Raw genomic sequence first — 288,358 nt, forward strand, 5'->3', positions numbered from 1 at the left:
TGATACTAATAATTGTTTCATCTTATTCGAATAATTTATCTTTATAAAATAAATTGTTATGATTAGATAGAATAATCAAATTGAATCATTTTATTATTATTACATTGATAATTAGAATAATCGGATAAATCATTTTAAAAAAATCTCTTATTGTATTGGAACCTAATATTGCAGTTGTAGAAAACATTTGTATGTAATTCGAGCAATAAAGTCACGTTTTACGGTCTTAATACATAAATAACTATTATTGTCTAAGTTACAGATAACTCAACTATTTTAGTTATAGACAATATTTAACATCATAAACGTTTATTTAATCTTCAACTTCTTTTATTCAGAATTATCAGTTATTTTTTAACTGAATTTTCAGTTTATCAATTACAATAATTGTTATTAGCCTATTCAAATTGTAAAAGACTCATTTATTCAAGAGAGAAAGCATGAAAATGCCCTACACACACATTAGTGCATCAGTTTAGGAATGCAGAATGAATGCAAAATTCTGAGGTGTATAGTGTGGTCCACGATATAATGGCAATGGATAAAGATAGAAGTATAGCGATGCCAATTCTCTGCATTAATTAATTATATTTCTACACCATCAAAAACATAATTGTCATCGTTGTGAACCTAGAAAAGGATAGTACCACCGGCTTTGTCGAATGATAGACAAGGATAGCAAAACCGAAGTTGATCAAATAATAACGTGGAACGCACTATAGTAGTCTCGCTCGAATTCGCGCTGTATCTATAAGACCATAAGACAGCTCATGAAAGAGACTATGAAGTACGATTGAATACAAAGCTCATGCGCCATTAAAACGGTTCATTCTTTTGTCGCTCTCCAGTGCCAAGTCTTTTTCAGCCCAGCGTAGCGTAGCTATATAAGCGTGAAGTGACCCTATAGTTTGTCGTGACTCCACTTTTGGCCGTCCGACTCTCAAAAAGTTTTGCTCAGAAGCGCATTCTTCTGTTAAGGTTCAATCACAGGTTCAGTAGTCTATTATTCTACTTCTTCTATAGCAAACAGCAAAGCAAAACGCAACACGAACGAAAAATTGTTGTGATTTGTGAGAAAAGTGAAGAAGTGAACAAATTGCCCAATAATAATAATGATAATATTGTCGTTTTATACCTGAGTGCATCACATAACTTATCTTTTGAAGTTTAAAGTTGTGAATTCACAGCTTTTTGTGAAGCTCTTGAAAATGGCACCTCGAAAAAAGCGAAAGGTTTGTATATTTTAAGCTGTAGTTTTGTACCTAGCTTCTAAACTTTGCCGGCAATGCTTTAGCATTATAATTATTATTATAGAGCATAGTTTCAGTTAAAAATACTTGTTCAAAAATGTAAAATTATAGCATTTAATATATCTTCAATAAATTCTAATCAGGTTGTACTAAAATTGGAAAAAGTGAATCTCAATTCTACTACCCCTAACCTCAATATCAGTGGCATGTGGCTCCATCATAAATATATATTATTAGCATTGTTATGAACCTAGTTATTTACGCTTTTACATTTATTTATTGTCAATTTGAAATCATATTCCGATGAATTATTGTCATTTATAAATGATGCAGCCACAAAATATTTCCGGGTGATAGTTATATGAATTGTATTGGCCTGAGTGTATAGGCTATAGTGAGTTCCACGTTATAGGCTAATGACAGTATTTGATCAACTTTGGTTCTGTTATCCTTATCTATCATTCGACAAAGCCGGTGGTACTATCCTTTTCTAGGTCCACAACGATGCCAATTATGTTTTTGACAGTGTAGAAATATAATTAATCAATGCAGAGAATCGGCATCGCTATTCTCCTATTTTTATCTACTGCCATTATAACGTGGACCTCACTATATACATGATGATAGCCTGGGGTCACTTTAATATATGGGACGATCACTAAAGTGTGTATTACTGATGTTGTCAGGAGTGGCGAAAATAGTTATTTGTGCAACTAGTGCGCATAGTAGCACTTTTCTGCACCGAATGAGAGGTTTAACACGATCCGTTGGCGAGTAGCCTACAGAATGTTTTCTTGAGTTCAGCAAAGGAACTTTGCGTGCTTTGGTAATACGTCCTATATCCCAAAGTTGAATCGAAGCTACGAATCTGTCCCGTTTACATCAGCGTAGCTTAGCTTTCAATACTTGTTTATTTTATTTCATAAACAATTACACCATAGGAGATGTATTGGGTAATAGGACGCCTAGCAATGTGTGAAGAGACCTTCAATAAGGTAAAAGTAAATTCTAATGGCTTTTGCTGGTGGGAAGTCCCACCTTGTCTGAATATAATTTCAATCCGTCAATGGGCCTTACGACTGTCAGGACCGACAGTGTTCATCAGTTAACATGGGAGTGATCTGGCCAAAAACATTTTGTAGTAAGCGGGTTTGAACCCGGGATCTCTAGGCTGCTACGCAAGCACTCTATCCACTAGACCAAGGATTACTCCCTCAATAAATATAACCTAACTGTATGATAATGATAATTTCTGTGGATGTTGGACGACACATCTAGAGGAGTTTATTCATAAATTCAGAATCATTACATATAATTTTTTCATACATTTTAAATAATATAACAGTCAAGGTTTACAAAATGATACCTCATTATATATTATTATGTCGAGGTTATCATCAAATAAATACAAATTTATGCTACAACAAATACAAAAATTACAAAAAAATCTAAAACTATATCTATTATCCTAAGCATTACCTAGCACAACGATACTAAACCGAGGTACTATTTTCTACCTTAAATTACCTTATTTAAAAAGAATACTACTTAAATTTAAATCCTACTCACTATTAGTTCCTCACTTCTTTGTATCCCAATACTGAATAACCAATGTCTAATTTTTCTTTTGAAGCTATTGAAATTTTTCTCTCCTTTGATTTCTAATGGTATTCTATTAGATACTGTAGGCCCTAAATATCCTAGTGATCTTTGCCCAAATGCTGTATTCATTCTTGGTACTTCTTGGTTGTAACGTTCTCTTATTCTAGTATTATGGCTATGATTTATGATATGGTTCCTATTTTGATGTTTTTTCATATACCCTAATAACAGCAATATATATAATTGCCCAACGCTGAGTACTCTATTTTCTATAAATAATTATACAGTTGGAAACCGCATTTCCTTGTTTCCCATTATTTTTAAAATGCGTTTTTGAGTTTTAAATAATGGATCTATAAAACTGAAGTTAGTTGCACCCGAAACTAACAGACCGTACCTTAAAAGAGATTCAACTAATGTTAAGTAGGTATACAGTTTTTAACATTTATTTGTCTATGATACGCCTTAATTGATAGAATTTGTATATAAGCTTCCTTTTTTTAGCAGTTATGTTATGTGCTTGTTCCATTTCAATGAATCGTCTACTATTTTATGATTTTTCTTGAGAAACTCAAGGTTCACGAGATAAAATGGGAAAATTGAAAAAAGTCAGAAATTTTGGGGGGTTTTGGGGGTGAAGCCGCCCTCTGGCGTGTCAGCAAATTTCAGATTCGAATTCAGCGCCCCAAAATACATATAGAACCGTTGAGAAAAATTATTTCGGGGCTGTTTCCTGAAAAATGACCATTTGACTGGACTAAAGCTCAGACTGAAATTATGAGTTAAAGGTTTAGAAATTACATCTTTTATTCCTTTCAAGGTCCTGTTATCCAATCCATCTAGGCCTGGTGCACTATTGCTGTGTAAAGAATCAATAATTGTGTTTATTATTTCCTTTTCATCTATGGGGAAAAGAAACATATTATTTGGTACATGCAATTCTGCTATAATTTTGTTAATATTGTCTATTCAGACTCTCAGATACTTTGTTAGCCATACTCTCTCTAATATTAACAAAGAAATTATTTACATGACTCAATAGTTCTCTAGGATTATCTTTCAGTGTGACTATGTCACCATTAATTTTCAAAGCATTCAGTGTTGTATATCCTTTTTCTGATTTGAATCTGTAGCATCCTTGATTATTTTCCATGTCTTCCTTACATTATTGTTCGCTTCATTTAGTTACATCTTGAAATAATTTTCTTTTGTAGTTTGGATGAGTGACGTCAGTGTATTTCTGTATCTTCGGTAGTAGTTAGCAAGTTCTCCGTTCTCTGGGTCCAGCTTCCTTCTTCTATTCAGAGAATACCTTGTTCTTATAGCTGAGATAAGTCCTCGTGCTATTCATGGTTTTATGCTCTTGATCATCTTCTTTTGTCTATAATGATGTGCATTGCTCTCCATATATACTTTAGTAGAATTTCTAGGAACTTTTCGTAAGCTGAGTCTGTGTTATTTGACTCAAAAACCTCCGTCCATTGTTCCACTCGCAGTCCTCTCCTCAAGCCGTTCAAGTTAACAGATTTACAGTTAGTTGAGAGTTGACAGTTAGTTGAGCTCTGTTCATCCCCATTTGTTCTGTCTAACTGATGTTCTTCCAGTCCAAGAATTATTGTAATGAAGTGGTCTGTGATACTCGAGTAATATACGATTGGATGGATTTTACTTTTACAGTTGGTCAACATATGATCCAAACAAGAAGATGTTCCCGCTGTTACCCTGGTAGCCTTTTTAATGAAGTTCTTCAAACCGTGTTCCCTCATTAAGTTGTAACAGTCATCAAGTGGATAATGGTGATGTGGCTGTAGCGTATTAATGTTGAAGTATCCTGCGCAAATAATAAGTTAACCTCTCAGTCTACCAAGCACTGTTTCAAAGTCCTCTAAAAACTCTGTTATGCTGGCGTAGGAAGGTGATCTGTACACTGCTAATATATTATATTTCTCCTTTGATGTTTGAAGTTGTAGATGAAGAACGTTGGCCTGTCTGATATTTAGTTCTACCGATTGTACGTTGAGATTTTCCTTTGCATATACAATTACTCCATCATTTTGAGTACGATTTTTCAAAGAGTGGAAAATATTGTAGTCCTTCAGTTGCTTCTGTTTATAATCTCTTTTGTTCCAGCATTCTGTTAGTATTATTATATCGAAATCATAGGACATATCCTGTAGTTGAATCATCAGGTCATCGAAGTTCTTCCTAATACTCGTGATATTGAGAGAAAATACAGTTATATTAGAGTGTTGAAGAGCAGCGTGGAGTTGTTGTTTCTCAATCACACTGGCCTCTATCTCATCCACGAAATCAAGTTCATTTGCCACATCCAGCACCTTATTATTACTCATCATCATGCTTATTCAGACGCACCCCTCCATGCTTGTTCTCCTCTATTTTTCTCTGCCATCTCATTATATATTTATCATCAAAGCTTAAGAGTGCTGGTCATCTACCACCATATTGGATTGAATGTCCCATAAGATCAATGTTATCTTTTGGAACGTTTAGCGTCGTTATTTATGGACGAAAATTTACGTATTATACATCATTGGAAACAGAATAAAATTCTTCAAAGCATGTATTTGTTACTTTTTTTATATTAAAACTACTTCCTATAATTAAATCAAAAATAAACTTTTCAGAGTTAAAAATTTTTTCTAGAGTTTTGAAAGGAATATTTGAAATTTGAAAACACACATGCCTTGCTCAATTAAATTCTTTATCCAATGCAATTTCAACCCCTAACGATTTCAACCCTCAGCAACCATTGAAAAAAATTATAAATTTTTATCTATTACCACTATCTACCATTCCAAAAAAAAATTGCCTCAAACAGAGAATTCCGAAAAAAAACTACCCTTATTTTGTTAACCACCCCCTAACCATTAATCATAAAATGAAAAAATCCTGTCAAAGAGTAGAATTGAATGACAAAAAGAATTTTTCTGATATCTAAACAACAAAGGATTTCATTTTTTCACCCCTAAATTTCAACCCCAAAAATGAGAAAAATCGTGAATAGTCCATTCCACTGTTTACAGCATCCTTTCTACTACAAAAATTAATAATAAAAAAAATACAAAAATTTTCCAAAACACTACCCCAAGATTTCGCGGTTTACTAAAAATAGGGGATGCTTTTCGTTTTTTCATATTGTCAGATGGTTTGGGGTATAATAAAATCTAACTCAAACCCTCACTAATCTTCCTAATCCCCTTCATCATAATATCTACTATGGAGCTGGGTATGCTTGGAGTTGTAAATACTGGCCAGCCTGCAAGAAATGTAGAAACTGTTTTGATGAGACAGAGGCTGAAATTTGGCAACACCGCGACAGCTGCTTCAATGTGGCAACATAGGATCTATTTCTAGATACGGCGATGGCTGAATGACCTCGAGTTGACGCTACTGTAGCGCCAGTTAGCGCGTGGTGGAAGGTTGGTGAACCCAGAGTAGCCAGCTAGCGCTAGAGCGGCGGTTGTTTGGTGAACTACCCCGGGCTGGTTTCAGATCCAATGACGTCATTTAATGGGCGGCGCACTTAATGTGTTATTTATAAGCAATGATATGAGATCATTCTCCGCTGCTGATAGATAGTTGAAACTATGAGTGTGCCTACTGAGTGCTACAATCACATGACTTTCACTGTTATAGATCTCTAGATCCTTTGAATTTGTCCTCACTAGAATAACATTTCTATAAGTAAGACCTTGTGCTTCGTGTGAATTTTTATTGTTTTATCAATCCTGTCACCTAGTAACTCTTGAATAATTGTTTTCTCATTCTGCGTGTATGTTAATACGAGTGTTTCTGGATCAAGCTGTGGAATACCGCCGTTAACCTAGCGCCGCAGTGCAGGATGGTTTCTCACAGCTTAGCGTTGTTGTCATTTGAGATGGGTGTCTGGCTTGGAAGTGTTTCGACCGCATTGCAGGATGACTGTTAACGGTTGCCGGAAGATCAACAGCTGGATTTTTTTCGTTATTTTTCGTGATAGAGAAATTCTGATTACAGATTCGTTCTCAGCGACCCCAAGTTTAGCCTGAAGGCTCAGAATGTCAACAATGTTTTTAAATAATTGAAAATCATCATGAAAAGTCATTAATATGGGAGTACACCACGTTTCTGGAAACTTTTTACTGGTGACTGGAGTTATTATTGATTATAGGTAGCACAAAAATCAAAATAATCGTGAGAAAGAAAACTGCTGATGAACGCGAATAAGACCGTCACACCATTGTTCTATTGTCTCGGCTGCTTGGCTGAGCCTGGCTGGAGGGATCAAATAACCGACTGGATTGATCTTTCGTCTGTCCACCAGGCGGAACTACGCCGACCATTGCTGGGTGGAAGATGTTACTGCGGCCGCTCGCATTCTCACCAACGCTGCTATTATTTGTTGTCTCAGCGCCGAGTCCGATTCAGCCAAGCATCCAGCCTGCACTGCGGAGCTAGGTTTAAAGATAGTCTTCCTAATTGAGCGAAGAGTTCCACTACTTGTTTCAATTTTACCATAGAATTTGGATAGTGCGCAGCATACATCGATCGGACATCTTCTAGTTAATGTCACTTTCCGTGTGGGCTCACAAAAAACTGAAGGATGAGACCATCTAACTTTTAGTCCACTTCTTTCTATGTAAGGAATCTGTTTAGTATCACCAAGTAAAAAAACTTCGGAGCATCCTGATAGTTTCGCAATGAAACCAATGTAGCCAGCATGCATCAGTACAGCCTCATCTATAAAAACACATCTATAAAGATTATATTCCCGATAAATTACCATTTTCTTATAGCCTCTATATTCAACCAAAAAAAAAAAAAAAATGATGTAGGCCTATTCCACTACTAGTTAGTTAAACAAAAACTTGCTTGTAGTTTGTAATTACAATATATATATTCTGCTGACAACACTATGTGATTTGAGTGCTATTGGAAGAAAATCTCCAATCAATTTCCTTGAACTATAATATTATTACAAAAGCTGCTTGGTACATTCTACTGAGTGTGTTTTACATACTTTAAATTTAAATGACTTCAACTGCATACATTTCTATGTATTTTTACCTGTTTTGACAATGCTTAAATGATGTAAAAATTGTACTTGTGTGAAATATTTCTAGCCTACTCTTAATCTGATGTTAGTTTCATTTTAATTTCATGCTATGTACTGTGATTCTGATAGTTTTATTTTAATTTCATGTTATGTACTGTAATTCTGATAGTTTTATTTCAATTTCATGTTATGTACTGTAATTCTGATTTCTGTTCCAGCCGTCTCAAGCCGAAAACATAAAAATACTTGAACAGTTGATAATTGATAAGGATAAAATAATAATTGATAAGGATGAATCTATCGCTAACCTAGATAGAAAGTTGAAGAAGAAGGACAGTCTAATATCTGACTACAAAAAACTATGCGTTCTTACCGAGTAAGTCAATTTTTTCTCTAAATCTACATTTGAATATTTCTTGTGGTATTGTTACTCACACACGACCGAGTGCTGATGATGTAAGCGCGAGGTGTACTAAAAAACTATTATAATAAGGTCCACGTTTAAATGGCAGTGACAGGTAAGGAGAACAGCGTTACCGATTCTCTGCATTGCCACTGCCTTCTATAGACGCATTCCCTCCGTCATCGCTCCTTATCTCCCGTCCTCCTCTCGCAAGCCTCTGCATTCCATCTCTTTTCGAACATTGTCCTTCCTTATTTTCCTTGGCCTACCTCTCTTTTGATGCTGGTTTGGAGTCCATTCAAAGACTTAATGGTATTCTCTGTGTATTCATTCGGCGTAGGTGGATGGATACACTTTTATCTGGTGCTTACCAATGCTACTTAGGCCCGGTTGCAGAAAAGCCGGTCAAATTTTAACCATGATTAATTTCACAAGAACAAATCTGAGAAAGCGTTTTTGAAAAGACGGCTTGAACAACAGCCGGTTGAATTTTAACATTTGATTAATTTCACGTGAACCAATCAGAGAAGGCGTTTTTGAAAAGACGGCTTCTCTGATTGGTGCTCGTGGAATTAATCATGGTTAAAATTTAACCGCTTGTTGTGCAACCGGCACATAGTTTATCTTCTTTTACATTCATCCGTTCTCTTATATATTTTCTATTGGTTGAATAATAAATTATCATAAGATTGAGATTAGATATTTTGTTAAAAATATTTCTATATTGTTTAAAACAATCTGGGAACGTTGCGGAGCTAGAAAGAGATAGCGCTATCCGCTTTGTTGAATGATAGACAAGGATAGCGATACCATTGCTAATCAAACACTGCCATTATAACGTGGACCTCACTATAGTTCACCCGTCCAAATATTAACCCTAGCAATAGTAATTAATTTCAGCCCAGTTAATTGGGATTTGAAAAGGGAGATTGTGCTACAATTTTATTGAAGTCCTTTATTCTTTATTATTTTTTACAATGAAGCACAGATCGGGAGAGAAAAACTAAGAATACTTTGTACTATTTCTCTCCCAAATTTAGGTAACAGGTTAAAAAACTCATGGTATTTTCATGAAACTCCTGTTTTCCATATAAAAGTTGTAAATTGAACTCATTGGATTTCCAAGTTGTATGAACGTTATGGCGGCAAATGAATTAGAAGTGTTGGCTACTACTATATTGTTTTTACGATTCATGTCTAATGAATCATTACATTTACATTTATTACATTCCTTAATCACAACATCAAATTAATGATTGGGAGAGAATCAACAGGATAAACCCAAAACTGTTCCTCTCCCTAATTTTGATAAAAATAGTTCAAATGAGGTTATGAGAACACTTTTATAAAGATCACAAAAATTTACAGTCCAAATATACATTATACTAAAAAAAATTGTATCTCGGTTGATCAGAAAGATGAAACAAATTATTATTACACTTGAAAATGCATTAATAAATTGAAAAATATTAAAAAACTTGATAAATTTGAAGCCAGAAAAATCACAAAAACATTCACTATCAGCATATGATAGCATATCATCGAATCTAATGAGTTTATATATTATGTGTTCAAGCCGCGGCGGCTCTACAGTGAGGTTCACGTTATAACGGCAGTGTTTGATTAGCAATGGTATTGCTATCCTTGTCTATCATTCAACAAAGCAAATAGCGCTACCTCTTTCTTGCTTTGCTCTGTTGCCAGATCGTCTATTAACAATGCAGAATTATTAATTAATGAACAAAATATGTCATCTTTGATTATGGAATTCCATTATTAAATTATTATTGAAATATATTTTTTCTTGCTCGATAAAATATAACTGAATATTTTAAACGAGAATTAACATTTAATATTACATCAATAAACCTGTATCAGCTTCCGTCTATAGAAGGCATTGACAAGACTGAGGATCGACAACGTTGTTTTCCTTTCTCCACTGCCATTATAACGTGGACCTCACTATAGAGTCGTCGCTAAGGAATTGCACCTTGTTATCTCCACGAATATTTTTCATGCGATAATCAAATTGCTAATGTTTATAGTTGAATTGAAAGAACCAGTTAAGCCAATCAGAGTAATGAATAGAATTATAAGAACAAGCGCGGTTGTCAAGTTGACAAAACAGGCTCTGTCGATGCAGTGATTTTAAAGAGGAAGATAGGTATGCGTATCAGGAGCTTCTGAACTCTCACTAAAGACTACAGAACGCTGTCCGCTCTACTGCGGCAACATGGCGGCCGCTATATCCCTACTTTTCTCTGCTCCGGATATCCCTCCAAGTCGGAGGATCTTTTAATTCAACTATAGCTCTTGGACATGCCGAAAAGCTTAAGGCCCGGTTTCACAAAAGCCGGTTAAATTTCAACCGTGATTAGTTTCTCGAGAACCAATCAGAGAAGCCAATGTATTAAAAAACCCTTCTCAGATTGGTATTAATCACGGTTAAAATTTAACCGGCTTTTGTGCAACCGGCACTAAACTTTTGCCCAACAGCGCTGTCGGCAGTGCCATGCTTGCTAGTCAACATTTTAGGTTATGTCAAGTAAGAAATTTGATTTCCAATATTTATAAATAATAATGTAGATGGAGGAAAAATGTTGTGTAAATCACAGGTAAAAACTGCTTTTTCTCCCTCGGGGAAATTGTTTTACTCGAGGCGAAACGTTTCCCCTCAGAAAAGCTGTATTTTTCAATCTTTAATTCAAAGTGTGTACTTCTCACTCTATAATTCATCGGAGAAAAAGCTGTATTTTTCACTCTAGATTTACAAATGACAGTTTTCAGGGTGACACAGAATAACGGGAACTTTTGAAAACGCTATAAAACATTAGTGGGAAGGGCAAAAATGATTTTATTCAAACTAATGTAAAGTTCAAGACTTGTCATTTGAGAACTATCAATAACATCTATCACTTTTTGACAATTACTTCTTTAAGATGGCTTCCTCCTGAACGATTACATTGTTCAAATGTGAGTTGTCGATTCCTCATTGAACGCTGCAAAATCTCATCTGGGATATTGCGGATTTCATTTTGAATTCTGTTTTAATTTTTGATTAATTCAAAATTATTGATGAAATTGTGCGCGAAATCCACTCTGCACGGCATTCAATGGCAACTGTGCGAGTGAGAATTGTTTAGTAACCGTGTAATCTCACGATTAGGTTGCGTTTCCTGGTCCCATGGATCTGTTCACCTGAGATTCTCTGTCTGTGGAGCTATCTCAGATCTAAAGTGTTCACAACATGACCAATAACTGTGGTTGAATTATAACAGACAATTCAGAATGAAATTAACAATATCCTAGCTGAAATGTTGCACCAATCGTTCAGGAATCTCAACACAGATTTCAAAAGTGTATTCGTGCAGGAGGAAGTCATCTTAACAAAGTAATTGTCAAAAAGTGATAGATGTTATCAATAATTCTCAAATGGCAAGTCTTGAACTTTACATTAGTTTGAATAAAATCATTTTTGCCCTTCCCACTAATGTTTTATGGCGTTTTTTAAAGTTCCCGTTACTCTGTGTCACTCTGTATTTGCATTCATCCAACTGGACATTTGTCTTTTATATCCACAATACAATATTGTAATATGGCTATTGAGACTATTTTCTATTGTTAATTTGAAAAATTGTCTTTCAACAGTTACAATTTAAATCGGTCTGTGTCGGACTTTGATGGGGCCCAGAGAATGGTAAATTTTGCACAGCATGTGACGTACTTGAAAAATACCCTGGAAGCTGTAAGTAAAATCCATCATTTATGCTAGTGAATTATGATAACCTTGTACCATGATATATTCATTTTCTATGTAATCAACTGGCTTGAAATGATCAATTAATCCAAATGTTTTTGGTTTTCACATAATTTTATGAGCCGATTTCCAGTTTCCAATTAAAGGACTTATTAATTCAATTATTATCCAAAATTTAGTTTTGTTCTGTATATGTTGCCTGTATTTATGATTATGTCAATGCATGTTTTAATTATTATTAAACGAAAATCCCAATTATTTATTATTATTAATTATTCATTAATTAGCATTTGAACAAATGCAACTTCCAATTTATTTTCATCTGTAGCATGTTTTAAACTGGTATGTTGGTTTGGATATTGCTGTCGAGTGGTAGCTTCATGGCAGCTTCGTTTTCAACCTAAGAGAATCATTCGTTTGTTGAAAATTATTTTAAAAAGACCGAAATTTCTGGGGGTTTTGGGGATGAAGCCGCCATCTGGCGTGTCAGCAAATTTCAGATTCGATTTCAGCACCCCAAAATTCATATAGAGCCGTCGAGAAAAATTCTTTCGGGGCTGTTTACTGAAAAACGACCATTTGACTGGACTATAATAAATAAATAAATAATTTTATTTCCATCATAAATTTCACTTGACATTCATTTTAAGTTTAGGAAATTATATGACCACTTTGACAAGTTGCGTGGTCATTGTTAGTAATGTATTTAGTTGTAATTACTAAATTGTTGAGACATAGATTATTTTTTTATTTTTGGAGTTCAGTTAATCACTTTACAGACATTTTAGCGCACGACGTCTGTAGCATCCTGTAAACTTAAATCTCTATTCCCAACAAGCCAAGATAACAAGCAAGAAGCAAAAAATCAAAATATAACAAGACAACATACATGAGTAGAACTCCGTACAGCACATTGATATACAAACATACAATTAACAAAATATCAAATACTTTTTGTCATAGTCATTCAACCTCAGCTGTTTTCCATGCATGAAATGAAGCCGGTAAACATCTGTTTGCACAACAAATAAACATATGATTCTCATTACAGCATACTCTACTGTAATGAAACCATATGTTTTCTTTACAGTCGAGTATGTTTTCTAGTTCCGAAATAGGAACAGCAAAACTGCTACAAAAAAAACACCTTCAGCGCTCCAGGTGGAAGTTTTGTCAACTTCCACAAAATTCATGATTCGTATTTGTAAACTAGGTTAATATGTTTATAGAATGCATGTAGTAAGTTCAGCTCAAGCAGGTAATGTTTTCTATTTCTCAATTATTCTTCTTTAGATTATTATGACAAAAAATAGTGTAAATTACTTGGACGTGAATGTCTTTTGCAGTGCTCGAATAAAATTCTAGTCGAGGCTAACGCCTCAACTAGAAAAATCATTCTTGCCTGCAAAAGGACCATTCCTGTCCTTGTGATGTAAGATATTATTACAGAATAGGAAAATGCCTCAAAGAAGTGATCTATTTCTTTGTTGAAATTTGGTCCCAGACAACACTTACCAGTCTTAAAAACGAATCACTGAACGTTGATCTTGTTTCGTTTTGAAAACAACTACCGTGATTAACACTAAAATTATCACATTAGTTTGTAAATTGCATAGACATAATTAGACCTAAAAATTAACAAAGCAATCGACTGTAAATATAACAGTAGATAAGTAAATACTATACTGTAAAATATAATATAAATAATACTAGAATGTAAAATATAACTAGATAAATAAGTGTCAAAATTATTTCTACTTTCATCTTCTACATATACCTTTTTATTTTCTGTTCAAATAATAACATATGTATTGATCTTTTGCATCGAGCATAGTAGGTATCGAATTCTCAATAAAATTAATATTCTTCTTTTTCAGAGATGTGATTCTTTGAATGAGAAGGTCAACGCGTTGGAGAGTGAACTCGCATACAAAGAACGCGTAATTGAAAAGTGTGAATTGGAAATCAAGCAGTATACTGCGATGAATGATGAATTCAAAATTACTGTGGAAGATCTGAAAAGTAAGTTGAAGAAACTACTATAACTTGAATCATAATTTTTATATCTTTTAACTCCTGATAAAAAAACTAGATTTTGTGCAGAGTGTTGCAGATATATCGGTGGTTTTGAAATACTTGTCAAACTGTCAATTATTTATTCAATATCGGGGTACTGAGCTTCGCTCGTTATTCATTTATTGATAAACAAAACACAATTCTTTGAAATGATTGGGGAAGGACTAATATGCAAAGCCCAAAACTGTTTCTTCCCCGAATTTTTATTTATACACTATAATTAGTTCAAGAAGTAGGTTATGTTCCATACACTTGAATTCAGGTCCAATTTCCAATCCAAAAATTTGAAAACAGAAAAGTTCCAATTTAGATTGTTTACAAACCAAATTGAATAAAAAATAACACTTATTTAATCACTTAAAACTGTAAAATAATGATCAATTTTGAAAATTCTGATGTACTTTAATTTAGAATGATATACCATGTTATGTTGTTCAGTTGATTCACCTTTCAAACCCTTAAGGTTTCTTCATCTTTCAGGTCATGTTTATATCTTACGTCAGTTTATGAATTTCGGGGATAAGATATTTTGATTTTCCACAGACGACGAAAATCTCAGCTTTTTTCCAAGGATGAATTATCCTTTTAAATTCCTTCAGCGAGTTTTCCCAGGGATGAGACCCAGTGCAATCGAATTTTTATATCATAAACCTACTATGTTCCAAATTTTGTGAAAATCGTTAGAGCCGTTTTCGAGATCCGTTGGACATAAATAACCATATAACCAAATAACCATATAAATAACCAATAAATTATATACAGAAATTGCTCGCTTAATATAATAGGACTTATTCACATTTTGTAATACACAAATAAAATATATAATCAGAAAAGGGCCAGCAGGCCTAGCCCAAATCTGGTCCCTTTCCGAATTGTGATTGAAGTATGAATTATAAAGGTATTGGATTGAAACGAAGCGCAAAATTTGTAGTTACAATGGAAGTTTAACAAAGGAAAATTATTCAAATTAGTTTTTTGAAAATTGCATTTATCCAATGCATCGGAATTGCATCTATTATCAGATAGAAATGCTTGAATTTGAGGAAAGCCACTCATTTTTGAAACGTTTTCAGAAACTACTTTCGGTTTTCACTCACTATCATTGGATAAAAATTCCTGAAATTGGGGAAAACTACTTATTTGTTGAAACATTTTTAAAATTAGTTTCGGTTTCTACTCACTGTCAATCTCAAGTAAACTATTTTTATTCAATGTTGATAGAGTCTGCTCAGCTCCAAAAATATACCAGTAATGATAGTTTTTTTTGCGTTTCCTCATATTTTCCAGGCTCTCTCGAGAACTTCTCAGTTGAAAAACTAGAGCGAATGTTTCGAACATTTACTATACTTCAAAACTTTCGCACTTGAAAAATACTTCTGAAATTTGTCAACTTGGAAGTGCTTGTTTCCAGTTGCTCAATACTAGGCCAAAAGTATGAATCTTTTTCACGAACTTTGATGAACCGTACATTTTTGGCCTTCTCAAGATAGGGAAGCTATCAGTAATAGTAGGTTATCAGCTCAAGAAAAGTAGATAGAAGAAATTAAGTATAAACGAAAAGGCAGGAAAGTTGATTTGTTTTGCAATTCTACAAATTAGTTTAATGGATTAAAATCTATGAATCATAATTTTGTTAAGATTTGAGATGAGTTGAGGTAGAGAAGACTTGAATGTAAGTCTTAACCTCACCTAGTCCTAATAAAAGAGTATTTCAATTTCTTTTCTTCAATTCACATTATTTTAATTTCAGATGATCAAATAAAGACAAAATCTGATTGTCAACGATTGGAGGAAAAGGTTCTGCAAGCCACTAAATGGGCCGCACGACTCGGAAAAGTTATAAAGGAACGTGAGTATCGTTTTCCATTCTATTGCGAATAAATTTTAGAATTGAAATAAAGTCCTTGTCATTTTGTTTGACTGAATATTGTGACAGATTGTTTATAGGCTATCCGAGTATTTTTGATGTTTCACTGAGAAGAAACATTCTCCCAATTCGGCCCGTCGCAGATTTTGATATTCAAAATATATAGACTTGACCTTTTGAAACTCAATGTATACTTTATTAAAACTTCAATTTCTAAATTATGTAGCACATTGACTTCGCATATTTAATACAATATTGGAGGACCGAGTACAAACTTTGACCTTTTGAAACTCAATGTATACTTTATTAAAACTTTAATTTCTAAATTTTGTAGTACATTGACTTCGCATATTTAATACAATATTTGGGGGCTCTGGAGTAGAAAAGCATCAAATATTTATTACGAAAAAGGAAATTATAATAGGCCTATATTTATAGTTCATACAGAAAGGTTTTATCTAATCACAGTGGATTGAGATTAATTCCCAGTGGAATGCAAAAATCTCTCTCACAAAGGCCTGGTCGCACAAAAGCCGGTTAAATTTTAATCCTGATTACTTTCACGTCAACCAAATCAGAGAAGACGGCTTCTCTGATTGGTTCTCCTGGAATTAATCAGGAATTTAACCGGCTTTTGTGCAACCTGCACCAAGTACCTTATTGAATGATTGCAATAGTTCAACAGCTGAGTCATAATTTTATCTCAGTCCCACACACATGCACTCGCTCACTCACTTCCATTATCGACAGACGACGAAATTATTAGCTGTTTTTCCAAGGATGAATAATTATCATTTTAATGTCCGTCAGCAAGTTTTCCCAGGGATGAGACCTAGTGCAATCGAAATTTTATATTATAAACCTACTATGCTCCAAATTTTGTGTGAATCGTTAGAGCCGTTTTCGACATCCGGTGACATATAAAAGTATAATATCGAGGAACCGATCTTCGCTCCGGAGTACAAAAGCAGAAAAGCATAGTTTATATTTATTCATTTATTGATACACAGAACACAATTCTTTCAATTGATTGGGAAGGACCAACAGGCACTGCCCACACAACTGTTTCTTCCCCGAATTTTGATGTATATACTATAAATACGGTAGACCAAAAAGTAGGATATGATCCATACACTTTTGAATTCTAATTTTCAGTCCAAAAATTTGAAAACAGAAAAGTTCGAATGTAGATTTTTCACAAACCAAATTAACACAATAACAAAATAACACTCACTAATCACTTAAAACTATAAAATAATTCTCAACTTTGAAAATTTTGATATCTAGGTACTTTAATTGAAATAAAAAAATAATGTATCTTGAATAAAATCATATCAACAAATCAGATAAGGTTGATCAAGTCGGTTTATTTATAATTGCCAGATAATACTTCTCATGAGATCCGCTGATTTATTGCAGCGATAGTTAAACAGCTTAACATTATTCTGTCTCTCTCCCACACAGGCACTCACACCTTCCGTTATCGATAGATGACGAAATTATCATCTGTTTCCTAGGATTAATAATTATTATCCTTTTTATGTCCTTCAGCGAGTTTTCCCAGGGGTGAGACCTAGTGCATTCAAATTTTTATATCATAAACCTACTAGGCCTATGTTCCAAATTTCGTGAAAATCGATATAGCCGATTTTGAGAACCGTTGGACATGAATAAATACCCAAATATATAAATATATACAGAAATTGCCCGCTTAATATAATAGGATATAAACAGAAATTTCTCGTTTAATAGTATAGGATATTGAAAAGAACATTTATAAAAATGTGTTATTTTTCAGGTGAGATTCCTCTCTGCAAGTCGGATGCTCGTCTCTTAGGTCAAATTCAAAAGCAGCTGAAACAGAAGGGTTCTGTTCTGAAGGAAAGTGACGGAGATCAATTACATGAATCAGAGATGTTGAAACACAGTGGTACTCAGACAGATGAGTCTGCTCTAAACTCCATGATTTACAAGAATTACAGAAAGGTTGCGGCCTACACAGATGGCTTAGGTAATGATATATACAATGTATATACATATGTATAGAAATTTTAGTAATTTTCATTACTAAAAAACCTCTATTGACCTCAAGACTCAGGTTCTAATACCTATCATCTTTTACTCAAGATCTTTCTATATTTCTAGAAAACTCCTCCATTAAAATTTAATTTTTCAGTTCGTTAAGGGTCGGTTTCCGAGCTCGGGATCTAGCTTAGTTCTAAACTTTAAACAGCTGGAGTCAGAAAATTGGCTTTCCGAAACTGAGCGTAGTCGTAGTTTTTATGATAAACTTCATTTTCTCATTTCTATAATTGGAAACGTTTTTCCTTGACAAAATGAAACATTTCTAAATAATTCAAAATAGCTGAAACATTGCACTATTCTCTCTTTATTTTATTTTGTGTTAGATTTTCTAGTTTTTCGAAATTTAATTTAAACGTGGACTGCGACTACGCCCCGTTTCGGAAAGCCAATTTTCTGAATCCAGCTGTTTAAAGTCTAGAACTTGGCTAAATCTCGAGCTCGGAAACCGGCCCTAATTTTATTTAGTAAATTTAAACTAGCACTACCGTAGGCTACATGCTGGGAATTTAGTTGATAGAAATCAATTTTTTCTAGTTGATAGAAGTCTGTTCATTTAACAACAAATCTATATTTACAGTAGAAGAAGACTTTAGAATAAATTGGTGGAATGACTTTTGAAGCAAATCAATCAATTTATCAATTTATTGAAATAAATGGATGATATAATATCTAAAAAAATAATATCTATGATTGTAATAAATTAAATGAACACAATGCGTTTAGATTCAATTCTCACAATCCATTACAATTGAATAAGATTTGAGAGAATTTATTTGCAAGCACATTTCATCACATGCCTTATATTGAACTACAGTAAAACCCATGAAAATCTCAAATAAGTTGTGATGCCTACAAACATTTTTGATTTAGTACTCCGCAAGGGTGTGATTTAAAACTTGACAAAACTGAAAAATTGTAATGAAGTTTGACAAACTGGAAACTTTACGTGACGTAAAACTTTGAAGAATTGAGAATAGGCCTATAACCATCCCCGGTTAATTAAGAATCTATTTATGCAAAATTTCAAGTTAATCAGTCCAGTAGTTCGGACGTGATGATGCGTAAAACATAATTTTCCTATTCCGTACGTGTATAAGCCAGTTCTTTTCTTTATTTTAGTATAGATTAGAAGGGTGGTACTTCTAACACTATAAATCGTAAATCCTTCTCCAACATGAAGCAATTCCCGTATTGGGTCTTATTGATGCTTAGTTTGAAATCCTGAAATTGGTTTGATTTATTAATATATAACATTGACAATCGCCATACATTACATACAATTCAATATACATAACAATTGAATAAGATATAAGTATATTATTATTATTATTATTATACAAATAATATTCATAATAATTTTAAAACATTAATTTAAAGATTAATCAGCCTTTAAACAGAGGCTGTGTTGACTAAATAGGCATCTCACCAGCAAACATTCTTTCACCCTAGTCCTGAATGACTCTAGTGACTAAAAATCCCTTATATTTTCAGGCAAGGCCTTGAAGATTTTTTCCAATATTAGGATTCAGCTCATAAAAGTTTGTCCTATGCTGTACGAATTTCATTTCTGAGCCTTTTGTAATGCTGGTGGATGTCAGCTCCTGTTAAGCTGCGTTTACATCAAAGTTATTAACTGTTAATAACTTAATCCTTATAGATTCTATTAGATTGAACATAACTTATCATACACATGATGAACATAATTTCGTTCAATCTAATAGAATCTATAAGGATTAAGATATTAACATTTTGTTAATAAATTTGGTGTAAACGCAGCTTTAGCCATTCGGTTTCCAATTTATATGATGCTTGTTTCAATTTACATCAATTTTATCAGTTTTTAGCAGTATGACGAACGTAGATTTACGTTGATGTACGCCATTTCTTGAATTTTCAATAGTAACGTAATTTGTTTGTTTTTGCTTTCAGGAGTACTTTCACCGTGCTTAACAGCTGATGAAGGCATAGGTCTTTCGCCTGGATTGTCTGAGATATCATTAGCAACTCCTTGTTCTAATTACAAAGACAACTTTCAAAGTTATGGACCGCTCCACAAAGAGCCAACGTCTGTTGATGATGGTTCTATTACTACGGAAATCATTGAGGACAGTCTCGATCATTCGCCAGCTACACCGGCCTTCTCTTTGTTCGATGTGCAAGTTGGCAGCACTAGAGCAACAATCTCCATCGGTCCACAACTTACAAATGATAACATCTTGAATGGCTCATCCGCAAATTGGCCCAGCATCGATACATTGAATTTGTCCAACTGCAGTGTGGAGTCTGTAAAGGATGACATCTTCACTGCCCATCTGAACGATAATGATGACATAGCCAAAAATGATAACCTAGTTACCATAGAAGAAGATCTAGATGTATCTGCCAAAAGCAAAAGTGATACCATAGTTACCATAGAAGAAGATGTTGATGAATCAGCCAAATGCAATGGTCTAGTGAGCAGTTATATTTTCCAAGAAGGTGACAAAACTTATAAAATGCTCAAATATAGAGACCATTGCAAAATTGTATTGCCTCATGAAGTTCCGAGATTGTTGGATGGACAGATTCAAAATTCTGATGGTAAAAGCGTGGAGATCTGTGATAGATTGAAGAACAATGTGGAAGCATTTAGTGGAGCAAATGGAAAATTTGAAGAATGCATAACGGGAAAAAATCTGAAGAAGACACTTGAAGAAGTGGTCCCAGTTTGTCAAGAATCCAACAAACTTGATAAAGTAACTGAGTTATTCTCACCAATGATTGATAAAAATTGGTACGTGGATCCAATTAGTGGAGAAGTGTCCCCAATTCGTGAAAAATCCGATAAACTTGTTGAATCACCACCAGTAACTGAAGTTTTCTCATCATCATCATCATTGCCATCATCACCTGCCAAACGCAATGGTTCAGTGAGCAGTTATATTTTCCAAGACGGTGACAATACTTATAAAATGCTTAAATATAAAGACCATTGCAAAATTGTATTAACTCATGAAGAGCCCCAAAATTCTGATGGGAAAAATGTCGAGATCTGTGATGGATTGAAGTTCAATGTGGAAGCATCAAATAGTACACATGAAGAATGCATAACGGAAAAAAATCGGAAGGAGACACTCGAAGAAGTTATTGATGAAGTTGCGCTAGCAACTGAAGTATTCTCAACAGCTTCACCAATGATTGATGAACATCTGAACGTAAATCCAGTGAGTGAAACAGTTGAAGAAGTGGTCCTAATTTGTGAAAAGTCCGACAAACTAGATGAAGTAATTGAAGTAATCTCTACAGAATCACCAATGATCGATAAAAAACTGGACGTAAATCCAATGAGTGAAACACTTGAAGAAGTGGTCCCAATTTGTCAAAAGTCCGACAAACTTGATGAAGTAATTGAAGTATTCTCTACAGATTCACCAATGATTGATGAAAATCTGGACGTGAATCCAGTGAGTGAAACGGTCGAAGTGGTCTCAATTTGTGAAAAGTCCAATAAACTAGATGAAGTAATTGAAGTATTCTCTCCAGAATCAGCAATGATTGATGAAAATTTGAACGTAAATCCAGTGAGTGAAACAGTCGAAGTGGTCTCAATTTGTGAAAAGTCCAACAAACTTGATGAAGCTCCACTAGTAACTGGAATGTTCTCTAATCAATCTCCAATGATTGATAAAAAACTGTACGTGAATCCAGTGAGTGGAATACTGGAAGAAGTGGCCCCAATTCGTGAAGAATCCGACAAAGTTGTTGAAGAATCACCAATGATTGATAAAAAACTGTACGTGAATCCAGTGAGTGGAATACTAGAAGAAGTGGTCCTAATTTGTGAAGAATCCGACAAACTTGATGAAGAATCACCAATGATTGATAAAAAACTGTACGTGAATCCAGTGAGTGGAATACTAGAAGAAGTTGTCCCAATTTGTGAAGAATCCGACAAACTTGATGAAATAACTGGAGAGTTCTCAGCCATGATTAAAGATAAGGTTGCAGTTAATCATGAAAATGACGAAGTTGAAGATTGTAATAAGAGAGTGGTATGTGAACAAGTGAATCTGTCGAACAATATCAATGACCATTTAGAGAATGACTGCAATGTTTCATTTATTGTAGAGGTAAATGACTCTTGCCTTGAAGAAATTAATGCACTTCAAAATGATTCGAGTATAGACAATAAATGTGCTGATCTTCAACCAGGGGATGGAGAAAATATAAGTGGAGACAATTTGATTACTGAAATGACAACAGGACTAGACAATAAATGTGCTGATCTTCAACCAGAGTATGAAGAAAATATAAGTGAACATGATTTAAAAACTGAAATGACAGTAGGAGAAGATGACATTTTTGAAGAAGGAAACAAAACTCTTCACACCATTGTCAGTTCTTATGATAAAGAACAATCATCACCATTACCTCCTCCATTAGAACATAAAGTTGGTGAAATTGCCGAAGAAGAAATTGAATCTATGTATTCAGAGGCAATGCAGCTTGAAAGCACAGAGCAATCTTCAGGTTCATCGTGTGCTTCTTTTGACCCTATTCATGATGAGGACAATGCTGCCATAGATCTTTCAATAAATGTGGAAAATGTAAATAATGCTCAAATAAACTCCGAAACACCAAAAATAGAAGAGAACCCCCTGACAAGTATTAGCTCAATTTCGATTGGTAACAACCTTCGCGAAAATGATGGATGTAAAACAAATTTTACGACTGAATCAAAAAGCATTGAAAACAATATGTCTTGTATGGAATCAAACCAAGACGCAGGTATGCCTTTGGATTTATCTTTGCGTCAAAGTAATCCTACGCTTCTTAAGACACCGACTCCGCCTCGTAAAAGTATCTTTGATAACTTGGAAAATGTTACCGATCTCAATAATCCACCTACGAATCTCAACATTCATCATAAGAGTCTCCACTTTGGAGACGAGCTCCAAGGTACGGAACAGCGCTCAATGATTTGTGGAACGAAACAATTCAAAATGCCATTGCCTGTGAAGCAAGTAGAAGACCTGGATAATGCATCAAAACATAAAGACTCTAATAGAAAAATTCCAGTTGTTGAAGATGAAGTACTGGATAAAATAATGAGGAGAATGCAAATGAAATCGATATTGAAAGGACCATTAATATCTCCAATTCCACCTTCTCCTCAAACTTTCAAACAAGGTAACAAACTGTATTTTATCTACATTCTAAACTGTTGAAGATTCTTATTTTAAATTTATCTTTTTGAAACAAAGGTTTTTGTTAACTGTACCTCTAAGGCTGGCCACTAACTACCGGACATGCATGATGTGTAGACATGTTCATCATGCATGTTTCGTCATCAGCGAAAGGCTTTGAACAAAAAAAAACAGCTGTTTGATAGCAGCTTCTAGCATGAAATAAACAAACAATAAATAAACCAATAGAAAATTATACATTATAATGATACTAAAATAATTTAACCTCAAATAGTGAAGTGAAGGAAAACTTAACAACAAAAATCGAAGATACAAAAACCTAACCTCAAAAAAGTTTGTTCGAAGCCTTTTGCTGTGATGACACAACAATACATGACTAACAACATGTGTGTATAATGTCTCCATATAAAATCTTTTATCAGTTCAATTGATTGGGAATACTGCATTTAATGAAACTTATTTTGTCAATGACGTAATCACTGTTAACAGTTTGAATAGAACATACTGAACTATTAACGCTCTTTGACTTGTCTTAGCATAGTTGCTCCAGTTACGTCTTCTATGTTAGGTTAAATAAAAAAGAAAACAAATTTAAGATAGGCTTTTTGATTTATTGAAAATCTGTTGAATTAATTTTCTGTTTGAAGTTAGTGCAATAATATTGATTACATGAAATGTATTAAAATAGGCATATTGGCGGCACTTTTCCTGTTGAACTGCGTTTGAAGTTGAAGAGACTTCTAATTATTTTGAAATTATATCTATTTATCCAATCAAAATAATATTTTATGTCCCGGCTCAAATTGAAGATTATCTAATTGTTTTTAAAATTCTGCTTTTCAGGACCAAGTATACAGATGGAACTTTCAATGCTATCATCCGCTGGAGAAAAGAGTTTTGCGGCTCCTGACCCTGTTGGAAGCTCATCTTATTCAATCCGTAAAGAAGAAATTTCAACTACAAAAAGTGACGTATCCAGAAATGCTCATCACACTAAACAGGAAACAATCATTACTCTTCCAAAATGTACTGAAGGAACTTCATTGCGCAATGTCAGTTCAAGTAATACTTCGAAATGCAACCTCAAGACAATAAGTAAACGTGATCATGTTGGAAACTCATCATATTCAATCCACAAAGAAGAAATGCCATCTACAAAAAGTGATGAATCCAGAAATGCCCATCACACCAAACAGGACAGGGAACCTGGCTTCAATGGAATTCCATCAAGAATTCGATCTCATAGGGAGGAGGAATCAAAATCATCAACTTCAGAGAAGACTGCTAATGAAGCTAGCTGTATTGATGCTGTAAGACTTGAAGATGTCAAACCCACACTGAAGTATTCATCCCCTAACGTTTCTAATGTGGCTGAGTTTGATATTGATAAATTACTTGCTGAAATTCGTAGAGACTTTGATGTGCCTGATTGCATCGACGACTTTTCAGATTCTGTTAGTATATCAGATATTCGAGATTTGGATTGTGAAGAAGTGAGTGATTTCGAGAATATGCTCGTTTCAAGTATATTGTCGGATGAACTTCCACCGGCGAATACTCAGTCTGAAATACAATTTCCTGATGTCATCATTGCAGAAAAGATACAAAGTCCGCCTTGTGAAATGGAAGAAGACATCTGTGAAGAACAGACCAGTGTCCTATCGACAACGTTAATCGATCAACATGCTAATAAATCGGAAGTAGATGAGGGTTTTTCAAAGGCAACTGAGAACGCCGCATCTTTGCTTGCTGATATTCCAAAAGCAACTGAGAACGCCGCATCTTTGCTTGCTGATATTCCAAAAGCAACTGAGAACGCCGAATCTTTGCTTGCTGATAATCCTACAGAAACATCTCCGGGATTCAGCAAGATTTGTACAAACGGAAACAAAATTCTGCCAGATTCTGCTCAATCCTGTAATGGAAGAGCACAATGCTCCGATTCAACCATCTTGTTCCAAGGAATTGAAAATCAGGAATCAAGATCATTAGAAAATAGTGATGGAAGTTTTGCAGTGCCAGACAAAGTTTCAAAGTCAGATGAATCTGATTTCAGAGGCTCACTTCCTAATGAGCCAATGATTTCTGATCCCATTTATACTGGCCATGAAGGAGAGCAAAATACAAATCAGTCAATCCTCGCCAATGAACAATCTACATTGAACTCATCCCGAGAAAATTGTGAATATTCTAAATTATCGGATGAATTAATTGGAATGGATACGGCTCAACATAGTTATGAAGGAGTATTGGGTACAAATAACGTCATCCCCGCTAATCGTCTTGAGGCTTGCTCATTGAAATCTTCAGAAACCAATTTTGAGTATCCTCCAGCTTCTAAAAATCTCTCAGAATCAGATGGATCTGATTTTAAAGGTTTTGCTACCGTGAACTCATCAGATAAACCAGTTGGAAATTCGACAGTTTCTGAAAATCTTGTAGATCCAGGTGAGTCTGTCATTGAAAATTGGACCAGCTCATCGAAATCGTTAGAAAATGCTTCAGTTCCTAAACTTCTTTCAGATCCAGATGAGTCTGACTTCAAAGGTTGGGCCAGCACATCAGACAAACGTATTGAAAATCCTCCAGTTTCAAAAAATCTCGCTGATTCAGATGAGTCCGACTTCAAAGGTTGGGCCTGTACATCAAACACATCAGACAAACGTATTGAAAATCCTCCAGTTTCAAAAAATCTCGCTGATTCAGATGAGTCCGACTTCAAAGGTTGGGCCTGTACATCAAACACATCAGACAAACGTATTGAAAATCCTCCAGTTTCAAAAAATCTCGCTGATTCAGATGAGTCCGACTTCAAAGGTTGGGCCTGTACATCAAACACATCAGACAAACGTATTGAAAATCCTCCAGTTTCTAAAATTCTCTCTGATTCAGATGAGTCTGACTTCAAAGGTTGGGACTGTACATCAAACACATCAGACAAACTTATTGAAAATCCTCCAGTTTCTAAAAATCTCTCTGATTCATATGAGTCTGACTTCAAAGGTTGGGACTGTACATCAAACACATCAGACAAACGTATTGAAAATCCTCCAGTTTCTAAAATTCTCTCTGATTCAGATGAGTCTGACTTCAAAGGTTGGGCCTGTACATCAAACACATCAGACAAACTTATTGAAAATCCTCCAGTTTCTAAAAATCTTTCAGATAAGTCCGACTTCAAAGGTTTTTCTCCACAAGTTGAAAAAATTGAAGCTGTCCAATTGGATTATGGGAGAACAACCCCTCCAGATCAGCATTGTAAGAAAGAGAAGACAACTATGATAAGTAGTAATTCTATCCTGATCCAGAAAACAAGAATTATTCAGTCTCCTACAAGAAGTTCTTTCAGACTGGAACAAATGGAAAAATGTAATAAGTTTGTATGCCGAACATGTAGTGTTGATGACAAATGTAACTTGTTAAATTATTCTAAAAAGAGAATTTGCGAGTCTCCGATCGCAGCAAATGAGCCACTTTCACCAGCCAAAGTTACGAAAACTAGAGAGACCAGTCTTACAAGACAGAACAAAACACCTTACATGAGAAGTAAAAGTGTTCCAAAAGATTTCAGTTACATGGTGACTAGAAGCGGAAAACGTATTTTGAGAGCTGGTAGTGAAGAAAAATCGTCTCCGAGTTATAAAAGAGAGATTCCAGAAGACAATCTTTCGTTAGAAAGGATACCAAATATTGATGAAGTTGATACTAATGGATATAAAAATGCTCTGAAGTCTAGAAATGTGAACCCTCGGGGAAGGCCTATTCACAGACGCAGCCATCCTTTCTACAACAGCAGAAGGACATCTTTGCAGTTTAATAACGATGAAGTGAATTCTTTAAGAGAGCACAAGGATGAAAGTGAACCACTGGTAGTGGAAAATCATAGAAATCTATCAAATTATTCAGAAAAGAGAATTTTCGAAACATCGATCGCAGAAAATGAGATACTTTCACCAGCCAAAGTAACAACAAGTAAAAAGGCCATTCTTCCAAGAAATGACGAAGCATGTTCACCTATTATCACAAGAAGTAAAAGTGTGCCAAAGGATTTCAGTTACATGCTGACTAGAAGCGGAAAACGTATTTTGAAACCTGGTAGTGGAGACGCTGATCAAATTGAAGCAAAATCGTCTCCGAGTAATAGGAAAGATGTTTCAGAAGACAATCTTGATGAAGTCGATACTATATCCAGTGAAAAGCGTGAATGTGAAGTGGCTAATGGATATAGAAACTCTTTGAAGTCGAGGAATGTGAACACTCGAGGAAGGCCTATTCGAAGAAGCAGCCATCCTTTCTACAACAGCAGAAGGAGATTTTCGCAGTTCGATGAAGTAAATACTTTGAGAGAGCACAATGATGAAAGTGAACCAATGATTGTGGAAAATGATAGAAATCTATCAGTCGGAAGGCTTCATGATGAGAATGCAGCATGTGAAAGGTCGTCAGTCATTAAAGAATGTGAGTCAGAGCATTTATCCTCTTGTTTTAGTACTGGGAAAACTAATGAAAGTGAAAAACGTCCGTGTTTGTTTGTCGATTGTGTGAATGATTCGTTACAAGACAGCCCGCTTAGTCCGATCGATGACGAGGATCTCAATGACTATGATCATTTCAAACAAAATAGTGAAGAGTTTTTGTCAACTGACTCTATTAATACGATGGAAACTAATATTACTGTCAACGTTAGTCATGATCATAGTAATTTTGGTGGTGCTTTACAAATCGACTGTCAAGAAAATGATGAAATCCCACACAAAAACTACTGCGAAGTAGAAAATGGAGGGGAATTTTCATCGAGTAATTGCTATGAAAATGATATTTCTAGTTTGAAAACATGTCAACGTCATATTCCTGTTATTAGCATTGAACATCGTAAAAGTCTAAGAAGGATTCCCAGAACAACATCCACCATTACTTCTCAAGCTCCTGCAACTGATACGGAGTCTAGTTTGGAAATAGATCTACCTGAAACATCGACCGCCCCTGAACCTTCCATCGGAAAAGTCATCACTTTCAATTTCTACTCTGAAGTCAGTGAGGCAACACAGAAGTCGTCCAACAAACGTAAGAGTGATGACTCTGAGTCGCTCAATCTTCAACCAAAAATTAGGAAAATAGAAGAAGATCTCTCATCACAGACGATATCATCACACCCAGTTGATGCGGAAAATCCAGATGCTCCAAAATGTGTTAAAGAGAAAATAAAAATGGTGAGATGTGAAAATGTGATAGTTACGGCATATGATTACCACAGAAAGGACTTATTCAAGGGCTACTCCAAACTTGATCAATCAAACCCCGAGGAAGGTGAGTCTCATAATTTCATTCAAATTAGCTTTGCCTTTGTGAATATTTGCTGCAATTTGAAAGTTACATAATACATTAACAATTTATCAGGAAGGAGTGCTTTCATTTTTATTAGATTTCAAGTCTGAAAAAACTGAAAGTTATAATTTAAAATGTATGAATTTACGGATACTTTCTTGTATTTATAAAATAGAATTATTATAGTACCCTTTGAAATTAATAAAATAATAAAACAAGAATACAAATTTTAATGTAACTACTAGTTTATTGAAAATTTATTTTTATAACCTGACGATGGTGTGATCACCAAAACTAGTAGTTACGTTACAATTTGTATTCTTGTTTTATTATTTTATTAATTTTAAAGGGTACTATAATATTCTATTTTATGAACTCAAAGATATTAATTAAGTTTGCAGCGTGAATATTAATGTTGTGGAACTTTTCCATAATATATTGAAATAAACTGGATTCTTTGACAAAAATTCAAGTATCTTCAAAGTTGTTAGTTTTTATTATTAATATAAAAAGAAAACACGTACCATTGTGAATTAATTCCTAATAAAATTTAAATGATTGGAAAGCTCTGTTGTAGAGAATTACCTAAACATCACTTCAAATATTTACAAATGTTCCGTATTTTTAATGCCTGGAAAAGTATGAACTGATTTTATTATGCTTTGTTGGTGAGTCAATGACCAGGGGATTCTTAATCTTTTGATGCGTATAAAGTGAATAATTATTTGTAATAGTCAATCAATCAATAATTTATTTCTTTCCATAACATACATGAAAAAGTCAAAAACTAAAAACTAACTAGAAGCTAAAGATAAATTAGTGACTTATAAAATTCATTTTTTTTATAGTAAACTCGTTTATACTGTAGCATGCTAAATCCATCAAATATGCTCTCAGCAATTCCTTAAATTTTAATCTATCAGGTTCATGTCTTATGCAACCTGGGAGACAACCAATACATTTTATTGGACTTGTTTATATTTTTCCTTATTGTGTTTCTTTATTGTAAAATTATTTTTATTTCTTGTGTTGTAATTATGTATATCTACTTGCCGTGGGAATCTAGATTCGTTATTTTTTATATATAATATTGTCCTATAAATGTACAGGCTGTAGTAGAATTAACTTGTTCACCGAAGTTATCTACTTATGGTGAAAATTTCCGCTGCCTTATCCATTACTTTATCTAGCTCTTCAGTCTAAACTATCCGACCATAAAGCTGCCACTTCTTGGCTAACATCCATTTTCACTTATTTACAATTTCTTACTCATTCAACTTATTGTTAAAATACAAATACAAAACTTTCTCATATTACCCTAACCTCTGTTTTGACTCAAACTGCATGCAAATTGTTGATTGTTGATCATTTTATTTTTGTTAATATTATGTAATTACATGTACAAATTTGTACAAAGAACTGATAAATTTAAATGTAGATTAAATAGAGTGAAGTAAAATTTAAAAAAATTGATCCAATATTGCCTCAAGACTATCATTAGTCTTTAAAGTTGCGTTTTCGTTTGTGCGTAAAATGCCGTCGTCGACCACGACAGGTCGAGTATCTCAGATTGAGAAGATTCAATTTGTCTAAATAACCTAAAATATTATTTCAAATTATGCTTTAATGAGGGAGGTTTATTTAGTTTATACTCGTTTATACTTTCAAATGACAATATACTATTAAAAATGTTTTGATTCTTAAATAATGAACTCAAATAATGAAAAGTTATTTGATCAGCTTTTTTAGCACACTTGAAATTTTGACAATATGAATGTCAACAATGCTTACCATTGTCGACTGCGGAAATTTACGCACAAACGAAAATGCACCTTTAGTTTAGTTTTTATTATCATAATTATTTCAATTCTAAATGGATAGACACTTTATCCACAATAATTATTGAAGAATCAACTATCCACATCTAGAATTTCTGTAGATTACTCCCTATAATTTATTAATTTTTCAGAATCTGAAGAGGATAGTGAGGTGGCTGAGTATGTATTTACAAGAGTGGCCAGGGCCGTGTTGGAAAATAACGTGGCCGATGAAACTGACACCTGTGATGACAGTGAAGACAGTGAAGAATGTGAACCCTGGACTGTTGAGGTCGTAACAGAATGTCTGGAACAACTAAGAGGGATACCAAACAACGTGATAGCAAAGTAAGTAGAACCATATTCACGATTTAAAACATAGGTCCGATTTAATAAGCATCCTAGAAGCCGGACCTTACAATAACGTAATTGATTAATTACAGTATTCGTGCATTCAATGATTTGAGCTTTTTCTTATATTAATAGTGTTATGGATATTTTTCTATTGGTGTTAGTTGAAATTATATGCTGCCGCAACGAATTGTTGGATATTTATTTATTTACTAGCTGGCCCGGCGAACTACGTACCGCCAAATAGTTCATGCATCTTATGACAAACTTTAGCTGGATTCACACCTGAGGAGGCGCGATGCAGCATTTTGCATCCAGGTGCTTCTTGTTTGTTGGTTTGAATGGAAGAACTCACACACACTGAATCGGGCATTATAACTTGGACCTCACTATATTCATATAAGCAGTATTACCACCTGTTATTAAATTGTTACTAACTCAATCCATCAAACGTATTTCATCGAACGAGTTTTGAAGGTTCTCAATGAGCCTTCATATCCTTCTCTCTCTATCTTATATTTTTTAAGCATTCTGTAGGTACTTCATTGGTGCTATTTCTTACAAAAATAAATACCAAATTATCATTTTTATTTCATTCATTGGGCTTTCTGCACTTGCAAGTTTGCATTCAAAGGTGCGTACAGATAAACGCGCCTCCAAAACGCTCCGCACTCGCTCTGTAATCGCTCCACGCACGCTCCAATCATGAACGTTACGGGAGATGTTAGCTCCTTTCGCGTTCCACTCTTGCTCCCCGGTCGATCATCAATCGATCTGCTCGAGTGACGTTCGATTGCGGAGCAGAGCGAAGGTTGTTCGCACGTTGTACGGAGGTTGTTCGCACGTTGTACGGAGGTTGTTCGCACGTTGTACGGAGGTTGTTCGCACGTTGTACGGAGGTTGTTCGCACGTTGTACGGAGGTTGTTCGCACGTTGTACGGAGGTTGTTCGCACGTTGTACGGAGGTTGTACAAGGTTGTACGGACGGTCTGTACGCACCTTTATGTAAACATATACAGTCGAACCTCTGTATAACGAATTCGATTATCCCGAAAAAAATTCGCTGCCGAGAGGTATTCGTTATTGAGAGGTTCTGTCAAGAAAACTGCCACGATCCTATGGATCTCATAATATCGTATCACGGCGGTAAATAAATGAACATGGTACATGAAACATATCATCGCGAACGTAGGTAGGGTACCTATTAGGCCAATATTAATATGGAAATTTGAAAATTCATGCTGTTGAAAAAAACATGTTTTTTTAATATTTGTAGAACGTAATAAGTAAGTAAACTCACCAATTTATTTCCAGAAAGCTTGATTTGTACTATTAGTGGAGTTTAATCAAAGTACATACTCTGTAGCAATATTTTTCAACTTTTTACACTACTATTAAGCTGCGTAGGCTACACATATACGCGCTTCCAACCCGCACCGAGCACGCTCCGCCCTCGTACCGCCCTCGTTCCTCCATCGTACCGCAGTCGCTCCGCCCCCGCTCTGCAGTCGCACCCATCATGAACGTTACGGAAGATGTTAGATCTTCTCGCGTTCCCCGGTCGAACCACTGTTGCTCCCCGGTCGATCATCAATCACTCTGCTGGAGTGACGTTCGGTTGCGGAGCAGAGCGAAAGTCTGTACGCACCTTTAGATGCAACGCAAAATACGGTTATTTTGTCAATAACTTCACTATAAATACTATAATAACTCAAAAAATTTCCCATTTTTACTTTCCTTGCCCTACTACCATAGGTAAGGAAAGTATTGCTTTCCAAAAAAAATTAAGGTACCCCAATTTCAAGTTTTCTATACGTTTCAAGGTCACCTGAGTCCAAAAACATGATTTTTGGGTATTGGTCTGTGTGTGTGTATGTGTGTATGTGTGTGTGTGTATGTGTGTGTGTGTATGTGTGTGTGTGTGTGTGTGTATGTCTGTGAACACGATAACTCCATTCCTAATTAACCGATCGACTTGAAATTTTAAACTTAAGGTCCCTATACCATGAGGACCCGACAATAAGAAATTCAATAAAATTCAATTCAAGATGGCGGAAAAAATGGCGGATAATTACTAAAAAACCATGTTTTTCACGGTTTTCTCGAAAACGGCTCCAACGATTTTCTTCAAATTTATACCATGGATAGCTATTTTTAAGCCCTATCAACTGGCATAAGTTTCATTTCTGGGAAAATTTCAGGAGCTCCGTAATATTCTTGAGAAAAATGGCGGATAGTGACTAAAAATCCATGTTTTCACAGTTTTCTCGAAAACTGCTCTAACGATTTACTTCAAATTCATACCATGGATAGATATTCATAAGCACTATCAACTGGCATGAGTCTCATTTCTGGGAAAATTCCATGAGCTCCGTAATATTCTTGAGAAAAATGGCGGATAATGACCAAAAACCAGGTTTTTCACGGTTTTCTCGAAAACGGCTCTAACGATTTTCTTCAAATTCAAGCCATGGGTAGCTATTCATAAGTCCTATCAAATGACATGAGTTTTTTCCTTGGAAAATTGCAGGAGCTCCGTAATATTCTTGAGAAAAATGGCGGATAATTACTAAAAAACCATGTTTTTCACGATTTTTTCAAAATAACTTGACCGATTTTTTTCAAATTCATACTCTGTATAGTTATTTATCAGCTCTATTAACTGGCATGAGTCTCCTTTCTGGGAAACTAATGGGGGGTCCACCCCATCCTTGAGAAATGGACTTTGTAACCTCCTTCTCGTGCATGAGGTAGGTAGGTAGAGCAGTTCATAAAAAGAACACATAGTCGAGATATTTCATCTGTAGAACAGCTGTTTTGACGACTTTAAAAAAATGACGACTAAAAAAATCATTGAATTTCACAATTTACACAAAGGAAAAAGTACTCTGAAAACAATTATATATACACATATACAAACGTCTGATCGTAGTTTCGAATATGAGCAAGGAAAGTTGTGTGAGTGTACCACACCAGATTTTTTTGGAAAGCAATACTTTCCTTACCTATGGTAGTAGGGCAAGGAAAGTAAAAATCAGCTATCGTGTGGATTATTAATCGCACGCCTCATTGAATGCAATTTTTATGCACTATTAGAATGAACTATTGATTGCATGCAATTAATAACTAAAACTAGTAGTTCTGCAAAAAGTAGACCTCGCGAAGTTAAAAACAAAAATCATAAAAAGATTACCGAGTTGAAAGCAGAGAAAAGTCGGGAGAAATTAAACAGCTACTTCGAGTAATCAGTATTGCATGCCTCATTGCTACTGTGAACAGTAGACCTCGCGCAGTTATAAACCACAGCCTCCTCTTATACTGTCCATCTGAGTAAATCCTGTCTGTATGTCGTGCCGGCGAGATATCGGTGTGAAAACGGATAATGGCCGTTTGGGGTTGGTGTATCAAAAATGCAAACATCAGAAGCTTATCTCCTTCAAGACATATTGACAATAGGTCAGCCCGAGTTCAAAGCAGAGAAAGGTCGAGAGACAATATTGTTGTTTTAGTTATTAATTATTGCATACGTTATTGAATGCAATCAATAGTTCATTTAATAGTGCATGAAAATTGCATTCAATGAGGCATACAATTAATAGTCCACACAGCAGCTGATTTTTCACCAAGTTACATTGCATGCGTCATGGCATGCAATCTATAATCCACTCGTCAGCTGATTTATGATGAATAATTATACAGTCTGATTTTTACTTTCCTTGCCCTATTACCATGGGTAAGGAGAGTATTGCTTTCCAAAAAAATTAAGGTACCCCAATTTCAAGTTTTCTATACGTTTCAAGGTCTCCTGAGTCCAAAAACATGATTTTTAGGTGTTGGTCTGTGTGTGTGTGTATGTCTGTGAACACGATAACTCCATTCCTGATTAACCGATTGACTTGAAATTTTAAACTTAAGGTCCTTATACCATGAGGAACCGACAATAAGAAATTCAATAAAATTCAATTCAAAATGGCGGATAATGACTGAAAAACCATGTTTTTCACGGTTTTCTCGAAAACGGCTTTAACTATTTTTTTCAAATTTATACACTAGATGGCTATTTATAAGCCCTATCAACTGACATGAGTCTCATTTCTGGGAAAATTGCAGGAGCTCCGTAATATTCCTGAGAAAAATGAATTTTTTTTAAATTTCTATCACGATTTTCTCAAAAATGACTTGACCGATTCTTTTCAAATTCATACCCTATATATATATATATATATATTATATATATATATATATATAATATATATATATATATATATATATATCAGTTCTATTAACTGGCATGAGTCTCCTCCCTGAGAAATTAACAGAGGGTCCACCCCATCCTTGAGAAATTTACTTTGTAACCTTCTCGTGCGTGAGGTAGGTGGGTAGAGCAGTTTATTCAAAAGAACTCACGTCGATATTTCATTTGTAGAACAGATGTTTTGACAACTTTTGAAAAGTCCACAAGTTTCATAATTCAAACAAAGGAAAATGTACTCTGAACACAATAACAATAGTATAATCGTAGTTTTAATTATTTCGCCGCCAATTGGCATAATGTTATTCCTCTAAATTATCCTCGTTAATAAGGCTTATAGATCAATGAGCAAGGAAAGTTGTGTGAGTGTACCACACCAGATTTTTTTGTTTTATATTTGAAAAAGTGAGTAATATCGGTTGAATTTTGCATTTGAATAAAACATCATGTTCGATAAACGACTCACATCTATTCAAATAGTCTGGTACACTATTTTTCAGTTTTAACCCTTGCCTGATAATTTTGAAAGCCTCTAGAACTTCTTGATCTGACGGATTCTTCTCCTCTGGTTCGTCACACTCATCATCATCATCATAGTCAGTTCAAAGAATTGAAATGTGTGTCAAAAGCAAGAATGGGAAAGTCCAGTCGTTCACCTGCCTGGTCTACAATAATGACAAGCTCTTGGAATTCAATTTCCAGTAACTTGCATTCAATTTCCGACATGTGTTTCACTCTCTATTGACTGTCAACCACTCTATCTTCTTCCTAACTGAATTGCCATTATTTTTAGTCCAATGACCTTTCTGCTGAAACTAAAGAATTCCTTGAAAATGACCGTCTGCTTCCTATACACACTACTACTTTGTATGTTGAAGTCAAGAGAAAACTTTGTTGTTGAGAGGTCCGAAATTCGTTAAATAGAGGTAAATAAGCAGCAAAAACTCTAAAATGTCATGGGACCAGGTAAAAATTGGTTGTGTATAGGATTTCGTTAAGTGGAGGTTCGTTATAGAGAGGTTCGACTGTAAATTGCCAAATCTATCATCTTTTCTCATCGGGCTTACTGCACTTGCCAGTTTGAAAATAATTTTTGTTGGAGATGTTTCTGATCATATTAATGCTTGCTTATGAATTGTATTCTACTCTGTTTTATAATCAATGCACTTTGTTGTTTACAGTTTGATAGTTGACACATTGTACAATGACGAAGGCGAGGTGGATTTGGATGGACCCGCTCCTCTCACCGATCTCCAGAAGAAAGTCTTGACAATATCGTGTAAATTGTGCGCAGACACTGTCAACCATCCACATTTTCTCCAATCTTTATTGTCAGAACTGAGAAGGTTTCTGCTCAACTATGAAGAATCTGAAACGGTAATTGATTTGTCTTTATCCAAGTATTAAATATTTTTATTAGAAATCGCTGTTAACCGACTGCTGGAATATTATTAATACTGGATAATAATTATTTCAAATATCCTATGAAAGCTTAGAAATGACGACTTCTGCTACTGCAAATATTCACCGAAGAACTATTTCCTATAGTTTTATTTATATAGCTTTCATTGGAATTTTTGTAATATAATAAAGGAAAGAACTGGCTATAGGAATAAACTGTTAACCAACTGCTGGAATATTATATAACTGGATAATAATTGTTTCCAATAAATATTCAATTAAAGTTATAGAAATAGAACTGAGGACTTCTGCTACTGCAAATATTCATCGAAGAACTTTTTCCTATAGTTTTATTTATATAGCTTTCATTGGAATTTTTGTAATATAATAAAGGAAAGAACTGGCGGGATAGGAAATTCACATCTGTCTACAGGACTGATTAACTTGAAATTTTGCATATAGATTCTGAATTTACTGAGGATGGTTATAGGCCTATTTTATATTCTTCAAGATTTCAGTTAGTCAATTTTTCAGTTTGTCAAGATTGTAATTAGACCCTTGCGAAGCACGGGTTATCTGCTAGTTTGAAATAATTATTATACAGTAATATCTCCAAGTAAATTGAAAGCTGATACTAACCATCCGTCAAGCGTTCTATAAAAATAACTCTTTTTTAACTGAATAATTGTATTATTATTAGCGTATGGCTTTGAATGGTGGGGAGACCCAAGGGTAGTTGCACCTCGCCGTATATAGTCCAAAGTTCCCTGATGGGAAACCGGACACTAAGGTTATATATAGTGCGCACAATACTTTAAATTTACACTTTTCATAATAATTGATAATAATTCTATTATAAAATATGTAAATGAGTCATCACGAATATAATCGTCCTATCATTGTTGTAAATTCTAAAGTAATTCATTTATTGTTTTATAACAATAATTAATATTGTTTAAATAATCATATTATTTTAAACTTTGTCCATTATTGGTGTTTGTAACGTTTCTTCTTATGAGTTTATGATTTTAATGTGAAATCGTGATCAATTTTCAACACTAAAAAGGTAGACCCCAACTTAAGCCCGGTCCAGACGCTCAAATTTAGCTTTAGTCTTTTGCTCAAGCAAAAGTCGGAGCATATAAGTCGTTGCGTCTGGACGGTAAAACGGATGGGTCTTCAAGCTTGAGTCGTCAAACTTGAAATGTATCGGCCGTGATTCTTTTTCCATCAAACCGTCCGTCTTTTGCCTATCCACCAAAACCTAAATCGCGTAAAAATCGAGTTAGAGAAATTGTGATTTCAGATTCGGATTCAGCGCTCTCAAATTAATAAAATGTCTTGCGAGTACTTAAAAATAAGCAAGTTTTTTTTAATCGATTGTATATTACGCCATTTAACCCTTTTTTATTTCTTGATTCTCATGATACTCTCAGAATTTGATGTTGATATTATGATTTACTATCATGATATATTAAGATGTACTATATTGTTGATAAGAATAATATCTACAAAATTTCAATCCATTTACAATCACTGAGTCTCGAGACATGACATGTAAACAAAGCCATTTAGCGATTATCAGTAATATTTCTATCATTATGTTGTTAAGTATAGCATTATCCAGTTGAATCAGCGAAAAAATACGATATAATTATTACTCATCCACCGGATATATGTCAACCGTATACATTTCCGACTCAATGAACCATATGAAGCCCAATTTCCATCGGTCATTGACAGAAGTCAAACATCATTGTCAAGGTGATGACAGGCATACTAACCATGAAATTATGAAAATCATTTCACTCAATGACGAACTGAGCTTGTGAGCACAAAAATAGGAAAACGGACGACATAAGACGGATGCGTGTGGACGCAATTTTACATCCGTCTTTTGCTTGAACCAAACGATCCGTCTTTTGCTTGAGCAACTTGAGCGTCTGGACCGGGCTTCATAGTGAAAATTCAAAAATACAAAAATACAAAATTCAAAAATTCAAATATGATGTGGATCAACATTCGGAATCCTCAAACAATAATGTCTATTCATGTCCGAAATAGTTCGTTATTCATTTTAGCAATTCATTGGCAACTCATTCGAAATATTCGAGAACTTGTGTGTTGGATCCTTTGCAAAAAATAATTCTAGTTATCAAATTACAATTATACACAAATTCATGACTTTCATTGATTCTTACAAAGTTTTCATTCATCATTGTAATGTTCTAATTTGCTTGTGAACAGTTTCTCCAATTACTTACTTTCTCCTCAGATCTTCAGGTCGCTACAACCCTTGGCCTCCTTCACAAAGCCATCTCTCCATCTCTCCCGATCCACTGCCTGCCTTTTCCAGTTTCGAACTCCAAACGTTCTCAAATCCTGCTCTACATCATCTGTCCATCTATTCCTTGGCCTTCCTTTTCTTCTTCTATTGTATATAGTTTCTCCAAGTACTCAGTTATTTTGTATTCTCTTCTAGTATTCTCTACTAATTCAGTTGTATTCATTGGTTGCAGGTGACACGCTACTGTCTGTATGTAAGATTTCTAACAATTCTGTGTAGAATACACAGCGAGGTAGAAGAAATGCGGTCATTCATCTATGATGCTTTGTATCGGAAAAAGATGGCAGGAATTCCTATGGTCTACACTGCTCTGATTATGTGGCCTCCTCTCCTGCCTTTTGCTCAGCCCTTAGAAACAGGTAACTAGAACTAATTCAATTTAATAAGTTGAGAGATACGGTAAGCTAATTGATTACACAGCTGATCTCCCACACAGGCACACGCATCTTATGTTATCGACAGACGACGAAACTATCATCTGTTTTTCCAAGGATGAATTATCCTTTTCATGTCGTTCAGCGAGTTTTCCCAGGGATGAGACCTAGTGCAATCGAATTTCTATATCATAAACCTACTATGTTCCAAATTTTGTGAAAATCGTTAGAGCCGTTTTTGAGATACGTTGAACATAAATATCCAGATAACCAGATATAAATATATGGGTATACAGAAATTGCTCGCTTAATATAATAGGATTAGTGATGAGCTAAGAGATAATTTAATTGAATCAGATGAAATAAATTGAATTCAACTGCTATCTGTATTTTCGGAGATAGTCGATAAGCAATCGAACCTCTTTTCAACAAGATCGTAGGTCAATTTTGTAAAAAATCAACTTCTCAGTTCAAGATAGAAAAATCTCCAAATGTTTTTGAAACTTGCCTTATTCAACTGCTGGTTGTGACCATTAATGGCAGGCCACTTTTAAGTTTTAGACTTTTTATATTATATTATTGGCATAATGTAATCCTCGAAGTATAAGAAGAACTACGTTTTATAGATGTTAATTCACTTTTCTCTCAGGAAAATTAGAAGCTACTATATAAAAGCTATAATCTTGACCTTAATATATCGACAATAGTGGATACATGCCACTGTGAATATTGTGTATTTTCAGGTCTAAAATTACAAATTCTACTACGTTCCGAAAGAATGAATTTCAAGAAAATGTATGAAAAAATGTCCTAATGAAACATAATTCAAGGACCCAAGTTGATGAAATTGCACTTGAAGGACCACACAGATCATATCAAATCATTTATTGCCACAGACAAACACTTTACAATTTGTATCGGCCACGTCAATATTACAAACTATATTAGAGATCATACAACAATAGCAATTACCTTAAAATCTAGATAGACTCCATGTTAACATTGAAATATTCATCTACACTATAAAAATATTTTTTTTTATAAAAAAATTCTTAATTCTTAGTTTAAATTCCCTGAGCGTCAAACCTCGAAAATTTGGTAAATGGTTATAAAACTATTGAAAAGGCCTTAAAACTCATATGGCTGGATTTGTAAGAGCAGTACTCATTCCTCAGATTCGATTTATTCCTTTTGTTATAATAATGAATGTTGTCATGAGTTGAGAATAAATGTAGATTTGACTTTACAAAAAGCAGACAATTAAACATGAAAATACAAGGTAAGCTCATGACTCCCAATCTAATGAACAACGGTTTACAGTGAGTTAAAGGAGGCACATTACAAATTGTTCTAATCTAGCTCTTTTTTTTAATACAAATAAAGATTTTGAATGGCTGCCATTCGCCCATAATATAGTGCCATAAAGAAGATGAGAATGAACATAACTATAATAAACATTTAATAATATTTTCAAAGATACTATTTCCTTCAGCTTTCTTAACATTAAAATACCTTTGGTAACTTTTGGAATAGTGTACTCTCTACATGATAATTCCTCTTCAAATTACTCATAATTTGATGAGAGACAGAAATGTATTATCATTAACTGTGTTTTCTACTACGGTAATAATAATTATTGTTTTCAGATTTCTAATTCACATGTGTATTGTTTTTACACTTTTTTATTGGTTGTAGTAACTATAATTTCACCTGTATTAATTATTTCACCGTGAATTATTATTCTATGTGATAACCAAGTGTAGAAAACTTTGTGCGGTTCAATTAAATGTTAATTTTCAGATCACCTCACTCAACTTGAAAAATTAAGAGAAAACTTTGTTTGTTTCAGCATCTCCCTTGTCTTTGGGCATCACTCAAGTTATTTTGAATCATATAATGAGAGACCATAATCAAGTGTATAAAATAAGGAAGATTGAACATATTCTACGCAAATATTACGGCTATTCAAGATTGGAACCAATTGAAGTATTCAAGCATTTAATGAGAAGAATTAATACCGAAGGTAAGTTAACTTTGAGGAGTTATATGATGCAGGAGTTACTGATTTACAATAATAGTATTTTTGAAGTTAATCTTGTATTGTCCTGATGGGAAATTATTGGGGACTGTTTTTGAATCTTCCTGTACTATAGTGAGGTCCATGTTGTAATGGCAGTGGAGGAAGATGGGAAAACAGCGTTGCCGATTCTCTGCCTTGCCTGTGCAGTCTGTAGACGATAGCTGATACCGGTATATTTGATGTAATAATGACCTATATGATTCTTGTTTAAAATAATCAATTTTATTATATTCGTCAAGAAAATATATTCATCCTTGTTTAAAGTAATAAATTATATTTTATTTGCCAAGAAAATATATTCTTCAATGATGACATGATAGATAAATATTTATAATTGAGATTATATATTTTGTTAATATGTTATATTTCTACATTGTTAAGAAACGATCTGGCAACTTTGCGGAGCTAGAGAAGGATAGTGTGCTATCTGCTTTGCCGAATGATAGACAATGATATCAACACCAATGTTAATCAAATATTGACTTTATAACGTGAACCTCACTATAGCTCTGGTTAGGCTCCACAGCATTGAGAGAGAAAGATATGCTCTAAGCTCCAAACTTATTCTATTTAGCGATAATTTTCTCTTTTGAGACCAATGTTGTTATTATTTGAAGATGCTTCAATTTTATTTTTTTCATAACTTGAAAAATCTCGCTATAATGATTCAAGAAAAAACATCAATATTAACACTGTTTCCTTAATAGTCCAGTAGTAGTTATGTGCTATGATTATCTAGCAAAACAGAAAATTACAATAGTTTTCCCTTTTGTGAATTTACATGTAAGGGAACTGTGTTCGAAACAGCAATTGATGAGGAAGAAAAATATCGAGAAAACTGATTAAAACAAACTAACAACCAAAAAGAAACTAATCAAACTAATTTAACTTGTCCGTTTTGATAAGAATATCTTCTAACTTCATTTGTTTGAGAGAACGTTTTATGTTTGAATTTTCTTATTTTTGTCTTGAGGAAGGTCAAGACAAATTCAATATGAAATGAGTGTTGAGAGGTGAGAGTATTGTACATAACGCTCTCAATCCAACTGAGACTAATCACAGATCCAATTTATTATGATAGAAGATTTGTAATCTCTTCTTTCAACCCTTATTTTTTCAAGTCTATACTTTGGTAACGCATTGACTTCATTATCATATTGTACATTTAAACCTCTCTATTAAGATCAAGACAATTTCAATCTGAAATGAGTGTTGAGAGGTCAGAGAATGGTGCATTCAACCTCTTCAATCATATATCTAACTGCAAATCATTACAGATCTAATTTATTATGATAGATTTGTACTCACTTCTTACAACCCTCATTTTTTTTTAATATATACTTTGGTAAGACATTGACTCATTATCATACTTATTCCATTATTGTTTGATTAATGTGTAATGTTATTGATTTTCCAATGTGAAGCTACTTATTTATTTAAGTAGTTATTGACTCACTTCTTTCAACCCTCATTTTTGAGGGATGAGGTATACACTAGCCAAAGTGTGACTTCATTATCATACTTATTCCATTATTGTTTGATTGTGTAATGTTATTGATTTTTGTTGTTTCCTTACAAAAATAGGAGCACTTGAAGCAGTCGCCCTACTCTGTAAAAAAATTGGACCGCATTGGACCGTGAAGTTTGTGGTTGAAGGCACATTGTTACCTATATTGAATGAATACAAGCTGAACAAGAATAACAGTGCAGCTGCTATCAATGCCATGAGAGTATCAAGTAAGTAATCCTATGATATTAAGCAAGCAATTTCTGTATATATTTTTATATCTGGTTATTTTATATCTAGTTATTTATGTTCAACGGATCTCGAAAACGGCTCTGAAGATTTTCACGAAATTTGGAGAACATAGTAGGTTTATGATATAAAAATTCGATTGCACTTGGTCTCATCCTTGGGAAAACTCGCTGAACGACATTAAAAGGATAATATTCATTATTGGCTGAAACAGCTGAGACTTTCGTCGTCTGTGGATAGTATAAAGTGAGCGAGTGATTCTGTGGAAAATCGAAATATCGCATCCCCGAAATTCATAAGCTGACAAATAGCCAGCTGTAAAATATAAACACGATCATTTTAGAGAATTGTGTTCTGTTTATCAACAAATAAAAATAACGAGCGAAGCTCGATGCCCCGATGTTGTTTACATATCTGCCGTGTTAGTTTTTCATTTTTTATATATAAGTTTACTAGCGCAGTTAGCGCTAGGAAATCATACATGTTTATGACTGTAAAATAGGCAGTCAAACCGGTATTTAATCTCGTAAAAATAATGGTCAGCTTTTATTCATGACCCGTGCTCCGCAAGGGTCTAATTAAAAACTTGACAAACTGAAATCGTGAAGAATCTGAAATGGATGATTAATCATCCTCTGTAAATTGAGAATCGATAGGCAAAATTTCAAGTTAATCGGTCCAGACGTGATAAAGCGTTATTCGTGTATTTTCTATCACGTACATGTATAAGCCAAATCTGTCCTTTATTAAATTATAGATAGATTAGATTTTGCAATTGAATTATTTATTGAAAACAACGATTCTGTACCTCATGTCCATAAACAGAAATCTTTTGATAAAGTTGACCTAATACTGAGGCTGACAACCTTGTAATTAGAATGATATAACGAAAATATCATTTCCTGACTGAAAATTTACTTAATGATGATGAGTTGACGATCAAAGGGCCCCATTAAAATTTTATAATTTAACTATTTAATTGAAATATAATTCTTGTGAAAATTGTAGGCTATCACTGTCTACTTGAATAGAATGACATTCCTTTTTGAGGGGCATTGAGAGATCTCAATCAAATTAAATACTAGTTCCTTTCACTATTCTGGCTAATATTGTGCTTTTCTGTCCATAATCGTTTTTTAACTATTTACAATTGATTTCTACATTCGACAAAAATGTGTTTCATTTTCTCTATTTGTGATATTTCACTTGAAGAATTTATTGATGCTATTGATAATTTCAATTAATACAAAACTAGTCTTTCATGACTACAAGCATAGCCATTTCTAATAAAAGAAAGACCCTGGCCTACGATATTGCAACGTCGCAGTGTAGGCCTAGAATCTAATATATGATTGCTGAAAAAGATTAGCTGGTATTTTTAAAAATATTTTTCAGCAATCATATATTAGATTCTAGGCCTACACTGCGACGTTGCAATATCACAGGCCAGGGCCTTGTATTAGAGGTGGTTATGCTATAAGTCGTGGTTAAGTGGAAGATTGAACTTTACTGTCCAAACTTCGCCAATTGAACAAATAAAAATGTCATTCTATTCTAAGTTGATAAGTTCCAAACTTCGCCAATTGAACAAATAAAAATGTCATTCTATTCTAAGTTGATGGAATTTTTTGAATTAGTCTCACTGTATTCATCCCTAACTGTATTTCCGTAAACTAATCTCTGGCGATGTTTGTTTTCAGGTTATGTTCTCCGTCCATTATTACAGGGTCGGTATACCGGCAAACTGAATTTAGTAATGGGAACTATTGGCACCTTACTCACTGATCCTGAAGGTGAGTCTCCCTTATAATATTGTTTCAAACTGTCTTTTCTTTCTAGTAAAATTTAGTCGGCTGAATTTTGATCTGAATTTTCAACTTCATGGTTGAAGATGAAAATTAATTTTCATGTTGGAAGTTATTCCAAGCCAAGACTATAGTTGAATCAAGAGCCAATAATTACGAGGGTAGTCTGATAAGTAATGGACATATTGTTGTAGTGCAAAAACCAAATAACCCTCAGAAGCGATCCTGGGGGCATGTGGAAGTGCTTTTTATCCTCTACACTGCTGCATGGTTTGAAGGCGTTACGTTCATCCAGTTTGGTTTGGTTAGTGAAAGAATGGCGTCGTGTTTTGGTGTTATGTAAACGCGAATTAAACAACGCGCTGTCAAATTTTCAACTGCTGAGAAAAAAGCTGTTTCATTATTTCACTAACCAAACCAAACTGGATGAACGCAACGCCTTCAAACTACGCAGCCCTGTAGAGGATAAATAGAACTTCCATATGTCACCAGGCTCGCTTCTGGGGGTTATTTTGTTTGTGCTCTATAAGCATTACTTATCAGCTTACCCTCGTAGATTATAAATACAGTGCACATTCAGTTCTCATTTCCACTTGACACGTAATCGATGTCTGTCGAAAGAGTTGAAGCATTAAAAATTAATTTGATTTAGCGAAGTTAAAAAGATTATAAGGCCTATCCGATTGAAAGGTAACTTAATACGGTAGAGACGATTTATTCCAAGATTCCCAGTATGGCTTCATCCCTTGATTTAGAAGCCTGTAAAACAAGGTTCAATATTTCAGAAGGATCAATACAATGGGCCATATGAATAAAGTTGAGCATTTGCTTATACTTCTAAAATATGAAGCATCTGCTTCATTTTCTATGAATAAACGTGAGCAAAATCTTTTGTTCATACTCATCAAAAAAAAAAAAAGTTTGAGCATTTGCTCAAAATTAAAAGCTTATACTCAAAATTGTATGAATAAACTAGAGCATTTGCTCAACTTTTAAAGCAAATGCTTCAAAAAAGGTGAGTCTAGTCTAGAGCAGCTTTTCACCTTTTGCTCATAGTAAAATGGCTGAAGTAATTCGTATGAGGAAGAGGAAACTATACAAGATACGATCACAACCAATAGTTGAGAACTATATAACTCTTTTTAGATTCAACCATAATATTTATCACCATTATTCCTACAAAATAATAAATACATAAGATAGCTATCTGATATAAAGATAGCCATCACAAAATAGGAAATAGGCATTTAAGAAGATGAGAGTGTAGACGATTATAAGAAGGCTATTGATATAATAAGATTATGCTGAAGATTATTATAGAGAGGACATTTTTTCACGCTTTTTATTTATTTTATTTCAAAAATTCTTAACTAACCTAAAACTTAATTCATAAATAGAAAACAGAGCAGACGAGGCAAACACAAGCGGTGTCTCTTACTTGCATATTTAGCACTTACTTGAGCTATAAAAACAAAGTAAGGCAACAAAGGCGAATCAGCTGATGAAAAATCTTAAAATTACGTGAGCATTTGCTCCAGAGTTCAGGTAAGAGTATAAGGTAAAGCTTATTCATAAAAAATGAGCAAATGCTTATGCTTCTACATAATGCTCATGTGCAAAACCGTATGCTCCATGCTTTGGTTTTATTCATATGGCCCATTGAGATTTTCACGTCGCAATTATTTACAAATTCATGAAATTTCTACATTGATCTCTTACAGAGTTTTCATTCATCATTTTGGTTTTCTAATTTGGATTTTACTTGAGTACCGTAAACTAATTGATTTATTCTTACATTTCTGAAAGAATTGTTGATACACCTTTCTTCTCCAATCACTGATTGATAATTTTTGTCTGATTCACAAGGCCTGATTACCTGGTTACAAACTGGTTATAATAATGAAGCTGAGGAAATTTTTTCCAGTCTTCCTTATTCTCCTGCCTGTATTCACTTGAATCCACATCACAATCTTAGTGATCTCTATAATCAACTGCCGAATTGGCCACCTTTTTCGGACCTTTTATTAGTTTTTTTTAGCTTATCCACTAATGACAAGACACGTGTGTTGAACATGTGGGTGTACACATTTCGTCACACATTGCTCTTGCAGGGCTCGCATGAAATTCCAGTCTCGACTGGAAACATCATGCTTGGCCCTTCAATCAGTCACTTCCTGTCCTCGTGAAGTAAACAGCTATTTTGTCATAGTCATTCAATCTCAGCTGTTTTCCATGAAATCAAGCCGGTAAACAGCTGTTCGCAGAACAATTAAACATGTGACTCTCATTACAGCATACTCGACTGTAATGAAACCATATGTTATCTTTACAGTCGAGTATTTTTCCTAGTTCCGAAATAGGAACAGCAAAACTGCTACAAAAAACCACCTTCAGCGCTCCAGGTGGAAGTTTTGTCAACTTCCACAAAATTCTTGATTCGGAATTTGTAAACTAGATTATGCTTATAGAATGCATGTAGTAAGTTCAGCACAAGCAGGTAATGTTTTCTATTTCTCAATTATTCTTCTTTAGATTATTATTACAAAAAATAGTGTACGTTACTTGGACGTGAATGTCTTTTGTAGTGCTTGAATAAAATTCTACTAACGCCTCGACTAGAAACATCATTCTCGCCTGCAAAAGACCCCTTCCCGTCCTTGTGACGTAAGATACTATTACCTAATTTTAATGGAACTATTTTTTCATTTGTTGCAGCGGATGATATGATCGAGGCAGTAGCCGCTGAGAGTTTGTGCAGATTGAGCAGAGGAAACATGAAGCTATGCGCAGAACTGCTCATCAAGTGGAAGCCTCGAAATGGAAAGGTGTCATTGCAGCTGATTGAGCTGATGAAGGTTTTCATTGCACGACTAAAACCTGTCCGATGGCTCGAGTTGATGACGGAAAACAATCTAATCAAAGCTCAAGGTGAAGCATTTCAAAATTACACTAACACCTTTAATTGTACTGATTTCTACTCTCATACGATTTGAGACTTGCCATTCTATGTATTTTTCAAATTTTATATCAACTTATAGTACTTCAAGAACTTACGAGGCTAATTTATTTTTCTTTCAGTTACCTTGAAAAGTGACACCATTCCTGCACTGATTACAGAACGCAAAGAATCACTTTTCCGCTCTAGTGCGCAAAGTATTACTTTGCGTACTCTTAATACTTTGCGTATTATCTTGCAGCCATCCCAATCAACTGTTGACATTGTTTGCGTGTATTTAGAATGCGAATTTGTTCTGTATATATTTTTTCTGATTTTCAAATAAATAAAAATGAGAACTCATCAAATTATACATTTTGAATATTATTAATTATTCTTTATTTCAAATAATATTTTTTCATTCATAAATTGATTTGGTTGAAAAATTATTTAGAAATTGAGATCTACTCAAAATTATTAAAATTTTCAAATCAATTGGATTAATTTAATTTTTTAATTTGAATAAATTATTGATTATTAATTTCAATTGGACTATCAAGTTTAAAATAAATTAAAGTTGTTATTAATAACAAAATTATACAGACAAACATTTGATGGATTTCAGCCATCATTTTACCCATAATCAACCACTTCTCATATTCAATGGTAACTGTAGGAAAAATTTAATGTGAAATACGTGCGCAAAGTTCCTCTGCTGCACTCAAGAAACCATTCCGCCCTCGTCTACGACTCGTGCGTGAACGTTTCTTTCGGTGCAGCAAACTGTCACTTTACGCACTAGTTGCACAAATAACTATTTCAATCTCCTATTGGCCATAAATAAAAGAGGAATGTATATAAAAGAATAATTTTTCCTCTAGTTACTTAGTATGCGTCCTGTATCTTCGCCTTTGAAACGTCAAAATGTAGGCAAGAAATGGTTCGCGGGGTAATATTCCCGGCTTTCAATCAATCAATAATTTTATTCAAATCAATACAATAAAAGAAATAAAAGAAATCAAATCACAATCAAAAATAAATTTCTAATAAAGCTCTACTTGAAGGAAAGTTAAATTGCTCACATTTCTCGCTCCAATACGTTTAGCCTTTATAACATTCCTTTGAGTAGAGCTCAAAGAATTTTCAATAGTTGTTCGGAACACTTGGACATCTTCTTTTGATTTTCCCTTCCCAATTCCGAAGGACTTCATGTGATTTCGTCGAGTAGTATGTGGTCCAACATTTTGTAATTTGTGCTTGTAATTATCCCCATTATGTGGTAGTACATTACACAGACATTCCATTCTTTTTTCTTCAATTTACTAATTTACATCATTCTAATCTCTAGTATACTCATGCTTTCATGATGCCTTACAATAATTATTTAGAGTATTGTAAAATATTATATTCTACATAATTATATTGTTCAATAATTATTATACTCTAGGTATTATATTGTGCATTGATTTTTTAGTGTGCATCTTTCATAGTGAATTCAGTTACTGTATTTTTATTATTTTGATATATAACTGTATACTTCTTCTATTTATCATCTAGTTCATTTTCTATTATTTTATCATTAAAATAATAATTATTATCAAACGAAAGTTCAAATTAAATGCTGTAATTCACCCTGAAGACTTCTGCAACTGCAAATATTGACAACAGGGTAAACAGCTTGATGGAAATTCGATCCCAAGCTGACAAATAATTTTTGAATAGTAGCGCTCATCGAATTTCCATCTAGCAGTGTGTCACCCTGTTATCAATATTTGCAGTAGCAGAAGTCTTCGGGGTGAATTACAGCATTATTTAATTTGGATTTTCGTTTAATAATTATTAATCCATTAGCATTTGAATAATTGCAATATCTCAGTAATTTCCATCTGTAAAATAATATTATTATTTAATTTTCCAACATTTTATTTTTATTCAAATTTTCATAAGTTTCATCTTCTTCTTTTAATAGAAATTCGTATTAAGTTGAAAATTATTGTATTGTATGATGGAGGCATGATGGTACCTCCTTCTACCTGTTGTTTCATTAATAAAAAATACTTAAATTACTTGCTTGTAAAGTGTGACTTTTAATTTTTCAGGCCAAAAATCTCAGTGAAGTGACACGGAGACCACATTACTTGCCGCTATTTTGTGAACGCTAAGTTCCTCAGAAGTTCAACGTTTCGTTTTTCCTGTAAATATCTATAACTTTATTCGTAATTCAATATTTTTATTATTCTTTACGTATTGAACAGATTGTTGAAGTGTTTTCTGTTCATGAACAAGTTGGTGCAAGTGTGCTGTTATTACATTCGTACAATGTATATCCCACTACAAAGCGATCACATGATTGAAAAATCATTATGTTATAAGGTGATATTTTACTAGTTTTACATGAAGGATGATGATGATGATGAGTTTTGAATACTGCGAACAAGCTCTGTGGTAGCGACAGTTACGAATCAGTACTATAGTGTGGTCCACGTTATAATGGCAGTGGAGAAAGATGGGAGAACAGCGTTGCCGATTCTCTGCCTTGCCACTGCCTTCTATAAAATATAGCTGATATCGGTATTATCATAATATCAACTGTTCATTCCTGTTAAAAAAGTAATTGAGTTAATGATAAATTTTTATTATTGAGATTGAATACTTTGTTAATTAATTAAATTTTTACATTATTGATAAACGTTGTGGCAACGTTGCCGAGTAAGAAAATATTTTTATTTATTTATTGTTTAAAACACTATAATCATAATATAATTATGACATTGGAGGAAAAACTAGGCTGAGCCTGTACTATTTCTCTACAAAAATTTTGATAAAATTTTAATGTTGTTCAAATGTCAAGGTAAATAATAATAATAATATCGAGTGACCTGGCTGGCTCAGGTCTGGTGTCAGAGTTTTCAGGTCGCAACTGATCAATTTCAGGGCCTCTGACATGACCTAACGACTGCTTTTTAGGCAGCCGGGACCGACGGCTTAACGTGTCCATCCGAAACACGGGAGTGGCCCGCGATAAATATCTTGCCCGGGCAATATATTTAAATAAATGTCAAGGTTATGAATTCGCACACTGCTTTGTCACTTGATTTTCGGTCCAGGAATGTAAGCTTTGAATTTTGAAGGTTGACGTAATACTTCAAATGAATCACAAAGAAATATTCCATTTATTTGAAAAATTTGAATTTTTCATTTAAGTCTGTGCAAAGGCTAAAAATAAACTTTCTACTCGTGATATTTTTCTAAGTTTCTCGATTTGTATATCATCAAGCTATCAAAATGAAAAAGGTTTCTCAGGAAAACATTTTTTCTTATCATTACTTTTTGAGATAAGAGCGACTGAAGTTTGAATTTTTGGGACAGAACATTTCAAATTCGGTACGATATAAATCCATGAGATTTAGAGGTTGGATTCTTCGTGGTATTGTTGATCTAGTAAAACAAAAATTTTCTGAAAATATTAATTTTTGGAAAAGTTATTTACCAAAAATAACTCAACTAAAAGCTATTTTTGGTTATTTTTAGTAAATTGAATAACTATCTTAAAAATTAATATTTTCGGGAAGTTTTTGTTTTACTAGATCAACAATACCATGAAGAATCTATCCTCTAAATCTCATAGATTTATTTCTTACCGAATTTGGAATGTTCTGTCCCAAAAATTCAAACTTTAGGCGCTCATATCTCAAAAAGTAATGAACAGAAAAAAATGTTTTCCTAGAAAACTTTTTCATTTTGTTAGCTTGATGATATACAAATAAAAAAACTTTGAAAAATATCACGAGTAAAAAGTTAATTTTTAGCCTTTGCACAGCCTTAAAAAAAACAATGATGCAATACATGCGCTCCGCACCAATTGTAGTAGACTTGAGAAATAATCAGTGTTAAATTAATTACAACTGGTGCCACTGAGGAGCTGAGAAACATCGCCGTACATAGTCCAAGTTCCCTAATGGGGAAACCGGACACGTTTTGTCAATGATAATGAGTAAACATTCTGTAAAGTAGAGAGTTTCCCATAAGGACTTTCCCATCGTTTTATTTGGAGTTTAATTCATTACTATTAAACATTTTTGATTGTAATATAAGTCCTGTTGAAGCTCCAGAGGTTAATATGAGCGAAGAAGGCTTTCAAAGCAGACAACATTTTTCCTTTTTAGTTTCAAAAGAATACCTGAGCTGGGGGATTGTAGGCCGTGTGAAAAGCTAATCTAGTCAATACTGGAGATATTGTGAACAACATAAGATCACCTCACTAAGAAATTGAGGCATCTCCGTTAAAAGGGCTAATGCTAAGAGTCCGGCAACTGTGGGAAAACATTTATTTTCACTTGCCTGTTGGCTAGTACGATAGAGAAAAGATAGCATGTGAAGATATCCCATGGTATAGAGCGTGTTATATTCCAAATTCCTCTGTTATCTCAAGACGAAAAATATATCTTATTGAGAAATAAAATATTATTGATTATTTCAGAGAATCGGCAACGTTGTTCTTTTATCTTATTCCTCTGCCATCATAACGTGGACCTCACTATAGTGTTATTTCCTCCTAAAAATGTATGACTGACTTCCGTCATAGAGTACAAGAAGATATCCCAAGGTAAGGATATCCCAAGGGCGTTTATGTTCAAAATTTCACTGTTGTTTCAAGCCGATAGTCCTAGTAGTTCATTTTTCGTGAAGCTATGTGACGCTAGTAGTCTCTCGTACTGTGCCGTTCTTTCACTCTCACTCGGATAAAACAGTTACAATAGACAGTAGTTGACAGTAATCGGCTTGAAATTTGGAACATAAACAACCTCCATGAGCACAAACAACCATGGGATATCTTCTTATGATATATTTTCTCTATAGTGTGGTCCACCTTATAATGGCAGTGGATGAAGATAGAAGAATAGCAATGCTGATTCTCTGTATCAATTAATTATATTTCTACACTGTCAAAAACATAATTGAAATCGTTGTGGACCTAGAAATGGGTAGTACCACCGGCTTTGTCAAATGATGGACAAAGATAGCAAAACCAAAGTTGATCAAATACTGTCATTATAACGTGGACCTCACTGTATGAACAAACTCATTAAGAAGTATCAGTAAATTGTGCTGTAAATCATTTCTCCGTGTTACTAATAACCGCATTAAAAACATTGCCAGCTACTCTATTTCACTGCCACAAAATTTCGATCTCAATTATTTTGAAAATAATCTATTTGTAAAGCTGTTTCGTAGAGCTGTATATCTAACTGAATACAGCACTTATTGAAATTGCTGAGCTCCGTATAATCTCTTGTTTGAATAGCATACATTTGAATATTATTTCGAATTAAGAAGTGACGAAGGAACTAACGAGGGAAATGTTTTTATGTTGGTTATTAAAATCTTCTAAATCAAAATGATATATTTAATAAAATAAAGCAAGCAAACATGTAAATTTCGACAGCTAGAACCTTTTTGTTTTAAGAGATGAGTTTTCTTAAGGTGCATTTTCGTTTGTGCGTAAACTTCCGCAGTCGACGACGACAAGCATTGTTGACATTCATATTGTCCAAATTTCAAGTGTGCTAAAACAGCTGATCAAATAACTTTTCATTTATTTGTCTTTATTATTAAAGAATTAAACATTTCTAATAATATCAACATATTGACATTATTTAAAAGTATAAGCTCAACCTGCCCCACCGTCATGATAATTGAACATAATCTTTCAGGTTATGTAGACAAATCAAAATCTACCCAATCTGAGATTCTCTCTGTCAACGACGGCATTTACGCACAAACGAAAACTCAGCTTTACTTCTAGTTAAAAAGTGTACTATAGTGTCAGTGTGTAGTGTGTTTCTAATCTTCCATACCTCCCTGCCCACTGTGCATTAAAACTTATTCTATTCAAAGCGATATTTCAGTTTATTTGAAGTTTATTTTATGTTATTTGAATAATTTTTCATAATGAAACTAGTAAGATAAGCTACTAGTGATGTTTTTCTTTCCATTGAGTTATACTACATATGATATTAACTATTTTTGGCATCGGCATTTTATAAATAACTTGATTGATTCAATATGCAGTGATGAATAAGTGTTATATTTAAATATAGTTTGGTATTTTAATTCTTTTAAATTCAAAGTTTCTAACTTAGGCCTATTTATATTTTTGGATGAAAATTGATCTAGGACGTTTTACAATAGAAAAATAACCTATTTTTTGGAGATATTATATTATTATCAAAATTTGGGAATGGAATAGTTCAAGGCCCGCCGCGAAGTAGGCCCACGCTAATCTACGAAAAGCAACCCACGCTGTGGGATGTTTTGTAAACCATTGCTATAGAATTATTCATAATCAATCAGCTGACAAGTGCATTCATTGCATGTATTACACAGATGTCTGGAGAAGCCTAGCAATGGTTTAAGGGCAGGTCACACCGAGCTCGCGTCCGCGGCGGTAGCGAAGTCAAAAAACTCGTCTTCCATGTTATTAAGTTGTGCAGGTCACACCGAGCTCGCTACCGCGGAGGTAGTACCTCGGCGGTAGTTTCACTTCACGAGCCAGGCGAACTTTTGAAACGTCTCCTAGTGGGAGTACCGCTAGCGGTAGTGAGCTCGGCCTGACGTGGCCATTACAGAACATCCCACGGCGTGGGTTGCTTTTCGTTGATTAGCGTGGGTCTACTTTGTGGCGGTCCTTAGTTGTTCCTTCCTTATCATATTTTTATAATTTGAAATTATATCCATGAATAAATATTATAATTATAGTAGTCAAAACACCCTGCATCCAACTTGTTTGTAGAAATTTCTCTTGTTGATTTTTTTCAAATATGGACTTTATTTTATTTTTATTGCTTTGTAAAGGTCGACAGTTGGTTCTCGAAATGAACTATTAGGAAACATAGGCCTGATTGCACAAAAGCCGATTAAATTTTAATAGTAATTAATTTCACGAAAACCAATCAGAGAAGGCTTTTTTCGACAAGGAGGCTTCTCTGATTGGTTCTCGGGAAATGAATCACGATTCAACTGATTTCTGTGTAAACGGCACATAGAGAAGTATGATTGGTTGGAAATGTCTGATGAATAAGTAGGTTCAAAACATTGTCTTTTATTGGGTTGACTTAGCCAACTCGAACTGTGTAATGTATTTTTATAATGTAACTTTGGATTCTGTATTCGGATATAGCTGGTATTCAATGATATTTTCCAAATTAATTATTGAGTTTATTCTTTAGCATACATTCAAATCAAATAATGTTTGTTGTATATACACTTAAGGAACTGTCAACATTTAATTTTAAATTCACATAATTCATCTGAATGGATGGAACGTTGCCATTTTTTATTACATTTATTAATAATGAACATTATTGTGAGTACATTATAATAATTTTTGAAAGTGTGATATTCTGTGTAGTATTTAGTGGTACCTATGTAATAACAATAATTAAGATTATAATTAGTCGTAATTATTTGCTCGTTATCTTTTTGAGTTATTAGATTAGAATGTTGTAACTTTAATTTCTTCTCAAAGACCTTATTGTCTAATTGTGTCGTAGTTTTATCATAGAATTTCTCGTTCATTATTTCCAACCAAAATACTCTTTTACTGTCCACTTTTTAATGAAATGCATGCTATTTATTCCAATTTATTGGGAATAAGTAATTTATCTTTGGTTTTTGTTCAATCTTCAATATAAAAACACTGTCTTGTATTGAAAAGTGTATATTGTAAGTTGTATATTGTGTGTATATTGAGAGATATGAACGTAATCTATGGATGTTTCATTACTATTTCCACCGATCAGCTACCTAATAGCTACTTATAAAAAAAAACAAATCTTTAGATGTACTTTTTCATTTTCTGAAAAAATGCTATTTGTAATTAAAAAGATGTTCGAAAAACATTTCCTTGTATCCTTGTATTATTTGATTCAGTGTTCTAACCCCCTCCCCCCCAGACCTCTGAGTAATTGAGCCCACCCGAAGGTTTTGTTTGTTAAGTCGGCGCACGTGTGTAGCTTCACATTTTTTTCCACTTGCCGATAATATTTTATTCATGATGAAGAGAGAGCTCTCAAAAAATATTACTGCTTTTGATCTATTCTTTGTAAGTAATCCATGCTCTGACACGTGGTCATAAGCCATAAATGAGTGGAGATGCTAACTTCATAATTCATTTGAATCCCGGCCCAGGCAAGATATTTTTCTTGAACCTCTGCCATGGATGGACATGACAGGTCTTCGGTCCCGGCTGCCTAATAACTGCTGATAGATCATGTCAAAGGCCCTGATATTGAATCAGGTGTGACCTGAAAACTTTGGCACCATACCTATCAGCCAACTAAGTCACTTGATATTATTATCTATGCTCCACATCAATAATACTGATGGGCTTCTCATATTCATCAGACAAACCTAAACTCAATCTTAAGCCCGGTTGTACAACAGCCGGTTAAATTTTAACCGTGATCAATTTCACGAGAACCAATCAGAGAAGGCGTTTTTGAAAAGAACATGGAGTTAATCACGGTTAAAGTTTAATCGGCACTTAGCCTCACAAATCTAACCTTAAAATTGTTCACCTGCAGTTCTTTATCTCTAAATGTGAACATTCAGATATATTGCAAGACCGTAAAATTTTACAATGGAGAATTCAACGATTCTCTTCTATTGCATTGAGATAGGTTGCTCTGAAAAAGATTCTGATAGCTGTCTGTCAGCTATCTTTTTATTCAATCACAACACATATTTACTTCTATACAATATCATTTATCACAATGATCTTCATAATCATGGATATTTATGATCAGTATGAGTTTGAGAAGTTGAAAAGTATTATTATTTCTGAAGGGCGTTTCCAATTGTTCTGTTGGTAGACTTGAAAGTGTAGAGCAAGTTGTTGCAGTTGTCGCTTCCTTGCTTTGCTATTCCTATTGTTGCTTTGCGTTTGCCGATTGGCAGTTCTGTTCTTGTAGTGGTTTGTCGTTTCAAGTTGAGCTTTCTAGAATCCCAATCAATGTTTTGTGTTTAATTAATGAACTTTAGCTTCATTTTACATTGCTAATGATCTAAACAACGCAATAATGGCGGAAATAAGATACACAAGAAATCTCTTTTTGAGATGTATGAATATTATTTACCTATTCGCCTTTACATCGTTGTACGTGCAGATTCCCGGTAAGTGACTTTTTATGTACTTTTTAAGTTATTCCATAAATTAATTTAGGCTACTATACCTAGTTTGAATTTAGTTATTAAACAATTCTATTTTGAAGTATAACAGGTAAAAATAAAATATAAGTTATTTAATTTTATGTCAGCACCTTAATTGGTTTGTACAATGACCCATGTTTAATGCAGGAATCACAAATCAGTTCCTCCTGATAATTATTAACCTTTTTTTCAAAATTGATGAATGTAATTTTGGAAATGAATATTCCGATATGAAATTTTGTGTATACCAGGTAGATAAAAAGCAACCGCTAGCTATTGTTTTTACATCAATGAATCAACCTAACTACGCTCAAAACTTCGCTAACTTATTTATATTTTTAAATTTAATCTAAAAACTGCTTAGTAAGCAGTTGTTATCATCGTAACATAATAATTCAAATTAACTATAATTATGTTTGAATTTAATTCTAAACTTTTTTGGATTAATAATATACAAGCTTTAAATTTTAATTAGCAGGTGATGTGTCATCTATGTTGAGAAAGCGGCCCACCGGTCTCTGTGCCGGTTGCACAAAAGCCGGTTAAATTCTAATCGTGATTAGTTCCACGAAAACCAATCAATTACCATTTTTTGTGTTATTTAGGACTTTATGGAAATAACGGAATTCTGCCAGCTCGCACTCAGCTGCTGGCCAAAGATGGAACCACCCTTGCTGCCAAGATGCACACCAAACCAACATTACTGTGGCTGGCACCCTACATAGGACTCGACACTGAGTATATGATGGATGTGCTTTCTCTTGTTGGCATATTTTTGTCTTTCACTGGGTAAGTGAAATATTTAGATTCATATAAGAAATATTTAGTAAGTAGATTCATATTTGTCTCTTTCAATCCCATCTCTCATTTTTAGTAGTAGCTATCATTTTCACAGTAGAAACATTTAGATTCTGGAACATTTTCCAGAGTAATTTATTATAAATATAGGCTACAGGGTGTCCCACAAAAGCAGTTACAGCCGAAGACCATGAATTCTAGGCTACTTGAAAATTGAAAAAAATGTCAAGTAAAATTCTCTTGTATCAACCTTGATTTCCGAGATATATAGCCTAGATCTTTAGATATTTTTGAAAAACGTCAATAACTAGAAAATAATACTTTTTGTGTAGTTGAGAAGTTGATATTGTGGTAATTATTCATATTGAATGAAAAAGACTAAGAAATTGTCAAAAATCACAGATTTATTGATACTTAGACAGATCGGTTTCGGTTATTACACCATTGTCAATCTCTGATAACCATTGTTTATCTAGAAATAATAGTCAAAATCCAATTCTGAGAATATGGTTGGAAAGATGAGGGAGAAATTCACAATAAGATTAATATAGGTAATTTGCCTGTTTGACGTTGATCAGCGTTCAAACTGTTTGAAATTTGGCTTTGAACGGGACGTACGGTATGTACTTTTTTCATGAGCGCTCATAAAAAGTTCAAAAAAGTCGAACAAATTAAAAAATTATTATTAAGAATCCAATTCTGAAAATATGGTTGGGAAGAGGGCGAAATTTCCAATAAGATTCATTAAATTTGTCCATTTGTTTGACTTTTCTGAACTTTTTAAGAGCGCACATGAAAAAAGTAGCCTACATACGTCCAGTTCAAAGCCAAATTTCAAACAGTTTGAATGCTGATCAACGTCAAACAGGCAAATTACCTATATTAATCTTATTGTAAATTTCTCCCTCATCTTTCCAACCATATCGTGCTAATCGTGAATCTTATTGGAAATTTCTCCCTTTTTCCATCCATGTCCTTCGAATTGGATTTTGACTGATATTTTATCGTTATTGTTGTTTTCAAAAATATCTAAATCTCTCTATATATATCGAAAACTATAAGGTCGATATGAGAAAATTTTACTGGACATATTTTGTTGCAAATCGCATGTAGAATCTATAGTTTTCGGCTGTTACACGAGTTACACCTTTCGTGAGAAACACACTCTGTCTACATTTATAGAGGATTGCTCCTTACTTAATTTCCCGTTAAACTAATGACTAGAAATTGTTTTCCAACTCATCACAAAATTTTTCCGATCATCAATATTTCCCGTTAAACTAATGACTAGAAATTATTTTCCAACTCATCACAAAATTTTTCCGATCATCAATATTTCCCGTTAAACTAATGACTAGAAATTGTTTTACCAACTCATTCAACTCATCACAAAATTTTTCCGATCATCAATTTGTCTCTAAAACTTATTTTTTTATCATATTTTAATAGTTCCTCGCTGAAATTTCAGCCATTTTCGAGTAGTATTTATTCTATAGTAGTTTGAGTAAGTTAGTGTTGGGTGTTGCGTCTAACATCATACCAAAATTTGTTCAATTCCAACTCCTTACCTACAATTCACTGGCAACTCCTTACTATACACTGGGCTTTCAACCCTGCAGAGACAGTAATTGACCTTGATTGTTATTGTTTCTTTTTTTTGTTCTGCTTCTTTCTATCTTTCTAGTTTTATGTTTAAGAATTAGAAGTATTGTTTAATGCGATGACGCATTCATGAACAATATAATATACATTGTATGTCTTGAATAAAGAGATTGATTCAAGAATCAAGAATTCTTTATTGACCATAAAACAACATTACAAAAATGTAAGCTGTAGGCTTCGTCTTTTATAAGTAAAATATCACAAATTGGACTATAAAAACTATCAAATTTACACATACACATTAAAATATCCCAGGTACTCATTAACAGAATAGAAAGCTTTAGACTTGAGTCATTTATCAGCAGCAATACAAAACGTTTTCAATGGTAACTGCTCAACATTATCCTGGTAGTAAGTTAATTATGCGAATTTTTAGGTACTTTAAAGTTTTGACTAAAACTTTTCAGAGTTTTAGTAGCCTAAATCTAACTGAATCTGATTGATTGATCAATGTTATAAATTGGCGCAAAAACTCAAATTATTTGCGCTTGAACTGCATCAACGCAGTTGGAATTCAACAAGTCTTGGTCTAATAAATACGGACATTCAAAAATTAGCTATTAAAATATTACCAAAAAGATACATCAGATCTTGTTAACGAGAGTTATGATTATCATGGTTAGGTCGAAAACTTATCAAACTGCTTTCTATGTTTGAGACATTTTAAAACTTCTATTTTGTACGCATTTCTGATTTCTGAGGACAGTATTCCGAAAGATTAATTTATATGTTTACAGATAATTATTGTATTGCTTTGAAAAAACTCAACGTTCACAGTATTTATATTTCAAGTATGAATTTTGTATAGGAATCAAAAATAATCTATTTGGGATCGATGAGTAATTCAGTGGAAGGTTTGATTGTATGTCAATGCATTGAGTTGAGTCAGATGACGCATAGTAGTGATACATTGAATAAATGAATACACTTAATTGCCTAGACTCAGATAACATAAATAGTCTGCAGTTTGCCAGCAGAATAAAAGTGTAGGTAGAACTGTTTTCCATTCGGAGATCATTAGCATAAGTAGTGGGAAAAAAATTATGAGGACTATGTTCTATTGTTGAAAAACTATAACACATGGTAGCCTATCAAAAACACAAATTCTCAACTACACAAAAAGTGAATGTTAATTCTCTAAAAACATTAATGTAACGAATAAATGGGAGGATCCCTGGGTATAGATTGTATTCATTTGTATTGATTTATTGATATTAATTATTAAACTTACCTTACCAAATTTAAATCTTAATCTGAACTGAAAGATCATGTTTGAGGAAGTTTTCCGGTATCAGTAATTATATAATTTCAATAAGTTATGCTCTTTTATTTACTCATAGTTGAGAACTTATCAGACAGTAAGTAATCAATTCAGTTAGGGCAAAAGTTTATCTAGCCTTAAATTATAAATGATAATTTTTTCAACAAATTTAAATGTTTGTTGTTGCATTCCAATTCTTATAGCTCGTCACTTTTTTCTATCGTAGTATTTTATTTATATTATAACTGAACTTGTTACTTATTTATACAATAAAACTTGTACTGTATTGCATTGAATGTTTTAAAATGTATGAATTCAGGGCTACTTTCTTGTATTTATAAAATATAATTAATTATAGTACACTTTAAAAATAATAATACAAATTTTAACGTAACTACTAGTTTCGGTGATCACACCATCGTCAGGTTATAAATATTTACTAATAAACGTTATTTATGAAAATAACAAAACTATTAGTAAACATTTATAACCTGATGGTTGTGGGATCACCGGAATTAGTAGTTGCGTTACAATTTGTCTTATTGTTTTTCAAAATTTTATTAATATTCTAAAGGGTACTATAAATCTATTTTATAAATGCATTAAATTAATATACAGGGTGATTCTTAATTATGGTAAAATAATTATTTAATACGTGATATTAGAGGTCAAAATAAGAAAAAAAGTTCTTATAAACATATTATATCTATAAACGCTTCATTAGCGAGCTATACAGGGTGAAAGATTTCGCCCGGAATTCAGTTCCTCTGGTGAAATACACCGATGCTGAATTGTTTGGGGACTAGTTTTTGAAAAACTTGTGCTGGATTCATATGGAAAAATATCTGAAAAATTGAATAAAACTAGTCTGGAAGCTGTAGTGTGAGTAGTTTTTGAGAAAAAAGTTGAAATATGCAAAAATTTCAAGTAAAAAACACAGACTTCTACGTTTGATGCCCAATAACTTTCTTTAAGTTAAAATTATTTGTTTACTGGTCATTAAAGAAAGTTATTGGGCATCAAACGTAGAAGTCTGTGTTTTTTACTTGATTTTTTTGCATATTTCAACTTTTTTCTCAAAAACTACTTACACTACAGCTTCCAGACTAGTTTTATTCAATTTTTCCATATGAATCCAGCACAAGTTTTTCAAAAACTAGTCCCCAAACAATTCAGCATCGGTGTATTTCACCAGAGGAACTGAATTCCGGGCGAAATCGTCCACTCTGTATAGCTCGCTAATGAAGCGTCTATGGATATATGTTTATAAGAACTTTTTTCTTATTTTTACCTCTACTATCACGTATTAAATTATTTTATCGTAATTATGAATCACCCTGTATATAGATAAACGGGTATTTAAAACTTTACAATGAATCATTATAGGTTTCTCTTTATTCGGTTGATAGTTGTGAGTTATCGCAGTTAATTATTTGCTCACGTAGCGATTTTCAAGATTTAAAATACACAGCTTCAAGCTCCGGCCACTAACTAGAGGACAAGTTTGTCGAACGGACTTGTCTTTGAACGAAAAAGACATTCGCGCGAAAGGCTTTTAACAAAAAAAAAAATGGTTTGAAAGCAGCTTCTGAAATAAAATGAACCACTTGAAAATTACAAATATAATGCTGCAAAAATAATCTAACCACAGACCAGCGATGAAAAAATAAACTACAAAAAGTCGAAGATACAAAACCCCCAACCTCAAAAAATGTTGTTCGCTGATGACACAACATGTATGAAGAACATGTGTGTTCACACATGTTCAACACACTTGTCCTGTCGTTAGTGGCCACCCTTAGAGGAATCAAAAATTCCGTATGCGTTGTCTATCTGATATGAAAGAAACGATTGAAAAATTACTATAGATTCTAAAGGGTTATCCAGTAGAATTCACGGAACGATTCAAATGTTATTTCTGGAGTAATATACTTACATAGGTATCCTTTATTTAACTAAAATTCCTGAAAGTGCATATTGAAAATGTATTATTATTGAAAAATACAAAATTTTAATTTAATGAATTGTTTTACAGCTAAAACATTTTTGCTACTCTTGTTTCAAAATCCTTGATTTATCATTCTTATCAATTTTTGCAGGTTCATTTCTCAAAAGTTTTGTTGTAAACCAATATTTGCGGCTCTTTGGTCTCTTTATTACTCATTGTACCAAGTTGGGCAGACATTCATGTGGTTTCAATGGTAAGTCAGGCTTTAAACTGTTCTCATCTATTTTTCATTATCTGATAACTTAAATTTATGCATTAATTTTTACTATTAGCTATAGATTATTAGAATAAGAGGTTTATTGACTCAGTTGTTGTGACTGCGAGTCTCAAGAGTATACTAGTTCTTCTGAGTATTGAGTGAGTTCTCTAGAGTGTACTATAGTCATCCGCACGAGAATAGTCCGATGGAAATTAGAACAGATCAGTCCCCCTCACCCCTATAGACGTTGCCGATTCGTCAGGTGTATCATACAAATATTAATTAATTCTCATTAATATTTAGCTGTAGACAACGTTGATCAATTCTTGTTTGGCAACGTTGCACTTATGTGTTCCTATTTCCATCGGACTATTTTCGTGCGGTTGACTATAGTTCTCCTGTTTGAACTTGGTGTCAATTTTAAAGAGGGGCGCATCTGCATGAATAAGTGTTTTCTACTGATTATACAACTTAAATAAGCCACGTGTGTAGGTGACGACTTTCAGAACTATTTATGTTGCTATTTTTAATCTAATATCAAACGGAAAAAATTAGAATGGTAAGCTAGTTGTTCATTTTAATGCTTTCCATCTTCATGACGACTGAATATTGCAGATTATGTTTTTTCCAGTGAAAAATTTCACCAAATTTATTGAAAATTGAGATATATTGGTGATGTCAAGCTTCCCTGTCATGCGATGATACTAACTTGAATGACCTGAAATCTATAAATCTGAATTGAATAATTCCATCTACAATTTCAACGTTGAAACCACACGGAAAAAGTTATTATGAATTTCTAATCATTAACCCCAAAGAGACACACTGGGGTGTTTCACACGCCAGGGATTTTTTTCTCTTCTGCAGTTGACAATATCAAACAGATGGAAATTCATGCCCAGTCTAAATTAGGTTTGTAGTATTGTCAACTACTCTCCACCACTTCCAGTCAGTAATAGCATTCTACAAGGTCACCAGCTCATCTTGTTCTTCGTTTGGGGTGTCTAACACCCCAGAGTGTCTTTTACGTAGGACTTTCATAAAACACTTTTATTACAAAGATTTACTTGTATTGTCACTACGAATGTGGTATGGGATGATGGATCAGATTGGAATAAATGCTATGATTCTCTACAATTTGAGATTCAAAACAATAAAATGAAGAGAAGTGAGTTTTTGATGAAGTTGTCATTGGCAATGATCAAGCCATCCGTTCAAACCGGATTAGGAGCTCCAACACTTAGGCGGAACATACGTACTTCTAAAATTAGTATAAATATTGATAAGCAGTGCTCTACTTTTGATTCCTGTATGCACTTGGAACAAAAATAATTAAGAAATGATGAAGTATGGTCTAAGTACTTGTTTTTTTTCATATTTTTCAAAGAAAAAAGCAAAATTAAATTGGGGTGTTCAACACCCCAGTGTGTCTACCGTGTTAGCATAAAGTAAGTGTGTCTCTGTAGGGTTAATTACTGGTTATACTTTGACGTAGTATAACTTCAAGTGGTGAAACTATGTTCTGTATAGCTAATAATGAAAACGAATGATTCATTCTTGTGAAATTTATCAATTTCATGATTCAATTCTCTTGTATCATATTCTATCTTATACTTTCCAATTTTGTTAAATAGACAACATATATTTGGGCAAGTATAGCATTTCCAAGTGGAATGCGAGTAGAACCTGAAAATACATGCTCTGAATAACTTCACTGATGCGTCTTGCCGATGAATTAAAAGACCCTTCTATTTTCATATTTCATATAAATTTCACTATTTTCATATTTCATATAAATTTCACTATTTTCATATTTCATATAAATTTCAATCGCATACAAATTAAAAAGTTCAATAAACAAACTGTGTTATTGAGATGAAATATCTTGTGTTTATATTACAATATTATTCCATTGTGGTAAACCAAAACCACCGTTCAAGGTCGTATCACGTATACTATGGTAGAGTAGAGAGTTACTCTCATTTTAAGTTATCCAGTTCGGACTTGTCAGACGAGTAGGTTGATTAAGTTTTTCTTCATCTTTGACCACATAGAAACTTGCAAGCAGATCTTATTTCATCTGCTAAATACCTGCTCTAAACTTGAATTCCAGCTTTTAGATTGACAATTTTTGTATTCTATTTTTGTTTGCAGCTTTCACCTCAAAACCAAAAATGTATCTGTAAATAATATCAAATCTGTTTTATCAATTTCAATTACCTTGAAATATTGAAAAAAATGTCAAGTTGCCTGATTTTTTTTAACACTTATCATATTAACATTAATTAATATAATATTAATTATTAACTTAACATTATCTTATCATACCTCAGTCTATAGGGGGGATGACTCATTCTCATTAGAGTGAAAATCCATTTCTCATCTGGTTATCTTACATTAATCCTTCAATACAATACTCACGTACTAACATCACAAATAATAGGTACTAAATAAATAAAAAATTTGGTTTTCAACTTTCCTAAATTCTAAATTCCTAGTTTATAAATATTTTGGACTCAAAATTGGACAAAAAACGTGAAGTGTAAACATAACCTTGTTATGTGCACGGTACCAAATAGTCTACCTCAAAAATCAGTCAAGAATAAAATTTCAACAAAAAATGACGTAGTTCTTTGTACTGGCGAGGTCTCAGGGCTTAAAACAACAAATTTTGACAGATCTTCTCCAGTTGTAAGTAATAAAAATTTCATCTTTCTAACCAGAATTGATAAAAGTGAATCTAGTGTTTCAGTTAAAAAGTTCCTATCAGATAGACATATCAATACAGTTGAATGTACTGAACTGAAAACAAAGTATGATAACTATAAATCTTTTAAAATTGAGGTGTCTGCTGATGATGTAGATGGACTACTGAGTGCCAACTTTTGGCCTTCTGGTGCTCTTGTCCGCCGATTTTTCGAGTCAAAAAACCCTGTTATGAACTCTCGTGTTTTTTTAGGGAAACAAGCTCCCCAATATCATCGCCTGTGATAACTGACTGTGATAGTAAAAATAATGACTTTACTTTAGGACATTGGAATGCACAGAGTGTCAGATCCAAGCAGGGTCTTCTTTCTATGTTTATTGAAAATCATAAGCTTGATTTTTTATGTGTGTGTGAACATTTTTTGACTGAGTGTGAGTCTGATTTCTACTCTCACATTTCTGATCTCAAAATAGCATCAATATTTTGTAGAACTTTGACCAGGTGTGGTGGCGCTGCCATTTACATACGGAATGATATTGACTTCACTGAAATTGATGTTTCGTTATTTTGTAAAGAGCTTGACTTGGAGGTGGTTGCTGTGATGGTGCCCACCTACCATATAATTGTTGTTTCTCTGTACCACTCGCCTAGTGGTAATTTTGACAGCTTCTGTGATCTTTTTGAACGTTTGTTGTTATCATTGAATAGACACTCTAATAACTACAGTTTTGTGATAGCAGGTGATTTCAATGTGAATTTTATTTGTGATGATCAAAAATCAAGGTATGTCATAGAGCTTTTGAAATCTTTTGGCCTATACATCACTTGCAACGAGCCTACCAGAGGACCTTCCTGTTTGGACAATGTTGCAGTAAGTTTTCAACAGGATGTCTGTGAGACAAAGGTGATTGACCTACATGGTGATGACCACTCTGCACTGGTGTCAAATTTTTCAATGTCTGGCTCTTCCATGGTGAGTGCTGCAACACCTACTTGGCATGCTAATTATGTTTTCAGTTCAAGGCGTGTGCATGAAACTGCTTTGATTCACTTTAAAAATGACTTGGCGAGAACATCTTGGGATGCAGTATTTCAGAACCCAGGTGACTCTGGTTTACTTGGGAACTTCTTCAAATTCTTCCAGGAGAAATTTGATAAATTTTTTCCAGAAATTCTCAAGACATACAGCTCTCGGCGACCACAGAAGAGACAGGGCCGTATGAAGAGTCATCAGGAGTGGTATAATGATGATCTTGCTGCGATCAAGGAAGTTATGTTGGCTCTAAAAAATAGGTGTGAAGGTGGTGATGATGGTGACGGGAGGAGATATAGACGTGCTAAATCCATCTACAAGAAGCAAGTTGAGTTGGCTAGGAAGGTAGCAACAGCAGCCAAAATTGACAATGCTCCAAACCGCTGTAAGGCAGCCTGGGATGTTATAAATTCTCATCGTTCCTTGCCAGTGAGAAAATTGGAGTTTGCGAGTCCGGATGCATTCAATGATTTCTTCATTGAATCAGTGAATAGCATTGTAGGTGAACTGCCCACTGCTGCTGCAGACCCTGCTGAACTACTGGCTGCACGAGTTCCAGCAGTGCATGCACGCCTCTCATTCTTCCGCCCCATCACTTCATTGGCCCTGAGGAAGATTGTCAAATCATTCAAGCCATCGAAAAGTCCTGATGTGTATGGAATGTCTGCATTCATGCTTCGTGAGGTGATTGAGGAAATTGTTGATCCACTTGCTGTGGCAGTTAATGATTGCCTGAGGACTGCCATCTTTCCAGACTTCTTGAAAACATCTAGAACCACTCCGGTTTACAAGAAGGGTGACCACCAGAGCCTAAACAGCTACAGGCCTATATCCATCACTCCAATCTTTGGTAAGGTGGTTGAAGCGGTCATCAAGCCCCAACTTGAGGACTTCTTTGAGAGGAATAACCTTTTTTCAGACATGCAATTCGGTTTTCGCAGAGGGAGGTCTACTTTTGATGCGGTAAATCGGGTTGCTGAACGGATTGGTTCAGCATTTGAGGATGGTGAATCCCTGGCACTGACTCTTTGTGACCTAAGCAGAGCATTTGACTGCGTTGACCATGGAATTTTGTCTGATAAGCTCCATTACTATGGGATTGTGGACTCAGCTTTGTCTCTATTGAATTCCTACCTGACTGGGAGGGCACAAGTGGTGTCTCTTGGAGGAGCTTCTTCCAGCCCACTTCCTGTGAATTTTGGAGTGCCACAGGGTTCAATACTGGGACCAATCCTGTTTATCATAATGATAAATGACTTGGACAACAACGGCTCGACTCTGCTATTTGCTGATGATACGTCCTTATTGTCATCTGGAGTGGACCTACAGCATGTGCTAGAACTGTCAGCAGAGCATCTCCAATCTTCAACCTCATGGTTCCAGGCAAATCGCTTTCAGTTGAATGAGAACAAGACACAAAATATAATCTGCAGTTTGTCTCGCAGCCTGCCAGCTAAACAGGACCCTGTAAAGCTGTTAGGGTTTGTCTTGGACTCAAAACTGAACTGGGCTAGCCACATCCAACAAGTGACCAGGAGGCTGTCGCGAATTTGTTTCTTGTTGCTGAAGCTGAGGGGACATGTGACAGAGGCATATCTGGTAATGACTTACCATGCACTTTTCCACTGCCATATCTCCTATGGTCTGCTCATGTGGGGTCATTCAGCAAGGGTGGTGGAAGTACTTAAGCTGCAGAAACGGGCTGCACGGATTATAACTGCTAGCGAACATCGAGCACACTGCAAGCCCCTTTTTGTAAGACTGGGTATTATGACAGTTGTCAGCCACTTCCTTCTTCTCTGCCTGCTGCATGTCAAGAAGAGTCAGCATGGTCTGTTGACCCGGAATGATGTGCACCATCACAACACTAGGCATCGAGAGCTGCTTGACATCCCGAGGGTACGTCTTCAGAGGTCGCAGGTGTGTTATGGGAGTGCAGCTTTACGCTACTTCAATAGACTGCCTGCAGGAGTGAAGCAGTTGGATTTGCGTGATTTTGAGAGAGTGGTGACCGGATTCATGAGAGTCAGAGCCTACTATGAAGTGCGTGAATACATGAGTGATGATCTGACTCAAATTTTAACTACTTAGTCACTTTCTGCCATCTTGATCTTGACTTGAGTATGAAAGTGTTGTTTTTATTGTATAATGACGCCATCGATCCCACAGATGTGGGTAATGGATGAAGAAGGAGGTATATAAGGTATAACCTATTTTTGGACAATTTCTATCTAAATTTGGAAAAGGAACAGTTTTGGGCTTTAAGCCTGTTGTTCCTTCCCAATCATTCATAGTTGAGAATGATTGTATCTATTAATGTATAAATAAATAAATAATCATGATTAGTTGCAGGTTGAGTTCAATAGAATAGACAACTTTATTGTGTTTCAAAGGAAAATCAATTGATTTTTTTCATAAATTACCGTAAATGTTTTTGATATTTTGCAGGGATGTACTGCTGTTGGAAGCTGGTTTCCTGTCGATCCTGATATCGCCGCTCCGCTACAAGCCGGGCACGCGGAAACGACCGACGCCGGTGGCTGCCAGTGAAGAGGTCTCCTTCTGGCTTGTGCGGTGGCTCGTCTTCCGCGTCCTATTCTCATCCGGCATCATCAAACTCATCAGTGGATGTCCTTCCTGGTGGGGTCTCACAGGCAAGTTCAAAACTCCGGCTAACAACAATTTTATTCCACCCGTTCAAAAACATCGAAGATTTTTGAAAATGTATCTTTCCATAAGCAACAGATGCTCTTTTGTATCTTCTCAAAAGCAATCGAAAATATACACAATGGGCTTTTTGGAATTACGTCATTTTAGCACAATACAGTTTACAGTCCGGGTCCTGTTGCTATGTAGCTATATACTAAGCTATGGTATATATAGTATCTTATATATAAAGATACTATCTTTCTATATAAATCGAAAGATACTATATATCGGCTTATGTTTGAAAATTTCAGTGGAAGCCTATCAGGTGACATTCGTTCAACATGCTCTTTCCATTGTTGATGATACGTTGCAATTCTCTCATTCATGAAGAATCTGTGTGTGTAGGGAGCTTCCTCCATCTAGGATCTCTGAAACCTGATGTTTTTGCAAAGTCGTGAATATTACCCCGCAAACCATACCTTGCCTATGTGCCGTTTCATAGTCACGGAGGAAAAGCTACGGGATGCGTACTGTACTGACAGTTAAGAAAAGATAGCATAAGAAGATATCCCATGGAGTAGGGCTTATATGTTGCAAATTATACTGTTAACTCAAGCCGATAGTTCTAGTAGTTGTTTTTAGTGAAGCTATGTGATGCTGGTAGTCTCTCATACAGTGCTGCTCTTACAATCTTCACCGTAATTGAATGTCATATATTGCAGCAAAGAAAAAAGAACAACAAAAGATCGAACAAAACCTTACCTGAGAAAATTTTCGAAACCTTTCGCCAATGAAACAACTTGTCTGTCGAACAGGTGTGTTTGGACATGTTCGACACACTTGTCCTGTCGTTAGTAGTCGGCCTTGTATTTAAAAAGGCGAAATTCAATCAGAAAATTGAAGATTGCATGCTAAATCTATCTACAGTATTTGGAATTGTGAATTTCTGAGTTATTCAAGTATCTAAAAAAAGAGTTTATTAATTAATCTTGTCAATATTTATCAAACAAAAAGCTACAAGCGAACTACTGTATTAACTAATTAGGCTGTCGAAATTTGAAAAATATAGTAAAATATAACAAACAAAACCTGAAATGATCCTTAGTTGAGACACAATTAGCAAACTGGTCATTCAACAAGTTGGTTCAGCTTTGCTTGGTGACTTTAATGTATGTACCTTTTCAACCAACGTTTTCGGCAAACTATTGCCATAGACAAAAGATAGTATACGTAGTAAGATTATGGTATCTTTTATGTTCTAAATTTCAAGCCGATTTTTTATTAACTCAAGCCGATTACTCTCGACCAAGGTCTATAAATACAGGTCATGACACTCGTGTTCCTTATGGAGCGGCCTTTTTATGGGGTCTTTATGGCGGTACATTTCAAAATTCAATCCAATTCAATTTGCTCTTAACAAAATTTTGCATTATGTATTTTAAAAACAATATTCTAGTTCAGATAATATGTGAATTCAGGTTTTCGATCTTTTGATAATAAATGCTTCAATTATTCATTTATTTATTATTAAAAATTTTTCTTATTTTTGTAACCTAAGGATTATGATTCATAAGGCATTGGGACAAGACAGAAATATGCGAGGCAAACTGCAAAGTTCATGATTAATTAAATCTAAAAATCAACAATTCAGCTTCCAGTATTTTGGTAAATACTATGATTCTGTAGAAAGAATATTTTTTACAATTCCAATTACTAATAAAACGTCATATTAATGTTCAATCTACAATGATAACAGCTAAAAATAGATTTGAAATTAGTGAACTAAAACCCCACAAAATAAATGGCGTTTTGCGATGCATCACGGGATTGTGTTATGACCTGTATTTATAGACCTTGCTCTCGGCTACTGTCATAGCCACCTCTAATATATTAGAGGTGGCTATGCTACTGTCTATATTACTGTTTGGGTTGGATGAACGGCACAGGATGAGAAACTACCAGCGTCACATAGCTTCACGAAATATAACCACTGGGCTATCGGCTTGAGTTAACAGAGAAATTTGGAACATAAACGCCCTATACCATGGGTTTATGCTATCTTTTGTCAATGGTTCAGCTCTAAAATTATTCTAAGCATTTTTGTAATTGATGATTATTTTAAAGCCCCATATTATTATGAATTTACTATTAACAGTTGTAGTGACAGAATAATTTATTGTTACAGCCATGAATGTACACTTTGAATCGATGGTCCTGCCAAGTCCATTGGCCTACTATTGCCATTATCTGCCTACCTGGTTTTTGAAATTGAATGTGGTGTTCGCAAACTACGTGGAATTGTTCCTCACTCCCCTCTTCTTCTTCCCCCTGCAATCTGTGCGTACTGTCAACTTCTACATTCAGGTGAGCTGAACTGACATCTATTCATTCTTCAATAATTCTACAGTGTGGTCCACGTTATAATTGCGAATCGAAATTTATTACATATCACACAATCAATGGTTCGAACCCGACTTTTAAACTCGATCTATAGTGAGAAAGTTATAATGGCAGGGGAGAAAGATACCGATTCTCCGTCTTGCCACCGCCTTCTATAGATGATAGCTGATACCGGTATATCTGATGTAATGTAAATGATTCATTCTTGTTGAAGATTATAAATTATATTTTATTCACAACATAAATATATTCTGTAATTATTTTATAATAAATTATTATATCTCTACATCGTTGAAAAACGATGTGGCAATGCTGCGGAGCTATAAAAGGATAGCGCTTTGTTGAATGATAGACAAGGAAGGCAACATCAATGTTAATCAAATATATAATCCATTATCTCACTATAGTTATTCACACTTCCAATCTATTTAAGATATGATTATGGGATAAGAAAATTTATTAAAACGAGACAAGTGTCGGTTTATTCTATGAAGCAAACATAATTATACAGAAAACAATAAACCGACACTTGTCTCGTTTTAATATATTTTCTTATCCCATCTTCATATATCTTAAACATGTCGTGTCTAGCATAAGAGGACTAAAAGAGTTTTAGTTAATTCATTTTTTCATTTCTTTTGTTTATACAGACTGTAGTAAACTTATAATAGGCTGTTTTGGGCTTAATGCCTGTAGTTTTTCTTATTTTTGTGATTAATAAATAGATAATGAAATATATACAATCAGCAACAGAGAACTTTCAACTATGCCTCAACCCCTTGGACAAACAGCTTATATTATATTCTGTACAGCTTATACTCTGTAGCTATTTTATTTACTTTAATTGCATTACTGATGATTTGATTGTATGGTATGAGATGTTGTGGTATTTTTCCATAATTGAAAGAATAAGACTTTGATATTGTCAATACCACTCGAATAAATAAAAGTGGTATTGACAATATCAAAGTCTTATTCTTTCAATTGCATTACTGATGTTTTCAAACACGAAACCTCAATTTACTAAAATGTATTCTCCCGTATATCGTGAGTCTTTCTCAAATGAGTATTTCCTTAGAGAAACAATAGCGTAAGTAGATATCCCATGGTATAGAGCGTTTATGTCGCAACTTTTACTGTTACTCAAGCCGATTACTGTCGATTATTGCCGACTTTTACTGTTTTGACCGGGTAAGAGTGTATGAACGGCAGAATATGAGAGACTACCAGCGTTATAAAGCTTCACAGGAAAGAACTATGTGGACTATCAGCTTGAGATAACAATGAAAGTTGCGACATGAACGCCCTATACCATGGGATATCTACTTATGCTATTGTTTCTCTATGGTATTTCTCACATTGTGTGGTCAATAATCTTGAATTATTTGATAATAAACTGTGATTTCATTAATGTACTTCAATGCAAACATGAACCATATTTTGAAATGACTTTGTATTTTTCAGCTATTTCTACAAGTATGCATCATAATTACTGGAAATTTCAACTTTTTCAATTTCCTGATAATCGCGTTGCTACTTTCTTTGTTGGATGACGGATTCTTCAACAACAGTGAGTTATCAAGAATTCTTTAACGAAATATTTTTCTTCTACTTTCATTCAATTTTATGAGTCAATCTGACCAAGTAGTTGATGGCGTCAACCCAACCCAACCTATATCCACATAAGAAAGGAATGAATACATTCTTTATTTGGCGAAGTTAGGACTTTTTAGTTATCTCTACCACTCTTAAAAATGAACGTAAGAATGTATGTTGTGTTTGGACTCACTAGATAATTTTTGTCTTATGTAAAGAAACGTTGATGATTAGAGAAAATATTCTTCTATATGTTGAATTATTAAGTTTTCAAAACATGAACGTTCATTCATTTGAAGTGAGTCATAATTTAATATTTAATTAAACAGTAGAACATGAGAGTTGCTTATCTAACAACGCGCCATCTCAAGGTGAACTAATTTTGTTGTTGTTTGGACATTATGTCCTGTTTCAGTGTCTTATTTTCGAATTAAAATGTAGTCTTATCGCATTTGAAAACTAAATCAAATCAAGTTTTTTTAATGATATCACTAAAACTATAGTTATGAACTATTCATACCAGTTATGAACAATAATTAATAATAGAATGGACAATTCTTAATATCACATACAAATGTATTTCAATATATACAATTAAGCTATTTATTATTTACATACAATTCTTATCAACACTATTCAACATTAATTCAATAGATAATCAGAGAGTAGACTGCATCTCTGTGACTCTTGTTTCGTTCGTGCATTCCAAGTTATGAAGCCAGACACAACTACTGTTCATCCTTTCTTTTCAATATTCTTCTTTACTTTGTTATGTGGAATAAGTTGGAATTAATAAACACACTTCAACAATACGATCTTCTTTATTTACAACATATCATAAAGTTATAGTTTTTAACTGGTTCATAACTAAATTAAGCTTACATAGTTTTTTTGAACAGTCTCACTAAACGAATTTCCTTCTGCTCTTTAGTTTTTTGGACAATATTTACAGTAACCAGAAGTCTTCATATAGCTTTCATTGGATATTCGAATGTCCCTTATAACATTAAGAGCCGGTTTCCGAGCTCGGGATTTAGCTAAGTTCTAGACTTCAAACAGCTGGAGTCAGAAAATTAGCTTTCCCAAACGGGGCGTAGTCACAGCTTTTATGACAGTAGTCGCAGTTTTTATATTCTCGTTTCTATTATTGAAAACGTTTTTCCTTGACGAAATTAAACATTCCTAAATAATTCAAAATAGCTGAAACTTCACACTATTTTCTCATTATTTTATTTTGTGTACAATTTTCTAGTTTATTGAAATACAATTCAAAGTGACTATGACAATGACTACGACTAGGCCCCGTTTCGGAAAGCAAATTTTCTGACTCAAGGTGTTTGAAGTCTAGAATTTAGCCAAATTCCGAGCTCGGAAACCGGCCCTAAATTATTACATTGTTCAATCTTTCTGTTACGAAAACGATGCAAACATCAGAGGGACTTTTATAGAATTTTTGCATTTCAATGGTTACAATTTATTTATAGGGATAGATAATGTATATTTTAATGGATAAAATATATATATTTATGTTTTTAAAGGATTTTGAATAATCCACGTCTAGAATTTAGCCAAATCCCGAGCTCGGAAACCGGCCCTAAATTACATTGTTCAATCTTTCTGTTACGAAAACGATGCAAACAACGAGTAACTATTATAGAATTTTTGCATTTCAATGGTTACAATTGATTTATAGGGATAGATAATTTATATTTTAATAGATAATTAATATATTTATATTTTTAAAGGATATTGAATAATACATCTCATTTGTACGTAACTTTCCAGATGTCAAACCTGGCCCATCAAGGAATAGGAAAATTCTGAATTATATCATCACAATTGCTGTGTACGCAGCCGTGTCATACGTCACCACACAGCTGTACACACTCAAACTGCAACCTGGAGGAATCATCGACTCGAAAATCGGTGAGAGAAACTGCCATAACTTGTAAATGTGTGTCAATAGTTGTTATTTGTGCAACTAGTGCGCAAAGTGACAGTTTGCTGCACCGAAAGAAACGTTCACGCACGAGTCGTAGACGAGGGCGGAATGGTTTCTTAAGTGCAGCAGAGGAACTTTGCGCACGTATTTCACATTAAATTTTTCCTACAGTTACCATTGAATATTGGAAGTGAGTTATTATGGGAAAAATGTCATGAAATCCATCAAATGTTTGTCTGTGTTATTTTGTTATTAATAACAACCTTAGTAACACCTTTTGAATACCAAAGGTGCATCAAACATTCACTTTTCCAGTCAGATTCCTTAGTTAACTGTCAGCATTGATTAAACGGGAATCACTGAAACTATTTTGTGTTGCGATGTTGCAAATCTGGAGTAAGCAAAGTATTAATTTGCGCACTAGAGCGGAAAAGTGATTCTTTGCGGCCTGCAATCAGTGCAGAAATGGTCACTTTCCAAGGTACCTGTAGGAAAGTGTTGAAATGTATTGTGACTAGTGAGGGCGCATTTATAATTAATTTTTGGAAGCGTTGTTTGTCAAGTATATCTCTCTAAGAAAGCTTGAACGAAAAAACGTAAATATGCTCAAGCTTAATTTAAATCTGTGCTTGGTTAAGCAAAAAATATAGCTTACTTGTTTAGCATAGTTCAAAATATAAACTCACTTGATAATCTACAGATGGAAATAAATTTTAAGTTGCATTTGTTTAAATGCTAATAAATGAATAATTATTATTAAACGAAAATCCCAATTAAATGTTGTAAATGTCCCCGAAGAATTCTGCTACTGCAAATTTTGACAACAGGGTAAACATCTAGATGGAAATTTGATGAGCGCTACTATACAAAAATTATTTGTCAGCCGGGAACAAACAATTTTTGTATAGTAGCGCTCATCGAATTTCCATCTAGGTGTTTACCCTGTTGTCAATATTTGCAGTAGCAGAAGTCTTCGGGGGTGATTTACAGCTGTAGTGAATAGGACGTGGGAGTCGATGCACAAACGCTCTTCCAGAGAGTAGGCGTTTAGTGACGCGTTTTCCCAAGTTAACAATTCTCTTTGTAGAGGATTTGTAGATGATCATGTTGTGGTGTAACACTGGACTTCAAGGTAATAAACACGAACTTAATTATTGCTAAAAATGTGTCTTCCTTCTAACATTTCCGAGCCCTTAAGTTCCTCCGAAGCCTCCGAAACCTATGACCCGCTCGGGCCACTACACAGCATTTAATTGGGATTTTCGTTTAATAATAATTATTCACTTGATAATAATGTGTCAGTTTTGAAATGAGTTTGATGTGTATAAGATTCATATCCTATCTCTGCACCCTATTACGGTGCCATATATCAATCTATATAACTAAAACATGTTCTGATATCCAAGCTTTCCGCTTTTCAATTATCAAAACATTTTGAATGATAACAGTATAATTATTGCCAATCAAAAGTAAAAGCCTAACTCTCTTACCTACCTTTTACGTTTCAAATCTTCAAGGTTTCATTTCGTTCTTTTTCGTGTTTTCACGTATACAGTTTGGCATGTCAGTATATAATTTGCGAGTGTAAGATATTTTGATTTCCTTTCAAAGATGATTCTTTAGAAATCGGTGTGGAAACCACGTGGAATGATCTAACTTCTATCTACATTGAAGCATTGTCATGATCAAAACACAAATTTAAATTGTCAACAAATTTTTATTATTATAAAATATTATATTATACACAGAACCTGCTGGTTTTCTGGCTTTACCAGCCACATCTTCAGCTGTGGCTTTACCAGCTAGTAATAAAGAGTGGTTGACAATTTCAATTTGTGTTTTCATTATGGAAAAGTACCACAACATCACTCACAACACAACTGTAACATTGTCATGATTGTAAAAGCTGTTGCTTATAGGTTCAGTAGTCTATTACAATATCACAGTAGTTAGAAACACGATTTTTGAAATGATATGGCCCGGTTGCAAAAAAGCTAGTTGAATTTTACCCCGTGACTAACTTTAACCAATCAGAGAAGGTCTTTTTGAAAAGTCGGCTTCTCTGATTGGTTCTCATGGAATTAACCACGGTTAAAATTTCACCGGCACTCAATCTCTGAGAAAACTCTAATTAATATTAGTAGTAATGACAGAGTCATTTGCACTGTACCAGTTCAAATGGATTTTCTGAATGCCAGGTCAAATGGCGGCATAACTTTTCTCTATGCTTGACTACCTCACTACGCTTGAACTCCTCGATCAATTTAAACAAATACTTCTATTTTTCTCACTATTTTGGACCGTTTGGAGAGTGAAAGATTTAACTGAATTGAATCAGCTGGTGGTTCATATATAACCACATGACATAACCATAAATAACAAACGAGACTTAATATGGGTTTAATCCCGTTCAAACTGGCACTGTACAGACGGTATTTTGGCAGTACAGTTGATATAAATAAGATTCAGTAAAAGATTGAACAATTAATGACAATTTAACAAATAAGATTTTAACAATATTAGTTCTTGATAATTTAACAATAATTAAAGATTAAACAATGAACAGTAAGACTAGTAAAATTCAATTGATGTAACAGTTGAAGTTGACAAAATAACGTGTTGATTGTTGCAGCATTCAATAAGTAATTCAACAATAATTAAATATTAAACAATTAACAGTGAGACTAGTGAAATTCAACTGATCAATTGATGTAATAGTTGAAGTTGACAGAATAACGTGTTGATTGTTGCAGCGTAATAGTTGAAGTAATAGTAATACATAGTGAAATTCAACTGATCAATTGATGTAATAGTTGAAGTTGACAAAATAACGTGTTGATTGTTGCAGCATTCAATAAGTAATTTAACAATAATTAAATATTAAACAATTAACAGTGAGACTAGTGAAATTCAACTGATCAATTGATGCAATAGTTGAAGTTGACAAAATAACGTGTTGATTGTTGCAGCATTCAATAAGTAATTTAACAATAATTAAATATTAAACAATAAACAGTGAGACTAGTGAAATTCAACTGATCAATATTGATGTAATAGTTGAAGTTGACAGAATAACGTGTTGATTTTTGCAGCGTTCAATAAGAAGGAGTTTGACAGTGCGTTGGGCAAAGCATTCCCGATACTGGTGTCGCTGGGTCTGGTCTCACTGGCGGTGACGTCACTGAAGGCGATTTACACTGCCCTCACCACCCCCGCCGCCTCCATCGCCAAGCTGGGCTCTCTTGTCTCAACTATGTTCTACATCACTGCCGCTTTCTTCATATTCAGCGACAGTTTGGTATGTTCTTGAATCCACACATCTATTATGCTTGTTGCATTTCTGCAATGAGTCAAAAACAACACTAGAAAAAAATGAATTTATATTTATAAGATATGTAATGTGGATCATGTTCTACATCACTGCCGCCTTCTTCGTATTAAGCGATAGTTTGGTACGTACTTGAATCAAACACATTATACAGAGTGTCCCATGATAGGGTAACAACTGAAGACCATAGTTTCCTAATAAAATTTGAAACAAAAAATGTCTATAAAAATTTTCTTTAATCGACCATAGTTTTTGAGATAAATATATCGGTTTTTTCGGTAACGTCAATAACTAGAACACGATCAGTCAAAATCTAATTCCAAGGATATGGTTGGAAAAAGGAGGACATTTTCAATAAGATTCATATAAATTGTTCCTTTGTATGACGTTTTTGGACTTTTTCTGAGTGCTAAAACTGTTTGAAATTTCATCAGTTTTCAGATTTAAATGTCAAGGAAAATTATTCATTGAAATTCGGCTTTGAACTCGACGAATTTACTTTTTTCAACTTTTAGCGCTAAGAAAACATAATTTAACAGAAGCTTTAGGTTATTTAGACATTGAAATCTAGCTGATCTGAGATCGTGGTTGACGACGACATTCACGCACAAACCAAACTCTACCTTAAGGGTGACCAATTAGAGAGCCAAACCATAGAGAAACAATAGCGTAAGTAGATATACCATGGTATAGGGCGTTTATGCCGCAACTTTTACTGTTATCTCTGAAGTCGATTATTGTCGATTTTTACTGTTTTGACTGAGTAAGAGTGTATGAACGGCACAATATGAGAGACTACCAGCGTCATAAAGCTTCACATGAAAGAACTACGTGGACTATCAGCTTGAGATAACAGTAAACGTTGCGACATAAACGCCCTATACCATGGGATATCTACTTATGCTCTTGTTTCTCTATGACATAACTCCACTAAATACCATTTATGACTTGAAAAATCCATTCTTGGTGGTTCGGAACCCACCTAAAGCTGTAGTAGGTTCACTCATCTCTCATCATCATCATCATCATCATCATCATCATCATCATCTGTATCATTACCCTCGCACAAGCCTAGAGTTCATGTGGGTATCATCCTCAGCAGAAATAATTATGATTATAATACAAATACAATATACGCTGATAAAAATATTAGCTTCAAATTTATTCATTCTCATGTTTTGCGATGCTGTGAGAATGTACAACCTGAACGTGGTCCACTTTTTTCAGTTTGTTTGAAATGAACATTAAAAATGAACATTGAATTTTGAAAATCCAAATTTTGTAAAATTACTCAAAAATTTTCCAATTAATGGTGATCTAAGTGTGATATTTCTGTTTTTTATTCTGTTTTCAACCGTCAAAATTTAAAAATCTTAGTACCGGTTGCACAAAAGCCGGTTAAATTCCAACCGTGATTATTTCAACGGGAACCAATCAGAGAAGCCGTCTTTTCAAAAACGCCTTCTCTGATTGGTTCTCGTAAAGTTAATCACGGTTAAAATTCAACCGGCTTTTGTGCAACTGGGCCTTAGTTTTCGTTGGTTTTGAGTAAAAATGGACTAAATTTTAGTAAAGTGAAATCATAACCCTATTTTGGACTTATAAAATGTTATCTAAATTTGGGAAATAGTACAAGGAGTATCCTTAGTTTTTCTCTCCAAATCAGTGCTTCTTTGTGAAAAATATAAATAAATAAATAAAAAATAAAATTGAAATGAACAGATACATTTGAACTCGTAGATCTGAGGCACTACCTTCCTTGCGATGGTGTTATTTTGCAAAATTGCGTCAATTACAAGTTTGTGTTCGACTTTATCTGTTTCGAGGAATCATTTTAAACTCACCAGTGTGATAGCTTTTGTACCGTATCTACATGTTGGCCCAATAAGCTGGCCCAGCCTGCAATGTGACCAGTACCCAATGAAGGCCAGCGTTGGCAAACCACGCATCCACACATTGGCGCTGGTCGTCATTGGCCTTCATTGGGCCAACATGTGGATGCGGCATTAAATTTTTGTACTTTATTCAAATTCTTTATTAAAAAAAATAATAAACAATCAAATACATCACAAAAAGCAAATACAGTAGCCTACAATATTTTTTCCTAATTTGTGTTCCCTATAGGCTACCCTGTGTGGGGACTTTTGAATACTGTATATATAATGGAATATTAAATTATATAAATTTAAATATTATGTAATTAAGAACATAATAATTGAATATGATATTATATTGAAGTAAATCAATATGTCAATTTATAATCATTCTTGCACACATTCACACGCACACACATACACAAAACTTAAAATTACATACGGAGTGTTTGCTGTTTTTTTTTAGTTCAATTTAAATCATAGTTTAACGTTTCGTTTTTTTTTCTTAAGTACTGATGTATTTAGAGCATAAATGAATACGCGTTTTTGAAGAAAGAGACAGTGATTGATATTTATTTATTTATTTGTTGTTATAATTACAAATCATATGAATATGATGGGGATAGAACAACAGGCATAGCCCAAAACTATTCTCTTCCCCAATTTTGATAAATAATAAAATGTCCGAAAAAATAGGTTATGTTTTTACTGAGGAAAGTTGAAGTTCAAAGTTCTGTCTAAAAATATATATGAGCTAGAAATTTTGAATTTAGAATGATTAGAATACCAAATTATAGTCGAATATTGCACTTAATATCACCGCACTTTCAATGAATTAAGTTATTCCAGAAAATTTTGAAGCCAAAAAATATACACACAACTTTCCACTAGGCACAGCTGTTCTATTCAATACTGTCTTAATGTTTAGGCATACCGGACGGAATTTGTGAGTTCAATTATCTTTAATATTGTTGCAGCGTTCATGTAGAATTTATAGTAAATTTAGACCCTTATTAATTTAGTAAATATAATCGCGTTGTCTAATTGTAATATGAATTTCTTGATTTCTTTTCTGAATAACTGACGTGACGTTATTTTCCTTGTTACTGGAAGTGAATTGAATATTTTCATAGCTATGCATTTGAAGTGACGTCTGGAATGTTCTCATCTTGGTTTTGGGAGGTTAATGTCCTGTGCATTCCTAAGGTTTATTCTTTCTTTCATCTGTTGGATATCTATATTATTTTCAGCTAAATCCAGCATTGCTTTGAATAGAAAAGAATGTCTCACTGGTAATATTGATATTTCTCTGAAGAGCACCATTGAACTATATTGATTAGGTTTATTACAAATTATTTTTATGTTTCTGACCAGTAATCACAGTTTTAATATGAACATTGTACGCACTCCCATAGCAAATTATTCCATAATTTATTCTAGAACCAATAATTGCATGGTATAATATTGTAACAATACTTCTTTTGTACATAACTGTCTGAGGTAATAGAACTACTAACTAATGAGAAGTAGACTTGTGTCATAGTATATAAATGATGGAATCTGGTGTTGCAGGTTCCGTTTTCGTCGTTGCACCCGGCTGGCAATTCGACGGTTCTACCCCAGGTGCGCCAATTTCATTCCAAGCTGTCGCATCTCCAACTGACCAACGCCTACGGACTGTTCAGACGGATGACTGGCGTCGGCGGAAGGCCGGAAGTTATCATCGAAGGCTCAGACAACTTGAATGGACCCTGGCAAGAGTATCAATTCTTGTACAAGCCTGGCAACGTTAACAATAGTCTTCCCTTTGTTGGTAAGTTGAACTGTATAAGCATTTTTATTTTATTTGGCATATTACCTTAGGTTAGAGAGAATTAATGACTTTCTGAGGAAAGTGAGATGCCTCGATTTCATGAATTATATACTTTACTAAGTTAGGGTTCGACAAGACTAATTTCAATCTGTGTTCAATAATAATAATAATAATAATTTTTTTATTGCCAAAATTAATACATGTTACAATTCATAGTAGATATATTATAAAATCATTCTATTAATTCCTTAGAAATAACTCGATAATAGAGATCAAATTTGAAGAAAACTTTAATCAAAACAATTTAAATACTCTATTGGCATCACCCTGCACAGGAAACATCCAGATATTCAGATACAAATCAAGCTAACATGAAACAATAAAGAAACCAATGGAGTTAATACTGAAAAAATAAATTACAATATATTAATGACGTCAAAGAAAAGGGTTTCAACGATCCAGTCAATAACTTCCGTTCCCATCCTTCTATATTACATTATCTTTCTTCAATGCTTGGACTTTACCATAGTATTAATTGTGTGTCAATGAAGGTGTATTCTGTATTTCTATTGTTTTCCCTTGAAATAGTGCAGGTATTTCTGCTGGACCTGTATATTTACGAGGGTCATTCTATTTTCAATCTCCGATCACATATTATAATAAGACACAGACAAGGTGAAGGAGTTTGCACTTGTACAAACACTTGTACGCGATTTTCACAGAGCTAAACAGCTCTGTGATCGTCAATTATTGTCGTGTTATAGACATTGAAACATGGCCTCTCTTGAGACTCATGCCAAGTTCTAGTTGTCTAGCGTAATTTGTTTCTGCAAGCAATAGACAATAGTTCAGCATAACTCTTAACGAAGAGCTATTCAAGTTTATACAGGGAACGTGATGGTATTGTGCGTGAATGGTGTTGGAAAATCAAAGACGTTAGTTTAAATAAATGACTTCCGGAATCGTTGTGATCCATAAAAACTCGGCCTTACAGTTCTGGTTCAGCCAAACGGCTCCTCCAACAAATCAAATGGTATAATTTCGATAATCTCCCATCGTACGAACTTACTTGACCAATAGTAACTTAAACATTTTCTCCAAACTCAAGACATGAGGGCATGATATGATATAAGAACAAAGGACAAAACTGGACAGAGCTCTCAAACTAACGAGGAGCTCCAAAACAACGTCATACGCCACTTGTTAAAAAATATTCAGATACAAGGAACAAATCATTAAAATGATAGAAGAAGGACCAACAGGCCTAGCCCAAAACTGTTCCATCCCCGAATTTTGATTAATACACTAGTCCAAAAAGTAGGTTATGTTTCATTTACTTGTGATTTTGGGTGCAATATTCAGTGCAAACACAATTTTGAATTTGTATTGCTTAAAACCAGATTTACACTCAATAAACACTTTTAAACTGTAAAATAATGAGTTACTTTAAAACATTTTGATTCAAAACTTAGAAACAAACTTATCCGTAAAAAGCACAGCTATCTATTTACTGCAAACTTGTACTCATTTGACGGCAACATTTCATTAACAGGATTATCAGGATAGTACGCTGGCCTATTGGTGTGACTAGTCCCTCAACCTCCACGGCAATTATTTTGAAGAATAATCTTAAGTGGAAAAAATATGTTTTTATACACATTCGTCTTTCATGTATGGCCAATCAGAGGAATAAAAAAATTACTCTCTTATAATTTATACTCTTGAAATAAGGCAGGTATTACTGCCGGACCTGTATAGTTACATTGGATCCTGATTTGTAGATTGGATGATTGGCTATAATATGATTTATTGTAGCTCCATACCAGCCCCGACTGAATTGACAGATGTGGTTTATCTTTCTCCACTGCCAATGTAACGAGGCCCTCAACACCGTATTAATTGTGTGTCAATGAAGGTGTATTCTGTATTATGTTCCGTTTTATAGTTACGTTTTGAAATAAGGCAGGTAATAGAGAAAAGATAGCATAAGAATATATCCCAAGGTATAGGGCATTTTTGTTTCAAATTTCACTATCAACTCAAGCCGATAATCCTAGTAGTTCTTTGTCGTGAAGCTATGTGACTCTGGTAGTCTCTGATGTTGTGCTGTTCTTAAGCCCGGTCCAGATGCTCAAGTTTAACTTCAGTCTTTTGCTCAAGCAAAAGTCGGAGCATGTAAGTCGTTGCGTCTGGACGGTAAAACGGATGGGTCTTCAAGCTTAAGTCGTCAAACTTAAAATGTATCGGCCGGCAATCTTTTTCCATCAAACCGTCCGTCTTTTGCCTGTCCACCAAAACCTAAATCGCGTAAAAATGGAGATAGATTGTGATTTCAGATTCGTATTCAGCGCCCTCAAATTAATAAAATGCCTCGCGAGTACTTGAAAGTAAGCAAGTTTTTTATCGATTGTATATAACGCTAACCATTTTTTTCTTTCTTGATTCTCATGATACTCTCAGAATTTGATGTTGATATTATGATTTACTATCATTATGTACTATATTGTTGATAAGAATACTATCTAAAATATTTCAATCCATTTACAATCACTGTGTCTCGAGATGTGACATGTAAACAAAGCCATTTAGCGATTAACAGTAAAATTTTTGTCATTATGTTGTTAAATATAGCATTATCCAGTTGAATCAGCGGAAAAATACAATATAATTATTACTCATCTACCGGATATATGGAATAATGAGCGGATAATGAGCACAATAATAGGAAAACGGACGACATAAGACGGATGCGTGTGGACGCAATTTTACATCCGTCTTTTGCTTGAACCAAACGATCCGTCTTTTGCTTGAACCAAACGATCCGTCTTTTGCTTGACCAAAAGACTGATGGTAAATTTGAGCGTCTGGACCCGGCTTTACACTCTCAACCGACCAAAACAGTAATAATAGACAGTAATCGGCTGGGACCGACAAATAATCGGCTTGAAATTTGCAACATGAACGACTTATACAGGAGTATGTTTATTACAGTAGTAATGTAATACCATGGTATATTTCCTTATTCTATCTTTTCTCGATGGTATTACTGTATAAAAACATTGGATCCTGATAGATTGGTTTGATTTGTTACAGCTCCGCACCAACCCCGCCTGGACTGGCAGATGTGGTTTGCAGCTCTGGGCACCTACCACCAGAACCCCTGGCTGATGTCGCTGGCCTACCGCCTGCTCAACAACCAGGCCGAAGTGGTGGCTCTCATGGACAAGGCCCACAACCCCTTCGCCTCCCGCCCGCCCAAGTATGTGCGCGCCAACCTCTACCACTACCACTACGTGCCCTGGGCTCAGAGGTCAGTACATTTGTTACATTGTGTTTCAGTATTGAGTCAGCTAATGGTTTTAACTAGATTGAATGAAAAAGACTAAGAAATTGTCAAAAAACGACAGATTTATTGATACTTAGAAAGACCGGTTTCGGTTATTACACCATTGTCAATCTCTGATAAACAGACTCTGTCTCTCTGTTTCGAATTGATAGACTCTGTTTATCAGAGATTGACAATGGTGTAATAACCGAAACCGGTCTTTCTAAGTATCAATAAATCTGTGGTTTTTTGACAATTTCTTAATCTTTTTCATTCAATATGAATAATCACAATATCAACTTCTCAACTAAACAAAAAGCTTTAACTAGAATTTAAGTTCAACTTCAAAGAGAAAGCGACCCTAAGGTGGGCCGTCCACTAGAACCGTTTTCGGCTGAAAACTACCGAACGCGACCGAACGATCCCCCAAGAAAGAAAAGAATAGATGCTCGTCCATTGCAGCAGGTTCATTCGGCCGTGCACGGCTGTCTTTGGCCGATCGATTTTTTCATCCGAATTGAATGTGATTTTCCGGCTCTATCCGGCCGAACTAACTAGTCGAGCTGAGACAACAAAGTGTTCCTATCCCAAAAATTTTTCACAGTCTTGTTAGTTTTTGTTTTTTGAAGTTGTTCTGTTTTATAAAGTTGTTACTTTGGACAATGAAAAGTTGATAAGTTTGGTTCAAGAGCATGTTCCATTGTGGGATATGCGAGACAAAAAGTACGGTATCATCGTTGTGATGTTCAAAGGAATCTGTGAACAAAGATTGCTTAATAATGAATAACTAATTTAGTAGATATTTGTTGAAGGTAAGATTATTATAATGAATAAACTAATTTAGTGGATATTTGTTTATTCAATTTTCAAAATCTCAATATAATCATTGTTTATGAAAAATTTTGGTGACTATGATAGTAGTTAATTCAATAATTGGCGACTAGACTGACGTAAACGGTTCCAATGGACGACCATATTCGGCCGAATTAACGGCCGGCAGATTCATCCGATCCAACGGCCGAACGGATCGGTTGAATACGGTTCCAGTGGTCGGTTACCCTAAGGCCCGTTTAGCGTTTACACAGTCTTAAGTCTATTGCTACTTCTAAATAATGGTTTTTGTTCTGTTCATTAGAGGATCGAAAACTTGGTGGACTCGTGAGAAGGTTGGAGAGTATTTCCCAGTATTCTCCAAGGATCACCCTCCTCTCTTGGACTACTTGACTAATATGAATATTCTTTCTCCGCGCAAATCGACCGTTTCACCCGTCATCAAAGGTGAGTGGCATTCATGTTTCTGAAAGGTTTGGAAAGCTTGCTTGATTTGATGAAAATTCTTGAAGTTATCAAAACTATCGCTTAACATTTCTTAAATTCAAGTTCTTTTAACATTTGAGTTGAAAGGGTGATTTTGAAAACTTGATTCAAGTTTTCATAACTTCTAAAGTACATGTATATAATTTTGAAGTAGAAAATCTAATTACTCTCGAAGTAATGGCACCTCTTCATATACCATGGTATATCTTTTTATTCTATCTTTTACTATGGTATAGTGTATTCAAACTCCTATTCTTGTAAACTTGAGTTCTTGTTTGCAAAAGACAATCACTATATACAAAACTTGACTTCAACTTAACTAATTTAACGGCCCTTAAGGAACTAAGATATTTGTGTCCTAATGCGCATGCGTAATGAGATGATTTGGTCGAATAATATGACAGCATTGCTGAGCCTATCCTATAGGGTTAATACCAAGCTGGTCAGAGGCTTAGACATGAAATGTACCACAGTTACGTTTCATCATAAAGTGCAGCCTATCATAGTGAGGTCCACGTTATAATGGCAATGAGGAAAGATAGGAGAAAAACGTTGCCAAGTCTCTCCATTTTGCCACTGATTGTACACATCTGTTACTCAATTCATCCCATTAAATTTGATCTGATAATAATTATCATTTTCTAGATAAAATAATCAATTTAATGTCAAATTAATCTAGGAGATAATTTTTTTCATAATTTGATTCAAAAATTTGCTTCCATAACTGAGATGAGATTTTATTTTCATACAAACCTGAAATGGCGGCTAATTTAAAAAGCTGTGATACACCAATCTGAATTTCAAAACAACAGAAATTAAGTGATTTGGCAGGTATTCTTTTCCAATTTCTTTAAAAAATAATATAAAAATAGAAATCCTATTGAAAATAAGTAATTTCAATGGATATAATTCTGAAATAACCTTTTAATATTATTTATACCGGTACGAGTAGGTCTAACCTATACGTGTAGGCTAACTGAAGCATGGATGAAATCTAGGATGGTTTGTTATCAACTTTTAAAATGTCATTTCAGGTATTTTGATTTGTGTTTCTCATATGGTAATGTCTAAAAATAATTTAATTGTTCTAAAAATACATTTTAAATCAATTATACGACTTGTGTAATAAAGTATTTTGATAGAATGAAGAATGAAAATGGCGGCTGAGAATTGTTTGTCTACTTTTGTACAGTCACTGTCAAAAGTGAAGATAAAATATTCTGGAAAACAGACAACATTTCAAAAGCTAGAGAGAGATAGCGCTATCTGTTTTGTTGTATAATAGAAAATGACAGCAACAGTATTGTCAATCATACTCTGCCATTATAACGTGGACCTCATTATAGATCGCAGACTTCATTAGAAGACAGTGGTAAGGCTTTTCTCCTATCTCTCTCCACTGCCATTATAACGTGGACCTCAGAGATACAGAAAATAAATATGGGATGGGGTATTCTAGGGTGAAATCACCGTTGAAGAAATCACCATAAAATGGAGAATTTGAATTTTTTATAGGTTTTTAGTGATTGTGATGCTATGATTTGCAGGTATTTTGGATCAACTGAGAGCGTTGTTCACGAAGGTGGACCCTTGCCTGTTGTTGTGGTCGATTCTGACGGCTGGCTGTGCTATCATCATTGTGCAGGGACCGGCCATCTCACCCAGTGCAAAACCCAAGAAATAGATGACCATCAAGAAGCCTTCGCCACAGATCAGTTCAGTGAAGATCATCATATTGCGGGTAGCGGGTTTTGCTTTGAATTATTCTACGGTGATGCGAGGCTCTTACATCTGGTTTTAACTATTCTCCAATACTGATCAACTCTACAAATAGTGCAATGATAATTTCATTCAAAGAATCTCAGAAGTGAGTGTAATCGATTTACTAAGGTTCACATAATTATTATCATTTTTATATTTTCATGACAATCCAACCCACTGCCAATGTTTAATCGAGTAGAGACTGTGACAAACATCGGAATAATTACTCTGTACTGTGAATTTCTACTTCAGTTGAATGATACTACAATCCCATAAAGTACTTTTTATTAGTATGTGTGGAGATGTTTGATATCAAGAGTTGAATTTGATAGTCAATATTAGAGTTGATTTCTAAAAATTACTTTTTGCTGGTGGAAAAAACGACTAGCAGTCAGATATTTTACAATAAATGAATTAATCTCTCACTTTGACAACGAGATCTTTCGGCAGGCCCGCCATCTTCTTGGTTGTACTCATAGACAAGTAAACTACTTGTGATGTGCAACAGAGTGATCTTGTTGTCACAGTGAGTGATTAATTCATTTATTGTAAAATATCTTACTGCTAGTCGTTTTTTCCAACAGCAAAAAGTAATTTAATAATAAGCAGTTCGTGATGGAAAACAACATTGAAGAAATCTAAAAAGTCTGAGAATTGGATAGCCATTGATTTATTTCGATAAAATTGTATTAATTATTGAAAATAAATTTGGTAATCAATGGAGTTGTTTTTCAAAAATCCTGAGTGTTGGATGGTCATTAATTTATTTTGATAAAATTATATTCATTATTAAGAATAATATTTCATTACTTTATGTTGAAACTCTTTATGTGTAATCTATCTCTAAGCTTTAGTTACTGATCATTGATGTTAGGTACTTATTTTAATGTTCCAATTCCATCCGTTTAACGTACATATCTTCAGATTGCTTCCATAACAATACAATCAAATCTTTATTTCCTTGAAATTTTAAAATTTATCTGCTAGTGGAGTTACAAAAAACAATAAAACCGGAATGAGTTCTTCTACGACAAAGTGAAAACGACAAAAGTCCCATTAAATCTGACTATAACCTCAAAGAATAGCTATAGCATACTAGTCATCTTCAACGCTAACGCCGTAAGGTATGCTACAGGAATGGCAAAATTTAGACAATATTAATTGATTGAATTACCAAGGGCACAAAAATAAATGAATTCTAATAGGTAATTTATGTACTTATCCTTTGATTTATGAAATCTTGTAAAATATTGTTCCCTTTTAAAACGGTTAGTGAAATGAGTTTTTTAATGCTATCGTTAATTTAGACATTCTGTGGATGATGTGATGGGAAAGACACTTTTTATTTAATACAATTCAAGGATTACATCAGTAGAGTATTTTTTTCTTGTTGAATGATTTTCTTCTCATTAATTATGTATCCGGATATTGTCACTGTAAAAGACTAGTTTGTTTTGAAAACATCCCTTAGTTTTTATGGTACCTTATAAGATAATTCTCGTTTTATCATGGTGTTATGTATTGAATGAAGATAATGAAAATTATCAGCACGTTGAACTTCATTCAATAACTAATGATAATTTATAAAATAATTACATCAATAATAAATTCATACCTACATAGTGTGTAAATGACCTATCTTTAGAAATGTGTGCGAACTAGCAATAAAGTTCTTCTAGTATAAATTTGTGTATAAAGTCCTAAGTTTGTCCTCTGCACAAATTTCAAAATTTATTAATTCGACTATGTTAACTTCGTTGAGATGGTGGTGGCTATTTCAAATAATGTCTGTGACTTTTTAGAGAAATGCACACAATCACATTGTGATAACTGCAATACACGGCTTTTAATGTCTTGAAAGATTTAGTTGTTCATAATTTGAAGTATTTCTTTGCTTTAAGAATTTTATATTTTTGTATTTTTTGTAACAATTTCGTGAATATTGTATCTAGTGATAACAGTATAATATTAGCTTTAGTAAATAATAATATAACCTGGTGAATATAAACAAATCGTTTTTAATGTTGAACAATAAGAGTGTTATCTTCTTGTAATTTTAATATCAATTTATTGCCTAATTATTTCATGTAAAATAAAATTATATGGTCATACAATCACCTCATAGCTATCCAAACAATTGAAGCCTTAAGCGAATTTATATATCTGTATAATGAAATATTATTTCTTTAATTTTTATTGTCTGATGTTTCAACTGTCATGAAATATTTTGATTTGTTCACTATCTCTGAATAGTTTATAAAATTCAAGTGGAATTGAAAATAATGCGTTCTCATTCTCTTATAACAGTTGAACATTTTCTTATTATATTGTAACAGTTTGAAGGGTGAATACTATTTATTCGATGTATTGCAAGAAATTGTTGAATCACTTAATAAAAGATTGAAACGTTAAGTAATGTTTTATTTCTTTAAATTATGCATCCTTGATGTTGAAAAACCTATCATTCATTTTCTTTAAGATAAAATATTTCTGTATTTCTTGAATTTTATATCGCAATGTAATTACTGTGTGTTGTATATATGGGGAAAGATGTGCTCATTATGAGTGTGGTTTAATCTTGTTTAACATTTTTAAGTTGATTGAATATTTTATTAATTTCCAGTATGACCAAACTATTTTGTGGACTGCAAATTACTGCAACTTTCTGTGCTGTGGAGGTGTGGTACATTAAAACAATTTAAGATACTGTTGAAGATACCAAATATTTATAATAGCAACCGAAACTAGTAACAATATTCTATATTGTTAAATACTATTGTCAATATTCTATAGTGAGGTCCACGTTATAATGATAGTAATTGATAAACTTTGATGTTGCTATCCTTGTCTATCATTCGACAAAGAAGGTATTACTATCCTTTTATAGCTCCGCAACGATGCCAAATCTGTTTTTGGCAATGTATAAATATAATTAATTAATGCAGAGGCAAGGCAACGCTGTTCTTCTATCTTTATCCACTGTCATTATAACGTGGACGTCACTATAAAATATTGACAATTATGTAATAACCGCAACAAGTATCTTATATTGTTTTAATAAACAATATCAAATGAAGGGGTCGGAACATAGCTACATCTAATACACATAAATCTAATGCATAGCCACCTGTATTGAAGGTGGCTATGGTCGGGATTAAATAGTGCCAAGCCACATTCTTTCTATTTTGAGTAAGAGGAGTTTCAAAATTCAATCAAATCCTCAAATAACTGTACGTGTTAATGCAAGTTTTGTGCTATTTATAAAGAAGTTATACATGAATGGAAAGAATTCATCAGTTAGTAGCAAATCTTTCTAGACTAGAGAAGAAGAATACTAGACTAGAGAAAGAAGAATACTAGACTAGAGAAAGAGCATAATTAATAATACAGTCCACTTCCAGTCTTCAAACCCTGTGACCCTGAGATGAGTGATCACACAATTACTCCACTTTTACTCATTTTACTTTCCTTGCCCTATTACCATTAGTAAAGAAAGTTTTGCTTTCCAAAAAAAATTAAGGTACCCCAATTTCTAATTTCTATACTATATAATATGTGGTTTTTGGTTTTTTTTTTTTTGGTCAGTATGTGTGTGTATGTGCGTCTGTGTACACGATATCTCATCTCCCAATTAACGGAATGATTTGAAATTTGGAACTTGAGGTCCTTACACTATGAGTATCCGACACGAACAATTTCAATCAAATGCAATTCAAGATGGCGGCTAAAATGGTGAAAATGTTGTCAAAAATATGGTTCTCCGCGATTATCTCAAAAACGGCTCCAACGATTTTGATCAAATTTATACCTAAAAATGTCATTGATAAGCTCTATCAAAGGCCACAATTCCCAATCTGTAAAAATATCAGGAGCTTCACCCCATTTATGCAAAGTTTGATTTTAGATTCCCAATTATCAGTCTTCTGATACAATTTAAACAAAAAAAATTAAGTGGAAAGGATTGAGCATGAAAATCTCTACAATTAATGTTCAGTAACATTTTCACCTAAGAATTGAAATAAGATCAAAATTCGAGAAAATGTGATTATTCAATTGCAAACTGTTGATTCTATAAAATCATTCACTATGAAGAGATAGCAGACCTCGTGTGTCTCCAGCGTTATAGTCCTGTCACCAGCTGGCTCAGATCTTTGAATAGTAGAATTGAGATGCGCGTGAACACTAGCGTCAGGTGATCAATTTTCATAACGGCAAGGAAAGTTGTGTGAGTGCGCCACACTAGATTTTTTGGGTATTGGTCTGTGTGTGTGAGTGTCTGTCCTACACGATATCTCATCTCCCAATTGACGGAATGACTTGAAATTTGGAACTTGAAGTCCTTACAATATAAGTATTCGACACAAACTACTTCGATCAAATTCAATTCAAGATGGCGGCAAAAATGTCAAAAACAGGGTTTTTCGCGATTTTCTCGAAAACTGCTCCAACGATTTTGATCAAATTTATACCTAGAATAGTTTAGTGATAAGCTCTATCAACTTCCACCCACAAGTCCCATATTTGTAAAAATCTCAGGACCTCCGCCCTATGCAAAGTTTGATTTCAGATTTCTAATTATCAGGCTTCAGATTCAATTTGAATGAAAAATTTCAAGTGGAAAAGATTGAGCATGAAAATCTCTACAATTATAATGTCCAGTAATATTTTCACCTAATATTGAAAATAAGCTCGAAATTCGAGAAAATGTGATTATTCAAATCAAAACAATGCAAACTTAATGAGAGAGGAAACTGTTGATTCGAATGTACCTAGAATGTATTCTAGTACCTTGGTTGATTCTATTAAATCATTCACTGGAAGAGATACGGTAGCACAATTGATCTCGTCAGCTGGTTGATTTTAAATTATAATGGAAATTTTCATAACGGCAAGGAAAATTGTGTTAGTGCGCCACACCAGATTTTTTTGGGTTGTATTGTTTTCCGGCGCCACACTCAACTGTACCGCAAAACTGTGGTTTGAGGACAGGACGGGTTGCCACCCATAGTACTCCTTTCTTTTTGAATAAAATGATTATTTATTGATTATGATATTTTATGAATTGATAATAGCCTACTATTATCAAATAGAATGACATTGCTTTTTAAGTAGTTAGTTGTTGCTCATAAACGAATTTAGTGTAAGGCTCAACTCACACTACGCGACTCAAATCTAGAAGAGACTCGACTCTAATCGAGAGCAAGTGTTTTCAAATGGTGACGTCGCGGAGACTAGAATCGACTAGTCTGAGTGTCACCAATTTTTTTTTTTTGGAACATGCTCTCGACTAGAGTTGAGTGTTGAGTCTCTTCTTGAGACTATCCTTGTTTCTGGCTTTGCTCTGTTGCCAGATCGTCTTTTAATAATGTAAAATTAGTAGTTAATTAACAGAATATTTCATCTTTATGAAATTATTGAAAAATATAACTTCTCACTTAATTAAATATAATTGATAATTTTTATCGAGAATGAACAGTTAATATTACATCAATAAACAAGTATCAGCTACCGTCTATAGAAGGCATTGGTAAAACAGAAGATCGGCAACGTTGTTCTCCTATCTCTCCCAATGCCATTATAACGTAGACCTCACTATAGTATCAGCTCCAGTCACAGTGCTACCGTGGTAACCGTCATCACATAGAACGTTACATTCAAAGAACTGACTGAATGGAACGGAGATAACCGCTACTTGCGCATGTGCATTAGGGTGCCATTTGCGACAGAGAAAGGCTTTTGTGCATGATTCATTTTTTATTCTGGATGTTGTCAACAAGTGTGCATGTTCAACTCTTTTAAGTTTTATAAGGTAAGAAACTAACTGATCCACGTTTTTTTCCTTCCATATCATAATATTATTGACTGTTTTTCATCTTCTAATTGTTTTCAAAAGTACGTTCAATTTTCAAACGTTTTCCAGGGTATTTATTAGAACTATTGGAACGGTTTTTATTCATGAATCTTACACAGTGTTTCATTGACTTTAGATTTATCCTTATTGCATTTTAGTTTATGTTATGTTTTCTTATTATTCAATAAAGAATTTTACTTAATTATTCATTATTACTCTCCAAACAAAGCCGCACTGTATATTATATTATGCTGAGAACAGAATAAGAACATTAACAAATTTGTCAGAGTTGAACAAAGTGCTTAGAAATCACACGTGAGATGCTGAGAAAGTAAACAAGTTGCCGTTTTTGTAGGTGTGGACGCGGGCTCTGTATAGCCTACACCACATAGGTCTATTATATGTTTTTAAAACGCTTCTTTGAACTTGTAGCTGTACGCTTAGGACTACAAAATCTGCGTTTTCAGAATCAGCTTGGGTTCAGAAACTTTGTATTTAAAGGTGTTTCAAATTACACTGAAATACCGGTATGTTAGTAGACGGTGTTTTTCATTGCGTTTGGAATGGGTTTTGAAGAACAACTAGAAATTTTCTAGCTTGATGCATAGGTTCAGTTGATATTGGAAGTACTGATCATTAAAGATTAGATACTTTTTAATTAGTTTTCATTGCATTACTGTAGGAAGCACTTTAGTAGGCTATGGCCTGCGGAATCCAGCATTGAGACCTATTACGGTATATTGATAGAGGAGGTCAAGACGAGTTCAAATATATGTACCTATAACATTTGATATATTGTTGTTGATTTCGAAGGATTGGCTAAAAAACATAATAGTGGAAAGTTGAAATTTTAATCTCATATTTTTTGTGGTTCTAATGAGCATTAAAATAGTCAAATCTGATGTGAAATTTGATGAGCAATCTAATGAAACCGAAATCAAGATTGTAAGTTTAATAATTATTAAAATATTTGGGAACATGTAAAAAGAAAAAGTGAAATTTTCCCTTCAAATAGATTTATTTGTTTATTTGGTGATTAACAAATATTTCAAACTATTAAGTTTTAAAGAATTTTCAATTCAAAAACTTAAATGACCAGTATAAACCACAAAATGAATAGCCCGCTGCAATCCAATCTGACCTGACCTAACCTAACCTAACCAGTTTCAAAACTAACACATCTTAATCTAATCCCATTCACCTCAACCTGACGTAAATCAATTCTATTATAACATAACCTCAATTTAACTAACACTAACCCGACCCAAACCTAAACCGTCTCAAACCTATCCTAGTCGTCCAAACATGAATTCAACCTGACTCAAACCTAACCTTTGACTCAAACTCAACCTAACCATACCCTCTCATAAGGGTATCTCATAGTAAGCACTACACTTATTTTTTTTATTTTTTTAAATATTTCAATGACTAAGAGATTTAAATCTATGAAATAACACATTTTCATCCAATTTTTGTGCTTTTCCTCGGCTTATAACTCTCCAATAAAGCATCAACATAATAAATGCTTATCATATGTCACATCCACACTCTCGCCAAGAGCGTAGAAATGGCGAGTGTGGATGACTGCTTTGCTAACACTCGCCTTCATTGGCATCCGCTTGCCATTGTTCCTATTTTTCTCCATCTCTAACCTCCAACGGTTACTGTGATATCCGCTTTTGAAAGTGAGAAATTAAAAAAAAAACAAGAGATTTTCATTCTACTTTTCCTCATTAATGGCTTATAACATTTAAACAATGTATCGAAAATAATTCAGGCAATACTCATCGTAGGGTTTCAGATCATGTGATTCACTGTCATGATATAATATAATTATCATTTTACTTATTTATTTTTTCCTTCAATTGTTATAGTACCTTTGGAGCAGAGTATGGAATTTCCAATTTTGCAACAAGTGTCAACTTAGCGGTTCCCCTTTCCCACCTCTACCACATGAATTGGTTAGAGATTTTTCACCTCTTCACAAGTCCCAAGAAATGAAAAATTGTAACATTTAAACCACCGTCATTCCTTTAGCTCTCGGCGTAGGGATAGAACGTTTAATATTTTCGCCTCCCAACTACTGTAGCTCCAACAAAGCTGCATAGTCGGAAATTGGGTTCTATACATTCCCTCAGTTGATTTATTTATTTAATGTACAACACTCTTGAATCATAATATAATTATGACCATGGAGGAAAATCTAGGCTGAGCCAGTACTATTTCTCTCCAAAAATTTGTTAAAATGTTGATGTTGTCCAGTATTATTATTATTAGGTTATGAAATCACACACTGCTTTTCCACTTTATTTATGGTACAGTAAAAATAATTGTTGCAAAACTGAAGATTTCACACTAAAACTGCAGCAACAGTTGTAGGGAAATGCGTGGAATAGTGAAATTATACATCAAATTGCAGAGAATTTAATTCTCGATAAGTCCATAATCTTTATGGATTTCTATTCTATTTTTTCTTTCCTTGCCCTATTACCATAGCTAAGGAAAGTATTAAAAATAATTATTAAAAAAGTATAAAAAAATTAAACTACCCCAATTTCTAAATTTCTATATGTTTCAAGGTCCCCTGAGTCCAAAAAAGTGGTTTTTGGGTATTGATCTGTATGTGTGTGTGTGTGTGTGTGTGTGTGTGTATGAGTGTATGTGCGTCTGTGTACACGATATCTCATCTCCCAATTAACGGAATGACTTGAGATTTGGAACTTAAGGTCCTTACAATAAAAGGATCCGACACGAACAATTTTGATCAAATGCAATTCAAGATGGCGGCTGAAATGGCAAAAATGTTGTCAAAAACAGGTTTTTTTTGGAATTTTCTCGAAAACGGCTCCAACGAATTTTATCAAATTTATACCTAAAATCCTCATTGATAAGCTCTATTAACTGCCACAAGTCTCATATCTGTAAAAATTTCAGGAGCTCCACCCCATCTATGCAAAGTTTGATTTTAGATTCCCAATTATCAGGCTTCAGATACAATTTAAACAAAAAATTCAAGTGGAAAAGATTGAGCATGAAAATCTCTACAATTAATGTACAGTAATATTTTTACCTAAAATTGAAAATAAGCTTGAAATTCGAGAAAAAGTGATTATTCAATTGCAAACTGTTGATTCTATTAAATTATTCACTATGAAGAGATAGCAGACCTCGTGTGTCTCCAGCGTTGTCCTGTCACCAGCTGACTCAGATCTTTGAATTTAGTAGACTTGAGATGCGCGTGAACACTAGTGTCAGGTGATCAATTTTCAAAACGGCAAGGACAGTTGTGTGAGTGCGCTACACCAGATTTTTATTCAATTACTACTTTATTGTGTTTTAATCTTTTTTATTTGTTTGTAGGGGAGGAGTTGCACTGTTCCCAAGCCATTAGGAAAGAAGTAATGGCAAGGCGTTAGTGAGTTTTATATCTGAGGAGCTTTGAGACTTGGCACAAGCAGCACATCTGTGATCGGTATATCGAGGTGCAAGTGATCACAGGTACCCACTTCGTCATGGATATCAAAGGTCAGTCACATTCTCATCTACATAGCAACAAGTTTTGGTTTATTTTCATAGGGTTATTTTTGATTGAATAGACTATAGTGAGGTCCACGTTATAGTGGGAGTTCAGAAAGATGAGAAAACAGTCTTTTATAGAAGATAGCTAATATATCTGATATAATATTAATAATATAATAATATTAACTGTTCATTCTTGTTTTAAATAAGCTAATCATATTTCATTAGTAAAGAAAATATATTTTTAATGATTAAATAATAATAAATACTTTTCCATGACTGAGATGAAATATTTTGTTAATTATACTTTTAGATTGTTGAAAAACGGCAACATTGCTAAGCTACAAAGGGATAGCGCTATCTGCTTTGTCGAATGATAGAAAAGGATAGCAACACAATTGTAAATAAAATACTGCTATCATAACGTGAACCTCACTATAAATGACAGAAAGAAAGGTAAGCCACTAGATTATTTTATTATAAAAAATCAACTATGATTCAATGAATTTTCCTTTTTTTAAACATACAACTTAACTTATGAACAAAATAATTATCATGAATATTCTTCGAAATTTACTAATTAAATTTCCAGTTCTTGTGGTCATTAACGTCGAGCGCTCAGTTCTAGGGACAAACTGATTCCACTCGATCGCTCCAGCTCCACTATCCGCTTGCCAAGGTCTATTAAAATACAAGTCATGACACAGTCCCGTGATGCATTGCAAAATCGCCATTTTATGGGGTTCTAGTTCACCAATTTTCAAATATATCAGCTGTTATCATTAACCGAGCGAAGTGAGGTCTAAGATTCAAGTCGACTGTTTGGCATTTCTCTTAATGTTTAAATGTTTATATTATGTTTTAATGTTGCGCATTTATGGCGAAACGCGGTAATAGATTTTCATTAAATTTGACAGGTATGTTCCTCTTTTAATTGCGCGTCAACGTATATACAAGGTTTTTGGAAATTTTGCATTTCAAGGATAATATAAAAGGAAAAAGGAGCCTCCTTCATACGCCAATATTAGAGTAAAAATCAGACTATAGAATTATTCACTATAAATCAGCTGACAAGTGATTACACAGATGTGTGTAGAAGCCAGTCTATTGCTGTATTCCCATAAGGTTCATAGTTTCAATCAGGTACTTGTGGATGAGAATACTGCGTGAGGTCTACTGTTCACAGAACTACTAGTTATAGATTGATTAACAAGATGTGTTATTTTATTATTGTTCAAGGAATTGAATTGTAAAATTGGCTTTGAATTGTAAAATAAATTCTTCCGACAGAATTATATTTAGATTCCAACTAGGAACTGAATTGGTGATTTTTAGATTCAATTGATTTGGGACTTCGAACTGTTTTTGATATTAGCCTTTTGTCCCAATGCCTTATGAATCATAACAAGTTACAAGAATAAGAACAATTTTTAACAATAAAAAAATGAATTATTGAAATTTCATTATTAAAAAATCTAAAACCTGAATTTACATATTATCTGAACCAGAATAGTGTTTTTAAAAAGCATAATGCATGATTTTGCATGAGCAAATTGGGATTTCAAATGTACCGCCAAAAATACCCCACATAATGGCCGATCCATAAGAAACGTGATTTTCATGACCTGTATTTATAGACCTTGTTCACTTGCTGCTGGGCTCTGCTGTGTTTGTAGTTAGACCAGTTATAGAATAAACACGGCCTATTGTATATAAAGTCGATGAAGCCAACATCTACTGCCATATCTCCAAATCGTGACGTCAGCATCAGATAGAAAACTTTTCTGTAGAGTTTGTTTACATTGTTTTCCATAGCAGATTGTGTCTATTTCAGCGGGAGCGCAGCTGGAGTTTATCATTTTGATGAATAATAATTTACATCCTTCTGAAATAGACACAATCTGAAATTTTTCTATCCGATGATGACGTCACGATTTGGAGATATGGCAGTAGATGTTGGCTTCAGAGGCTAGACTTCCCAGCGTGTCTATTCTATAACTGGTCTAAGGTTTGTAGTGGTGAGGTTCTCCCTCTCCAACTCTCCATGCAAAATTGCACGCTCATTCCTTCTCTGTTCTCTCTCTCTCACTCAGAACGCACAGCTTCCGGCCTTCGGAGCGGGAATTTTGAAACTCTGCAGTTGCAGAGTCAAACTCAAAAGCCGGCCGAATGACCAGCTAAATTTCTATCCGTATCGCTTCATTCCCAACATCATTTTAATAACTAAATAGAAATAGAAAAAAATGAAATTTGGTTCACTTAGAAAATAATATTTTCTGGTAGCCTACTAATGGTGCAAAGCAACAACGTATACCTGCAATCAACGTATAGCTGAAAAAGATGATCTGCACAGTTAATTTTAAATTGATAAGTACAATAAATATGAGTTTAGTATAGAGCATTATTTGTGCATTAGAACATAAGCCAATATTTATTAATTTGTTCATTCAGAATTACACAACTTACAGAAAGGTTCCACAGGCTTACCCTCAAAACGGGCGGTATTTGATTGTATTATACAGAGTGAGTCATAGGTATGGGAACCCTTCAATATGTTGAAGACTGTTGTAGATATAATACTGTAACTTTCAGGATAAGTTATTTTTTCAAATTCAAATTTTATTGATTCTCAAAAAAAATATATACAACACTTTCAAGACAAAAAAATATATATACAAGAATCTACATCTGCAAAGAAACCCTGTGCGCAGGTGTGAGTTGCAATATAAATTAATGTTTTTCAAAAATGTTTTTTAACAAAAATGATCCAAAACAAGTTATTGATCGAATACTCCACCTTTTGACGTACAATTACTGAATTTCAGCCCCTCTTAAGGAGGTGACTTGAGGGTTGAAACTCGAGTATTTCAAATGTAAACACCCATTGTGTGGTTCATCATTTTAAAGGCCGTTTTCAAACAAAAAATATTTCCAAATTATTGCGAAGGCTTCTCATACATATGACTCACTCTGTATATTATATTATTATTCAGTTTCAATAAAAGCTTTTGTAATTTTGTTAGTAACTTTTCAATATATGTGATACTGGATTTTGTTTCTCATGTTTTATGAATTTATATTAATTTGGCAATAAATTTCATTTGATTTTGATTTGCGCATAAGAAGGTTGTACGCTACTTGCTCAACTTGTCTTGAAACGAAAATTTTTGGCATGATAACAATAAGAATAAATCGTCACATTAATAAAAAGACTGATTGCCGGTTGCACAGCAGCCGGTTAAATTTTAACCGTGATTAATTCCACGAGAACCAATCAGAGAAGCCGTCTTTTCAAAAACGCCGTCTCTGATTGGTTCTCGTGAAATTAATCACGGTTAAAATTTAACCGGCTGTTGTGCAACCGGGCCTAAGAATTTGTCAAAAAACCACAGATTTTATTGATAGTTAGAAAGACCGGTTCCGGTTGTTACACCATTTTCAATCTCTGATAAACTCTGATAAATTATCACCATCCAATTATACTCATATTATATAACATGTTTTTGTGTTACAATTCTCATTCCGGACATCGAAGAATTGGTAAGTTCCAATAAAAGAATATCATGTTTCTTATCAATAGAATTTTGAAAAATAAGTTGTGTGGCTACTGAAAGTTAGTGAATCAATAAATATTATAACTATGAATACACAAAAATGAATTAGTTACAAAATCACAAATCAAATTAGTCTAATTGAAAATTATTTTAAGATAAGCCATGAATATATTCAATACAAACCATTTATTCCAACACAAAGTAAGGCAAAAATATTATGAACAAAGAATAAAGAATTAGGTACGCTTTTATGTGTAAAATAAATAATAATTTTATTTGTCAAAAGCCTTGGCTCATACAAATTGGTTGTACATTTTCAATTCAAAAGTAACAATGGAAAAGTAATACTGTAACAAACATAAATTCTCAAAATAAATAAACAAATAACAACATAGAGACAATACATCTTATATGATAAATAATATTTGATATTAAGAGGTGTAGATAGCTGGAATTTTTCAGCACACGCATCCATAAGAGAAACATAAATCCTCGAAATAAATAACAAATTACAACAATGATTCTCATAAGATGAATAATATTTAAGTTAACAGATGTAGACTAGATAGTTTGGATATTTCAACCCATACAGGGTTAATACAGAATACGTTTTTTCCACTTTTTTAAAATTTGGTGCTCGTGAAACCCGTCCACCCATGCCTTAAGCTGCGTTTACACCGGAGTTAATAACACGAGTTATTAACAAAAAGTTATTAACTGGACTGAATCGTCAAAAAATTCTCTTGACAAAAGTTAATAACTCATGTTTCTAATAGGAAATTCCTTGTTATTAACAAGATCTTGTTATCAATATAATTGACTTCCAAAAGATTTCATTTAAAGAGACTATTCATATGATATAGCAGCCGGAATAAAAAGCAAAAAATTGTCTTCAAATTTGAATTGAAACATGTGTGTGATCATTGAAATAATGATCTTCATCTGATCTAATGTAAATGAATTATAATGCGTTTACACCAGAGTTTAAAACAAAAGTTTCCAACATAATAACGTTTTCTTTTGGCTGCTACTTTTGTTATCAACAAAAGTTAATAACTTTGTCACGTATTTTGTCTGCAGCTGTAGTTATTAGGGAACAGCTGTAGTTGTAGGGTAGGGATGCTTGGCGAGCGGGTTGCGGGGAAGATAGTAAGTAACCTGTTATTAACAAAAGTTACCGACTCTCGATGGATAACATAAATCTTGTTAATAACAAGGAATTTTCTGTTGAAAACACGAGTTATCAAATTTTTTCAAGAGAATTTTTTGTCGATTCAGTCAAGTTGACAACTTTTTATTAATAACTCATGTTATCAACTCCGGTGTAAACGCAACTCAACATGATGTTATTAACTTTTGTAATTAACATCAGTTGATAACAAAAATGTTAAAAACTTGTGTTATTAACTCCGGTGTAAACGCAGCTTTACGATAACTGAAAAACTCCTTTTCACGTGGAGTGCTGAGAAGTTTCAATGTAGTTTCTAATCCAATATATTTATTTATACATTGATACATAAAATATCATTCTCAACTATGAATGATTGGGGAAGGTACAACAGGCTTAAAGCCCAAAACTGTTCCTTTTCCTATGTTTACACTTCATGATTTTTCAAATCCAAATGATTTGTTAATCCAATCATTATCATGTCCATCTCACTTCGAATTCCTCTTGTTTGGTACTGATACAGATTATTTTACAGGTTATTTTAAAGATGCACAAGCCTTCTTTGATAAGGATGCCCCGGCCATCATTCGGATGCGAGGTCTACCCTATGAATGCACTGCCGAAGATATTGTAAGTTTACATTTATTTATAATATTTTTAGTACGTTTGCGAAGTAGTTAAACACAGTTCAAATGTGTCGCCGGCCTTATCCACTTATCTATCGATTATATCCAAACAGTTCTGTCTAGAAGGCCGCCATTCATTTTACATTTTGGTTCCAAATTAGCATTATTATTAATTACTAGCCGTCAGGCTCGCCATATCCGATTAACCAGACTGGACCCCCGACTGGATCATCCAAAAATGAGATCAGCGGGCTCGCTTCGCTCGCCTGCATGTAGACCTCAGCGGAACCTCTGTACCGAATTCTGAACCCCCGACTGGATCGTCCAAAAATGAGATCAGCGGGCTCGCTTCGCTCGCCTGCATGTAAACCTCAGCGGAACCTCTGTACCGAATTTGAACGTATTATGTCAATTTGATCTCGAAAAACATATGTTACTATATCGGCGTATCTTTGGCGAACCAAATTCTCCCACCTCAGCTAAACCTGTGTACTGATTTTTTTTTAAATACATTTCCATCAATTATTGAAAAAGGTGAGGAAACGCAGAAAAGCTGAGAAAACGCTAACTGGATAAATAGGTATTTAGGAGGTCCTGGATAAATGCATTTCAATCTTCAACTTGGTGCCAACCTAAAAAAGTCAACTCACCTTGATGCCAACCTGAAAAAATTTTTAATTTAGTTACCAGAACAACTGTTTCAAAGAGGTACTCTCTCTAGATTATATTAACATATATGGTATGGACATTTCAATTATAATTTTAAGATATTGGAATAAGAAGAATATACATGCTAAAAGAACTTTAAACCCTTAAAAACTACCCTTAGAGTTAAAATATTGCCAAATTTCTTAGTGCGCCTCTAAAGGGCCAACTGAACATACATACCTACCAAATTTGAAAGTTTTTGGTCCGGTAGATTTTTAGTTCTGCGAGTGAGTGAGTGAGTGCCATTTCGCTTGATTAATTAAGTGCCATTTCTATATTATATAGATACAAAATAATAACAACGGCACATACTCGTATTACAGTAGAGGAATGCTAACTTTTTGTTTTGGTGCAATCGCATGCAAAGTTACCTAATATTATGGCCTCAGTGACTGACAATAGTCTCGTAAAAGTATCTATGCTAAGTATGAGCATGAGATATGATCAACTACAAACTCTCTTTAATGATTAATCACATAGCCTATATAATCTCAAATACCAATGGGAATTGTGTTTAGTAGTGAACTAGTTTAACGCAAAACTTTGAACTAGTTCAAATTTTGAAATGCGCCGCCTTATCTATCAGTTTATTTGAGAAAGTTATTGTAGAATATACAAACAGACGGACAACGACTTTGGTCTCCAGTAAGTCAAAAGTGAGAACTTGCTCACGCTCGTTCAGTTAAAAAAGTTGTAATATATGTTGATAGACCTATTGTAAATATGGGGACCATGTGATGGTACCTCAGTGAGAGACATTTATAAGTCCGGTGTCCCTGAAAACAACGTCAGTAACACTTTCAATGGAAAAAATAATAGATGGCATGGCTAAATCTTCACAATATAATACTGTACTTTCATAATGGCCCTTCTCATTAATTTGAAAGTTGTATTCATGAGCGAGGTCTACTGTTCGCACAACTACTAGTATCCTATTATATTAAGCGAGCAATTTCTGTATTTATATGGTTATTTATGTCAAACGGATCTCAAAAACTGCTCTAACGATTTTCATGAAATTTGGAACATAGTAGGTTTATGATATAAAGATTCGATTGCACTAGGTCTCATTCCTGGGAAATCTCGCTGAAGGACATGAAAAGAATAACAATTAATCATCTTTAGAAAAACAGATAATAATTTCGTCGTCTGTCGATAACAGAAGATGCGAGTGTCTGTGTGCAATAGAGACAGAACTATGTTCAGCTGTTGAATCAATCAGCTTATCTCACGAAAAATATTATCTAGAAATTTTAATCGGCTTGATAAAAATAATCAGATTTGTTTATATGTCATGGTACATCATTCTAAATTAGAGTAATAATTTTAAATCTAAATTATAATAATTTTCAAAGTTAATCATTATTTTACAGTTTTCAGTGATTAGTTAGTCTTATTTTGTTGTTCAATTTGGTTTGTAAACAATCAAAATTATAACTTTTCTGTTTTCAAATGTTTGGACTGAAAATTGGACCTGAATTCAAGTTTATGGAACATAACCTACTTTTTGAACCTACATTTATAGTGTATAAATCAAAATTCGGGGAAGAAACAATTCTGGGCTGTGCCTTTTAGTCCTTTCCCAATCATTTTAAAAAATTGTGTTCTGTTTATCAAATAAATAACGAGCAAAGCTCGGTGCCCCGATATTTTTTCAATTATGTGAGTTTTTCTTTTTGTGTAGCTACAGTTTTTAGAGCATGGAGAGAATTACGTGAAGGTAATGGATGGCAAGGAAGGGGTGTTTTTCGTGAAAAACCGGGACGACAAACCTACAGGTGATGCGCTGGTGCTACTCACGGAGGAAGATATGGCTTCCAAAGCTGTTAGAAAGAACAACCATCACATGGGCGGCAGATACATCGAAATTTGCAGGAAGTCATCGCCCGAAATTCAGCGTGTCAGTAAATATTTAGTAGAGTTATAGAGAAAAGATAGCATTCAATTTATTCACAGCCAAAAAAAAATGTAAACTAGGCAAAGTCAGAATATACAGTCATAAAAATTTTTGCACGAGTGGTCATTTGAATACTTGATACAAGCACATAAAAGTAACGTAGAATGATACACATAATATTGTATGTATAATTGCTTTTGATAATAATTTTCTACCCACTAATAGCAATATCCACAGTCATAGAACAAGAACTGCTAATAACTATCATTTACCTAATGTTAATTTAGTGATGGCAAAGAAAAATCCTTTTTATCAAGGAATAAGTTTTAGTTTTTACAATAGGCTCTCAAATGAAAAAAAATCTATTAAAACAAATAAAAATGTATTTATAGCCCAAGTAAAGAAATACTTATTGAATGGTGGCTTCTATTCCAAAAAGGAATACATGGTTAATTTATTTAATTAACATAAAAATTTATTTAACATGGTTATAAATTTCAATAATATTGTGTACTTATCAGTTAATAGCTGTGGTTGATAGACCAAATTATTGTACTTTGTGACATTGATCGTTTTCATGTATTACTTTCCTTGCCCTATTACCATGATAGGTAAGGAAAGTATTGCTTTCCGAAAAAATTAAGGTACCCAAATTTCTAAATTTCTATACGTTTCAAGGTCCCCGAGTCCAAAAAAGTGGTTTTTGGGTATTTGTATGTGTGTGTGTGTGTGTGTGTGTATGTCAATTATCGGAGTGACTTGAAATTTGGAAGTTAAGGTCATTACAATATAAGGATCAAATTCAATCAAATGCAATTCAAGATGGCCGCTAGAATGGCGAAAATGTTGTCAAAAAAGGGGTTTTCACAATTTTCTCGAAAACGGTTTCAACGATTTTGATTAAATTTATACCTAAAATAGTCATTGATAAGCTCTATCAACTGATACAAGTCCCATATCTGTAAAAATTTCGAAGAGCTCCGCCCCATCTATGCAAAGTTTAATTTTAGATTCCAATTATCATGCTTCAGATACAATTTAAACAAAAAATTTCAAGTGGAAAATATTGAGCATGAAAATCTCTACAATTAATGTTTAGTAACATGTTCACCTAAAATTGAAAATAAGCTCGAAATTCGAAAAAAATGTGATTATTCAATATTGCAAACTGTTGGCAAATGTTGATTCTATTAAATCATTCACTGTGAAGAGATAGCAGATCTCGTGTGTCTCCAGTAATTGTCCTGTCACCAGCTGGCTCAGGTCTTTGAATAGTAGACTTGAGATGTGCGTGAGCACTAGCGTCAGGTGATCAATTCTCATAACGGCAATGAAAGTTGTGCGAGTGCGCCACACCAGATTTTTTATATGGGTACTTAGTTTCTTCATAGTTATACAGCGTGTTCTGAAAAAAGGTGCCCATAAGTCAGGGCGTGATGCCTCATCAAAAGAAGAAAAAAGTTCTAATTAACATAGGTCCAAAAATCCTTAGTTACCAAGTTATACAGGGTGAAAGATTTCGTCTTAATTTCAGTTCCCCTGCTGAAGCGAAGCACCACGGGTATTTGTTGGCTGTTAATTGAGATGTACAATGTAGCAAACTTGATGTAAATAAACTGAAAAATTGAATAAAACTATTCCCAGACCTGTAGCTTCAGTAATTTTTAAGAGGTATATGACGAAATACACGAAACTTGGTTCCGAAAAACATGTTCCTTTACGGTTTGAAGTGGATTTACTATGTTAAATGTACAATAAACACAGGATATATTTATACAGAACTTGTAGAAAATTTAATTTTTAAGAGAAAGATGTAAAATAATTATTTAATAGACAAACGTAACCTTTAAGATAATCCTAATTACAAAATGCAAAAAGAGAGCTTGACAGACTTTGTCTATTTTTCATGCGTTCTGTATGTAATTAAGGATTTTTTTAAAGGTTGCGTTTGTCTATTATAGACTGAACTCTTTCCCACTGTCGGTCTTTGTTTAGAGTGGGTTTCGAACTCCCTCACTCTATACGGTATTTTGCCCGGCGCCAATCAATTACTATGAATTGATAGAATAATTACTTTACTATAATTTCACTCACTGTGTGGATACTTATATTTCACTCACTGAACTAATAATAGTATTGAAGAAAAAGGTAAAGATAGATAGATCAGGGTCGTGTGTAAGGGAATGTACGAAGTGAAAGGCAAAACAAAGGTTAATTATGAATTTATTATTGAACTTTAAATTTATATGAATTTATAAAAAATTGATCAAAAATATAGTAATGATTAGATATAAATACAAGATGATTAAGTTTTTGAAAGTACAACAGTTCAAGTTTAATTTTAAACAACAAAATTTAACAAACAGTTCTTATTACTTTTATCAGGTTACTTGAAAAATAAGATATAAAATCAAAGTATTGAACAACTCTAGTAAAAAATATGATTATAGTCAAAAATAAGAGAATTGATAAATTTTGAAGAATGAATATGATTAGGGGAGCCTTGCTTTAAAAAACTATTATTTGTGCTTAGAAGTGAATTTCAACTGTAAGCTTCAAGAAATTAATTAAGATTGTGTCTTTAGATATGAGTTCAAAGAGAAGTAATAATTAAGTTTGCTCTTTACTATAATGCTATGAAATTTGATATACTTATTTGGGCTTTTTAGGGTGGGGTGGTGTGGATTTTAAATGAGAAAAATTGAAAATTCTAAATACAATCTTTACCTGGCTCAGTCAATTCCCTATAGGATAATTGAAGTCTGAGACCAAAAACTCACTCCTACACTGAACACTGTCCAAAATCCAAGAGACTCACAGCAACTAACTCTCAAGACAGGGTCTGCCTGTTTATATACTAGAACCACGATTTTCCACCCCTCATCACCCTTCGCCCTCTAGCTCCGCCTACACTCAAACTCTTCAGCTAATATTCTGCTAACAAACTGGATTCAAATATCAATTTGAATTCACTATAATGTTTATTATGTTATATCATTTTAAACTATGGCTCCCCTTCATTATTAAAACAAATGATATCATACATTTTACCAATATTTAAACTCTAAAGTTTGGATACTGACAATTGAATGCATACTCCTTGAATTTGATTAATAAAGTAATCAATCTTATAATTCTGATATGGCAAATACTTCAATAATAAATACATGAAATGAACAAAATACAATGTCATACAGTACATCATTACAATCGAGTTGAATAAATCAAATTAATAAGATACCAATCAATTACTACTTAATTAATTAAGCAGGTTTCTTATACTCATTGTCAACATGTTTCAATCAAATATACCTAATTTATTCTATTTACAAATTTGTCCTTAGCCTATGAATTCGGATTCAATTAACTTAATTAGCTTATAATAATTATTGAATTATAATTTATTGTACAACATTATTTGTTGAATACTTTATACATATAGCCTAATCTACTTCACGCCCTAATTTATAAATACATTTACTCATATATCATGTTTATTGTTTTATGTGATCACCATTCAAATAACTGATCATCAAATAATTGCTTCAATAATATTCATATGCTGACCACGTGGTAAAATTGTAGCATATGCTGACCACGTGGTTACATTGAAAACTACATATCTATATTTACTTCTCTCCTAACTATATATCTATATCGCTATTCACAATCTTCATTTACCGGCCATCAACTTATGCTATAGATATATACAAGGGTTGACACAAAACACAGTGGGCCATGTGGTTTCTATTGTAAACGTGTCTGTGACTGACGTTACTGTTATCATATATTGTTAGCAAGTTTCTATGACAGAATGATTTTGTCTCAAACTAGACAGAATGATTTTTGTTTCAAACTATTTTGAAAAGAATAATGCCCCAGCGTCTGGCTAGGTAGGCTATTCAAATGCATTCTCAATAGTTTCGAGAAACGGTTCTTTTTATTATTCTAGCTCTTCGAGCGTTCATATTCTTAAATACAATATGTTCAGAGCACGTGTTACAACAAATAACAGAAATCTACAATTTTTAAATTTTAGGAGAGCATGTGGTCGCCATTTGTGGCTCAAGACTTATCTTAAATCTTTCTCTTTGAAATTAAATTTTCTAAAAGTTATGTGAAAAAATATTCTGTTTTTATTGTACATTTAGCATAGTAACTCTGCTTCAAACCTTAAAGGAACATGTTTTTCGGAATCAAGTTTCGCGTATTTCGTCACATATCATGAAAAAAACTGTAGCTACAGGTCTGGAAACGGGTTTATTCAATTTTTCAGTTCAGTTTACATACATATAGAACGCTAAATTGTACGTCTTGATTAACAGCAAAAAAATACCCGTAGTGCTTCGCTTCAGCAGGGGAACTGAAATTCATACGAAATCTTTCACTCTGTATAACTTGGTATCTAAGGATTTTCGGACCTATGTTAATTAGAGCTTTTTTCCTTCTTTTGATGTGAGGAATCACGCCTTGACTTATGGGCACTTTTTTTCAGAAAACTCTATATACGGCGCCGTCAATTCATCATATTTTTAATTGACATTAATTATAATAGACGTCATTCAGATATTAAAATGAAACTTCAGCTGCCAACATCTCAATCGAATAAAAAGCCCTATCTTTGAATAATTTAGAAATTGTGTACTTGAACGATTTAGAATTGTTATTATGGGTACTCTCAGGCAGTTTATTAAATAATTTTATTCCAGTATATTCACAGGGCCGTGGCAGGCACCCCGACTAGACCCCTAACGGACCCCTACATATTTATACAATAATTGATATAGTACTTGATCACTAAACGAAGTCCCAAATGGCCTACACAATGTTTTACAATGTTACTTAAATGATACACAAATATTCTCTCTTATAATTAGGATAATGGAATTACATAACATGATTTGGTAATAATTCTAGTATGTGTCTATTTATTACAAACATATTTATGTTTCATGTAGTAAAAATATGGCAAAAAAAACTATTTTGAAGGATTAAAAACACAGAAAAATACTAGTGAGATAGAATACCAATTTAATTCTTTGAAACAGATACCATATATTTTCAAATTAACTTTCCTTGCTTCACAACTAGCAAAATGATGAATGAAAAATTATCAATAACTTTGCTGAAGTCAAACTTTCGCGCTAGTTCACTTTCTAATGCAAGAACCCCTATCTTGAGCCATGGTGGATCGTTGAACATTTTTCACACGTGCCAGCAAGCTGAATGACCTTTCATCCTCAGCAACAGTTACTGGCAAAGTGCGGAAAATCCTCAAAGCAATCATTACACTGGGAAAAAGGCTGGAAATCTTCTGTTGAACGGGGACATTCAGGTTGTTTCTAAGGTTCCAGGTTGTCACTAAAGTTTGCTGGATGCATTTGAGATGTCCCATCTCTGAAATGAGCTCTTCTTCAACAATATCATTATTGTACAGTGAAGACCACGGTAAATAGAAGAAGACGGTAGGTGTCACGCGCATGTTTGTGCTAAATTTCCGGTGTCGCTGACGTCATTTTATATCCAATCATCTGTTTTTAACAAATAATTTTCATAAATTGTCAATAGGTGTTATAAACCTCGGTTGGTGGCGATGACGCAATCTAGCTGGCTGGCCACTGCGCACACATTTCATGATCCCTACCGTTTTTATCTAAATACCGTGGTGAAGACCATGTTTTCATCTGGTTACATAGCTCATCTGTTTGGAGCTTCGGATACATCCACAGAAAACTGAACATTTTATTGATTTTCTTAACAGCTGTAAACTGAGAAGTCTCACTTGCAATGATGGTGTCCATTAAAACATAGGAAACATGAACCTTGAACCGGTCTTCTGGAGTTTCATTCGAACCAGCTGGCCATACTGGCCACTCGGCCAGTAATGAATCAGGTGCCTATCAAATAGGGAAAGTTTCAGTAAAAATTATTATTTTAGTTAGGGTGCGTTTGCATTGCTGCTTTAGTCATTTTATCAATAGCTCATTATATAACTCTAACTTATTTGTAGTTTTTTATTTCTCACACAGTTACAAACAAAAATATTTGTTTTCACCTGGCCGCCGGGCCCCCGGATCCAGCCTTACCTGCCGTACCCTCTCTACGGTCCGGTATATACATACATCTTTTGCGTACCCGCCCGGTATTTATTTGATTACACTCTCTAGTATAGTGCTCATGTATATCGCATTGTTTAAGGTTATCTTTGATAAATGTCAGAGCCTGCAGCATGACTATACTGGGCAGAATCAAGATGCCGTTTCTTTTAAATAATGGCTTGCAGGAATCCATTTTACCCAGATTAAAAATGGTTCGCAAAGCTCTCTTCTGATACAAAAATCTGGTGTGGCGTACTCACACAACTCTACTTGCCGTTATAAAAATTGATCACCTGACGCTAGTGTTCACGCGCATCTCAAGTCTACTATTCAAAGATCTAAGCCAGCTGGTGACAGGATAACGCTGGATACACATGAGATCTGCTATCTCTTCATAGTGAATGATTTAATAGAATCAACAGTTTGCAATTAAATAATCATATTTTCTCAAATTTCAAGCTTATTTTCAACTTTAGGTTAAAATGTTACTGAACACTAGTTGTAGAGATTTTCATGCTCAATCTTTTCCACTCGAAATTTTTCGTTTAAATTATATTGGATACCTGATAATAAAAAAATTTAAAATCAAAATTTGCATAGGTGGGGTGGAGCTCCTGAATTTTTTACAGATATAGGACTTGTGGCAGTTAATATAGCTTATTAATGATTATTTTATGTAGAAATATGATCAAAATCGTTGGAGTCCTTTTCGAGAAAATCGTGAAAAACCCTGTTTTTGACAACATTTTCTCCATTTTAGCCGCCATCTTGAATTGCATTTGATCGAAATTGTTCGTGTCGGATCCTTATAGTGTAAGGACCTTAAGTTCCAATTTTCAAGTCATTACGTTAATTGGGAGATGAGATATCGTGTACACAGACGCACAAACACACACACACATACAGACCAATATCCAAAAACCACTTTTTTGGACTCAGGGGATCTTGAAACGTATATAAATTTGGAAATCGGGGTATTTTATTTTTTTCGGAAAGCAATACTTTCCTTACCTATGGTAATACTGTAGGGCAAGGAAAGTAAAAATACGTCAGTGGCATCATAATAGAGGATATCCCATGGTATTCAATGTTAACTCAAGCCGATAGTCCTAGTAGTTATTTTCGTGAAGCTATCTGACGCTGGTAATCTCTCATACTTTGGTAGAGAGTTAGTGGGAAGGATACTTCGAATATTCTTTCCGAAGAATGGACATTGATATGTCCAAAGCTCCGCCAATTTATGTAGATGCATAACAATATTATCTATTTTATCTATAGTTATTACAAATTACTTTTTTCATATCATATACAGCTCAATAATTATTTGCTTAATTTATATTTTGTAAATTCATCTATAATTTTGCTGTATTGTAAGCTATTGTATAAGCCAGTATATATTGTAATCTACATAAATAAAGTACTCAATCAATCAATCAATACTGTCCTTACACTTTCACCCCGACAATACGGTAATATTAGACAGTTGTCAACAGTAATCGGCTTAACAGAGATAACAGAAACTCAGCTTGAAATTTGGAATATAAACTACCTATTCATATGCTATCTTTTCTCTATGGTAGATTATAGTAGAGTATATAGAGTAGTCAGTAGAGCATATAATTTTTAATTACCTTAAATATCAAAGTTTGTAAATAATTGTATGTAAAGGTCGGGTCTGAATTATTGATTTCAAAGTGGGTGAAAATGGCTTTATAAAGCATATTCAACTTCAAAATCTGTTACGCAGGTAGTCTATAAACTAAACTTTTGTTTAAAGTAAACTAAACTAAACTTTATTATTCTATTTGGAGGCAAGAAGATAAGTTTGATGTTTTTCGATTGAGTGAATTCTTTTAGTTAACTCGTTGCCATTGTTAGTTAGCAAGACCACCCTCGCAGCCCATTCTTCTAAAAAACTAAACTAAAGTTTATTTTTCTATAAACTCAATTTTAAACAACATAATATGCAACTCACCAAAAGACTTGTCAAAGTAGACCTAACCTCATTTAAATCAATATCACCTCACACTAATATAGCACTTCACAATAAAATCACACCTTCAAATTCACAACCGCAATCACTACAATTGGATTATTGCTAATTAATCTATGCAAATATTAGCACAAAAATAGTTGAAAGTATTAACTTGTTAACTTTATAAAATAATGAAAAACCTGTTGTCAATTCGGATGCGATTCACATTTCACATGATGACTGGCATGTAAACAAAGCTATACTAGCGCTCAGAAGTCTGAGTGAGAATAGTGTGAATCAACGTGCAATGGGCCAGCTGAAACTGGCCCACTTGCTCCTTATATCAATGCATTGCTCCCAACCAGTCTAGCGCCGCCGGCTTGCGTTGTCTTGTCAATACGTTCTTATGAGAGCTAGAAGGGCCTGAACTCTGGGGCCCTTCAATGTGCTACGTAATGATTCGTGGCCATCGTTGAACTCGTTCGTATTCTACGATGGCCACGGATGCATTTGCATGGTATTTCAATGAGAATTTTTACCAGTTGACAGTTCAAAATTAATTTATATTGTATTTTATTCAATAATAATTAGCCACATAACCTAAAGCATTTTAATTACTGTTTTATTTGGGTTGGCCCGGCCCACTTGGCCCTTATGGAAGCGCCGCCACTGATTCTGATTGTAAGATAAATTTAATGATTCACCAGATAAAGTAAACTGTGACATGAGATACATTTACTTTTTGGCGGTGCAAAGTTTGCCGGGCCAGCTAGTTTTGAATATTTTCAATCTAAAACACAAGAGAAAAAACTTCTTATATATAAAAAACACATAAGAGACATTTAAGCTGCGTTTACACGAAAGTTATTAACATTTTGTTATATATTATATTACCTTATAGATTCTATTAGATTGAACATAACTTATCTTACACATGACGAACATATGTGTTTGTTAAGTTCCGTTCAATCTTATAGGCTCTATAAGGATCAAGTTATTAACATTTTGTTATAGATTTATATTACCTTATAGATTCTATTAGATTGAACATAACTTATCATACATATGATGAACATATGTGCTTGTTAAGTTCCGTTCAATCTTATAGGCTCTATAAGGATCAAGTTATTAACATTTTGTTAATAACTTTGGTGTAAACGTAGTTTAAGGCCCAAGTTCACTAAAAACGAAAACTAGGTTTTAGCAGCAGTTAGTTCTAAGTCAGATGATTTTAAATTGGTTTTGTAATATGATTTTTTGTTCATTTAAAATCAACTGACGCTCAAACCAAGTTTTGAGTTTGGTGAATTCGGTCCTAAAAGAAGTAATTAAAAGGTTGATCATGGAAAACAGTGTAAAAAATGAATATATTAGGAATTTTTTAAGTTGTAGTTATTTATAACCCCATGTTGTATTTAAGAGTTGCTTGTTTTGTTTTGCATTTATAGTGCTAGTGATTCGGTGCTGCTTTTATGATTTACTAGATTGTTATTTTGTGTGTAGCTTGTGAGCTGGTCAATGGTTAAGGATGCGCTCCCCTACACGCCGCCCGACCCCGACGAGCAGCTGATCACATCTGGCACTGCCAAGAATTCTCTCCGGCTGCAGGGTGTCCCTTTAAAGGTCCAGCTCCACCAAACGCCGTCCGTCCAGCAAGTGATTCCACCTGGCACTGACAAGAATTGCCTCATACTGAAGGGTCTCCCTTTTAAGGCCCAGATCGAGGAAATTATCGAATTTCTCGGCGAACATGCTAATAACATCATTCCCCACGGTCTTCATATTGTCTACAATGAAGAGGTAAGGTCTACAACCAGATCAAATATTCACAGTATTTTCCAAATTTTGAAACAGTTAAAAATGTAACTTGTGAGATAAGTAGGGCATAATAACCAGCTCAAGTAGAGCAATCATTATTTTTATCTTGGTTTCAAGTAAAATTTAAATAGAAAATTGTGTTATTGTGATAATAAGTTTCTTGTTTGGTTTTGTGTTTGGAAATAAATTTATCAGATAAATTGAAACTTTTAGTTTATACATTCTTTTGACTTGAAATTGTGTGTAAATCAAATCATGAAATCTACATAACCTTTGGACTGTTTATTTTAAATTAAAGTTGAAACCAGTTTTGGACGAATGCCTGTTATTTACACCTGCAATGTATAACTGAGCATTAGCTAAAAGAGGAGGAGTTTTATAGCGAAATTTAAATAGCGAATTTTATAGCGAAATTTTATTCCTAAATAACCGGAATCTAGCGTCCGCCTATTATAGGAAGCACCATTCAAACGGTGCTTCAGCAATATATTTGAAAAATACCCTGAAATATAAGACAATCGATGTAAATCTGTACTTGACTATATTGTCGAACGGCAAGGAAAGTTTTGTGAGTGCGCCACACCAGATTTTTACAATAGGCTCCCAAATGAAATAAAATGTATTTAAAGCCCAAGTAAAGAAATTTTTATTGAATGGTGGCTTATATTCCATAAAGGAATACATGGTTAATTAGTGGATACATTTCAATAATATTGTGTATTTATCAATATTAATAGCTGTGGTTGATAGACCAACTTATTGTACTTTGTGACATTGATCATTTTCATGTATTTTGTTTTTATAATTGACGTTTGCCATATCTGTAATTGTACAGCTTTTTATGCAATAAAATTTATCCATTCATTTTTAGGGAAAGGTCACTGGTGAAGCATTCATCCAGATGAACTCGGCTGTGTCAGCATTCATCGCGGCGCTAGAGAAGGATCTCAAATTTTTGACAATCGACAGGACGTGTCGTTACATACAAGTGAGCCAGTGCTCAGGAGACGACATTTCCAGGATTATGGCTAGCAGACAACGATTGTCGCTTACGTCAGCTGACGCCAGAATACAGAGTCCACTCGGCTCAAACAGTCCCGCAATGTCGCTTCCTCGAAGCGCCAATGCTAGCAATTCCTCAGCCGAATTCTATCCTGTCAACGCGACCGCGTCTCCACTTCCGCCTCAACAGCTCGCGACGCCGCATCAAGACAAAATTTGGTTGTTGAATTATCTGCAACAACAGCAAGCTGCCTCGCAATACCAACAACTTATGCAGGCCCTCCCAAAAAACGTACCTCCTCCACCATTGCCTCCCAACCCCTCAAATTTATGGGCCCAAAATAACCTCACCTACCCTTCGTTTCTCCCCACAGCTCCTGGGCCCTTTTTCTACATCCCTCCTGCTCAACCCCAAGCGGCGGCCGCTGCAGGCTACCCGCAATACAGTGCGGGCTACCCGCCGCAATACGTTCCCCAACCCTACTTCCCACCCTTATCTCCCCAATTCTACTTCCCATCCATACCTCCCAATCCTGTAATGAAGGCTCCCAACACTGCACTTGATCTGAAACGTAGTTGGGATCAGGCGTTCCACAGCACTGATGTTAACGGCAACCTTGTGAAGCGACCTGCAGCTACAAGCACCTCCACGGTTACTTCTCAAAACTATGCAAACAACTATATGACGGGGTACTCGAATACCCCTGGTTTCCAGGCACTTATGTAGATTGATTCCTTGGTGTTTCATAATGATGTAGCATTTACATTTTGATTATAAGATACAATAGATTATAAGATTGTATACAATAGATTATACATTTTGTATCGTGAGCTTTTTGCTTCATTCACAATTGACAGAGACAATTTACAAAAATGGTGTAGCATTTACATGTAATCATTTTACTCGAGATAATTGATTGCATTTAATCATATAGTTTGCTTTATTTACGATAGACTGAGCTAATTTACAAAAATGTTTGAAAATGGTGGAGACATGCAATTGTGTTACACGTAATAATTGATAATATCGTCTGCTGTTTGCTTTATTCACGATCGACTGAGACAATTTACAAAAATAGTTTAGCATTTACATGTAATCATTCTACTCGTGATAATTGATGCATTTAATCATATCGTCTGATGTTTTGCTTTAATCACGATCGACTGAGGCTAATTTACTGAAATGTTTGAAAATGGTGGAGCATTTACATTAACATGTAATCATTCCACTCGTGATAATTGATGCATTTAATCGATCGATTTAATGATCGACTGATATAATTTAAGTACTGTATTAAGATTGAGACAAAATAACCAGTATTAACTGGTTAACTAGTTCACAGTATTAACTGGTTAACTAGTTCACAGTATTACAGTAAAACAGTATTAAAGTATTTACAGTATATACTAGTTTTAACCAGTATTTGACTGATATAATTTACTATCATAATTGAGACAACATTAGTTGCGTATAACCAGTATTTATACCCTAACATATTTCCATTTTTTACTACATATTTCAATTTAAAAGCCATTTTCACTTTTTTATCCATTCATTTATTTTATCACAAAACAGCACAGATCGGGAGAGAAAAACAAAGGATACCTTTGTACTATTTTTTCTCAAATTCAGGTAAAAATAGAATTATGATTTTACGTTTCTAAAATTTAGTCCATTTTCAAAAACAATATTAACTAAGAAATTTTAATTTTGATGGTTGATAAACTTAATAAAAAACAAAAATACAACACTCAAATCAATATTAATTACAAAATTTTTGTGTTATTTTACTTGAATCAGTAATTTAACTTGAAAATGACTTTAAAATTGAAACATGTTGAATTATAAACCCGATTGACAGTTGATTCGAATATAGCCTTGACTAAGAAATAATTTGTAAAATGTAAGACTCGCTGTTTGATTTTTATTTGAAAGTTGAAAGGAATAGATTATTGATAACTGACTCCCTGCCATAATATAAGAGTAACTAGGTTGTTGATTGTACTTAAATTATTGTTTTATGAGATGAACGGCTCATCCAGGAATGGAAAATACTGAATTACATCGTCACAATTTATTGCTGTGTACGGAGCCGTGTCTAATGTCACCACACCCTTGTGCACTCTCAAACTGCAACGTTTCAATTTTGAATCGAAAATCGGTGAGATAAAATGCATGTGTCACTTTTATTGTGAGGGCGCTTTTAAAAGTATTTTTTGGAGTACCTATTCTTTGCTTTTTCTATTTCTTTTGGTTCCTTCTATCGGAGGTTGGAAATCATCATGGCAATTTTCACTTTATTGATTGCAGCCTTGAATAGTTCCCTTGAGTTGCAGCCATACCATTCTTTTAAATTACGCAGCCAGGATATCCTTCTTCTTCCCACAGTCCTCTTTCCCATGATCCTTCCTTGCATATAAGTCTCAACAGCTCATACTTTTCACCCCTCATTGCATGACCCAAATATTGCAATTTTCTTCTCTTTATAGTCGCAACAACTTCACATTCCTTTGCCATCATTAACATTACATCCCTATTTGTCACTTTTCTTGTCCATGGTATTCTCCACATCCTTCTATAGCACCACATTTCAAATGCCTCGATGTTTTTGAGGTTTGACTTTTTCAAAGTCCATGCTTCCATGCCGTACAGCAATGTAGAAAACACATAACAACAGCATGTGTATTCTAAGCTCTAGTTTAATATCTCGGCTACATAGAAATTTCTTCATTTTTATGAACACCTGTCGTGCTATTTCCACTCGTCCTTTGATCTCCCTGGTCTGATCGTTCACTTCAGTAATCCATGCTCTAAGATACTTATATGCTGTGACTCTCTCAAAAGGTGTATTGTCCACTACAATATTAATTGGCACTCTCTGCTTTTTCGAGACGATCATGCACTTGGTTTTCTTAAGATTCAGCTTTAACCCATAGTTATTGCTGTAGTTATTCACATTTTCCAGTAATTGCTGGAACTCTTTCTCACTTCCCGCTATCAGAAGTGTGTCATCTGCATAGCTTTTCTATAAGCAAGCTTAAACTAAAATCCGAAAATACGAGAATCTCGTATAAACGTTGCTCAAGTATAAATGTAACCTGTGATAAGTCTTGCAAAATATATAGTCAACTTGCTTATTATAGTTTGAAGCTCACTTGGAAATATCGTAGCAGTTTTGAAATTGTAGGATGTGTATATCATTACATTACCGGTATGATTACATTTCTAAAATTATGTGCTCTTGACCAAACAGATTCAGTAGTACTAGAAGTAGGTTGTAGTTGTTGTAGGCTCTGTCTGCTCTATTCTGTATGGAGACAAAGCTTTACTTCCTCCAAATTTCCTATTTCGATTTTAACGTATCTCGTTCAATAGAAGTGAGACGTAATCGTGCATTTATTTCAATTGTTGGACCTTTGTAACAAAACTGTATCACAGTATATTTTTCAACTTGTATCACTGACAAAAATTTCAATTGTTGGACCTTCATAACAAAACTGTGTATCACAGTATATTTTTGAACTTCTATCATTGACAAAAATTTCAATTGTTGGACCTTCATAACAAAACTGTATTACACTATATTTTCAACTTCTACTGTCAAAAAATCTGTCTATAAAATTTTCCACCAAAGTAGTGAACTGTATTGATGGAGAAAATTTATTGGAATCTATGGCAAATCCAACATTAAGTTTGTGTAAAATATCAAAAATTCAGAGCTATCAATAGCTGGCTGTTCAATAATACTTAAATAAATAATGATTTTGTGTTTTTTATCAATTTATTGTCAGGGAATGTTATGAAAAATGGTTTCTAATAAGTGAATCTATTCAAAGTTATTATTTTTGAAACGCTTTAGTTTAAAATTTTAAGTTTCTATTTTTGAAACAGCTTTGTATCATTACAAATTTGAGTTGAAACGCTTTATTTACGTTTCCATTTTTGAAACAGACTTTGCATCAATACATATTATATTATTTGAAACTCTCTTGTTATTACGTTTCGAGTTAAAACGCTTTATTAAGTTTCCATTTTTGAAACAGACTATGTATCAATACAAATATTATATTATTTGAAACGCTCAAGTTTTCAATTTTACATTTCTATTTTTGTATCAGTAGGTAGGCTACAATTATATGATATAATACAAGCAATAACTTACATTATAGATAGGCCAATCTTTTTGTATTTTTTCAAATAATTTGTCAAATAGTACTTTTCACATTACCGTACTTAATATTTCATCTTCAAACTTAATTGCGTATTGAATTTGTTCTATTGTAGAGTTGATTTTTGCGAAATCTTTTGTCGTTTTTATCCAAATAAGAGTATTTCATTGCCTCTATTTTTATGCATTCATTGTTACAGTGTAGGCTAGTGGAGTGTAACAATAATTAAGAAATAAGTGGACGAATAAAAGTAGTCATAATTATCTCATCTCATCTATTATGAGATGATTTACTGAAAAATTTATCAAGAATATACCTTGTCGTTAGTTAGATTAATTGAAAATTTATATAGGCCAACTTGATAATATCATAGAGCATAAAAGAAGGATTTCATTGCCTTTATTAAACAAGCAATAACTTACATTATAGATAGGCCTATCTTTTTGTATTTTTTCAAATAATTTGTAACACTACTTTTCACATTACCGTACTTAATGTTTCTTTCTCCAAACTTAATTGTGTATTGAATTTGTTTTATTGTAGAGTTGATTTTGCAATATCTTAGTTGATTTTGCGATATCTTAGTTGATTTTGCGATATCTTAGTTGATTTTGCAATTAACTATCTCATCTATTATGAAATTATTTACTGAAACATTTACCAAGAATATAGTTACTATAACTTTAGTTATCATTTACTATATCTTTAGTTAGATTAATTGAAGATTTATATGTTAGTTAATAGCATAGAGCTTGAATAATGATGAACTAACTTCATTATTCGTCTATGATAATAGTAAAAGAAGGATATTTCACTTATTAAGTATTGTATCACAAATTATTTTGTTAATGTTAGAATTTATATGTGTATCAGTATTTTCATTGTTTTGACAAATTAACTATAATGATTTTTAGTCTGAGTCTAGCTTATCTATCTAGTCTCAAGTCTAGTTATTATTATGCTTAAATCTTTATTAAGTATTATATAAATAAGGGGACGTGACCATTTCGTCCTATTTTTGTTACGGGTGCTCTTTGATCGTTATATGAATAGTCCTATTATGTATTTAATTCAATACATATTATCGACTGAAATTGAAATATGTTTGAATCTTGAATTTGAATTTCTTGTTAAATTCAATTCGACATGATGCAATATGATGTAGCCTAGACTTTGTTATTTTCATCTATTGTTCATAGTGTTCATGTTCTGTAAAACACTACATATTCAATTTTTCTCTTAAACGATAATCTAAATAAGGAACAGTTATTAATGTATTTCTATTGCACTTCCTATTCTGATAGTTATTCATATTCTATATTCTAATACAATATAGCTTGCACCAATCTTTTTGTTATCATTATCTTTACAATAAGTTACCCACCTTTGAAATTTAAGAAATAAATGCAATATTTGATATTATAATTTGTGTTCGTGTAATTACTAATACCTTTTCAGTCTTATAAAAACCCTGTCAGATTGTTTTTAAAAATTCTATCACTAACAAATACAATATTCAATTGATATTGCATTTTCTTGAGATCCTAGAATAAATCATCATGGATTTTTGCAAAAATGGTCAAACATTAAAATCTCTCATACTCTCAGGAATGATAGTACTTATGAGAGGAACTTTAATGTGTAATTACATTGGCAAAATTCACTCCCATTCTTGAGTTGTAAGCATTTGAAGATGAGTGATTTCTCTGATCTGATAGTGGAGGTAAGATTTTATGTTTGAGTGAATAACTCACCCTGTATTGTAGCGAAACGTCTCATATTATAGACGAAACTTGTTAGGCAACCTCTATCCATAGCCCGAATATCATCCAAATCTGGGAGATTTGCATTTTTCATGAAATCCATCATGGACTTTTGCAAAAATGGTCAAACATTAAATATTAAAATTGCTCAAACTCTCAGGAATGATAGTACTTGACGAAAGAAACAATAATATGTCATCACATTGGCAAAATTCACTTCCATTCTTGAGTTATAAGCATTTGAAGATGAGTGATTTTTCTGCTCTCAGAGTGAAGGAATGATTTTCTGTTTCAGTGAGTAACTCACCCTGTATTGTAGCTAAACGTCTCGTATTATAACACGACTCTTGTTAAGTCAACCTCCATCCATAGTCCGAATATCAATCTAATCTGGGAGATTTTCATGAATCCATGAATGAAACATCATGGATTCTTGCAATATTAACATCGCTCAAACTCAAGAATGATATAACTTGAGATGAACAATAATTGACCTGAGGTCTAAGATTCAAGTCGACGGTTTGGCATTTCGCTTAAAGTTTTTGACTGTAAATCTTACTGACGTTATTCAACTGTATGGAAATTTTCTGTATTATTGTTAAATAAAATGAATATTCTAATGTTTGAATGTTTATATGTTGCGCATTTACGGCGAAACGCGGTAATAGATTTTCATGAAATTTGACAGGTATGTTCCTTTTTCAATAGCGCGTCGACGTATATACAAGGTTTTTGGAAATTTTGCATTTCAAGGATAATATAAAAGGAAAAAGGAGCCTCCTTCATACGCCAATATTAGAGTAAAAATCAGACTATAGAATTATTCATCATAAATCAGCTGACAAGTGATTACACAGATGTGTGAAGAAGCCAGTCTATTGCTGTATTTCCATAAGGTCTATAGTTTCAATCAGGTACCTGCGGATGAGGATACTGCGTGAGGTCTACTGTTAACAGAACTACTAGTATAATATGTCATCACATTGGCGAAATTCACTCCTATTCTTGAGTTATAAGCATTTGAAGATGAGTGATTTTCTGCTCTCAGAGTGGGGGAAAAATTTCATGTTTCAGTCTGGCGCCCGCATAAATATGGACCAACAATCCACTAAAACAAACGTGGCAATGCAGATAGGCCTGTTAGCTGTCACGTAGAAAACTGCAGCAAAAATCCCGCCACTATATTTTTACTTTCCTTGCCCTATTACCATAGGTAAGGAAAGTATTGCTTTACAAAAAAAATTAAGGTACCCAAATTTCTAAACTTCTATACGTTTCAAGGTCCCCTGAGCCCAAAATAGTATATTTCGCACCTGGTGCAGAAAATTAGATTTTTCCGGCTGGAAATCGGTTTTCAAGTCCGAGGCCGTAGGCCGAGGACTAGAAAAGATTGAGAGCCGGAGAAACATTTTTGCCCGTGGTGCGAACGCTATTTTTCGCCACACACAAAAATAAACAATATATATTGTTTAGCAGAAGTGGAAGGTGATAGCTCTAGCAAATCTGAATATCAGGAAATTGTCCAAGTATTTTTATATTTTATTCTGATTTGTCTAAATAACCTAAAAGATGATGTTCAATTATGTGGGAGGTTGAGTTTATACTTTTTTATTCTTTCAAATGACAATAAGATGATATTATTATAAATGTTTTAATTATTGAATAATGAACACAAATAATGAAAAGTTTTTTGATCACCTTTCTTAGTTCCATGTTAGCGGCTGGAAAGGGTACTCTTCCCGGCCTAAGCCGGAAAGAAACCTGTTCTGACGTCAGACGAAAGTCGTCTGCAAACAATGTCTTTCAGATCTACGTATGTACCGTACTGGAAAACAGCTGCTTTCTGTGCAGTATGGCGAAAAAGTGGTTTTTGGGTATTGGTCTGTACGTGTGTGTGTGTGTGTGTGTATATGCGTCTGTGTACACGATATCTCATCTCCCAATAAACGGAATGACTTGACATTTGGAACTTTAGGTCCTTACAATATAAGGATCCGACACGAACAATTTCGATCACATACAATTTAAGATGGCGGCTAAAATGGCGAAAACAGGGTTTCGCCAAAAACGGCTCCAATGATTTTGATCAAATTTATACATATAAGTCATTGATAAGCTCTATCAATAGCCACAAGTCCCATATCTGTAAAAATTTCGGGAGCTTCGACTCATCTATGCAAAGTTTGATTTTAGATTCCCAATTATCAGGCTACAAATACAATTTTAACAAAAAAAATCAAGTGGAAAATATTGAGCATGAAAATCTCTACAATTAATGTTCAGTAACATTTTCACCTAAAATTGAAAATAAGCTCGAAATTCGAGAAAGTGTGATTATTCAATAATTGCAAACTGTTGGCAACTGTTGATCCTATTAAATCATTCACTATGAAGAGATAGCAGACCTCGTGTGTCTCCAGCGTTATTGTCCTGTCACCAGCTGACTCAAGTCTTTGAATAGTCGACTTGAGATGCGCGGGACAACTAGCGTCAGGTGATCAATTCTCATAACTGCAAGGAAAGTAGTGTGAGTGCGCCACACCAGATTTTTTTTATTTTAACGATTCCTTTGCCTAATGTCAGACAAGGATATTAAACCAAAGTTGATCAGGTTATGACTTCATAACGTGAATCTGAATATAGGGAAAAGGTTTCACTTTAAACGTTTCCTATTTTCAGCAAGTTATCTTTATAAAGTCAGTACCGAATAGTTGTGGTGTCTCAATTGTGTAACATTGTATAACATTTTTTTCTTATTGAAAGTAATGTTTTCAAGCATTTTTTTTTTGACAATTCTCATACTCTGTTAAGAGTCTCTGGGAAGATATTAAAAACAAAACAAAGCAAACAAAACATCTTTGTGTTGCTCGAGGTTGTTAAGTAAACTAAGAAGATAGTTTGATGATGGCATTGATAATAACAATTGGCTTGATAATCAGTCTTTCTTTGTAACTTTGAGAAAAGAAACTCAGTCAACTGGAATACATTTCTGTTGCCTTCGAAATTCAATTATTCCTCAAAATTAGTGGTTGAATAATATGCTGTTGAGTTCTATTAATTTTCATTCTCTTATTCGTGTGCAATTCAATGAATTTGAAATCGAAATAATGCTTTGAAAGAATGAACGTTTATTATTTGAAATACAGGCAGACAATATTAATATTTTATAGTTATACAGATAACACAAAATAAACATAATAAATTAATTGGGAATTTTCACGAAAATTGAACAGCTAGTTATCTAGAAAACAATTATTACAAACTAAGATGCAATCAATTTACTAATTTTACTTTTCACTCCACAGTACATGAATTTTCCTTTTCTTCGTTTTCCTATTAAATACCTAAAGCTATCCATTATTGTGTCTTTTTTCGAGCTCAATCTATTACAAAATATCATTAATCATATTAAAGCAATCAAAATAATTTTGAAAAATACTTGTAAAGGAATGAAAAAGAACAGTATCCTATTTTGATACTTTTTTGTTGTGGAGAAATAAGTCACACCTGAGATATCACAGAAATATAAACGTTTACACATTACATTGAAGTACCTAACAAACTTTAAAACATATAAGTATAGTTTGGCATACGAGCGATGCAAAATTCATGACAAATAAACAAATCTATTACTTATTTTGTTCAATTTTATGGAGACTAAAGCTGCGTTTACACAAAAGTTATCAACAAAATGTTAATAACTTAATCCTTATAGATTCTATTAGATTGAACGGAACTTGACAAACACATATGTTCATCATGTGCATGATAAAATATGTTTAATCAAAATAGAATCTATAAGGATTTGGTGTGAGCGCAGCTTTAGTTTTGGGCTACAGGATTTTATGTGAGATGCGAGAAATCTCAGAAATCTTAAGCGTAATAATATTTATGACGATTCTAATCAATAAAACGTATACCTCATTCAGTAAAGCCTATTAAATATTCACAATCACGGTTCCAGACAATAATATTAACATACAACCCTAATAGCTTCATGGAAACATTACAATGAACAGTGGAAAGTGGGCAATAAATTTGGTACAGTTGTTTATTACTTTCAATTCCCAGCACGATTAATTCGAATCACCTTTAATTTCTATTCAAACATTCTATTCTACGCTTTATTCCTGTTAAAAATACACTGATATCTCGGAGAATGTTACTATAGTGTACATTATAAATAGATGGAAATTAATAATAGTTGATCAAGAAAATCAGTCTTTTATCGTGATGTTTAAGTAAAATCAGTACCGTATTAATAAATAAATGCTCTTTTCTTCATTCTGAAATGTACTTTTTTGGGCTTATCAGTCCATCTTGAATGGGGACAAATCCTTTGAAATCAATTTCAGATGACGTTCTCTTAGGTCATGGATTACAAATCTTTCTCCATCATTTTGTCAAAGAACTGCTTCTTCTTGATTGGATCCGGGATAATCTGAAACAAATAATAGCAGATAAGATAGTGTTTAACAGCAGTTGAACATAATCATGTGAGTAAACAACATCAGTGAAAAAACTTGATCTATCTACAAAAATGAATGAATACAAGTATCACCAATATTTGAAGTTAATAATAGTATTAATATATAGAGGGAATTTCCATGAAGAAATACAGTGTCGGCATGAATGGAAAAATAATTTTTTCAAAAGAATGCCTGCTGAGAGGTTTCCTTTAAAAATTTTTAATTATTAGCCAGTAGGCAAGAGAGAGGTTGGCAGACCACGCAAAATATGGCAATAATATTCATTTCATATTGATCATAGAATAGGATATTTAAATACAATATTATTGACCGAGCGAAGTGAGGCCTAAGATTCAAGTCTACGGTCTTGCATTTATCTTTATTTATATTTTATATGTTTATATATATGTTCCGCATTTACGGCGAACCGCGGTAATGGATTTCATTAAATTTGACAGGTATGTTCCTTTTTAAATTGCGCGTCGACGTATATACAAGGATTTTGAAAATTTTGCATTTAGGATAATATAAAAAGAAAAGGAGCCTCCTTCATACGCCAATATTAGAGTGAAAATCAGACTATAGAATTATTTATTATAAATCATCTGTCGAGTGGATTATTAATTGCATGCAATGACGCATGAAATTTAATATCTCAATGTAACTTAGTAAAAAATCAGCTGTCGTGTGGACTATTAATTGCATGCAGTGATGCATGTAATTAATAACTTGGAGTAGCATAGTATTTTCTCCTGACTTTTCTCTGCTTTCAACTCGGTAAGCTTTTGATGATAGTAACAAAGCTGTTCACATCAAATTATTAGCATTGTCGATACAACAAAATTGTTGAATTGAATTGAACAACAACCCAAACAGCCATTAGTCGTTTAAACACCGATATCTGGCCAGCACGACAGGACAGGACAGAATTTACTCTGGTGAACAGTATTAGAGGAGACTGTGGTTTATAACTGCGCGAGATCTACTGTTCACAGAACTACTAGTTACACATAACAACAAATCGTAAATAGAGTCGGAACAGGCTATAGCCCAATCCTTGATGGTAAGACGAAGAAATTATATTATTACTGATGGTACTTTTGCCAAAATAGTAGCTAGAATTTCCATCACTAACCAACTTCTTGGCATCACTGCTAAGGCCCGGTTGCACAAAAGCCTGTTGAATTTTAATCGTGATTACAAAAAACGTAACCTCAAAAAATGTTGTTCGAAGCCTTTCGCTGCATGCATGACGAGCATGCTTTGTACACACATGTTCAACACACATCCTGTCGTTAGTGACCACCCTTAAGTCTGATTTACTGGCCTGGTTAAGACTCATTAGTAGAGTTGGTGGTAGAGTTCCCACTGGGAAAATACTCACAATCTTGTGAACTCTCCCAATTAAAACGTTCATGGTAGAGTACTAGTTTTTAGTAGAGTAGAGTGGTATAGAACCGTGGGATAGTACTCTACCACTTGCCTTCCCCCACCACCGCTTTTCACTCTATTCTACCACTACTACGCTACTGAAAACAGTCTCGAGCTAGAAGAGTAGTTTAATTTCATTTTCTTCTCAATAAGAGTTTTTATTGCCAAAAAATATGTTACAATTCATATAGATATAGTATAACATCATTCTATTAATTCATTTGAAATAATTCGATAATAGAAATTTGTCACTTGGAAATTTGGAAGAAAAATAGCACAAGACTACCTTATTATTTCATCTTTCAATGTTATTACATTAGTGTCATTTGCATTGTAAATAAATAAATAAAATTTAAAGAATATTTGAACAAAACAATAGTCGTAGTTATTTCTGCAAGCGAAATATCAGCCGCATATATCAATGCTTTTTGTAAAACTTTTGTGGCTTAACGGCGATAATGAATGTTCCGTATTCATTTCAATGTTAGTTCTGTTCACTACACGACACACTTTACTTATTATTCTCAAAGAAGTGGAACAGTTACTCGACCAAGTGAGTAAGGTAGAGTTAGGTTAGTATGCCAGTTACTCGACCACTAACTCAACTATAGTGGAAACCAGGCTTTATACATGAGTCTTTAGTTCAATAATGATTAGTTTTGCGATCGAGTGTTGTGAAAAATAAATTGAATGTGAGTTACTTCATAGAGAAACAATAGCGTAAGTAGATATCCCATGGTATAAGGCGTTTATGTTGCAACTTTTACTGTTATCTCAAGCCGATTACTGTCGATTATTGTCGAGTTTTTACTGTTTAGACCTTGTAAGAGTGAATGAACGGCACAATATGAGAGACTACCAGCGTCATAAAGCTTCACAGGAAAGAACTACGTGGACTATCAGCTTGAGATAACAGTAAACGTTGCGACATAAACGCCCCACACCATGAGATATCTTCTTATGCTATTGATTCTCTATGGTTACTTACAGTAGCTTGACCGGGCTTCCAACCAGCTGGACACACCTCGCCATGTGCGTCTGTATACTGAAAAGCCTGCACCAGTCTTAGAGTTTCGTCCACGCTTCTACCCACTGGCAAGTCGTTCATTGTTATCTGCCGCAATATGCCACGTTGGTCGATTATAAAAAGCCCTCTGAAAATTAATGTAGCAAATTCAGATTATCAGACATGTCAAAATTCCAAACCATAGACATACGAAATATCAGGTTACAAAACTTTCTCTTTTCTGTGATCAAACTATGAAGAGTGTGCACTGAAATTAGTATTTTATGTTAATAGGGTTGTAGGCCCTATAGAGTTTTCACATAATTTTATCATTGTACCATAAAGAAGAGATAGCATAAGTAGATATCTCTTGGTATAGCTCGTTTATGTTCCAAGTTTCAAGCCGATTCTTTGTCAACTCCAACCAACTGCTTTCGACAAATTTCTATTATCCTATTATATTAAGCGAACAATTTCTGTATATCTGTTTATATTTTTATATCTTGTTATTTATGTTCAACGGATCTCGAAAACGGCTCTAACGATTTTCACGAAATTTAAAACATAGATCTATGATATAAAAATTCGATTGCACTAGGTCTCATCCTTGGAAAAACTCGCTGAACGACATTAAAAGGATAATTCATTCTTGGCTGAAACAGCTGAGACTTTCGTCGTCTGTGGATGGTAAAAAGTGAGCGAGTGACTCTGTGGAAAATCAAAATATCGCATCCCCGAAATTCATAAGCTGACGTATAGCCAGCTGTAAAATATAAACATGATCATTTGAGAGAATTGTGTTCTGTCATGGCTAACTCTATCTATAGTAGACTATGGTTTTGTTTATCAATAAATAAAAATAACGAGCGAAGCTCGGGCCCCGATATTTACTGACTATCAGCGTCACATAGCTTCACGAAAAAGAACTACTGTTACTATCGGCTTGAGTTAACAATGAACTTTTCAAACATACCATGGGGTATCTTCTTATCCTATCTTTTCTCTACGGTTGTACCAACAAGTTCCTACTTGGTTTGGTTTGATCTTGTCTCGTTTGAGGCCCAGCCACACAGAGAGCGATCTGTGATCATATAGGTTTCTACATCAATTTCTTACAGAGCTAAGATATAAATATACCTGAAGAATTGCAGATTACTTTTTGTGTAGCCAGAACATCAAGGGAACAAGCGTCATTCAACGGCGAATGTGAGAATAACAAATTTTACGTTCATTTTCCCTAGAAAACTTCTCTTTTATTTTTAGAAGACATTCATTCATGCATTAAACTGTTGGGAACTGATAAGGAGTTATTGTCGACTCAGCAATAAATTCTTGTGGAGCCTTGAACTTTCAGTTTATCAGTTTGATCTCAATAAATCTTTCTTACATTATCAATTATGAAAATAAAAGATGACTGCAAATGCAAAGTAAGCATATCAAATTCAAATCATTTTATTACAAATTGAAACTTGAATTGAAATGCAAGAAGAATTCACAAATAAACTTTAATGCTAATTAGCTTGATAAGAATCATCAATAAGAATCATCTTTTTATAACAGAATTCAGTTTTATGATTTCCAATATCTGCATGAGATGAATCTTACTATGCATATTTTATGGTGAAAACACAAATTAAAATTGTCAACTACTTTTTTACTTTCCTTGCCCTATTACCATAGGTAAGGAAAGTATTGCTTTCCGAGAAAAATTAAGGTACCCCAATTTCTAAATTTCTATACGTTCCAAGGTCCCCTGAGTCCAAAAAAGTGGTTTTTGGGTGTTGGTCTGTATGTGTGTTTGTGTGTGTGTGTGTGTGAGTGTGTGTGTGTGTGTGTGTATGTATGAGTGTATGTGCGTCTGTGTACACGATATCTCATCTCCCAATTAACGGAATGACTTGAAATTTGGAACTTAAGGTCCTTTCACTATAAGGATCCGACACGAACAATTTCGATCAAATGCAATTAAAGATGGCGGCTAAAATGGCGAAAATGTTGCCAAAAACAGGGCTTTTCGTGATTTTCTCGGAAACGGTTCCAACGATTTTGATCAAATTCATACCTAAAATAGTCATCAATAAGCACTATCAACTGCCACAAGTCCCATATCTGTAAAAATTTCAGGAGCTCCGCCCCATCAATGCAAAGTTCGGATACAGATACAATATAAACAAAAAAAAAAAAATCAAGTGGAGTAGATTGAGCATGAAAATCTCTACAATTAATGTTCAGTAACATTTTCACCTAAAATTGAAAATAAGCTTTAAATTCGAGAAAATATGATTATTCAATTGTAAATTATCGTTGATTCTATTGAATCATTCACTATGAAGAGATAGCAGACCTCATGTGTGTCTTCAGCGTTATTGCCCTGTCACCAGCTGACTAAAATCTTTGAATAGTAGCTTTGAGATGCGCGGGAACACTAGCGTCAGGTGATCAATTTTCATAGCGGCAAGGAAAGTTGTGTGAGTGCGCCACACCAGATTTTTATTATTATAAAATACTTTTAACATAAACAGAACCTGGTTTTGTGGCTTTACCACCCACATCTTCAGGTGTTTTTCGAAACCAGGTCCTGTTTATATTATAGTATTTTATTATAATAGAAGTGGTTGACAATATTTCAATTTGTGTTTTCATTATGAAAAAGTACCACAACATCACTCACATCACAACTGTAAAGCTGCGTTTACACCAAAGTTATTAACAAAATGTTAATAACTTATTCCTTATAGATTCTATTAGATTGAATATAACTCATCATACACATGATGAACATATATATGTGTTTGTCAAGTTCCGTTCAATCTAATAGAATCTATAAGGATTAAGTTTATTTATTTATTTATTTATAAGGTTAGCAAAAAAATACAAGAATCGGAAAAGAAAAACAGGCTATTGCCTAAAACTTCTTCAATTTCCTAATTTAGTTTTAAATTGTCCAAATATTATAGGTTATATCCATTCAAATTTCTACACCAAATCACAATCTAAAATTTAGAACTATCTAACATTTCACAATCTAACATTTTGTTAATAACTTTGGTGTAAACCCAGCTTTAGGCATATTTTATGCATTCCACTTCCAAAACTAAAATTCTATTTTGAAAATCATCTTATTTTATGCATTCCACTTCCAAAACTAAAATTCTAATTTGAAAATCATCTATCTCGTGAAATCATTCATTTATATCACACGAGCAGGTGCCACCCGTGCTCCGCAAGGGTCTGTTGAAAACACAAATAGAATGATTTTAGTTTTATAGTTCCATGCTGATATTAAAAGTATTCGAGAATAAATTGAAATTCACCTCAAAGTGTGACCGAGGTCCTCCAAGTAGACACCGTAATCTTTGGATATTTTATGGGTGAGATCGGACAGGAGAGGGATTTTCAATGGTCCCAGGCCACCGTCCTTGCGAGGCGTGTTCATCCAGGCGAGGTGAGTGAAGTGCGAGTCCACTGAGCAGGCGACCACTTCGGTGTTCAGGGCTCGAAACTCCTCAATGCGATCGTTGAACGCCAGGATTTCGGTCGGGCATACGAACGTACTAGAACAACGCAGGACAGTTCATTTAAGAAAATACAGTAATGGTATCAATTCAGTGGTAATACGAATAGACAGGCGCCCCACTTTGCTTATTGCAGATCAATTGTACAGTGAGATCTACGTTAAGGTTCGTACAGATATACGCGCCGCGAATATGAGCAATTCACTTTTAATCAGCTGATGCCAAGCTTTTTATATCTGTATCTTACCGTTTCTGTAAAAATACAGATATAGTCAGCTGATTAGAAGTGAATTGCTCATGTTTGCGGCGCGTATATCTGTACGCACCTTTATAATGACAGTGGAGATAGATAGGAGAACTGTAACAAGGTCTACCCCTAGATTTCAGTAACAAGGTCTACCCCAAGATCTATGCATCATACGATTCTCGTAGCAATGGTTAAGGGTATGATCACAATGGATGTGTATATATGTACCGGTGCACGCTTGGTTACCTGTATAAATGATAGGTATAAGCCTAGCTATATTGGTAGGGTACCCTATACTATCAAACGAGCAACTTCTGTTTATATGTTGGAATGTTTGGATGTTTGTATTTCACCGGATCTCGAGAACGGCTCTAACGATTCTCACGAAAATCAGAACATAGTAGGTTTATAATAATTGACCGAGCGAAGTGAGGTCTAAGATTCAAGTCAACGGTTTGGTATTTCTCTTAATGTTTAAATGTTTATATGTTGCGCATTTACGGCGAAATGCGTTGATAGATATTCATAAAATTTGACAGGTATATTCCTTTTTAAATTGCGCGTCGACGTATATGCAAGGTTTTTAGAAACTTTGCATTTCAAGAATAATATAAAAGGAAAAAGGAGCCTCCTTCATACGCCAATATTGGACTAAAAATCAGACTATAGAATTATTCATCATAAATCAGCTGTTTAGTGGACTATAATACTACACGTTCAAAAACATCGAACATCTTGAAAATGTATCTTTCCATCAACGTTGTAGACAGTTGCAGCCGGACCTGATAACACCGCTCACACTCACATTCCGGGACGATACGTAGTACAGAAAGCTCTGTTTATTCAGGATTTTTTCTAGCCATTTAAAATTGATAAATTTTTTTTGAGAAAACATAACAACAGGTCAATATAACTTACTGAGCGCGAGGTTTATTGTTCACATAACTACTAGTTATAAAGATTCGATTGCACTAGACTGAAGGTCATTAAAAGGATAATTATTAGTCCTCTTTAGAAAAACAGCTGATAATAATTATTTCGTCGTCTGTTGGTGATGGAAGTGAGTGAGCGAGTTTATGTGTGTGGGCTGTGTCAAAATTATGACTCAGCTGTTGAACTTTTGTAATCATTTAATCAGGTACTTAGTGCCGGTTGCAAAAAGCCGGGTTATTTTCAATCCTGATTAATTCCAGTAGATCAATCTTTTTGAAATGGTCTTCTCTGATTTGGTTCACGTGAAGTTAGTCAAGATTAAAATTTAACCGGATTTTGTGCAACTGGGCCTTTGTGAGGAACAATTTTGCATTCCTCTAGGAATTAATCTCAATTTACTGTAATTAAATAGAACATTTCTGTATGAATCTTATAATTGTTATTACAATTTCTTCTTTTGTAATAATTTTTTTATGTTTTCGTACTCCAGAGCGAAGCTCGGTCCCCGATATTTTATAGTAAACTACCAAATACCTTGAAAAATCAGGAAACTGTAAAATTTGTTTGTTTGTTTCGAAATCTTGACATTCTGTGTGTATGAATACACAATATTTTCTGTTCTATATAAACTGGACAGCCTTTTTACATAGGTACATACTGCGAGTTATGCTCAAACCATTTATGTATATATAAATAACATAATTTGCATATTATATGGTATTGATTGACTTGTCTTTCACTCCATCCTGGGGTTCCCAAGACGTAATGTATAAAACAAAACAAAAAATGCATGACCGAGAGTGCAGATGAGAAACAAAATCTAGAAAGAGCAACTAGAACACTCACACTGAACGCATGCACTTGCTGGTTGTGTTCAGTGTGAGTACATACATGGAAGTCATAACGTGTTTCAAAGTCAATTTCCAGATTTTGTTTTCTCGCTCATGCATGATCTGATTCACACTTGAACATATACGTATTCAATGTGATCACATCCTATATCGGCAAATTTAAATTCAAAATAGGTACTGTATTATAATATTCGAATATTATTCCGACAGTACTAGGCAAAGTTACCTGCTATCTGCACACTAATTCCACCCTAACAATAAAGTTAACCAGCAATTTTCTACTTAATAAAAGTTTCAATTTTTAGTTTTTATATTCTTAAAACTAAAGATAAGACTACTAAAAGGGGTAATATAAACCATATTTTGAGACACTCAAGCTTACAATTTACGAAATTTCAGAACAGGTAATGCGAATAATATGAACGACAGTGAACTACTCGCTGAGAAAATTTTTATTTCAATGTGCCACAATAGCAAAAGCAACGACTCTGAGAAAAATGAGCACGAATCAAGTCCACCTCAACAATAAAGTTAACCAGCAATTCTCTACTTGATAAAAGTTTCAATTTTTAGTTTTTATATTCTTTAAACTAAAGATAATACTACTGAAAGGGGTAATATAAACCATATTTTGAGATACTTAAGCCTACAATCTACAAAAATTCAGAACAGTTTTGCGCTAAGCCTATTGTTTAACCTGATCATGATGGATTGTATAATTCATGATATGAACAAATAAATGAAATTTTACAGATGGAAATAAATTGGGAGTTGCATTTGTTCAAATGCTAATTATTATTAAACGAAAATTCCAATTAAATGCTGTAAATCACTCCGAAGACTTCTGCTACTGCAAATATTGACAACAGGGTAAACAGCTAGATGGAAATTCGATGAGCGCCACTATACAAAAATTATTTGTCAGCTCCGGAATCGAACCCAGTACCTCCTAATTGCCAGTCAGGAATGCTTACCCTTACACCAAACTGACAATTTCTGGATAGCAGCGCTCATAATCAAAATAAAATTTTGATTAGTTGAAGAGTTGAAACGGGTAGTGTTGCAAGGAAATAAGGATACTACGGTACTTGATAATTTTGTTATGTTTTAATAATTAGTAGCCTTAAAAAGAAGAGTGAATAATGTGATTGTATGGGAAATGTTTTATTATTATTTTGTCATGTGGAACTGTATAATTTGAGCAAAGCTCCAACAGTGTATGGCACGTCAATTAAATAATTAAACTGCATCTAGTTTTCCCAGCCATGAGGTCACCGGTCACAGCAATTTAAAAACAGAAACGTTATTTTAATACTGAATTGCTCCACATTACTTCATGTTGGTATTTATCTCCATCAGTAGCGGCTCGTGATCTTTTAGCTTGGGGGTTCAACCTCATGATCTAATGGGGCGAAAGGTCAAGAGGATATATATAGAGTATTGAGCATAATCAAGTGTAAAGGTAATCAATAATAATTTTAAGGAATTACCCCCCAAAGATTAAGCATATTTTCTACAAATATAGATTTTTTGTCCTGTTCATATTTTTCTTGTTTACTGTTCACTGCCACCAAATTTGAATTTATTGGTTATGTTCAAGATGGCACTGCTACTGAATCCGTATCACGAATACTCACGATTCATTCCGAGGTTTACCGAATGCTTCACTTGCCTCGGCTAGGTTCGGCTACTCTCGGATGAACTCATGGAAACGTGGTTCAGACAGGATTGTGAACCAAATCCGTGCTAGCAAACCGATTCCCCTCCTCTGTTCCACTACCTCACCCCGCCCTGTTTTTGGGTTCACATCGGGGAATGAACACTGCTTTCCACCACCACCCGTCTCGTCATGCCATTCGGTGCTGTTTCAAGCCACTCCGGCACCGGCCACAAAACATCGACGTTAAGTTTACGTAGATGAAAAATTTTGTGATGTAATTTCATGAGTATAAAATAAAAATATAAATATATGAGTAGAATTCATCATTCTATAGGAGTTGGTTCAATTCTGGGGGTTCAATGAACCACTGAACACATAGGACGAGCCGCCACTGATCTCCATTTAATAGAATATTTCGCACCTAGGGCCGAAAATGAGACTTTTCCGGCTCGAAATCGGTTTTCAAGTCCGAGGTCGTAGGCCGAGGACTAGAAAAGATTGAGAGCCGGAAAAACATTTTTGCCCATGGTAAGAACGTTATTTTTCGCCACATAGAAAAATAAACAATATAAATATGAGAATAATTGTTTATTAGGCACTTCCGAAAGCAAAACAGGAAGGTCATAGCTCTAGCAAATCTGAGGTAATCTGAATATCAGGAAATTGTCCAAGTATTTTTATTTTTTATTCTGATTTGTCTAAATAACCTAAAAGATTATGTTCAATTATGTAAGAGGTTGAGTTTATACTTTTTATTCTTCCAAATGACAATAAGATGATATTATTATAAATGTTTTGATTCTTGGATAATAAACACAAATAATGAACAGTTTTTTGATCAGCTGTTTTAGCACACTTGAAATTTGGCCAATCTGAATGTCAACGTCAACAATGCTTGTTGTCGTTGACTTCGGAAGTTTAGGTTAGAAGTACTATCCTACTCTGAAAATAGAATTCGAATAGTTTATAATAAATATCTTAATCTGTATTTTATTCATCCAAAAAATTTTTAGTATCTTATTGCAGAATACTTATTCAATTCTAGAAGCATAAACTGATTCCGTTTCATAAACCATTTTGTAAACACGTTCACATCAAATCAGAATCAGCTGACTTCAAGGTTATTTTACAGCCCTAGGGCCGTAAAACTTTTACCGGCCTGGTCAGAAAACAATCATTTTCGGCCTCCATATGACGCACGAAAACCAGCTCATTACATCCAAGTGGGACGAAAAAGATATTGTCAATACCACTATATATTTGATGGTGTTTTTCAAACAAATATAAGTTATGGTGGTATTGACAATATTAGCGTCTTTTTCTTTTTAAAATGAATAATACTACTACTGTACTTACAAATCCAATGGATAGAAAAAGAACACCAAATATTTTCCAGCATAGTCGGAGAGTTTCAGCTCTTTCAATTCTCCTTTTATGACAGCTGTTCCTTCCCAATGAGGAGCTGGCTTTGATACTGTAAAAGGAAAATTATCTGTATTTAGATGAATAATTTAGGTATTTATAATACCACTTTTGTTTACCGTACTATTAGCCACTAAACCTATACCGTAATCATTGTTGACGGCTATGTGGCCCATATTATATTAAATTTTTAACCGAACGTAGTGAGGTCTATGTTTTAACTTGGATTTTCTTTTATCTGTCTGTATGTAACGCGATTACGGCCAAACGCGTTGATAGAACTCTATGAGATTTGGCAGGAATATTCCTTTTTCAACTGCGCGTCAATGTATACACAAGGTTTTTCGAAATTTTGCATTTTAAGGATAATATGAAAAGTAAAGGAATTCCAACATACTCTGATATCACTATATATATCATCTACTTTGAAGATACTGTAGGATCAATCAGACTATAGACTTATCCATAATCAGCTGACAAGTGGATTGATTATTCATTGCATGCATTACACAGATGTCTGGCCGTGTCTATTTCTATAAGGTAGGGTTTAAATATTTTTTTATGATGCGTGCCCATCAGTATCAATATTCTCACAATTAAAAAACAAATTTAATAGGTGATTGAAAATAAAATAAAAAAATGATTAAATGAACTGAATAATTCTGAAGAAATTATAATATTCTTGATTGAAAAAAGTTGATTTTAAAATAGTTGAGAAATATTTTCATTAGATGGAAAGATTATCACGGAACTGGATAAATTATCATATGAGGGGGTCAGAATACAAGGGATCCAAGTGACATTTTTCATTTTTTTGAGTTAGGTACAGTAGAGGTATAAGCGTAAGTCTAATCAGTGCTGACATGTGTAAAATTTTATAAAAATTTTAAATTTTAGTTTTAAATTTTGAGTGTAAAGTTTTTAAACTAAATTTTCAAACAGCTGTTAATTTGATCAAACAAGGGGTCCAAGTGACTTGGTTCCCTTGTTTACAGGACAACGGTTGCTCGTATCCATCAAATTAAATTTAAGCCATGTCACCAAACAAAAGATACCTCAAGAACCAATTAGCGAATCAGATAATATTGCAATGGTGTCATTAATCATTGTTCAATTGCTGGTGAATTTGATAGATTTATGTGTAGCTAGACAATAGAGTTTTGTTTGGTAAACAAGGGGTACTTCTTATCACTATTTAGCTGATAATTGAGAAAGGAGAGCAATTTGAGACATGAAACTGCACTTTTGATTTGGTAAAAGTATACTGAATAGTTATAGGAATAGGTGAATATCATTTCTATATTCATTTCATGAATGTAGAATTAACTAATGTAAGTAAACTTTAGGCTCAATTTTCTCGAAACTAACAATATGTCACTTGGACCCCTTGTATTATAACCCCTTCATATGGGATAAAAATCCAAACGTGAACTGAGTTTATTAACATAAGTGAGTTTTTGATCTTGGAGAAAACAGAAAACAGTTTTCAAGAGTAAATCATGATTCAACTGTGAATAATTGTGATTAAACTAAATCAACTAGAATAGATCTTGATACATCCGATACTTGAGAAAACTGCGTGAGGTATACTGTTCACAGAACTACTAGTAAGAAAAAACATCTACATTATCAACTGAGATGGATGTAGATAGCTTGTTTGGTATGGTTCTTCAGCCCAAGTATCACTATTATCAAATCAAAATCTTTATTTCTGTATAAATACAATAGCAAGAAAAGCATGCATATCACAGTCGCATGGTATTAGTACCAGGACGTTTGGGTTGATCTCAAATTGTTCAAAGTGGTGACCTATTTCACCCTCACTTAGTGAGTAGAGGGGGAAATTGATTAGTTTCTCACTCAGGGCCCTTTGGAAACTCCCAATCTCCATCTCTCTGATCTTTTAAATAATAGTATCAATAGTAATCTGAATAACCAAAATTTTAAATTTAAGAAGGTTGATGAAACAATCATTAATTAGTCTTATTATAAATAGAATGAGTCACTCAAAATCTGAGGATGTGTATTGTATGTCAAATTATTTGTTGAAAAATGTAGTTGATGTTTTTATATCTGAACTGACTTATATTGTAAATTATATACTGAGTGAAGGAGTTTTTCCTGATTTTCTAAAAGTTACCAAAGTTACACCTGTTTATAAGAAGGGGGATCCTAATGAACCCCAGAACTATAGACCAATTGCAATTGTACCTATACTAAGTAGAATCATTGAGTATTGTAATTCAACTTAATGAATATTTTGTTAACAACCAGCTGTTCTATCCTTCTCAGTATGGCTTTAGACCGAATCATAGTACTATTGATGCAATTGAAAAACTTGTTGAATATGTTTTGAATGGTTTTGAACTCAAGCAACCAGTTGGATCTTTACTATTGGACTTAAGCAAGGCATTCGACTGTGTCTCTCACTCTATACTCTGCAAAAAACTTGAAAAGTATGGTATTAAAGATAAGGAGCTCATGCTGATCAAGAGTTATTTGAAAAATAGAAAACAAATGGTTAGCTTGAATAGTGCAAACTCAAATTTCCTTGATGTAACCATGGGGGTTCCTCAAGGATCAGTCCTTGGCCCTTTTCTGTTTCTGGTCTTTGTAAATGATTTTAGTAAAAATGTTTCTGTCTTTTCAATATTATATGCAGATGATACCACTCTGGTACATAAGGACGTTGATATAAAAACTGTTCAGGATACGCTTGGAAGGGCTATGGATGAGTCTAAGGTATGGTTCAATGCCAATTTACTTAAGGTAAATGAGAGCAAAACAGAACAAATAATATTTTCTATCAACAATGTAAGTACTGGTAACCTGAATCTGAATGATGATGTTTTCAAGCCTGTAAAGTTACTAGGAATGTACTTAGATAGTAAACTCAGCTGGGAGTATCACCTAGTGAATTTATGTAAAAAGCTTTCTAGAGTAACATTTCTCTTACGAAGACTGAAATATTGTGTAAACCTTGATGTAATTGAAATGATTTACTTTGGTCTCTTCCATTCACACTTGATTTATGGAGTAAAACTGTGGGGCAACTCATCTTCTTCAAAAAAAGCATTTATATGGCAAAAGAAAGCACTTAGAGTTATATTTGGTATGAAATACAATGAATCTTGTAGAGGAATTTTTGTAGAACACAAAATTATGACCTTGCCTTGTCTGTATATATATTATAATTTAATCTCAGTGAAGAAAAATCTGTCTAATTTTGATAAAAATATTTCTATACATTCACATTATACTAGACATAGGGACGATATAACTAGACCTACAGTTAGATTGACTAAACTCTAAAAAGTCATAAGTACCTACAAGTTCGAATTTTTAATTTACTACCAGATAATGTTAAGAAGTTACCATTGAAAACGTTTTGTATTTCTGTTGATAAATGGCTCAAGTCTGAAGCTTTCTATTCTGTCAATGAGTACCTGGAATATTTCAATGTATATGTGTAATTTTGTTCGTTTCTATAGTCCAACTCGTGTTATTTTACTACAATATTTCAATGTGTATTTGTAAATTTGTTCATTTTATAATCCAACTTGTGATATTTTACTTATTATTGACAAAGCCTATTGCTTACATTTTTGTAATGTTGTTTTATGGCCAATAAAATTCTTGATTCTTGATCTCACGAACATCCTGCTGTAGTAGTTTGATGACAAATTTCAAAATATGCTTGGGGTAACAATCTTGCATCCAGAGTCCAATGGTACCCCAAGTTTTCAAAAATAAAGACAGTCATTCTATTCTATTCTGCCTGGTTTTCCCAGCCAACGACGAATGATTCAAGTATCAAGTCCTCGCAAATCTGGAGTAGGGCAGGTTAAGAGAATCTCGCCTTCAAGGCACTGTTGCATGAGATAGTACAAGCTAATATTTTAGTAACTAGTAGTTCTGTGAACAGTAGACCTCACGCAGTATTCTCATCCACAAGTACCTGATTGAAACTATAGACCTTATGGAAATACAGCAATAGACTGGCTTCTCCACACATCTGTGTAATCACTTGTCAGCTGATTTATGATGAATAATTCTATAGTCTGATTTTTAATCTAATATTGACGTATGAAGGAGGCTCCTTTTTCCTTTTATATTATCCTTGAAATGCAAAATTTCAAAAAACCTTGTATATATGTCGACGCGCAAATAAAAAAGGAACATACCTGTCAAATTTCATGAAAATCTGTTACCGCGTTTCGCCGTAAATGCGCAACATATAAACATATAAACATTAAGAGAAATGCCAAACCGTCGACTTGAATCTTAGACCTCACTACGCTCGGTCAATAACCAGCTGACTACCAATTTCATAGACTACGAGTTATAACTTAACATGAGCCTCAACAATCTGTAGTAGGACAGGTTAGCAGTATCTCGCCTTCAGGGCCCAGTTGCATGAGATAGTACAAGCTAATATTTTTGTAATTTCCTAGTCTAAAAACCAGCTGACTAACAATATTAAAGGCTACAAGTTATAACTTAACATGAGCCTTAACAATCTGGAGTAGGGCAGGTTAACAGTATCTCGCCTTCAGGGCCCTGTTGCATGAAATAGTACAAGCTAATATTTTAGTAATTTTCACTACGAAAGGCTACCAATATTAAAGGCTACGAGTTATAACTTAACATGAGCCTCAGCCTCGAACGGTGAAAGAGTGGTTGACGTGGTAGGGATGTAGGGGCGAGAATGTCTCTCTCACAAAGCATCCCCTCTTACACTGCATGCAGACGGCCAGTGAAGAGAATGTTGCAAGGGATGATACCGTCTGCCGAGAACAAACTGACCTAACTTTTACCCCCACCCTGAAAAATCTGAGTTGAGTCCCATGCGGTGGGTGTTGGTGGTTCATGTTATATCTCACCGCCTATATTAGATTGTATTTTCTCATGCAATATGTGTTTTAGGTGTGCAACTGGCCTCTCTCCTGGAAAATGTTGAACTTGCTCCATAGGGATAGCAGTGAGCAGTACAAATACTGACTGAAGACCGTCTGGATTCTCTAACGTCTGAAAATGGGCCGATAATGTTCCAAGTAGGAGGGGGAATGTGGTAGTGATACGGATAACTTTTTCTGTTAACGAATCCTTCCACAGTCACCCACATGCCCCAAACTACTATTTCATAGTTCATGTGACTGTGAAACAGACCATGTTATGCTGAGATTAGGAAGCTGGTGGGCACATCACATGACTGTAATCTCCGCCGCATCAGAAATATCACCTTGGCAAGACAATCTTAATATGCAGCTCTTATGTAGAGTTGGGTTCATTATAAATGCCACCTCTCCCCGACCTTGGAGTCAGTGCATGGCTTCAAGCATTGACTGCACCAGAGAAAGGACTAATCCGTGCAGAGTTAATTATCCTTGGCTAAACCCATATTGTTATTGATTGGGTTGGAACAGTTCATTTGGTTGAATGTCAAAGTACCAGACAGTTGAGTGTACATCATTGATTCAAAGAATTTTACAAAAAATCATTCATTCCCGGAAAAATAATGCACTCATTTTAATTTTTTTACCAAATTGCTACATTGCATTGCCGTTAATTAACAAGGTGTAGCCTACGTAAAGATGATTGTCTACTTTCAAGAATAATCATGGTACCTAGGTAGACTAGGAACACTAATCTGAACGTGGTTTATCATGCCTTCTTCCAGAGCTTCCTGGGCTATGGACTGCAGCTTTATAAATAAAATTTTTAATTCTAAACAGTCTTTATTCTTAACTTTATACTTACTGACAGCTTTAGTAAATTGCAATTTATGATCTATCGTGCCGAAACTGCCGGATGTATGAGGGTAGATATTGCCCCCAGCATAAGAGTAACAATTTTCTTCTGACAAACAGGATATTTCACCAGCAAAAGCTACAAAAAGAAGAATAAACACTACTACACTCTTTCCCATTTTTGCTGAATTTAATTACATTAACATGGAGTAGAATTCACAAGCATTTTCTGCAACTCAGCACTGATAAGATTTGCCGACACGACAGGACAGATCAAAACAAGAACAAGTAGGCTAGTCAGGTTTGTTTATTTGTGAAATTAAAATTATTGATATTGCAATCTGTACCTTACATATCGCCGTAATGCGCAAGAGCAGGTAAAGTTTTTATCGGATCTGTTCCATTTTTCCGTTATAGAAACTGTATCAGCTTCAGTTACAGTCACCGGTATCAAAAATCATGGGTAAAAAACCATTACCTGCGCAAACGCATTATGGTGCTGTGTGAGACGGAGAAAGGCTACTTATTCTTCAATTTGTCAATCAATGAATCAATAAAGTGCAAACAACGACACAACGAGTTCAGTCATCAGTCATTGGAATTTTTGATTTAGGCTACTTTTGCATTATAATTTTGCGGATTGCTCCTATGTGGATTGGTTCAGTGAAAAATGGATAACAAAGTAAGTCATTGATATCAGTTTGTTTGTTTATAAAAAGATAATTCTTATAATTACATCAGACAAAGTTACGGCTGTGAACACTATAAATATTATGGTAATAGGATATAACTTAATAATTATGCTAACATAGAAGCCTGATATTTTTTTAGTAACTAATGGTAGGCTACTGTAGGCTGAAGGTACAGTAGATTCATATCTATTGAAACTTGAAATTATCTAGGTAGGCCTACCGTACCATATTAATCAGTTCTTTTAATCAATAGTATATTTAGAAGAATATAATGTTTTATTCTTAATATAGGAGCCTATTTAATCAATAAGAACAATTTATAAAATTTATAAAACTTACACGACCAGGATGGATCATTTTGTCAGTAGGACACCAGATGAGTCACCAGTGGTGACCGTGTCCAATCTGTCGTCTCACTTATGCCGAGTGTGTACAAATAGCGTTTTGGGTACAGTACTGTATTAGAAGAATATAATGTTCTATTCTAAATGTAATAGCATATCTATATAATAGAGAAAAACATTGAAGAAGACTTTATAAAACGACCACGATAAATCATTTCGTCAGTGGCTCACTTAACACGTTGCCACCAAGTTTCTATACTGGTTACGCTAACTGGTGGCTTGATGTAATACGAGCTTAAAACATAAGGTTAGACTATATAGTGGGGTCCACGTTATAATGGCAGTATTTGATTAACATTGGTGTTGCTATCCTTGTATGTCATTCGACAACGCAAATAGCACTATCCTTTTCTAGCTCCGCAATATTGTTTTTCAACAATGTAAAAATATAATTAATTGTCAAAATTTTCAATCTCAATCATGAGAATGTATCATTTAATTATTGAAAAATATATTTTCTTGGCGAATAAAATATAGGATAATTTATATTTTCAACAAGAATAAATATTAAAATTTAATGTTTTAATATTACATCAGATATACAGGTAACAGCTATCTTCTATAGAAGACGGTGGCAAGGCAGAGTATCTGCAACGCTGTTCTCCTACCTTTCTCCACTGCCATTATAACTTGGACCTCACTATATCTGCATTGATAAAAGGCTCACTTTTGAACAACTAATTACGACATAGCGACATTACGACAATTAGTTGTTCAAAAGTGATTAACAAGCAGTTCGTAATGGAATCAAACATTGAAGATAAAAGGCTGTTTTTACTTTCCTTGCCCTATTACCATAGGTAAGGAAAGTATTGCTTTCCGAAAAAAATTAAGGTACCCAAATTTCTATACGTTTCAAGGTCCCCTGAGTCCAAAAAAGTGGTTTTTGGGTATTGGTCTGTATATGTGTGTGTATGAGTGTATGTGTGTCTGTGTACACGATATCTCATCTTCCAATTAACGGAATGACTTGAAATTTGGAACTTAAGGTCCTTACACTATAAGGATCCGACACGAACATCTTCGATCAAATGCAATTCAAGATGGCGGCGAAAATGTTGTCAGAAACAGGGTTTTCGCGATTTTCTCGAAAACGTCTCCAACGATTTTGATCAAATTCATACCTAGAAAAGTCATTGATAAGCTCTATCAACTGCCACAAGTCTCATATCTGTAAAAATTTCAGGAGCACTGCACCATCTATGCAAAGTTTGGTTTTAGATTCCCAATTATCAGGCTTCAGATACAATTTAAACAAAAAAAACCGAGTGGAAAAGATTGAGCATAAAAATCTCTACAATTAATGTTCAGTAACATTTTCACCTAAAATTGAAAATAAGCTCGAAATTCGATAAAAAGTTATTATTTCAATTGCAAACTGTTGTCAACTGTTGATTCTATTAAATCATTCACTATGAAGAGATAGCGGACCTCGTGTGTCTCCAGCGTTATTGCCCTGTCACCAGTTGGCTCAGATCTTAGAAAAGTAGACTTGAGATGCGCGGGAACACTAGCGTCAGTTGATGAATTTTCATAACGGCAAGGAAAGTTGTGTGAGTGCACCACACCAGATTTTTTCATATCGATACACTCGCTGTTCCAATGTAATAGTATTTACTATTAGAGATTGTACACCTGGTAACTATGTTGAATAAAATGTAAAGTCCCTAGTCGTCTAGTGCTGTAGCGTTTCGCCCTTGGCCTGTCGGATCCTGTATAACTGAGTAATACTTTGTTAAGTGTTTTGTATGATATTGATATTATGTATGATATTGATATTATGTATGATATTGATATTATGTATGCTATTGATATTATGTATGATATGTGTTGGGTACTAGCAGGTATCACGTGCTCCGCATGGGTCTGATTGAACCTTGACAAACTGAAAACTTGACATACTGACATCTTAAAGAATTTTAAATAGGCCTATAACCATCCTCGGTAAATTAAGAATGGATGTACAAAATTTCAAGTTTATCAGTCCAGTAGTTGAGACGTGATGTGCGTCATTCGTGAATTTCCTATCCCCTACGTGTAGCCTATATCACACCGTAAGTTTCCTTCATCACATCCTAGATTATTTGATAGAGCATCAATTGATTTGTAATATTTATTATTTTCAACTAGCTAAGGCTAGCTTCACACACTTTCGGTTTCATTCGGTTCGGTTCGGTTCTTTACCGAAAACGAATGAGGCTTTCATACATGTCAGGTTTTAATTCGTACGGTTCCAATTAGGTATTTTCTTCTCAAACACAGCTGTGTTTGGATTTTCACAGTTCATGCTGGTATATTTAAATATAACAGCTCGTGTTAAATTGTGATATGTTATTTCTTGAACAACAAAATTTTAAAATTAATTAAAAATTGTGAATTATTTGAATAGTTTCTTTTTGAATATATTAATTTTGGATGTTCAGAGAGATGATTTTTTTGAATTGAAAATTTGCTCTTGTTTTGACACATGGTATATAAACTTCATCTCTTCTCTCCATTGATGAAATCATGTAATATTCGTGGAAAAAAATATAATAAATATTCTCATCAAGTTTTAATTTATATCTTTCATATTTTTATAGCAAACTATTCTTTGAAAAAAAATGTTTCTGTGAACTAAAAGAAATGAATTGACCATATGATTTTGACTTGGAAAATTTTGAAACAGATAATCACGATATATCAGGTTAAAATAAAAAAAAAGCAAGCGTGTGTAAAAGGCTTTGTTTTTTCCTGTTTCCCTAGCAACGAATTCGAATATAATGAAACCTATTCGTGTCGAGGGGGCGTTCGGTGCTATGCGGTTGCTATTCGGTACCGAATTCAAACCGAATCATCGTTTCACACTTATCGGAATTTGCCGAAAACGAAACAAACCGAACCGAAAGTGTGTGAAAGGAGCCTCTCGCTAGCAACGAATTGAATCCTGATGGAATTTATTAGAGTCAAGTGGGCGTTTGGTTCTATGCGGTTTCTATTCGGTACCGAATTCAAACCGAATTACCGCTTCACACTTATCAGAATTTGCCGAAAACGAAACGAACCGAAAGAGTGTGAAACTAGCCTAACCCGGCGAACTTTGTACCGTCAAAAAGTCAATGTATCTCATGTCACACTTGACTTTATTTGGTGAATCATGAAATTTATCTGACAGTCAATATTTTCATTTACATCTCAATACGGACTTCCTATGTGCTTAGTCATGCAGCAACTATTATTCCGACATTGCAACATATTTCATTTCATTTTGTTTATTCATAGACAATAGATACAATGCAGGTAAAAACAACAGACATTCGCCCAAAACTGCTTTAAACCTTAATTTGGAATACACAGTCTAGAGGTTAGCATCTAAAGTTCCGATTGATATTCTCGATCAATTGGTAGTAATATCTATCAGTCAAGTATTGAATTAGAAAAATAGATACCGGTAGGTTAAATCAGTGTTTCGAAGATGAATTTAATGTTTTCATAGTTGTTGATTGTCAATAGATGGTCCAGGAAATATGCGATGTACGATGAATTACACAGAATTCTATATTCTTTCCATCTTCAATTTTAGGATGAATATAAGCTAAGCTAACTTTAAAAAAAATCAATTTAGTCTGTCATTCTTCAGTAATTAATGATTGCAATATCAACAACTCTCATGAGATGAATAATTATTTTCCAGTTTCTCAATGATAGGGGAGTGATAATTATTTGTATAGGTCTTCTAAGGAACAATTATCTACAGCTGGTACCAATCAACTACGGTACTTTAACTTCAACTCCAAACCACCGTTTTAATATCAGTACACAATTGATCACAGGGTGACGTGTTTATCATACAACTGGTAACTTTAGATGCTAAATTATAAGTAGGCTACCCACTTGGCTTAACATTTCAAAAACATATGTCTTTAAAATGGATTAATAAATAATTATTATTAGTCCCCCTATTAAAATTTCTGGTCAGAAACCATCCCCAATATTCCAAAACACAAGATATTCCCAAAGTTTCATGCCGTTCTGTCAAGTAGTTTTCGAGTCTATAGGGAACAAACCAACTAAGAAACACACAAACAGACATTCATTTTTATGTATAGAGATGAAAGACTTTGCATTTTCTTTTTCATGTATTTTTGAATTATTTATATATATTTGGCAGTAAATTTTATTTGATTTGATGTCTTTTTTGCAGACGTTGACAGCTGTTGAGCAGGAGGTCGATAGCAGCCATATTATAGAACAAGAGTGCAGCATTCCAGTTGATGATTATGATAATGATGATGCTGATGATCAACAACGTTTAGGCAATTTTTGCCAAGTATTCGTCAAAGAAGAATTACATGGTGAGTTTTATTCCATTTTTATCAAATAAACTCAAATTTATTCAAAGATGCACACAAAATAAGAACTAAATACACAAAACGTCATAATATATACAAAGTATAAAAAATGCGCCGCGTTCTCCATTGGAAGGGTGACCACTTGAGATAACGCCTCTAAATAATGGATTCATGAGTTGTAAAATCGCTTTCCGGTGATTAGGAACACCTAAAACTCATTATCATCCGCCCCATTACCCACGCACAAGCCTAGAGCTCATGTGGGCATCGCCCTCAGCAAAAAAAAGTAACATGCTTCGTGGGTGTGCCAAAATAGGGAAGGACTTCTAGGATTTTCAGCTGTGGTTAACCATGTACCGTACTAGAAAATTCTTCCATCCTTGAAAGTGTATAAAAGGAATCAGTAAACTTGAAGGAAATTCAGGTATAGACCGTGAGTTATAACATGAACCTAAACCCCTCAAACGGTGAAAGAGTGGCTTGCGTGTTAAGGATTTAGGGGTGGGATTGTCTCTCTCACACATCTTCCCCTCTCACTCTGCATTCATGAGGCCAATGTAGAAAATGTTAGAAGTGAGGTTACCGGCTGTCGAGAACTGATCCAACGCTTCCCCCAACCTAGAAAGGGAGAGTTGCCTCTCATATGGTAGGGAGTCGCAGATTTATAAATCATAGCCAACGTTAGTAGACATCTGTCTACTTTGAATGATAGCCTCTTTGCGAGGATGGGGTGTGTAATTGAATGGATAAAACATACGGCCAGAGGTGTAAACTAGATTTCACTGACTCTAGGATCTAACTTGACAATCATTTTGTAAACAATATCTATCCTTACAATATTACATGGTGCAATAATAGTGGTGAAAATGAATGCGTTCCTAGTCATTGTGAATTTGAATGGAATTAATATCATTAAATTACTTTGTTATAATTATAATATTACATGGTGAAATTAATGATAGTGAGTTCGTAGTTATTGTGAATTAGAATGGATTACAAATAGTTTCAATCTTAATCAATGAATCTATTTGAGTTAATTAATTGTTATAAAATAATTTATTTATTCTATCATTCACAATTATACAACTTACAGGTAAGTACCACTGGCTAACTTACGCCAGTTCCAATTCTTAAGCTGCGTACACATTTACGCTCTTCCAACCCGCACCGAGCACGCTCCTCCCTCGTACCGCCCTCGTTCCTCCATCGAACTACAGTCGCGCCGCCCACGCACCCATCATGAACGTTACGGAAGATGTTAGATCTTCTCGCGTTCCCCGGTCGAACCATTGTTGCTCCCCGGTCGATCATCAATCGCTCTGCTGGAGTGACGTTCGGTTACGGAGCAGAGCGAAAGTCTGTACGCACCTTTATAATTGAAAAGTATAAAGCTAGTACTAGCAATTTATTGTGCAAGAGACCATCCTGTAGTTCAAAATAATTATTTTTTTGTAATAATTGATATGGATTTTCAACTCGAGGGTGTTTGCATACAGAGAGCGGTCAGATGTTCAGTGGTTATATGTTATAGTTTTTACTTTCCTTGCCCTATTACCATAGGTAAGGAAAGTAATGCTTTCCGAAAAAAATTAAGGTACCCCAATTTGTAAATTTCTATACGTTTCGAGGTCCCCTGAGTCCAAAAAAGTGTTTTTTGGGTATTTGTGTGTGTGTGTGTGTGTGTGTGTGTGTGTGTGTGTGTGTGTGTGTGTGTGTGTGTGTGTGTGTGTGTGTGTGTGTGTGCGTCTGTGTACACGATATCTCATCTCCCAATTAACGTAATGACTTGAAATTTGGAACTTAAGGTCCTTCCCCTATAAGGATCCGACACGAACAATTTCGATCAAATGCAATTCAAGATGGCGGCTAAAATGGCGAAAATGTTGTCAAAAACAGGTTTTTTCGCAATTTTCTCGAAAATGGCTCCAACGATTTTGATCAAATTCATTCCTAAAATAGTCATTGTTAAGCTCTATCAACTGCCACAAGTCCCATATCTGTAAAAAATTCAGGAGCTCCGCCCCACCTATGCAAAGTTTGATTTTAGATTCCCAAATATCAGGCTTCAGATACAATTTAAACAAAAAATGTCGAGTGGAAAAGATCCAACATGAGAATCTCTACAATTATTAATGTTCAGTAACATTTTCACCTGAAATTAAAAATAAGCTCGAAATTCGAGAAAAAGTTATTATTTCAATTGCAAACTGTTGGCAACTGTTGATTCTATTAAATCATTCACTATGAAGAGATAGCAGACCTCGTGTGTCTCCAGCGTTACAGTCCTGTCACCAGCTGGCTTAGATCTTTGAATAGTAGACTTGAGATGCGCGGGAACACTAGCGTCAGGTGATAAATTTTCATAACGGCAAGGAAAGTTGTGTGAGTGCGCCACACCAGATTTTTTCCATTTTTTCCAATCCTCTACTCCATTTCTTTCCATTTCTCTACTGTGATCTGACCAGTTTTTTATTTCTTTCTGATCTTACTACTTTTATCTGACCTTGGATGTTTTTCAATGTTTGTAGATGAGGAAAAAGCCGAGGAAGAATGTTCAGGAAACCAGGACTGCAGCTCAGTGGAAAATGAACAAGAGATGCCGACTTCCATCTGCAGCAAAGATGAGCCTTTCATCTGCAAATTCTGTGATTTTACATGTGCCCGTGCAAGTAGTTTCAAAAAACACCTTTCAAAACATACAACCAGAAATTCACACAGTTGCGAGTTTTGTGACTTTATAGGATCGACTGCCTCTCATTTGAAAGTACATATGTTCAAACATATCGGCAAAAAACCTTTAAGTTGCGAGCTCTGTGAGTTTAAAACTTGTAATTCCACTCTTTTGAAAAGACATATGAGATCTCATACTGGCGAAAAACCTTTCAGCTGTGAATTATGTGACTTCAAATGTGCTGTAAAAGGTAGTTTGAAAGTACATATGAGAACTCATACTGGCGAAAAACCTTACAGCTGTGAATTGTGTGACTTTAAATGTACTGAAAAAACTTATTTGACAGCACATATGAGAAGACATACAGGTGAAAAACCTTTTAGCTGCAAACTTTGTGACTATACATCTCGTTATGCAAATTGTTTGAAGATCCATGTAATTAAAAAACATTCAGATAAAAAGCCATTCGCCTGTGAATTGTGTGATTATGCAACGCCTTCTGCAAGTCATTTAAGGGTACATATGAGAATTCATTCTGGTGAAAAACCTTTCAGCTGTGAATTTTGTGGTTATCAATGCAGGCAAGCTGGATGTTTGAAAAAGCATATTATCACAATACACAACGGCGAAAAACCTTTCAGCTGTGAACTTTGTGGTTATAAATGTGGTTGGTTAAGTAGTTTGAAAAGACATATTAGAACGCATACAGGCGAAAAACCTTATAGCTGTGAATTTTGTGGCTTCAAGGGGTCTCAATCAAGAGATTTGAAATCTCATATGAAAAAAATCCATTCAAGAGAAACCTCGTCTATGTCAACTTCTAAATAATGTAGGAGTGTAGCCTTTTATTCTTAAAACCCAGTGTTATTCCACCTGATTGATTGATTTTCTATCAAAAATTATATTTTATATGATTAGTTTGTTATGCTAAAGAGATGCAATTAGAAATATATTATTATGGACAAGTAAGTTCATTGTAGCTTCAACACAGGACAAGGACTTTGCTTCTAAGCAGGCCCAAGAACAAGCAGATCTGCCCAGAACGTTTCGATTTTCCCCCATTGGTTTCTTTTTCATTTCATTGTTTCTGAACAATGGTTGGCTAAATAAATCGTATTTGAAAAATATTCAACGTTACTGTTTCAGAATATGGTAATAATGAAAATGTAATTCACACAAATGCGTTTACAAAATGTATTAGAAAATCTCTCATTAGTGATAAGTATATCGTAACTGTGAATATATTTATAAAATCTTTAATGACAAATCAAATGTTCAAACTTTGAATATTCATTTATTGACGAGTAATTGTTATTTAATATTTTAAATGTCGCTTTCAATAAATGAGTCACATGCTGGTAGTTGAGTCTCATCGTTTATTCCTATTCAAAACTGGATAACAATTTATTTTCTTGAAAAAAAAATTTTTTTTGAAAAAGTTCTCCAGGTCTAATGAAGAAATTTGACTTTTTCTCTGGTTATGTTTGTTAAGCTCTTAATGGGGATTTGTGCATCCTGTAGAATAAATATTGTTATATCCGGGTCCCGTTGCATGAGAAAACACAAGCTAATATCCTAGTAATTTCCTGTTTTTATAATCAAATGACTAATAATATTATAAGTTTGTATTTATTCATGCAATAGGCCCCTGGTATGGCACTGTGCAAGTACATACCTAATGTAGATAGATGCTTAAAAATTGGCTCCTAAACCAAATTACACACGGAGGTTAAAAGCAGCCAACATAACTAGTTTATCACCTTTTCATTCTGTAGCTTAGAATATTTAGCTGCCTTATATGTCCAGAGTGCGAGGAAAATTGAAACTGTATTGAAATTTGTAGTACTTATTTGAGAATTGCAACTAGATTTTAATTAAGACATGCAATTGTGAGAACGCATTTCATGATTTGGTATGTGGGAAGGTAAAGCACTTCATATTATTTATTTATTGAGAATACATTACATGAAAAAAGTACAACTCGAAGAGGTTGACAGCTAAACGCCAAAACAAACCTCATTTACACAAAAAGTATGACTCAAATGATTTAGAAATAATATCAAGAACTCAAAATTAAAAAGCAAAACAAAACTAGATGAAGAAAACAGAAAATAGTTGCTTAGAGAAAAAACTGTTTTATAAATAAGAACTTGATATTGAAAATTAAGATAAACTTGATTAAGAAAACAGAGAAAGTTGCTTAAAAGAATATAAGATAGTTAGAAAAAAGTTGATTATAAATAATAAGAACTACATTTTAAAAATTGAAAAAACTTATTGAAGAAAACGAAAAATTTGATAAAAAAAAGAACGGGGGAAAATGAGAGGAAGAATATATTGAAGGTCTGCAAAATAATGTGACAGTTAAAATTGAAGAGCTTGCATAGATTTAAAACAAAATTTGCGTAAATTATCACCAAATGGGTCAAGAATTGGGTTTAAACTATTGTAGAAGCGCAATGTTCGTTGAAGGAAACAATTTGTATGTTGCACTGCTCTAGATCTTTCTATTGCAAATAACATGTTTAAACGTGGTCTGTTTAATGGGACGAAGAAATAAATTAAATAATTGAACAAAGTTAGAACATCTATCTGAGTATTAAGAATTTTATGGAGCACAATTAGTGATAAATAGTCACGTCTTTTACCCAAAGACATTATTTGAAAAGTGCTTCTCAGATCACGCATGGACTGATCATATGGACAATAAATATAATGTTTTTTTTTTTTACTTTCCTTGCCCTATTACCATAGGTAAGGAAAGAATTGCTTCCCGAAAAAAATTAAGGTACCCCAATTTCTAAATTTCTATACGTTTCAAGGTCCCCTGAGTCCAAAAAAGTGGTTTTTGGGTATTGGTCTGTGTGTGTGTAGGTGCGTCTGTGTACACGATATCTCATTTCCCAATTAACGGAATGACTTGAAATTTGGAACATAAGGTCCTTTCACTATATGGATCCGACACGAACAATTTCGATCAAATGCAATTCAAGATGGCGGCTGAAATGGCGAAAATGTTGTCAAAAACAGGTTTTTTCGCAATTTTCTCGAAAATGGCTCCAACGATTTTGATCAAATTCATACCTAAAATATTCATTGATGAGCTCTATCAACTGCCACAAGTCCCATACCTGTAAAAATTTCAGGAGCTCCGCCCCATCAATGCAAAGTTCGATTTTAGATTACCAATTACCAGGCTTCAGATACAATTTAAACGAAAAAAATCAAGTGGAGTAGATTGAGCATGAAAATCTCTATAATTAATGTTCAGTAACATTTTCATCTAAAATTGAAAATAGACTCTAAATTCGAGAAAAAGTGATTATTCAATTGCAAATTATTGTTGATTCTATTAAATCATTCACTATGAAGAGATAGCAGACCTCATGTGTGTCTCCAGCGTTATTGCCCTGTCACCAGCTGGCTCAAATCTTTGAATAGTAGACTTGAGATGCGCGGGAACACTAGCGTCAGGTGATAAATTTTCATAACGGCAAGGAAAGTTGTGTAAGTGCGCCACACCAGATTTTTTCAATTTCTTTCCAATCCTCTACTCCATTTCTTTTTATTTCTCTACTGTGATCTGACCAGTTTCTTATTTCTTTCTGATATCACTACTTTGATCTGACCTTGGATGTTTTTCAATGTTTGCAGTTGAGGAGAAAGCCGAGGAAGAATGTTCAGGAGACCAGGAGTGCAGCACAGTAGAAACTGAACAAGAGATGCCGCCTTCCATCTGCAACAAAGATGAGCTTTTCATCTGCAAATTCTGTGATTTTGCATGTGCCCGTGCAAGTAGTTTCAAAAGACACCTTTCAAAACATACAACCAGAAATTCACACAGTTGCAAGTTTTGTGACTTTATAGGATTGACTGCCTCTCATTTGAAAGTACATATGTTCACTCATTTCGGCAAAAAACCTCTCACCTGTGAGTTCTGTGAGTATAAAACTTCTAACTCCGCTCATTTGAAATTACATAAGAGATCTCATTCTGGCGAAAAACCTTTCAGCTGTGAATTGTGTGACTTCAAATGTGCTATAAAAAGTGGTTTGAAAGTACATATGAGAACCCATTCTGGCGAAAAACCATTCAGCTGTGAACTTTGTGACTTTAAATGTACACAACAAATTAATTTGAAAACACATATGAGAACACATTCAGGTGAAAAACCTTTCAGCTGCAAACTTTGTGACTATAGATCTCGTAATGCAAGTTGTTTGAAGATCCATGTGATTACACATTCAGATAAAAAGCCATTCGCCTGTGAATTGTGTGATTATGCAACGCCTTCTGCAAGTCATTTAAGGGTACATATGAGAATTCATTCTGGTGAAAAACCTTTCAGCTGTGAATTTTGTGGTTATCAATGCAGCCAAGCTAGATGCTTAAAAATTGCACCTAAACCAAATTCACACGGAGGCTAAAAGCAGCCAACATAACTAGTTTATCACCTTTTTATTCTGTAGCTTAGAATATTTAGCTGCCTTATATGTCCAGAGTACGAGGAAAATTGAAACTATATTGAAATTTGTAGTACTTATTTGAGAATTGCAACTAGATTTTAATTATGTCATGCAATTGTGAGGAAGCATTTCATGGCATCAATGTCCAAAACATGTTGTGATTAAATAATTTTAAAAAGGGTACTGAGATTTTTATTTTTCTTTCTATTTTTATTACAAGTAGCCCTATACAGAAAAGAGATAAAAAAGCATTTCATGATTTGGTATGTAGGAAGAAAAAGCACTTCATATTATTGCCAATATTTAGTGTGAAAAACTATTATAAAACAAGCAATTCTATTAAGTTTTAAAATCTAAATTTCTAGGATTTGAATATAAATAAGAGAAAACTGAAGACTTTCCAAAAATTATAAGACAACGTCGGAACATCATCTACCAACATATTTCTCTATTTTTTATGAAATGAACATAATAGGTTTCTTGAATTAATTTTGTAGAATTTCTCCATAATTAAAAAATGTGGATGTGACAAAAATAAAACCACGTTTTTCCAATAATATATTTTGCATGAGTATAAGTACATAAATTGAATTGAATTTTCCATAAAATGAGTTAGTTCTCTAATAGGTGGTTGCTGTAAGAGAGCTTTGAAGCATGAATTTGCTAAAAATATAAGTTATGTTTCTTCTCAAAATCTAAACTTGGTAATACTTTTTGAAAGTGGGACAGTGCAGGTAGTTTATAGCTTATGATGTTTTCAATGCATAGCTATAATTTCCCTGAAAGATGTAGGCCTAATGCTACTATAATATCATGACATGCAAGTTAGATCGATAAGCATTAGCCCAAGCTTTATTCTACTGTATGTTGAAGCCAAGCGCCATTCTCTATCCCTGAATCCAGGGGTGTCACCATGGAGATAACTGGGTCTAGATCCTGTAACCTGCCAAGCATTTCCGAATCAGTTGAGCTACAATACAATTCTAGTAAAAAGAGTTTCTGACTGAATTCCAACTAAAATTCACCTTTCTCTCTCGGAGACGTCAAATTCTTATAGCCTAATAAGGTAAGAAAACAGCAAATACATTCAAAATAGTGATTCTTCAAAACAAAATATATTTATATATATATGAACTATGCAGTAATAAAATCTGGATTTACTGAAAGATAAAATATTTGTTTACTGGAAAATAATGATTCAGTTTTACACTTAGAAATGGCATGAGTGCTCGAAACTAGTTGTGTTTATATAAAAAAGAGGGTACTAGAAATTCTTTATGATTAAATATAGCCTTTATGATTAGGATTTTGCAATAATTTGATACTTTGTGGTGGGTAGCTTGCTTGGAAGCTTGGCTCTATTATGAATATCTAATTGAATGGAATAATATTTATAATAGACTCACTGGAAAATGTTGGCTATTTTAAAATACTGGAACAGAAATGATACAATTGCGATTTTTTTCATATCGAGTAAATAGTAAAAAATTATCAGTGGGAAAAATCGGTAAAAAGTAAGTTTATCTACAAGAAATGGATATTGCAATAAAATCACAACTAGTTACTGAGTACTACCATAGAGAAACAATAGCATAAGTTTCCCTATTTTACAGCTATCTTATATTATCTTACGATATTTTTCCCCTATGGTACTACATTTACTATATAAACAGTAACTGCACTGAGTAGCAATAACTTTTCTCTAATTTTGTTCATTTCAACATTATTTTCGTCGCCTTATAATAATCGTGATTCATTTTTGATCAAGACATACAATAGCTAGGTATAAGCTTAATGAGGAATAGCATTGACAAAATTTAGTTTCAATATACGATGAAACAATGAATCTAAAATTATTCAAAACAAACATGATTTACAAGAGAATAATTCAACTTCTTAATGAGAATTGAATTAATTCTACAAATAAACGTTGAGTTGAGCTATTTTTTTAAATTTTCCCTCATTTTTACTTTCCTTGTCCTATTACCATAGGTAAGGAAAGTATTGCTTTCCGAAAAAAATTAAGGTACCCCAATTTCTAAATTTCTATACGTTTCAAGATCCCCTGAGTCCAAAAAACTGGTTTTTGGGTATTGGTCTGTATGTGTGTGTGTGTATGAGTGTATGTGCGTCTGTGTACACGATATCTCATCTCCCAAATTGGGAACTTGAAATTTGGAACTTAAGGTCCTTTCACTATAAGGATCCGACACGAACAATTTCGATCAAATGCAATTCAAGATGGCGGCTAAAATGGCGAAAATGTTGTCAAAAACAGGGTTTTTCGTGATTTTATCGAAAACGGCTCCAACGATTTTGATTAAATTTATACCTTAAATAGTCATTGATAAGCTCTATCAACTGCCACAAGTTCCATTTATGTAAAAATTCCAGGAGCTCCGCTCCATCTATGCAAAGTTTGATTTTAGATTCTCAATTATCAGGCTTCAGATACAATTTAAACAAAAAATTTGGAGTGGAAAAGATTCAGCATGAGAATCTCTACAACTAATGTTTAGTAACATTTTCACCTAAAATTGAAAATAAGCTCGAAATTCGACAAAATGTGATTATCCAATTGCAAACTGTTGGCAACTGTTGATTCTATTAAATGATTCACTATGAAGAGATAGCACACCTCGTGTGCCTTCAGCGTTATTGTCTTGTCACCAGCTGGCTCAAATCTTTGAATAGTAGACTTGAGATGCGCGGGAACACTAGCGTCAGGTGATCAATTTTCATAACGGCAAGGAATGTTGTGTGAGTGCGCCACACCAGATTTTTGATCAAGACATACAATAGCTAGGTATAAGCTTAAAATGAGGAATAGCATTGACAAAATTTAGTTTCAATATACGATGGAACAATTCATGAATCTAAAATTATTCAAAACAAACAAAATCCTGATTTACAAGAGAATAATTCAACTTCTTAATGAGAATTGAATTACGTAATTCCACAAATAAATGTTGAGTTAAGCTATTGTACCTATTTTAATTTTCCTACAATCTTTTTGTAGTGAGAGTGGTCTTACTTCCTGTGCCTGAAATCCTACTAAAATATTACCTATCAAATTGAATTCACCCGATTTATTATCTTTCTCTTATTAAGGTTAGGCTACACTTGACTACTTATATGACTTGTAATGTCTTATATGACTTGGTGGAGCATCCATTCTATAGCCTGAGTGAATTTCTTGATAGTGAGATGACATTTTGAAACTTTCTTATGACATGTTTTATAAACCCTTGACACAGCCTATCCAGCAGCGCTGGTCAATGGCTTGGAATAAAACTAAAACTAAAACTTGACCGTATTGTATGAAGGCACCTTACTGTATTTATAATGCATTGAAAAGTAATTTATATTTCAGTTATTAATCTTTCTCTTATTAAGGTTACACTTGACTACTTATATGAGTTAACCTTATTGTATGAAGGCACCTTACTGCATTTATAATAAATTGAAAAGTGATTTATATTTCAGTTTGTAGCAAATATGTTTTCCATTATAACAGTAGATAGAAGTTATTAATATGTTTCCCCTAGCTATTACTGTAACGTACAGAAATAATATGTTATAAATCATTATTTTTCAGGGTTCTCATTGAGTTATAAAATTATAATGAAGGGAAAATCTCCAAAATAAATGGATGACTGAAATTATATTTTAGAAAATCACATTCAATTCCATAACTGCACCAATATGTAGGTATTTGAACAATGGTTGAGCAATTGAACACATTTGAAACACATGTCAAGCTCAAAATTGCGTCCTCAAATGAGATATACATGAACAATCTCGTCACAAAAGACCTCAACGACAAAAAAGTGACAAAATTCAATTTCGATGACAACAGACAATATCCCAAAGTTATCAAGAGAACGAATGGGCGATCAGAAGTTGAATCTCTTTTGAAGTATTCTATTGAATTGGAGAAGGAGAGGAAACCTTCATCCATTGACTTCACATCAAAAGTTGAAAAGAGAGATACTATATTGAAGAATACTATGGATTCAAAGGATTTCATCCAGGAGGCGTCAGATTGTGGCATCAAGATTTCTCATGAACATGAGTGCGATGAACTTTTGAGTGATTGCGGTTTTCTTGATGACGACCATGAAGACAACTTTATCACAAGTGAGTAGCTTACAGAAAAATGTTTTCCAAATTAAGTGATACCTAGTTATTTCATTGTTACTGTTTAGACTATCTTGAATAGAGAATGTCTATCTTTTATATTGCCCATAAAGGAAGGACTTGAACAATTTATTTCAATTGAAATAATCCTATACTATTAAACGAGCAACTTCTGTTTATATGTTCAGATGTTTGGATGTTCAGATGTTTATATGTTTGTATTTCACCGGATCTCGAAAACGGCTCTAACGATTCTCATGAAATTCAGAACATAGTAGGTTTATAATATAAAGATTCGATTGCACTAGGTCTCATCCCTTGGAAAACTCGCTGAAGGACATTAAAAGGATAATTATTATTCATCCTCGGAAAAACAGCTGATAATAATTATTTCGTCGTCTGTTGGTGATGGAAGGGAGTGAGCGAGTTCATGTGTGTGGGACTGTGTCAAAATTATGACTCAGCTGTTGAACTTTTGTAATCATTCAATCAGGTGTGTCTTAGTGCCGGTTGCAAAAAAGCCGGGTTATTCTCAATCCTGATGAATTCCAGTAGATCCATCTTTTTGAAATGGTCTCTGATTTGGTTCACGTGAAGTTAATCAATATTAAAATTTAACCGCCTTTTGGGCCTTTGTGAGGGAAATTTTCGCATTCCTCTTGGAATTAATCTCAATTTACTGTGATATGATAGAACATTTCTGTATGAATATTATTATAATTTCTTCTTTCGTAATACATTTTTATGCTTTTTTACTCCAGAGCGAAGCTCGGTCCCCGATATTTTATTATAAACTGAGTTAACACCGTCTCTTATTTTCATTCAAGTTTATTTATAAAATACACCACAGTAAGTATTGTATAAATTATTATTGTAAGCACTTGACAAAGTTACTGTTAAGGTGTGATCACATTGAATGCGTATATGTGTAAGTGCACGTCATATAATGCATGAGCCGAAAAACAAAATTTGAAAAGTGCCATATTGTAACACACGTTGTGACTTGCATGTAGCTGCTCACACTGAACGCAACCAGTAAGTTCAAGTCGTGTTCAGTGTGAGTGTTCCTATTGCTCTTCCCAGATTTTCTTTTTGCTCTTTTCTCTTTGCTTTATTTCTATTTTCTATTGCTCTTCCCAGATTTTCTTTTTGCTCTTTTCTCTTTGCTCTATTTCTATTTTCTATTGCTCTTTCCAGATTTTGTTTCTCATCTGCACGCTTGATCATGCAAAACTAATCAATCAATCATTTATTTTCAAAACATACACGAATACGTCAAAACTAAAACTAAATTAAAGCTAAAGAGAAAAAGTGACAATTCAAAATTAATTTTTTATACAGTAAACTCGCTTATATTGTAGCATGCTAACTCTATCAAATATCCTCTTAACAATCCCTTGAACTATCACGTTCATGCCTTTTGCAACCTGGTAGACAACCAATAAATTATATTCCCATGTACGTTGGACTTTGTTTATATTTTTCCTTATTGTGTTTTTTATTGCAAAATTATTTTTATTTATTTATTCATAATTCACAATCAACTTAAGAGCAAAGAAACATACTACAGTCCAAAACTTCTTTTCATCCCAATTTCATAAGAAAAATTGTACAAATAAAGGTTATGTGCGACTAATCTTTTCAATTCTTCACTAACTTTTTGTGTTGTAATTATGTATACCAGGCTTGCACTTGCACATATACGCATTCAATGTGACACACGCTTTACTTACTCCTCATACATAAAGGATTTCAAGTCACATTTTATCCCATGCTTCAAGTATTATTTCTATATGATAATGCATGTGTAATGATAGTGAATTCTAAAAAATAATAGTAATCTATTCCTAATTGTTGACAGTCAACCCTTCGGGATCTGTACTGGTTTCTTCACCAAATCCATACAACAAACTTGACAAGATCACTGAGGCGAATCTGGAGTTGACCAGGAATTTACCCATCAAGAGCTCCACCACCAGAGTTACATTCAATGACAACATCATCCTACTTGAGACGTCTGAAGGTCAGATTGACAGCCAACATACACTTTCACCTATTAAATCTTTTTGTTAGCTTTGTTTTTCGTAGAAAAATTGTTTACATGTTTTGAAATTTATGCCATTATAAAGTAAATCAAGATAAAATACACCACTCTACTTGATAATGGCAGTCGAAACGTGTCGTAAGAAAACAATTTAAAAAAACGGGTAGGCTACTTAGATTTTTACTTCTTTCTACATTCACCAAACATATTCTGCTGATTTTCAAATTATTTTTTATGTAAAAAAATGCAAGATCAAAAGCAAACAACCTTACAAAATAAGTACAGTATATCACAAATTTCATAATAGAAAAGATTATACTAAGGGTGTAGGCTAATACTACCTACTTTTGGTACCTGCGTGTTATAACTGATAATAATTTCCTCTACTATTGTAACCACTTATACAGTAAATGATACAGTTAGTCACTAAAAATAATAGCTTACGTACTGCACTACTGGTAGAATAGAATAAAGTTTATTCATTTAAAGTATACACAATATACAATAATTGGAAACGTCAACCATAACTACTTAAATTAAGATCTAAACAAATAATCATGTCAGTTTCTATGCTATATAATACAAATATTGCATTCAAGTCTAATGGCAAATACATATTTAGAAATGATTGTTAAAATATTAAAATACTCAGTTAGTGAATAAAGAGGATTTTCCGTTTGAAGCTTTTTCCCTTAGAACGCATTTATAATTTAACTTGTGCGCCAGTAAGTTCTATTATGATGAATAATCATTATTATTATTATGTTTGTTCATTATTATGATTAAGGATAATCTGATAATTTCGAATTAGTTGAGACTAAGGGCCGTTTGCACAGTGACAGTTTAAACCAAATTTCATTTTAAACTGGATTAAATCCGTATCAAGTCTCGTTTGTTTTAATGTGTTACATTTTGAGTTTAAGCCACCAGCTGATTAAATTCAGTTTAAGCTTTGACTGTGCAAACGGCCCTTAGACAGCAAAGAAGTCATGAGAATCAGAATAGTATTGTTGATACAACTAAATATTACTTTTAAATATTATTGTCCCACAAATCTGCAACTTCTCGGCAGTGACTCTTACTACATTTGGCCGCCAGTAGGTTGTCAGAGAGCAACCACTGGTGGACAATTGCTGAAATATAGGGGTAGTTTAAATCGGCATTAAATTTAATGGCGTAATGTTTCATCAATAATTATGAAATTTGTAATTTATTTTAAAAGAAATACATATTTATAATTGAGCAATTTTTATTAAGAGAGTTCAGAGAACTTTCAAGAGAAGTAGTAATTACTTCCACTTAGTAGTATGCTATCTTATAGATTTACACTAGAAAATCCATTCAATCTTGGAAGATTTTAGATCCCTTTTAATGCGCATGAATATTTTCAATTTATCATAAATTTTAGAGATAACTAATGTTAATATAAATAAAGATAGAAATATAAGTACCCTTTTAAAATTGTTTGAAAGGGTACTGTGATTTCTATTTTCATTTATATTCAAGAGTAGTCCTAAAGAAGAAAAGACAACTAATGTTATATAAAATACTTGGGCCCGGTCGCCCAAGCCTGTTAAATGTTAATCATGATTAAATTCCACGAGAACCAATCAGAGAAGGTTTTTCTGAGAAGGCTTCTCTGATTAGTTATCGTGGCATTTAATTGGGATTAAAAGTTAACAGACTTTTGTGCAACCGGGTGGCTGGAGTTCAAATATGATAGCCATTTTGTTCTATCGTGAATAGATCGTCTTGTCTTTCAATGCAGTTAATCAAACCTTTTATTCTCATCATTAATACGAGTTTGTTCCATAGAGGGTGGACATATTATATGTAATACCATGAAATCCAAGATACATCATCCTTAATAATAATAATAATAATAATAATGGAAGAGACTTTGCCAATATTTCACTTTATTTCGATAAAAATTATTATTTTATTGTAAATTTTTATTGAAATTAAGTGGAATATTGACAAAATCCCAAGTCTCTTCAATTATTATGGTAAAGTCCCAGAACATCAATATTCACTCTACAAATTTTATCCAAGATTCCAAAGTTATAGATTGGTTGAGTACTTAAACATTTATTAGAGATCTTAAACAGTAACACGTTTCTCAGTTCACCATTCACTGGGAAATGTGATAGGTTTTTCATATTCTTATTGCAGAGAATTCTTAATCTTTTCAGATTCAGAATCGGATGATGAAGATGACAATTATGATGACTCGGATGGGGATGAATCAACCACATCAGTTGACTCCAAGTTAGTGACCACTTCAAACGATTATGCCAACGAATATCCAGAGGACAATTTAAAAATTGGAGATAAATCCGACGAGCCTGTCAACTGTATCAGCTCTTTTGTAGATGGATCCTCAATTGAGTCAGTTGACGGAATTTTGGATAATAATTCAAATTCGAATAAAAGTGTTCTTCTAGTTAAAGTCCCCAACTCTTCCAGTGAAAATGAGAAAAAAAGTGCGGACATTTCATCAGAGTCGGAAAATGAGGATGTTTGTGTCGGTCACATACAACAAAAAGGATCTCCATCAATCATAAACGATTTTTCCGGTATAGAAAACATGAAAAAAGATTATTCGCTCATGAACAAACAGGTGGAGAGTCCTGATAATGAATTGACAACGAAATCAAAGGATATAGCTTCATTAGAAAAAAACTCGTTTGTAATTGCCGAGAAAATGAGTGTTGAAGGTGTAAGTCAGCAAGAATTCAATTCGCATTTTGATGAGGACTATTTGAAAATATCTGAAACACAGGCAGGGATTACAATTAAGATAACATGTCCAGATGGTACAGATTTTTCAAAAGCTGATGATATTATTTGTAAAAGTGATGAAGGATATGAAGAGATGACAAATAATCACAATACTACTTCATTACCACCTTCTAATGATAGCAAGAAGGGTTCGGAAAATGTTCGTGTGGAGACTAAGAAAAAATTAGACTCTTCCATGTCTGATGTGAAATTGAGAGATTCTGAAAATAAAACTAATCGACCTGCTACTTTCTCAACAAGAGTGCGTCGAAGAAGTGTAGTACACAGAAAAAGTATTACTGAAAATGATAAGAATACACAACAGGATGGAAGAAAGAGGGATGTAGTGAAGAACGGTAATGCGAATAGTATGAACGACAGTGAACTACTCGCAGAGAAAATTTTTATTTCACTGTGCCACAATAGCAAAAGCAATGACTCTGAGAAAAATGAGCATGAATCAAGTCCGAATAGGGTTTTGAAACAAAGGAACGGATCACTAAGGAAAAGTGCAGTGTTGAAGCTGCATTCAAAATCTGCGGATCAGCAGAGAAAAACGTCAAATGTGGACGTATGTTTCTGCAAGCAAGCGGATAAGGAGAGGCCCAAGAGCTCGGTGGATCGGAGGAAGTCGTCGGAGTGGGCCGTCGACAGTCGGCCTGTGACGGCGCCAGTGGTAGGGGTTGGAGCGGGGGTGCAGCGGAGGGGGTGTGGTTGCGCGGTCTGGGCCCAAGGCCGTCTCCCCGACTACAACGGACTCCATTCTGAATACGGGCTGTCAGCAGAACAACTGCAGCAACGCAAAAGGTACTCACACTCTGAAAGGTACTTGAGCTACTCTGGGCCAAGCCACATGAAGCGTTTTCCAGGCGTTTTGCACTGACAGCGGACGAGTCGGCAGGACAGGAAGCTCTCTGATTGGCTGATTATCAGCTGATTCCCGAACGCCAACCCAATCCTGTCCCTGCCCTTCCGCGAAAGCAACAAAATTTTATAGGACACACTAGGCTACAGTTTTGTTGCAGGAATGATTGGTGGTTTTAAAAATATCTATTGATGAAACTCTATACTCATAATTCTCTTTCTATACTAATAATTATAGTATCTCTATTATGGTGAGTTTACAGCAAAATTATAAAAAGAAAAGTTTTAGTAGCCTATCATGCAAATCACGATAATTTGTCTCTTTTAGAGCCGTTTGCAAAGTGCCAGTTTAAACTAAATTTCATTTTAAACTGGATTAAATCCGTATCAAGTCTAGTTTGTTATAATGTGTTTCATTCTGAGTTTAAGCCACCAGCTGATTAAATCGAGTTTAAGCTTTGACGGAGCAAACGGCCCTTAATGTCTTAAATTATGGAGAGAATTTTCAGATAGGCCACAATAATGCGGACTAGATACTTGAACGATTGTCATTATTATACCATCCTCAATAAACCCAATATGACATCATTATTAATACATCAATTGATTTGCTAGAAGCTAACATGACCTGAAAGTTTCAAAAATATCCGATAACGGTCCTTATAAACTCTCTTAAAGTTGAAGTAATATTATTATCTTCATTAGACTTCTCAGAGAGCACCTATATTACCTAAAGGTGCGTACAGATTTACGCGCCGCGAACATGAGCAATTCACTTTTAATCAGCTGATGCCAAGCTTTTTATATCTGTATCTTACCGTTTCTGTAAAAATACAGATATAGTCAGCTGATGAAAAGTGAATTGCTCATGTTCGCGGCGCGTATATCTGTACGCACCTTTAGAAAGCTGTGCTGTTTTTCGTTCGTAATGTGATTTTAGGAGTAAGAAATCCCAAGTTTTATGGCAATTAATAGATTAGTTTTTCATGAATTGTGATCAGTGAGTGAGTCAGTTCAGAATTAACTTGAGCTAAAGATTTGTCACATTATGGAACTGAACCGATCGCATACAATTAACCCAGTAGATCTATATATCAATGAATCTAGTTGAAAATTAACTCTCACTTTGATTGAAAATTGGTGTAATTACTGTTGCAGGTCATATAGAATATTATCAAAGAACACTGAAATACGTCTGCCGCCTGTGCAAAAACGCCTGAAAAACGCTTCATGTGGCTTGGCACTTACTACTCTCGATGCAAAGCATTGGCATTCAGACAAATTATTATTGTTACTTCCAAGCGACAACATATTTATTCATAATTTACAAAAATAAAACTCATTGAAATGATTGGAAGAAAAAAAATGCAAACTTTGATCTATCTCTCTACCAATTTATAACATCTTGTTTTTAAGTTAACTTTATAGTCAAACAGAGAGCAGCAGTAATATTGTCTCACAACTTACAACCATGTTGGGTTTAAACTTTGCCATAACAACCATTTCACTGATCTCATATTATTCTAAGTTCCAAAGCAAAATCTTCATTCTCAATTGTGATTAATATAAGAACTGTTCCCAAACAAGTTGGTATCACATGATCATTACATTTTTTACTATTCATATATTCGTTTGAAGAGAGTGCCGTATTGTAGCTAGTCTCATCAAGTATTGTTTTGGAGAATATTAATATTAATTTTGTTGTAGGGAGAAAATTGAACGGAATAAAGCAAGAAAGCAAATGAAAGAGGAAAAACGCGCTGAAGAAGAGAAAAAACGTAAAGAGAATGAAGAAAGATTTTCTGCGTGGCTGGAAAAGAAAAGAGAGCAGGAAAAAATGAAAATGATACAAACACAACTTTACTATTATCAGCCAAACCGTTTAAATTTGAAGAACTTATGTGCACCTACAGCTCATCTGTGAGTTGTGTTTTTTGAAGTAGGTTTATACTACTTGAAAACAAAAATATATGAATATTGTTTTAGTGCTTCATTAGATGCAGTATTTAATGTAAGATAATAATTGAGTTGATGACTGTGTTATTCATAGTGCGTGCGTACGGTAGTTCATATCTAAACACTATCTGTAGAATTAGTTATACAGATTGAGTCAGTTATATGAGTTTATGTATGGGAACCCTTCAATAAGTTGGATACTGTTTGTTACTGTAGCTGATTGAAGTTTTTATTACTTTACAAATAATTTCTTTAAAAATTAAAAACTTCAATCAGTCGCCATTTTGGATACAAGTATCATAGAACATTTTTATTGATGTCATTTTTCTTGTTTTGGAAAGGCCTTGAAGATGATGTACCACTCAATGGGTGTATGCATTTAAAATATTTGAGTTACAATTCCTCACTTCTTAAAAAACTAAAACTTCAATCAGCCGCCATTTTAGATACAAGTATCATAAAACATTTTTTATTGATGTCATCTTTCTTGTTTTAGAAAGGACTTTAAGTTGATGTACCAAACAATGGGTGTTTGCATTTAAAATATTTGAGTTACAACCCCTAAGTCACCCCCTTATGAGGGGTTGAAATTCAGTTGTACGTCAAAAGGTAGAGTATTCGACCAATAACTTATCCTGAAAGTTTACAGTATTTTAACTACAACAGTCTTCCACTTATTGAAGGGTTTCCATACATATGACTCACTCTGTATAATATTATTATATTATAACAAAGGGCACTTTTCCGTCTTTTTATTCATCTCTATCACAAATTCAAAAACCATGTTTGAAAAATAAAGTAGCTCTGACGCAGTCATATTAATTTTCATTGAATGAATCAAAACTGGTTGCATACCTATAATTTTCTAAAATAGAAAATATATGTAGGTAATAAATTTTAGTGAAATATCCTCTCAATTTTATCTTTCCAATAAAATCATTTTTAATACATTGCTTAAAATACTTCTTTCTAGTTACTGTACTTACTGATTATAATATTACTATTTTTTGTGTTCTTGACTGAGTTCTCCTATTTCAGGATAAACATTGGAGCTTACCGAAAAAAGCAGAGCAGAAAATTTGGCTGTAAAAAATTCTCGGTGGACAAGTTTTTGACAAACATTTCACCACAAGAAAAGAGAACTTATCGAATCTACTTGGGTCTTACACCTGATTAGTTTAGCTTTTATTATACACAGGTTAAAAAGGTCGGTTATCCCAATAGTGCTATATACTGTGTGATAGACTATAGTGAGGTCCACTTTATAATGACAGTGTTTGATTAGCAATGGTATTGCTATCCTTGTCTATCATTCAACAATGCGGATAGCGCTATTCTCGCTTTGCTTTGTTGCCAGATCGTCTTTGAACAATGTAGAATTGATCAATTATTTAAAAAAACATCTTAATTATGGAAAATCATTATAAAATTAATGAAAAATATAATTTTTGCTCAATAAAATATAATTGATTATATAATGAACATTTGATATTAAATCAACAAACCTGTATTAGCTACTGTCTATAGAAGGCATTGACAAGACAGAGGATCGGCAACGTTTTTCTCCTGTCTTTCTCCACTGCCATTATAACGTGGACCTCACTATAGTCTGTATTGAGATTGGTTTTGTAGCTGATTTGTTATATTATAGACATGCCTTTGCCTTACGCTAGTCGTTTATCACCTCCATCCATAATCTGCATTTAATAGTATTTACAAAAGCCTAGTATTAAGATCAGGTAGAACAAGATTATCCTTTGTCTACTGTTTTCTAATAATTGTATTCTGTGTGTGATTAAATTTGGGTATTGTTTTAAAATAGAAAAATGTTAAAAAATGTTTTTATTTTTATGTAATGTAAACCAAATCGAGTCGTCCCATCCAAAGTAACAGGCTATATTTTCACACCTTACTCTCAATACTGTAACAATCCCATGATTGATTATACTGCCATATATTAGATAAATGATCAATCAAAATGCTTATCATAGCCAAAGTTTATAATAGGTACAGTACCTTATTAAACTAGAAGGTAGCGAATAAAAACACTTATAATTGCTCCAAACTTATACTTGAATTTCTCTTAAAAAATACTGTTATATACCATTCATTTTTTTGAAGTTTTTTCAGTTGCGGGTAAAAAAATGATTAAATGATGAGTTAGGGTAGGCTATATCACTACTGTTGAAATAATATTATACTTTTTTATAATGCAAAAGTTTGATGCCCAGAGTCAAAATTCTCTTGAGTTTGATGCTCTTGTGTGGCTGACAAATGTCCAACAGGAGTGGCTCGCGATTGTCCTGCCATCCACAATGCAATGTGAGCAGAAGATGAGCGTCTTATCAGAATCATTGGTAGCGAACAACTCGCCTTCACTCGTCTCATCTCAAAAATCAAAGCAAAAAGGCAAGCGAAGGTGCGCAGTGTGGCATCTTCGACCATATACAAAATAAAATAGAATATTGTAGTGGCATGACATTAATAAAATCAATTAAAGATAGAGGAATACCATTTATTAACAAGGTTTGAGTTTTTACATTTTTAAAACTAAAAAATAAAATGGCCCACACATGAATGAGACAACAAAATGTCTATTTCAAAATCATCAATTAATTAATGCAAGATAAAACATATTAATGCATTTGTACATCGTATGATAATAATTATTGGCCTCCAACAAAATATTCACCTTCATCCTTACTTACTCCAGTCCCTTTCACTTTAAATTTGAAAATAGCCATTATAATTATATTTTAATCATAATACCTTATACCGTTCGATTATTTGAATTTAAGCGCCATCATAAAATCTCCATGGTTACCATCTTTAGCCTTGGATAAACAGCTGTTGAAAAGTAGTCAAGTCAGATGGTCAAGGAAAATAAAGAAGAATAACATTTTTGAGAGGTTAGGTTTGTTCTGGAAACTTCTTCAAATTTCAATTGGACTGAGTTTGGAGGTTTGAACCTGTGTTTTACTTGTACTGATTTTTACCTACTTTATAAAGTGCTAAAAGTCTATTGCTGCTAGCTAAGTTATGCCGACTGAAAATAAAGGCGATAACCTTTTACTTTGCTACAATAAAGGCTGTGCAAAGAAATTTGATCCTTCAAAAAATACCGAAGGTAAGTAACCTACTTTACTCTTCCATGTGCTGAACCTTTTGCTAAATTAATGTAAACAAAAATCTTTCAAGTCATTGATTTGCTCAACTTTACCTCGTTGTAAACAAATCCTGTAAGTTACGTACCTACTTTTAAATCCCGAGATACCTATAACGCTAGAGCTAATAGCTTATTTGAGCACCATAAAAAATAAAAAATACGTACGGTGGGTGGTTTATTTATTTATTTTATAATTTTACATAATACACATAGCAGAGCAGAGCTCTAGTGATTTATGAATTCTCACATCTACTATTCTAAATGGAATAAAATGATAACAAAACATGAATAATGAATAATTTATTCATTGAATGATAAATTTTTACCCTATAATCTATTATATAAATAGAGTACCAACATTAAACATTCTGATATTAGCAAGCTATAGAGGAGATTTTCTTGAAAAACCCTTCATCTTTATAGGGACATATGCTTGCGAAAATAGCTTTTAACTTGTTCTTAAATATAACAGGAGTAGGCAGTAGCACTCTCTTTGATAATCTGTGGTAGGGCGTTGAAAAAGTTTATGCCCATTTAAAAAGGGCCTTTCTTCAATTGAGTTAGTCTATGCTCTGGATAGCTAATCCCCTGATTCGATTGTTATATCTATGTGCAACTTGTCCCTCCATAAAACGGCCCCTGTTTCTTGATACAAAAAGATATTATTAATTTGTTATTCATGTAACATACAGTACTACATTAATGTCAGGTCTGTTATGTTTTATGTTGTACAATAATAGTTTGGTTGAGAGATAAAATAATAACGTATAGTTACTATTAAATAAAATAACATATAATTACTATTTTCATATTATAGCCTACAACTAAGTATATTGTAACATCAGTATTTATAATCTGTAGAGAACATTGAGCTACTTGAAAATGAAAGACAGGAAATTTTGTCATTTATAAAAGTTATACTAATGGTATCAGCTCTAGTGATGTCCGAAATGTGTTGTTTCCAAAAGCACTCCCAAGTTTTTAATAAGAACTATTGTTCTCATAAAGATCCTCATGTTTTAAGGAGCCTTAATACTTTTCGGACTGTGATTAGAACCATTTGATTAGAGTAAAAATAGCTTTTGTCAACTCTTGAATAAATCCTAATCACCAAACCTAAAGTAAATAATGTTACCATGTATATTTACAGATTCCTGTTCATTCCATTCGGGAGCTCCGGTTTTCCATGATGCTTACAAAGGCTGGTCTTGCTGCAAGAAAAAGTGTACGGACTTCACTGAGTTTTTAAATATCAAGGTGATTTTTCCAATAAGGATACTACTAATACTACATAAGTTGCTCAGTACATTCATCACTAAACTAGGCCTATTTTATATTTGTTTTCCATTGAAACAAATAATTTATATATTTGAAAATTCATTCCTTTTTTGGAAATCACTCTTTCTCATTCCTATTTCTCATGAAATTAGGAAATTTAACAATTTCCAAACCTTTCTATGTGCAAAATTTATTTTATGAAATTGGGATGAAAAGAAGTTTTGGACTGTAGTCTGTTTCTTTGTCCTTAAGTTGATTGTAAATTTGTAAATGATAAATAAATAAAAGGGTTTAATTAGGCGTATTTGTCGAACACTAACGACCAAGCCACTTGAGGTGTTATTCGAACGAGTCGACAAGGCAGGAAGCTCTCCGATTGACTGATTGGGTTGGCGTTCGGGAATCAGCTGATAACCAACCGGAGAGCTTTCTGCCCTGCTGACTCGTCTGAAAAACGCCCCATGTGACTTGGCTCTAATATTATTAAAACAGAATTAAAAATAAATTGTATAAATCTAACGTTATTCACGAAATCCTTTTACTAGAATACTCTTCAATCATGATTTTAGTGCTCGATGAGTTGTAATGAAGGGATCATGATCGTCGGCCAGGTTGGTCTTGTGATCTGGGCCGTTACATCCTTTAGTCTACCAGAACTGCCTTGTTGTGGGTGCGAATCCTGCCTCCAGTCCTGGACGTTTAATCAACTCGTCAATCAAACACTTAACTCATTCCATTTCCCACGCTGCCATGCATAATAATAAAGGTTGTGTGGGCATCATCATCCGTAATTGAAAAAATATTCTTCTATAATAAAAGATTGATTGAAAAAGCATGATGGAAAAATAACAAAATTAAAACTTCAAACCTATGGTATTTATCCGTTTGTATTGTTGCAGGGTTGCTGTAAATCATATCACAGTAATGTGAAACCAGTTGAACCAGAAAAGCCAGAGAAAATATCTACTCCAGAGGTGATAGAATATCGTGCACCCGAGGAAGCGAAACCCCCTGCTCTGGAGAGACCACCATTTGATACACCACTAGTGAGTACCTCACATGAGAACTACGGTTTGACATTTTCAATATTTTACTTTGGTGGCAGAGCGAACGTAGGCCAGTTTCATACCATTTTTATACATTTTTCATACCATTTTTAAATAAATAAATGGCTATAATTGTTTGGGATGCTGACTGAATGACCAAAGCATCGACACATTAGCCACTTATTCATTTAGATATGGTATGAGAAATATATGGAGCAACAATTTTAAGTACAGTGGTTCACTGTTCCAAACCTCCATAGAGGACTGATCCGTGGTCTAGTGGATAATAGTGCTTGCGTAGCAGTCTAGAGGTCCCGGGTTCAAACCCGGTTACTAACAAAAGTTTTTAGCCAGATCACTTCCATGTTATCGGATGAGCACGTTAATTTGTCCGTCCCGGCTGAATTATGGAAGTCGTAAGGCCCATTGACGGCTCAAATTTTATATTCAGGCCAGGTGGGACCTTCCCGTAAGGTACTCATCACTAAAAAAAGCCATATGAATTTACTTTTCATAGAGGAGTTGAGTGATCAAAATACAGTGATTAGAAATTATGTCGAAGCAGTGGTGATTAATTGAATTCTGTCTTACTGAGTCATACCTTGACAGAATCATCCTTCATACAGAAAGCTGAATAATAATCAATTCCTCTTTCCCTTAGAAATTCAAGTATTCTGAATAAGTCGATGATTTCGAAAACTTAAACCTTCAGCAAATTGCATTTTCAGTCAGAGCAAGCTGAAATCGTATACTAATTATAATAAATTAAAATTCAATCCAGAAAATTCCATCATAAACAGTCAGTAATGGCTAAGAAAGCTCAAAACATCTGGTTTGGTACTTGTTTTGGAACTTGATCCTTATTGCCAATAAGGATCGATGGAAACTATTATAATAGACCGCGTGTCCTATGTAAAGAAGTTTTCTTTGATTATTGCTAAAGTGAAGTCCACGTTATAATGGCAGTGAAGAAAGATAGGAGAACAGTGTTACCTTGTAACTGCCTTTTATAGAAGATAGCAGATACAGGTATATCTGATGTGATATCAACAACTGTTCATTCATGTTGGAAATAATAAATGAAGTTTTATTCGCCAAGAAAAAATATTTTTCAATGATTTAATAATACATTTTCATGTTTGAGATTAAGTCTATTTCTATATTGGTCAATCTACTACGGTCTGGTAACGTTGACGTTGGGAAGCTAGAAAAGGATGGCGCTATCTGCTTTGACGAATGATAGACAAGGATAACAACTTCAATGTTCATTTATTTATTTATTGGATGTTAATCAAATACTGGTATAACGTGGACCTCACTATAGATCTAGACAGGTGTGTCTAGAAATCGAAGTACAGTACTGCTCTAGGAGAATACTCTTAGAGAGATATTTTATAAGAGTCGATTGAAGGACCTTTACAAGACAATTAAGAGTCAATATAGACAGTTGGAGTCTATTTTACTAAAGAGGTTCCTAGATTTTGAAATATACTAATGAAATCACAAATAAGTTGCGTAAAAAAAGAAGTTTCTGCTAAAATATGATTTGGTTATTTATTCAAATCAATAATTCCAGTCAATAATCTCAATCATAAAAAATATAATTTTTAAATATTTTGTTAATTATATTTCCACATCTGGCAACGTTGCGGAGCTAGAGAAGGTTAGTGCTATCTGCTTTGTCGAATGGTAGACAAGGATAGTAACACCATTGTTGATCAAATACTGGTATTACAGCGTGGACCTTACTATTATACTTGTCTGCTGCAGGTGACATTGAAAGTAGAGGTGAGCGATGCGTTGAAACGACAATCGAGCAATCCTGTCAAGAAGAGCCAGGGAGCAGGTGCTAATCCTACCGACGACGGAACTATTGCAATCGGAACACCTTGTAAAAATAACAGCTGCAAAGTGGTTAGTCATATTTACTATCAGTGTTTCTGCATTCAATTTTTCAGGCTGTGATCACATTGGATACGTATATGTGCAAGTGCACGCTTGGGTATGCATGACCAGGAGTGCAGATGAGAAACAAAATATGGGAAGAGCAATAGAAAGAACACTCACACTGAAAGCTTGCACTTGCTGGTTGCGTACAGTGTGAGCAGTTACTTGCAAGTTTGAATGGCTCTTTCCAGATTTTGTTTTTTGGCTCATGCATGATTCGACGAGCACTTGCACATATATAAGCATTCAATATGATCACACCCATAGGTGTAAAATTCTGCACAATAATATCATCAGTTGCCTTACTTGGTCCAATATCTAAGTTTCTTCATGAATTGTAAATTTATTGAACCGAATAATTACTCTGAAGCAACTATTTTAGATCGTGGGTTCCCAATCGACCGAATCCCAAACGACCGAAAGTGATGGGATTCCCATTCAGCCGAAACATTCATTTTCCCATTTGGCCGAACGCTTTCGGTAATTTGCGACAAACTTGAGAAATTTTCGGTCGTTTGGGAATCGTATCACTTCCGGTCGTTTGAGAAACCTATCACTTTCGGTGAGTTGGGACTCTCAACACTTTTGGATCAATACAACAACAAAACAACGTTTTCTGTCGATTGGGAAAATTCTTGAAAGTTTTTGGTCATTTGATATTCGGCTGAATGAGAAGTTCCAGTTTCAATATTTCATTAATTCTGTCGAATGGGAAAAGTAGTTTTCGGCTGTTTGGGAAAATATAGCGTTTCGGTCGTTTGGGATTCGACCAATTGGCATGCCACCCATTACATTAATGCAATTTTATGTAAATTTTTCCCAAGCATTTACCGCAATTTAGAGTTAGTTGGTTACTGCAAGTTGGTAGCTGGATCACGAAGTTCTAGGCCAAGTAGTATAATTGGAATAGTCTTGGACAAGTATTAAAAAGAACTCACTTTTTTAGCGCTATTTTGAAATTGTTGAAACACAATACAATAATATAAGGTGCCCTTTGATTTTTTACAACGGAACTAGTTTCAATTCTTCAAGATCCATTTTCAAATGTAAATAAACCATCATTAACTCAATTTTGTTTATTAATGTTATTTACTTTTGAAAATTTCGCTTGAAGAGTTGAAACTACAGGGTTTTTCAGAGGAACGGGACATTTTGAAATTTGAATAATTTGAAGAATAACAAATCTTTAAATAAAGTTTTTCATATCATTCAATAGTGAAAATAATGCCATTTTATTTAGAATATATAATACCGTAACATTTATTTTTTGAAGATGACATCTTGCAGGTGTATTCCTTTTCTACGCAAACAATATAGTAGTCTCTTCATCACATTGTCCATGGTTTGACATAACATTACAACTGGAATTTGAAATCGCTTCTCGAATTTTGGCTTTCAATTCTTCCGTTGTTTTAGAATTGGAAGCCAAGATTCGAGAAGCGATTTCAAATTCCAGTTGTAATGTTACGTCAAACCATGCATGGACAATGTGATGAAGAGACTACAGGAATGTTTGCTTAGAAAAGGAACATACCTGCAAGATGTCATCTCCAAAAAATAAATGTTACGGTATTATTTAATATGAAATTATCTTTACTATTGAATGATATGAAAAACTTTATTTAAAGATTTGTTTTACTTGAAATTATTCAACTTTCAAAATTTCCCATTTCTCTGAAACACCCTGTAGCTGCGTTGTGATAAAATGAAAGGGTACCTACTTTATGTATTCTATTGTGTTCCAATATTATGTAGAACATTTTAAACGATAAAAAGAATTCATCCACTCAAAAATATTTTAAATGAACAAAAATTTAATAACACTACACTATCAACTGAAATGAATATAGCCTTCTGGATTCTAAATGTGTTTGAAAATTTCGATTTGCTTTCAATTCCGCAATGATTTGGTATTCAATATTATTCAAATATTTAGGTTTGACTTCAGTACTGATGTTGGTGAGATGTTGTGATATCTATCCATAATGAAAATACTAGGATGTTAAATTAGTGATATTTCTGACAATACCCCAAATAAGTGTTTTCATTATTTAGGTTTGCTTAAAATTTAAGAGATGTAAGCCCTATTTTGGAATTGGATGTTATACTTTGCACTGCATACAGTGTCAGTAATTATTTGTTTATATTTATACAATGAAATATACTCATTGACAGACTTACGAAGGACCCCAAACCCTGGAGACGGACTGCATCTGCCACCCAGGAGTACCAATCTTCCACGAAGGCCTGAAATACTGGTCGTGCTGTGTGCGACGCACAACTGACTTCAAGGCCTTCCTCGATCAAGCTGGTTGCGCAACCGTCACCCATCTCTGGCGAAACCCTAAGGTACCTTTTCAACAGCTACTTCATCTACATTATGTCTCATGAAAGGTGTAACAACCGAAGACCGTAGATTCTACATGACATTTGGAACAAAAATGTCCAGTAGAATTTTCTTATATCGACCTTAGTTTTCGGGATCTATCGATATTTCTGAAATCGACCCACTTACCGTCATTGAAATGTCCAGTAGAGTTTTCTTATATCGACCTTAGTTTTCGAGATCTATCGATATTTTTGAAATCGACCCACTTACCGTCATCAAAACGACAATAAAACCAGTTACACACACATCGATTTTTGAACGTACAATTTTTTGCCGTTCTTATAAATTCTATTAGATTAAACAGATGATGTCAAACACATGATGTTTGTCAAGTTACGTTCAATCTAATAGAATTTATACGGATAGCAAAAATCATACGACCAAAAATCGATGTGTGTGTAGCTAGCCTAACTAGAAAACTATCTGCCAAAATCCAATTTAAAGGATATGGTTGAAAAGAGGAAGACATTTTCAATAAGATAAATATAAATTGCTCCTTTGTTTAATGTTTTTGAACTTTTTATGAGCGCTCAAAGGTGAAAAAGTACATCTGTCGATTTGGCTTTGACCAAATTCCAAACATTTTCTGTTATTAACAATATATCATCAATAATGAAAATACTTCGCCATTTCGAATAAGTGTAAACTTGTCAGGAAAAATAAAATTGGATATTGATTCAATTCTACCGTAGAATTGTGAGTTAGTGGAGCTGCTCCATAGCTTATATTTGTTCATTACTTCTATATTTATTATATCTATCGATTTTTATTGCTGTTGTTTTGCTTTATTGAATTGGTGACTATTTTGTTGAATTATTTTGCATGAAAATTACCTTTATATTCATTATTGTATTTTTATTTGTATTCCCCCACATTATTGTACTGAAAATTGGTGTAACCGTTGGAAATCAAATAAAATAAAATAAATTGATGTAATGTTGAGTGTAGTGAATTTCCTTCGGTTTGTTTCAGAGTGTTGACAACAAAGAACTGCAATCAAAATGCAGATTGGATTGGCACCAGACGCCCACATTTGTAGTTGTATCAGTATTTTGTAAAAATTATGATCCTGATTCTTCATTGGTGCAACTTTCTCCGATACGTCTGAAATTATCTGTCTTCTTCCCCGAAGAAAATGGTGCCTACTGTCGTGATATAGAGCTTAGAGGGGTAAGCATTAGAACGAAATAGTTCACTTCTGTTTTGTTCATAGCATTATTGTTGCATTTCAATTATCTAAGGGTGGTCAATTACGACAGAACAAGTGTGTTAAACATGTGTGTACACACATGTCATCATACATTGATGTGTGATCACAGCAAAATTCTTCGAACAACATTTTTTAGGTTAGGTTCTTGTACCCTCGATTATTTATTGTTATTGGTTGTTTGTTTTATTTTAGAAGCTGCTGTCAATCAGCTGTTTTTTCGAAGCCTTTCGCTGATGACACATCAGGTATGACGAGCTTATTGTACACATAAGCTCAACACACTTGTCCTCTCGTTAGTGGCCTCCCTTAAGCCTAGTTTTCATTAGTAGACTTAGTGGTAGAGTTCCCTGGGCAAGTACTAACTATCTTTTGAACTCTCCCACTTGAAAACGTTCATGGTAGAGTAGAGTAATGGGTAGAGTAGTCGTTTTTAGTAGAGTAGAGTGGGATAGCACCGTGGGATAGTACTCTACCACTTGCCTTCCCCCACCACCGGGGGAAGCTGATGAAAAGTGAAATACGCGTGTTCGTTGCACTCAAATCTGTACGCACCTCAATATGCATGAATATTAATTGAAACAAGCGCATTACGAATTTAAATGAGGTTTTTCCCCCCAGGTAGTTGATGTTGCAAAGAGTAGTGTCGCGATGACGCCAGCCAAAGTTGAGATAAAGCTGCGGAAAGCTGAGCCCGGTTCGTGGTCGCAGCTGGAGTTTCCAAGGTCAAGTGAGCCGCCTCCCAAGAAGTCAAGTGAGGCTACCTCCACATCCACCTCCACCTCCAACCTCGCATCGCGCGTCGATGCTGTGGATCTCAGCGATTTATGAACGACACATTTCTCTCCTAATTTAGATGGCTATGACCGCTCAAATCTCTCTACTATCGACTAAACTCTTCAATTTATACTCAGAATACCTCACTATCATAGACCTAGAAATATTCTATTGCTATAGGATTGCACTGAAAGTGATCGATCAATTTCGGGATAGTTCACCATCAATGAGATTGAAAATATCTGTAATGAATAAACTTTTTCCAACGTAAATCTGTTTTTTTCCATTGCAAAACCTTCAACTTGGAAATAAGCTATATAGAATCTAAGGCTCAACTCACACTTACGCGACTCAGGTCGAGAAGAGACTCAACTCTAGCCGAGAGCATGTGTTCTCAAATTGAGACTAGAAGACTGGAATCGACTGGTCAACATTATTGTTGTATTCACATGCTCTCGACTAGAGTTGAGTTTCTTCTCGACCTGAGTCGTGTAAGTGTGAGTTGAGACTAAGAGATACTTGATGCTTTAGTGAGGTCGACGTTATAATGTCAGTGAAAATATAGAAGAACATAATTGCCGATTCTCTGCCTTGCAACTGCCTCCTATAGAGGACAGCTGATACCGGTATATTTGATATAATATGAACTGTTCATTCTTGTTTAAAATAATAGATTATTCGTAAAAACATATTTTTCAATGATTTAATAATACATTTTAATAGTTGAGATTTAATATTTTGTTTATATTTATTGTTAAAACCCGTTCTGGCAGCGTTGCAGAGCTAGAAAAGGATAACGCTATCTGCTTTGTCGAATGATAGACATGAATAGAAACACCAATGTTAACCCCGGGTCAAATGCTGTCTGTCATTCTTAAGGTGCGTACAGACTTTCGCTCTGCTCCGCAATCGAACGTCACTCGAGCAGATCGATTGATGATCGACCGGGGAGCAAGAGTGGAACGCGAGAAGAGCTAACATCTCCCGTAACGTTCATGAGCGGAGCGATCGGGGAGCGAGTGCGGAGCGTGCGTGGAGCGATTGTGCGCGGAGCGTGTTGGAGGCGCGTATATCTGTACGCACCTTAAGGTGGACCTCACTATAGTACAGTATCTCTTGAGAAAGGTGAATAAATAAGATGTATATTAACACGTCATTACAGTACAATTACTTATCTTTATTTCGATAAATCTCTTTGTATACATTATCTTACAATAAATAAAAATTGCACATGCTAAATATTGAAAACAGTGACTAGTCATACTTATAATATACATAATACACCTAATATTACAATACTTTCTTTGCCACTCATTCCAGTTTATTGCCTTCGATAATGCCTGTAAAATAAAACTGAATAGAAATACTCATTTAATAGAAAGTAGGTAGATGATTTTCAACTTTTGAGGGAAATTTAGTAAATTGAAAAGAACATACATTATTTTGAGAGATAATCAGTCAATCGTTACAAAGATTCACGGTATTTAGATGAAAATATATATCTTCTATATACCGTTCAAAGATTTATGGTGTTTGCTAGTCACAGAAATGTCGATTAGTTATTGAACAATTTCAAATCTCGATTCTGAAATTCCACTTTCCAATTATGATGATTATTGGATTATCTCATCCAATTCTATTTGAACTCATATATATATATGATATTTTTTAAAATTACTGGGTTCATTATGCATTATTATTTTAATCAGACTATCAAATTATTTTTTAGTTCAGTATTAGGTTCGGAGCATCTCTTAATATGATCATTGTTATTCAAAAAACAATTTAGAATCCTACTCAAGCCGCGTTTAAACCAAAGTTATTAACAAAATGTTTATTTTTTCGTCCTTATAGATTCTATTAGATTGAACATAACTTATCATACACATGATGAACATATGTGTTTGTCAAAACTTATCATACACATGATGAACATATGTGTTTGTCAAGTTCCGTTCAATCTAATAGAATCTATATAGACATTTTGTTGATAACTTTGGTTTAAACGCAGCTTACTAGGCCTATAGCATGATAAGAAAAACCTGATGGGAAAAATATTGCAACAAATTTAAAGCTCAGTAAACACATTTATAATTCCAAATAGTATGTGTAAAATGTACAAATCTGCAATTCAATTCGGCCATAAACTGGAAATACAGATATCCTAGTAACATTGGACAATAATGAATATGTTTACCTATAGTAAAATTACGCTATAATATCACAGATATAGTTACTTGTAAATAAATACGATCTACTCTTGAATACATTGGCACAAACTTACTTTAAAAACAACTTTGAGAATACTGATATGCACAATATTTACAAGGGAAAGAACGATGAACGAACAAGTTCTTAAAATGCTCTCTTCCAAACTATGTAATTATTTGAAAAGAAGTCCACATCCATAATTCATTATATCCATAGCTCCAGAATAAAACATCATTTTTTAGCTAAACAATGATTTTTATGAAGAGACTTGGAAAATACCTTAAATTTATGGAAAATATTGAGTGTTAAACACATGCATAAGTTACATGTGTAAGCACTATTTCTATGTGTACAACTACAAGTGTAAGTTGAGATATCTGTGGTTGATGGTGACGTCAGCACAGGTAGGGCTCCTACACCAATAAAATCACTAGCTGATATAGATCAGCTGAAATCAATGAATGTGAGTTAGTGTTTTTATTGGTGTAGGAGGTGGTGAGTAGCCCTACCTGTGCTGACGTCACACGAATGCACTATGGCTTTGTTTACAGAGGTAGTGGTACAGCCTGCTACAGATTCTAGAAATAAACATAATTTAAATTCACTTAGTGAAATTTATGCTTATAGTCAGTGGTAGTATAAGAAGTTGAACAAAATAGAATTCTCCAAGCTCAAAAATGAAATAGTTCAAAATTTACTTTGAAGCCTAACGTAATAAATTTCTCAGTATAACTTGTAAAAAAGTTATATTTAACATGTGCCAGGTTGGAAAATTCTTATTCTATTTTTTGAAATAATCAGTTAATTAAATTCATTCTCTCTATAAAAGATTCTGCATATCGAGGAAACACTTTGAAATATTAGCACAAAAATTCTATTCATTGGTGTATTAAAAATTTAGACCACTACCTGTATTTATTACTATTGGAATTTTTCCACTTATAATACAGGAATAATATTCTACACAAGGAGAAAATGTGAAACCTCTGATGAATTAACATCAAAATATCTACACTATATCAATTTGATATCATGATATAAACCATCAGCGTAATTTTGAACATTTTATACCTAGTAATAATTATTTACAATAATAGATAACTTTCTCTTGATATTCCAGGCTATGGTTTCAAGAATTTGATGAATTCTTACTTTCAGGATTATCAGAAATGATAGCGCTTTACTAGAAAACCTCTTATTCAGTAAATTAAAAATCCGAAATAAGTTATTTATAGGATCACTTTTTTTAAGTGATTCAATGATAAGCCGTTCGTAATGGAAAACAACATTGAAGAATTCTATTTATAGGGCCTATACCAATTGAAATAGATTTATAGTTTTCTTATTGAATACACTATAATCTAGTCCAAAGTATGTCGAATCTTGATTTTCTATGTGGTAACAAAATTTGTGCCATGCAAGTTTTAGTCTGAACTAAGCTGTATTCGCAGTCGCACACAATGACAGTGTGAATATAATTCTCATGAGATCTTATTGGACTATTCCCACTCAGCCCGCCCGATTGAGTATGAATAATACCATTTGAGCTTAAGGGAATTATATTTTCACTGTCACTGTTTGCGAATCCAGCTTTAAACATGTTGAGACTCAGCCCTCCCCTCGACGATACAACAACGTTACCAAATTACATAAGGTACCTATTTAAAATTAACTTTATGGGCAATGAAATTTATGTTGATGTTGTTTACCATGACGAAACACTATATAATTATAACATTGTTGTAGAAATACAGTGTCTTCAAGAAATAAAAATGTATTTTGACTATCAATTTGATTGATGAAAGTAATTGAAGAATTCAATTATTGATGAAAGTAATTGAAGAGTTTAATTTTATTGATGAAAGTAATTGAAGAATTCAATTTGATTGATGAAAGTAATTGAAGAATTCAATTTGATTGATGAAAGTAATTGAAGAATTCAATTTGATTGATGAAAGTAATTGAAGAGTTATTGATGAAAGTAATTGAAGAATTCAATTTGATTGATGAAAGTAATTGAAGAGTTATTGATGAAAGTAATTGAAGAATTCAATTTGATTGATGAAAGTAATTGAAGAAAAATTCAATTTTATTGATGAAAGTAATTGAAGAAAAATTCACGGTATTACATTATACATGTCACTATCAGGTTGGCGGATTCAATGACAGTAGTATCATTTTTAAAAATTAATATTGATTGTTTGTAGATGTTATTAAGGATATTCAGATCCCTTGATTGGATATTAAGGATATTCCTTGATGATGTATCAAGTCTTGAAAGAACAGCATGAAAATGACATTTCAAATTCAAATTTTAAATTTAACCCTCGACTTAATTTTTCAATGACTAGTAAATTTTATTTCAAGACTAGATTAGGTCTTTTCAATACTGTATTTCATTTCTAGTTCTTAAGATAATTGGACACTGCATTATACTGTGTAGCGGTCATAATATTATAACCTATGGAGTTCAATGCATTATTGTTGAATTTGGCATTGGTTTGAATTGTATTTAAATTTCAAATTAAACGACCACACTAACTTAGGGCCCGTCTTAACGAATCCCAGACTAAAAACTGAAGGAGGGATTCCCAAGCGACGTCTGTAACGACTCTAGCTACACTTCACTGCTCGGCTATACTTGGCTACCTATGGCTACACTATGGTGACTTCCATGTTATAATGACAGTGAAGATAGGAAAGCTTCCTGCTCTGCCGACTCTATAGACTGTCTTTATGAAAACGTTTTCAGAAACTGTTTTCTGTCTGATAACGGCTGAAAAAACGCTTAATATGGTCTGGCCCTAATTGTGAGAGAAAGAGCGAACAAATAGTGTAGGTCATTTTGGCAGAATCAGCAACGATGAAAACGGCAACAGTGTGCTCAAGCATTCTAGTAAGAAATAACAGTGGCCTGTAAGCCCCGTTCTGTAATCTTTTCATTTTCATTGAATAGTTAATATTGATTCTTATTATATTTTATCATGTATATTGTGAGAAAATGGAAATAAATTTGATTGATTGAAAAAATCTAAAGGTGCGTACAGATTTACGCGCCGCGAACATGAGCAATTCACTTTTAATCAGTTGATGCCAAGCTTTTTATATCTGTATCTTACCGTTTCTGTAAAAATACAGATATAGTCAGCTGATGGAAAGTGAATTGCTCATGTTCGCGGCGCGTATATCTGTACGCACCTTAAGGTTTACATGGATTTAGTCTATACAGTCGTTCTCAGCTTAGGGCCAGAACACATCAAGCGTTTTTTAAGAGTCGGCAAGGCAGGAGGCTCTCCAATTGGCTGATTGGGTTGTCGCTTGAAAAAACGATTAGCGCCAGTTGCACAAAAGCCGGTTAAATTGTAACCGTGATTAATTCCACGAGCAACAATCAGAGAAGCAGTCTCATCAAAAAGGCCTTCTCTGATTGGTTCTGGTGAAATTAATCACGGTTAAAATTCAACCGGCTTTTGTGAAACCGGGCCTAAATGTGGTCTGGCCCTCAGTTTCAATGTGAAAGCCGTTAATAAATAAGACGTTCCTAATAATGATACCGTCAATAGAGACGGCCCTAATGATGATAGTAGGCTGTTGCCACACTAGGCGTAGGAGTTCTCCATGTGATACATGTCACCCAGCAGCCGCTGGATGGGAATGTCTCCGATGGTCTCCTTGAAGAAGAGTCTTTCGACGGTGGCGGGGCGAACGGCGCGCAGACTGGGTAGCATCAGCAACAGGCGACCGAAGCGAGTTGGCTGACGTGCATATCTGCCGCGCACGTAATCGCCCAGGATGCATTGCGCTTGGTCTTGCAGCATCTCTACTGGTTGCACGTCTACCAGGCCTGATGTTTCTGCCAACACAACACCAATAACGTTTTAATAAGGCTAACTTACTTGAATTGTTCAATAAATTATTAATGAAATTACTAGTATTTTCAGAGGGTACTAGTCATATAATACTAATTTATAGGGTTGTCCACTTTTATTTCACATTTTTATATATTTCTTTGTTATTTTGTATTATGTTTGTTTGTGAAATAAATGAATTGATTGATTGAAATTTATAAAATAATTATAATAATAATTAACACAACACGTAATACTAATATTTACTTCGCCAAAATACGTACTGTAATAAAAATTACAAGAGAATGATTCCAAATTCATATTAATAATAGGCCGTAACTCAATATACACATATTTTTACTGTGGTTGATGCCCACATGAGCTCTATGTTTGTTCGTGGGTAATGAAAAGTGTGTTGGTGAATTTTTGAGATGATTATACGTCCATAGCATCGGTGGGATTCGAACCCATGATGCAGAAGCTGCTATAGCAGACCGAAGTTTGTAACGCTCCTTATACCACAAGACCCAGTCGGCTAGTCTCATAACACATTTCAAATGAAAAATAAATAAACTAGCATAGCGAGCAAGTAATAAAACATAATATTCATGTCATTAAATTAATTTATGTTATTGCATACTGTATAATATTATATACTTTAGGTACGGTAGTGTCCTGCAAAAACTTTTGCAATGCCCTTTTACGCCATTCTTACTTTTTAAAAAGTTTTCAAGTATCATGAAGTATCCTTGTGAATAATCATTGTTATTGCTCAACTTTCAAATTAATAAAACTCCAATATTAGAATGGCTGGAGTTTAGTTTTTATCCTCCACTATTAAATTATAATCACAATGAGAAGTCGCCTCTGGTGATACGCTTGTCTCTGTCCAGGGTTTCAAAAGCCACTATTTTGAATAACGTTCCACTGTAGGCCTACTCTTTACTCATTTACAAGTTGTATTCTTGGTTCATTATTTTAGATCATAGAAGTTTATTTTACATTTATTGTATACCTGCTCAGGCTACCCGGAACTCACTCCTACACACAGACATCCAGTCTTGTAGGGGAATTCCTGACATTCATAATTTGTAGTGTAGCTCACATATTAGAATTTTTGTAGAATGAAGAAGTTTTGACTTTATAAATTGGTGATGACTAACCTGGAGTGAACAGAATGACAGCCTTCATGCATCCGCACTCGCTGCCGTCAGGCGAGAGTTGTCGGAAGCGGGCGAGAATCTCTTGAATGGTCTTGAGTTCGCCGTTGACGGACGGGTCGTCGGCGGGCAGACGCTCCCGCGCCTTGTCCGAGGCGAACAGCAGCGACAAGTCCCACGGGATCGACCACTGCGCCAGGTGCAGTAGGAACAGTTCCTTCCACGACTCTTGCAATAGCAGAAGCTGCAACAATCCCAGTCAATTAATACATTACTGATTGCCATCCATATCAAACCACATTGCTGAATATGTATACTAGCCAGGGTCATAATGTCCAATCGTTTAAGGGCCGGTTTCCGAGCTCGGGATTTAGCCTAGTTCTAGACTTTGAACAGCTGGAGTCAGAAAATTTGCTTTCCGAAAGTACCTAGTAGTACTTTGCGTAGTACCTAGCAGTCCACGTTTGAATTAAATTTCGGAAAACTAGAAAATTGAACACAAAATAAAAAGAAAATAGTGTTAAGTTTGAGTGATTTTGAATTATTTAGGAATGTTTCATTTCGTCAAGGGAAAACGTTCCCAATTATAGAAATGAGAAAATAAAGATTATCATAAAAACTGCGGCCACGCCCCGTTTCGGAAAGCCAATTTTCCGACTCCAGCTGTTTAAAGTCTAGAACTTAGCTAAATCCCGAGCTCGGAAACCGGCCCTAAAAGTTTCTATGCATGATATTCGTTGAATTTCAGCCCCCCTATGCATCGTAGAGCTTTCTTCTGCCATAAAAACACTTAATTTACAGTGGCGCTGTTCCTCAATCGAGTGGGGACCATAATATGTCATTAGAAAAATGATGTCAGTGGTAACTAAGAATTTGAGTTCCCTCAAAAGAAATATGACTCTAGCCAGATCTTTACAGAGAAATTTAACGTGGTCATCCCAGCACAGTTTACTGATACTTCTTCATAAGTTTGATCATAAGTTGGAGAAAAGATAGCATAAGAAGATATCCCATGGTATAGGTCATTTATGTTCCAAATTTCAAGCCGATTTTTGTTATCGCAAGCCAATTATTGTCGACTACTGTTTACTATTACTCTTTACTGTTTTGGCCGGGTGAGAGTGTAAGAACGGCACAGTATGACAGACTACAAGCGTCACATAGCTTCACGAAAAAGAACTACTAGGACTATCGGCTTGAGAAAACAGTGGGAATTGGTACATAAAAACCCTATAACGTTGGGTATCTCTCCTTATGCTATATTTTTCCTATGGTTTGGTATAAGGTGCGTACAGATTTTCGCGCCGCGAACACGCGAATTTCACTTTCCATCAGCTGATTATATCTGTATTTGTACAGAAACGGTAAGATACAGATATAAAAAGCTTGGCATTAAAAGTGAATTGCTCGTGTTCGCGGCGCGTAAGTCTGTTCGCACCTTTAGATGAGAGAGTAGAGAGTAGATGTAAGACCACATTTTTAGAAGTAATCTATCTACTTTTCTACATACTCTTACCTGGTCACGCTTAGATAATGTTTGGAATGGGGCGAGACATCGGACCCATCGTACAGCCATGAACAACAGACGAGCAGTTGTTTCCTGCAATCAAAATGTAGTTCAATTAAAATCTTCAAACATCTATAATATGATACAGGAAAGAATTGGCTTACACACGTACGGGATAGGAAGTTCACGAATGACGCATCGGCATCATCCACTACCTCCGTAAACAGAGCCATAGTGCATGACAGGTGGTTGATGGTGACGTCAGCACAGGTAGGGCTCCTACACCAATAAAACACTAGCTGATATAGCTCAGCTGGAATCAACAAATTTTTATTGGTGTAGGAGCCGTACCTGTGCTGACGTCACCAGAATGCACTATGGCTTTGTTACGGAGGTAGTGCATCATCACATCTGAACTACTGATTTGATTAACTTGAAATTTTGCATACGATTTATCATATAGATTCTCAATTTTCCGAGGATCGTTATAGGCCTATCAATTCTTCAATATTTCAGTAGGTCATGTTTCAGTTTGTCAAGTTTTGAAATGGACCTTTGCGGAGCACGGGTTACCTGCTATCCGAAATAAAGCAATTAATATCATCAGAATAATATCTCCACGATGGATATAATTGAAAAGGTTTCCAGTTCTACTCCTGTATTTACTGATCATTTACAAAGTAGGGCTGTGCTATGAGGATGTAAGTGTTTCAGCACTCAAGTGTAGTGAGGCCCACGGTATAATGGTAGTGGAGGAAGATAGGAGAAAAGCGTTGCCGATTCTTCGCCTTGCTACTGCATTTTATAGAGGATAGCTGATACTGGAATATCTGATGTGACATTAAGTGTTCAGTCTGGGATAAAAATAATTAATTATATTTTATTCAACAAGAAAACATTTTTTCAATGATATTGATTTTCATAATTGAAATAAATATTTCGCTAATTAATTAGGTTTCTACATCGTTGAAAGACAATATGGCAACGTTGCGGAGCTAGAAAAGAATAGCCCTATCCGCTTTGTCAAACGATAGACAAGGATAGCAACACCAATGTTAATCAAATACTGTCACTCATATACACATTTCATACAGTTCTCACTACAAAGTGTTACTCTCCAAGTTGTTACACAAATGTGAATTTATTATACACGATTCAATAAAATTGTTAACCCTGTGTAAACAATATTTTCGTAACCAAAAATATATTTGGTGATTGGAAGAGTGGTAAAAGTCGACCTCGTAGTTGTTATTAGAAGGCTAAACTTTGGGCTCCACAGAAGTACTCTATTTAGTAGCACTTCACTGACTCTTTGCCATATGGAGCTCAATTCTCATTGTGAGAATCTATGACGACGGGAAAAGGAGGAAGGGAATAATGTTGAATGGAAGATTGAAACTTCGAACGTGAAATTCATGTATTGGGAGAATTATACAATCAAAGTTTGCATCTAATACTGGAGGGGAATCTGGAATAATATAGCGTCTTCATCCGAATGTCCCTTATAACTTTAAGGGCCGGTTTCTGAGCTCGGGATTAAGCTAAGTTCTAGATTTTTGTGGTTGAGAAGTTGATATTGTGGTAAATATTCATATTGAATGAAAAAGACTAAAAAATTGTCAAAAACCACAGCTTTATTGATACTTAGAAAGACCGGTTTTGGTTATTACACCATTGTCAATCTGATAAACTAAAACTAAATACAAGAGCAGCAGAATTTATACTAGTAGGCGAGTACTGCTATTGGTCAAGGGCATGAACGCCTGCCATTGGCCCAGCTGGACAGTCTCCTCCCACTCAACGGTGTGACAAAATGGCGGCTTAAGCAACAGAATCGCCATGATAACAAAATTTACTTTCAGTACAAAATAAGAACCAAGAAAACAAGTGTGAAAGATAATAAAACAAATATGTAAATGGAAAAACTATTGACTAATGTATGCTTACAATTTTATGATAAAACTGAATTCGTTGTGTTGTATTGGTTGAAATGAATCTGGTCATTTCAATTGTAGCAGTGATAAAATAAAGATTGTCATAAAAACTGCGACTACGCCCCGTTTCGGAAAGTCAATTCTCTAACTCCAGCTGTTTAAAGTCTAGAACGTAGCTACATCCCGAGCTTGGAAACCAGCCCTAATAGTTTATACTGGAATTTTGATTTATAATTTTTGTCTTATCTAGTTTTAAGAGGAATCTCGAATACTCAAAAGTTCTCGAAAACTAGGATTGTTTCTAGTGTCTTCATCCAAACATCCCTTAGGCGGGATGCACATCGGAGAAACGCGTTTCGTGAAAAAAGTCTCAGGAAACGTGAAACGAAAGTTGCTCGCAATCGACTGATAAGATTAAGCAGGGAACGTTTCTTTTGTATGCATGCGCGAGTAAAACGGATTGCATGAAACAAGTTTTATGAAAGAGGGCTTCACGAAATGCGTTTATCCGGTGTGCATCCCGCCTTAATAAATATAATATCCCTCGAAAATATAGCTTACATTCTTCATTGTAATTTCAATACTTGAGACTGAGAAATTGCTGTTCAATCTGAATGTAGAAGCCAAGTCAGTTTCAAGCCCAGCCCAAACCTCGGAGGGTGAGGCCGGCCATTTTATAAGGCGTTTCCCGATGGGGATTGGGTCGAGCGACTCAGTTCTGGCGAAACACAAGTCAGGAAGTCACTCCCCTTCAGAGCGAGTGGCAAAAAACATGCGCTTGCCAAAGTCAACTATTGACTGGCAGCTTGACAGCCAACAGCGTACAGCATAGGGCACCAGTCAGCTCCACCCCGCCATCCTATCTGACAGAGAAGTCCACTCTATCTGCTACAGAGAAGTTCACGTAAAGGTGCGTACAAATTTACGCGCCGCGAACAGGACCAATTATTCACTTTCCATCAGCTGATTATATCTGTATTTGTACAAAAACGGTAAGATACAGATATAAAAAGCTTGGCATCAGCTGATTAAAAATGAATTGCTCGATTAAAAATGAAATGTCTTCCATAGAGGATAGCTGATAGCGGTGTCTCTATCAACTACAGTAAAATCCAAGTTATGATGGCAGTGCAGAAATATAGGAGAGCAGCGTTTTCGATTCCCAGTCTTCTATAGAAGATTGCTGATAGCGGTGTAACTGATGTAATATTAACTGTTCACTCTCGTTTGAAATAATCAATTATATTTCATTAGTCAAGAATATATGTTCTCCAATGATTGAATAATGTATTTTCATAATAATTGATATTGAATATTTTGCTAATTAATTACATTTTTTATGCATTGTTGAATAACGATCCGACAACGTTGCAGAGGTAGTAAGGGATAGTGCTATCTGATTTGTCGAATGATAGACAATAGGTTACAATGATAGTAACACCAATGTTTATCAAATACTGCCAATATAATGTGGATCTTTCTATACACCCTACACCCCTCCTTGCATAATGCAGCGTACCTCGATCTCAATTGAAAGAAAAATAGCAATTACAAGAAAAATACAATCAAAAGGAAAATACAATTGAAAGGAAAATACAATTGAAAGAAAAATAAAAAACAATGAAAAGAAAAATAGCAACTACAAATCAGGTTTTATTCAAGATAAGAATATGATAGTAGTGAAATTAAATTCGACTCGATGAAATTAATTTTTATTCACACACACAAAATAAATGCAAATAAACAAAAGAACACATGCAAAACAATATAAACATACAACAATGATCACAAAATACCAGATAAAAGAAAATTGTGGTGCAAAGAAGGGGGGATGATTGGAGGGTTTTCCAATTATGGTTGAAATGAACTACCAAACATGAAATTCTAATGTGGGCCATTCACTATCCTATTTATTGTCAAACTTGATCCGATGTCGATGTCGGACCGTGTATGGGATTGTTGATGTTACTAGCCGGAAGATTTGAATAGTTGAGATCCAGCATTCAATGTTGGATTCTATGTCGGACCGTGCATAGGGTTGTTGATGTTCGGTCGAATGTTGGATGTCACTGAACTTGAAGAAAAAACCGATAGTGGTCCTTATTTTCCTATAAAATCTTAATTCTACCTTTATCAGATCAACCAGTGGTAACTTATCTCCCGAATAGGAAAATAGAGGTTTCTTCTGAAAATAAAATTTATCGATTACAGCGACGAAAGCACTTTGACATTTATCTCTTTTTACTTTCAATTTCTTCCACTCACGCCACATAACAGGTCATTTCAATTGTGTCCAATCAACAAGTGAATTCGTGAAATTCATTGAGATCTGTAATTACATGCAACATGGACATCACTCATTTGAACCGTTTGACGAAAGTTATCAGAAAGTTGATGTATGAAGCTGCCTAGAGCTGCAGCTCATTGGTCATTCCAATTTCCAATTTCCATTTCACGCGTCATTCAGAGGGGTGAGTTCAATGAGAGTGAGAGAGAACACGTTAAATTCTAATCCTGTAGTCAAACAAACATTAACAAGCGAGCGCTTATTTGACTAGTTTCGAACACTTTTGAGTGATTATTGACTGAAATATAGTGCGCATTGCGTGGGCTGAAGGGCATTTTATGGCTTATTGGGATGGATGGAAACAACAGACAGTTATCTGTGGAATAATCGTGTGCAATACTCTAGTGTTGGTAATTATATTTAAGCTATATGTGGGTGAAGTATTCAAGTGGAATGGATGAAAATCGGGTCAGGAATAAATCTCGGCCATCCGTTTTCTATTTTCTCAAAAGTAAAATATCTTCATTGCACTAAAGTTTCCAAACTGGAGTCACTGAAGTGATAATTGAATTTCATTTCCATAAGTTTTTCCTTTCACTAGATAATGTATTTTAAATGGGATTCTAAGTCCTTGAGATGGATGAATCTACAAATATTAATAAATTTGTTGATAATTGAACTGAAGGATGCCATGCTATAAAACCCAAGACGGAGGTGCTGTTACCTCCAATTGACCGCATCCTTAAGGAATGATCACATTGAATGCGTATATGTGCACGTCAGAACCGAAAAACTGAATCTTGAAGTGCCATTGGAACACGTTGTGACTTGCATGTAGCTGCTCACATTGAACGCAACCAGTAAGTGGACGCTTTCAGTGAGAGGTTCTCCTATTGAACTTTCTAGATTTTGTTTCTAATCTGCACGCTTGATCAAGCATAAGCAAGCGTGTACTTGGACATATATGCATTCAATGTGATCACAACCTTATCTCCGTTACTTGCAGTTGAGAGTGATCCTATAATGGTATATCATGTATATGGTATATGGTATATCAATCACCTATCACCTATCAATGGTATTCATTGAATTCTCTATCAGTTGGAATCGAAATTTAACTTTTTTGAAGTTGTTCAACACGCGAAACAGTCTGAGATTTTCTGACGTATTCAATTACGTAACTTTTGAGTTGTTTAACTCGTGTAACAGTATGACGTATTGAATTACGTATCAGAGAATTATTCAATGGATGAATAAAATGGAATAAAACATCTTAAAATGTGAATGTTTCCATTGGACTCACCTGTAGAACTTCCCATGTGGGCGAAAGAGCCAGCGGCATTGCTGGACTTGGTGGCATCCCTGCAGACGACAATCTTTCCGAATCACCGATCTTGCCTGTCCAAACAAATTCCTGGCAAATACAACAAAAATATCTCACTTAAAAAATTCAACCTTCATCTCATCCTATTATTGTTACGAGATTTTCCAATAAATCCGATGATTGTGACAAAATCTACAAACCAACTGACAATTCAGGAGATTTTAAATTTTCTAGTAAATCTGATGATGTTATGAATCTACCTACCAACAGAAAAACGTTTGCTATTTTCAAGCTTCACAGATTTTTTTCACAATCCAATTTATTAGAGGCCGCGAGATGTAACATGAACCTTCGACTCCCACCACAAGAGACTCACACTCACAAGATGATTAACATTTATTATTATTTTTATTTATATTCAAAGGATGAGATATAGATAAAGTAACTATCAACTCCGGTTTACGGCTTCGGCTATGCCTAAGAATTTTGGATTATTTTGAATTATTGCATTGATTGGTAATGAATGATATTGTATTTGATTTGATCTTTTTTTGTATTATTTTGAAGTGAACAATAAATTCTTTATCCATCTATCTATCTATATCCAAAAGATGGCTGAAAGAGGTAAATCCGGATCAGTGAAACTGTGCACTTAATTGTCAGTATTATCGAAACTATTCTCAAAAGGTAGAATATCTGATTGGGATGAGAATTCCATTCCATTCCTTACAATTTAGATATAAAGAGTTCATAATACATGAAGCTTTCAGGTACATGCAGTTAGATTTCTTGAAGAAGATTGAGAGTGTTTACTTATTGTTAAATGCGACTTATCTTTCTGTCATAATGCATCCAGTTATACAAGACTCTATGCCTGTCCACATTGATTATGGAGGGTCGAAGCTTTCTAGGTAGGCATGATTTTAAGTGATAGAGAATATTCTAGACCATGATGTATGAGCGTATTTTTTGGATCTAAGGATTCATGCTGGCATCGATATCGCTTTAGTTACGGTAATAGCGGTTAGAAAACAGCCCAGGTGTTATCAGCCCATTGTAGGGTTGAGTGAATTACTTTTCCATTCCCCTCTGTACGGTCTAGAGTAGGAGTTATCAAAGTCTCAGCCACTGCGCCCCTTTTTGAGGCTGAGAATTTTGATGAAGCCCCAAACTCCAATATAAGGAACAGTTTTTACAGAATTGAAGTTATGCTGATAGTTTATTCCTCAAGTTTCATTAATAGAGGAAACTAACATTCATAATTAAATAGTTGTGAATAGTGGAATACATTAAATTTATTTACATTTCATAATACGGAAATCAAATACATGATCAGAAAAGGACCAACAGGCCTAGCCCATACTTTGAACTGTCTACAACTGAACTGGAATCTTTGGATCTTTTGTACAAACTTCAAGTTTTCAAACAAAGCTTATCAAAATTTATCTTGCTATACTACTATGGTCCTGGGGGCTTCAAGAAAATGGCGAAACCAAAGTCATCAGCAATCATAAAAACAGCTATTTTTTAATAATAGTGTTTCAATTTATGTGAGCAGGTTATTAAAGATTGAAAATCACTAAGTATTCTTATAGATCAAAAATGGCTTTTGGTATGAAATGATTTCGACATCAATTCAGTTTATTCAAACACACAAAAGTACAATGAGAAAAGTAATATACAATGATAATAATAGCCTATCGAGTGACCTGCCTAGCTCAGGTCTGGTGTCAGAGTTTTCAGGTCGCAACTGATCAATTTCATTAATATACAATGAAAAATTGCAACAACAGAAACAATGAAAATAACACAATAAAAAATAAGACAATATTGCTGAATTTTTGTAAATTGACAAATTGTAATGAATTTGAGTTTTTCAGATGAGGGAATTATATTCTACATTAGCCGTCAGGCTCCCTTCGCTCGCCATATCTGTCTAGCCAGGGGGCTCCGACCCCGGCATTTTCATTTGAGCTTGCTTCATTCCATCAGAAAGTCAAAGTACTGAGAAAAGGCAGAAAAGCTGAGGAAAACGTTGAAAAAACGCTGATTTTGGGCGTATCTTTGATGAAATATTAAAGTCACCTCATCACAAAATTTTTATACCCTTGCTAGCTAAACCTCTGTACAAAATTTGACATTTTATGTCTATTTGATGAAAGAACTGAGAATACGCAATAAACCGCTAATTTTGGGCATATCTTTGGCGTTATTTCAAATTCCTTCTAACACAACATTATTACACCCTGGCTGAGCTTCTGTACTAAATTTGAACATTTTCTGTTCATTTGTTCTCGATAAAGCTGTGAAAGCAAAAAAAAAAAAAAAAAACTCTGGAAAAACGCAGATTTTGGGTGTATATTTGGCGTTATTTCAAATTCCTTCTAACACAACATTATTACACCCTAGCAGAGCTTCTGTACTGAATTTGAACATTTTCTGTCCATTTGTTCTCAGATTTTGGGTGTATCTTTGGAAATTTTTCCTAATCCGCTCTTAGTGCGCCTCTAAAGGGCCAACTGAACAAACCTACCAAATTTGAACGTTTTTGGTCCGGTAGATTTTTAGTTCTGCGAGTGAGTGAGTGAGTGAGTCAGTCAGTCAGTCAGTTAGTCAGTGAGTGAGTGCCATTTCGCTTTTATATATATATATATAATATATATAGATTCTAACCTTAATTTTTGCAAATTGACAAATTGCAATATATTGAAGTTTTTCAGATAAGGTTATATATCTAGGTATTATATTCTACATTCTAACCTGGTTCACTCAATTACATTATCATTACTATTAGAAATCATTTAAATATCAAACAGTCCCATCAACCTGAAACTGTTTGTCGTCTAAACGAATTTCTGCTTTTAATCATAATGGTTGTTGGATGACACGGTTGTCTGGCCAAACTGAGCTTTACTTGGAAATTCGATCAACAGCTAATTAAAATCATTTTCGTCAGGTCATCACCTTTTTGGCGTGACGTGGTAGAAGGGGGAGGGGTGAAAGGGAGGAGACGTGAGCCGTGATAAACACGAGATGAACACGGGGCACAACAAGTAGGGGTGGAGGGTGAGTTCTGTTTAGGGGTGAAAGAGCAGCCAGCGAAATACAATGTATTGTTCAAGGGGTGGTTTTCACAACTTGCTATCATCTGTGTTGGTGTGTGTGAGTGTGTGTGTGTGTGTTGGTGTGAGTGTGACTGGATGCGAGCCAGACTAATCCACCGTCAGGTGAGCGTTCTCACGGGCTGTGACTCATTGTGATCTCTGGCTCTCCGGTACTTCATCCCTCTGCTATGATGATGTGAGTGTTGCATGCGTGCGCGCGCTTGTTTGTGCGAGTGTGTGTGTGTGTGTGTGTGTGTGTGTGTGTGTGTAGGTGCGCGCGCGTCAGTTGATGCGATCACAACACGCTCTGACCCGAACCCAGATTAATGACCCGTATTTATGTTTCATCCGAAAATCACCTTGTCTTCATTTAACAATCGTTGTTCTGTTGTACTGCGTTCATGTGATGAGATCTTCGGACCCCAAATTAAGATATTTTGTAGATTGAGATATAAATGTTCTTCACAAATATTGAGATTATTCGCTGATCAGTTTCACAGTAGTAATGTGAAAATTGTTGATACTTGAAACCCCTTGTTTATTCAGATGCATTCTTTGTACTTATCAATTGGATTGAATTTGTATTTCCCCCTCTTTTTTCCAGCACACCACATCAATTTAGTAATATTGTCTTAATTTTCATGTGTTATTTGCATTGTTACTGTTATTGTATATTGATTCTTCTAATTGTATTTTATGTGTGCAGTGAAAATTGTTGGCACTTGAAACCCCTTGTTCAGATGCATTCTTTGCACTTATCAATTTGATTAAATTGGGGGTATTTCCCCCTCTTTTTCCAGCACACCATATCATTTTAACAATATTGTCTTATTTTTAATTTGTTATTTGCATTGTTACTGTTATTGTATATTGATTCTTCTAATTGTATTTTATGTGTGCAGTGAAAATTGTTGGCACTTGAAACCCCTTGTTCAGATGCATTCTTTGCACTTATCAATTTGATTAAATTGGGGGTATTTCCCCCTCTTTTTCCAGCACACCATATCATTTTAACAATATTGTCTTATTTTTAATTTGTTATTTGCATTGTTACTGTTATTGTATATTGCTCTTTCTAATTGTATTTTTTGTATGCAGTGAAAATTGTTGGCACTTGAAACTCTTTTCCAGATGCATTCTTCGCACTTATCAATTGGATTGAATTGGAGTATTTTCCCCCTCTTTTTTCCAGCACACCATATCATTTTAGCAATATTGTCTTATTTTTAATTTGTAATTTGCATTGTTACTGTTATTGTATATTGCTCTTTCTAATTGTATTTTTTGTATGCAGTGAAAATTGTTGGCACTTGAAACTCTTTTCCAGATGCATTCTTCGCACTTATCAATTGGATTGAATTGGAGTATTTTCCCCCTCTTTTTTCCAGCACACCACATTATCACATCAATTAGTGTCAGCTGAGCTTTAGTGTTTACGAGTTTGTGTTTCTTGAATAGTTCCAAATTTTCTTAAATAACTCAATATTATTCGTTAAAAGTGGTAATTGAGTGGAATATTTCTAATTAATTTATCAATTTAAGCCATCTAAATTCAAAATTTATAGTTTTATTGTTTATTTTGGACCAAAATTTTATAAAAATTGTACACTTGAAATTCTAACCTTATCTTGGACTTTGTCACCTATAAATTTGGAAGAAAAATAGCACAAGGACTATCTTATTATTTTATCTTTCAGTGTTATCACATTAGCGTCATTTGCATTGTAAATGAATTAATAAATAAATCTGAGCAATATTGTCTTATTTCTTATGTGATATTTGCATTGTTACTGTCATTGTATATTGCTTTTTCTAATTATTGTATGTTCTGAATAAATTGAAAATAAATTTTGAATCTCCCTCTTCAAAGTTTCTTCCCATTACGAACTGCTTGTTGATGATCACTTTCAAATGCCTAAATTACGACATAGCAGTCTGATTTTCTATGATTAAAAAAGCTATTAGCTTCTACTCATGTTTGTGGAGCGCTTTCGGACGCTGGTTCCTTTTTCAACACTCATTATCGTGAGTGGCTTTTAATCATATAAATCAGACTGCTATTTAAATCTCAATTTATTCATTCACACACTCACAAGTTACAATAACTCAATAATCTATATATATATATATATATATATATATATAAAAGCGAAATGGCACTCACTCACTGACTAACTGACTGACTGACTCACTCACTCGCAGAACTGAAAATCTACCGGACCAAAAACGTTCAAATTTGGTAGGTATGTTCAGTTGGCCCTTTAGAGGCGCACTAAGAACGGATTTGGAAAAATTTCCAAAGATACGCCCAAAATCTGCGTTTTTCCAGCGTTTTTTTAGCGTTTTCTCAGCTTTATCGAGAACAAATGAAGAGAAAATGTTCAAATTTAGTACAGAAGCTCAGCTAGGGTTTAATAATGTTGTGTTAGAAGGAATTTGCAATAACGTCAAAGATACGCCCAAAATTAGAGGGTTTTCAGCGTTTCTTTTGCTTTTTCTCAGATTTATCGAGAACAAATGAACATGAATTGTTCAAATTCAGTACAGAAGCTAAGCTGGGGTGTAATAATGTTGTGTTAGAAGGAATTTGAAATAACGCCAAAGATACGCCGAAAATCTGCGTTTTTCCGGTCTAGTTGTATTGTGATAAAATGAAGTGCACTTGATAATTTTACAGTGTTTCATTAATTTCAGTAACCCTATAGAGAAAATTGAATAATAAAATTACTATCACATTTTATCACTTGAGATTGACCTCTTAATTTTGTGCACTTGTTTGGACTTTGGAGAGTAGCCCAATAAAGAAAATTGAACCACGTAATCACATTCCCATCCCCACTCAAATTTGAGTAACTACTAATCCAAAAATACATTCAAATAACACTGACTTAAGTCTACAAGTTTCCAGTGACAAATCTACTTGATTTATTGATGATTGAGTTAATGTATTTCATTTATATTTTTGTAAATGGGTATTGAAGAGTTGTAAGCTTGATACTAAATGTATTGAGATAAGAAAAGGTTCTTTGATAGTTTTTATTATGTTTCATCAATTTCAGTAAACCTATAAAGAAAATTGAATAATGAAACTACCATTCTTTATTCTTTATCGATTCATACAATGACTACATAATGATAGGGAGAGAAGATTGATACTAGTTGCATTGAGATGAAAAAGGGTACTTGATAGCTCTTAATAGGTTTCATGAATTTCAGTAACCCTATAAAGAAAATTGAATAATGAAACTACTATTCTTTATTATTTAATGGTTCATATAATAAGTACATGATTAGAGAAAAACTATAAAAATAACTATGAAACAACTATGACTAAAAAAGACGATATAGAAAAAACTATGACTTCATTAAATTTCATCTCCACTTGAATTTGAGAGACTACTAATCCAAACATACATTCAAATAACAGTGACTCAAGTCTACAAGTTTCCAGCGACAAATCTACTTGATTTATTGATGACTGGGTTAATGGAATTCACATTACCTGACACTTTTCCGCCGACATGAGGATTTGCAGTAATCCGGGTGGAGGCGGCTGGTGTGCGAGGAAGAGTGGATGAGGGGCGGCATCGGAGGCGGCTTTGAGGCCGGGCGGGGGCGGTGGAAAGAGAGCGACCGACGTCAGTTTGAGAGGCGGCACTGAAGAGGTCTGTTCCTGGCTTGCCGCCTCCTTCTGTTGTTGCTGTTGTTGCTGGTGATGAGACTGCTGTTGTTGCATTTTCGGCAGATATACGCGCCGCGAACATGAGCAATTCACTTTTAATCAGCTGATTATATATGTTATTGTACGACAGGATTCTGGATTGGGGATAACGAGAGTGATAGTACAGGTTGACATTATCCTATTTTATTAAGCGAGCAATTTCTTTATATATATATATATAATATATATATATATATATATATATATATTATATATATATATATATATAATATATATATATATATATATATATATATATATGGTTATGTGATTATCTGGTTATCTAATTATCTTGTTATATGGGTATATGTTCAACAACTCTAACGATGTTCACGAAATTTGGAACAAAGTAGTTTTATGATATGAAGATTCGATTGCACTAGGTCTCAACCCTTGGATAGCTCGCTGAAGGACATTAAAAGGATTTATTCGTCCTTGGAAAAACAGCTGGAAATTTTGTTGTCTGTCGATACCGTAATAATGGAAGAGTGAACGAGTGCATGTGTGTGGGATCATCCAGCTGATCTCACGAGAGAAAAAATTCAGCAAGAGAAACTTATTTTCGTTAATTTATCTTTTTTTAGGAAACATGTTTATTTCAGAAAGTCCAAAATAGTAACTAGATGCTGTTAGTGATACATAGTATATTAACAAATATTGTAGCGAACATAGTAAATCATAGTTAATCGAATTCATAGTATATCTATTTGTAATTGATGATGTGTTTGTTTTTTGAAGTGTGAATAAATTGTTATTTTGATTTGAATGTAGTATAAATTTGAAAAGGGACAGTTTCGGGCATAAGCCTGTTGTGCCTCCTCATATAACTGTAAAAATGATTGTACGACTAAGAGAATGAATAAATTAATATAAACTATAGATTCAATCTTTCGTTACAAATTTTCTATGCTTTTACACTCCGGAGCAAAGCTCGGTACCCCGATATTTGGGGTGAATTGAGAAAATGTTGCAGTTTCAAATCGATAAGTTTATAAATAAGATAATTACTTTCATTCATTATGACTAAGGAGTAAATCAACTAATTTTCTAGATAATTTATACTGTTGACACATAAACAGACAGCCTAAACATTATTCCTTAACGTTTCTTTCATCATCAAGCTCTGTTATATTATATTGGATGACAGGGTTCTGGATTAGGGATAACGAGAGTTATAGCACTGGTTGTCATTATTGGGGTGACTTGGGAGAATGTTGCAGTTTTAGAACTGATCTATCAATAAAACAAATATGACACTAATTTTAATTTATTAGTAAACAAATATATCATAGTAATCTTTTTTCAATTTTCCATTTATAAACATGAAAAACACAAAAACGGTACTATGGAATTATTTCTTTATAAATCAACAATTCAATTCAACCTGAAGGCTAGCAATTTAACATACTTTATATGGATAATCCTTAAAGTAAAATTCTAGCGTTGTAGTGAGGTTCACGTTATAATGGCCGTGGAGAGAGATAGGAGAACAGCATCTATTTATTTATTTATTCATTGATACATAGATACAATATCATTCTCAACTATGAATGATTGGGGGAGGAACAACAGGCTTTAAGCCCAAAACTGTTCCTTTCCCAAATTTAGTTAGAAATTGTCCAAAAATAGGTTATGTTTACACTTCACGATTTTGTCCAATTTTGAGTCCAAAATATTTATAAACTAGGAATTCAGAATTTAGGAGAGTTGAAAACCAAAGCAAATTCTCTGCCTTGCCACTGCCTTCTATAGGTGATAGCTGATACCATTATATCTGATGTAATATTAAATCTTCAGACTTGTTCAAATAATCAATAATATTTTAATAGTCAAAAAAAAATTTTTTTTAATAATTTAATAATAAATTTTTGTAATAATTGAGATTGAAGATTTAGTTGATTAATCATATTTCTACATTGTTGTTAAACGATCTGGCAACACTGCGGAGATGGAAGTGGATAGCGCTATCTGCTTTATCGAATTGAATTGAATTGAATTCTTTATTGTCGTTAAACACATAGTGCAATAGACATAGTAATCAGGAAACAAGAATTATAGACAAGGATAGCAACACCATTGTCAATCAAATACTGTCATTATAACGTGGACCTGACTATAGTAGCGTAAACTTCTTATGCGAAGGTTTCCTTTCATTTCAAAGCTGATATTTAAATTTATATTTCATTGCTGAATATTCATTTTTCAAAGCCAATATTCCAAAGCTGAAGACCTGGAATTGGGAATTGCGAGGTTCGAATATATATATATAAACATATCATATCATATGACATATAAACATATCAATGACCTTCATCTATATCCTACACTTATGATTATTTCATGATGTATTTTTCAATGCCGAAGCAAAACATCAAGTTTTGAACCGTACTTATAGCCTACGAGATTAGGTTCCCTCTGCAAAGTATCAAGGGTAATCAAGTGGTGATACTCTCTCTCTCTCCTCGCCTGCATTTAGAATGCACAGCATGAGGGTGTGTTACACAGGAGGAGCTGAGCGGAAGAGTGAGTGATACTGCGACAAAGTGGAGCAAAGTCATTTGTAAGGGGATCTTCTTAGGCTGTTAAGTTTAAAGTACAATTTGATTTATAAATAATTGAAGCCGGCGAGGCGGAACGAGTGAGGGAAGGGTGTCAATGAAGGGTTGCCGATCTTGAGAGTTGGTTTGGGGGGCGGTAGGTTTTAGCGTGATAATGTTGCTGGGGGCGGTAGGGCGGGGGCAGTAGTATTGGCTTCGGGGGCCTCGTTGTGTCGGTCTGTCAAGTTCCCAGGCGTTGAAGCTCGCCGCTCCACTGAGTGAACTCAACACTCTAAATACGAACACTGCCATCCCAACACAGTTACCTCCTCGCATTCAAAGCTCCTCTGTCAACTGTACATCGCAACTATAATCCCTTGACTGCATGACAACTATAATTGTATATATAGTCCCTATATATAGTATTATAGTATTATATATAGTCCCTATATATTGTATATATAGTTATATATAGTCCCTTGACTGCAACTACATCTTCTATAATCCTCGACTGTACACTCTAATACCCCGAACATCTGAAGAGGGTTCTGCATTCTATTATAGGCTATTGATTACTGGATAAGGATTGCGGAGCTGTTAGTTTCATACTGGCGATTCATCGTGTGCTCCACTGTAATCTCTATGTAGAAGACGATTATGTTTGGACTCTCTGGCGACTCCTAGATGAAATGAAGATGATTATATACTATATATAGATAGTATGAGCTTTAATAGATGTGGATCTATGATTGGAGTGAGAAGATAATGATAGTGAATCTAGAAAAAAGTCAATTCACAATAATAATAATAATAATAATAATAATAATAATAATAATAATAATAATAATAATCATTATTATTGAACGAAAATCCAAATTAAATGCTGTAATTCACCCCGAAGACTTCTGCTACTGCAAATATTGACAACAGGGTAAACAGCTAGATAGAAATTTTTAATTCACAATGTTACCCAGGAACCAGGAATGAACTTCTTGGAGATGCTCCTTGAGGAATCAATCATCCTTATTTTATTTTTACAATTTTTAGTCAAACTTGATGCAATAAACCAATTTATTTTGTTATCTGTACACGAATATGTGAAGGGATGCCACTATCTACAATTTTGTACATTTGTGACGGCATCATTTCTAATCTCAAATCCATGTATTTTTACAATTTTCAGTTGAATTTGATACAATGTATCTTAATATTAATTTTGTCATTTATACATGGATAGGCTGTGTGGAAGGATAGGTACTAACTACAATCTTGCTTATTTCAAATTAAATCAATTCATTTGTCATTTGAACAGAAACAATATAGAACATTTCAATGAGAGAAGCATATAACCTAGATTTCAATTCAATCAGGTAAGATAGCCACCTCTAATACAAGGCCGCTGCCTACGATATTGCAACGTCGCAGTGTAGGCCTAGAATCTAATACATGATTGGTGAAAAAGATTTAAAAAAATACCAGCTGATCTTTTTAAACTTGTTTAAACTTGTTTCATGTTTTAGATTGTAGGCCTACACTGCGACGTTGCAATATCGTAGGCCGCGGCCTTGTATTAGAGGTGGCTATGGGTAAGATCAGAAATATTATTTGAGACATCATCTTTTCTAACCTCAATCCTACTTAATTTTTGAACGAATACAATATTGTATTGGACTACAGTAGAACTATCAAGGAAAACACAGACTTATACACCACGAATACGCGCATTTTACTTCTCATCAGCTAATGCTATTCTTATTATATCTATATGTGTACAGAAAAAGTAAGATACAGACTTGAGTGAGATGCGTACAAACCTGAGCGCCATGAACACGCGCTGATATTCATCAGCTGACGCTAAGCTTATATCATAATTATATATATTTGTACAGAAACAGTTTGAAAGAGGTATAATCAGCTGATGAAAAGCAAAATGCGCGTGCACATGGTGTATAAGTCTGTACGAACCAACTTTCTGAAAAGTGTGATCTTTGCTGAGAATGAAAATGTATTTCTTGAAAATAGGAAATGTATGCCAATGTAGATGTTTCCGTAAGTATTATGAGTACTTAGAGAAACATTAGCGTAAGTAGATATCCCATGGTATAGGGAATTTATGTAGCAACTTTTACTGTTATCTCAAGCCGATTACTGTCGATTATTGTCAATTTGTACTGTTTTGTTGGGGTGAGAGTGTATGAACGGCACAATTTGAGAGACTACCAGCGTCACACAGCTTCATGGGAAAGAACTAAGTGAACTATCAGCTTGAGATAACAGTAAAAGTTGCGACAGAAACGCCCTATTCCATGGGATATCTACTTATGCTATCGTTTCTCTATGGTATTATCATATCAATTGTGTTGTGTCGGCTTGAATCCTTGGTGAACTAACTTCGATGTGTATGTGATTCATTTAGCAGGGTAACCTTTATCGTCAACCTCCAAGTCGATGCCTATCGGTGAGGGAGAAAGAAAACTCTTTCATGAGAAATGAACCCCGGCTAAATAAGAGCGCAGAAAGGGGTTAGCTGGTTGGGAAGGTGCAAAGTTGTGAAAGCGGAAATCGAATCGAAGGCCGGTGAAGCGTGACCTGAGTGAGAGAGAGAGAGTGAAAGTGGATTGACCGGCTGATGTGTTGGTTGGTTGGTGGGTGGGGGGGAAGTTAGAAGCGATTGAGATGCTGATGGAGTGTTGAAGGCATCCAGTTGCGGTGGAGGGGTTGGCGTGGTGTGTACTCGGCAAAGGTATAAAGAGGTTGTTAGGTTGGAGGTTATAGAAGGGCTCGGGTGTTTAGGGGATCAGTGGATGCTTTGCAGGAAGAAAGGAGGCGCTGCGCTGCGTCTCTAAGGAGAGCTCAAGAGATGTTGGCCGCGGTTGAGAAGTGCGGGCTTAAGAAAGAGGTCGTGCCAGCGCAGTAAACAGCCGTCGCCCCTCTTCCGCGATGCGCTAAGCCCGCCATCTCTCTCTAACCTCGGAGGTTACGACCCCTAACATTTAGTCTTCTACTTTGTGCTCTCACCCACCCTCGAACATCCACCGATTTAACTAGCTAGCTCTTTTGCTGCCACCTCACCTCCGGGTTACAAATTTATCTCGCCCATCCTCCCTCAATTTGAGGTGTGCAGCATCTAATCCTGGCGCTTCTTCCCTTCCTTTTCACTAAACACCTGTCACTTTACGCAATCTCATTGGAGGAGTCTAATTTCGTTCCACTTCTTCAACACATATTTTAGGTGATGCTTTCTTGATCCATTATTTATTTAGCGTATGGCAGATATATGGCACAACAAATATATAGCTCATGAGTCTCAAATGCCTACATAAACACTGTAAATTTCCAAATTCTTTGAGATGTTGTGTAGTTTTCGGTCAGGAGAACATAAGTTTGTCTGACCGCCATTATTTGCTAGTCCATTTGATCCATTCCCAGCTGCGATGTATTAACACACTTTTTTCTATGTATTTCACACGATATACAGTCAAATATTTAAGTAAATAATCAAATTCTTTTAGTATGACTGTAGTACTTTCACTTACAGTCAGTAAGTAGAAGAATTTGATTATTTACTTAAATATTTGACTGCATGTCGTGTGAAAAACATAGAAAAAAGTGTGTTTACACATATTTTATATGTGAAAAGTACCGTCTTGAATTGTCAAGTATTTCTCCAATAGGGTGAAATTGAACAATTGAAGGAATGTTGTCAGTTCCACATAATTTATTTGAGCCAAACTGAAGTTTCAATGCACTTGAGGCATCATCACAAGCAGTTTTTCTTGGTTAGACTGAACAAATTCCTTTTATTTCACCTCAATATAGAGGGATCCCAAAAAATCTCTGTTCATAGTGTGCTTTTGATTCCTCATTTATGATTTTCACACAAAGTGATCGAGAGAGGAAAATGGCTCGAGCTATTTTTTTCTGAATTCAGATAAGATTATGACTTACAAGAATTCCCTCCGATTTACGATTATGACTAGCCTATTTTGTTTTGTCTCTATCATAATCCATGACGAAAATGATTCTTGTGCAGTCTTTGAAGCCAATTAATAATAATTATAATAAAATTAATAAATTGTTTCGATCAATTTTATTTCCATTATTAATTTAGAAATATGAAGAGAATAATTTGAAAGAATCTGGAATTCTTATACTGTTTAATAGTTTGTATACTGTTATACTGTGTATACATGATCCTGCCGAAATATCAAGAGATACTGTATTTATATCAATAATTATAAATATAATTCATATTGATAAATTTAAATATATTCAATTAAATATAATTTATATCAATAATTATTGTGAAGTGCCCTCCTGATCAGATAACGTCTTTGAAGTGAGGGAGGTATAATAATTGGAATACGGCGGAATCTAATAGAAACATGTTCAAAATCGTGGAAATAGTTATTTGTGCAACTAGTGCGCAAAGTGACAGTTTGCTGCACCGAAAGAAACGTTTATGCACGAGCCGTAGGCGAGGGCGGAATGGTTTCTTGAGTGCAGCAAAGGAACTTTGCGCACGTATTTCACATAAAATTTTTCCTACAGTTATCATTGAATATGAGGAGTGGTTGATTATAGGTAAAATGATGTCTGAAATCCATCAAATGTTTGTCTGTATAAATTTGTTATTAATAGCAACTTCAATCTATTTTGAACTTGATAATCCAATTGAAAATTAATAATCGATAATTTATTCAAATTAATCCAATTAATTTGAAAATTTCGAGTAAATCTTAATTTCTAAATAATTTATTCAAGTAAGTTACAATACATTCTGGTTCATACACGAATCTACAATAAATTACAGTACAACAGCCAATTATGCAGCAAATTTCACATATTATGAAAACTTATTAATTACAATGAAGATTGAATGCAACATTAGAATATTGATAATATAGTATTGTAATATAACTACATAAATCAGCGGTGTTTCAACAATGAATAAATGATAATTTCAATGAATAAATATACACCCCACTATATATTATATGTGTTGGGGTATAAGTAATTAGTTGCTTATTGCGTGTAATAATTACTATTTACAAACTTCATTCACTGATATGGGATTAAAGTTTTTTATAATAAAATTAGTAAAAATGTATAATACAAACAAACAAAATTATGGAATTAGTAAATAAATATTAATGTTCTATTAAGGATAATAATAAGAAAGGTTATTTTTAGAAAAATGAAAAACAGTAAAGAGTGGAATGAAGAATAAATAGTTTCAATATTTACAGTCTAACTAAATTTTCACAATTTTCCACTCCAATATCAACCAACCAGGAAAATAAACTTTTCTTGAACCTGTGTCTATTGAATTCTTCCCTAATGTAACTTGGTATTGAATTATAAATTTTTGGTCCCAAATATGTGTAGTTTCTTTGCCCAAATGTAGTGTTCATCCTTGGTACTATTGAATACGTGTTTCTCTGCCTTGTTTGATGGTTATGATCTGCCAGTCTTATGTGTTCGTTGTTTCTCCTCATTCGCGTGATGATAGCCTGGATGTAGAGTTGTCTTACACTCAGTACTTTACTGTCCTTGAAAAGAATGTTCGTGGGGAATTGATTCTCCTTGAAGCCTATTATTTTTAGTATTCGTTTTTGAAGTTTATAGAGAGGTTCAACATGTGTAAAATTCGTAGCTCCCCAGATAATTATGACGTATCTTAAAATTGATTGCACTAAAGAAAAATAAACAGTTTTTAATGTCTCATAGTTGAGGATTTTACGGAGTTGATAGAATTTGTAGAGAAGCTTCCTGATCCGGGTAATTGATAGATTAATGTGCTTGTCCCATTTGAATTTGTTGTCCACTATTGTTCCTAAATATTTTATTTCATTGACTTGTTGAATTGAAGGGCAATCACACGGGTTGTTGGTGCTTCCACAGTGATGCAGGATTATTGAAGAATCCGGTGGTCTCGTCCGTTCTGTCAGAGAAAAGGCTAAAAATTTCGTTTTTGTTGCATTTACTGTAAGCAAATTTTCTCTTAACCATTTATCGACTTTGATCAATTCTTCCTGTGCCAGATTAAAAACTTCCTCCCAGGTGTTTCCTTCAAATAGTATACACGTATCATCAGCAAAAGCTATTACTCTTCCTCTTATCTTAATTGAACATAGCTCATTTGCATATGCCAAATACAGAATTGGCCCAAGAACTGTTCCTTGGGGAATCCCAAACTTCATCGTTCCCTCTGAACTGAGATGTTCTTCAACTTTGACTTTTTGACGCCGGTCACAGAGGTATGATCTAAACCATGCTAGAGGAACTCCTCTAATTCCCATGGCTTCTAATTTCTTCAGCAGCAAACTGTGATTAACAGTGTCAAAAGCTTTTGCTAGGTCCAGGAACACTGCTGCACATTTTTTGTTATTTTCTAGCTTATCTGTGACAAAATTTGACAATTCTAATACCGCATCTTCTGTACTCCTCCCCTCACGAAAACCAAATTGATTCCTAGATAGTAAGTTGTTTTTTTCCATGTAATTCACAAGACGTTTCTTTACCAGTTTTTCCAAAATCTTAGAAATATTGCTTATAAGTGAAATAGGCCTGTAATTGGTGGCATTTGTTTTGTCGCCTCCTTTATGTAATGGTCTAACACATGTCTCTTTCATAGCTTTTGGAAAAATTCCTTTTGACAGACTTAAATTGAATATGTGAATTAATGGTTTTACAATTACATTTTTTATCGACTTCAATGTTCTATTATTGATTCCATCAAGTCCTGGAGCACTGTCATTTCGCAAACTACTAATAGCTTCAAGAAGCTCATCTTCAGTTACTGGGTGAAAGTAGATGGAGTGTAGAGCTCTTGTAACAGGTTTATATTGGGATATGATTTGGTCTAGTGGTTTTCTTAAGGAATCTATTATTGTCTCCGCCATTTCTTCACCTACATTTGTGAAAAAGTTATTCATGTGGTTGAGCACAGTTTCTGGATTCTCCTTTAGATTGAAAATCCTATCATCTATTTTAATAGCATTCAATTTCATTTTTGTTTTTGATTTAGAGTCAGTAGCATCTTTGATTACTTTCCACATTTTTTTATTATCCTTTCCAGCTTCATACAATTCTCTCTATAGTATTGGTCCTTTGTTTCATGAATTAAAGCTGTGAGTGTATTCCTATACCGACGATAGAAGTTGGTTAAGTTAATGTTGTTTGGGTCTTCCTTTCTTCTTTTGTTGAGAAGATTTCTGGTTCTTATTGCTGCTACTATACCTCTGGTGATCCATGGTTTGATGGGTTTGTACTTCTTCTGCCGCCGATGCTGCTTGATATTATTTTGTATATGTTGTCTCAGAGTTGATAAGAAGGTGTCATAAGATGTATCTGGATTATTATCTTCTAAAACATGAATCCACTCCTCATTCAGTAGTTCATTCTTCAAGCTATTAATGTCTATTTTCTCGTTTATTTCATGTGTTCCAGTTTCATTTGCACTATTTCTCGAAATATGTTGCACTCCTAGAATTGTGGTGAAGTGGTCAGTTATTGTTGATTCATAAATGATTGGAAAAAGATTATCTCTGGAGTTGGTAGCAATGTGATCTATGCAAGAAGCAGTTTCTGTTGTAGTTCTGGTTGCTTGTTTAATGCAGAGTCTGAGCCCATGCTCGCTTAGAAGATCGCATAAATTTGGTTTAGATCGCATAGATTGGTTTAATTTTTAAACCAATCAAATCATGAATGAAAAAATATTATTTGAAATAATGAATAATTAATAATATTCAAAATGTAAAATTTAATGAGTTCTCATTTCCATTTATTTGAAAATCAGAAAAAAATAGAATAAATTTGCATTCAAAATACATGCCAACAATGCCAACAGCTGATTATGATGGCTGCAAGATAATAAGCAAAGTATTAAGAGTAGGCAAAGTAATACTTTGCGCACTAGAGCGGAAAAGTGATTCTTTGCGTTCTGTAACCAGTGCAGGAATGGTCACTTTTCAAGGTAACTGTAGGAAAAATATCATTACTATTTTGAAAACTTTTGCGATGAATTCACTTTTTCCCGTTACCCGGGACCCGGATGTCAATTATGAATCATGAATATGCTTGATTCATAAAAATAAATACTGTACGGAAATTTTCGATTTTACAGGATTTGTATGTCAAGGAAATCACTCACATAGACGAATTGACTCAACAGATTTATCTGACTGCTATCAAATTTAGCGAGTCTAATGTTGAAAAGCGTTAATGTTTTGAGGCTCTCCATTGTAAAGGCTAGTTGATAAACACCTCTAAAACTTCAATTAACGAGCAAAATCAGAAGGGCCATGCAATTTATGGCAGACTTTTAATCAACAGTGAATATCTACAGCGATGGTTTACCAAAGCCGTGGTGTTTGTGGCACAAATAGCCATGTATATTCACGGTTAACAAAAGCAAATAGGAAAGTAAACAACAAATAACAAATTCGAAACACAGTGACCCGCATCGGTTCCTTTTGAAACGATCCACCTTCTAGCATCAATTCATTCAAAGTCACAAAAACGATTTTCACCTATTGATACAACAGTTTAGTCTACTTCCTCTCCATTGGAATTTCAGATTCAAAGTGCATCCCTATTCATGAATTGTTTGATGTTGTCTCTTTCAACTCAACTATTGACTTTGATAAAACCGATTTATCAAAAACTGTTTCGGTAAAGGGTTTATTATTGTTTTGATGTGACTCAAATGGTTGAAAATTGATATAGGTCAATGTAGCATTTGTCATTTCGAATTCAATATTTTATTCACGAAATAATATTTCTCTTTCACGAAATGAGATTTCAATCTCATAGTGGAAATATTATTCATCTTTGTAGAAACTCATTCGCAGTATGCTCTGTGTAATTGGGCTTAATTGGGTACAATAATCATAGACTTTAGACTTGAATTTCATTCCAATATTTCCCTTAACATGTTTAGCGTTAGCTGAATATAAGTTCATGATATAATCAATAATTTTTCAATTATCTCTTCTAGGACGTTGTATTCATCAATCTTTCTAATGGAAATTCATTTTTATTGTTTTCAGATGGAAATAAATTGGAAATTGCATCTGTTCAAATGCTAATTAATGGATAATTATTATTAAACGAAAATCCCAATTAAATGCTGTAAATTACCCTGAAGACTTCTGCTACTGCAAATATTGACAACAGGGTAAACAGCTACATGGAAATTCGATGAGCGCTACTACACAAAAAATCTGGTGTGGCGCACTCACACAACTTTCCTTGCCGTTGTGAAAATTGATCACCTGACGCTAGTGTTCCCGCGCATCACAAGTCTACTATTCAAAGATTTGAGCCAGCAGGTGACAGGGCAATAACGCTTTAGACACACGAGGTCTGCTATCTCCTCATAGTGAATCATTTAATAGAATCAACAGTTGCCAACAGTTTGCAATTGGATAATCACATTTTCGTGTACACGGACGCACATACACTCATACACTCATACACACACACTCACACACACACACACACACACACACACACAAACACACACACACACACACACACAAACCACTTTTTTGGACTCAGGGGGCCTTGAAACGTATATTATAAATTGGGGTAAGCAAGTTTTTTTCGGAAAGCAATACTTTCCTTACCTATGGTAATAGGGCAAGGAAAGTAAAATTATTTGTCAGCCCGGAAAACGAACCCAGTACCTCCTAATTCCCGGGCTGACAAATAATTTTTGTATAGTAGCGCTCATCGAATTTCCATGTAGCTGTTTACCCTGTTGTCAATATTTTCAGTAGCAGAGGTCTTCGGGATGATTTATAGCATTTAATTGGGATTTTCGTTTAATAATAATTATTTTTTGTTCTCTTTGAATGGGCATTGATGCCAAAAACCTTGTACAGTAATATGAGCGTATGATTGTACTCAGTGCAAATAGAAAAATATACAATTATTATTTAACGAAAATCCTAAATAAATGCTGCACAAATCACCCCGAAGACTTCTGCTACTGCAGACATTGACATCAGGGTTAACAGCTAGATGGAAATTCGATGAGAACTACTATCCAAAAATTAGTTGCCAGCCCGGGAATCGAACCCGGTATCTCCCAATTGCTAGTCAGGAATGCTCACCCTCACACCAAACTGACAATCTCTGGATAGCAGCGCTCATTTTATACGAAGCCATAGCGGCCTACCAGTTACAGGTGGAATTAAATAGAGATAGCATTTATTCAAATGCTAATTAATATATAATTATTATTTAACGAAAATCCTAAATAAATGCTGTAAATCACCCCGAACTGCTGTTAACCCTGATGTCAATGTCTGCAGTAGCAGAAGTCTTCGGGGTGATTTGCAGCATTTATTTAGGATTTTCGTTAAATAATAATTATATATTAATTAGCATTTGAATAAATGCATTCTCGATTCAATTCCATCTAGAAAAATATACCTTGAATGTTATCAAAATTTTTTGATCCTTCCGATTAATAATCTACCGCAAGGTTTAACCGTCTACTTTTTCACAATACAGCAGATGGAAATTATGCCTTTTCCCAGTATTAAAACTTTACAACAATGAGAGTATGGAACCACTTTTTTGACGTAGTTATACCAACTCACAATCCGTGACTAGAGCTTAGTATGACTAGAATGCTTTTGGATAAAGGGTTGTAATCGTTGCTATGAAGAAAGGAATTAGTGTGTGGCAGGAACGAGAGGATTTTCTCTCGCTATTCTTTTTCTTCCCTACACTTTTTTGTTGAATTCTTACGGCGTCTCCCGCCAACAGATTAGGAGTTTCATTAATCAGTCTTGAAAAAGTGTTAATGTCATTACGTATTTCCCAAAGGGGGAAAAAGTGTCTGTTGTGAGAAGTGGCGAAGATAAGAGATCTGTTTCTCAACGTGAATTCATCCTTCCGAGCTGAAAAACACGCTTCTAAGCTTCCGTTAACGTTTACTGTGGAAACGTTCATGACTGAAGTTGGTCGCTTCCTGTTCAATCGACAGTATCTCGGAAAAAGTAATAAATGAGCAATCTGTCTGAGTTATACAGTAATTAGTGAACTGCGGTAAGAAAAATGCTGAAGAAAATAGGGCAGTGGTTGCAAAACAAAACAATTATTACACTCTTGTGGAAAACCTACTGGTAGGGAAAGTGATTGATGGATTTTAGCAGCGGGTGAACACTGGAGAATTTCATTTTACATGATTGTTCTACACCGTTTTTTGTCAGTGATTATTTGGAATACGTAATACCCCAGTCTCAATCATGCTTGTCAGATCCACTGAATTTCCGTTGGATTCTATTCATTACTTGATAGGCCTTTACAATCTAATTGAAAGATATTCTTTCAATTATGGAGAAATACCACAACATCTCATACCATACAATCAAATTACTTTACAATCTACTTCATAATATTGTTTGATTTGCAATACAAGGCTTTCATATAGGAGCATGATTCTCTCTGTGAGAGTTCCAGTCTTACTCTTGAAGAGTGAACACTATAGTGAGGTCCACGTTATAATGGCAGTGTTTGATTAGCAATGCTATTGCTATCCTTTTCTATCATTCAACAAAGCGGATAGCGCTATTTCTTTCTCGCTTTGCTCTGCTGCCAGATCATCGTCTGTGTGGAATTAATAATTAATCAACAAAATATTTCGTCTTGATTAGGAAAATTCATTATGTGTTACAGTGTTACAGTGTGGAATTAATAATTAATCAACAAAATATTTCGTCTTGATTAGGAAAATTCATTATGAAATCATTAAAAAATATAGTTTCTTGCTTGATAAAATATAATTGGTTATTTTAAACGAGAATGAACAGTTGATATTACATTAATAAACTGGTATCAGTTACCCTCCATAGAGGGCATTGACAAGACAGAGGATCGGCAACGTTGGTCTCCTATGTTTCTCCACAGTCATTATAACGTGGACCTCACTATAGGCCTTCACAATCTTCTTCACAATATTGTTTGATTTGCAGTACCAGGCTTCCATAGAAGCAAGATTCTCTCTATGAGAGTTCCAAAATATTACTCTTGAGGAACGAACACTAGGCAATTTAGTGGGTATTTTCCCGGAGTGACTATGCCGGAGACCCACGACAGTGCTGAGCTCCTCATACATGGATATCCTGGGGATGCACGACAGTGTTGAATGCCTCCTCTATATTTGGCTAACAGCTCAGGGATAATATTGAAATTCCCATTTAAGGTGGCCTTAGATGACGAAGCAATTAGTGCATTGGTTAGGATAGGATATACAAAGCATGAATAATCATCATTAATATTTTGCATAAAAAATATGCCTGGAAGATACTGAAACTATTGAAAAATTCATTTGGACAATACTTCGTCGCTATTGATCTGTTATAGGGTTTCCAAGTGAAGTATTGAGATGAAGGTAGTAATTTTCAATGTACTTCAAAGTACTCCAATGTACATCATCATCATCATCATCATCATCATCATCATCATCATCATCATCATCATCATCATCTCCTTACAAGGATTAGGCTTTATTGGCCTGCACCGGCATCCATTTCTTTCTTGGTCTTCCTATGCCTCGTTTTCCTTCGGGCTTGTACTCCCATGCTAATATTGAGAGCTTATTGGATGGCATTCTGAACTAGTAGTTCTGTGAACAGTAGACCTCACGTAGTATTCTCATCCACAAGCACCTGATTGAAACTTATGGAAATACAGCAATAGACTGGCTTCTCCACCCATCTGTGTCAGCTGATTTATGATGAATAATTCTATAATCTGATTTTTCTCTTATATTGGCGTATGAAGGAGGCTCCTTTCTCCTTTTATATTATCCATGAAATGCGAAATTCCCAAAAACCTTGTATATACGTCGACGCGCAATTAAAAAAGGAACATACCTGTCAAATTTCATGGAAATCTATTACCGCGTTTCGCCGTAAATACGCAACATATAAACATATAAACATTCAAACATCTAAACATTTAAACATTAAGAGAAATGCCAAACCGTCGAATTGAATCTTAGACCTCACTTCGCTCGGTCAATAAATGAGTAGACCAATTTTCCCGATATTTCTCCAGAATATCCAATACTTCAAAAATGAGTTCATCATAAGGATGCACGCAGTAACAGTCAGCTTACTTTTGAATTAATATTAGAAATTGAGAGAGGTAAACATTTAGAGGATAGGGGCAATATTTGCAATGAAATCTGATTGAAGCTAGACTATAGGGGTTGACAGGCGAAGGGATTTGATTTGAAGAGCAGAAAGGAAAAAGACGGGACTGGTGGAGAGCTAATGTTTCAAAGAGAGGATCAAAAGGTGGAAAAGTATTGAGGGCGCAACGGAGCTCAGGTTCGGAGAAGGGGAATGACGGAATATTTTGTAAAAGCATTTTGGCGCGTTACTTCTTTTATTTGTCCGGACTTATAGCGCTAATTGACCAGGGTGGTAGATGGAAAAAATCTCGTTAAAGTTTTGAGCCAGAAAATGACAGACACTTATCAAGGTTCTGGACTGTGTTTGTTGAGTGATGATCATTATCATGATGGCGGCATTAAATGCGGGTACACGCTACTTCATGGTGATGCTCCGTTTCTGACGCTCACCTGACGATGTACGGTCGGGTGAAAGTTGAGCCTTGGTCTCAAACAACACATCACAATTTGAAACTTCTCATTGACATCCAAATATTCTTGTGAAAATGAAAATACAGGTGTTGAAAGCTCTGCATCATTTGGGCAACGTTTCAATTAGGCTAAACCTGAACGATATTAGGCTTGTGAAAATGAAAATACAGGTGTTAAAAGCTCTGCATTATTAAGGCAACTTTTCAATCAGGCTAAACCTGAAGGATTTTAGGAATGTATCATTTCTAGTTTCTCAATAAACTAGACTCCAAGATTGTCTGTTGAAAAAAATGGAATTGGAGTTCAAGTGAAGCGAATTTCAAATTTTTCGAAAGATTGGAAAACTCGAGCTCTGTTGGAAGCTCAGATGATTATACAAGTTGAATAATAATAGAAAATTGAGAATAAAAGTATTAAATAAGCCTCGAATATCCAACTGGATTTGAACTGTACCAAAATTCATGTCTGAATTGGAACAGTTCTGGCCATTCTCTAATTTCTCTCAAGGACTTCTGAAAGCACGTAAAAGGAACGCTATAGTGAGGTCCACGTTATAATGGCAGTGAAGAAAGATAGGAGAAAAACGTTGCCAAGTCTCTCCATTTTGCCACTGACTGTACACAGATGTTACTCAATTCATCCCATTAAATTTAATCTAATAATAATTATCATTTCCTTGATGAAATAATCAATCTAATGTCAAATCAATCAAGAAAATATATTTTTTATAATTTGATTCAAAAATTTGCTTTCATAACTAAGTTCATATTTCTATTTTTATTCAAACCTGAAATGGCGGCTAATTTAAAAAGCTGTGATACAACAATCTGAATTTCAAAACAACAGAAATTGAGTTATTTGGTAGGTATTCTATTTCAATTTCTTTTTAAAATAATAGAAAAATAGAAATCCTATTTAAAAATAAGTGATTTCAATAGATTAATTCTGAAATAACTTTTCAATATTATTTATACCGGTACGAGTAGGTCTAACCTATACGGGTAGGCTAACTGAAGCATGGATGAAGTCTAGTATGGTTAGTTATCAACTTTTAAAATGCTATTTCAGGTATTTTAATTTGTGTTTCCCATACGGTAATGTTTAAAAATTATATCATTGTTTTAAAAATACATTTTAAATCAATTATACGACTTGTGTACTCAAGTATTTTGATAGAATGAAGAAAAAAATGGCGGCTGAGAATTGTTTGTTCAGTTTTGTACAGTCACTGTCAAAAGTAAATATAAAATATTCTGGAAGATAGACAACATTGCAAAGCGAGAGAGAGATAGTGCTATCTGTTTTGTTATATGATAGAAAAGGACAGCAACAGTATTGTCAATCGTACACTGCCATTATAATGTGGACCTCACTATAGGATACGTTCACTTCTACACTCAACAGCAAGTCATCTTCGGCCGTAGATATTTCGGAAAAAATCTTAAAATAAATTGTTCATAGGACGCGTTCAGAATAGCAATATTCTATTTATTGATCCCATTCTAATGATTTCTGATTCATTTTTGACTCAGATAATGCTTGAAGAAGCGTTCCAATTCTCAATCAACATTCTATATCAGAACCTACTTTCCTTTGGTCTTCTGGTCTATTGTCGTATGAAATACACATTTCCGATTATAAATGTACCAACTATTATAGTTTTGTCAATTGATTAATTGAAAATGAAAAAGATGCATCAATCTTGACTAGTTTTGTTGATGATATTTCATTGAATCGAATCAATCTTGACTAGTTTTCTTGGTGATATTTTATTGACTTGTTTAGGAATGATCAATAAATACTGGTTTTTATAAGTATATAGGTGCGTACAGATTTACGCTCCGCGAACATGAACAATTCACTTTTTATCAGCTGATGCCAAGTTTTTTATATCTGTATCTTACCGTTTCTGTAAAAATACAGATATAAGCTGATTAAAAGTGAATTGCTTATGTTCGCGGCGCGTATATCTGTACGCACCTTAAGAGCTTCTGTGCTCGTGCATTGTAGATTAACAATCTTCACAGTTCCTTTGTTTTTCAAGCCTTCTATTGATTTATCTGAAGGAAGATTATAAACTCTAGTTACAGAAAATTTCAAAAGAACCTCTTCGATGGAATTAAGAAAAGTTTTCTTAGGGAACGGCACTATGATACTAAAGTTAATAAAACAAAACTCAAACTGGAAAGTAGATAGACAAAGTTTGACAAAGATTTCTTTGCACTTGGATTATATCGGAGCTGAAACTTTTCAATTTCCGTCATAGTATCTTTTTCACACTTTATTCGATCCGTACAATTTTGCAGACTTCGCCTTCCACGCGATGTTTGCGCTCGCAAGAAGTAAAGAAGGAAAAGGTTAAAGAGAGGAGACAAACGAGGGCGGGGGAAGAAGCCTTTTTAATTGGTATGCAAAGAAAGTGGGTTCGACGAATCAGCCGGGCACTGAGCCAATATTGATCTACCCTGATTGCCAGAGTCAACCTGGCGGAGCATTCCTCTTTGTAGCTGACAACTCGGATGAACGGGAGAGGAAGCAAGGAGCACGAATGACGATAAAAGAAAAGAGCGATTGGGGATGGGAGATGCTCTTTTCCACGTTTGTTGGTTAAGTGACGTGAAGTACCCCTTTTCATTAAAATGCTGCTGAATACGGTAAAGGGTGGAGTTGTGGAAAAAGGGTTGTCGTACTTGTATTGAGATGTTGGAAAATAATTTATTCTCACCAGATATTCATTGTTTTTGAGTGAGTGAGAATGAATGAGGAATTGCTGAATTTAGTCCACCGATTACAAGTAGAAAATAATGGGAGATGAATGATAGGTAATCTTCATATTATATTCCTCTCAGACTCATTCATGGGAAGAAGTCTGAAACAGTTATTGAACAGAACTTATCCCAATCTCAGAAACGATTGAATCATGGCCGGATTCCTTTTTACATAAAGGCTATAGAAAAATCGCCTCATATCAAGAATTTACTGACCATTCAGGCATGCTGGTTGAGTGTTAGCTGGTTGATTCATTTAACAACTGGAAATTTGAGTAGCATGTACCTAGCAGATAACGTTACTTGTAATTTATATCAGTCTCTGAATGAATTAGTAGATAAAAAGGGAATTATCAGAATAAAAAGGTTTTCGTCTCTCTTAGGGTGATGTGGAAAGCAAATAGGGACCAGTTGTCTCAAAAAATTAAATTTGAGATATCATTCCTCCTCACTAAAGGATACTATAAAGAACAATTAAAAAAAAATCAGATTGATATCTTGAAAAATGACTGAGTTATGCCTATTCAAACATAAAAACAGGGCAATTTTATAACTCCATAACGACAACTGTTCCCTTCTCTGCAACATTATAATTATGTGTTCATATAATCGACTGTTCATATTATCGACGAAAAAGTCGACTTTTGAATCGATTCTGATCAACAAAGGAGATGTTACTGCATGATAATCGATTGAAAACTCGAAATCGATATTTTTGACCCTAGTCTCTATTATTGTCTGCCCTGAACATTTTACTCTTCCGACAACTGGTCCCTTTTCGCTTTCCACATCAGAGTGGTACCCTCAATACTGATAATGCTGAACTGTGACTGCCCAAATCAAGATGCCAAAGATGCAAGTGATACCGTATGATTAGCTGATCCAAGATATTGGATTCCAATTGATGTAAACGAATGTACCTGTGAATAGTGAGGTTCAACTTATAATGACAGTATTTTATTGAAATTGATGTTGCTTCCCTTGTCTACCATTTGACAAAGCAGAGAGCGCTATCCTTTTCTAGCTCTGCAACGTTGCCAAATCTTTTATTGACAATTAAAAATGTAATCAATTAACAAAATGTGCAAAATGAATTATGAAAATGTATTATTTAGTCATTGAAAAATATATTTTCTTGACAGATAGAATTGATTATTCTAAACAAGAATGAACAGTTGATATAACATTAGATATACCGGTACCAGCTATCCTCTATAGAATTCAATTCAATTCAATTCAATTTCTTTATTCCAATACAAAAACAATGTACAATATAGAACAGAATAATAATTATGGAATAATTAAGGCAGTGGCAAGACTGTTCTCCTATACATTTTCATACATTTTTCACCTATACATTCATACATTGTTGTCCTATACATTTTTCTACACTGCTATTATAACGTCGACCTCACTTTAGAATGCAATGTAAACGAGAAAAAAGCATTGGTGTAAACGAGCCATAGATTCATGCGAAGAGGCACTCAGAATATACAACAATTATTCAAAGTACAAAAGATATTCAAGAAATTTAGTTGCTGGAGATTGGTTGAACAAGACTCCGATTGTGACAGAGTTCGAACGACAATCTTTCCAGAAAGATAGAGGGGGCAAGCAAATTGGATTCTTTTGAATGACTGAAATTTGTGGTCTGAGATCGTCTCTCGTCTGCCTGACGAGGTGGGAGAAGTGATACCTTGGTCTTTTATCCATCTTTCATCGTTTATCGACTCAGAGTCCAGATGTGTTTTATGGCCTCGTTTCACATGCGTACACAATGGTCTCCACCAGACAGTAACGGCCATTGCTTTGTGATACTTCGCTTCTCTATTCACACTCTCCTCTGCATTACAATCGACGATTCATAATCTCATCTGATGTCCCGTGGCTCTTTGATTTATATTGGACGTCTCCCTATTCCATCAATTTCTGTGAGACCGAAAAATACATCAAATCTCCGCAAAAACCAGAAATTGTCGATTGTGAAGTAAGATTCTATTCCACCCGTTTGCGCTGCATTGTAATTGATTCCATATTAATTTTTATTCCCATACAACAATCAATTGAAAATCATCTATTGTAATGAAAGCTTTAGTCCAAGCGTTTTGATACTTCTTAACTGATTCCATATTCCAATTTTCAGATAACAAACAATTGAAAAATCGATGTAAAGAAAGCTTCTATTCCACGCGTTTTGATACTTTGTAACTGATTTTATATATCAATTTCGATATGAAAATCAATTGAAAAACATACCAGAACGTATTAGTTTGTTCTAGAAACATGATAAGTGAATCAATCATACAAATAAATCAATTGATGCTTTGAGACTTGAAGAGTTTGAAAAAACTCGGATTAACCCTTTGAGCTCCAACTAAGCAGTTGCTGACATACACCTAAATCTATAGGAGTGGCTAAAAACGTTTGTTCGTATCCGGGTTTGAACCCATGACCCCAAGGCTGCTACGTAAGCTCTATATCCACTACACCACAAATCGCTCCAACCTTGGAATATTTAACCTGAGTAAAGATATTGTAAGCTTGAGTTAATCATTCAATCGAGTTAAACAGTGACAATATGTTTTACCACAGAGAAAATATAGCATAGAAAGATAGCCAACGCTATAGATCGTTCATATTTCAAATTTGAAGCCGATTTTTTGTTAACTCAAGCCGATTACTGTCGACTACTGTCTGTTGGCCGGGTGAGATTGTGAGAACAGCACGGTGAGACTATCAGCGTCATATAGAAAAACCTAATAGGTCTAACGGATAGAGTTAACAGTGAAATTTGGAACTTAAACGCCCTATAACATGAGATATCTTCTTATACTATATTTTCTCTATGGTTCTACACAATACTGTTCTATAACATTTGAAGAGAAAAGTGAGATCTCTGTGAAAGTGACTCCCAACTCTAACCTATAAAATGGGATATCTTCTTATACTATCTTTTCTCTATGGTTCTACTCAATACTGTTCTATAACTTTTGAAGAGAATAGAGCGAGATCTCTAAAAGTGACTCCTAACTCTAATCTCAAAATATCAAATATTTTGTTCAAAGAAATAAGAAAAGTTCATCAATGGCTCACCGTGTTTGTTCATGGCAGACTGAAAGCACTTCAAAGCAGCGACCACATGTATTACACAATAATGTTTCATAACATTTGAATATTTCGAAAAGATAAGAGTGCGATCTCTGTGAGAGAGACTCTCAATTCTCATCTACGAGTACTAAATATCTTGTTGAATAATTTGAAGCGAAAAGAAAGAGATCTCTGTGGAAATGACTCCCAACTCTCATCCACAAGTATAAAATACTATTATCAAATATTTTTTTGTTCCAAGGAATGAGAGAAGTATATCAGTCACTCACCGTCTTTGTTCATGGCTGACTGAAAGCACTTGTTGAGACGACAAGCTCTGCACTGGTTGCGGTGGGTCTTATCAATTGGACAGCGGCCTTTCAACTCACCCTGTGCTTTGCAAGTGTACACACGGTTCCTGTGAATGCTTCTCTTGAAAAATCCCGAACAACCTACAAAAAATACGAGAAACACATTGACAAGAGTCAGTCTCACATGTGCAGCAGGAAATCACACTAGAGAAATGTTTGCAAGCATATTTAATAAGCTTGAAAAGAGTTTTCCAGAGATATATTCTGAAGGAAAATGAATCTTAAATCTGGAAATGGCATTAGTAGCCGAAAAATGTAGTGACAAAATAATTTATAAGGGTACTCAGATTAATATTTTTTTTTTATCTTTCTTGGAAAGTTTGGAACAGCCTGCACACAATTACCAGGAACTCAAAGACAGAGGTCAGTCATACATGATTAAGAGAGAATCACACTAGAGTATGTAAGCGTATTCAATGAGCTTGAAAAGAGTTTTCCAGAGATATATTCTGAAGGAAAATGGATCTTAAATCTGAAAATGGCATTAGTAGCCTAAAATGTAGTGACAAAATAATTTATAAGGGTACTCAGATTAATATTTTTATTTATCTTTCTTGTTTCTTGGAAAGTTTGGAACGGCCTGCACACAATTACCAGAAACTCAAAGACGGACGTCAGTCATACATGATTGAGAGAGAATCGCACTGGAGCAATGCATGCAAGCATATTCAATGAGCTTGAAAAGAGTTTTCAATGAAATATTATAAAGGAAAATGCTTGGAAATTGTTTTATGTATGCTATGATGTAAGTGGAGTAACATCAAGTCAACAAATGCCTTTATAAACAAATAATTTGTTTGGATTCTTACCGTCACAACTGTAGATCCCGTAGTGTTTACCGGAACTTCTGTCGCCACAGACTTTGCAAGGAATATCTAGCAGTCTGTCACCTGGAAATAATAGTATTATTGATGTGCTGCCTGATGAATCTCAAAAAAGAAAAAATGTAGATGTATCTGATAAAGGTTGGAAGGGAATCGTATCGAATTAGCAATATACAAACTATACATGAGCGGTCCTTTAGGCATTGAGTGAATTCATTCATCTCTTCAATTAATGGAGTAAATGGTAATGAGCTTCCTGTAGACTTTGGGGTGATACAGGGAAGCACTCTCGGGCCCTTACTATTTCTCATATATATTTCAATAACATTTCCAGATTAAATTTACATGGGAGGCTATTTCTTTTTGCGGATGACACTTTAAATTTTGTTGAAGGGAGAACTTGGGAGGAGGCTCGTGTTAGAGGTGAGTCTGACCTAAGATCTATCAAGAAATGGTTGGATCAGAATACCCTCAGAGAGATTTTTGCCTTCAGAGAGATTTTTTTTCTGTTCTGTCATGCTTGTCTGTTTTGCTTTTCCTAACTTGAATTTGTTATTTAAATTGTAGCCTTCCTCGCTATTTTTTGGTTTTCATCATTTACATTACATTTATTACATTTATTACATTCCTTAATCACAACATCAAATTAATGATTGGGAGAGAATCAACAGGATAAACCCAAAAACTGTTCCTCTCCCTAATTTTGATAAAAATAGTTCAAATGAGGTTATGAAAACACTCTTATAAAGATCACAAAAATTTACAGTCCAAATACACATTATACTAAAAAATTTGTATCTTGGTTGATCAGAAAGATGAAACAAATTATTATTACACTTGAAAATGCATTAATAAATTGAAAAATATTAAAAAACTTGATAAATTTGTAGCCAGAAAAATCACAAAAACATTCACTATCAGCATATGATCGTACTCTTTTATAAATTTAAAGCTATTTATAATTTAGTTTTCCACTTTTTTCATCCCTTCTTAATGCATGGGGATTATAGATTCATCATTGAAAATTATTTTAATGTAGTTTAGATCTCTAATAAAAATTTAGATCTCTCTTCATAATTATAGATATAACGCATATTGTTATGATAACTCGAGCTTACGCACAGGCCTTTGTTGCCTATGTAAGCTCTTTCCTATCTGATACAAGAATTTTTTACAAGAATAAATTCGTGATAGCTCAAGAGTTTTATTGTTTAGTATAGTTCTATATTTTGTTGTTTGTTTTTAGTAAGTATATTATATCGTTTATTGAATGTATAGACTTTATTGCTCAAGATTCTATGTAACTGCTTTGAATTGTATTCAGAAGGAAAAAATAAATTGAATTGGTTTGAATCTTATTTTCTGTCATGCTTGACGCAAATTTCATGAAACTCTATCGAGTAGGAATGATCCTATTCAACATGAAATGATTTAGGCTTGTCGTAAATTCAGACGCAACACGACGTGACATGATATGGCGTTAGTCTGCTAGATGAGTTGATATCATAGGCTCAACATCGAGTAAATCCAATCATCTTTTATCTACGGTTGTCTTGTTGCAAATTTCATGAAATTCTATCGAGTAGGAATGATCCTATCCATCATAAAATGATTCAAGCTTGTCGCAAATTGATACGCAACATGACGTGACATGACTTGATATTAGTCTGCTAGATGAGTTGATATCATAGGCTCAACATCGAGTAAATCCAATCATCTTTTATCTACGGTTGTCTTGTTGCAAATTTCATGAAATTCTATCGAGTAGGAATGATCCTATTCAACATGAAATGATTTAGGCTTGTCGTAAATTCAGACGCAACACGACGTGACATGATATGGCGTTAGTCTGCTAGATGAGTTGATATCATAGGCTCAACATCGAGTAAATCCAATCATCTTTTATCTACGGTTGTCTTGTTGCAAATTTCATGAAATTCTATCGAGTAGGAATGATCCTATTCAACATGAAATGATTTAGGCTTGTTGTAAATTCAGACGCAACACGACGTGACATGATATGGCGTTAGTCTGCTAGATGAGTTGATATTATATGCTCAACATCGAGTGAATTCAATTATCTCTTATCTACGGTTCAGAAGGAAATCTATTCAGAAGGAAAAAATAAATTGAATTGGTTTGAATCTTATTTTTTGTCATGCTTGACGCAAATTTCATGAAATTCTATCGAGTAGGAATGATCCTATCCATCATAAAATGATTCAAGCTTGTCGCAAATTGATACGCAACATGACGTGACATGACTTGATATTAGTCTGCTAGATGAGTTGATATCATATGCTAATGTTCACACGTGCTACCTTCGTCTCAATGTGAACATTGTGGTACTTGGAAATGTGAAAATGACATATAACATAGCTACATTTTTGGACTGTTGTATGAATTAGAATTGGAACCGTTTTAGGATTTAGACTGTGGTACATTTCTAGAAGTTGTGTAATTCTGAATGATTAGATGAATAATTTAACATTATAGTAAGATTTTATGATATATAACTCATCCAGCAGACTCACGTCACGTCATGTCACGTAGCGGCCCGTCTCAATTTACGACGAACCTAAATCATTCCATGTTGAATGGGATCTTTCCCACTTGATAAATGACCTCATGATATCTGGAAGTTTTCTTACATTTCGTTCAAATGGAGGACGAAGTATTTCAAGATGAGAAGGATACTTTAGAGTAGCGTGTGATGGGAGGAAATATATTTAGCAAGAAGGAATGAGTATAACTTGGTAACAGTTTCGAGTGACTGGTGACGTGGAGAGTTGGGCGTGACGGAGAAATGGCCGAAGGGACTTTGTCGGGAACACGCATTTTATTTATCAAAAGATGAGAGAGAGAGAGAGAGTGGAAGAGAGAGAGAGGTGAGCGAGGAAGCGGGGAAATTTGATAAAGATTTATCCGGGGCGGAGATCTGTGGCTGGAGGGTGAGAAGTGAAATTGTGGTGGCAAACCGATGGGTGTGGAGGGGCGAGAGGGGAATAGAGAGAATCCATTAACTGATATCTCTAGGCGCCATTCCATTTCATACGCCGCAGAGATTGCAGCCCGGGGCCGGACGAGCTTCCTAACTAACCAGCTCGGCGGGTTCAGTTCAGAAAGTCTTACCTATCCCATCAACCCCCCAAACCCCTACCCCTCCGCCCACTCTCTTACCAAACCACCTCACAAATTCAACCCCCCCTACCATCCAACAACTTCTAACAATTGAATTCACAGCTGACGCCTCTATTCATTCATCGACCAGTCACAAGATATGCTCTCAGATCTTCATCAAGTGACTGCGAGGTTTAATAATCTTCTCATAAATATTAATCTGGTGAATTCAATGTAATTTGAAGAATATAACTGATCATATGGACAAATTGTTTCTCCGAATATTTTGTGGAAAGGTACCGAAAGAAGAAGAAGAAGGTTAGGGTGTAACAGTTCAAATCAAGGGTGTAAGGTACTCCTGGATTAAGGTGTAAGTAATTGTGGATCGGTTGCACAAAAGCCTGTCAAGTTCTAATCATGAAGCTTTTTTTTTGGAAGAAAGCTTTCATGATTGGTTCCCATGACATTTAATCATGATTAAAATTCAACAGACATTTGTGCAACCGGGCCTACAAATTTTAATGCTGATATGATTTTGTTCTGAAATTAAGATCTTCAACCAAGCTGAGTGAATTAGTTTTTTTGATTTGAATGGTGATTTGTTGACAATGAATTATTTACGGAGTTGATAGCTGACATTATATGTGATCCTTAAGCCTCAATGTTTTCTTATACTTTTGTTGAAGAATTTGAGCATTTCCTTCATCCATTTATTATTTTTACATTAAATTATATACAAAAAAAAAAATAGATAATAAACAAACTAATTTCTCTTATGTGCATTACTGTAGAATGTTGATCCCATCTGAGTTTTAGAACAAGTACAAAGTACATATTGAATGAAAAAGACTGAGAAATTGTCAAAAACCACAGATACTTAGAAAGACCGGTTCCGGTTATTACACCATTGTCAATCTCTGATAAACTGTATCATAGTTTGACAATGGTGTAACAACCGAAACCGGTCTTTCTAAGTATCAATAAATCTGTGATAAAGTATCTTTATCTCTGATAAACTCTATCAGAGTTTAACAATGGTGTAACAACCGAAACCGGTCTTTCTAAGTATCAATAAATCTGTGGTTTTTGACAATTTCTTAGTCTTTTTCATTCAATATGAATAATTACCACAATATAAACTTTTCAACTACACAAAAATACACAGTACATAGTTGAACTTACACCTCAGCAGTTACCCTGAATCCTCTCCCTGAACACGCATAAATGTTGACTGTATGCAGTTGGTGCTAATTGTATTTGAATTGGTATTTGAACCGAAGAAGGGAGATGCTTACCGAAGAACACCAGATTGGGTGGGGGGGGGGAGAATGGAATGTGTTTTCGTTGGCCGCCAAATAAGAGGGTTGGATGGGATAGTTGTTTTCGACGGAGTCTGTTGGCGCTGGCTGTTTGTTGTGTCGTGCCGGTGTTTGATCGGATGACGGAGACAAACAGGTGTGAGCGACATCGGTGGTGGTTTTCCCGGTGCGCTTTCCCTCAGTGGAAAGCTTCGGTGGGAGTTTCCCGAGTGATGAGTAACGCGCGTGTTCCTTTGACGCTCTCTTGGTCAACTGCATCCAAACAGACACTGACCAGACTCGGCCAGTCACCATGGAAACACCGTGACAATAAAGAGACAGTCGATGGGAGAGACTCAGTTGTGGAAAGATATTGAGTGATGAGAAACACTATGTCGTCCAATGGACAAGAAAGAGACAGTCGATGGGAGAGACTCCGTTGTGGAAAGATATAGAGCGATGGAGTGATGATAAACACCATGTCGTCTAATGGACAAGAAAGAGAGAGACGATTGGAGAGTCTCAGTTGTGGAAAGGTATGGAGCGATGGAGTGATGAGAAACACAATGTCGTCCAATGGACAAGAAAGAGACAGTCGATAGGAGAGTCTCAGTTGTGGAAAGATATAGAGCGATGGTGTGATGTGATGAGATCCACCATGTCGTCCAATGAGCAAGAAAGAGACAGTCGATGAGAGAGCCTCAGTTGTGGAAAGATATAGAGCGATGGAGTGATGAGAATCACAATATCGTCCAATGGACAAGAAAGAGACAGTCGATGGGAGTCTCAGCTGTGGAAAGATATAGTGCGATGGAGTGATGAGAAACACAATGTCGTCCAATGGACAAGAAAGAGACAGTCGATAGGAGAGACTCAGTTATGGAAAGATATAGAGCGATGGAGACATGAGAAACACCATGTCGTCCAATGGACAAGAAAGAGACAGTCAATGGGAGAATCTCAGTTGTGGAAAGATAAAGAGCGATGGAGTGATGAGAAACACCGTATAGGTCCAATGGATAAGAAAGAGACAGTCGATGGGAGAGTCTCAGTTGTGTGGAAAGATATAGAGCGATGGAGTGATAAGAAACACCATGTCGTCCAATGGACAAGAAAGAGACAGTCGATAGGAGAGTCACAGTTGTGGAAAGATATAGAGCGATGGAGTGATGAGAAACACCGTGTCGTCCAATGGAAAAGAGAGAGACAGTCGATAGGAGAGTCACAGTTGTGGAAAGATAATTATAGAGTGATAGGGTGATATAGTGAGGTCCACGTTATGATGGCAGTACTTGATTTACATTGGTTTTGCTATCCTTGTCTATCATTCGACAAAGCAGGTAGTGCTATCCTTTTCTAGCTCCGAAATGTTGCCAGATCGTCTTCTTACAATATAGAAATGTGATTGATAACAAAATATTCAAATCACATTAATGTAAATGTATCATTTAATAATTGAAAAATAAATTCTCTTGACGAATTAAATATAATTGGTTATTTGAAACAAAAACGAGCAGTTAATATTAAATCGAATAAACCGGTATCAGCTATCTTTCATAGAAGGCAGTGGCACGGGAGAGAATCGGCAACGCTGTTTCCCTATCTTTCTTCACTGCCATTATAACGTGGACCTAGTATAGTAAAATTCGTGGATTCAGTGAATTAGGAATTTAGGAAATTTCACTATACTACAGTAAAAGTACGTTTGTTCATAACTCGACTGGCTGAAGTGCCAGGAAATGACGCGACATTAGCATACTCCGATTTAGTTGAATCACGGTACTGAGATTATATGAAGCTACCGAAAATCACACACAAAAAAGAGTCTGGGGTATTGCAGTACCCCACGCGAGTACTGTAGTGTTGAATTAGATATTGACAATGCAAATTGATTTAATGTGACTTGTTTAGATGATATCTTACCTGTTCCCATCCTCCGATTCAGAGAATAGGTCAAATCATTCTGGAGTTCCAGCTCTGGCCGGAATCTGTACCAGATGCTTCGATCTGCAATCAAATGACAATTTTATCCTGTCAAAAATACATCTGACCACTCCTAATCAGATGGTAATTGCATTTGTTCAAATGCTGATTAATGAATCATTATTATTAAACGAAAATCCCAATTAAATGCTGTAAATCACCCCGAAGAGTTCTGCTACTGCAAATATTGACAACAGGGTAAATGATGAGCGTTACTATACAAAAATTACTGGGTACTGGGTTTGATTCCCGGGCTGACAAATAATTTTTGTATGGTAGCGCTCATCGTATTTCCATCTAGCTGTTTACCCTGTTGTCAAAATTTGCAGTAGCAAAAGTCGTCGGGGTAATTTACAACATTTAATTGGGATTTTCGTCTAATAATAGTCACTCACAATCACATCATAAGAGTCTATATTGATGACGTTGAAACTATTCAAAATTATACATTTGGAACTTTCCCTTATTAATATTTTTGGAAGAACAGTTGTTGGCGTTGATTAAAAGTCAGAACTAACAAGTGATTTTACTTGAAGCTCCTAACAAATTGATGTATCAATTGGAAGAATAAATGAATTTATTATTATAAAATTATAATAAAATTTAAGTTCATTTTTTTATGAATAAATAGAGTTGGGCAACCGAAGCTAACACAGTTGGCTTTTCTTGCTCAAGTAAAACCCTGGTTCACGGTCATGGTATGAAGCTATATTTTTTCAATGATGTAAGGAACGCGCACTCATAAATTTATTTGTTTTCTTCCATGTTCGTTCATTAGATATTGATATATAGAGTGTCTCACGGAGGGTGTAACAAGGGGTGTTCACCTTAGATATTTGCAGTTTTCGTTATTTCAGTATTGGAATTTTCTTAAGTTCATACGCATTCGAAATCTTTTAAAATGACGAATATCTCCCATTATTGAAAATATATTGTTACCCTGAGAAAAAATTGAGAAAAAAATGTTTGAAATTTGGCTTTGAGCTCGACGAATGTACAATTTTTAACTTTGAGCACTCAGAAAAAGTTCAAAAACGTGAAACAAAGGAACAAATTGTTTGAATCTTTTCGATAATTTCTTCCCCTCTCCAATCGTATCCTCAGAATTAGATTTTGACTGATTGACCTAACGTAGTGAGGTCTATGTTTTAACTCGGATTATCTTTTGTCTGTCTGTATGTAACGCGATTACGGCCAAACGCGTTGATAGAATTCGATGAGATTTGGCAAGAATATTCCTGTTTCAACTGCGCGTCGATGTATACACAAGGTTTTTTGAAATTTTGTGTTTTAAGGATTATATGAAACGAAAAGGAATTCCTCCATACCCTGATACCACTATATATATCATCTACTTTGAAGATAGGATAATACAGACTATAGAATTATTCATAATCAATCAGCTGGCAAGTGGATTATTCATTGCATGCATTACACAGATGTCTGCCCATGTGTATTTCTATAAGGTAGGTTATCAATATCTCTTATGATGCGTGCCCATCAGTATCAATATCCTCACATTTGAAAAACAAATTTAATAGGTGATTGAAAATAAAATTATTGAATGAACTAAATAATGCTGAAGAAATTATAATATTCTTGATTGAAAAAATTAATTTAAAATAGTTGAGAAATATTTTCATCAGATTATCTTGGAACTGGATAAATATAAGATACAAATTCAAACGTGAACTGAGTTTATTAACATAAGTAAGTTTTTGATCTTGGAGAAAACAAATAACAGTTTTTAAGAGTAAATTATGATTCAACTGGATCAGCTAGAACAGGTGACATCAGATACTTGTGGATGAGAAAACTGCGTGAGGACCACTGTTCACAAAACTACTAGTCGTTTTCTAGTTATTGACGTTTCTGTGACGGTAAGTAGGCCTAGTTCAAAAAATCGGAGAATCGATACCGTAGATCTTGGAAACTAAAGCCTCACACACACACATCGATTTTGTTCGTACGATATTTTTTCGTTCTTATGTAATCTATTGGATTGAACAGACCTTGACAAACAATATCTGTTTGTTCACACGGCAAAATACCGTACGAACAAAAATCGATATAAGAAAATTTTACTGGAACTTTGTGTTGCGAATTTCATGTAGTGAAAGATTGTGATGTCATAATCTATGGTCTTCAGCTATCACTCATTTCGTGGGACACTCTGTATATTGTTCCAAATTGTCAAGTTATAATGGAAAAGTGTAGATTTGACAAATTTGACGAAGTTCGTTGTTAATCCAGTCTAGCATGTTGCATGTCTCTGTGCGAATACGATACCGCTTGGTTACCGTTTCGATTCAGGGGCAGTATTGGCAACCCGCACAACACACAGGTTTGGATACGTACTGGTATCAATAATTTTATTCAATTGTTGATGAGTCGAAATAGAGTTAAGTTTATCATATTTATAGAGTTAAGGCATTGTCATGATATCTGGCTAATATTCACAATTCAGTATTTCAGTATAAAGTAAGATGAATTGAATGCTGTTAGAGCTTTAAAACTAACCTATAGAGATAGCTCATCATTCATGTTTGTTGATTTTCATTGCTAAATGAAAGGCATCTGTGCTCTTATGAGAAAATTTTATCATTGAGGATTCCTTGAATAATACTTTATCAGACATTTCAAAATTAAATTCCTGGCATTCGATTTCTCACATGCCGATCAACACCCAAAAACTACAAAAAATTCTCTTCACCGGTTATTAGCTGGTAACTTGGAAATAGTCAATATAATATCATGAACTTTCGGTACACATGTTTTAGAACTGAATCAATGACAATTCATTTTTTATTTATATTGTTATATGATAGAAGTACGTCACGAAAATAGAAGTTAAACAGGATGCGTCGAAATGAAATACAATATATAACATTTTTATAGCCTTCTTTATATTGACTATATCATAGTTCATATTATACTTGCATATTGACTAAAAGTACATTTATTTGAAAATTGGAATGGGATTTATAAACAATAATTTTTAAGGTTCTTGGGCCATAGGAAGAAGAGATATTTTCCCGGATGCGGGAAAAGATGACCAGAACAGGTACAATAACCCTAATCTGTGAAGTGTTAATGATGCTTCTAAGCCCCAAGGATATACCAAATAATAATTTTTCGATCATTTGTTTCTAATATATATATATATTATATATATATATATATATATTATATATATATATATATATATATATATTCTTTTCATTCCATAATACACAAATCAAATACATGATCAGAAAAAGGATCAACAGGCCTAGCCCAAAACTGTTCCCTCTTCGAATTTTGATAGAAGTTTGACTAAAACGTAGATTATGTTGCTTCACTTTTTTCTGTTTGCCAAATTATGTTCTTTCTTATTGATTGATTCATACAATGAGTACGTCATCGAAATGATGTACTAATATAATAGCCTACATTCCCATTCCCAAGATTCCCATCAGTATTATACATGTTTTTTATGTCTAAAATTTCTATATCATAGGTTATCAATTTTCTTTTTAAATTTGTGTATATTAATTTTGTTTTCATGAATTTCTAATGACTCGCAAGATGTATTTCTTTATTGGAATTTTTTACTTTTGGCATGAAATCTTTTAATTAATAGCAAAACTAGTGGCATCCCGATACATATTCATATATAGTGGGGGCCACATTTTCTTAGATCAGCAAATGTTCAATCAATTGTATTAATACTTTATAGATAATTGTAGATATGTGCTTTTTGCAATCTTGTTTATATTTTTAATAAACTCCTTGTGTTCTACCCTCAACCAGAGAAATTATTATTATTATTTTATTATTATTATGTGTGTTTTGTCTCCAATTTACTGGGTATGAAGGTTGCATTGGCTATTAAGCAAAATGACACTTTTTTTATTTAGAAATATTCAAAAAACTTCTAACAATTGATGTTGTGCATACAGTAGTATGATTGCCTTTTGCATAAGATTCAACGCCCGTGCTGACAATCCCAACTTTTTCAACTAATCAGCCAAATCCTTAGGCACCATCCCTGTTGCTGACATCAATAATGGCCCAATTGCAACGTTTTCCTGTCTCCACAGCTGCTTTATCTCATCTGCCAAAGGCAGGTATTTGACAACATTCTCTTCACTGTACTGTTTTAAATTATGTGTATTGGAAATGCCAATGTCTATGAGGAAGGTGATCTGTTTCTACTTATCTATGAGTATGATGTCCGGTCTATTGTGGGCTTATTATTATCATCATTATTAGTATTATTATTATTATCATTAATCATATTATATGCCTTTATTAGGGCGGATTTAGGACTCCAGGTTCTCTCTGCCACACAACCCTGATAGATGAGGATTGTACAAGGATGATAGATTGTTTTAAAGGATGCATGCAATAATAAAATAATGTTAGAATATGATAAGATAACAATTATTACCTTGACGACTAGTGGCAAGAGACGGTGACGGAGCGTGAGTGGTCGTGACGAGCGGTCGACGAGGGACACCGGAAGGCGATAAGGTGGCGAGTGACGCCACTGGAGAGGGCTGCTACAGAGAGAGCTACTGCTGCCGCTGCTGCTGCAAGGATGCTCACTGCTCGAAGAGAGGATGCTGAGTGATGACAGTCACCGTGGAGATTCAACCACCGGAGGTAATAAGGGAGAAAGGTGTGTAGTCAGCTGGTCGATTTGTTTGGGCGGGAGGTCTTGAGCAGGTGCCACGGGGGGCGTGGCCGGCCAATCACAGAGCAGCAAAGTCGTCGTCGATCACCCTCCCTCTGCTCGTCTACCCCCACCTCTTGCATCACCTTCCGACCTCCACACATTAACTGCTTTATCTTTTGGCGCCTCTTCTGTTCTGTTGCTCTGCTCTCTCACTGATTTGCATCGACTTCACCCCCAACCACCCCTGCACCCATCGAACCGGAAAAGGCTTCTTCCTCTCCTCAAAAGCGACGGAACCGATCTGATTTGATGTGTCATTTCACCTCCCTCCTCTCGAACCAATTCTCAAATTTAAACCACACTCATTTTCTTCCTCCCCTACTTCCCCGCGAAAGCATCCCTCGATTTTAATGCCTTCCTCCCCACAATTCACCACTACTAACCTCTTTAACTAATTATTGTAGGATGGTTCACTGCTATCTAGAAGTAGAAAAGAATCAGAGGCCTGAATTAGGAGTAGAGTATATCATATAAAAAATATAGGATGAGAAGATACTAATTATTGTAGGATGGTTCACTGCTATCTAGAAGTGGAAAATAATCAGAGGCTTGAATTAGGAGTAGAGTATATCACAGAGAAAATATAGGATGAGAAGATAACCCTTGTATAGTTATTTATGGTTCAAATTTCAAGTCGATTTTTTCATTAACTCAAGGTGATTACTGTCTATTATTTCCGTTTTGGCCGGGCATAGGATGAAGGATGTTGCTGTTCAGAAGTAGAAAAAATTTGAGAACTGAAGTAGGGGTGGATTATATCATAGAGAAAAGATAGCATAAGAAGATATCTCATGGTATAGGTTGTAGGATGGTGTGGTTAAGGAGTAGAAAAAATGAGAGTCCTGAAGTAGGAGTAGATTATAATTATCATAGAGAAATTTCAGCATTAAAAGATATCCCATGCTATAGGTTGTAGGTTAGTGCTGTTTAGGAGTAGAATAATATCAGAGACCTGAAGTAGGATTAGATTATATCATAGAGAGAAGATAGCCTAAGAAGATATCCCATGGTTGTTTTTGTTCCAAATTTCAAGCTGATTTTTAGTTAACACAAGCCGATTACTGTCGACTACTATTATTACTATTTTGGCCGGGTGATAGTGGAAGAACGGCACAGTATGAGAGACTACCAGCATCAAAAGCTTCACAAAAAAGAATTACTAGAACTATCGGCTTGAGTTGACAGTGGAATTTGGAACATAAACGCCCTGAACCATTGGATGTCTTCTTATGCTATATTTTCTCTATGAGTATATTATCTACACAGGAAGCAAATGGAAAGATTTACAAGATCGGATCCAGTCATAAATAATGATGAAGGTTGAACATGATATATTATTATTATTATTATTATTATTATTATTATTATTATTATTATTATTATTATTATTATTATTATTATTATTATTATTTATATTACAATGTAAAACATTATGCGATGCTGTAATAGGTAGTTATTTACTTTTCATGATTGGAAAATTTATTTATTTATTCGTAGACAGAATCACAAATCATATAAATATGATTAGGAAGAAACAACAGGCTTGGCCCAAATCTATTCCATTCCCAAATTTTGATAAATTAATAAAATGTCCAAAAAATAGGTTATGTTTCTATTGTAAAACGTTCAATTTCAATTTTCGTCCATAAATATATATATAAGCTAAAAATTTTACTTTGAGAATCTGATAAAATCTGTCTCAACCTTGAATGTTTTTATTCAATTTTGAAATTATAGAAGTTCATATTTCAGCCAATGGCTCTAGACAAAGACAAGTTTGTGGAATGCTTGGAGATCAATTAAAAAAATTGGAAGGCCAACTGGAGATTAGAATGACAGGTAACCTCAATGGTAGAATAAATGGAGAGTAAATTATTGGTAATACAGTGTGAGTTTTTTTGGTGTGTACAATCTTAATATGGGAAGGGATCAACCAGGCTATGTGATCTGCAATTAATTAATGATGGATTTTATAGTCATAGTAACATCCACAAATTTCTCATTCACATGAGAGAATAGAAATCTGTTCTCTGTTTCTAGAGCTAAATCTTGTGTCGAGTATGAATTATTACAATAATCATTACGAGACAAAAGAGCAAAAATGTGAGGAATATAAAAATGGGCACTGGATTCGAATTTGATTGCGGTATGGCTACAGCCAAACTGGACTTATTGATTCATACAATAAGTAATCATCAAAATGATGGGGAGCGAAAAAATAGGGTAACCTTATCTAAATTTGGGAGAGGAATAGCACAAGGTTACCCTATTTTTTCTCTTCCTATTATTTTGATGATGTAATTATTGTATGAATCAATAAAGAATAAAGTTATCTATATTTTTTACATCGATTCCTACATTCTCCTTGGAATTTGAAGATGTGTGGAAGTTTTCAAAAGGTTAGTGAAGCTTTTTTGAATCAATATGACCAAATCAACGAGGTAAACGTTTTCGTCACACAAAAAATCGAACAATTGACAATACTGTTGCTGTCCTCTTCTAACATACAACAAAACAGATAGCGCTATCTCTCTCTCGCTTCGCAATGTTGTCAGTTTGCCAGAATATTTTATTTTTACTTTTGACAGTGACCGTACAAAAGTAGACAAACAATTCTCAACCGTCATTTTTTCTTCATTCTATCAAAATACTTGAGTACACAAGTCGTATAATTGATTTAAAATGTATTTTTAAAACAATAAAATAATTTTTAGACATTACCGTATGAGAAACACAAATTAAAATACCTGAAATGACATTATAAAAGTTGATAACTAACCATCCTAGGCTCCACCCATGCTTCAGTTAGGCTACACGTGTAGGTTAGACTTACTCGTACTGGTATAAATAATATTGAAAGGTTATTTCAGAATGATTTACATTAAAATTACTTTTTTGGATAGGATTTATATTCTTCTATTATATTCAAAAGAAATATTGGAGTAGAGTACCTACCAAATAACTTAATTTCTGTTGTTTTAAAATTCAGATTGTTGTATCACAGCTTTTTAAATTAGCCGCCATTCCAGGTTTGTATAAAAATAAAAATCTGATCTCAGCTATGAAAGCAAATTTTTGAATCAAATTATGAAAAAATATATTTTCTTGATTAATTTGACATTAAATTGATTATTTAATGAAGGAAATGATAATTATTATTTGATCAAATTTGATGGGATGAATTGAGTAACAGCTGTGTACACTCAGTGGCAAAATGGAGAGACTTGGCAACGTTTTTCTCCTATCTTTCTTCACTGCCATTATAACGTGGACCTCACTATAGGTATGCACAATCTCTGCAAAAATCAACAGCAACTGTTTCCCTGACATGAAAAGATAAAGTAATAAAAAAAAGTTTATTGGCAGTGAACTGATTGCCACAAAAGAAAGAGTCCAATTAACCCATCGAATTTCTTGTCCTTACGTGATGAGAGCAAAATCAACACACGACACCCGAAGACAGCAGGAGCATAATATAAGAGGGTGCAGCCTTAGCCACAACGAGCACATTCAGATATTGACTGTTCGCCAAAAACAACAATCTGCTTCGAAAAAACTAAGATTGGTTTATCATAGAATAATATGGTTTTATTAGCATGGCCAGAGGCGACGAGGCAGTATTACAATCTTCATTTTTAAGCTTTCCCCTATGCAAATGTCTACCCTTTTTCATTGTGACCATTCGCCTAAACGCCTACAGCTACTCCATCTGCATTTGAGTTGGAGTCTCCAACTGCACATTTCCATCTCCGCTCCAGATGGATCCATTGATCTCGATGTTTACACTTGCTTCGCCTTTTTATGCAAATGAAGCTCATACGAGCCTCGTGAACATATGCATTAGAAACAATTCACTGCCAGATTGTTTTTCAGTGATATGAACATCCCTAGATATGAACGGCGATTTTTTGTGTTTGCTCTGTTTCTCACCCTCAATGAGATACCTACTCTCACCCCTATCGATATACAAACATCCTACACAGTTTGGGTTGATCTGAACACACGGAATAGATCTCAGATTGGAAAGGTTGATTCTCCTGAAAGCTTCATACTGATCATGATCTGAATCCAAATTATTGAAATATAAAGCATTGATATAATATTATGAAAGATAACTGGATACAATATACCAAATAAATGTATAATCGACAAGTCAGTTTGATAGAAAAATAATCTTAGGATCGGTTGCACAAAAGCCTGTTAGATTTTAATTGTGATTAAATGTCACGAGAACGAATCAGAGAAGACTTCTTTTCAATGGAGTCTTTTATTATTGTTACTCGTTACATTCTATCAAGATTGAAATGTAACAGGCTTTTGTGCAACCCCGTCATAATATAATTCTATAATACAACCCTGCATCCACTATTTTGTAAATATTAAAGATACTCAACCATTTTGGTTTTCATGAGAAGGTAGCGATTTCACAAAATTTAGCAATGCGTATGTCTCAACTTGTTTTATATTGTGAACAGAGTATAAATTGATGTGATTATTCAATTTCGTGGTAGACCTGCATTCATAATCTATTAATCTACCAAGAATTATGGACCAGGATGCAACATTGAGAATTTGAAATAATACAAATAATATTCTATTGATTGGTTTTGATCCGAGTCTATTGGTAGTACAGCAAGCCGTTTGAAGAGCGATTAATATCGTTCCTTAATAGAAACATTAGGAACCTGAACCAAAAATTGTACGCTCAAATTATGGAAACATAGGTCGATAGAATGTATAGCTTCAAATCATGGCATCCAATAAATGTAGTATTTGTAAAGGTGTGTACAGATATACGCGCCGCGATCATGAGCAATTCACTTTTAATCAGCTGACTATATCTGTATTTTTACAGAAACGGTAAGATACAGATATAAAAAGCTTGGCATCAGCTGATTAAAAGTGAATTGCTCATGTTCGCGGCGCGTAAATCTTTACACACCTTAACGGGTTCAAATTTGTAAAAAAATTGTTATAATGTTGATAACAATTCACATGTTCTGAACAATCATCGAATAATCTGAATTTGACAATTATTTTATCAGAGTACGCAAATATTTTTAGCCCATTATCAACCTTATTGAAATTAGATGAAATTGTAGATAGATCTATCTATTTTGCATCATGTCAACAATTAAACCTCATTTGAGAGACTTTTGTTCTGTCTAGATTACCAATAAAGTTTACTTTTATTTATCCACCAGCAGGTAACCCGTGCTCCACAAGGGTCCAATTAAAAACTTAAACTGAAAACTTGATCCACTGAAATCTTGAAGAATTCAAACAAGGCCTATAATTATTATCCTCGGTATATTGAGAATCTATATAAATAACATTTCAAGTTAATCATTTGTGTAGTTCAGTGGTGTTTTTGTAACAGATGTTCACGTCATTCGTGAATTTCTTATTAAGGCTGTGCAAAGGCTAAAAATAAACTTTCTACTGGTGATATTTTTCAAAGTTTTTCGATTTTTATATCATCAAGCTATCAAAATGAAAACGTTTTCTCAGGAAAACATTTTTTTCCGATCATTAATTTTTGAAATATGAGCGGCTAAAGTTTAAATTTTCGGGACAGAACATTTCAAATTAGGTCAGAGATAAATCCATGAGATTTGAAGGATAAATTCTTCATGGTATCGTTGATCTAGTAAATCAAAAATTGATCTGATAGAAACAGAGAATTTGAAATGTTCTGTCCCAAAAATTAAAACTTTAGGCGCTCATATCTCAAAAAGTAATGATCGGGAAAAAATGTATTCTTGTGAAAAATTTTTCATTTTGATAGCTTGATGATATAAAATTCGAAAAACTTTGAAAAATATCACCAGTAGAAAGTTTATTTTTAGCCTTTGCACAGCTTTAACCTGTACGTGTGTAAGCCACTTCTTTCCTCTATTATATAATAGATTATCCACCTTATTCACAAACCGTTAACGGGTGTGGAAAAAGTGTTGCGGCTGAGACATGTGAGCTTACACTTACAATGTTGTCATTTCAGTGCAGGCTATTTTGCCGCTGTGTTGCGTTGCTAAATTTCACGCCTCATCAGGCGGTGTCACCGTTCGCGCCTTGTGTTTATCGCCTCTGCTACCATGGCGACCGACAATCTCCCATTCTCCATCCTTCATTCACCATCATGCGCCCCATTTGCGGCGAAGAAGAGAGCGCAAAGCGGATGAAAAGGAAGGTGTGATGGAGAGAGAGGGAGTGATAGGAAGGTGAGAGAGGAAGTGAGCGCCTTCGCCTTTCGACGTATATAACGACGTCGGCCAGCTACAAAATCAGCAGCCCTTCACAAAAATACGATAAAAGAGAAAAAATGAATGTCGGGAAAAGCGAAAACATATTTTCCATCGGCGGAAAGCTGCTGAGGGAAGAATTATTCCCACCCTTCCCCCTTCAACAGGATTCAATTCTTTCCATCACTGGCGAAACATTAAGACAAATAACGTGCAATTTACTGGCTGAGGGCTTAGTGATGGACCATTTATGCAGACGCTCTCAAAGCTGGGGCTCACACTGAAGCTTACCATTGCTTTTACTATTCTTCTGCTACATTATGTTGGTATTCACAGCTCTCGTAGTCTATCAAAATCAATAGCCTGATTCGTTTTCATTGCAAGAATTGGCAAAAAGAAAAAGAATTTGGTACAATCACATAACTTGTAAGTTTCTGTTTCTTGATTTTTATAGCAGCTAGTTAAAGACTAATAAGCTAATTCTATTTTGACTTAAATTGTTAAGAATATTAAATAAGTAACAGCTGTGCCTAGTGGAAAGTTGTGTGTATATTTTTGGCTTCAAAATTTTCTGAAATAACTTAATTTATTGAAAGTGCGGTGAGATTAAGTGCAAAATTTGACTATAATTTGGTATTTTAATCATTCTGAATTCAAAATTTCTAGCTAATCTATATTCTTGGACAGAACTTTGAACTTTAAATTTCCTCAGTAAGAACATAACCTATTTTTTCGGACATTTTATTATTTATCAAAATTTGGGAACAGAATAGTTTTGGGCTATGCCTGTTGTTCTATCCCGATCATATTCATATGATTTGTAATTATATCAACGAATGAATAAATAAATAAATAAATATTATCTGTGAAGGTAAAACCCATTGATTAAGTCTTCTATACTGGTCAAGGATTAAATTGAAGATTATTTTAAGCATAAAAGGATACAGTATTCTGCCTTTACACCTCCAATTGAACACTTTAGCACTAAACTAATTCGTGTGGCTTTCTGCGTTGAAGTCTTCTTACTCCATGCACGTTGAGCAGCTGGATTGCCTCTACGTTCACATGTTGATTAAGTCTTTTCTCATGTTTTTCTGCAAATCTTTGGATTTCACTGATGACTGTCGCCACTCCCAGGTCGCGGTGGAGATCACAGTACCTGATCTACCAAGGACCGTCTACACAACATCTGAGTACTTTATTCTGGAAGCGCTGGATGATGTCGATATTGGATAATCGGGTGCAGCCCCAGAGTTGAATTCCATAGGTCCACACCGGCTTGAGAGAAGCAATTTGTTATAATTTGACAATTTCGATGTCCTCACAAGTAGCCAGTACATTTTCTTGAATTTCATGCCAAGTTGTTCTCTTTTCTTCTTCAATGTTCCTTCCACCTAAGCTTGGCATCCAGCGTCATGCCTAGACACTTTGCAGTGTTGTAGTAGGATACGAGTGGACTCGTTAAGCCGTCGGTCCCGGCTGCCTAAAAAAGCAGTCGTTAGGTCATGTCAGAGGCCTTGAAATTGATCAGTTGCGACCTGAAAACTCTGACACCAGACCTGAGCCAGCCAGGTCACTCGACATTATTTATTATTAGTAGGGTACAAAATTCCCGTTTTGTTCTAAGGGGATATATTGAAATCTTTTGGAATAACTTGTAAGTAATACAACTTGAAAAGTTAATACTAACTTGAAAAGTAAGAAGATGATGATGACATACCTGTGAGTTCACTTGAAGGTGATGAATGACTTAAGATATCTTGTTGCATGGGAATCTACTCCAGCGATGAGCAGTTGTCTAAATAGCTCTAATTGAATAAACCATACAACGATTCTTTGCTCGAACAAAATCGGCACTAAAAATATAGAGAGACAGGCACAGGAAATGTCTCTATGGAATGAATCACTATTACAAAATTTATTATTGATTCTTCCAATTAATATTGTCAGGAGTTCACCTAATGTTGGTCTTTGTTACTCAAAATAGTTTAGAATTCGAATATCTGTTAAGGATCCAATATTCTCTAGTGAATATAGCTGTGATGAACAGGTTATTGACCAGTTTGGAATTCCAGGTTAGTTCAAGACTCTATACGAATTATACATTGGACCCCATGAGTAGCGAAATTATTGTCTTGGTGGATTTGTAAAATATGATCAAGGCCGTACAAGGATAAGACAATAGCATTCAGATCTCCTTTTCACTGAACAGATTTGCTATAATTTTGAATAGTACATCCGTAAATATGATAGTCAACGTCATTATCAATATGTAATCTATTGCGGTTGACAATTATTTCGATTGACTGTTTTCAAATATTATATATATATTAACCAGGAGGCCATTTTATTTGACTTCCACCCATTTGATAATTGGGAAACATCTTAGTGGCGGGCAAACGAAGAAGGATTAATAGTGTATATTTGACTGTTGCGGATAATTTTTCCAACCAATAACAATAAAAATAGATTTCAAGCTATGTAGATAGGTTCTATAATGTCAATAAGGTCGTTTTCCACGGGAGAGGCTTAACCAACTTTAAAAACCTTTAAAAATGTTAATAGAGATTGATTAGAATTCCAAGGTTGAACTAATATTCCAAAAATATGCATCTTCAATTTATTTAAGATCATACTCTCATCTATATCACATCAAAGAAACGTCCAAACCGATAGATCGGCACTTTAAACTCAGTATTGGGTCACGGCTGTAGTATGACAGATTGGTTGAACTACGAGTCTTTAGCCAGGTGAGATCTTCCATCAAGAGACTCTCCCACCAACAAAATGCCATGAGAATTCACTTTTTGGTGAACTGCGAAGTGTACACAATTTCAAAAAGTATTTATAATGAAGTGTTTAGGGTGGCTTGTTGGAGTAAATGATAACGCGCTGGTCTAATAACCAAGAGAACCCGAATTCAAATCTTGACCGGGGCGAAAGTTCTTGACCACAGCACAATCACATAGATAAGGCCACCCCGTCTTTCAAAGGAGACGATTAACCGTCGGTCCCGACTACCTAGAAAGTAGTCGTCATCTCTCATCATCATCATCCCTTTCACTTATTACTTACGCACAAGCCTAAGAGCTTATGTGGGCATCACCCTCAGTATTATTATTATCATAATCATCATCTTCTTACAAGGATTAGGCTCTATTGGCCTGTACCGGCATCCATTTCTTTCTTGGTCTTCCTATGCCTCGCTTTTCCTTCGGGTTTGTACTCCCATGCTAATATTGAGAGCCTATTGGATGGCATTCTAAATAAATGAGTAGACCAATTTTCCCGATATTTCTTCAGAATATCCAATAGCGGATCTACATTCAATTCAGCTCGTATGTTGACATTCCTTATTTTATTATTATATTATAAGTACAAATATTTAAACAAACAATTTTCATCCAGAATTTTCTCATGCGTCCTCAGGGATTAAAAAATACATTAAACTAATTTCCAATTTTCATATCAGCAGTGCATGCAACTTTTATGAAAACGACGAGTCAAATTGTATGAAAACAAATCAAATTGAAGGAACAGATGGAAAATGTTCGGATACCAAGTGGAAACTTGTGTGTTGCTGTATCTAGGCTGCTAAGCTGGAAGCGGCATCCATATGATGGTGTGGGGGGAGTGCAGAAAGGGATAAGAGAAAGTGAGAGGGTCGCATGCTGGCGGGGGGGGGGGGCTTAATGTAGCAGAAAGGGAGAGAAAGAGGAAGTGTGTGAGACTACGAAAGAGAGGGTCGTATGTCGTATGATGGTTGGAGGGGAAGTGTTGCAGAAAGAGGTAAGAGAAAGAGGGAGTGTGTGAGAATATGAAAGAGAGTGTGCGAGAGTGTGAGGGTCGTATGTAGGTTGGGGGGGAATTGTTGCAGAAAGGGTGAGAGAGTGTTTGTGAGTGAGAGGGTCGTATGCAGGTGAGGGGGGGGGGAAATTGTAGCAGAAAGGGAGAGAAAGATGGAGTGTGTGAGACTATGAAAGAGAGTGTGCGAGAGTGTAAGGGTCGTATGATGGTTGGGGGGGGAGGGGATTGTTGCAGAAAGGGGTAGGAGAAAGAGAGAGTGTTTGATAGTGAGACGGAGGGCTGAAGGCGTGACACCCTGGCGTGATTAATGCTCGACATTAGCAAGAGCAGGTTAATGAATACGCGTGGCGAGGTGTCTCCATTAGTAGGAGTAGCATTGTCGCCTCTGCCACTTCGCAAGTGACACCAACATCTGGCTCTATCACACCGGCAAGATGGATCATTTAGTGATGCTGCGCTGACATTGCAAAACACCGATTTGTCAAAGCACCTACACCCGCCTTCATTTCCCGGGATCTTCATCTTCCTTCATATCTCGTCATTTCTCCTCATTCCACAAACGTCATTACTAGGAAATAATAGTTCAAAAGTCATGGAAAATCTAAAACAAAACATCATGGATAGTATCAATTATAGTAGAATGTTAAGTGACACATAACCAAGCTACATTTGGACTGTTGTATAAATTAGAATTGGAACCGTTTTGGGTTTATAAGCCTGTGCTACTTTTCTGTAAGTTGTGTAATTCTGAATAATAAAAAAAATTTTAATGGAAAAGAAAATTACGTATAATTAGGACTATACTGTATCACTTTCTGTACCAACTTCTGTATCAAACCTCGAAACTCGAATTATTAAATTCAGCTATTTGATTTTCAGAATAAACTTTATCTGCATGAGGATTTTCGAATAAATGTTACATGCTTGAAAATGCTAGAATGTAGTCTACTTCTATAGTGAGGTTCACTTTTTAATGGCAGTGAAGAAACATAAGAGAACAGCACTGTCGACTGTGCTATCGAACAGCACAGTCACCTCCTGCTATCTATAGAGGATAGAGGTGTAAGTGCACGCCCAGTGCCAACATACCTGTCATCAAATTTTTAGTTGGGATCGATTTAGTATGTTATTTTGAGCACAAAATCACACAAATTAAACGGCGGTCACTATTGTTTTTAAAATAAACTAAGTTCAAAGTAGCACAATTTTACATTCATTTAACCTATGAGTAGCAGCCATTTTGATTATTGAAATCATCGAATTATGATATTCCCAATCTGAGTTTTCCCAACCCAAAGCTTTTCCTAACCTAAGCTTTCCTCACCTAAAGCTTTTCCTAACCTAAAGCATTTCCTAATCTAAAGCTTTTCCTAACCTTAGCTACTTAAAGGTTAAATGCATGTAGAGTTGTGCTACTTTGAACTTAGTTTATTTTAAAAACAATAGTGACCTCCGTTTAATTTTTGCGATTTTGTGCTCAAAATAACATACTAAATCGATCCCAACCAAAAATTTTATGACAGGTATGTTGGCACTGGACATGCACTTTAGCCGAGGATAGCTGATGCCTGTATATTTAATGTAATATTAGATTTATTTAATCAGAATTACACAACTTACAAAAAAGGAACCACAGGCTTATAAGCCTAAAACGGTTCCAATTCAAATTTATACAACAGTCCAAATGTAGCTAGGTTATGTGTCACTCAACATTCTTCAATTACACACTCAATTTACTATTCAAAACACACAAAAATCATTTTTGAATTGAAAGAATTACTTCAAAATTAAATTAAATCAATCACAATTAATTAAAAAATTACAAACTTTGAAAAAACTATAGAATGTTGAGAACGAAAAGACAAACACACTATTTAAAACTTATCACAGCTGTAACTATCTATGTAATTAGCTGTTAGTTCTTGTTTGAAATGATCGGTTATATTTTAATATCGGGGACGAGCTTCGCTCTGGATTACAAAAGCATAATAAATATATTACGAAAGAAGAAATTATAATAACATTCATACAGAAATGTTGTATCTAATCACAGTATATTGAGATTAATTCCCAGAGGAATGCAAAAATTTCGCTCACAAAGGCCTAGTTGCACAAAAGCCGGTTAAATTTTAATCCTGATTAACTTCACGTTAACCAAATCAGAGAAGACCATTTCAAAAAGATGGACCTACTGGAATTAATCAGGATTGAAAATAACTCTGCTTTTTTGAAACCGGCACTAAGTACCTGATTGAATGATTACAAAATTTTAACAGCTGAGTCATAATTTTAACACAGTCCCACATACATGAACTCGCTCACTCACTTCCATCACCAACATACGACAAAATAATTATTATCAGCTGTTTTCCCAAAGATGAATAATAACTATCCTTTTAATGTCCTTCAGTGAGTTTTCCCAGGGATGAGATCTAGTGCAATCGAATCTTTATATTATAAACCTACTATGTTCTGAATTTCTTGAGAATCGTTGGAGCCGTTTTCGAGATCCGGTGTAATACAAACATCAAAACATCTAAACATATAAACAGAAGTTGCTCGTTTAATAGTATAGGATTCGTTAAGAGAATTATATTCCAATGTTTGGATGATAAATTTTCTGATATTATTTGTTGAATAATATATAATTATATCTCTATATTGTTGAAAACGATTTGCCAACGTTGTGGTGTTAGTGAGTGATAGCACTCTCTGCCTTGTCGAACGATAGACAAGCAGACAACGATAGCAACATCAATGTTGATCAAATACTGTTATTATAACGTGGACTTCACTATAGATTGATATAAGATCCGTAGATACACTAATGAGTAGTTAAGAAGTATGAACAACTTCTATTATAACATGGACCTCACTTTTAGTTTAACTTTCTTATGTAAAGGTTTAATTTTATATAGATTGAAAGCTGTTGTGGAGGAATTGAGAATGAAGGAGCAGGTGCTGCAACACGCACAACAAGATCAAGTCAACTTTTTGTCAGATACAGCTCTTGGCATCCCTTCATCAAAATTTCCAGATAGTTTTTCTAAGAATGTGGAAACATAATTATTCATTAACACAATATTCAATCTCAATAATTATGAAAACTTGATAATTGAAAAACTTATTTTTTTAGCAGATAAAATATTATTGATTTTAAACAAGAATGAACACTTAATATTACATCAGATATTGCTGAGCTGAGATAACAGCTGAGATGAGCTGAGCTGATGCAGTAGATAACAGTGACAATACAGCGAATCGGCCACGTTGTTCTTCTATTTCTCTTTATTGACGTTATAACGTGGACCTCACGATGGATTGATATAAGATAAGATCCTTACACTAATGTGTTTGAACCAGGTACTTTATTAAAAATATATCTGCGACACCAGTCTGCAATAATATTCCGTTCTTAAAATGTGGATCATTTTTTTACTTTCTTTGGCTATTACTATAAGTAGGGAAAGTATTGCTTTCCGAAAAAAATTAAGTTACCCCAATTTCTAAATTTCTATACGTTTCAAGGTCCCCTGAGTCCAAAAAAGTGGTTTTTGGGTATTGGTCTGTATGTGTGTGTGTGTGTGTGTGTGTGGTGTGTGTGTGTGTGTGTGTGTGTGTGTGTGTGGTGTGTGTGTGTGTGTGTGTGTGTGTGTGTGTGTGTATATGAGTGTATGTGTGTCTGTGTACACGATATCTCATGTCCCAATTAACGGAATGATTTGAAATTTGGATCTTAAGGTCCTTACAATATAAGAATCCGACACCAACAATTTCGATCAATGCAATTGCATTGTATGCAATTGTATGCAATTGAATATGGCGGCTAAAATGGCAAAAATGTTGTCAAAAACAGGATTTTTCACGATTTTCTCGAAAACGACTCCAACGATTTTGATTAAAGTTATACCTAAAATAGTCATCGATAAGCTCTATCAACTGCCACAAGTCCCATATCAGTAAAAATTTCAGGAGCTCCGCCCCATCTATGCAAAGTTAGATTTTAGATTCTCAATTATCAGGTTTCAGATACAATTTAAACAAAAAATTTCGAGTGGAAAAGATTGAGCATGAGAATCTCTACAATTATTAATGTTCAGTAATATTTTCATCTAAAATTAAAAATAAGCTCGAAATTCGAGAAAATGCGATTATTCAATTGCAAACTGTTGGCAACTGTTGATTCTATTAAATCATCCACTATGAAGAGATAGCAGACCTCGTGAGTCTCCAGCGTTATTGTCCTGTCACCAGCAGGCTCAAATCTATGAATAGTAGACTTGAGATGCACGGAACACTAGCGTCAGGTGATTTCATAACAGCAAGGAAAGTTGTGTGAGTGCGCCACACCAGATTTTTTAAATTTCATTCAGTAACTTCAATCATAGAGAAAATATGGCATAAGTTTTATGTTATCTTCCGTTTAAGGTTTAATCTTGTAAGGTAATTTTAAAAATTTCATCTAGGAATCATTACTCGATTCGGACGTATTTGATTGAATCTCCAATAATAATACATCTTAAGCTATTTTTTCTCTATGGTTTCATCTTGTACGGTAGTTTTATAAAGTAATTCAATTCAAGAAATAATCAATCAATTCGGATGTATCCGATTGGAACCCACATGCACCTATTTAATCCGAGAAAGCTTCTGAGAAATCCCAAGTTCCCAACAGTTGTCGCACAACTGACGAATGCTGCTTGAGTCCAGTGGAGTTGGCGTGGAGACTCAGTCATTGATTGAAGTGCACCTCTGCCGTCGGAGCGTGCGCCTGTAGCCATGTTCAGATAAGCCAGGCGGAATCAGAGGATGAAGTCGAGCAAACATGACGTGACCGAGTGGTCGCAACCAGGCTTAAGCCCTGCTTACCGGTGACACGGTCCTCCCTACCCCTCGACCGTTCCCCCCAACCAGCCCCCCCCTCTAGGTGCAAACTCAAAGCCCAATGGCGTCATTATCTGATTCCCGGTCATCATAATTTCGTCCACTGAGCTATGAAACGTGACATCGGCAACAATCGTTTTGGACAAATAAGCTTTGCTACTGTATAAATGTTCGATGTTCCCACTGTGATACCAATTATCTATCACTGCACATCATACTACAATGAAAGAGAAAAAAGCATAAGATTTGCTAGCTATGCTCTTCTCTTCTCTCTAGGCTACAATCGTATAATTGTTTTGTTCTTCTACAAATTATCTGTTTCTTAATAATATGCTGTAGAATACTCACCATATACGAATACTTGACTTTTTGAGAATAACATTGAATTGTAAAAATCTGGTGTGGCGCACTCACAGAACTTTCCTTGCCGTTATGAAAATTGATCACCTGACGCTAGTGTTCCCGCGCATCTCAAGTCTACTATTCAAAGATTTGAGCCAGCTGGTGACAGGGCAATAACGCTGGAGACAAACGAGGTCTGCTATCTCTTAACAGTGAATCATTTAATAGAATCAACAGTTGCCAACAGTTTGCAATTGGATAATCACATTTTCTCGACTTTCGAGCTTATTTTTAACTTTAGGTGAAAATGTTACTGGACATTAATTGCAGAGATTTTCATGCTCAATCTTTTTCACTCGAAATGTTTGTTTAAATTGTATCTGAAGCCTGATAATTGATAATCTAAGATCAAACTTTGCATAGATGGGGTGGAGCTCCTGAAATTTTTACAGATATGGGACTTGTGGCAGTTGATAGAGCTTATCGATGACCATTTCAGGGTATAACTTTAATCAAAATCGTTGGAGCCGGTTTCGAGAAAATCGAGAAAAACCCTGTTTTTTACAACATTTTCGCCATTTTAGCCGCCATATTTAATTGCATTTGATCGAAATTGTTGGTGTCGGATTCTTATATTGTAAGGACCTTAAGATCCAAATTTCAAGTCATTCCGTTAATTGGGAGATGAGATATCGTGTACACAGACGCACATACACTCATACATACACACACACACACACACACAACTTAATTTTTTTCGGAAAGCAATACTTTCCTTACCTATGATAATAGGGCAAGGAAAGTAGAAATGAATGTGAAGACACTGTCCATTTATCAAAGACCAGGCAGAGAAATATTTTTCAATAACTGTAACTTTTGAAATTGGTACCGTCGAATTATTAAAATCCCTTGATCATCATCTGTCAGTGATGAGTATAATGAGAGGATACTAAAGGATACGGTACTAGTAAAAGTAAATTCGTATGGCTTTTGTTGGTGGGGAGTCCTTTGCGGGAAGGTCCCACCGCCTGAATATATAATTTAAGCCGTCAATGGGCCTTACGACTGTCATACTTCAGCCGGGAGCGACAGATTAACGTGCCCATCCGATAACACGGGAGTGATCTGGTTAAAAAACTTTTGGTATTGAGAGGGTTTGAACCCGGGATCGCTATGCTGCTACGCAGGCACTCTATACACTAGACCACGGATCACTCCGATCCGGTACTAAAATGATGGTTGATGATTAGCTATAAAACTCAATTGAAAATATTATTATCGTACTTAATAATATTTATTTTTCGCTCTCATTTCTAATCATTTTTCCCAATAGAATTTGAAGATGAGTTCAGAGCTTAGTATTTGTCTTCGATTGAAATGAGAATTGAGAATAACAATCAGTAATTGGACGAAGGGCTCGTGTAAGACCTCAGCTAAAATATCTGAAGCAAGTTACCAAAGATCTGGGGATCCAGAGCTACATCCAACTGAAAAGTACAGCTCTGGACAGAAAAGGATGGAAAGCTGCCTACCAATTGAATGATTGAAGCTGAAGAAGAAGGATCAGTATGAAGTGAAACTACATTTTAATAAATTCTTCTAGCATTAATGAGTTATTAGCATTATCATAGCCACCTCTAATACAGGGCCCCGGCCTACGATATTGCAACGTCGCAGCGTAGGCCTAGAATCTAATACATGATTGGTGAAAAGATCAGCTGGTATTTTCAAAAATATTTTTCACCAATCACGTATTAGATTCTAGGCCTATACTGCCACGTTGCAATATCGTAGGCCGGGGCCTTGTATTAGAGGTGGCCATGGCATTATTCAATGGGTTTGACGTGATGAATCCAAGACAGCTTTACTCCAAGGAGATACTATGCAGATTACACAAGGACCCAACAACATTTCAAACCAGAAACCACAACCACAACACCAGATACAGGAATCTTCTCATCATCAGTGTTACAAGGAAGGCACTATACCAAAGACATTTCAATCATTTAGCACCAAAATTATATAATCTACTTCCTGTAAACTTTAAATAGATTAAACATCCTAGAAAGTTCAAAACAATAGTATACAATTGGTTGATGAGTAAAGGAAGACAGAACATAGAAAACATTATTTCAAACAACAACTAACCACCTAATGACTTACTAAACACTAACTAATTAACAATTAGCACAAAAAAAACTCAATTTCCACACAGAAAAAAACTAAACAAGAAGAGGACACATTATAAGATCTTTTTGTAACTAACTATTGTATGTTATTGTATTTTATCTAATATCTTCTGTAATTGATGTTGTAGTTTCAGTTTCTTTGGGAAATAAACATCTATTTATTTATTAATTAAAAGTGTGAAATTATAGGGATGCTAAATATTTCGTAAACAGAGATATGAGAGGACTTAGGTTATGTATTTATAAATGCTATTACAATTAATCATATAAAAGATAGCAAATGATTGGCATTATTTCAGATAATAGATCTTGAAGAATGTGAGAAGAGCATAACTTCATTGAGAATTAGCCACATAAAAATGGCTCAACGAACACAATTTGAAGCGCTTTCCGAGATGAGTCACCTTTAACCAACCCTCAGCTTCTGCAGCATCTTTTGTTGTTTTATTTAAAAATGAGCGAGGTTAGCGTGCACGGTAATTGTCGACCCATCATAGCAGGTAAGCCTACAGGCTTAAGGGCGGGCGAAGAGGACCTGCTCTTACAGCACAGAGTAGGGTGACTGAGTGCCCGAATGCAGTGGGAGAAATGTGACAAAGGAATAATGGAAAATAATTAAGAGGGTCGTGTTTTTAGACTAGGTAGAGGCGAACAAGTAATTAAGTTGGCTGCGAAGTTCCTTCGCTCCCTCACTTAGGTACTTCGCTTCTCTCATTATTCACTCACCCTTGACCTCACTCGCTTGTCTCTCTCTCCTTCATGAATTTGTATCCTCGAATATACTTCAACTATTCTCCTCTATCATAAAATCACACGTTACTTCAGAACTGCACATTATGTCATGCATCTATCATGAAAATACCCGCATAATATTTTCCTCTATCATGAAAATACATTTTGATCTCATTTTGATTTCGATCGTGTTTCTCATTCCTCTATGAATTTGTAACCTCAACTCTACTTTTCTTATTTCTCTCTATCATAAAAATACCTGCATCATATTTCCCTCTGTCTTGAAATTGAATATTGATCTCATTTATTTTGTTTATCTTTCTCTCTCCTCCATGAATTTGTAACCTCCACTCTACTTTTATTCCACTCTCCACTCTCCACTCTTTTATTCCACTCATACCTCCACTCTCTATCATAAAACTACATGTTACTTCACCAACTGCACATTGTTTCATCCATCTATCATGAAAATACCTACATCATATTTTCCTCTATCATGAAAATATATTTTTCCTCCACCTACTGTCTAAAGTACTTACTTTACTTCCTGAAACATGATACTAAAGTGTCACTTTTTTGCTCTCAGTAGTAAAAAACATAAAAACCCCCTAGGGAGGAAAAGTGACTCCATTTAAATAACATGGGAAGCATCTCTATTTTAAAAACTTACATTGTAATAGGTTAGAAAGTCTAAGCTCAGATGAGAAAGCATAAAGAGGTGTCTGTCATTGAGTCAACTGAATTCAATACCACAACCAGAAATATATGTTTGTACGATATTATATTCTTAATATTAGTAGATGATAAAAATTTATACAATTTTTAAAATATTTTATTCTATTCAAAATACCAGCCAACAAATATTTTTGATCTGCAATTCAAATCTGAGCCGCGTGATGGAGTCAGCCATTTTTGGTAGACACCCAGCTGATATAATTGTTACAACTTTGGCCGATAGATAGCGCAATCGGCAGTGCCAATCAGACGACCGGTTTTTAGGTTTTAGATTTTAGGTTATGTTGTTAGGAATCATTGTCACCAATACGTAAGTTATTAGAATGATTTTATTTGCAGTTTCTATAAAAAAATGTAGATGGAGGAAAAATGTTGTGTACATCACGAGCGAAAAATACTTTTTCTCCCTCAGGAAAATTGTTGCCCTCGGCTTCGCCTCGGGCTTCAAACTTTTTCCCACAGGGAGAAAAAGTCGTACTTTTCACTCTAGATATACAAATAACTATTGATCTAATCCATTTCGATTGCTTTTCTTTTCACTTCCTGAATTTGTGACCTCTACTCTACTCTTCCTATTTCCCTCTATCATAAAAATACATTTCAATTCACAAACCACACATTTCATCCATCTTCTACGTGTCGAAAGAAACCAATACTTTCATCCATCCAATTCAAATGATGTGTAAATACTGTAGTTTGATGGTTCAACGTTTGGACAATCGGCTGAACCAATTTGCAATTATTGGAATTCGTATGAGATTGCTTGGTTTATCTCAACTTAATCGATCTTTCACCTCGACCTTTCCTCTTATGAGGGAGAGCTACCAGAATCCGAATAAAATTGATATGAGCTGTGAATTATTATTGTTTTGAGTAACAAATTCATATGACTTGCAAATTGAAACACAATAGAATATACAAATTACCCTTTCATTTTATCACACCACTACTTTCAACTCTCCAAGAGCCATTTCTAAGTTCATATCGAAATAGAAATACAATAAATGAACTTTTATTGTGAATATTGAACTTGAAAATGACTCTTGAAGAGTCACAACTAGTCGTAAGTGTGAATGAAAATAGAAACTCAATAAATCAATATTTATTGTGGATATTACACTTGGAAATGACTCTTGCAACTAGTCGTGTTGTGATAAAATGAAAGTAAACTTGATAATATTGTATTGTGTTCCAATACTTCCAGTGGCCCTGAAAATAAAAGTGAGTCTCACTTTGTAACCTCAAATCTACCTCTTCTGTCTCCCTCTATCATGAAAATGCGTGTATCATATTTCCCTCTATCTTGAAATAAAATTTTGATCTCATTCACTTATTATTCTCTTTCCTTCATGAATTTATAACCTCTTTTCTACTTTCCCTATTCTCCGCTATCATAAAATAAATTACAAATTTAACTCCATGTTAAATTTGAACGAAACCCACCCATCAAAAGAGCATGAAAATTGCAATTACACAGCTCAATGATCGTCGGGAAGAATACCGTAATATCCTACTCTTTTCTCCAGCGATTCAGTACTTTCAATAGCCCTACAAATAAAAGAGTGAGTCTTAAGGTGCGTACAGATATACGCGCCGCGAACATGAGCAATTCACTTTTAATCAGCTGATGCCAAGCTTTTTATATCTATATCTATATCTTATACCGTTTCTGTAAAAATACAGATTTAGTCAGCTGATTAAAAGTGAATTGCTCATGTTCGCGGCGCGTATATTTGTACGCACCTTTTTCACATTCTTCACGCTACGGTAGAATAGTTTATAATAGAATGACTGTCTTTATTTATTCTAGAGAGCAAATTGTATGTTGGATTTGAACAAAACCAGCCCATATAAAAGTGCAAAATACTAAAGCTCGATAATTTCTAAGAAGAATAGCATAATTATCCTACTTTTTTCTCCAGTGAATAGGTACTGTGGGCAAGTCAAAAGAAACGCTTCTTGCAAATTGTTGCTACGCTTTTGGGGCGTTTAGTTGACGTGATCACGTCTTCACTTATACAACATGGAGCAAGTTAGTAGACGTTGTGAGCTTTTGATTTCTGCGTGCAAGTGAGCTCTTGCCAGCTGATGTTTCCCACATCAGAGCCTTTCCAGCAGCGCACGAGATGCTCGCATGAGAGATGGTTCTGCCAGCCAAAGAGAGAGAGAGCGTTCAACGGAAGTGAGAGAAGATCGTGATGTAGGGTGTGAGTGCAAAAGTGAATAGGTTTAGGAAGCTTAGAGGAGGGTGTTGGTGATGATAAGATCGACCACGGTAATGTGTTGGTAAGGGGCAAAAGCGATGAAGGCGTGACTATAGACATGATCATCTCTTTTTCCTATTAATGTACGGTTGAAGAGGGCTTTGGTCCAGCTTACATTTGATTATAACAACTTGAAAAATGTTTTTGTGGAATTTAAATTTGCGACATAGTTGAATTACGATATTTTTAGTAGCTGTGAACAAAGATATTTTCAATTAGACTAGTAGGTGATAAGCCCCGCACACGCGCATCGATTTTTGTTTGTACGATATTTTGCCGTCCTTATGAATTCTATTAGATTGAACGGAACTTGACAAACACAATCTACTCAATCACACGAGCAGTCGCGTGTTGTATTTAGTACAACATCCAATTTTCCAAGTGTTATGTACTCTGTTTACTGTCAAAACATATTAATAGTTTAATTACTTTTTCCATCTTCTTGAATTATTTTACGCCTATGAACTTGGATGATTACCATTTCTTAGCCCAATAAGGGTACATCAAGCAAAGTCATCAATTATGTGTTATTGGTTCGTTTACAGTCCCCGTATACAGTCTTTCCCTATCTTATGCACAGTGCGACTTATGCACTGTCGCGACTAAATGGCACCTAAAGACTGAACCATTGCTCGGTTGATACTGCAACTCAGTGGAGTGATGGGGGAAAGTTTAGGAATGCATAGGTGTCTCATTTACTGACACCACCCCATTTAATAGTTTTGTGCAGTAAAAAAACTGACACTGTTGTACTTTTTACAACAGCACGACTGCCGGAAGGTCAATCTTATAGAATGTATATTGACGGCAGAATACTGTATGAACTAAGATCGATTTGTTTGTGCGGGGCCTAAACTTGAAATACGATATATTTAGTGGAAAAGTTCAGGTATCAATGTTGTTTGGAATGAAATCTACGGGGCTAAAACTATAGTCTGAAATCAGCTACAAACTGAATTATTTTAATACTTCCATAATAATCAAATTAAGTCTACTCCACTCATGTAATGACATCTCAATTGAGTGATGATGAAAACTTTAAACGAATTGGAGATCTATTGTCGTCGTCTTCCTACAAGGATTAGGCAATTTGCCTGTTCCGACTTCAAACTCACCATCACATCCATCTTTTACGGGGTCTGCCCACACTTCTCCTTCCAACCGGGTTCTACAACATGACTGCCCTGGGAATCCTGTCGCTCTCCATCCTTTCAACATGCTCTTTCCAGTTTTGCCGATTTTCTTCAATCTTCTGCCATATGGAGATTATGTTGAGCTCGCTTCTTATATCAACATTATGAAGCCTATCTTCCCTTGTGCACCCTTTTACTGCTCTTAAAAACCTCATTTCGGCAGCCTGTAACCTACTCCATTCTTTCTCGCTAGGTATCCAAGATTCAGAGCCATATAAGAGCGTTGGAATAGCCATAACCTTATAGAATTTAAGTTTTGTCTCTCTCCTGGCTCTGTTTCTCAAAGTCCTATTTATTGTTCCACAAATGGATTGGAATCTATTCAATTTTATACTCAAGTCTTGGTCCATTTCATAGGTTATATCACAACCCAAATACTTGAAGTGTGATACTTGTTCCAGGACTTTATTATCGAGGACTATTTTATATCTCAATGGATATTTTCCCTGGAAAGCCATCACCTACGTTTTACTGAATGAGATCCTCATGCCATACTCAGCACTGAGGAGATTCAGATGGTATAATGCTCTCTGCAGATCATCCTCAGTTTCTTGCAATATTACCTGGTCATCAGCGAACCACAGTGAACTGAGAATCATTGTAGGAGATATCTGGATGCCTCCTTGTATCTTTTGCTTCCAACTTCTACACAGATCATCAGCATACACATTGAACAATGTTGGAGATCTATTGTCATTATTATTTTAGCGATACGTGTTTTTATAATACAGAATACTCTCTATTCTTATCTCAAAGAGTTACTACATGTGGTAGAGCAATGATTGAACGTTTTCACACTTACCGATTGTCGGACGACATCTATTGTAACGATACCTAGAATGTCCTCCGATTGGCTAATTCTCACCAACAGTAGACTTTCAGTCAGAGTACATTCTGGGTGCCGTGTCGATAAATGTCTGCCGATAATCCGTTAATGTGAAAACAGCCAATCAAATGAAAAATAAATTAAATTATGTTCAATTCAATTTCAATTCAATTCTTTTTATTTGCCATCAATACAATTTACAATAAATTATTCAAGAAATTCATAGAAATAAAAATAAAACATAGCTTACAATCAAAACAAAAATTATAAATTAAATATATTTAAATCAAAATCTATTCATTAAGGCAACAACCCAGCAAGGAAAATCCTGACGCTGGGCGTGAGCATCAGTTCAATATTATTATATCAAATATTATTTTATTATTATAAATAAAAATAAATATGGAAAAATTTTAGAATCACGTAAGTAAACAAAAAAAAATAAGGTTGAAAAAAAAAACAAAAATGTATATTATAAAATATTATCGAGAGTAAAGAAAAATGTCTCAATTATCCATTTATTTATCTGTGCCCCATATCTATCCTCAGTTAAAAATTGCATACCATTTGGGATTAAATTAATTAATTTTGTGCTTAAATAATTTAATTGTCGACGTAATATTGTTAGGTTAGTGTGATTTATGTTGAATAAATTATGAAAATTTAACCTAAAATTATATGTGACTAGATTATTCCTTATTGTAAATTTATCTTTATTTTTTCTTATGTAGTAGAGAATTTTTTTAATATATAGTTGGCGTATATATATTACACAAAAACTTGAAAGTTCTCATTGATAACAGAAAACATGCTAATGATCAAGCACGTCACGAACATAAAAAATAACAGTGTTAATTTTCTTGTTTCACTTTTTACGCATTTTCCATTCATTGTTATCTTGAAATAAACATCAGAAAAAAATACTCTTTTGCTTGATGAAGAGGTGAAGTTTGGATAGTTATGTCCACGCTACAAGTTGATCACGAGAATAGTTAGATCACGAGAATAGAAGCAAATACGTGTATTGTGTCTTTTATATTGTAGCTTCATAGTAATATCATCCTTTTCAATCTATTAATTCATTGTCTTGCTCCATAAGAATTTTTAATGTCAGTTTTGCTACGCTTATTTAATAATATCGGGACACCGAGTTTCGCTCGTTATTTTTATTTATTGATAAACAGAACACAATTATTCTCTAAAATGATCGTGTTCATATTTTAGAGCTGGCTTTACGTCAGCTTATGAATTTCGGGGATGCGATATTTTGATTTTCTACAGATTCACTCGCTCACTTTTTACTATCCACAGACGACGAAAGTCTCAGCTGTTTCAGCCAAGGATGGATTATCCTTTTAATGTCGTTCAGCGAGTTTTCCCAAGGATGAGACCTAGTGCAATCGAATTTTTATATCATAAACCTACTATGTTCCAAACTTTGTGAAAATCGTTAGAGCCGTTTTCGAGATCCATGAACATAAATAACCACATATAAAAATATAAAAATAACCGGATATAAAAATATAAACAGACATACAGAAATTGCTCGCTTAATATGATAGGATTAACAGTGCCAGTTTCAACACATATTATACGATAATTTTTAAATTATAATAGTAGGATGAGTATTTTAATTAAAGTATGGAATGGTTTAATGTATGAATCTCGTAGAATTGAATTGTTCGTGAAAAATGTTCGTTGGGCTACATACAGTGACGATGGACTCTGTTTTACATGGTGTGGATGTTAGAAAAACACAAAAAAGGTTAGAGAGCAAAGCTGGAAACCAAGTTTGAATGGTATCCTTTTATTAGGGAGGATTTCGGTTGCTGGTGTTGCAAGTTGGAAAGAATAACGTAGACCGTACAGCAAACAGCAAACGAACAAATCCGATATCGGGGCAGGCGAACTCTTGTAGTGGCTGTTGGATATTATTTACACAGCGAGTCCGATGTCGCATGTAAATCACTGCCGGGACGTCGAAGATTAAATTTCAATTCGAAAAAATAACACGGTGACCATCTTTTATAAAGGACGGTTACGGATTAGTCACGAAGCGTGTCGAATCGTGTTGTTCTAGTTGTTTTTTGATCGGAAATCGATGGGGCGATTTGTTGCGCGCGGAGTACAAGCGGTGCGAACACATGTTCGTTGTTTGCGCAGCCTATTAACGACGGGTAGCTCCTTTCATTAGCTGGCTATATGAAAACATTGCACCGGTCGCCGAGTTCAAATGGGGTGCCACAAGTAAGGGCGGCCACTTAATAATAGCGTAATGCACTTGGGGTTGCGTGAATTGCAGTTTACATTGGAGCCTTGCATAAGGAGATGAGCTCATCAACTGACAAAGACTACTGTACTCCAACCAGAGTACCGGGCTTTTAAAACGTTATCCATGGCACACTTCCGCATACGCTTCATTTCAGAAGTGAGCTGAAAGATTAACGATCAGTGCTTACTCCATATCACCATAGACAAAATAATACTATCTATTTTCTGTATAGGGTTACTTTTATAGAAAGAAAAATAGAAATCTTAGTACCCTTTTTTGAAATATTTAATCACAACTATGTCCGAAACATGTTGTGGTTAAATATTTCAAAAAGGGTACCAAGATTTTTATTTTTTACTTTCCTTGCCCTATTACCATAGGAAGGGAAATTATTGCTTTCCAAAAAAAATTTAAGGTACCCTAATTTCATGTTTTCTATACGTTTCATTACTTTCCTTGCCCTATTACCATAGGTAAGGAAAGTATTGCTTTCCAAAAAAAAATTAAGGTACCCCAATTTCTATACTTTTCAAGGTCCTCTGAGTCCAAAAAAGTGGTTTTTGGGTATTGGTCTGTATGTGTGTGTGTGTGTGTATGAGTGTATGTGCGTCTGTGTACACGATATCTCATCTCCCAATTGACGGAATGACTTGAAATTTGGAACGTAAGGTCCTTACAATATAAGGATCCGACACGAACAATTTCGATCAAATGCGGTTAAAATGGCGAAAATGTTGTCAAAAACAGAGTTTTCCGCGATTTTCTCGAAAACGGCTTCAACGATTTTGATCAAATTCATACCTTAAAATTCAACCGACTTTTGTGCAACTCGCACTATGTCTCTGACATATGTTGAGTTCCAGAGTGAGGTCCATGTTATAGTTGCAGTATTTGATTTAAATTGGTTTAAATTGGTGATACTATACTTGTCTACCATTCGACAAAGCAGATAGCGCATCCTCTTCTAGGCGTTTTTAAAAGACGGGTTCTCTAATTGGTTCTCGTGGAATTAATCACGGTTGAAATTTAACCGGCTTTTGTGCAACTCGCACTATGTCTCTGACATCTGTTGGGTTCCAGAGTGATGTCCATGTTATAGTGGCAGAATTTGATTCAAATTGGTGATACTATACTTGTCTTTCATTCGACAAAGCAGATAGCGCAACCTCTTCTAGCTCGGCAACGTTGCCAGGTTATTTTCAACGATGTAGAACTATAATTGTTATTCAACGAAAATCCTAAATAAATGCTGTAAATCACCCCGAAGACCTCTGCTACTGCAGACATTGACAACAGAGTTAACAGCTAGATGGAAATTCCATGAGAACCACTATACAAAAATTATTTGCCAGCCCGGGAATCGAACCCGGTACCTCCCAATTGCTAGCCAGGAATGCTTACCCTTACACCAAACTGACAATTTCTGAATAGTAGCGCTCATTTTATACGAAGCCATAGCGGCCAACCAGTTTACCGGTATACCGGTATATCAGATATAATATCATTGTTTCATTCTTGTTTAAAATAATCCATTATATTTTATCGATCAAGAAAGTATATTTCTCAATGATTAAATAATAAATTTTTATGCGATTAAATGTTTTGTTATTTAATCATAGTTCTACATTTTACAGATGCAATTAGATAGAGAAAGCATTTATTCAAATTAATATATAATTATTATTTAACGAAAATCCTAAATGAATGCTGTAAATCACCCCGAAGACCTCTGCTACTGCAGACATTGACAACAGAGTTAACAGCTAGATGAAAATTCCATGAGAACCACTATCCAAATATTATTTTCCAGCCCGGGAATCGAACCCGGTACCTCCCAATTGCTATGTTGGCCGCTATGGCTTCGTATAAAATGAGCGCTGCTAACCAGAGGTTGTCAGTTTGGTGTAAGGGTAAGCATTCCTGACTAGCAATTGGGAGGTACCGGGTTCGATTCCTGGGCTGGCAAATAATTCTTGAATAGTAGTTCTCATCGAATTTCCATCTAGCTGTTAACCCTGTTGTCAATGTCTGCAGTAGCAGAAGTCTTCGGGGTGATTTACAGCATTTATTTAGGATTTTCGTTAAATAATAATTATAAATTAATTAGCATTTGAATAAATGCATTCTCTATTTAATTGCATCTGTAAAATGTAGAACTATGATTAAATAACAAAACATTTAATCGCATAAAAATTTATTATTTAATCATTGAGAAATATACTTTCTTGATCGATAAAATATAATGGATTATTTTAAACAAGAATGAAACAATGATATTATATCTGATATACCGGTATCACCTATCCTCTATAGAAGGCAGTGGCAAGGCACAGAATCGGCAATGCTGTTCTCCTATCTTTCTACACTGTCCTAGCACGTGGACCTCACTTTAGAAACCAGGCAATAAAATAAAGGGTACTCGATAAGCTTTTCAATAATCAGTTGGCCTAAAAAGAAGAGTGAATTATTAAATGAAAAAGACTGAGAAATTGTCAAAAACCACTGATTTATTGATAATTAGAAAGACCGGTTTCGGTTATTACACCATTGTCAATCTCTGAAAAATCTCAGTTTATCAGAGATTGACAATGGTGTAATAACCGAAACCGGTCTTTCTAATTATCAATAAATCAGTGGTTTTTGACAATTTCTCAGTCTTTTTCATTTAATATGAATAATTACCACAATATCAACTTCTCAACTACACAAAAAAGAGTGAATTACATTACATATGATTATTATAATTAAATTTTAAAGTAACAATATCATCAATTTATCTCACCTCAGAAAACATTTTAACAACTCATGATCATGGCTCTTGGAAAGGAAAACACCCGAAGCCCTCATGCAATCATACAGCAATCCTATTGCTTATTCTTCTGAAAAAGTTTCCACTCTTGAAGCTCAACGCAGAAAACACAACCTAACCAGTAAGAGGAGCAAGCATACAATAGCATCTCAGCATTGAGCCAATTTAAAGAAAGTGGCAATTTCGGTAACACGTTGCCTGGATACCCTTTTCTATTTTCCGGACAAATAGTGTGTGCCGTTGGTGTGAGTGAGTGAGTGAATGGCTGCAAGAGTGGAAGCTGGTGGAGATAGCAAGAAGCTCGGAGGACAGATAGGCGATAAGAGAAGATGGTAGAGTGACAGAGAGGGTGTAAGAAAGGAGGGAAGGGGAATAAGGTTACCCGCAGGTGGAGAATATCTCACGCGATGCTCCGACTGCCCTAATCAATTAGCCGAGACGACATTCGCTGACAATACGGCGCCCTACACCATTGCACTCATCCCCTACATCCTAACTTATCAGTCTCAGCCTCCTCTTGCTCGACTACTGCTACATAAGTTTCTCTCTCACACACACACTCTCCTCTCGCCCAACTCCCTCACTCTCTCCATCATCACCACAGCTGACGCTGAAGCTGCCCCGAAAATCATTCTGCAACTTTCATAGTTAATTTTTCAATCCAATGCCCTTCATTTTATTGATGTCATGAATTGTATTTTTCCAATATTGAAACAGGTCGCATACAAATAAAACAAATAATCATAGCCAAATACATTACTCAAATTAAATAAAGTTTGTAATTTAAGAAGTGAACAGTGAATATTACAGTCGAAAATGGATAAATAGAAAATAGATAAATATAAATGGAAAGAATAGTTCTACAACGACATAGAATCATTCCTCATTCAGCTTCATCGTTTTTTATTAAGCTCTTACCCAGGTCACAAGTGTAGACACAAGCTACATGCTGTAGATTATACCATAGAGAAATAATAGCGTAAGTAGATATCCCATGGTATAAGGCGTTTATGTCGCAACTTTTACTCTTATCTCAAGCCGATTACTGTTGATTATTGTCGAATTTTACTGTTTTGTTGGGGTGAGAGTGTATGAACGGCACAATATAAGAGACTACCAGTGTCACACAGCTTTATGGGAAAGAATTACATGAACTATTGGCTTGAGATAACAGTAAAAGTTGCGACATAAACGCCCTATACCATGGGATATCTACTTATGCTATTGTTTCTCTATGATTATACTGATTAGCTTTCTGTAATAGATTCGTTATTGGATAAATAGAATAATGATGAATTTGGGAACTTCTTGAGTAGCCCATATCCTGTAGATTGAAGAATACTAAGGTTCAAATTTCCTTATAGTTCTCGCTTGAAAAAACGCATTTAACTCCTCTATTATCGTGGTGTCTTGAGAAGTAAAATATCATATTTCACAAGTGATTACACAGATGTGTGGAGAAGCCAGTCTATTGCTGTATTTCCATAAGGTATATAGTTTCAATCAGGTACGTGTAGATGAGAATACTGCGTAAGGTCCTGTTATTCATGATGTGAATGTTCTCATTTCTCAATCGAGATTTTTTCAGGATGATATTCATCCAAAGCTTTTCTATATTTTTGGAAGCTGCAATAATCGATCACCGTTTATTAATTTAACGTAAGCGAGTTCATGAAATTATATTTGCATTCAGCACCAGTTTCATTGTATCGTATCATGTTATAATATCGGGGCACCGAGCTTCGCTCGTTATTTATTTATTGATAAACAGAGCACAATTTTTCAAAATGATTGGGGAAGGACAAACAGGCACAGCCCAAAACTGTATCTTCCCCGAATTTTGATTTATACACTATAAATGGTCCAAAAAGTAGATTATGAGTTTCATACAATTGAATCCAGGTCCAATTTTCAGTCAAAATATTTAAAAACAGAAAAGTTCTAATTTAGATTGTTCACAAACCAAATTGAATAACAAAATAACACTCACTAATCACTTAAAACTGTAAAATAATGATTAACTTTGAATATTATGATATACTCTAATTTAGAGTGATAAACCATGTCATGTCAACAAATCAGATAATTCTGATAGAGTCTATTAAAATTTCTAGATAATATTTCTCGCGAGATACGGTAAGCTGTTTGAATGATCACACAGCTGATCTCCCACACAGGCACAGCATCTTCTGTTTTCGACAGACGACGAAATCTGTTCTTCCAAGGATGAATTATCCTTTTAATGTCCTTCAGCAAGTTTTTCTAGGGATGAGACGTAGTGCAATCGAATCTCTATATTATAAACCTACTATGTTCTGAATTTCGTGAGAATCGTTAGAGCCGTTTTCGAGATCCGGTGAAATACAAACATATAAACATAATATTTAGATGCTTATATTATAAACATCCAAACATCTAAACATATAAACAGAAATTGCTCGTTTAATAGTACAGGATTACGATTTTCAATGATACTTATTATTCTCAATGAGAAGTGTAGTCAATTAATGCTGCCATTGTTGACTGATTCAAATAATCGCCAACGTTGCAATATCCATTATGCACTGATATGCAAGTGAGAATATCATTTTCTTTTTTTGAAAATTTGCTACTATTTTGTGCTATAATTAATTAATCGTGCTCCATGACTAGAGATGTAACATTCAACAAGTCCTGAAGGGAACACAAATTTTGACAGAAACGATACAATGTAAGGCTTACTGGATGGCTCGATACGTGGTTGGGGGAAAGGGATCCAAACCTATCAATTTTAGATCATCTTGTCACGGTCACGCTATCCCTTCATTGCTGATGTTAGGTCTGCAGAGGGATACAGGGATAGAGAGAGAAGGGGAGTAAGCGAGAAACATAAGCGAACCGATAGTCCCTTTTCAGTATTCATCATCCCTACGTCTGTCTTAAAGAGAGGTCCACGTTATAATATTGTAGTGAGGTAAGATAGGAGAGCAGAGTTTCCGATTCTCTGTCTTTCCACTACCCTTTTCAGTATTTTTAACATCCCTAAGTCTATCCTGATGTAAGGTCCACGTTATAATTGTAGTGGAGGAAGATAGAAGAACAGCGTTGACGATTCTCTGCCCACTATAGAGAATGGCTAATACTGGTATATCTGACGTAATACTTTTCTTGTTAAAAGTGATCAATTATATTTTATTCGTAGAGAAAATATATTTTTCAATGATAAATAATAAGTTTTCATAATAATTGAGATTGAGTATTTTGTTAATAAATATTATTTCTATATTGTTACAAAACAACCTCGCAATGTTGTGGAGCTAGAAAAGGATAACGCTATCTGTTTTTTCAATTAATAGACAAGTATAGCGACACCAACGCTAATCAAATACTGCCATTGTAACGTGGACCTAGCGTCACTAGGTTACAGTATATTCTATTAACTCAATCCTTTATAACTAATTTAACCTTTCATGACGCAATCCTTCCCACTCCGATTCATTTTGTTACTGCTCCTTTCTCACTTCGTTCAATAATTATTTTCTTAGTCTATATTATGTAAATTCATCTATAATTTTGCTGTATTGTAAGCTATTGTATATAAGTGTATAAGCCAGTATATATTGTAATCTACATAAATAAAGTACTCAATCAATCAATCAATCAATCCTCCTTCACCTCAGAATCATCCTCTTTCTTCTTCTTCTCAAACTTCTTCTCCTTCTAATTCTCCTCTTTCTCCTCCTCCAACCCCTTCTCTTCCCAACCACCTTCTTATCCTTCTCTGTCTTCTTCTCCACCACCTCCTTTACGCTTCACGCTTCTCCACCTCCCCCTCTACGTTTTGGTAGAGAGTTAGTGGGGAGGATATTTTTAATATTCTTTCCGAAAAATGGACATTGATATGTCCAAAGCTCCGCCAATTTATGTAGATGCAATATAATTATCTATAGTTATTATATTACAAATTGCATTTTCATCTATATAATAAGAGAGAGTAGGGTTGTGTTTGTTCGTTTGTTCGTTTGTTCGCATCAAAACATGTCAACTTGTGGATTGCATACCGGAAAAACGGGAATGATTTAGATCTCCAGATTTTGCACATAGATTCTAAAAATATCAATCTCGTGCACCTGGAAGTCCAAATTTTAATTTTCCTTCTACATGTTTCAAAATTAATGTTTAAATTTCATTAATGCTACATTCGATTTCATTAAAAGATCACCAAATCATATGGTCGAAATTAAAAAAGGAACATCTGTTTCTATATTGCTTCCTACCTGAAAAACATAGTTTTGAGACTTAGTTTTCCTGATGCAATGTTTAGGCGTACACGTGGCATGGATTATTAATTTTCCAGCTAGAACAATTTTTGAGACAAATGCTAATAAACGTCTACAGTTTCATCAATGCTGTATCGGCAATATGAAAACGCATGCAGTTAATATGTCTTTCAATGAAGGTGTTGTTATTCACATAAAGAAATTATATTCTTCCATTTTTATATTATTAAAATTTCAAAATTACTCGAGCCCTGATAGAATGACTGACTATAGGCCTTAGGCCCTATAGACCATAGGCCTTTTTTGGATTCTTCTAGATTTCATTACATCAAGTTTTGAGAAAGACCCTTGCGAAGCACGGGTTACCTGCTAGTATCATATAAAGTTCAATAATTATTTTCTTAGTCTATATTATGTAAATTCATCTAAAATTTTGCTGTATTGTAAGCTATTGTATATAAGTGTATAAGCCAGTATATATTGTAATCTACATAAAGTACTCAATCAATCAATCACTCCTCCTCCTTCTCTTCCAACCCCTTCTCTCCTCAACCACCTCCTAATCCTTCTCTCTCTTCTTCTCCTCCTCCTCCTCCTCCTCTTCTCCCTCCTCCTCCTCATCATCCTCACCATCTTTTCTCTCCTTTTCTATCACCATCTTCACCTCATTGCCCGTTCCGAGCACAAAGTCCATTCTAAGTAGCAAACTATTCAAGACGGATGAGACTCGGTTGCTGTCAACAGCTGGGTTGGGAGAGGGAGCAGCATCTTAGAAGCCTGGGGGTGTTAGAGAGCATGGAGCAGATCGACTTTGGAACACAACTCCAACAACACTTGTTTCTCGGAGCGCCAAAGGCTCACATCTATTCAAGTTCACCATATACAATTCCCATACAATCCTGAAACATGTAATTTTTCCTAAAACAGCTTTGAAATTATACAGTACTAGCCGTCAGGCTCGCTTCGCTCGTCATATTCGTCTAGCCAGGTGGCTCCGCCCCCTGGACCCCCGACTGGATCGTCAAAAAATGGGATCAGCGGGCTCGCTTCGCTCGCCTGCATGTAGACCTCATCGGAACCTCTGTACCGAATTCTGGACCCCCGACTGGATTGTCCAAAAATGAGATCAGCGGGCTCGCTTCGCTCGCCTGCATGTGGACCTCAGCGGAACCTCAGTACCAAATTTGAACGAATTATGTCAATTTGATCTCGAAAAACACCTGTTACTACACCTGTCACCTGTTATCGGCGTATCTTTGGCGAACAATATTCTTCCACCTCAGCTAAACCTGTGTACTAATTTTTTTCAAATATATTTCCATCAATTATTGAAAAAGGTGAGGAAACGCAGAAAAGCTGAGAAAACGCTAATTTTGGGCGTATCTTTGGCGTTATTTCAAATCCCTTCTAACACAACATTATTGCACCCCAGCTGAGCTTCTGTAGTGAATTTGAACATTTTCTGTTCATTTGTTCAAAGCTGAGAAAACGCCCAAAAACGCAGATTTTGGGTGTATCTTTGGAAATTTTTCCAAATCCGTTCTTATTGCGCCTCCAAAGGGCCAACTGAACACACCTACCAAATTTGAAAATTTCAAATAACATCTAATGTTCTGTCATATTTTTATCATTATGTTAGGACGATCCAGTCGGGGGTCCAGACTAAACGTCTAGCTGAACGGATATGGCGAGCGAAGCGAGCCTGACGCTAGTAATATAATATTCCCAGGAATAGCTCTGATTGAAGTAGCAGTACCCAATCAATTTTTCCGCGATAAATCAGGACCACCCAAATAGGTATTTAGGAGGTACTGGATAAATTGGTATTTAGGAGGTTGGATAAATCCATTTCAATCTTCATCTTGGTGCCAACCAAACAAAGTCAACTAAACTTAATGCCAACCTGACAAAATTTTTAATTTAGTTACCAGAACAACTGTTTCGAAGAGGTACTCTCTCTAGATTATAGTTCTATATTAACATAATTATGGTATGGACATTTCAATTATAATTTTAAGATATTGGAATAAGAAGAATATACATGCTAAAAGACGAACTTTAAACCCTTAAAAACCACCCTTAGAGTTAAAATATCGCTAAAAGATTCCTTAGTGCACCTCTAAAGGGCCAACTGAACATACCTACCAAATTTGAACGTTTTTGGTCCGGTAGATTTTTAGTTCTGCGAGTGAGTGAGTGAGTGCCATTTCGCTTTTATATATATAGATAATTTTCCCTCAGTAGGAGAAAGGGGGTTTTTGTTCTATATAGGATTATTTTTTTATCCAACAAAAACACTATTGAAATATTCAAGCTTTCAAACCCCTCTCTAAAGCTGCGTACATACTTACGAGCTGCGCGCCAAACGCGCGTTTTTCGAACAAGGATTCACTATGTACGGTGATCGAGATCAGAGCGCGAACTTACCACGTACTCAATTGTTGTCGGCGGAGCTTGGCCAGTTCGTTGCGCGTGAACCGGAATCGCGCGACCTGCGATCATCTTGCGTACTGCTCGCTTTCGGTTTGTGTTTGGCGCAACGCAAAGATCCACCTACTTATATATTTATTTACCTATTTTCTATATATGCAATCTAGGTGAAGATCAAAAACTTTTGCGAAAAATTCCCCAAAAATCACCATTTATTACACAATTTTGCTTTGTCATTGTCAATTATCATAAGTAGTGTCTGAATCTACACATCACTATAACACTATCTGTCACTATCTTTTGAGATAACCATGACTGTAATCAACAATTAACCAATCACAAGCAACAATTTGAGTTAAAATGGATAAGCTCGTTTCAAATTTAATTCATTTGACATAAAATCACAAATCAAGAAAAAATGCAACGTAGCTATGAATGATGCATGCATAGTAGATGCATGCATATAGTTGTGCTTAGTCAAATATTCAAACACCGACTGAAAATGTAAAAAAATTCTAGAGTTTTGAGGATGTACTTATTAGTTTTGAATTCTTTCTTCATGAGAATCCATATAAGAATATTGTATAGGTTATACAAATATAGAAAAACTATTGTTTCATGTAGATAAACCATTTTATTTCGTTTTTGAATGTGGCTGGAGGTCATAGAAGAGAATAACAATAGTTGACGTAGGAGTAAAGACGATATGACACTCCGAAATAAATTCAGGAGTTCACCCCTGAGCGGTGACAGAGAGAAGTCCAAGCCAAAAACTGAGAGATCAAAAGAAAAAGGAACACAAAGGAAAGAAAATGTAAAGAAAACATTGGCGGGTTGACCTAATGTATGAGACCAGCAGTTCAAAGAACAGCTTGTCTCGACTCCTCATCAGCTCCTGCTTACTTTCAGCTCTAACAAGAGCTATCAGCCAAATTGAAAATAAACCTCCATCTTACAATAAACTGACAAATAGTAAACTTTCAACAACTCAAAATATGTTGAGTTGATCTTAACGTGAAACAGGAATATTGTTTTCTTATTTGAAACAGGAATTGAAATGATTTGATATTCTTCCAGCAATATAAACTAACTTATACGAATATATCCTGCAAGGACTGAATGCTTTTTTGAATCACTTTTAATTGAACTCGAAATGATCAATTCAATCTATTCAAGCTTGGTAAAATTGTGTGGCTATTATCATAGAGAAACAATAGCATCAGAAGATATCCCATTGTATAGGTATTATATGTTCCGAATTTCAAGCTAATTTTTTGTTAACTCAATGACTCATCGGCATCATTCACTACCTCCGTAAACAGAGCCATAGTGCATGACAGGTGGTTGATGGTGACGTCAGCACAGGTAGGGCTCCAACACCAATCAAAACACTAGCTGATATAGATCAGCTGAAATCAACGAATTTTTATTGGTGTAGGAGCCCTACCTGTGCTGACGTCACACAAATGCACTACGGCTTTGTTTACGGAGGTAATGTATGAGGCTGGTTCATGAAAACAATGTCCCTTAAAAGTTTCTGAGAATTTTCTAGATGTTGGTGAACTGATCCAAATGATAGAAGAAGTTCCTATAAACATTGATCCAGAATTTTCCTGTTTAATATGGGAAAATACCAATATTAAAGTACATAGATACCCTGCTTTAACCTTGATTAACAATCTTGATCCCGCCACCGTTCATTGACTTTGCGTTGATCTTAGTTGAAATGAAACCCAGCACTACTGTTTTGTATTAACCTTGAACTGAAATTAAACTGTTTTGTATTTAACTGTTTTTTCAAATAAACTGTTTTGTATTAACCGCAGTATACCTTGAACTGGAATTAAACTGTTTTGTATTTAACTGTTTTTTCAAATAAACTGTTTTGTATTAACCGCAGTATACCTTTAACTAGAATTCCATTGAAATAGATACATTTTATGATAGATATTGATGTTTTAGGAGACTTTCCATGATAATATCTTTGGAATCATCGGGCATCGGAGTACATACATAATAATAATAATAATAATAATAATAATAATAATAATAATAATAATAATAATAATAATAATAATAATAATAAATCATTTTATTTGTACACGGTATAACCATACAAATGAGTTGAGTATAACAAATTCTAACAATGACTAAATTAAACCACATGAAAAAATGTTTGGCAGCAGATCAAACTAATAACAAGATCCAATTATAAATCTGCATACAACCACGCACAATGGAAGTACCTACATTACAATCAATAAACAATATATTGCTAACATTCAACAAGCTCACGTTAAAAGGTACAAGGTGATTCCTAATCAATAATATAGATAGATTCAACATATTCAAACAACTCAGTAACTTAAATAGGTACCTTATTCATCAAGATCAGCAAATCCAATAAATGTAATACATTCAACAAATCCACTAAACTCAAAAAACTTAACAATTTTAGTTAACTTATCTAATTCAATTAGTTTACAGACTTCACTTTCAATAAAAAGAACCTACTCAATTAACAAAAACCATTTCAAAATATTTCCATCGAAAAGAATCGTTATTGGTTATGTAGCCCTACATACATAAGTACATGAGTACATACATAAATTTTATTGTAATGTGACGAAATAAAAACGGATAAAAAAGAAACACCCAATGAGACCAAGTTCATTGAAGTTCATACAGCCATTGTCTCAAGAAATTTTTCATTTTTCACGTTACCCTCTCATTGATATAGATCACATATCAGCTATCACGATATATTATGTTTCTTGATAGGAGAACATTGAACATTCCTCTCTTGATTTATTTTAAATTCATAGTAAACATATTGAACTGTATTTTGTACTAGCAGGAAACCTGTGCTCCGCAAGGGTGTATTTAAAAACTTGACCGAGTGGAATCTTGAAGATTTGAAAATAGGCCTATAACCATCCACGATTAATTAAGAATCTATATGAAAAATTTCAAGTTAATCAATCCATTAGTTCAGACGTGATGATGCGTCAAACATAATTTTCCTATCCCGTACATGTATAAGCCAGTTCTTTCCTTTATTATAGTATAGATTACATTATAGAATAGGCACCTGCTGAAAAACCTACTCGTAACTATAGCGGGACCATATTGTTATATGTTTTCAATGAAAAAACGATTGATTGAGTAATTGAAGGTTATATTGCAGATACAACTCATTTTTAGTAGAAATATATAGACTACATTATATAGCTTATATTGATCAAATTTCTAAATTGGCCTCTTCAATTTGAAAGAAACTTCTTTTTGCTTCTATTCAGAATGTAAAATCTGTCTCTGATTCGAAATCCATTATAGTTCACTTTTTGCTTTTCTGATTTATCTGACTGCTAGTCGTTTTTTCTAAAAGCAAAAAGTAATTTAATATTAAGCAGTTCCTGATGGAAAACAACATTGAAGCATTATATTTCTTTTGCGAGTCACATTTTGTAAACCTTCTCCGTTTGATCTGGTAGAATTAATGAGGACGAAAAAAAATCGTCCAAAAATGTAGGTTTTTGTAACTGGCTTAAGAGGTTCACTAAATGTGACTCGCAAAAAACTATAATGCATTTTGAATCTGAGAGAGATTTTACATTCTGAATAGAACCAAAGAGAAGTTTCCTTCAAATTGGAGAGGCCAATTTAGAAGTGTAATCAATATAAGCTATATAATGTAGTCTACATATTTCTACTAAAAATGAGTTTTATCTTTAATAAAGCCTTCAATTAACCAATCAATCGTTGTTTCATTAAAAAACACATAACAATATGGTACCGCTAAACTTACTAAGGTTTTTTCAGCAGGTTCCTATTCTAGGCAGGTGCCTAGTGTTTGTAACTGGCTTTACTCCGACCCGCTCTTGTATCAATGATCATCAATGGAATGCCATTCTTGACCTACCACCATCTCTACAGTTATAATGCCAAATTTGAAAAGTGCAAAGGTGATTCGGCAAGCTGACATATTATTGAATCGAGTGGGGGAAGGGACTTTTGCACATAACACGAGGAAGGATTTAACGCAAGAGTGGGTCCGACACCACAGTACCACAGAGGGTCTAAGTCCGCTGGCGTCGTCCGACGTTGATGTAATCCCATGTAGAACAGAACCGTCCGACCGGACAGTGTGAAGCGGGCGCTTCACACTAAGGGATCAGTGCGTCACTTGTCTCTCAACCACCCCCTCATTTATTTCGATCTCTCAATGTCGACTTGCATTCATGCCTATCAGTCAAACAGTAAACTATTGTCACGTGTAGGAATGAAACACTACCAAAGTGATGAGACAAAATAATACGTCATTGAAATTTATTAAAATTTACAATTGTCTTATGTATCTTGTATTTTAGAGAAATCTATTCTATTCTATTGAAAAGTTTTCGAGGACATGATTAGTGATTCGCATGAGTTTTATGGATACGTGATACGCATGAATAGGCTTTCAAAGAGTCTCACAGATCTCATAAAACTGAAAAAATGAGTACATAATACCATAGAGGGAAGATAGCATAAGAAGATATATCATGGTATAGAGTATTCATGTTGCAAATTTCACTGTTGAGTGTTAACTCAAGCCGATGGCGATAGTCCCAGTAGTGGTTTTTCGTGAAGCTATGTGACGCTGGTAGTCTCTCATACTGAGCCGTTCTTACACTCTCACCCGGCCAAAACAGTAATAATATACAGCAGCCGACAGTAATCGGCTTGAGTTAAAATTGTCTTGGAATTTGGATCAAACGACCTATACCATAGGATATCTTCTTATGGTATCTTCTCTCTATGATAATACCAAGAGAAAAGATAGCATGAGAAAGATATCCCATGGTAAAGGTCGTTCATGTTCTAAATTTCAAGCCAATTTTTTGTTAACTGAAGCCAATTCCTGTCAACTACTGTATATTATTACTGCTCTGGCCGGGTGAGAATGTAAGAACGGCACAGTATGAGAAGCTACCAGCGTCACATAGCTTCACGAAAAAGAACTACTAGGACTATCGGCTTGAGTTGACAGTGAAATTTGGAACATAAACGCCCTATACCGTGGGATGTCTTCTTGTGCTAACGTTCCTCTATGATAATACATACACTGTTTAAGAGTCTGTTGATTATTTATGAATTTATTTAATATGCAAACTGTTGAAGATAACTACTAATTAAAAATAATTATTATTTGTCAAACTATTGGCAAATAATAAGAAAAAACTCTGACAAGTTCTTACAGTGAAAATATCAATTTCCAATACTACCCGATAGATAGATAGATAGATAGATAGATAGATAGATAGATAGCCTGATAGATAGATAGATAGATAGATAGATAGATAGATAGATAGATAGATAGATAGATAGATAGATAGATAGATAGATAGATAGATAGATAATAGAGTACAAGTCAAATTATTATGCCTATATACAGTAGTTTCAATGTTTCAATGTTTCAATGTAGTTTCAATGTTTCAATGTAGTTTCAATGGTTTTTTAGACTGAGAAGGGCTGGAATCCGATAGGCAATATTACTCTAGGCTGTGAAAGTCAAGAACTCTTCAACTTTTATTCTGCCATTGGTTCGAATCGATCACCCGGGTAGGGCATGCTTCATCTCTTCACCTCATTCCATTACCCAAGCACAAGCAACAAGCTTATTTTCCATTTATTTATCCATTCATTTTCCAATTACTTTATCATTATTCTAATGTAAGTACTTGTATTTCTCATTCAATTCAAGGCGGTAAAATTCGTAGCTGGATGATATTGATTATTCAACAGTAGGAGATAAAGATAAAGAACAGTGAATGTTTGTAGAAATGAAGTTTGAATAACTAGTGAGTAAATTCAACACCTGAATGCTTTTGCAAAGAATTTGTAAACCCTTTAGATCTGTTTCTGCTCTACTTAACGCTAACACAGCACTCTTCAGATGGAGACCAATTTTTTTCTGCTACACGAAAAAACCAAGATGTCGAATACGCCTGCTATACAGCAAGCTGATAGGTTTAGAGTTGTGAAGAGCTTTATACGAGGTATTACGCGTAGGGTTTTCAAGTGAATTGAAAAGGCGAAAAGGGCACGGTTTCCGGTCGATCGGCTCAAGGGCACGGTTGATTCTCTCTCTCCTTCCAAGATCAAAGGGCAAATGAAATCTCTTCGATAAATCGGCTTATCATGCTCTCCTCTCCCACCTCAACTGTGTCTCACTCACTTGCCACAAGAAAGCTTTCACGATCTGAATCAATTAGAAGATTTGTTCAGAATAATTTTAATACTAGGGTGGCCGTAGTAATTCAACACGAGAAACTTGATCATAATTTATTTCCCCAATTATATTGGCCTATTGTTTTTGTTCAATTTGGCATTAATTTCTGCCATTTGATGGATATATTAAATTTCAATAGATCAAATTTATTCCGTTTGGAAAACCAATAAACCAATACTGTACTTGACAAGAAGATTGCTACAATGTATTTAAAAAAAATGTAATCTCAATAGATTTTGATAGTCTGTTAACGAAGTTCATCGGTTAATTGCTTGATCATGTGTGAAATAAGTAACCCCATACTATAGTGAGCTCAACTTTATAATTGCAGTGGAGAAAGGAGGACAACGTTGTCTATTCTCTGCCTGCGACTGCCTTCTATACAATGTAGCTGATACTGCTATATCTGATTTAGTATTAACTGTTCATTCCAGTTTAAAATAATCAATTTTCTATTCATCAAGGAAATATATTTCTCAATGGTTCAATTATCATAAATATATTTCCATGATTAAGATTGAATAGCTCGTTAATCAATCATATTTTGGTATGGTGAATGTGATATTTTCGAGCTCAAAATTTAAGTGTTTTTATTCTTTATTTTGTGAATTTATAGTTTGTTTCATGTTTTTAAGAAACTTCTATTATTAATCCATCCAAATTTAAAATTGTTTGTTTTATTCTAATTTATATTTTAGATTGTGATTTGGTGTAGAAATTTGAATGGACATAACCTATAATATTTGGACAATTTAAAACTAAATTAGGAAATTGAAGAAGTTTTAGGCAATAGCCTGTTTTTTCTTTTCCGATTCTTGTATTTTTTTTTTGCTAACCTTATAAATAAATAAATAAATAAATAAATGAATATTTCTACATTGTTAAAAAACAATCTAAAACGTTGCGGTGCTAGAAAAGGATAGCGCTATCTGCTTTGTCGAATGATAGACAAGGATAGCAATAGCAACAACAATGTTAATCAAATATCGTCATTACAACGTAGACCTCACTTCCCAGTTAATTTGAAGAGAATGGTGCCTGTTGATGAATGCATTCCGACGTGAAAGGATAATGATTCTGGAGACCTGAGTATGTGTGTGGGTATGTGTGGCGTCCATCATCAAAGTCATTGAGGAGGAGGACAGTGTGAGGATGAGAGGAAGTGATGATGAGAGGGAGAGGAAAGAAAGGAAGAGAGGAAGAGGATGTTGGTGGACATGGAGTTTCAAACAGACGGGATTGTGGCGTCGCTTAGATTTGACAGTCCAGTGCAACACGATGGCAAAGTGAGGAAGAGAGAGTGAGAGAGGGCCGAGAAAGAATGGTGTAAAGGCAGAAAGGATCATCACAGATCACAGGGTGTCGTTGCATGTGTGAACACGGCCGAATAAATAAACACGTGTAGCGTCGACTAACAGTTTGAAAGGGCGAGGTTGCGGGAAAACGCGGAGAAGGGGAACAAACAAAAACATTCCCATCACAAAAGCAAAATTAATCACAAAATCTGCATTCAGGCACCGATGTCAGTGGACCGTTGTTGTCGAGTTTCTCGAAACCCCATTAATTGCTTTCTAAAAGCACCGATAGGTGTCGCTATTTTCTCCCCCCTTCCATCCCATCCTTGTTGCACCTCCATTTAATATCCTATTGAAATTTTATACATTTTATTTTGCATCACCTTCGGAATTTTGTTGTTTTTACAAAGCTCCCACAATAAAAATGACCTGTCGCGTAAGCCTCACCTGCCACTGTTTTTATTCTCTTTTTCTCTAGAGTATTTGATAGGGTGTTGGATATTTTCAATGCAATCGATTGACAGGAGCTTGAATGTATTGTTTCTGGTAATTTTTACATGCCTTTGAGCTGGCTACACTTGAATAAATATCCAGCTCCAGTCCCCAGTAAAAATGTATAACGTTATTGATCGATGTAGTCTTCGTATAGATATTTAAAAAAATACTGGCTCGTACCCTCATACTCCATAAGCTGTCAAACAAAAACCACTGATGAAATACGAGCCTCGATTCTAATATTCCATAATCATGCTGTTTTTAATCGACAATGTAGAAAAAAACACAGAATTATAATGATGTGGTTCGGGGAGGGTCAAACCTCACCAGTCAAATTGGAAATTGGAAACCTAGAAAAAAGGACAGGACAGGACAGGACAGGACAGGACAGGACAGGACAGGACAGGACAGGACAGGACAGGACAGGACAGGACAGGACAGGACAGGACAGGACAGGACAGGACAGGACAGGACAGGACAGGACAGGACAGGACAGGACAGGATAGGACAGGAGAGGACAGGACAGGACAGGAGAGGACAGAACAAGACAGCACAGGACAGTACAGCACAGAACAGAAAAGGACAGGACAGGGCAGAACAGGACAGGACAGGACACGACAAGACAGGACACGACAGGACAGGACAGGACAGGATAAAACAGGACAGGACAGGACAGGACAGGACAGGACAAGCCAGGACAGGACAGGACAAAACAGGACAGGACATGACAGGACAGGACAGAACCGGACAGGAAAGGACAGCACAGGACAGGACAGCACAGAACAGAACAGGACAGGACAGGACTGGAAAGGACAATTTCTTAATTGGCCATATCTCCTTAACTGTAAGGAATTTTTCAAATCCGATTCCAGATTTGTGTTTCTCGCATCAAAGACCATAAGATCACGAAGTTTGAGCAATTTCAGATATGACTGAAACTTAAACCATAGATGAAGATTGACCTGATGAATTTCGGAGCCAAATTTGGCACTATACAGAATGAGTTATGAAGCTGCAAACATAGAATTTTCAAATTTTCAAATGGTCACATCCCCTGAACGGTAAGGAATTTTGCAAATCTGATTCTAGATTCGTGTTTCTCGCATCAAAGACCATAAGATGACGGAGTTTGAGCGATTTCTATCATTTAAAAAAAAATTATAAAAACCATGGACTAACCATCGTGAAACACACTGTAACAAAAAGTATCACAGATTTGGTTGAAATTTGTACCATGGATGAAGCTTTACCTGGGACAGGACAGGACAGAACAGGACAGGACAGGACAGGATAGGACAAGACAGGACAGGATAGGACAAGACAGGACAGGACAGGACTGGACAGGATAGGATAGGATAGGATAGGATAGGACAGGACAGGACATGACAGGACAGGGCAGAACAGTACAAGACAGTACAGGACAGCACAGGACAGGACAGCACAGAACAGAAAAGGACAGGACAGGACAGGACAGACAGGACAGGACAGGACTGGAAAGGACAATTTCTTAATTGGCCATATCTCCTTAACTGTAAGGAATTTTTCAAATCCGATTCCAGATTTGTGTTTCTCGCATCAAAGACCATAAGATCACGAAGTTTGAGCAATTTCAGATATGACTGAAACTTAAACCATAGATGAAGATTGACCTGATGAATTTCGGAGCCAAATTTGGCACTATACAGAATGAGTTATGAAGCTGCAAACATAGAATTTTCAAATTTTCAAATGGTCACATCCCCTGAACGGTAAGGAATTTTGCAAATCTGATTCTAGATTCGTGTTTCTCGCATCAAAGACCATAAGATGACGGAGTTTGAGCGATTTCTATCATTTAAAAAAAAATTATAAAAACCATGGACTAACCATCGTGAAACACACTGTAACAAAAAGTATCACAGATTTGGTTGAAATTTGTACCATGGATGAAGCTTTACCTGGGACAGGACAGGACAGAACAGGACAGGACAGGACAGGATAGAACAAGACAGGACAGGATAGGACAAGACAGGACAGGACAGGACTGGACAGGATAGGATAGGATAGGATAGGATAGGACAGGACAGGACATGACAGGACAGGGCAGAACAGTACAAGACAGTACAGGACAGCACAGGACAGGACAGCACAGAACAGAAAAGGACAGGCCAGGACAGAACAGGACAGGACAGGACAGGACAGGACAGGACAAGACTTGACAGGACAGGACAGGACTGGACAGGACAGGACAGAAAAGGATAGGACAGGACAGGACAATAAAGGCTCTCAGGTCAATGGTTTTTATCAATTTTTTTTGAAAAATATAAATCGCCTTAACTTCGTGATTCTATGGCCTTTGATGCGAGAAACATGAATCTGGAATCAGATTTGCAGAATTCCTTACCGTTCAGGAGATAAGACCATTTAAAAATTTTATGTTTGCAGCTTTATAACTTAACATGTACAGTACCAAATTTGGCTCCGACATTTCTCAGGTAAAGCTTTATATATGGTGCAAATTTCAGCCAAATCTGAGATACTTTGTTTCAGTGTGTTTCACGATGATACTTTTTGTATGAAGCAAGTCCCGTGTTATCGGATGGGCACGTTAAACTGTCGGTGCCGGCTGAAGTATGACAGTCGTAAGGCACATTGACAGCTTTAATAATATATCCACACGAGGTGGAACTTTCTCCAGGAACTCTCCACCAATAAAAGCCATACGAATTTTATTATTATGAAGCAAGATCATTTATTATAAGAGCATTTTATTAATACGGGATGCAATTTGAAAAATCTGGTGTGGCGCACTCACACAACTTTCCTTGCCGTTATGAAAATTGATCACTGACGCTAGTGTTCCCGCGCATCTCAAGTCTACTATTCAAATATTTGAGCCAGCTGGTAACAGGGCAATAACGCTGGAGACACATATCTCTTCATAGTGAATGATTTAATAGAATCAACAATAATTTGCAATTGAATAATCACATTTTCTCGAATTTAAAGCTTATTTTCAATTTTAGGTGAAAATGTTACTGAACATTAATTGTAGAGATTTTCATGCTCAATCTACTCCACTTGATTTTTTTTTTGTTTCAATTGTATCTGAAGCCTGATAATTGGGAATCTATCTGCATTGATGGGGCGGAGCTCCTGAAAATTTTACAGATATGGGACCTGTGGCAGTTGATAGAGCTTATCGATGACTATTTTAGGTATGAATTTGATCAAAATCGTTGGAGCCGTTTCCGAGAAAATCACGAAAAACCCTGTTTTTGGCAACATTTTCGCCATTTTAGCCGCCATCTTGAATTGCATTTGATCGAAATTGTTCGTGTCGGATCCTTATAGTGAAAGGACCTTAAGTTCCAAATTTCAAGTCATTCCGTTAATTGGGAGATGAGATATCGTGTACACAGACGCACATACACTCATATACACACACACACACACACACACACACACACACACACACACCACACACACACACACACATACAGACCAATACCCAAAAACCAGTTTTTTGGACTCAGGGGACCTTGAAACTTATAGAAATTTAGAAATTGGGGTACCTTAATTTTTTTCGGAAACCTATGGTAATAGGGCAAGGAAAGTAAAAGCAGATGAGACAATTTCGTTCGATTATAACCAAGTGACTTAATAGTGATTGGGCAGATTTAGCAAGGGATACATACTTGCATGAAGCCGATCATGCATTGCATTATTGACAATGCACTGTCGAAATCAGTAATAACACGGAGCACGCTGATGAGACGAGCAGTTGCGTGTAGCGGGCCAGGTCTCATTGTTCGGGCAACAGAACTGTCGGTTACAGAAGCTAGAGGCGTTTGTTCAGCAAGTTCTATTTCAACGACGGCGTCGTTTTGTTTGGCCACGTAAATTGCAGATTGGAATCCCATTTAAATGTTAAAACTGACCACTTGTTCGCAGGTCTGCAATTGCTAGTGTGATCCCTGAGGCCGCCGCCATCCCTATATCCTGCCACTACCCTTGCCCTTTCACATACGGCTCCGCCATTGGTCAACTGAACTCCAACCGAGCTTCATAAATAATTGGCCTACCACTGCAACTATAGTCTATACATTTCTATGAAAAATATATGTCAAATTTATACTTATATTACCTCTTGCTAATGCTACCTAATCACAATTAAGTCACTTGGTTATAATCAAGAAAAATTGTCTTATCTGTCCTTCAATTTGCATAATTATGATATTGTATAAATATGAATAATTCCTATTTGCTATAAATGAAATAATGGTATCCAAGAAAACACTGGCTCGTACTTCGTACTTTATAAGCTGTTAAACAAACCTCCTATAAATAATTACATAGAGTAAAGATATTTATTTCTATGATTGTTTGAATAGATATATTGTTGTCTATGAAAATACGAACCTCCATGATAAAAATGTAGTTTTTAACCAACAATGTAGAAGAAACACGAAATTATAATGATGTGGTTTTGGGAGAGTCCAAATTCACCAATCAAATTGGAAACATAAAAAAATAATCTTTAGACGAGTCCAGACTCATCACAAGATTATGGAATTATGTTCATACTCGTACTAAAATATTACAAATGACAGTTGCAATTAGTAATAAAATTATTAGACTCACGGCTAATAGTCAACCGCATGAAAATAGTTCGATGGCAATTGTGATAGAAGAGACGTCATATAACATATAATTTATAAGTAGGCTACATAAGTTTCACATCCTGATAGGTTCAAAGTTTTCAAAAATCTACAAAAAAATTATTCAATTAGAATGAAATAGCACAAAGTAATGGAAATAAACATAGTGTTGGTGTATTCCAAGGTAGGATATATTCATTATAATTCGCTATCAACTGATCAAATAATCTGCGAGAAGTAAATAAGTAAACATATCAGTGCTCAGTCAATCTCGATAAACACGTTACGGTAATTCTCTAATCACTCTGCAAATTCAGGTAATTTCGTTAACGTAAAACTTGATTTGTTTACTAAAATGTATACTATAACCGATTTATATCTAGAGTGTATGTATGAGAGAAATATGGATCGAACTATAAATTTGATTCTACATGGCCATAAATTACAAAGAAATAATAGGTAAGATCAACATCAATATTCATGTACTTCATTATAAGCTGTTAAACAAACCTCCTATAAATAATTACATAGAGTAAAGATATTTATTTCTATGATTGTTTGAATAGATATATTGTTGTCTATGAAAATACGAACCTCCATGATAAAAATGTAGTTTTTAACCAACAATGTAGAAGAAACACGAAATTATAATGATGTGGTTTTGGGAGAGTCCAAATTCACCAATCAAATTGGAAACATAAAAAAATAATCTTTAGACGAGTCCAGACTCATCACAAGATTATGGAATTATGTTCATACTCGTACTAAAATATTACAAATGACAGTTGCAATTAGTAATAAAATTATTAGACTCACGGCTAATAGTCAACCGCATGAAAATAGTTCGATGGCAATTGTGATAGAAGAGACGTCATATAACATATAATTTATAAGTAGGCTACATAAGTTTCACATCCTGATAGGTTCAAAGTTTTCAAAAATCTACAAAAAAATTATTCAATTAGAATGAAATAGCACAAAGTAATGGAAATAAACATAGTGTTGGTGTATTCCAAGGTAGGAATATATTCATTATAATTCGCTATCAACTGATCAAATAATCTGCGAGAAGTAAATAAGTAAACATATCAGTGCTCAGTCAATCTCGATAAACACGTTACGGTAATTCTCTAATCACTCTGCAAATTCAGGTAATTTCGTTAACGTAAAACTTGATTTGTTTACTAAAATGTATACTATAACCGATTTATATCTAGAGTGTATGTATGAGAGAAATATGGATCGAACTATAAATTTGATTCTACATGGCCATAAATTACAAAGAAATAATAGGTAAGATCAACATCAATATTCATGTACTTCATTCTAAGGTGTAGAAACCCCTAATTAAATTAAGTTAGCATATTAATACCTTTTTATTATTATAACTCATGTATTGTACCTACCTTATTGTATTTTAATGTTATTAGTATCTATATTATTTTCCTTTTCTATGTTCTAGATGAAAACAATAAATAATTTGGATTTAAGTCTCTCATATTCACTATTCTTATCACTCACAGACACATGTCTGGAGCTTTTGAGAGCATAACCCTTTGAAGAAAATGTGAGAAGCCTATATCGTAAATATTTTTATCAGTAATATATATTCTTTGATTTGTAATTGTATTAATGGTTTAATTTAGGTAGGTATTGATGAATGATGAAGAGTATTTGTGTGAAGCATGAAAGCTATTTTAGATCTAATTGAAACTTGTTGCGTGTTTCAGAAAAAGAGTATCCTCAACAGAGGTGGAATTGATTTGTAACCATTTGAAAAGAAAATCGAACATTGTTGCTCTACAACTCTGCTATAACAATATTGGAGATGAAGGTGCTACAAAGCTGGCCGCGTTTCTTAAGGTTTGTTCTAGAATAAAAATTAAATTTCTATTCAATTTATTATGATATATTTTTTAAAAATTAAAACAGCTTCAATCATATTGTTAACGTAGTATACAATTCACAGATCAAACCAACACAAATATCAGACCTAGGCCTATAGGATAAAGTAGGGTACTTTAAATCTTCCTTCTGAAAAAATTAAATTCATTTGATATGAAATCACAATCAAGTAGAAAAATGCAGTGAAGTATAAATAAATTATTAAACATATCAGTGTTGGATCATAATGGCAATAACATTTTGCCTAATATGGAATGATAATTTACAAAAATTTGCAAAATTTCAAATGTAAATACAAGTATGGTCTATTTCAATTTTCATTTGACGATAAGATAAAACTTGTGCACAAGCCGATATAGCAGAATATTCACATACAGTACAGAAGAATGGAATAGAAATTTTACAAATGTAAAGGATATCCGGCGGTGAAATTAATAATCAATTTAGGGAATAATAAGGAATGCTAATTTTTCTGCTTCACATTACCGTCAGTTGGAAGAAGTACAATCTTTACTACGATGGGCTGGCGAGAAACATTTCAAACAGCAACCCTTCTCCTTAACAAAACGAAAACGGTCCCAAGGTGATAACTGACGAAAAAGACGACAATTGATCAATTTATGATTTGTCATCGAACATTTCAGACATTCTGATATTTTTACCGGTGATTTGGTCACTTGCGAATTCGATTGAACAACCAACACTTTGGATTTTGGTATTGGTTTCACTACTGGCTTGCATTGTTTAGACGATTCGTCATGCGGTAACGATTTAATCTGCCTTTCGATGAATGAAACAAAATCAGTATATGTGGGATCATCCTTAGTATGAACTGAAGCTTCAAATGCCTTTCGAGAAACAGGATCTAAAATTTTCAACGCTTGGAACAGAAATATTGCATCAGATACATCTTCACCTCGTAGGCGTTTTAAAGCAGTAATTGAACCACAGAACTGATCGACTATAGAAACTAAACCTGCACGAGACTCAGATTTTAGACAATTGAATTCGAAAATTTGTTTCAAGTACACATTTGAGAGTGAGCGGGGGTCATTGAACCGCTTAATTAATGCATCCCAAATAATTTCATAATTATTAGCAATAGGTGGTAGATGACGTGAAATATTAGCCGCTTCTCCAGATAGTTTGGACACCAGATATTGGACCTTTTGTTGATTTGGAATCGATTTGTTGTCATGAATCATGCATTTAAACATTTCGTAGAATACCGCCCATTTTGATTGATCTCCGTCGAACACAGGAATTTCAATTTTCGGTAAAATATTAGACGAATCCTTATTGGAAGATACAGGTTGAGCCGGGGTAGAAACACTAGGTACAACCTGACTGCGTTTTTTCAATTCACTAGCAATTGCTTCCATATGTTCGAACATTTCCATATGTGAACTACTAAATTTGGGTACAAATTCCGGGTCTTTTTCCATTTCAAGCTCCTGTATTTCCATTTCAACAGCTTCATAATCCTGAACAGTTTTAAGAGTGGAACTATAGAGAATTAGAAATTGTTTAGCACTAGCTTCTTCTTTTAAAGCCTTTTTCGACAATTCGAAAGTACGTTGAATACGATAGAAATATTGCTCAAGTTTAGCTCGTTTGAGCTTTAACTTCTTTTCACTCATGATTGGATATTGGAAAGGTCTTAATGATTTTCATTTACTAATTTTCGAATAAAATTACGAATGCAACAATGAACGATTTTCATTGATGATTCAAGCAAGCAAAATGATAATGTTAGTACAAATTGAACAGAGAAAGCTCAATAGACGAAGCAAGCTAAGCGATAACGTTATCAGCATTGCAAAGTAACGGTTCCGATCGGACAATAGAGATAAGAGTGAACCAACTTGATCGGCTCAATTCATAATGTACAAACAGGTTTGAACCCTAGCATGCACAAACGATTTACAATAAAATTGGATAAGTGCTTGCCAAATATTTGAATAAAAATTAGCCAATAAAATCCGGCCCGGAGGACCAATGTAAACTCTAAGGTTCAACTTTAAGAAATTTATATTGATTTTAAATTGGTAATCAATAATTTTGATGTAAAGTGGACTGTATTGAATAGAAAAGAAACAAGTGATATCTCTACAGAAACAAGTACATGCAATGAATATATAAAAGAACAACTCACCGAAAATCTGCAGAGTACCTAATGTAATATTTATATTATTGAGCTTACAACTCCCAGGTAAGGTATTCAGGTGTCCCCGAGGTAGGAGATGAATCAAGGATGGTGAAAAGGCAAGCTTAATTGTCATCTACTGTTGGTAAATTCGGCTTCCATCATATAACGTTGCACATATATTTCTGACGAGATATTTACAATGTCTTTAAAGACTATAGATCGGTGAACTTTCCAATCGAAAAATAATAGTTTAAAACTTTCAACTAAAGGGAGTTTGGCAAACACTCTTCCAAACGTAGGTTTATGGTGTACGATTTAACATTAACGAAAAAATAATAATTTGAAGAACGATTTTCTTCTGGGAATGATCGACGAATAATAATTATCAATTCCCGACTCGAGGCAAGCTATTACAAAGCGAGACTGGGCTGAAAAAGACAGCCTACCGGCTAGTGAGCGCGACGCACTCAAGTGAAAGAAATACGAACTGAACGAGGAGCGCGCGTCCAATTCAAAAACGAAAAATGAAAACTAGAGCTGGCTCCAACAGTTACTGTATGGATTTTTATTGGATGGAATACTATCTAAATTTCAAATTAAAGACACTTGTATTTTAATAAATAGAAATTTTATTGAAATAAAAACACTATTCCACAAATGCAATAATTTATCCATATTTTCAGATTGATAGACATAGGCCTACTCCATTCAGTGATAGAGCTATTGATAAATTCATCTCAACCAAAAATACTTAATAATAGCCTGTATCAGAGTCGAAGGAGAGGTAAATCAAAGATAAACCAAATTTCCTAACTCTTTTTTAGGAAAGAGGCTCCCACAAACTTGATCACAATTGATCTGTAGTATAAAGAAACCCATCAGGAGATGTTTTTCAGTTAGGTAAAACCTTCAATATTTTGATGTTATGGGCAGTTCCAACACTTTGCATTTACTTTTTAATTTATTAATTCAAAAGTTCTTTCAC

General features: G+C 34.5%; 8 protein-coding genes across 15 annotated transcripts; 6 read left to right on the plus strand and 2 right to left on the minus strand.

The window, feature by feature from the left end:
* The first annotated feature begins 1,037 nt into the window (after positions 1-1,037).
* On the plus strand, positions 1,038-50,494 carry LOC111049409. Of its 2 annotated transcripts, XM_039420736.1 has the most exons (17): positions 1,038-1,232; positions 8,127-8,284; positions 11,960-12,056; positions 13,946-14,090; positions 15,895-15,993; positions 17,810-18,022; positions 20,026-23,265; positions 24,126-25,842; positions 25,936-28,589; positions 30,577-30,772; positions 36,209-36,404; positions 38,948-39,134; positions 40,999-41,172; positions 42,814-42,966; positions 44,686-44,778; positions 47,506-47,718; positions 49,825-50,494. In XM_039420736.1, the coding sequence occupies exons 1-17, from the start codon at positions 1,209-1,211 to the stop codon at positions 49,839-49,841; spliced, it is 9,576 nt and encodes a 3,191-aa protein (XP_039276670.1). In that variant the 5' UTR covers positions 1,038-1,208; the 3' UTR covers positions 49,842-50,494. The 2 variants fall into 2 exon arrangements, with proteins under 2 accessions (XP_039276670.1, XP_039276669.1); XM_039420735.1 differs by having other exon boundaries at positions 24,126-28,589.
* A 6,126-nt stretch (positions 50,495-56,620) lies between these two features.
* On the plus strand, positions 56,621-91,020 carry LOC111049410 (lipase maturation factor 2). The gene is made up of 12 exons (XM_039420737.1): positions 56,621-56,899; positions 57,541-57,724; positions 62,756-62,857; positions 69,052-69,257; positions 71,438-71,616; positions 73,117-73,222; positions 75,034-75,174; positions 78,283-78,488; positions 81,965-82,205; positions 85,299-85,515; positions 86,666-86,808; positions 88,395-91,020. Exons 1-12 carry the CDS (start codon positions 56,806-56,808, stop codon positions 88,529-88,531), a joined length of 1,956 nt encoding a protein of 651 aa, XP_039276671.1. The 5' UTR covers positions 56,621-56,805; the 3' UTR covers positions 88,532-91,020.
* Positions 91,021-94,291: 3,271 nt separating this feature from the next.
* On the plus strand, positions 94,292-117,616 carry LOC111049411 (epithelial splicing regulatory protein 2). 2 transcript variants are annotated; one of them, XM_022335471.2, is made up of 6 exons: positions 94,292-94,417; positions 97,820-97,984; positions 103,236-103,330; positions 105,719-105,934; positions 115,508-115,804; positions 116,694-117,616. In XM_022335471.2, exons 2-6 carry the CDS (start codon positions 97,972-97,974, stop codon positions 117,549-117,551), a joined length of 1,479 nt encoding a protein of 492 aa, XP_022191163.2. In that variant the 5' UTR covers positions 94,292-94,417; positions 97,820-97,971; the 3' UTR covers positions 117,552-117,616. The 2 variants fall into 2 exon arrangements, with proteins under 2 accessions (XP_022191163.2, XP_039276673.1); XM_039420739.1 differs by lacking the exon at positions 105,719-105,934.
* Positions 117,617-125,862: 8,246 nt separating this feature from the next.
* On the minus strand, positions 125,863-144,363 carry LOC111060011 (peroxiredoxin-4). Its single transcript, XM_022347641.2, has 5 exons — positions 144,052-144,363; positions 138,226-138,343; positions 132,978-133,217; positions 129,646-129,811; positions 125,863-127,198 (listed from the first exon to the last, which is right to left on the minus strand). Exons 1-5 carry the CDS (start codon positions 144,218-144,220, stop codon positions 127,136-127,138), a joined length of 756 nt encoding a protein of 251 aa, XP_022203333.1. The 5' UTR covers positions 144,221-144,363; the 3' UTR covers positions 125,863-127,135.
* Positions 144,364-144,581: 218 nt separating this feature from the next.
* On the plus strand, positions 144,582-156,245 carry LOC111060010 (gastrula zinc finger protein XlCGF8.2DB). Of its 3 annotated transcripts, XM_039420747.1 has the most exons (4): positions 144,595-144,723; positions 149,321-149,471; positions 151,997-152,133; positions 155,794-156,245. In XM_039420747.1, the coding sequence occupies exons 1-4, from the start codon at positions 144,712-144,714 to the stop codon at positions 155,845-155,847; spliced, it is 354 nt and encodes a 117-aa protein (XP_039276681.1). In that variant the 5' UTR covers positions 144,595-144,711; the 3' UTR covers positions 155,848-156,245. The 3 variants fall into 3 exon arrangements, with proteins under 3 accessions (XP_039276678.1, XP_039276681.1, XP_039276680.1); XM_039420744.1 differs by lacking the exon at positions 155,794-156,245 and having other exon boundaries at positions 144,582-144,723; positions 151,997-153,500; XM_039420746.1 differs by lacking the exon at positions 155,794-156,245 and having other exon boundaries at positions 144,710-144,817; positions 151,997-153,500.
* A 278-nt stretch (positions 156,246-156,523) lies between these two features.
* Positions 156,524-170,252, plus strand: LOC111051528 (myb-like protein O). Of its 4 annotated transcripts, none has more exons than XM_039420740.1 (6): positions 156,524-157,671; positions 160,204-160,745; positions 162,607-162,768; positions 164,982-166,377; positions 168,142-168,354; positions 169,429-170,252. In XM_039420740.1, exons 2-6 carry the CDS (start codon positions 160,328-160,330, stop codon positions 169,565-169,567), a joined length of 2,328 nt encoding a protein of 775 aa, XP_039276674.1. In that variant the 5' UTR covers positions 156,524-157,671; positions 160,204-160,327; the 3' UTR covers positions 169,568-170,252. The 4 variants fall into 4 exon arrangements, with proteins under 4 accessions (XP_039276674.1, XP_039276676.1, XP_039276677.1 ...); XM_039420742.1 differs by having other exon boundaries at positions 168,142-168,373; positions 169,429-169,528; XM_039420743.1 differs by lacking the exon at positions 168,142-168,354 and having other exon boundaries at positions 169,429-169,752.
* Positions 170,253-171,266: 1,014 nt separating this feature from the next.
* Positions 171,267-180,472, plus strand: LOC111051463 (cysteine and histidine-rich domain-containing protein 1). Its single transcript, XM_022337987.2, has 7 exons — positions 171,267-171,517; positions 172,707-172,813; positions 173,734-173,880; positions 175,651-175,794; positions 178,003-178,176; positions 179,189-179,386; positions 180,045-180,472. The coding sequence occupies exons 1-7, from the start codon at positions 171,430-171,432 to the stop codon at positions 180,252-180,254; spliced, it is 1,068 nt and encodes a 355-aa protein (XP_022193679.2). The 5' UTR covers positions 171,267-171,429; the 3' UTR covers positions 180,255-180,472.
* Positions 180,473-185,592: 5,120 nt separating this feature from the next.
* LOC111051537 (nuclear receptor subfamily 2 group E member 1) lies at positions 185,593-235,611 on the minus strand. Its single transcript, XM_039420003.1, has 10 exons — positions 235,344-235,611; positions 230,852-230,935; positions 224,496-224,576; positions 223,606-223,767; positions 219,441-219,520; positions 201,078-201,299; positions 194,451-194,561; positions 188,936-189,019; positions 187,423-187,663; positions 185,593-186,264 (listed from the first exon to the last, which is right to left on the minus strand). The coding sequence occupies exons 2-10, from the start codon at positions 230,859-230,861 to the stop codon at positions 186,011-186,013; spliced, it is 1,245 nt and encodes a 414-aa protein (XP_039275937.1). The 5' UTR covers positions 230,862-230,935; positions 235,344-235,611; the 3' UTR covers positions 185,593-186,010.
* Between the last annotated feature and the right edge of the window lie 52,747 nt (positions 235,612-288,358).

The sequence above is a fragment of the Nilaparvata lugens genome, chromosome 2 (assembly GCF_014356525.2).
Source record: "Nilaparvata lugens isolate BPH chromosome 2, ASM1435652v1, whole genome shotgun sequence".
Taxonomy (NCBI): Eukaryota; Metazoa; Arthropoda; class Insecta; order Hemiptera; family Delphacidae; genus Nilaparvata; species Nilaparvata lugens.

Bases quoted from the DNA above. Each gene is read 5' to 3' on its own strand.
- LOC111049409 (XM_039420735.1), top strand. From the start codon at position 1,209: ATGGCACCTCGAAAAAAGCGAAAG. The intron at 12,057-13,945 runs GTAAGTAAAATC...CTTCTTTTTCAG, and splicing joins TGAAAAATACCCTGGAAGCT to AGATGTGATTCTTTGAATGA. The intron at 39,135-40,998 runs GTAACTAGAACT...TGTTTGTTTCAG, and splicing joins TGCTCAGCCCTTAGAAACAG to CATCTCCCTTGTCTTTGGGC.
- LOC111049410 (XM_039420737.1), top strand. From the start codon at position 56,806: ATGGCGGAAATAAGATACACAAGAAATCTCTTTTTGAGATGTATGAAT. The intron at 56,900-57,540 runs GTAAGTGACTTT...TGTGTTATTTAG, and splicing joins GTTGTACGTGCAGATTCCCG to GACTTTATGGAAATAACGGA. The intron at 82,206-85,298 runs GTAAGTTGAACT...GATTTGTTACAG, and splicing joins CAATAGTCTTCCCTTTGTTG to CTCCGCACCAACCCCGCCTG.
- LOC111049411 (XM_022335471.2), top strand. The intron at 103,331-105,718 runs GTAAGTTTACAT...CTTTTTGTGTAG, and splicing joins AATGCACTGCCGAAGATATT to CTACAGTTTTTAGAGCATGG. The intron at 105,935-115,507 runs GTCAGTAAATAT...TTTTGTGTGTAG, and splicing joins CATCGCCCGAAATTCAGCGT to CTTGTGAGCTGGTCAATGGT.
- LOC111060011 (XM_022347641.2), bottom strand. From the start codon at position 144,220: ATGGGAAAGAGTGTAGTAGTGTTTATTCTTCTTTTTGTAGCTTTTGCT. The intron at 133,218-138,225 runs GTAAGTACAGTA...GCGTTGTTCTAG, and splicing joins TTTTTCTATCCATTGGATTT to TACGTTCGTATGCCCGACCG. The intron at 129,812-132,977 runs GTGAATTTCAAT...ATTAATTTTCAG, and splicing joins GACCTCGGTCACACTTTGAG to AGGGCTTTTTATAATCGACC.
- LOC111060010 (XM_039420744.1), top strand. The intron at 149,472-151,996 runs GTGAGTTTTATT...CAATGTTTGTAG, and splicing joins CGTCAAAGAAGAATTACATG to ATGAGGAAAAAGCCGAGGAA.
- LOC111051528 (XM_039420740.1), top strand. From the start codon at position 160,328: ATGGTTGAGCAATTGAACACATTTGAAACACATGTCAAGCTCAAAATT. The intron at 162,769-164,981 runs GTCAGATTGACA...TAATCTTTTCAG, and splicing joins CCTACTTGAGACGTCTGAAG to ATTCAGAATCGGATGATGAA. The intron at 166,378-168,141 runs GTACTCACACTC...ATTTTGTTGTAG, and splicing joins CAACTGCAGCAACGCAAAAG to GGAGAAAATTGAACGGAATA.
- LOC111051463 (XM_022337987.2), top strand. From the start codon at position 171,430: ATGCCGACTGAAAATAAAGGCGATAACCTTTTACTTTGCTACAATAAA. The intron at 172,814-173,733 runs GTGATTTTTCCA...GTATTGTTGCAG, and splicing joins CTGAGTTTTTAAATATCAAG to GGTTGCTGTAAATCATATCA. The intron at 175,795-178,002 runs GTTAGTCATATT...ACTCATTGACAG, and splicing joins AAAATAACAGCTGCAAAGTG to ACTTACGAAGGACCCCAAAC.
- LOC111051537 (XM_039420003.1), bottom strand. The intron at 194,562-201,077 runs GTAATGTGAATT...TGTATTTGCCAG, and splicing joins TGTCGGCGGAAAAGTGTCAG to GAATTTGTTTGGACAGGCAA. The intron at 189,020-194,450 runs GTGAGTCCAATG...TTTTGATTGCAG, and splicing joins CCACATGGGAAGTTCTACAG to GAAACAACTGCTCGTCTGTT.